Source organism: Podarcis liolepis, assembly GCF_965112155.1.
Source record: "Podarcis liolepis genome assembly, chromosome: 4".
In the NCBI taxonomy this organism is placed as follows: Eukaryota; Metazoa; Chordata; class Lepidosauria; order Squamata; family Lacertidae; genus Podarcis; species Podarcis liolepis.
Window position 1 is genome coordinate 37,590,551 of NC_139558.1, and position 288,358 is coordinate 37,878,908.

General features: G+C 40.9%; 1 protein-coding gene across 6 annotated transcripts; it reads right to left on the bottom strand.

The window, feature by feature from the left end:
• Window positions 1-12,739: 12,739 nt before the first annotated feature.
• NLGN4X (neuroligin 4 X-linked) lies at window positions 12,740-167,938 on the bottom strand. 6 transcript variants are annotated; one of them, XM_083501867.1, is made up of 8 exons: window positions 167,200-167,938; window positions 144,747-144,831; window positions 129,232-130,109; window positions 95,303-95,362; window positions 91,703-91,855; window positions 34,410-34,595; window positions 30,212-31,001; window positions 12,740-16,417 (listed from the first exon to the last, which is right to left on the bottom strand). In XM_083501867.1, exons 3-8 carry the CDS (start codon window positions 129,701-129,703, stop codon window positions 15,571-15,573), a joined length of 2,508 nt encoding a protein of 835 aa, XP_083357993.1. In that variant the 5' UTR covers window positions 129,704-130,109; window positions 144,747-144,831; window positions 167,200-167,938; the 3' UTR covers window positions 12,740-15,570. The 6 variants fall into 6 exon arrangements, with proteins under 6 accessions (XP_083357993.1, XP_083357994.1, XP_083357992.1 ...); XM_083501868.1 differs by lacking the exon at window positions 144,747-144,831 and having other exon boundaries at window positions 167,554-167,938; XM_083501866.1 differs by lacking the exon at window positions 144,747-144,831.
• Between the last annotated feature and the right edge of the window lie 120,420 nt (window positions 167,939-288,358).

Genomic DNA, 288,358 nt, shown 5'->3' on the forward strand with positions numbered 1-288,358 from the left:
CTCAGAGTAGGTCCACTGAAACTGAGTAAGCCATAGCTAAATACCACCCTGTGTTTTTATGTTGTAATGAATAATGGTTTGGTTTAAGAATATATGGCAATGCTCCCTTTCACCAAGGAAATTATGCAGACTTTACCACCAGAATTGTTTTCGCTTCCCTTCACCTGAATAATAATTTCAAAATCCATTTGGATTTTCACATTAAGTGAAATTAGCTTCGTTCTATGGATAAGAGGACCACCACTCTTGAGTAATTTTACTATCTTTTAAAGCTCCCACCACAATTCCTAATTTTGAGAGACCAGAAACCTACAAGCCTGCTTTGCATTTTGCTGTAGATGGAAACGGCAACTGTTCATCTTTTCAAAGTCTCAAAACAATTTTTCCCCTATTATGCAATTTGCTTGCATAAACTGGCCTAGATATTACTTTGAATCTGTGATAAACCAATGTTTCAAGGGTAAACAACAACAACAAGAAGAGTTTGGATTTGATATCCCGCCTTTCACTCCCTTTAAGGAGTCTCAAAGCGGCTAACATTCTCCTTTCCCTTCCTCCCCCACAACAAACACTCTGTGAGGTGAGTGGGGCTGAGAGACTTCAAAGAAGTGTGACTGGTCTAAGGTCACCCAGCAGCTGCATGTGGAGGAGCGGAGACGCGAACCCGGTTCCCCAGATTACGAGACTACCGCTCTTAACCACTACACCACACTGGCTCTCAATATTTCTCCTGGCAAATCCTAAACATTTGACAACAACAGAAACTTCCAAATGCAGCATGGTAGGATACAGCTTTCTACCTTCCAGATTTCTGTGTGTACAGATGCATTTTAGCAAACAGATGCATTTTAGCAATATTTTGTTGAGTATTTTTCTTCCTGCTCTCCTCCTCTATCATGGAGGGCTGAATCCAGAATCCAGAATAAAAGCATGAGCAGACTTCTGCTTGTGCCATCAGTTCCACCTTCCTGGGGCCCTGGGTGCCTGAGCACCCACAAAATTCTCCACAAATGGGCCGGGCACTCACAATTTTTGGTGCCAGGGCCATGCATGCTGCTTGGCACACAGGACCCTGGGCACCCACAGTCACAGAACCAAGTTGGCATTCCTGGCTTGAACAACAAGCATTCTTGCCTCCCATTGAAAAGCCAATCCTGAGACTTGGGGAGGTGGGGTCCTCCAGACTAGTATAGGGTGTTGCACAAGGGGAAGAGAATCTGGGAGGGAAAACTTCGTGCAAGTGGAAGCTCCTTCTCCTCATACAAGGGAACCTTCTGGATTCCAGCCACAATCCTAGGAGACTGACCTTCATTGGTTTGTTTTTGTTTTTTAAAAAAATCTGGGGATGACACAACCGTCATATAGCTAATGGAGGCTCTGTCCTCCTACTAAAGATTCACCCTTTATAGAATTTCAAAACAGTTCTGACTGGCTGCCCTTTAAATGAAAGTTCTCCTGATGCAGAGGCACTAAAGATTTCATGCTATACATTTCCTTAGAGAGGACATCATAATTTGAACTTTACAGCTCTTTCTATGGCTAGAGTTTAGAGGAGGTGAAACAAAAATGCCAGCTCCTTTGCCTAATTACTAACAAAAGATGGAGAGGAAGGGGGATGAAGAAGAAGCAGGGAATAGGTTTTCTAGGTCATTGAGGGGGGAATCAATCTGTGTTAGAACCTGAGTGCTATTTCTTGCCTTTGAACAACTCTATGGCACTGTGCTGGAGCTCTGACATTTAAGTCGGCACACTTTAATATGTCTGATCAAAGAGTGTAACTACTGGTATTTCCAAGGAAGAGCAAGATAGCACTACTTTATTATGCTCTCTTGATTTGTGGTACTTCTGGTTATACTATACAGTACTACAACTGTGTGACTGACGTCAACTATCCACTATGTACACACCTTACCTTTTCAAATTGAATACGAGTTTGGAAGCAACTCACCTGTTTTAGTGGGGGGAAAGAAGACAGCCAATGTGTCTTGTCAGGTTTTGTACCATGTCCTGGTAGTTCTCTTGGGGGAAAGTTTGTTCTGTCTATTTTTCTTCCTTGGCAAAGAGAAGAGAAGCTGCGTAGAAAGGGGCTTCCTTGGACTTGCTAAGGTTCTCCCTCCTCTCTCTGAAGAACATCAGTTCACCTAAACTCTTCCTTGTTATGAAAGACAGGAAGTGAACTCTCCTAATGGTTAGGGAAGGCTTTTTTCCTGTAGAGAAGGGAATGTAATAACTTCAAATAGCTGATAATATTGTTGCACATCACCTCAGTCTCCATGTGGTATGAGATTCCAGAAGTTCCAGATATTTACCCAGGGTTTGGTTTCCTTGGAATGAAGGACAGTGGAGACTATGGTGGCTTTCTAATATATGGTTTATCTATGCATATATACAACCTGAGCCTATGATGTAAGAGCTCTCAGCATTAACACCTTAGAAGGCCTTGCTTCTCCCATAGTCATAGCCTTGAATTCAAGCAGAAATCTATCCTGGCTATCACTCTCAGGCTTCTGCTTGCTCCCTTCTGGCACACAGCAGCTTCCTTTCTTATACTAACAACCCATACTTGGGCCATTATGGCCCTGGCCCAGCTACTTGAACAATAGGATCTTCCATTAGATTCCAACACACACACGCCCGTCCAATCCAACTAACAACAAAATAAGTTGTCCCCCTCCAGAAAGCAGAACATAATAAAATAGAGTCTGCTGGGTTAGGCCAATGGTCCAGAATCCTGTTCCCACAATAAACATATCTATGGCAAGCATGACCTGAGCACAAAGCCAGTATCACTTCACCTGTTGCTCCAGAGCAAAGAGCTGAAAGCACTCAAGTCTTCCTTTTGCCATCTTTCTTCTCACCTAAACACTGCCTTATAATGAGTCAGGTCTGGCCTAGTACTGCTGCCTATTTGAGTCAGCTGTAGCATTGCAAAGGGAGCTGCATCTTGGAGAGCCATTTTAATATACTAAGCATCAAACCAAGTGCTTTGGCATTTAACTATGTTCCCTCCCCATAGCAATAAATGCAGACTGAAGGCCAGGAAGGTAGTGATTCTACTCCATTGCTCTTGGAAGTCAAACCATCAACAGTGCAAGCAAAAACATCCATCTCAAATGCAACTGAGGTTCGAATGATGGATTTAAAAATCTAACAGTCAAAAACTCCATTGGCCACATTCTATAATTTCACATACACCAGATGTGCCTCTGCACAGTCCTTAAACTTCTGATTTAATTGGGGTGGAGGAAAATACAGGTGCATCTTCACGTTTGATTGAGTTACATTCCATTTTTTTCCTGTCCTTGCTGGATCACAGCTATGATACAGAAATGAATTTTCTCTCTCTATAGAAATCACTTTGATTTACTACAATATCCTTGTTGCCGCCCCCACCCCTCACCCCCACCCCGGTCAGGATTATCCAGCTTCAGGAGATACTTCAGCATCTATATTCTGTCTGGTTTATGTAACAATTAGCTGTTAAAACATTTAAAACATTTGCATCACTTGTTTCCAAAAGTAGCTCAAGGTGCTATGTATATGAAAGCAAAACCACCAAAACAACAGCAGAAAATATAAGAAAAGAACACAGCAGAGCAAATCAACAACAGCAGCACAATGTAGGTTCTTCCCTCCACCTATCAAAAAACCAGATGATGCCACATTTGACAGAACTGGTGCATGCATTTGGAATGTGTTCATAGCATTGGGGTTAAGGCTGAAAGAATAACACCCTTTAGACAAGTGTCATATGGAGGTGCATCATGTGTAGAAATAAGCTTACTCCTTAATTACATCCCTTTGCTCCTTGTAAATTCAGAACCACATTAATAAGTTCTAAGCAATTCAGATATAATGCTTCTCTGTACCCCTTGACAGGTTTTCATCATATTTTCAGTGTCTGTTTCATGCAGTGTCAAACAAAGTTCTCCGTGATGCATCACTTCCTATTTTAAGAGGAGGACCCTGAGGTTGCACAGGTCTTCAGCCCTGGCCCCAGTATTCATGGGCTTCCCACACCTTCTGGAACCCTAACACAAATGGATTCCAAGAACACAAAAGCCTATCCATATAGTTACCCTGTGAAGTGCTACAATGGGAAATTCTTTCCTAAGTTCCATTGCCACAATGTGTTTGTCAATTTTTGTGGTGTCAATTTTTGTCTGTTCTTGTTGTTGTTTTAATACTATTTTTTTACTTGCTAATTTACATGTGGTAGTCCAAATGGTGGCTTAACTTTTCTTGTCATAACCTGAATAGGTGTTTGTTTGTTTGTTTGTTTGTTTGTTTGTTTGTTTGTTAGGACTTGTTTACAGAAATTTCTTTCAGCTTCTGCAAAACGACTGCATAGGGCTATGCATTCTGCATATAAGATTGCTTCTCTCTCTCTTTCTTTCTTTTTCTTTCTTTCTTTCTTTTTCTCTCCTATTGTATAAGATAAGTAATTCCAAAGTAGGTTGAGATTATTATTTTCAGATTCAACATTTCACAACATTATATATAGCTAGATGTGATGGTACAGTGGGGTATGTGTGTGAACTAAACATTTGGTGTCATATATTTTGGGCTCGTAATCTAATCAGCAGCAGTGGTTCTTATTGTACCTGAAATCAATGCCCCTAATTATTGTGTTTCTTTGTATCTTCTATCAGCTGTCCCTTCCTTCTGTCTCTGAACATGGATCTATGGGACAGGTAGTTCTTACTACTACTACTACTAAAATGCCATGCATCTGACCAGCAAGCCATATCAAAAAGCACAAATATCTGCTTCTCAAACTTAAACTGAATGCATGAACATCCTCTTTCTGCTCTAGAGACAGGCCTGGGCCAGGAATTCAATGTTCATAATGCTTGTTTTGATCTAACACTGCTTCTGAATGGCCCCATTTGCAAGATCTGGACAATAGCTACATAAATACAAATATATTTATTTAAATTTCATCACACATGGTTTATAATTTAGATTCAACGCCTCACCCCCAAATGGGATTGTAACTTGGTCTCCCTGCCACCTCAGATATCCGGATATATGTCTTTTCTCCTATGCTTGGGCACTGCTTTTTGCTATTGATAAGATTATCTCCCTTTTTAAAGGTAAGAGGGATTTTGCTTTGAAAGTGGAGAAACTCATAAGTGGGGTGCCAACTTGAGTAAAATATGGGGGGGGTAAGTCCCACACTGCATAATCAATCACATGACACACAGACACCATTTGAATGGCAATGCCCATCAACTTTGGGGGGCCCAGCACTCTCAAATATTTTAGGCGGGGTGAAGGGACCTTGACCACCAGGAGTTGGCTCCTATGCTCACAAGTTGTGAGAAAGGGCCTGCAAAATATGCATATGGGTTTTTAGAAATCTTCTGTCAAACATTTATAATTCTCCTCTCTGAGGTTTTCCAAGTATTCGGCAGGAATGAAAAAGAATGTCAAGGACAATGAAGGGTTGATCACACAACAACACTCACTACTGCTTTTTAACTTAAGACACCCTGTGTTCCCAATGACAACAGAAGGTCACAGCTTGAGACACCAGACTGCCACAGAAGTTATTCTACAGGATCCTTAACTCTTAAGTGCTTATGCAGCAGCAGTTTGCACTAGTACACCACACACACTTTTCTTCCTTATGTAGATGTTTTTGATTTATTATTTCTTTGATCTAGGATTGCCATGGACATGAGTCTTAAAGCAAAATTTGTAGTGAATGTAGAGATTCCTCTTCAGGTGGAAAGATCAGAGAAATATCAAAGGAGCCTATTAAAATGTTGATAATGTGTGGACTTTATCAGAAGTCAGGGTGGGAAAGGCATTCTGTACATGCCTACATTTTCACTTCCATGGATGCAAAGGTGGTTGCATTTGCTCAGGCAAATCATGAAGAGAAGTTCCAGATAGGATGAATGAATTTTGATAAGACATGCAAAATTATCTCAGGCGTTCCTCATACCTACCTTTTTGAAACCTTCAACTTCTTATCCTTCCAAAATCATTCATATCAGAAGTCCCATGTAAATCTGTTGGGAGTGTCACTGGTTGCCCCCAAAGTAGGTGAGGCTCATTGATGTTGACACAAAACTGGGGCCAACCCATTTTGACACCTGAGATGAACCAAAAAATAATGGTCTTCCCATATTTTTCAAATGTACACAACATTTAGCAGGGATATTTGAATTTGACCACATGACTACTACATATCACCATAATGAGGATGGTGGCAATACCAACCAAAATCAGCCTACACATAGCCTACACCCTAAACACAGATATTTCTGATATTGAAACTTAAGGTTTAGAAGCTGAACAATATTACCTTCTCCAGGAGTTGCACTGGCACTATCATGACTACCAGTATGAAGCAATTGATTTCCACCAATACTGTCAAGGACAAATGTCCAGTTCACCTTGTGTTGATGAGCAGCGTCAGTAGCACCAGCTCTTGTTTTATCCAGGACTGAATCCACTAAATATTGCAGACATTCAGCAAGAAGTAACACAGATCAAATGGTCAAAAGCATAAGATAAGGAGCTAAGGTTGAGTAGGCTAGATACTAGGGAGTGTGTAGGGGCATCTGGGGGTTAAATACACCTGCACTCACCAAAGACAGCAAACACTGAATGGGGCAGAGATTATTGCTAATAAGTTTTGGTAGTTGGCAGGATAAAAGGAGAAAAGTCAGGTAGATCAATGCCTGTCACTGCTGCCCTTGGGGAGAAAAAGATAAAGGGCGAAAATGGAGGATCTAGACATGAAGGACATGAAACCTCCACAGATGAATATCCACTGTATGGCAGACCTCAGTCACTCAAAACCTGTCATGCTGAGAGACTAGACAGAGCCAAGAAATGCAGCAGAAGATGAAAAATGTACTCAGTGACTAGGGGTGATTACTTCGACTTTCCAGATTGCAGCTCTGGAGAAGAGGAATGCATTTCAGCATCTTCTGTGCCATTGGTCTGGGCCCTAATTTCTGCTAGTCTGGCTGTTGTAAGAACAGAGGAAGAGAGTAGCAGGAGAGAATAAAGACCAAATAATTCTTGGAACACTCATCTGTGGAAACAAAACCTTCTGAACATCTTCCTTAAAAGCACAGATCCCACCTCTAGGAGATGGTAGCATTACTATGACCACCCAGGCCTCTGCAGAGTTTGTCTGAGGCCTGGGTTGAGAGTCTTGTTAGGATAAAGTTCTTGTCATAACCACTTAAGTCCAACAGGCCACTGGAAGGGCACCCCAGCCAACCTAGCCCTCTGAAGCCTGGGGCAAGTGTGTCTGGCTGTCCTCCGCTCTGCATGGGGTTCCATGGAGCTATACCCTTTGCATTAAACCCTTCCATCTTGGTTCCTCCCCTCTCCCTCCCTAATTCAAATTTCTGAAACTCTCTGCTTGAGGTCAGTGTGACTGAATTAGGCCAAATTCTTCTACCACACACTATAAATGAGTGGAGTCTTGTGGATGTGCCATGATCATTATCAGTGGTAGGTGACAAGCAAATAATCGCAGAACAAGTGAGAAAAGCAAAATGTAGAACCATTGCAGGGGCAAACAGGATTACATTAGAGATACCAGAGAACTCCAGCTAATAAAAAAACGTGAGTCAACTAACTTAGTCACATCCCACACAGCAATCAGAATGTCTTTGCACATGGTCAGTGAACATCATTGAGTATGACATGCTCAAGAGAATTGGTGAAAAGTAGCGAGGTCTGATGCATTTCCTTTTCATATGAGAAACAACTTTGAAAGGTGTAATTTTAGTTCTTTCTAAAGAAATCTCTCTCCTTCTTCAAAGATGATTGATTAGATCCTGAGCATGAGAATTAATCCACAGAGGTATTACCAATAATATTTTACCTTCATGCTACCAATCATAATTTAGTTATAGCAGATCTTGAATAAGTCTCTCATATATATATATATATATATATATATATATATATATATATATGAATGATCTAAATGTACCCAAACTGAAACTTACGAAATTGTAAGATGTCCTCTATAATGTTATCCAGTTCCATAATGTTATCCATAATTTGCTATGTACAATACTCGATGGCATAAAACAAAAAAACCACAAGTGGCACTTAGCCTTTTAGGTACATTTTGTATGATTAGGGCTCTTGTTAGAACACTGTTAGCAGCAAAAGTTTGAACTCAGTCTGATAATTTCTGAAAATAACAGAATGCTTTAAAATGTTTGTAGCATGTGGTCCATGTGTGCTTTATTCTAACAGACCAAAAGAGCTATCTATTTAGAGCTATAATGGTCAGTTAAAAATATGAAAGAAAGGGGACACATATTTCTATTCTACAAAGCAGCATAATTCAGACCTTGAATTATTACCTGAAGCTTGCATAAGGAGTTAAATACATTTTGTTTATGGTTGGCTTTTTAGAAAGGATCCATGTCTGGCAGGTGGACTTCTGGGTGATATCAAAAAAACCGTTGCCGCTGTGTTCCCATGTACTTGACTCTACTGTCTTATTTAATCTGCTTGAACAGCGAGATATTCACTTTGTATACAGAAATATATATATGGATGACTACACATTAACTAGCTGACTACAAATATAATCAGCTGCAATTCCCTTGATGTTACAGGCTAAGCAAAATGCTGTCACACAATTAGACACACTGTGTCTGACTGTACCAGTTAACAGTAGTCTTTCACACATTAGTGCATAATTAGAGAAGTATAAGGTGACTGGGGAAATCTTGATATAGAACCAGGCCCCAGAACCTTAGCATCTCTACTCCCATTACTGATTTCTGCAAAAACTCTTGCAGATAGAGCTGTGTTCCCCAAAGGTACCACTTGGGCTACAATATGAACTGGGCCACCTGGCTGAACATTCAGGCAGCTGATTCCAAAGACTTAAGTTCCCATCACAGATCAGATACTTCAGTTTGGATGTGGACATTTTCTGAAGTCGTGTGAGAGACTTGACTAAAACTGAATCTGAGAACTATGTGCAAGATTTTAATTGGAGTAGAAGGGATAGACACATATTATTAGAGTGGAAGTAGAGATGTTTCTGTTTCATGACCAGTTTGCTGCACTTAATGATAGGTCATTTCTCTTCTATACCCTTCTGTAGATTTTTTTAAAAAGTGAAAAATTCACATTTCAACTTTTCCCTCTAATGCAGGGGGCAAGTCCACTGTCCCTCAGACCTTGTGGGGGGCCGGACTATATTTTGAAGGGGGAAAAATGAATTCCTATGCCCCACAAATAACCCAGAGATGCATTTTAAATAAAAGGGCACATTCTACTCATGTAAAAACACGCTGATTCCCAGACCATCCGCGGGCCAGATTTAGAAGGCGATTGGGCAGGATCTGGCCCCCGGGCCTTAGTTTGCCTACCCATGCTCTAATGCATACTTGATACACATTATTCCTTTAAAATGCACATTTTGTATACTTTTCAATGCATACCTCAAATGCATTTCCCTCATAAAATACACATCCTTGTGTGCATTCCCCCCCCCCTAATTGAAATGGTATCACAAAATTCAAAGAAGTACATTCCAACCTGCATGTACATCCAGGACTGGAAAATTAGGTCAGTTTGCATCAAAATGCAAACCAAATAATTTTCTCCCCATCCCTTAGTAGATTTTGTGAACAAAATTATGGCTATACAGTATAACCTCTTTTCACAGAAATGATCTGGGGAACATCCCAAATGTTCAGATATGCAAATGTGTGATTAATCATTCAGCACATACAGTTGTATCAATGGTTAAATGGCTAACATTTAAATAGCTGAAGTTTAGACAATCTGGACTCTTTTCTAATTCTAGGGATGAGTAGATTATAATTATAGGGGTGAGTACATTCCTTCAGTTCCACTCATAATTACTCCACAGTTCTCTTACGCCTTAGATTCTGCTCAAGTAGCCTGTTGGCAAGATACAAGAAATTTGGAATGTTAATAATGGATTGTGTACAAGAAAAAGTATTTATTTCTTTGAGATTTATTGTTTAAAAAAGGGGGATCTGTATCCCAAAAGAAAATGTACTAGTTACTGCTCAGGATGAAGCAAAGCCCCCAATAATTCAAACAGCAACCTCCAAAACAACTTCACAATATCTGCTTTTATGTATATATCTATTTTCTTCCCACAGGAGCGCATAAGTGTACCTGTTCTATATGCAAACACAGAAGCAAATCCTCCAAGAAAATCTACTTTTGTTCCAAAGAGCACTTATTTGGGGATGGAGCAAGGCTTCCCCTTTGGCAAATGGAAGTGCACCTTCTGATCACAGATATATCATGGAATGTGTGGCAGGGAGGAAGTTGGGAGAGCAAGGAATCAGCAAAAGCAATGGTGTCCTCATCTACCAAAGGAATCTTTCTGTTGAATCAAAAGCCTTCTGTGGATAGAAGTTGCCATCTGACCACAATGGCTGTGTTCTACCTTCATTCTCAGAGGGAGCATACCTTTGTATGTCAGTTGCTAGGAATCACAATTGGGGGGAACAGCATTGTTGTGTTAAGGTCCTATTGGTGAGTTTCATGTAAGCATCTGGTTGGCCACTGTGAGAGTAGGTGGACCATTGGCCTGATCCAGTTGGACTTTTCTTACATTCTTTTGTTTGCAAAAGTTGAAGTACGGACTGGAATCCGGCATGTAAATTGCACTGAAACCAAATTTGATGAAGGTATTTTAAGAAAACGCATAAATCTTTAAAATAATTTCAAATATTAAGTGCTTTAAATAAAAAGCCATACAGTGGTACCTTGGGTTACAGACACTTCAGGTTACAGACACTTCAGGTTACAGACTCCGCTAACCCAGAAATAGCACCTCGGGTTAAGAACTTTGCTTCAGGATGAGAACAGAAATCGTGCGGGGTGTGGGGGCAGTGGGAGGCCCCATTAGCTAATGTGGTACCTCAGGTTAAGAACAGTTTCAGGTTAAGAACGGACCTCCAGAACGAATTAAGTTCTTAACCCAAAGTACCACTGTATCTGTAAAATGAAAATCACACACAAACACACATTGTTTTTACCATCTTGAGCCTTGAGGGAGAAAGGGACAATACATTAAAATAAATCAACTGGAACTTACTTACCCAGAGAGACAAGCTTCTCCCATTTTATCTTTTCTCTCAACCTGAACCACTATCTTTTGAGTGTTTGTTGTAGTGAATAGATTCCCAGGTCTTGCATTTGGCTTGCATGAATGCTTCCCTGCACTTGAAATCTATGCTTGACGGTGCTAACTGTACGCTAAAAGAAGTGATCTAAGTATTTGTTCTCAGCATGTTTGTTGGGACTGGACACACTTCCTGGTCACACCAGGAAGGCTGGAATTCTTAGGGCTGCATTCAAGGTTTCCATATGCTGTAGTTATCAATAATAGCTGTTTCAATATTTTAGAGAAATAGTGAGCCTTAATTGAAAGTCTAGCCTTTTAGCCTAGTAGTACAGGCGACAGACAGCTAATTCCTGATCTGCAAGAAGACGTGGTCTAATATAACGTTTCCTCTCTATCTCTGTTTCTCATCTTTCCAGTATTAAATTCAGTTATCCATATTTTCATAACACTTTGTGATCCCCTTTGGTTTAGAGTCTTCATGAAAATGTCTCCTAATGCATACATTTTTGTATGCATTTTTGCCTAATATGCACATACCCCTAATATAATGCATTTTGTAAGCAATTTTCACTGATATATGTCATTAGATGCACTTTGTGCTAGAATATGACTTTAAAAACAAACACACAATGCTTGCTTAGAAAGCTGCATTGCAAAATTCAGAGAAATGTAGATTCTGAAGGAAGGCTGTGTTTCAGTTTCTGTATGGTTTTGAAAAGATCTAATCAGCTAAGATTGCCCTAACATCTGAACTGAATTGAATTTATCCCACATCCCTATCTGCAGGACACCCAGTTTGAGTCTCACCAAAGCCCATGCAGATGTTCCTAGGTTCCATTTGTGGCATTTCCAGATAGGGCCGGGACCGTGGCAGGCTGTGTGGTGGCGTAGGTGGGGCATCACTGCTCTCCTAGCTTCTGAACACAGCATTTCACTGGTGCTTACCAGCAGGAGATGGAGCAGGGCAAGGTGCAGGGAGCTTAGTGCTGTGTGGGACAGCACCCAACTCCCCACCTCTTGCCCCCCCCCTCAGGTAAGCACCAATGACATGGTCTGTTTGGAACGTCCCAAGGATACTGTCATATGGGCTGCTAATGGGCTAGGAAAGACCCCAGCCTGAAACGTTGGAGATGCTATTGAGATGTAGTTTAAATGATATTGAGTTAGATACCAACAGTCTAATACAATATAAGGCACCTTCATATGTTCTTAAATTTGAGTTGCAGACTTTACGGGTCAACTTCAGAAACAAAACTAGACAAGACATCACTCCAGCCTCATTGGACTGATTGCTAATTATGAAAATTTGGGCACATGTTGTTGTTCAAGCATTTCATTTTCATTTGGCCCCAACAACAGCTTCAGAAAAGTGATGGAATTCATATGCAATAACAAATAGTACTTGCTGTTTGGTAGTTCAGCATCAGGCATGGATTTCCCTTGGCAATAGGCTTACAGCAATGCTAATTATAATATGAACCCAAATCCAACCTACCAGTTGAACCTGCTGCCATACATGACAAGCCTCTATGGAGACCCGAGAGCTTAAGTAGAGCTGTCAGGTTTTTAAAATGATTGTTTTCTTTACAAAAAGGATAAACACATAATTCTTTGCACAAAGCATTAGAAAATACTGTGATATTTTATTATTAAAAATGCTGCTGAAAAGTTTATACATATGTGTCCAGCCATATATATCTTCTATCCTTACTTAAGGCAGAACCAAAAAAGAAAAGAAAAATGCAGAAACAATAATAAAAAGAAACCCTGCGTGCCTCTTAAGGTCAAGAAGAAAAGCCTGGGAAAGTTCTTTTTTCTTTCCTTTTATAGTTTTTTTTCAAAGTATACTTTGTTGTTATTATTATAGAATCCTATGAAGAGCCTAAAAATTTCCATTTATAAATCATACATCTGTCCAGACGTATTAGATTATTAAAGTGACGTCATTGTCATCGTTTTTAAAAGCTAAAATCATTCACTTACAGAAACGGTTTTACCCAAATGTCACAAGCCTGACACAGTACTGTACATGTTGCTAGCAGAAGACAACTGGAAATACTAAACAAATACCATAATTCACATAACAAACATACCCAACTAAGATGCCATCACATCCCTTTCTCTTTAATCCCACAAGTCGTGAAGAACTGTTGTGTCTTAGTGGAGGCAATGCGTCAATTGTGAGAATGGCGTAGAATAGGCCCAGCTTTAATTAAGATTACAGTAAAGATCATGGAAGGCAATTGTTTTTTTCCTTCATCCCCATTTAATATTGGGTGACAAACCGAGCTCTAAGCTCATGTAAACCCTCGCCAAGAAGCAGAAAGCATATACAAGTTTTCAATTTCCAACAAGACTTCAGTATGGGCCACATTAGTCAATTTGCTGGACTGCCAACCCACTTTTTGTGATTCTCAATGTCAGGACCTGCTTTCTTTGCCAGAAACAGTACGGAGCTGCGCCTATAACACAGCTAGATGAGAAGATGTCAAAGTAGCTGTAAGTTAGTATGTTGCAAGCTGTCTAGTCTAAAGGCAGAAGGCATCTTGTGTCAGATATGATTATCTGGGGATGATAATACAGCGTTGTGCCCTTTTTAAGACAGGGAAATAAAAAATACAATATACATCCTGGGAAAGATATGATCATGTGCAGAGCAACTCTGTTCAAATATCTTTGGTTACCAACTTTAACTTCAGTTTTCTAAAGACAAAATATAAACCATTCTTCACTTATTAATAACTCAATTCTACCTTTATAACAGTTGATATTTTTTAAAAACTTTATACAGAGGTGCCAAGTATCTTGTTGGAACAGCTGCCTTTCATACCAAACTCCCCTGTTAACGGGAATAGAGCGAGGAATTAAGAAAAAGGTTTGATGCTTTTGCACAGTAAAATGATCCAGCTTCTTCAAGGCAACTCACCTATTGTACATTTGATATGGTTTTCTTCTAGCTCTCCAGGCCACCCATCCTTTCTGTGGTGCAACAAAAGACTGTGGGCTTGGTTACAAATTACTACTGGGCCAAAAGCTCTTTATAGACTGTTCCGTCCAGATCTTCCCTCATACTTTATTAAACGAACAGTAAATAGAAACTATTTCTTCCCCATCTTCCACTTCATGTGTTTCCCTTGTTCAAAATAGCAGAGCAGTTGCTTCTCAGATCAACCTCTTCTGCAGACTGCTGGTGCAGGCAGAACTAATCTTCCTCAGAAAAAGACTGGCCAGAGAGGCAGGCCTTCTTAGTACGCATCAGGGCACTCACAATTTGGAAAGCAACGATTCATGGCATAGCGGATACCCAAAAGAAATAAAAAGAAAAACAAAAATATGGACTCATAGCTCAATTTTAACAAGCTTTTTGTAATTCTTCAAATCTGTTTCTCTGTGTTGCAGTATATGAAGGCTAACACAAAAATAGGAAAGGAAAGGAAAAAAAGGATTTATATATTTATATATTTATATATTTTAGGAAAACAAACCCAACTGTTTCCTATCTATGAACGCCTTAACATGCATGTGTGTAACCTGTAAAAGAAAATCTGGCAGGCCACACAGTCGTCTGTATCCTCAGCATGACATCATGTTCTCCTAGAAATGAAACATTAGGGAGAAAAAAAGAAACCCTCATGTGTTGGTTTACCACTAGTAATTAAGAAGAAAATCCTCCTTTTGGACTGGGAGGAAACAGAGGTGGTATGATTAATGTTTATACACATAGATCACAACTGAAAGCACAATCTTTCTAAAAGCTCTTTTCAAACTGAAAACACCAATAAAAGCTTCTTCTTTTTAAAACTCACAGCTATGTACATTTTTTTTTACAAAGTTTCTTAAATATAGTTCAGGCTGGCAAGTCATCTCTTTGCACAGAACTATACGTATTTACTGCATAGTCAGTCCTATTTTTTTTAATAATAAAATCTTATTTCCCCATTCTGGATTACAGCTTCTTATGATGGGTAAAAGCCCATGGTGATGTCTTTTGTATAACAAGGGCCATTCATGGTATGGCACATATAGAACATTTTTTTAAAATTTTATTTATTAAAAAACTGTACAGTCACTGGCTCTGTGTTTCCAGAAGTTTCTGCTTCTGTTTGTTACACTCAATACATATCCTTTCTAAGTGATTCTCTTCAGGCCTCAACTCTTAACTTTCAATCAGAGTGGTTGAGATATTAAAGCAGTATCCTAATAGCAATGTACACATTTCACATTTCACAGGGTTTGAGAAGGTGATCTTTTTTTTTTTAATAGAATATCAGAGTTCCTATGAAAAGGATCTGTAAGAAAATTGTGTCTGCCTTTCTCTCTTCCTCTATATCTTTTTGTTTTGTTTAGACAAGTTGCTTGATGGAGAGTATGATTTATTTATTTTCTTTGCTTTCCCCCCCTTTTTTCCTTATTTTTAATCTTCCGGGTGGCATGGGGTGGGGCGAATAACAGAGCTATACCCTAGTGGTGGAATGTCCATGGGGCAAATTAGTACTGTTTTGTCCTCCGCTGAAAGTGTTGAAAGTATGCAAAGGCTGCATTCCTGTTAATGTGTTTGGAATCATGGTTATGGTGTTGGGCGTCATGAGTGGAATGTCATCCGGAGATCTTCTAAGAGTGAGGGTATAATCAGGTGGACAGGTGAGTCTCAGGGTGTCGTGTGCCTGTAGTGACTCACACTCGTGGTCGTGCTCCAGCTGCTTCATCTGCAATGACATTATCTCTTCGTTCTGTATGTGGGCGATATCGTTGGTGGTGTTCCGCTGTGGACTGGGGCGTCTGTGCGTCTCATGACGTCGCTTGTCTTTTTTATAGTACAACGCGGCAAATGCTAATATGTTGAGGAATAACAGAGATGCGCCTACGGCAATGGTAACACTCAGCTCTGTGGAATAATCTCTCTTGTTTTCTATCAGGACACTTGCATCATCTGGAGACGTTTTCTGTGTGTCTTTCGAATGCTTCGGATTGTTGCTCGGTGTCATCAGTGGGCGCTTGGTGGTGAACTTCCCGCCAGGAGAACGCCTGGTGACGTAAGGGAATGATGTCATATCAGGAGGCGGCACCTTTGTGGTTGTGGAGACGTACTGGAATATTTCATTCAGGTTGTGTAAATGTGGAACAAGTTCTAGCCAGAAAGCAACTTTTGTTGCTCGGTAGTGATCCCGGACTCTGGGTTTCAAGCCAATGTGTAAATAAAGTTGGTCCTTTGGGTTATATTTAGACCAGGCTACTTCTTCAAAACGATTGGGTTTCGTATGGATAAACTTTGTATCCTGGGGAACGGGTTGGTTTGGATCCCTGTAAATATACAAACAAAACAATATTACAAAGCAGCCCCAAACCTGGAAAATAATTACATGCTCGGATATACTACTACAAGCTTTAACAATGTTTATTTCAGGATATTGATGCTAGGTTTTGGTTCTTCAAGTTCATATATATAATCAGAGCTAGTTTTCTGTATTATGTTTAGGCCAGGCTGTTTCTTCAAAAGGGGTGATTTGAACAAACACTATAAACTGGCAAATTGGCTTATATGGGTGATATTCTGATTTCACTTCTCACAAATGGGATAGCGAAATTGTGATCTATAATTTGTTTTACTCCTAAGCCTTTGTACTGAAATCCCTTCCCAATGCACTTCTAACTAGAACTATGCAGAAAGTACTGCCCCTGCCAGCCTGAACAGGTTCCTCCTTTTCAAATCAGATCCAACCCCATGCTTCTGTTTCTCCCTTATCCTCCAAAAACACAACCACCTCCCACAAGTAATAGGTGTTACCATTGGAAAATGTGGAGAGGGTAAAATGGCAGAGATCACTCCCTTCTAATGCATTATCAGCTGAAAATTACATGCAGAACATCATTCCTTGCTAGGAATTATGAAACTTGACTAAGAATTTCAGAAGGAAAACTACCTTCTGTGAGGCATGTGCAGCCAAGGGGAGACCCCATGAAGATTCCCCCCACACACACACACAATATAAGAAGCTGCCTTATTGTGAGCCAGACCACTGGTCCATGTGGCTCAAATTCCAAATACTGGCTACTGCTGGTTCTCCAGCAGGAGTCTTCCTCAACCCTACCTGGAGATACCAGGGATTAAACCTGGTACATCCTTTCCTCCAAAGGAGACCTCTGCCATTTTCCACTCCCCACATACCTACATAGTAAGAGGAGAAGGTGGCATGGAGGGCAAGTGAGTGGCAGGAAATTATGGTTTTTGAGTGTTCAAGTTATATGCTTAAAAAGTCCCTACAGCTTCCCCCCCCCCTTTTGTTAAATATTAAGTGTGGACACTAGAAAAGTCTGAATAATGTTCAGGATGTGTTGGAAGGGACTCATCCACAGCCATGAGCAAACAGCATTACAGAAATGTGGGTATTTGAAATAGTGAAGAAAATCTAAGGGAGCATTTATTTATTTATTTAGTGCATTTATATTGTACTTTTTTTCTCTAAGAAGCTCAAGGTGGTATACATTTAATTACCACAACATTTAATTACCTACCTGTGAGGTAGGTTAGGCTGAGACGCTGTGACCGGCCCAAGGTCACTCATTGAGCTTCGTGACAGAGTGGGGATTTGAACCCTAGTCTGCCAGGTCTTAGCCCAGCACATAGCTGTCAACTTTTTCCCTTTTCTTGTGAGGAATCCTATTCGGAATAAGGGAATTTCCTTTAAAAAGGGGGGAAAGTTGACAGCTATGGCCAGCACTCTAACCACTACACCACATGGGCTCTTGCAAGTTCTGCTAACAGCCTAATCAGTGGCAAAGACAGCTGGGAGAATGCAGCAGGTTCCCAGTGTTTTCCTGCACATGCCCAGTATATATCAAGGAACTGCAAACACAGGAAGGCATGCTGCAGTGAGCAATCTCTGTTTCACCCAAATAGCCATTGCTGTCAGCTTTGATCATCAGTAGCACCAGGGGGAAGGGAAAGCCCTGCCTGCTCACCCATGGGCAATCAATGCCCATTTCTTGCCAGTTGCCTTTTTATGCATACAAAAGCAAAGGTCCATGGGTGGAAATCTGTTTCCACACCGAGAGATCGTCTTGTTGCATCAGAGTGATTATCATTACTCTGATTATTAGGCGTCCTTATTAGACACTGCAACAAAGGACTCACATTGCTTTCAAAACAGAAATGGCGGGGGGATAATATTTATGAGATACGGAGCCTTGCTTCATGCTTCAACAGCAGTTATGTATTCTTTCCCTGAAATAAGACAAATATGTGAATATCTTTGTTGCACTGCAATGGCTGAGCTCAGCATTCTGTCTTTTGTTACAAGCTACGTTTTTTCCTCAGGTTCTGTTTGACGAATTAGTGCTTTTTCAATATTGCTCCAGAGTGCAGAATGCATTACACCAAGGTTTCTCATTTTTATTTCCAAACATGTTACATTCATTTATTTTAGAAACGAGCATTACAGTATTGCTTTTCGCAGAATGCTACAACTTTTCAAAATATATTCAAAATATCCATAAGCACAATTAAATGCTCCAAAGGTTCCTTCATTGTTCAAACAGAGCTGCTGGTTATTACAGCAGGCAAAAGTATTATTTAAGCTTAATAATATCCTTCTGTTCCTTTGACAGAATTAGCCTTTCATTATTACTATTTTTAACGAAAGGGAAATTCTCTTGCCATTCAATGCAGCATTAAAACTTCTGAATAGCCCAATGTGGGGAGAACACTAGCTTATATAATTTATGAATTTTGCATATTGTGTGCTTAGTTCTAAGGAAATAATTTGATACTGTATTATTATTTTTAATATTATTAGCAAACCTTATGTTGCAATATCCATGTTTAAAACACTATTGTTGCCATTCTGCAGGACTTCAACATCTTTGGCAAAAACCTATTAATTTTGTTTGTAAAGAATGCCACAGTATTAGTTGTTTTACAAATAGGGAAGGGAAGGGAAGGGAAGGGAAGGGAAGGGAAGGGAAGGGAAGGGAAGGGAAGGGAAGGGAAGGGAAGGGAAGGGAAGGGAAGATCTGGTAAATCCTGAAGAGTAAGCAGTGGGATAATATGATCCCAATTCAGCTAAGGTAGACTTCACTTCACTTCAAAGTAGACTTGCTAGATCAGGAGCTGCACAGAACCAGGTGTACACCTAAATAACTATGATTTTGACAATATGGTACTTGACCAGGAACTCATAATGTCAAAACATGAGATGCCAATATTCACTAGAGTCCAAAAATGATGCCGACAACGCATTTTGCATCGTGAAAGGTATGCTGGTTGTTTAAACCATTAATCTATGTACTACAATACCAATCCCACCTCTCAAATGATAATACTGTCAAAACCTGTTTTAATTCATTTTGATGCTCATATTTGAATTTCTGCAGAAGCTAAGACCTAAGAAGCTGGAGTTTGTTGAATCTTATTCAACCTGAAATTTGAAATGAAATGGAGAGATAAAATGTGCTCCTAAGGTACAGGATGGGGCGAAGTGCCATCCTCAAGTACCATCCTCAATTGTCATCCTCAATTTTTACTTTTTCTGAGAAGTATATCCCCACGTGAGGGATGCTGTCTTAAGAAATGCATCAAATTAAATACAAATAGGTGTATTTCTGGTGGTTATAGTTCAGTATTATCCATGTGGGAAAATATTCAAGCAATCTTGGGAGAGTAATAGGAAAATGTAGCCTTCTGGTAAGGAGGGGGGGCATGTTTCTATAATATAGAAACGTTACAAAAGTTTGATATAACTTAGCTCGGAATGTGAGCTTTTGCAGCTAGTACCGTATTTTTCGCTCTATAAGACGCACCAGACCACAAGACGCACCTAGTTTTTGGAGGAGGAAAACAAGAAAAAAATATATTCTGAATCTCAGAAGCCAGAACAGCAACAGCTGCTGCGCAGTGAAAGCAGCAATCCCTCTTGCTGTTCTGGCTTCTGGGATAGCTGCGCAGCCTGCATTCGCTCCATAAGACGCACACACATTTCCCCTTACTTTTTAGGAGGGAAAAAGTGAGTCTTATAGAGCAAAAAATACGGTAATCCTTGGCTGCATTAGAAGTCAAATGCTATTTCCCCCCAAAATTCTTCTCTGGTTCAAAATGTCAGCAAGATTCAGTACATGTACAGCATTTCTTTGAAATTAACTGCCTTGCTCTCACTACAGCTTTTGTTGATTGCCATGGAACTGTGCATTAGTATGCAAAGGCTTCCTTTAATGTTTAATCCATTTCTGCAGAATGCTGTGAAGTTTGTACTACATGACCTGCTGCATACTGGAAGCTGCCCTTTACTAAACCAGACTAAGTTTGTTAATCTAGCACAGTACTGTCCACACTAAACTTGAAGCAACTCTCCAGCACCATGGACAGGGGTCTTTTCCAACTCTAACTGGAGTGCTCAGGGACTGAACCTGGGGCCATCTCCGTACAAAGCAAGTACAGTCATACCTTGGGTTACGAACATTGCGAGTTGCGTGTTTTCAGGTTGCAGACCACGCTGAACTCAGAAGTACCGGAACAGGTTTACTTCCGGGTTTTGGCACTTGCACATGCGCAGAAGTGCAAAATGGTGTCATGCGCATGTGCAGAAGAACCGAATTGCATCACGTGCATGCGCAGATGTGGTGCTGTGGGTTGCGAATGTGCCTTCCGCATGAATCACGTTCGCAACCCAAGGTATAACTGTACTCTATCACTGGGCAACAGCCCCTCTCGGACCATCCAAACAAATAGGCTCGAGTGTGGGGCATATCTTCTGTCTTTGAGCTGATTCTTTTATCATTTCCTATGCTTGTTTCCTCCGCATCCAGATCTAAAGTGAATGCCTTTGTACTTTTGGCTGTGTATGTTGGTGGGAGATTTCTCAAGCAGTTCTCCACTACAGACACAGGGGAAGCTGTCAAGTTATACTGAGTCAAATGACTGGAGCATCTAGCTCAGTATTATATTCACTGACTGTTAATGGCTGCCCAGTTTCACACCTGGGATATTTTCCAGCTCTGAGACCTTTTGCATGCTATGCAGATGCTCTACCCATAAGGTATATGATGATAACGTGTGTGCATGCACTTGCCAATGGTACAAGTGGGAAGAAAACTCTTGGAAAGAAGAGTAGTAGTGCCCCCTCCTATGAGAAGCTTGCAATTACCAATTTGCTTCCAAATAGAGGCAAAAGGAGTTAACCCATCATGTACAAAGCCACTTGAGATTTAGTGATGAGGGTGGCACAGCAAAGTGTATGCCACAAACATTATACAGTGCCTTCTCTGCTCACTTAATGACATTTTAAACAGTACTGTTTAGAGGGGATTGCCAGTCTCATTTCTGTGAGCACACTGAAGAATAAAGCTGGCGGAACTAGAAATACTGCATCAGTAAATAGCTGCTTTTGATTCCTAATGTTCTCCCGCTTTCAACAGCCACTGCCCTTTGTCACATTTCATATGCTAGCTCCAGTTACAGGCCGGAACAAAAAATGATTTTTGCTCCTCATGTCTTTTGACACTTAGTGGTTTTGCAGCATTGCCCTCTCCTCAAAACCTAGATCTTGTAGTGGGCCCATCAAATAGTGTGCAGTTTGTAAGCATAGGAAGTCTGAGGTCTTTGCCAATTAGAGGAATAGTGCAGAACCTCTAAATGATGCACTAAGTATTAATTGTACAGTAAGATTCTGGATGTTGCTTCCTTATTTAGGAATTGAAAACATGTCAGATTGTGTGTGTGTGTGTGTGCAACATGAGGGGCTAGGTATTCCTGATCTTAGGTTTTACTGGGAGGCTAGTCAGCTACACCAGTTATTTCTTACAAACATAAACAGTACAAGAGTCCCAGTGGAATACTTGCTTAAACATTCCAGGTTGCAAGCTCATTAAGTTTTCAAGACTCTGCTTGAGAGAAAGTGGCCATATTTCAGTCTCATAGCAGACAATGTCCACTATGTTAGAGACAGCAAACCAGAGAAAGCTAATTATACTATGGGGGGGGGGCAACAGGGACTATGATGAGGAAGGGGTCCTTTCAATACCAGGAGCACAACTTCCAGGACAGCTGAAGAGACACATATACAGGAACAGACGTCTGCACACATATTCTGTATATGGAAATATGCACTCGATTCAACCGGTATGCTGTTCGTATCTGACACCCCTAAAAGGGCTGTACTAGCAGTAGTGATGGTCAAAAGTTGATTGGTGCTATCACTCATTATCTGACCCTGGGAATTGCAAATGCAGGGCCCTCCATTTGGTGTGCAGTCAGATCAATGCTTGCTATGAACTTCCTCCTTCAGGGAGAGTATGATCCCATCCCGGGCACACAACATACTGACTTCTGAAATCCAGGAAGCACTCACCCACTAGGATTCAGACAGTTGATTAGCCCTCATCTAGCCCATTACTGCATTCAGACCCATTGCCAATTCAGATGTTACAGAGAAATTGGGTTGGATATCATCAGCTGGCAGGACTTGCTGGGGTGTGTGGCTGAGGCCGTGGGGCTGGAGGCTGATCCAGGGGAAAGGGAGAGTGATATATGGAGTTTTGTGCCTACTGTGAAGCTGGAGCCAGGGCTGTAGGAAGAATAGTCTGTGCAGTTGGATATGACGGAGGAGGTGCAGGATGTGGGGCAGCAGCTGGGACCAGAGGAAGGACAGAATGAACTAAGAGCAGAGGAAGAGGCAGAGGAAGAGACAGTGTCTGAGAGTGGGGCAGTAGAATCTGCTCCATTACCTTCCTCGTTGTACTCCAGAACCAGGATGGGCTTGGAGAGACAGGCACAGTAACACAAGAAATTGCAGGTTGTTTGTGCGCCCACATCAAATGAGGGTGGAAGCGTGGCCATGCCATTGCTCCAGCAGTCCAGCCAAGAGCACAAGCCTGGGGAAGGGATGCCATCTACTTAGTCATGTTCATGTTCTGAGCTACCAGAAAGTGTGTGGTTTCTCAATAAAGAATCTAAACTATCAACCATTTGTCCTCCTTGGGCTGGGCATGCTCAGGACATCAGCATACTTATGACATCTGGCTCCAAAACTCCTAATAATGACTCCCAACAATGTAATCTAGATGTTAAAATAGGTCTGAAAACAATATAGTGCCCTGCAGCAACCAATAGCTGAAATGTTTCAGGGGGCCAAGAAGCACTTATCCAATGCTACCTTCTGGAACCATTCCTGGAGAGAAGACTGGAACCACTGCAGAACACTGCCCCAAATACTTATCTCCTGTAGAGGGGTCTAAGAGGATGGTATTAAAAGCTGTATAGTAAGACCAACTGGTTTGCATTCACACACCCCTCTCCTGACAAAGGTGACTATGGCAATTTCAGTCCCCAAACTTGTTATGAACCCAGACTAGAATGGGTCTAGATCAGTGTTTCCCAAACTTGGGTCTGCAGCTGTTTTTGGACTACAATTCCCATCATCCCTGACCCCTAGCTGGGGATGATGGGAGTTGTAGTCCAAAAACAGCTGCAGACCCAAGTTTGGGAAACACTGGTCTAGATATTCAGTCTCCTTTAGGAGTGACCTGCAGTGGTATTGCCACTTATATCTGCCTCTCATGTACCTTGCCCCCAAAGAGAGTATTTGTGACAAGGCAGTAGTTGTTAATTACCATGGGGTATAGGTTGGGCTTTTTCAGAAGTGGCACACTATCCTCTCCTTCAATTCTACATCGGTATTATCAGTGCAGGGTGCTGCATTACTCTTTATAAGACTCCAGCTTAACCTCTACTCAGAGTGTTATTGCTCTGCCAGAAATGTTGCCACATGGCAAGCATTCACCAAGACTCTTGTGTTCCTCACAGTCTGAAAAATCTGAAGGCCAAGAGGTTGGGAAAATCTCTTTTAAGGAACTGGACTGCAGTGTGTTCAGTGAGCACTTGCATATCTTCATCTTTGCGTGTGAATGGTGTAGAACTGTGACCATCATTTTTGTAAGAAAATGTATTTTTTTAAGTACAGATAGTTTGGTTTTTAGTAAAAAAAAAGAAAAGAACACAAAATATACCGTGCAATTGCAGAACACCATCTTTAGATTCTATTCATTCTCTCTTATTGATTCCATATTTTGTGATTTTCTCCAATGACTATGATATTATTATGAGTACTAAAAGGTTAGCAAAACTGAAAATACTTCACTTTTCAACAGAACAGGTGGGATTTCAAGGTCACACAGTTCCAAAAGCTTGTTGTCAATTTAGAGCAAATCCAAATAGGGAATATTTGTTATAGTCAGTCTCATTTCGACCTAGTAATCATATTAACAGTTGGGTGCATGGTAAAATGATTAATGGCCCTTCCTAAAGATTTTTGCTGTCTTTAGGAAGTATGGTATAAATCCAGACCCAGGAGAGTGTACAATTTTATGTACACCCTGCTGAAATTAGCTCTTGAGCAGGCAGCCTGTGCAAAACTGCTTGAAATTATGAGTAATACTGACAGATGGGATCATGAGGGAGCTTTTGTAATCCTTAGATAAATGCTGAAGCCTAACTTGTTAACACCCTGCAGGAATAATAATAACAGTAATATAAATAATAAGCAGATACAGAAGGTTGTGACATCCTGGGAATTGTTCTCCATATATTTCAAACACCTACATGTTTGATTCTACAAGCACTGTTTATTAACAATAATACATCATTATTGTTGGGAAGAGAGGAACCCAGTTTAAGCAATATCTGTTAAAAAACTAAATATGAGAGGTGATTGGGCAACCTATAAAGAGCTGCTAACAGAAGTGGAAGATCAATTAAAATTGAAATAGGTCGAAGACATCAGAGAGCTGTTAAAATACTAGTTACAGTATAATCAATTAAATGATGTCTTCAAATTGGATAAATAGAAGGGTTTTGGTAAAGAGATATCAAGGTTTGAAAAAGATCTGTTGTAAAATAATGTGAAATTACTTTTGAAAATGTATCAATTAGTTTTAGAATGGTTTACTAAAGATGGAGAAGTTAAATCTGTAATGATACACTGGGCAAGAGATTTTGGTTATAATACACAGTTTTCATCATGGGAAAAGCTATGGAAAGAGGATTTGAAATTTACAGCTTGCTGTTCACTGAAAGAAAATTATATGAAAATGATGTACCGTTGGTATTTGACACCTAGTAAAATAGCGAAAATGTGTGCTGGAAATGTAAAAGGAAAGAAGGTACCTTTTATCATATGTGGTGGCTATGTGGGGTTTTAACAACATTCTGGGAAATGATATATAATTAATTGGAAAAAAAATGTTTAAGATAACCTTTGTTAAGAAAACAGAGGCTTTTATGTTAGGAATTATAGGTGTGGAACTATAAAAGACTGTGTGGAAAATAAAAGACTGTTTATGTATGCAACGGCAGCAGCAAAGATGCTCTTAGCCCAGAGATGGAAAGAAGAAAAAGTACTGACCAGAGAAGAGTGGCAGACCAAACTGATGGAATATGCCAAAATGGCAACACTGATGGGAAAGATCAGAAAGCAGGAAGACCAAATATTTGCGAAAGACAGGAATATCTGAGAGACCACTGTCAACCGTTGAAATCATTGACAGGAATACAATGACACTTGTAAATAACATAAATGTTATTTTTATCCATAAATGGATACTGTGAATATATAATAGATAGATTACAGCAAAAGATGCACGAATAAAATTTAGAAACGGAACCCATGGAAGGAAGGAGGGAGGTCAGAAGGTTTGAGAGAACCTTTTTTTATATAAAAATAAATACCGGTAAATTGTTATGTTTGTTGTGTACAATCTCTATTTAAAATTAATTTAGTTTTTTTGAAAAAAAAAACAACAGCCCAGAACACTCAAGTCTCTTGTCTCTTGTCTCCTGACCTGTTTAGCCTTTCTGGCTCAGAGACATTTCCCACTTTCAAAGAAACCTTTAAGTTTAATTCCTCCATGCAATTCTGTGGGAATGGCCCCACTGGACTGAACAGATATGGGTAAAAATTGGGTGAGATCCAATTGTAGCATGAACAGGCATTGGCTCACATAACAAGGCTCCCCCCTCCCCTCTGAAGCAGGTGTGTGTGTGTGTGTGTGTGTGTGGCTGGAAGGAGAAGAAGTGAAACCGGAAGTCCAGATGCACAAATGTTCATCATTGGTTGAACAGTTCACTCATTCCCTACTTGATCTCACCGCCATAGTGTACACGGATGACATACAGCAATGCTTATCTGCAGTCAAAGTTATGAGTAGTGATTTAATTACGCTCTCGCACCAAGCATCGACCATGGCAAATATCAATTGGAAAGGAAATCTGAAAGAGCATTGTTTGCCCCATTCAGACTTTGACACCACACTCCCTTTATGCGGGGCTCTATCATGATGCAAATTCCATTCAAAAGCCTTGATTGAGAAGACCTCTTCTGGGTTGGACAGTTTTGGTCTCTCCCTGTGTGGCCTACAGAGGGGGTGTTCTTATCATGGCTTTAAAGAGGTGACAATTTAGTTTAGGATTTGGGGCTCCCCTGTGCAATTCCAGAAGGGACGCGGGTGGCGTTGTGGGTTAAGCCACAGAGCCTAGGGCTTGCCGATCAGAATGTTGGCGGTTCAAATCCCCGTGATGGGGTGAGCTCCCGTTGCTCATTCCCTGCTCCTGCCAACCTAGCAGTTCAAAAGCACGTCAAAGTGCAAGTAGATAAATAGGTACTGCTCCGGCGGGAAGGTAAACAGTGTTTCCATGCGCTGCTCTGGTTGGCCAGAAGCGGCTTAGTCATGCTGGCCACATGGGCGGTCCCTCGGCCTATAGAACGAGATGAGCGTGCAACTCCAGAGTCGGTCACGACTGGACCTAATGGTCAGGGGTCCCCTTTACCTTTTTATGCAATTCCAGAGAAAGCAGTGGCAGTCCACTCACAATTCAGAGCAGGATGTTTTTGCTCCCAGATTCTTTGATTTATACAATTAATTGCTTGGGTTGGGGGGGGAGTGACTGCGGAAAATACATCACACAATGCAATCCTGGCTTTCTTAAGTACTAAAAGATCTGCTTACTCCTGAAATGTGTCGGGAGGATGCTACACATTTCTTTGAATTCTCCGATATTGCTGCATACTGTTCTCTGCACTGCAGTCGAGCTGCAGTTCTAAAAGCCCAGTTCTGCCATTAAATGTTCATTGGAAAGATTTATGGGCCTTTAGTGTGCCACAAGGACATTTATTTTAATTCAATACTGAGGCAAGAAAAAAGAGGAGGGGAAAAAAAGCAAATTTCAAAAGCAAAAATCAGAACAACAAACTCTGCTTGCTTTTTGGAGGGGAAAACGTTGCAACATTCCTTAAGAAATGGTACTTCCTCAGCTTTATTAATGAGCATCTTACGTCCACCTTCACTGTTATGTTTCCTTATTTGCCTTTGCAAAACATATACAAGAAGTTTCTTCTTTGTCTTAAGGGGCTACACATTAATATAATTTATTGGATGAGGAAAGGAAACACTGTTCTTTCGAGATCTCTCTTTTCCCGTGTTCCCTTGATATCTTTTGAAAGTCAGCTAGGTAATTCTGTGGAGGAGGCACAATGGGCTTGTTTGATCTATACCATACTTTCCTTTTCCTTCAGTGTATTTTATAACCTTAACCTGAGGACTATGGCTTTCAAGAACATTCATGCCTTAATAACTGCATTGTTTTTATGTGAAACTGCAATGCATCATTTTTCACACCAGGCAGTGAGAGAACGCAATGGAGAGAAAGAACTGTTTCCAACAGACAAAAAAAAAGGTTGTTTTTTTAAAGGAAACTAAACAATCATTACTTATGAAGCAAAGGTGGATTATCTAGGAGGCTTTGCACAGTACAGAGTTTGTACTGGGGCACTAGTGCAGTGCCTGAGGGAAGCAATGTGTCCAGCATTCCTATGGTGCCTGTGAAATGTCTCAGCAAGTATCCTGCAAAAAGTCACAATGTATGAGAGCTTGTTTGCCCTTTCTGCTCTGTTCATGGCTTGGCCTCTCCTCTGTCACAAGAGACTAGGGCCCTGTGGGACTTGACATCTTTCCGCAGGGCCTGCAAGACAGAGCTGTTCCACCAGGGCTTTGGCAGAGGCACAGTCTGACCCCCTCCTATGGTAATCCTCATAGAACTCTAGCCCAATGCTTGCCATTAATTTGATTCTGAATTGGTTTTAGAATGAATTGATTTTAGAATGTATTTTTATTGATTGTGATTTTATGCAAATTGCATTACTTTTACTGTTGTTAGCCACTCTGAACCCGGCTTCGGCTGGGAAGGGAGGGATATAAATAAAATATTATTATTATTATTATTATTATTATTATTATTATTATTATTATTATTATTACACTGAACACACCCTCTTAAACATGCCCACATTTCATTGCATGCCAGGACTGGACACCTACCCTCCTTTCCGAATAGAGAAGAGGTGCAAAGAGGTTTTCTTCATGAGTGATGTGGTGTTGGCTAATGTGGGTGACTTTTCTCTCTTGGTTGAGGGGAGAGGCATTCCCACACCATTTTGGTTTTCTGTCTTTTTCTGTTCTTTTAGATGTAACAGCTACTTTGTGCTACTTTGTGCTATGACACACATCTCCACAAAAAGCTGTTTTGTGCTATGCCGTGCTCCACAGCAGATATTTTGTGTTATGCCACATCCCCACAACGCTTTCTGAAAATTCCAAATATGCCCATTGGCTCAAAAGAGAAGGGCATATCTACACTACACACACACACACACACACACACACACACACACACACACACTTATGCTTTGTTTACTCACAACAGAATTACTGAGAATCCACTTTAAAACTTTACCATTTCCCTGCCAAAGAGCTATGGTTTACCTACAGCTTCCTTAAAAGGAATGATGATTAAAGCTATTTTAGAGTCCTTTATATCAGCAAGTGCCTCTGTATGGTGAGTGACTCTGTCTTTCTAAATCTCATTTACAATTCTGCACAGTAAATAAAGAAGACTTTTTCCCCCTCACAAGACAGGGAGACAGTGGCAGGCCTGGAGTTGAAACATGTCATGGCTAGGAATTTGCCAGGGCACTGAAAGGCCAGCCATGGCATTCCTTTATTTTTTAAAAAACTAGAAGCTGACACTAAGAAGAAAAGTGCTGAGTCAAGTGACTAAAAACACTGCCATTCTCATTACCTAAGTGCCCTTGGGACTAGTTTACAGAGTGTACTACACTGGGTCACAGAGTCATTTGGGGGGGATTGATTGTGGTGGCTGCACTTGCCTGGTCTGGTCCTTCTCTCTCAGTACTTGACAGAAGGACTACCAGGCTACCAGAGGTGGGCTACTGATCCTTTCCACGCTGCAGCTGATCCCTGGTAAGGTGGCTTTGGGAGTGAACATGGAGTGCATAGCTTGCTCAGGGTCCCTTCAAACCTGGCACTGGGCATGTTCTCACTACTGGCAAAAACCATCTGCACAGCACAATAAAAATGTACAAGAATGCTATACCAGAGAGAGTTTTCAGGATCAGAGAAGGATGTCTGTATGGCTAGGGTGGCTGTGTGTCCTACTTCGCAGAGGGCTGTCCTCTATTTGCAGGTGTCCTCTATGTGAGGGGCTGTCCAAATCCAAATCCACTTTGATTATAATGTAGGGGTCTTGAAGTTGCATATCAACAGATAGCACCCGGACAGTACAGACTGAACAAACACACAGGGCAGCCACACTTTGGTGAGATGTACTATATTTCTATTTAAATTATAGGAATTAGTTATTATTATTTATTAAATTTATATAACACCATCATTTCAAGATCACAGGACATTTTACAGTATAATAGTTGTAAATTTGCGCTTTCCCATATAAAATCAGAATACCCTAATTAGTGTATACGCAAATGTTTGTTTTTTGGACTCTTCTTTTTTGCACTGCCTAAAAGACCATCCCACTGTCTCCCTGTGCTTTTGTGATTGTACAGGCAACACCTCCAAAGCCCTTTAATTTAGCCTTGCCTGCCAGCATTCTGAAAATATTGCTTTAATTCTCTTGCAAAGAAGCACTCTGTGAAACAGCGGCTGCCAAAAGCTGCAGCACTTAATTAGACCCAATACTCATGGCTAGAATTTGGAAAAGACAGCACAGGGGAAAAGCCAGGAAGTGTCAAAACCTACCCAGTTTTGGCGAAGTTTGTCCAGTACGTCATAACTACCGCACTGAGCATGACATCGTTCTTTGAAAAGTTGCAGTTGAACAGTTCCGTAGGGCCAATCATAGGAATGCCAAAGACATAAGGGACTTCATCGCCGTGTGCTGAGTCAGCCCAGCTGGGTTTCATTTCGCTCTGGCAGTGGTGATAAAATGCATAGAAGTACGTTGGGGAGCCATATTGGGCATGCAGGTCAGCTGTGGCGACAGCTGGAGCAACCCACTGGTGGTCAGTAAACAAAGCCACCAGGGTCTTTCTTCGCGTTTCGGGATTCTCCTTATCTGCCCAGTCTGTGTACATGAACTTAATGGTCTCTCGTAGCGTGTCTTTCCCTTCCGGATAGCCATACAGATTGTCCACAAAATTGGATACGGAGAAATCAAAATCGTTTGGAGAAACGCCCTCTTCATTATCTACAATTCCATCTACAAATTTCAAGCCTTCCCCTTGGTTTACGCCTAGCATTATGTCATAGTTGAGAAATTCTCCCTGCTCCATCAGGATCTGAGGATCATCTGGAATTACATCCCCATCAATCACAGGCCCAAAGGCAATGTGGTATGTAGCTGGTGTGATAGTTTGCTGAATGAGTTCTTTGTAGTTCTTATTCCGAAAGCATTCAACTAAGTCTGTAGTGTCCAGCGTGTTGCAGCCTACTTTTTCTGCCAAAATTGCAGTGTACTTGGCAGGCTGGTAGTTCACTGCCCAGCTGGACAGGGCTGTTCCACTTTGTATGATTGCCTTTTGGAAAAGACCTGCAGGTGCAGAAGTTAAAAATTAAAATACATGAACAAGCAGCATTGACCACCAAGCAAAAGAACCTTTTGTGCATCACTTACAGGAAGTACATTCTAGTGAAGAGCAAGTTTCATTCCATTTCCATTCCATGAAGAAGAAAAAACCACAAGAAATTATTGCTCTTAATTTAGCTCTTCCCCCTCTGTCACTAATCTATGGCTAGCTAAATTATTCCTAGTACTTAATATTCATACATATTCATACAATGAATCCAGTGCAAATGTCTAGGGATGAAATGCTTCACAAATATCCATAAATATTCAGTACATTGTAGTAAACATACACATATTTTCATATGGATGAGAGCCACAATCTGGAGAATAGCCTGCATCATATCTATGTAACCAAACATTGGTCCTTACAGTTTGCCCCTTTCACTGTACACGTCTCTCAATGCATACCGAAGCAAAAAGAACATACCAAAATGCAAATTAAAATTTAAGCTAGTTTGGTGGCTGTGTGTGATTTTTGTTTTGTTTTTTATTTTAAAAAACCGTCTCTCTTACAGGAAAGTCAAATTAGGAGGAGGAGGAGAACAGTATCAGCTGGGGGTATTTCTAATATAGTGACATGCTACTATAATATCAAATGTAGAAAGCCTAAATTAATAATTTAAAATAGTGGGGAATGAATACTAATTCTTCTGTGTATTGTCTAAAATTATATCAATAGATATAACATCAGAGTTGTCATTAAGATGATTCCTAGCCATTGACAATTTCAACTTGTTCCTAAGTGACTTGGTCATAGCCTCAATCTGTTGCATATTTTCCAGCAAAAGCCCAGGCCTTTGGCGGGAGGGGCAACAAATCCACTGGCCATGCTCAGCTCGGCTATCTTCAGTGATGCTGAATGAACTCCTTTTCCAATCCTACTTGAAGACCAGTTGTTCCGGCTTTGCCTTTTTCAGTCCTACTCTTGCATTTTAGATTCTCCCAACTCTGGCTGTCAAATGACTTATTTGGGGCTGCTAAGAAAATTTCTTCTGGCCCTGCAAAGCATCTGAGGTAAAACCTGCTAGAACTGCTAGGGTGTGGGTGTCTACCCTCTGCAGAGTGTCCTTAGGGCAAGGTGTCCTTCTGCAGGGGCAGAATTTCACCCCACCCCACCACCCCACCCCTAATTGCAGGTACAGTCTGTTTGCAGTCCTGATTCCAATTTAACAAGGACACATACATCCATTGGATGAAACAGAGGCATATGGAGCATAGCTGTCAATTTTTCCTTTTTCTTGCGAGGAATCCTATTCGGAATAAGGGAATTTCCCTTTTAAAAAGGGAAACGTTGACAGCTATGATAAGGAGCCGCATCCATGAAAACCTCTGTTGAAGTTGAATCCTCCCCACAGACAACTTTCTTCTCCCAATAATCTTCTGGCAAGAGGTGGACTTTCCCCATCTAATGGTTCTATGTGGGTTCAAGTCGCCCTGCTCCCTTGGTGTCATGACCCTGGATTCCAGCAATTTCAGAGAATGGGGGACTTCTGGTGTCAGCAAAGGAAGGACCCTCTCTGTGCATCACCCCTGAAGCTTGGGGGCACCCAAGGCTCAGATGTCAGAGACAGAGACAGAATGAAATGGCTGAAACCCCTGAGTCAGGTCTAGAGACTGCAGCCCATGAGCACAGTTCCAGTAAGGTGCCACCATACTTGCCTCCACAGAGGTGATGCACTGACACAGGCAGCATGCTTGCTACAAATTCCCAGAGAGATGATAGACTGCTGGGTTCCAGGCAAGAGGCCTGATCCTTTAAGGCATTCCACTTGTCAATGAGGAAGCAAGGTTGTGGATGTCAAGGCATGCAATATTTCAACCTGGTTCCAGCAGTCGTTAACTATGATCACTCATGCCTACTCTGTCCTGTTGGCTCCTTCTTGGGACTAGAACAGGTCATTTTGTTGGGTTTGTGTAGATTGGAGAGGGCACAGTGGCTATGTGAGGCTCTCATTCTGTATGTGGGACATGGTACCAATAGAAGGAAGCCAGGAGTCCTGCTGCTGCCTCTCTTTGAGAGGTCATATCTGTCTGGGCCTGAACCTTTGCCTATGTGAGCTTTGCTGGCATCTCTATGTATCAGTTACTTCCCTGAACTGAATGGCGCCCAAGGACTTTACGGGAATGACAGCCGCCAGCAATCATTTCCATTTTCTGTGAATGACTTGCACAAATAAGTGCTTCGCCAGCAGAAAGGTCAGAGGAAAATCATACGTTTTCTTCTGTCTCACAGAAGCTATACATCATGTAATTTGAAGAAGAAGAAATGTGAGGCTAAAATCAATGTAATAGGTATGAATTCCAAGAGTTTAATTCTGAAAATATAATCCTCATTTTTTTGAATGGACATCTCTTCATTTAAACACTGGCCAGATCAATAACTTAAAATGTATCTGCATTCCCCACCCCTAAAAGATTGGGAATTTGGGATCAGATTCAATGGCCCAGTGTGACCCTTTTTTTTTTTTTTTTTTTTTTTTTGCTATGCTCCAGTGATGTGAAGCAACTCGAAGCTGACCTAAAGCTGCTCTGCTTCGCTTGAGCATAGCCTAGCAGCTGGATAAAAAAATGTCTTTCCCAGGTGAATTTCAGGTGAGAAAACTATATGCTCTAAAAAAACCAAAAACAAAACCACAATACAGGCATGACGCCTTCTTTTGGGAATACTCCAGAAAAAAATATCAGAATGTGATCAATCTTTTTTAAAACAACAACAACTACCCATCAAATTGTAACATAATTAGCAATGAATTCTGTTTGACTGTGATCCGCAAAGTATGTATTGACTTCTCAAATAAGGGGGAAAGCTAGCTAGTTACATAGCAAGCTAGATCTTTATCAGCGAGGGGATGTGGATACATTTGGCATTAATAATAATAATAATAATAAACCTTTATTGTCACTACACCACCTGTGTGCAGTGAAATTAAATGAGCCCCCCCCCATACATTCAGTCTTGTTCGCACTCTGTGTGCTTGTTGGAAGTCAATTATACCACCATTTTTTTCCATTCAGCAGCCCACCCCCCATTTTATCCAAACATAACAAAAATAATACATGCTTTAACAGTGCCCCCCCTAAAAAAGCACCCCTATTATATTTTTACATAAAAACCGATCTAGCAGGGTAACTTTTTACATGACAAAATACTATTTATGCTTCTGGAAGTATGCTTGTATTTTCTGCAAAATGTTTGCTCTCCCTGATCGGCTGCTTGGGTTGCATGCCACATGAAAATAATCTAGTTCTCTCCCCCCCCCCCAAAAAAAGAATGGAATACTGGGATATTATCTGAGGCTCCAAATGACCTTTGCAACTCACATTAAATTATCCCTTTTAAAATTTCTGGTATTTAGCTAGGTGATTTGTTACCTTCTGAATAGTGAGACAATGTCAACAGACTGACACAGGAGGCTCCGGCCCCAGATCCAAAAATAGTAACTCTTTTTGGGTCTCCTCCAAACGATCCAATATTTTCTTCAATCCATCGTAAAGCTTGGATTTGGTCAAGCAATCCATAATTGCCTTTTGCAGCTTGGTCTCCAGTGCTTAGAAAACCTATAAGGCAAAAAAAGAAAAGAAAGGGGAGGGGGATAATTTTAGCTCACCAGTCACAGAATTTGCTATAGGCCATGCACACATTTCACAACACATATTTCCTTCTTTCTTCCAGTTTTTGAAAGGCCACAGATGTAGTTAAATATATTTAACACAAACTTTGAGAACACAGTGATCCCCTCCCAGTTGCAGAGGATTGCATAGATATGGGAATTATCATCTCTTATTTTTTCATAACCCCCAATAGTAATAATAAAAAGTAATACAGATTCCCCCTCCCCTTTTAGTCTTAGAAATCTGCTAAATCTGATTAAACGTCAGTAACATTTTAAAATGCCCCATAGAAGCCTGGAAGTCAAGATAGTAATGGGATTTCCTGCTGCCCCTGGATTGTCCAGGGTGGGGGATGAGGTAATCCAAATTCCTTTTCTCTCAATATAAAAAATGTCTTTCTGCTAGTTTGTGTGTCAGGTGTTGGTGTGGTTGCTCAAGAGCAAACAGGCAAGACTCCGACCTGTATTTTCCAGGCTTTATTATTGGTGCAAACTATTTACAGTGAAGAGCGTCACAAGTTCATGTCTGGCTCACTCGCTAGCAGAATCTGGGGGTGGGTGGTCCTTATACTTCCTCCAGCATAACAGTCGCGTGACCCCCAACCTTCTCCTCCCTTCTCTGCGCCTAAACCTACTGCACAGCATGGGTGCTGGCAAACGGGTATTTCTCTCCCCTCTGGTTTGCTCAGGCTCGGTGTTGAGGCTCTCCCTAGCATCCCCCGCTCCCACCACTTCCTCTCCACTGGAGGTGGGGCTTCCCTCCTCGCCACAGGAGGAACTCCTTCGCAATATTTTGGGAGGTTCCCTATAACACAACTGCCCTTCCACCTCTCGGCTGTGAGCTGATGGCAGTTCCCCTGACATTGTCCATTACATTTTCTTAGGTGTACTCATGGTTTTCAGTGCATACTTAACATGTAGTGTGTGAAGGAGGTGAGGCTAGCAAATGTTTGTGAATAGTGAGTGTATCATAAGGTAAAGGTAAAGGGACCCCTGACCATTAGGTCCAGTCGTGGCCAACTCTGGGGTTGTGGTGCTCATCTCGCTTTATTGGCCGAGGGAGCCAGCGTACAGTTTCGGGGTCATGTGGCCAGCATGACTAAGCTGCTTCTGGAGAACCAGAGCAGCACACGGAAACACCATTTACCTTCCCGCTGGAGTGGTACCTATTTATCTACTTGCACTTTGACGTGCTTTTGAACTGCTAGGTGGGCAGGAACAGGGACTGAGCAATGGGAGCTCACCCCGTCGGGGGGATTCGAACCGCTGACCTTCTGATTGGCAAGTCCTAGGCTCTGTGGTTTAATGCACAGCACCACCCGCGTCCCGAGTGTATCATACTTGTATGTTAATCCATATGCCAAGACTGGCTGCAGGTCACTGTAGAATATTAAGTAAATGTGGCTGCAAATCCAAGTTTGTTGCCACATAGGTGCAGAAAGACACTTATAATGAGAACAAATAAATTGTCAATTGACAAAGCAAGCATAATGGCAGTAATGCATGACAACAATAAGAATTCACGTACATAATTATGAAATAACGCACAAAATGCAATATAGTACAACAGATTTTATGAGAAAAGTGAATATTAGCTATTTTGCTGTTGGCATCAAGATAAGTACAAAATGTTATACTGCTTCCCCCCTCTCCTCCATGGCCTCTTTTATCTGGTTATCAGATTTTAGAAACGAAATGTGCCATGTTTGCAGGTGGTCTTGCAACTCAGAATGCCATCAATTACCTGAGTGTGTATGATTTGCTTTGTTCCGCTGAAATCAGCACACCTGAAACATTACATTAGTTCACATTGACTGGAGCAATTCTGCACAGCTCACAATGTCCAAATTTCCCATTTTGAGTCTCCCATCTTCAAGCTTGATTTTAACTGCACAGACCTTATCTCAGCAAATTATTTAAGAATGTTGCACTTGTACAAAGATCCATAGTATATCAAACTCCCACTTGAAGATTTATAAGCACAGAATAGTTCTACATTGAAAGCGGGTTTGCCATTAGCATCTGCAAATGATCAGCAAGGCAAGGGCAGAACACATTGTCTGCCAATAGCTACTTATAGGGTTTTGGGGGCTAGTGAGAAGGTATTCCTGTTTCTCAGATACTGGAGAGCAAAGCTGCTTGCATTTGGAATCATGATCAAGGACCCCAAAACCATGGGATTTAGTTAAAATCCTAATTTATTTATTTTATAAGAATCTATGTATGCCAATTATTTTGAAGATTATCTCTTAGTAATCTCATTCTAGTCGTTAACAGCAATATGAATAAAAGAGGCAGACCTCTGTAATGAGATTCAAAGCTTTATTTTATTTTATTTTATTTTATTTTATTTTATTTTATAAAATGTAGCAGAGAAATCCAATCTCCAGATTCCTACAAGCAGTGCCATTAATCTAATGTCATATGGTATTAACCTAGCAACACTTGTCATCCCTGCTAATCCTGCTGTCACTGTTGGTTGACATTTTGTTTGAGCTGGTCCATTGCAAAGATTTCCTCCTCTTTACATCAAGCCACCTGAAGCAGGATGCATCAGTCTGAGGAAAGGCTTGGACCAGCCATGTCTGCTGTCATTATTCTATAACGCACCATCTACATACTGCCTCCAATGTGTCCTTTGCCCATAGGGTGGCCAATTGCACAGTGCCCCCCAAAAAGAGAAACGCATCGCAAAACAAGAGGACAAAAGAGGATGCAGATTTGCAAGAAAAAATGCATATGCAAATGGTCATATATAGATGTAAATTAGGGGAGGGCTTCTCACTACAGTGGCAAAGAGTATGGTCAGGCGAGCTGTGTGCCTGCTTATTGTGCTGCCCGTGCGGTTTCTGTGGATGGGTAAATTGAAGGTCCCTGCTTTCCCTTCTTATGACACATTATCTTTAAACTGGATTTGGACCAGGCAGCCTTTCAAATAGAGGACAGCTTCAAACAGAAGATTGTCCTCTGTAAGACCACCCTACTTACCCAACATTCCCACTTCTCAAGCCCAACCAGAAAATAATAAAAGAAAAGAGCTCTCCCCATTTTTTCAGCATTAAATATATTAAAACTGAGGTATACTAGCTCTAAAACAACAACAACAATGTATCAAGACTTTATCAGTTGCTTTTCTTAAGTAAGTGTCTGTGTGTAACACATGCGATACTTTCACATACTGAAACACAAAGAAATAGGTGAATTATGGACATTGTCCTGGTAAATAATAATAATAATAATAATAATAATAATAATAATAATAATAATAATAATAATAATAATATCTTTACTGTCATTGCCCCCTTCGGGGACAACAAAATTACTTAATTAAAACAGACTTAATAAGATTTATCCAGAAGCACAATTTAAATGATAAAAGTGTAAAATATCTGCACATGTATAGTGGGGTTGTCAGGTAGCTTGCAACTTTTGTAGGTGAGTTATAAAGCAGGCAAGTGAGCACTATTTCCCCTCAAAAGCAGCCATTTCTCCTCCCCCCACATTAAATATGTCAAAAATGAGCTGTACCAACAAAAGCTGTTTTTCCAAACTTTCTTGGTAGTAAACTTAAGTGGCTGCACTCAGTACTCAAATGTTTTAATAAACAGAAACACAAAACCTCGATAAGTTGTAGATATTGTCTTGGGAATTAAAATATGGTAGTGAGAAGACTGGCACTGGCCACAAACTTAAATGCATTTAAGCCTTTTTTTTTATTTGCTGGACTTTGACCATGATATTTTCCTTAGGGGAATATATATATCTATCTCTAAACACATGCAAAGGTGTTGAGATTTCCAATACAGCGGTACCTCAGGTTAAGAACTTAATTTGTTCTGGAGGTCCGTACTAAACCTGAAACTGTTCTTAACCTGAAGCACCACTTTAGCTAATGGGGCCTCCTGCCGCTGCGCCGCTGGAGCACAATTTCTGTTCTCATCCTGAAGCAAAGTTCTTAACCCGAGGTACTATTTCTGGGTTAGCGGAATCTGTAACCTGAAGCATCTGTAACCTGAAGTGTTTGTAACCCAAGGTACCACTGTATGTGTGCTATGATGCACAGTCTTTTCTCATCAGAGAATGGATTCACTCTGTTCCATTTCATATGAGCACTTCTCCCTCCCATTGTTGCATACAGCCTTCACATGCTGCAGGTGTGTGCATGCAGAGAAAATGGACAGGAAACAACTGCAAGGATGATATTGAAACCAGGGTTTTGTGAATGCATAATGAGAGTCAACCTTCGTGTGATAAAGTTTTGCATTTTATTTTTAAATTTATTTTTACAACCCAAACCTATCATTAACAGATCAGATGAATCCAGCCTTTATTAATTCAAAAAATGAAAGGTTCTTTGTATAAAGGAGCTTCTCTTTGTTACATGAATCCATTTCAAGTAAGGGAGGAGTTGATACAATCTGGCTTCCAAATCTGTTACAACAATGTATTCTGAGAACCCAGAAACCATGTGAGAGATGGGAACAATGTCTGCACTGGGAGAGATTGACTCAAGAGAACTTTAGCATAGTGTTATAATTAGCACTGGGAGCAGGAACACGTTTTGATCCCTGAATTTTTAATCTTGTGATTTTCAGTTCCTATCAAATACACTGAAAGGTGACAGAGATCACCATCAATGACTATCTCATGTTTAAGAAATTAAGGTTTCTCTTTTTCGTCTTCCATAGTTCTCTGCTGATCCTCATTAACTGCAAGAGCAAGTTTTCTTAATTTAAAAACTAATCATCAAGGCAAAAGCAGTCAGTCTCACCTGACATCAAATGAATGAACAAATATTTCTCCTCTTGATGAGAATATGTATCCTTTCATGCTTTGAATACTAGATCATAATATTGGCCAAAAGCCATTTTAGAGTCACGACAAAGATTATCTTTTCAAACTTAAACATACAGAACTGGAAGGCTTCCTACTTGTATTAAGAAATGTGAAGATTTATAAATACTTAGAGACTGCAACGTACTATGGGTGATGTTCTTTTTTTAAAAGAAAGCCATTCTGTTAGACAATGTTTTATTTGCTATTTCATATCTTTTAAGCATTCATTAAGAAATAAGTGGGACCTACAACAAAATATTGCAGTGCATGCTCACTTCCTAACAGAAATGCTTTTGTTCAGGGTTCATGTCAAACCCTGAATACAGCCCCTTCTTTTCTAACACACTCAACTTTCTGTAGCCACAGAATGTGTTTAATCTTCATTGGTCTGATTTGAGTGTGCCTTTCCCCTTTATGTTTGTTTTAAAACATTTGTATTTAAATAATAATTTCTTCAACCTCAGGGTTTTCCCCAGCACTCACCATCTCAGTTTGCTTTTAGAGGGGCTTCTGGCTTTGATCAGCAAACTAAGCTATCAAGTTAATATTTACTGTGGTCTCGAAATAACACAGGGGTTCCATAACTGTACTGCAGGGCTCACCAACTTAGTGTGTGCAAGTCTGCATGCGCCTGCAGAAGCTTTCCCTGGCACTCACAGAGTTCCCTTTCCCCTACTGGAGGAGAAATTCAATTGCAGCTACAGTAGTATGATAGGTTGTGGTGTGCATTTCTCCGGGTCACAAATGACCCCATGGGCCCCAAGGCGTTAACTAATCCTGCCTACCGTACAGGGCCAGATTTAGGTTTGATGAGACCCTAAGCTACTGAGGGTAATGTGGCCCTTTATATGTCCAGCTGTCCTTTGTCAACAACAAATTGTTGCTGTTTTTTGTGTTGAATATATGTTATATGATAATTTATGGGCCTAAAACCATTTGCACATGCAGAATAAAGGCACCCTATATATAGAAATGAGCAAACCAGTGATGTTTTAGGGAGCAGGATAGCAGGCAAGGCCCATTACTTACATCATAGGAGCCTACACAACACAAAGCACTTGCTGTATGTAGGTTTTATTTTATTTGCTTTTTATCTTATATTTTGGAAATGTACATCCAGTTTTTCCCCTTTAAATTCTTTTGGGGAGCCCAAGAGTTTGGGGCCCTAAGCTATAGCTTGTTTAACTTATACATAAATCTAGCACTGCTACTGTACCCTGGAAGACCATATAACAGCTCCCTGCTGCAGTATGGCTTGATGAAAGTGACCTCAGGTTCAAAGGCATTACCATTTTCTGTTGGATGGTCAATACATTGCTTTTTTTCCTGCCTGTGGCAATAGTGGCAGCAGTCCTCTCAGGTGTGCCACTGTCAGTACGATAGGTGGCAGAGTTAAAGGATTTTTTTAAAAAAAGAGAGAGAGAGAGAGGAAGAAAAAGAATAACATGCTGCAAAAGTAAAGACTAGGCACCCTTGAACCTCTGGGATACCCCTCCCTCTTTGCTCAAAAATATATAAATGGCCCTCCCCAATTTTACTTTATGCTAACAGAATAGTGAATTTGAGGCTTGTACCATTTTTGTTCAGCCCTGTTTTCATCTATGTGTTCTGCACCAGGCAGGAAGATGAGCTATGGATGAGGGAATTTGATGTAATTCTCTTGCTATGGATAGTTCATTACCTGTTTAAAGTTTGAATCAGAATTCTGTAGGGACCTTTTAAATTGGTATATGCAATCTGATGGCTCCAGATAGCTTTCTAATGAGTTTTCTTTACTGTGACTAGTGGTTCTGATGATGTTTGCAGTCAGGTGATGAATCCAAACACAAGTTTGCAGCTGTTCTTTCTTTATTAGTGCAGCCCAGTTGGCACCGCAGTTTACTGCTGAACTATTTGTGATGAAATGGCTAGAGTGATTGTCGGTGCAGAAAATCTCATGGCACATCTAGTAAAACATGGGCTAGAGCCCATTTTAGAACATATTCTGAGACACTGTTAATGGCAAATAAGTCTTATGCTTTGCCACCATCAAATCTCTGCAATGTCATCCAGATAAGCTTTTCCAAAAGGTGAGGGGACTTCTATAGTTCAGCCCTTGAAGGGAGTTAGAAGAAGGCCAGTGTGATCAGTCTGCAAAGGTTTTTGTGGATAAAATCAATTATATTTATTCTGATTTGAACTACTTGTATACAGAGTCAGTGCTGGATGTATCTACAGCTCCCTCTTAGCAGGTTTCCATGGATACCTTTCAGTTTGTGAAGCCTGAGGATATGGAGAGAAATCTTGGAAATGTGAGACCTATCATTTGCATATTCAACCTTTGCTCCTTCTGGCTCATTTGAGCAGTCAGATGGCGGCTAGTCTGTTGGGCAGTCAAAGTAATTAATGCTTCACTGAGGGAGGATATTTTTATAACTGTGTATAACTGTGTTTAAGTAGGCTGGAGTATGTCTCTTAGTAAAGTAATTTTTTGTTTGAACCCTCAAATTTAAACAACTCTCAGCCCATTTTGAATATTCTAATCATGGGTAAGAAGTTTGAGCATGCAATAAAACCTCAAGCCCAGCATTTCCTGATTAAATTAGTTCAATTTCTGCCTGGTGTCCAACCTGGTTTTGAGACGGAAACCACTTTTGCTTGCTCAAGTCACTGGATGATGTGCTTCAAAAGATATATGGGTGTATACAACAATCTTGGTTCTCCTGGACTTCACATGGTGATATGACATCATTGACCATGGTATCCTACTATGTCACATTGGTAGTATCAGGCTGGGAGGTACCAAGCTCAACTGGTTTTGAAATTTCCTGACGTTTAGGTTTCAGAAGGTGGTTGGGGCTTAAAGAGTGTGTCAGGGTTCCATCTGCTTTCAATGCTTTTTAACATATACATGAAGCCACCAGATCAAGTCATTCAAATGTTTGGGCTGAGTTACCATTAGTATGCTGGTGGCACCCAGCTCTAGCTCTCTTGTTCTTCATATCCTATGAAGGCAGTGGAGATTCTAGAACAGTGTCTGGTGTCAGCAATGAATTGAATTGGATGGAAATACAACCTTCTGATCCATTCAGCCTGGGCTGGGGTTGAAGTACCCTTTAACAATCAGACAGAATATATATCCTAGGCCATTGTTACTCTCTAGCACCCATCTAAACAAACATGTGGCAACTGTGTCCAGAACAGCAGCAGCTCCTTCTCCTTCTCCTCCTCCTCCTCCTCCTCCTCCTCCTCCTCCTCCTCCTCCTTCTTCTTCCTGTGTCCACTTCCTGGATAGGGCAGATCTTACCACAGTGAGTTAGGTATTTGTAACAGCCAGATTAAACTACTGTTATGCACTTTACCAACTTGGGGCTCCCTTTGAAAAGTGTTGAGAAACTTCTGTTAGCCCCAAATATGGCTGCCAGAACTTTGACTCGAGTCAGATGGAGCAAACATATAGCTCTATTTTAGCACTGGCTGAGTGCTAAAATAGAGCCAGTGTGGTGTAGTGGTTAAGAGCGATAGACTCGTAATCTGGGGAACCGGGTTCGCGTCTCCGCTCCTCCACATGCAGCTGCTGGGTGACCTTGGGCTAGTCACACTTCTTTGAAGTCTCTCAGCCCCACTCACCTCACAGAGTGTTTGTTGTGAGGGAGGAAGAGAAAGGAGAATGTTAGCCGCTTTGAGACTCCTTTAAAAAGGGAGTGAAAGGCGGGATATCAAATCCAAACTCCTCTTCTTCTTCTTCTTCTTCTTCTTCTTCTTCTTCTTCTTCTTCTATTAATTGTAATGCTCATTCACGCATTGTATACAATCACAATATTGAATGCATAACTGGCTTGCGGTTATCTGCAGAGCAGCAGAGAGGGAGGCCAGCAGTGGTGTTGGTAGCTGTGAACCCTCAACAGCTGCCTGTGGGTGCCACCTGGTGTCAATAGGCCTGCTTCCTCACTGTGCAAGCAATAAATGATCAAATCTATAATTTCATTTTATCTTACTTAGTAATGCAAACTCCAGTTCATGGTATAATCTGTGAAAATTCCTGGAAAAAAGGTAACTAAAGGCTGTTGGCAGTGTAGCCTTTGTCTTAGAAGAAAATATTTTTTTTTTGAAAGTTGAAACCTATAATTCTGGAACATTTTTTGCATGTATTTTAATCCTCATTCTTTTAAAATGATTTATTTCAGGAACAAAGAACTGTAACAATCCCTACTATCCATTTCCAAAACAAAATTATCTAGAATTACATCACGGTGGAAGAACCTATTGTTTTTCTTCACACTATAGCTCAAGGGCTGACTCCATATCAAATCCATTTTCAGTCTGGCAGAAATTCAGTTGCAGATATCACTCTTATGCTTCTTCTTTTTGAGTATGAAAAACACACATTGTGTGTGTGTTTTCTCCTTCATTTCCGCCAAACAAATTATGTCCCCCAAACTACATAGTAGCTGAAGGCTACTTGGTGTTCCAGGTTCACTCTTTTTATTACTAATACCAAATAGTTCAAATTGGAACAGCAATAAATATATTAAATAGAAGTTTCTGAAAAATCTTAAACTAGCGTGGCTGTTTAGGTTTCAGAACCATTGCAAAGGAAACATACAGTGTACCATTACAACGGCCCTCTTAAGGCATCGCAGTCACTCCACATGCACACAAGCACATGGAGAGCATCATGTAGGGAACAGCTGGGATGAGTGAGTTAAGCTCTCCTCCATCATTTGGAGCTTCTGAAGGTGGGAACTTTGTGTACTAGAGTTCTATATTACACCGGAACTTTCCTAAGTACAGGTGATTCCCCATTTTGGATGGGATGGAGCTTAGCACATTCACCCTTGCAATTTCCCATGTTGTAAGGATTCCACAACTCCTTGCCCTCACCCACTTGAAAATTGATGAGGGTCTTGCAGAACACTTAATGGTGTCGCTCCCCCCCCCCCGTCTGCTGTAGCAATAGTAACATGCTATGCTAGGTGCTGTATGATATTTAATTATATTTTGATTGCTTCTTTTATTTCTCATATTGCATTTTATTGTACAGTATTTGCATTTGGAATTCCACAGAATTCTGTAAAATTCAAACTGCATGTGCCCTATTTGTGGAACAACCATACGATGCTCACCAACCATCGGAGGTCCATGGACCACAGTTTGGGAAGCCTTGATCTAGGGCTAAATGTGCTACAAGGATGAAAGGGCAGGCCAGCTCCCAGCAATCAGTACCCAACTGATGCTGGTGTGAATATCCCCTGGCAAAGGGTGCTTTGCCCCTGAAGAGGGATGGAATCATTGCTGAGACTGTGGATGCAGCTATTTACCTACACTTTCCTCTCTTTGCATCCAAGGGCAGGAATGTGTCCTCTATCAGTCATCCTCTCTGTGTGATAAATGGCTCAGTTCACTTTCTTGGGCTATCTGTCGCAATCTTCTCTATGACACAGAACACCTTGTTTGGTTTAGTTCTCTACATGTAATTACTACAATTTGTTTTGAATGGTGTGCATGAGAGTCAGGAAACTGATCCTTCTGTGTAGCACAGGCCTAAGCATGATGACTTCTGATTTCTCCCAGGCCTGTGAGATGGCTCCTGAAGAGATTCTATGCTCCAATTCAACTGAAAAAACACCTCTGATCCACCAACATGAACAGCAGGAAGTGAATAGAATGAAAGTGATAGGTTCTAATAAGATAGCCTCAGATAGCTCAAGGAAACAAGCTGAAATGCTGGGGGGGGGGGACTTCTTGGCCTCAATTTCTTTCTTTTTCTAATGTTAACTATATTAACTTTTATTAAACATGCATGTCAAGAATATGAGTAATGCAAGGGAAAACAAACAAACCAATTGACCGAAAGCAAACGACAGCTCAGTGAGATAACCCAGGTATAGGCATGCATCCACAAGAAAAATAATGGTGAACATTGCTAGAGAAATGTCTCCTCAATTCCTTCCTCATTCTGCTATTGCATTACTTACTTTTGAAGCCAAATGGCCATTGAAATTATGGAAGCATTGCAATAAATGATCAGTGTAGCTTCAAACATACTTTCTGGATAAGAAGTAGCTAAATATTTTGTTGGACTGCAATTCCCATCATCCCTGATTATTGGTCACGCCACCTGGGAGTGATGGGAGCCAAAGTCCAACAACGTATTAGGGATGGGCGGTACCTTTGGCTAGAACTTGGGGGAATGTTGTCCATTTTGTTCCCATGTTACAACCTATTGAGAAGCCTGTATTAAAATCCTATGTTCTCAGTGCAATATCTTTGCTCTCACAAGCAATAATGGCAAGATATATATTCTGATGCCTTCACTTCAGTTCCTGAGGTAGAATAAAATTTAAAACCGAAAAGTTAATATTGAAAAGTAGGGCATGGCAGGAAGTGGGGTAGAACAAGCATCTTTGTATGCAGCTGTGCCCAGCAATTTTCCATATTTACAATTCCCCCTGTATATAATGTATTTTTTATGTTATCTTCTCCAATGTATGTGTTTTTATGCACACTCTTTCCTAATATATCCATTTTGCACACATCATTTGTTTGGAGAACGGCATCTGCAAATTCAGAGAAGTATGAATTTAGAGGAAGAGATGTGTTTCAGTTTGGAAGGGCAAATCAGTTAGCTTCTAAAGTGTTAATCAAACCTAATATCTCTCCCTCTCTCCTCCATCCCTTCCTGGTTCAGTTGTGCTGGATTCACTTCAGCTCCCCTGACAACATGGCCAATGTTCCGGGATGATGGGAGTTTCACATCCACAAGACAACAGGTTGGGAAAGACTGCCCTAAAAATTATATCTTGCCAGAAAGAGGACTACAGTATTACTTTCCCCTCATTAAAATAGCCCTAAGGAAATAGACCTTGAAATAAATATAGCATAAAATAAGAACGATACTGACAAAAAATGGTGAGGTTACTGATCTAATCAAGAGTAAACAGATCAACCATACTTAAGGTATTTCTTTAATTACTGAAAACAAAACAAAAAGCCCTGCCTTATGGTTTTCTAATAATACAAGTATTTTATGAGGGTGAAGTCTGGGACATGCATCTTACAAAAGGATGATACACAACTTAATAGTGCACATCAAAGACCTAAGACATCCTGGTGTGAAAGCTATCAGCAGCAAACACCAGGAGGAAGGAAAGAGGTTAATGTTCTTTAGTCTATATCCGTCTTGCTTTTAAGTCACTGCTATATTTGTTTCAGTTTTGTATTAGTTCTATGTCTCTTCACACCTGCTGCCCAGACCTGCCTAAATCTGCTGCAATCTGTTAAACATTTTTTTCCTCCTCAACGAACAAAAGTCTCACAAATAATAACTTAGTATATTTAAGACCTGAGGAGAAAAATGACAGAGAAACATGAAGAAAGTGAGGATTCTAAATCACCAGAGGCTTGAATCAGCTCTTTTTATACCCTAAATTACAAGGCAAATAAGGGTCATTTGAGGAAGGTTCTCATGAGTTGGTTTGTGCTGCTAGGAAGGCATTCTGAGGTAGATAAGGGAGTCCCTAAGCTACTGAGATGCTCTGTAGTCTTAACTGTCCAAACAATGCACAACTGTGTTTCCCCCTCAATAAACAAAACCAAGCTGGCTGGGGAGCACCAAGTGCTCAAGAGAAGCAAAACATTTAGAGGAGAGCAGGGGGGAGTCAAAACTCAACCCACCAATGATCCTTTCCCTTATCAGTGTCCCACAAAGGGTCCTTGTTGGACAGGTGCCATTTTCCCAACTCTAGTCTTTCCTGGGGATCATGCTCTTTCCCCCCCCACTACTACCACTTGCCCTCTTACAAGTCCTATTGTGCGCACCCCAAAATGATAAATTCTGACCTTGTGGGAGCTACAAAATCAAAAATCACCGCATATCCTCACAGACATTTCCTTGTGAGTTGGAATGGGGAAACAATTCAATTTACACTTTCTGGAGCAATATACAAACCAAAACACAGCTATCATTTGAATTTTATACTTGTTCAAATTTAGAGATGTTGGTCTCCATTCAAAAAGTGCAAATAAAAAACACACGATACATTAGTAGAAAGTATGTACCAAAAAATCCTTATAGTGAAATTTATGTGCAAAATGTGGTATATTGGATAAAATTGAATACGAAATGTGCATATTAGGTGCATACAAATTTTCATGTTAACTATTTTGAAAATTGTGAAAACAGGGAGAACTGAACATAATAATGGCGGAGGGGTGGAAGGAACAAAAAAATGACTGTTTTGACTATCAATACATTGGGTTTTATTTATTTTTTGTACATAACTTTCACAGTCTCCTTTCAGAAGATACTTAGTTGATTCTACTATTTACTTAGCAAATATCATACCCTACAAAAAGGGATTGGGAGGGGTATGTGTTTGCAGGAGATCATAAAGAATGGGAATGGGTCTAAAAAAGTTCTACAAAAGGCCACGGTAGCTCAGAGTCCCCACCTCAAATTGTCTGACTGCATCTGGCTTGCAAGGAAAATGACATTCATTTTTCACAATTCCTTGCATTCACAGCTTGCAGTCAGATACCAGTTTTAGTTCTCAGTGGAGAAGTTAGCGAAAATTGTTGGTATTGAAAAGCAGGCAAATTAGACATAGCAGGTGTTGGTTTTTAGCTTTCCTACAGAGCCAGACCCACACTGTGACAAACTGACAAAATATTTCGCCTTCCAGTACTGAAAGACAACCAGAGTTGTCTTCTTACTTGCATTATGCTTATTAAAATAGTCATAGAAAAGGAAAAGTGTAGAAAAGGAAAATTGTATTGCTGTACTTTTTGAAACGTCTTATGTGAAGTGGACACAGTATGCCAAAACCCAGGCTTGGGTACCTCTTGATCTTTTATTTACATTATTTATGGGCTGTCCTCTTATAAAAAGAAGTTTGCAGGGTGGCTCAGTTATTGTACTGGTGTAATTGAAAAGGGTTTCAATAAAGCCTAATGGTGTTTTAACACTTTGGTTATGCTACAAATACCACTTATATAGTTTATGCCATCTTTCTACTTGGCATCACTCATTTAAAAAATCTTGTCCTGTATATCCATTTCCTGTCTTTGCTTCTCTGTCTTCAATTCTCATCTTCACCCCTTCTTTCCATTTTCTCCACCCGTCCCCTTGCCCTCTTCCATCGTATCTTTCTGACACAGAGATTGCATTTGTTTACTGCAGGAATGGGAACTGTTTTCAGTCAGAAGTCCATATTCCCTTCTGGGTATATTCATGCCAGTGGTGAGTGAAGTCGGAAGCAAGTCACCTTTAAACTTTCCCAGCGACAGGAGGGCAGAGTGGGGAGTTAATGCAGGAATGGGGAACCTGTGGCTCTCCTGAGCTTTCTGGACTTCAATTCCCATAAGCCCCAGTCAGCATGGCCAATAGATAGACTTTTCATGTCTGGAGAGCAGATCTGTTGTGAGTGAAGATTATTATCCTGGGGACTACTGGAGTTGCATTGGGACGCTTTTTACAAATACCATTCTGCACCATTTTGAATTTTCCCATTTTTGTTCTTTGGATAATGGCCACCCAGTTTCATTAGTTTCAGTCCCATTCAATCTAGCAGGAAGAAAAAGGAATTAAAAGGTGTCCCTGGAAGGAGCATCTTAGGTGATTAATTAGATTTCTCAAGTGTATTATAATGAACTGTTTGTAAATACTCAATTTACTTTTAAAAAAACCCAAAATGAATATTCAGGAAGATAGTGTATTAGCCACAAGGAACAAGTCCTGCAAATGCTAGGAGAGACCGGATAGTTTAACTTTTATTATGATAGTGTTGCCAAATTTCAAAAAGTAAAAACCAGGACACCCCGAAAGCCCTTTTTAAACAAACCCCAAAGCTGTTGAAAATATGGCATAGGGGTAACACTCTCTCTGTCTCTCTCTGTCTCTCTCTCTCTCATGAGTTAGCATGCCCAGGTAAGGAAAGGGATACTTATGTATTCTTTGCACAATCCCCAGAACCACCTTAAGCCATCCAAGCCTTGATCTGGGCCCCTTCTGTGCAAAAACCTTTGCCCGTGGACTATTAGCACCTTCCCTGCCACCTTCTCAAAGTCTGTCTGATTTTGAGAAGGTGCCGTAAGGGCTTTTGGATGTTCCCGCAGTCTTGACATGGCGTTCCCAAAGCGAGAGTTGCCTGACACCAGCAGGTTATTGGTTATTGGTACCAGATGGATGTATTTATTTGACAAAGCCTTTTAGATCTAGTTTCATGTGCAATTCAATTCATCCATATGTTTTTACTTCTGCATCTTGTTAAATGTTAGCTTTATTGGGGTTGTTCGGATTTAAATTTGTTTGTTTAGACTTTGCTAGCTGTTTTGGGAAGTAATCATCTAAAGAAGTAGCTTAAATCCTTTGAATAAAGAAAGGACTGCATCCACTCCTAACAAAACAACAACAAAACCAGCAAGATGGTGTTCTGCTCTGACTTCTTAATGCTGTAGTAAGGAATTTTCTGGGATATCCTCGGCACTGAATACTGAGATAGCATAGGAAAATAGGGGAAGCTGCCTGAAGGGCTCGGTTTGTGGGGAAAGTGAGGCAGGTCCCTTCGCTGTGCCTGGTGGGCTGAGGTGAGGCATGGCCCCTGCCCCTTGCCACCCTTCCCTCACTCACCTGCGCAGGCTGTGCAGGAAAGGTGCAAGCTGCCACCGAGGGGCTTTAGTCTGGTGGAGGAGGAATAGCAATTGTCCTCAGGTGAAATGATTGGGGGTCAGCCAGGCAACCGTGCATGAAGAAGAGTTTGGATTTGATATCCCACTTTATCACTACCCTAAGGAGTCTCAAAGCGGCTAACAACCTCCTTTCCCTTCCTCCCCCACAACCAACACTCTGTGAGGTGAGTGAGGCTGAGAGACTTCAGAGAAGTGTGACTAGCCCAAGGTCACCCAGCAGCTGCATGTGGAGGAGTGGAGACACAAACCCAGTTCACCAGATTATGAGTCTATTGCTCTTAACCACTACACCACACTGGTAGTGATGGAGCTTTGGGTCCTCCTCCTATGCCCCTCCTAACTACGCTACTGCAGGGAAGCCCCCCACCCCCTCTGCGGCAGCCCTCACCTCACTGGCAGCAGCAGAGATCCAGTCTGCACTTCCCTCGCCATGAAGCAGGCATCAGGGTTCAAGGAGCTTCCTAGCACAGGAGAGCTTGGCATTATGCACCTGGAGGGGCAAGTGTGGGGCAAGGAGACAGGGGCAGGTACACATCCTACCTCTCTCTAAGTGCTCCCCTGCACACACACACCACAACCCCACACCCTGCCACCCACCCCATCCTGCATGCGCTTGGCTAGCAATGGCCTTACTCTCCAGCAGGAAAGGAAGCGACACTTCCACTTCCAGAGCACAGTTTTTTGTGAACCCAGAATGGCAGTTCTCATGCACACATGCTCTCTTCACCCCAAACGAAAAGGCTTCTGGACATGTTGCAATTAAAAAAAAAAAAAAAATTCCCCAGGATGCTATTTTTGTCCTTTGAATCCCATACATGTCCAGGAAAATCCCTATTATGGCAACCCTACTTATGAGATGGGATCTTTTGAATTAAAGAATTATGTAAATTTAATCATATTGCCAAATCACAGGTTTCTTTTGAGAAAAGCACCTTAATTGGCCAAGCAAGGCAATGCTATCACTTTAATAACTGCCAACTGACAGCACTGATGCTTAAAATGAAAAATAAAGCGAGGGCTATCGGAACCTTCTATCAGCTATTTTTATTGCAGTGACGTTATCAGAAATCAACTACTATTATTCAGTTTCACTTTTGAAAACAACAACCAACCAACACTCTCTAAATAATTCTTTAACATCTAAAGGTAGCATCAATCTCTAGCTATTGAATAATAGTCCTGAATGGTTATCAATAACAAAATCTCTTTCTGCAAAGCTGCAAGAAGAGACTTCGTTCAGTGGCAGAAAACACATTCTTTTTAGTTTAAAGGCCCTGGGCTCAATCACTGGTATCCCTAACTTGAGGGATGTGGGTGGCACTGCGGTCTAAACCACTGAGCCTCTTGGGCTTGCCAATCAGAAGGTCAGTGGTTTGAATCCCCATGACGGGGTGAGCTCCCATTGCTATGTCCCAGCTGCTGCCAACCTAGCAGTTTGAAAGCCTGCCAGTGCAAGTAGATAAACAGGTACCACTGCGGCAGGAAGGTAAACGGTATTTCCATGCGCTCTAGTTTCTGTCACAGTGTCCCGTTGTGCCAGAAGTGGTTTAGTCCTGCTGGCCAACATGACCCAGAATGCTGTCTGTGGACAAACGCCGGCTCCCTCGGCTTGAAAGCAATAAGAGCGCTGCAACCCCATAGTCACCTTTGACTGGACTTAACCATCCAGGGGTCCTTTACCTTTTACCTTTACCTTTTATCCCCAACTTGGGAAAGACTCTGTCTGAAACTCTGGACAGCTACTATGGCAGAGCTAGACTGACTAATGATGTGACTAGGAATGAACCAGCTTTCTATTTTCCTAAGAATTATGGTTCTTGATCCTCTGAAATTCAAGACCTGCAGATCTTTGAGATTCTTCTCAAAGAGCCCAAGAATAAAACAGACATATCATTTTTTTTGAAATTCTGATTTTCCATACTTTGTTTCCATGAGTAAACACAGGCCTTCTTTTGCTGAAAGTTCAATGACAGAATTTGAAGTAACTCTGTTTGCGGCTACAAAGAAGAAATTCCAATGAAGTGAGGCTGAGTGCTCTTTTGCTATACTGCCATGTATTCTGCCCAGTAACCAACAGTTACAACAGTGTGAATATAACATCCTCTCTGTAGATGGTACATAACTTTCAGTTATTGTTTATTATTTATTTGATTTTTGTATACTGCTATCCATAAAATTTCATAGAGGTATACAAGATAAAACAATAAAAAACAACGCCCAATAAAACACAGAGATGAACTCAATAAACTGTCTCGACAAACAGCAGCAGAACTTGCACAATAAAAAGAACAAGGCAAGGCTATCTAAAAAAGAATAGTTTTCTGCTATCCCTGAAAAGATAACAGGGAGGAGGTTAAAGGAACATTAGGACAGAGTTCTGAGGCAATGAGGCTACCACAGAGAAGGCCCTCTTTTTTACTATAGTATAATCTAGAAAGATAAAGACTAGAGGATTTTCTCAGACGATCTTAATGTTGCTTCTAAATGGAAAGTAAAATGAAATATCTGATTTGAGGAGGGGCAGAATACAATTGCATGCATCAACTTGTTGTAGGTTTAAGACCAAGTTTATATTTGTACTTAGGCATATGAATGTAGCTCAAGGCTGTGCATAAAACATACACTTAAAACACGGACATCTTCAGAAGATTGCTGAAAACTGTTAAGGGTGCTGGAAACTGTAGGTTCTGTGAGGCGTAAGCTACAGTTCCCATAATTATTTGGGGGAGGTGTGCTTTGAATGTTTAGCGTGTATTCAGCAATATAATAGTGATATTCAGGTCTAAAGGGGCAGTGCATACTAATGCATTTGTATTTTTCATTGCATTGTACATTTGAAAGTTTTGTGTTCCACACTGGGTATAATCGATAAGTTCTCAATATTCTATTATGGCCTCCCAAGAGGGAAAGTATGATGTGAAGATTACTACCTCTAGTGCTCACACACTTATTATTTCACCTAAAGAAAAGGAGTCAAACTAATAGAGAACAATCTCGCAAGGAACATGACAAGAAAACAATCTCACAAGCTTATTTCCCCCTGTAAACTGCCTGTTTTGTTTATCCCTGTGGTTTATCTGCAAGGCTGCTATGGATGCTCTTCCAGTCGGCAAAAAGATAACAAAGCAGTATATGGAGGGATATGGCTGCTCACATCACTTCAGCAAGATGTTCCTTTGCAACTATGTCTGAAGCCCCACAGCCACAACCCTGACTTTGCTGCAGTAGCAGAACAGTGAACGACTGGACTGTAAACTTGTAACCACATAAAATTGAGCATCTAATTTGACACTACTGCTTTCAAAATCATATAGAACACGGGCTAACCAATGCCAGAGTTCCCTGAGACACACTATTTCTCTTGAAGTATTAACAGGACACAGATTTTAATTACAAAATATGTGAGAAAACAATATCCTACCTGGTTCTACATCTTGAACAAATCTCTCCTGTCTATTGCGCCTGTTCCCTCATTGCCACCACCATAACCACAGAATAAGATATACGGTGGATTATTAACTGTGTTCAGTCAAACACATCCTGAGATTTCTGCCTCTTGATTTTATGCATTAAACTAGCTGTCTTATTGTCTTCAGCTCCTCTGCATACCAAGGTGCTGGAGCGGCTTTGTGGTTAGTCCGAGGTTGTTTGGGAGAAATTATATCTATGACCTGAGTAATGCTCTCATTCCAAATGTACCAGGCCCTTGACAAGGCTGCTGGCCTGAACTGCAGGAAGTCACTCCAGATACTTCAAAAAATCCATCTGGATTCATCTGTTCCCCGCAGTATACAGACTACAACAATCAGTTCACCATCACTGCAGAGACTTTGAAACTCTACACAAATATCACAGCAGAGATAAAATAGGTAAACACATAATATAAATTAGTTAAATTTGTTGTTGTTTAGTCGTTTATTCATGTCTGACTCTTCATGACCCCATGGACCAGAGCACGCCAGGCACTCCTATCTTCCACTGCCTCCTGCAGTTTGGTCAAACTCATGTTAGTAGTTAAATATTAAAACTTTTTTTCTAAAAAGTGCAACTTTAAGAATATGAAACTCTTTTTATCAGAATTCCATATGTCATCTATGGAAATGTGTGTGACAGTGCATCAAAGTTCAGCCTTTTCTGTCTGTCTCTTGGCATTATGGTCATTTCCATGAGCTGTACATGAAGTTTATCAGGTCTATTGTGAGTACCTGACTGAATTGCTTAATTCAAAAGGTACCATCCTAAACATTTGCCTCCTTGACAAGGAGCTATCTGAGCCTAGTCATCGGCACCATCTCAGCCTGACGTTGACTGATCGCTAGCCTTAACAATGACTTTGATGAAAATCCCAGCAGCCAAAAATAAACCTTAAAAGAGACCCTGTTACTAGCTCTCTTTTTTCTCCCATTGCATACTCCGGGGACTTCTTGTGATGATGATTAATAGGAATTGCCTGCAAGCCCCTCTGAGAAGTTACTACATAAATGGCTTCCAATTAAAGTAAATGGTTCACAGACTTTCTCTTTAACACCTCCCCTTCTTTTCTAATTCTGGGTGCTCTGTTAAAAATATTTTTGACAGATGTAGCATATAAAATATATAACCATTTAAGATCCTTCCTCAGCTTTTATGAACATGGCACTTCATTAAAGAATACCTTAGAAGTATACCATTCTTTATGCGATCATGAAGACAAGGTAAATGATTCATAGCCCACAGGTTTATATGTTATATATTGAAATATTCCGTGTTTAACACTGCATATATTTAAAGCACCATTGTACCACGATCAGTCCTTACTTTTACACCCCATCCTTTGCTGTCAGAAACAGAAGATGGCCACCTTGTAGGAACATAGGAAATTCCTCTGTACCTAATAATAGCACTGGTTGATCCAGCGTTGGTCAATGAGAGCACTGGTCATTCTAGTTATTATCAACTTTATTACTCATAAATTTACTACCCACAAACTGCAGGGGAGGCCTGTACCTCAGTGATAGACCATCTGCTTTGCATGCAGAAGGTCTCAGGTTCAGCCTCTTCAGGTAGGGCTGGGAGAGAGTCCTGCCTGAAACCCTGGAGACCTGCTTCCAATAAGTGTAGAAAATACTGATCAACATAGGCCAATGGTCTCAATTGTTATAAGGCAGCTTCCTATCTTCCTACCCTTCACCAGCAGTTCCCATGGCATGTTACGACGATCTAATATTCAACATTTAGAATGGTTAAAACCGATTCAAGTCACAGGAATAGTTTCCCTATACCTAACAAGAGCATTGGTCACTAGTGACTGCTATCCAGGCTTTTAGACAGCAATTTCTTGCTACTCTACCTGCAGCTGACAGGTATCATATCAAAATCTATTTACAATGATGTACATTAGCCTGACTGAAAGAGGAATCATTTTGAGCTTAATGCTTTCTGTGGAAAAGTAAAATAATATCCTGCCTTTAAATCTCCACCCAATCTTATGTTGCTTTGTGTGAGCTGTTTTATACTTTTGAAACCTGTGTTACAAGCTACAGAAGGATTTGAATTATTCTAAATATCGCTCAATAGAGGAGGAACTGATTTGAAAACTGGTGAGTACTTCAAAATAGAATTAAAAATGCAGTTTTTCCAGGGTACTTAATCATGCAAGGAGCACCCAAATATACAAAAGAACATGCATTCATGCTTTATGCAGCCATGTTAAGACAGTTGTAAGAATCCAACCTCTGTTCAGAAACTTCTAACAAAGTTTTTCACCACAATCCAAGGCAGTCTGTTCCATCATCAAACAACTCTTACCATCAGAAAGTTCTTCCTAATGTTTAGTCAGAATCTCCTTTCTTGTCTGACCTCCTCAAGCAGCAGAAGACAAGCTTGCTCCATCATCCATCTGACTGCCCTTCAGACTTTTGAAGATAGCTATCACCCAGTATTTTCCAAGTGATCATAATAATGTGGAAGAAGTAAACAGGGCGATGCCTGCTGCCCCCACCCCTACACATGGAGAAGTCTGAAGAGAGACGGCTGCTCTACACACTTAGATTCCCCCTGGACTACAAGCTGCAGAAGCAGTGGGTGGGTTTTTAAAGGGAGTACTCAAGGTATGCAGTACTAGCACCTCTTTTTTGGTTATTGCTAAAAAGTGCGGCAGTTACTGTACTGTAACAACTTCATGGTGAGTACCGGCACCTATTTTTCTAGGGGGGAAAGAACTGTGCAGAGGTATTTAAATTATTCTGAATATTGCTCAACAGAAAAGTGAGGAGAATGGATGATGATCAGGGTTGCGTTGTAAATCATGGGGTAGAGTGAGGAGTAGGCTATCCTTGTCAGACCTTGCCTCCGAATGCAGGAATGCTGAAAGGAGGGAAACTGGGCATTGCCCCACTCTGTTCGTCTACCTGATTAGAACACCTGAAGGGGGCTTTTGTCTATGTGTATTCCATCTGATTTCTACACATATCAGAATTCGACTTAATCCAGGTTACAGATCATGAAAAGATCTATACAGTGGTACCTCAGGTTAAGTACTTAATTCGTTCCGAAGGTCTGTTCTTAACCTGAAACTGTTCTTAACCTGAAGCACCAGTTTAGCTATTGGGGCCTCCCGCTGCCGCCACGCCGCCGCCATGCAATTTCTGTTCTTAACCTGAAGCAAAGTTCTTAACCTGAAGCACTATTTCTGGGTTAGCGGAGTGTATAACCTGAAACATATGTAACCTGAAGCATATGTAACCCGAGGTACCACTGTACATGGATAACTGCGCATATAGCAGTAGTAACCGAGAAACCCATTGCAATTTTATGTAACCTCGCGGGGTGAATTCACCCAAAGAGATGCCTTAACATTCTGAGGAGGATGCTTGCTGTTGTTGTTGTGCGTGAGTGACATTCTGATAAAGAGCGGAAGATTTGAGGAAGGGAAAAGGCTGCAGAGACCACAGGGCAAGTGAATAAAAAGCACCATCCAGGGAAGACAGTGGAGTCTTTTGTCCTCACTCAGCATTCACCCAGAGGCAGCTCCACAAAGTCACAGAGCCTGCGATGCCTAAAGCTGCCTCACGGCCTAGGACCACAGTCAGCTCAGCAACAATTTAATTGCTCACTGTTGGAAAATTGGTTAATTGGATTCCATTCCCTCTTGTTTTTAGTTTTTATCTGATTAGAGATTTAATTACATTGTATACAGTGGTTATCTGAATTATTCCTATTGCTTCTTCCCTCTTTCTCCCTCCTTGTTTAATAAAACCTTGTCAACGATTCCCCCCCCCCAAACCCTAACATGGTTTAATCACATGGACAAGGGCTTAAGTGATTTGGGGAACACAAATATTCTAGAAGTCATTGATTTTTGTATATATTTATTACAAGAATTTATATCCCACCCTTCATTATCATCCCAGGTTGAGTTAAAAAGTTAAAACATCACATACATCCACAAAATAGTTTAAAATACAATTCAATAAAATTGAACTGTCAGCCCACATAAAACATCTATCAGTCTCAGAAAGCCTGCAGGAAGATGAATTTTATTTTATTTTATGAAGCTGATGATGAATGCTAGATAATGACTGTGCCAGTCAAGCCTCTGTCGAAAGAGTGTTCCACAAATGGGACTCCCACCAGTTGAAAAGGGTATGCTTGAAATTCAAGATTAGCTTGGGAAATGTAGGGCACTGGAATAAGTGAAACCTCTGAGTTCTGTTCCAGATTGCTGTAGTAGATTTTGAAAGCAATGTACTCTAACCTTCCAAATAACCTAGGATGCATGTCTGTCTCTGTGCATGTGAGAAAAAGCCTAGCATAGCCTATGGACTTTCGGGACTGTGCTGACTCTTGTCTTTCAAACTATTTCCATGCTGAATATTAAAATCCACAAAAAATCAGCCAATGTCTAGTCTAGAAGTTACCGGTAAGCTGCTCCAACGGCAACCTGGAAATTCAGCTCAAGTTCCATTTCGAGTAGAATTCAATATCATTCACAGCTGCAACAATTAGACTTGCAGATTTTTATATGCTTTTAAAAGTAGCTATTTTTCTCTCTTTTGCCTTTTAATAGGGAGAAACCTTTCCTTACACTAATTTTCTGGGGGTGGGGGGGACCACTATCATTTTGCATTCCTTGCTGCACATTGCCTGTAAAAGATATTAGGATGGGTTTCCTGACATCACAAATCCCCTATGAATTATAATAGGATATAAATATTGTGCTTTAGTTTTCATTTCTGCAAGACTCTCCACTTAATCAGTTTGTCTTCCTGGAATATTTTGAATGAGTATTTCTAATTATTTTTAAAGGGCTGTCGAATTACCTTTGCCCACCACTATCATTTATTCTAAAAGTATAATAAACTTCATACTAATAAGTATTGGGGATAAGTTCAGATCATAATTACACAAGGCAGTACTGTAGCATCAGGTTAGATTGGACACTATCTACTATTTGATTTGTCTCATCAATTGCTACAGAAGTGAGTGAGTTGTGCAGATAATTTTTGTGTTGAAGCCACTTGAGATCAGATGGACAGACAGATGTTTAGATTTGGATTCCAGATTTGAACTGGAATACTCAAGCAGCTTACAATAAAATGAAGAGTTCTATTGATAAGAACATGCATCTTAAAAAAAATAATTTTAAAAGCCTGCTCACGGGGAGAACATTTAGTTCTTCTGAACATGTAAAGGTAAAGGGACCCCTGACCATTAGTCCAGTCGCGACCAACTCTGGGGTTGCGGTGCTCATCTTGCTTTGTTGGGAAAAAGCACCAATGCAAAAGCCAGCTGCAAGTGGCTGGAATGCAAAACAGGATGTTGTGGTTTGCAACTGTACTGTTGGAGAAAAGGGGGAGTCTATTCTCTGTACTGAGCACCGGATGTTAGCTCAGAGTGTCATCTGACCTGTGCTGGAAGTACAGGGGTGGAGCTGTGACTCTTCTGATGGAGTCTTGAGGGTACAGTCACGTTTCTATGTACTGCTGAATGACAGGAATAAAAGACATGTAAATAGGACTCCTGTCTGTCTCATTTCCCCTCCCTGGGGGGGGAATGCAAGGAGAGAGAAGCAGAGGGTGTGTTCTCCTCACATCTGAGGAGATTCGCCGGTTTACGACCACGTCTGCCGGGAGACGCAGACGGAATGTAAACAAGTATCTCACTCAGTTTGCCGGGGAGAGGCCAGTTACCTCTGACTGTGAGCTGAGATACTGACAGGTTGCGGTGCTCATCTTGCTTTATTGGCCGAGGGAGCTGGTGTACGGCTTCTGGGTCATGTGGCCAGCATGACTAAGCCGTTTCTGGCGAAACCAGAGCAGCGCACAGAAATGCCGTTTACCTTTCCGCCGGAGTGGTACCTATTTATCTACTTGCACTTTGACGTGCTTTTGAACTGCTAGGTTGGCAGAAGCAGGAACTGAGCAACAGAGCTCACCCCGTCGTGGGGATTCGAACCTCCGACCTTCTGATCAGCAAGCCCTAGGCTCTGTGGTTTAACCCCCAGCGCCACCCGTGTCTCTTACATGAACATGTAGGAGGACAGAATTGGAAAGGGCCACTGTGATCATTCCCTGAACACAGAGGCGTAGTTTAGGATTGTGAGACATTTCCTGAGCAAGGGTGGCAAAAAAAGTCTAAAGGTATGGAGTGCTGTTTGGATTCATAATTCCTTGTGAAGCAGGATTATTTGAGCTATGTAGGTAATGGTACATTTTGTTTCTTTCCAATAAAAAGAGAGATTTCATGCGTTTATTGGAGAGCTTCCTGTACTTTTCCACAGAAAGCAGTTCTGATGCAGAACCTTTCTGTTGCAAGAGTATAATGTATTTATGTTAAGTACATCCAGATGGTGAAACTCTTTATCTGATTATTCCAGTACACAAAGTTTGTGAGTTAGAATGGGTACTAATCACTAGGTATTAATTGCCTTAATTATGGTTTTCCCTGAGAGTTTTAAGAATTCTCATCAAGTAATCACTGCACATTTTCCAACACTACTTTCAGCATAGTGTGTGATTAAGTGAATACAGTCCTCAGTATATTGTGATTAATAAACTTAATCAGTGGCAATCCAAGGTGCTTGTAAAGCCACTTCTCGACACTGGCTTACTGCAGCAGCTACAGTGTATCTGCTGGTAGCTGGCATGAAGAAACATTGGTATGCTAAACACCTGCAAGCTAGGTATCAAGTTTGAATAAATCAAAATGGGTTCAGATTCACACAAAACAAGGGGTTGAAATAACCGTCCTAGCATATTATGATAAAGTCGAATCAATTTCTTATGTCCTGTTGTTAACTATATCCCATGATTGTGATAGTACACTGCAGTTTTTACTTATGGAAAAACTAGGGACAGTGGTACCTCAGGTTAAGTATTTAATTCGTTCTGGAGGTCCGTTCTTAACCTGAAACTGTTCTTAACCTGAAGCACCACTTTAGCTAATGGGGCCTCCTGCTGCCGCTGCGCCGCCGCTGCACGATTTCTGTTCTCATCCTGAAGCAAAGTTCTTAACCCAAGGTACTATTTCTGGGTTAGCGGAGTCTGTAACCTGAAGCATCTGTAACCTGAAGTGTATGTAACCTGAGGTACCACTGTATTAAAGAAATATCCCTATTTGTTCCATTGTTCCAAACATGAGCAAAGTTGAGATTCCCTTCTTCAATCTTAAGAGTTCACTGGCAGGCTTTTGTTGTTAAACGTATGTGAGAACATACATCACTTTATTTGTAGGCCACCTTTCCACAGTTAAATCCATGCTCAAGGATTGGCTTACAATAGGAAACAAACAAACAAAATCAAAAATAGTCATAAAAAATAAATAAAATATCAAAAAGTACACACAAAAACTGAACAATTTCCACATAAATCACAAAATAATGATAAAAAATAATATCAATATAGTGCTATCTCTGGTTGTGAATGGGATCCGTTCTGGAGGCCCGTTCGCAGCCTGAAAAGAATGCAACCCGCGTGTCGCGATTCGCCACTTCTGCGCATGCGCGTGCCGTCATTTTGTGCATCTGCGCATGCGCGAGTGGCGAAACCTGGAAGAAACCCTTTCCGGTACTTCCGGGTCACCGTGGGACGCAACCTGAAAACGCGCAACTTGAAGCAAATGTAACATGAAGTATGGCTGTAACAGCAACAACAACCCCCACAACAACTGCCCCCTAAAGAACACCCCAGGCCAAGAGTCTGTTCAGCAGCCTCAGCTTTTATAGATGGGGTCAGTCAGTACCCCACCCTCCCAGGTCAGGTGGGAAAAGGCTAGCAGGAATAGGTCTTGCAGAAGCCACAACCAAGATGGTCTCTGGACTCTTCAGCAGCCTCAGCTTTTGTAGCTTGAGTCAGATTTCTATGCTCAATATACAAGCATGTGCGTGCAGTGAGGATTGTGACATCTGAAAGTAAAGCAGATGCTTTATCACTGAGCAAAGGCCCAATCTATTATATCTTAAAACCAAGTAGCTGGTTTCAGATGCCAGTAGCTGGCACCAAAAGCCAGCAAACAGCCATAAGGGTTTTGGGATAATTATTACTACATTTCCTGATTCAAACAATAAAAAAGTTTCAATTTGCTACTAGACTACCTCTCCTATAAAGGAGACTACATTTCTCTCCTTCCACCCGCAACTTGAGTTTAGTTACTCAAGCAAGACGTGTCTGTTTAAGCAATTCTTTATAGCTGAAAATGTCTTTGCAAAATTTGCTTCTTTCAGCAGAGATCAAACTGCATCACAATAACAAAGCAGGCATTTTTGAGATTTTTCCTGCCTCTGGGCTTCTCAAATCATTGAAAGATTTTATTTTTATTTTATTTTTAAAGATAACATTAGGAAAATGAGCCTGAGGATTTGGATTTGCAAAGCTAGCTATGCTAGTAAAATCATGCAGGTTCCCCTTTCTGCCATTTAGCAATTATGTAGTTTTTGCAAAAACAACATATATGAGCAAAACAAGGCAGTCTCCAACAGATGCTGGCGTGTTTCTTATCAGCTGTGTTTCAGGGTGAAATAGCATATTGTACTGAAACTGAAAAGAGCGGTGGCTCCAGCTGACAGTGTTGATTATGTTCTGAAGTCATTATGGGATCTCAGAGATCTATGATGTTTCAGAAAGGCCATTAGCAGGAAGTTCAGAACCCTTGACAAAGATAAAATTATTACTACTATAGAATTCACCAGCATATTCCATCACATCGGGAGATAAGGAATAGTCTGGACTCATTAAGGCCAGCATTTGTTGTAATGCCATTGTTACCGGAGGAAGCATTTCAGTAGAGTCATAGGTAGAATTAGAAAACAACACACATTCAGTCTCATGATATGTATTTAAAGGAACTAAAAATACGACGTGGCAACTGTCTAGACAGCTAAAAACCCATCTGCTATACATAATTTTAGATAATTTGTGAAGATAAAGTAGATTCAGCATATTCCTTCCATCTCCACCCTTGCATCCATTGAAATCTGCGAACTTTGATTCTTCACAATGGAGAGACTTTTAAATGGTGCTCAGGTGAAAGAGAGGAGACCACATCTGTTGCTGTGGATAGTGTGAGACATGTACTGGAGAGAGCCATGTTTCAGCTCCGCTCAGGGGTAAATCTCACTAGGTGACCTCTTGCCAGTTTAACCTACTTTCCAGAGTTGTCATGAACACATTACATGGTTCCACCAATCCCTGACAGGAGTATTACTGATTGAGGCACAATAGAACCTGGAAATGGATCAACCACATACTGTTGGGGACTCTCAGACTGGGAAAAGGTTTCAACAAACTGGAAGGAAGAAAGCCCCCTACCCCCCCCTTTTTTTTTACTTTCCCACCCCTTCTGGAAGCTTCCACTGCTGTTCTATACAGCTTTAAAGGCTAGCCCTGAACCTGAGTGTTTATTTTTAGAGAGCAAGAGAGGCTTCTAGAGAGTTGGCAAATGAAAAAATGTCCTTTTCATTTCATCCCCCATGAATTCCTTCCATATAGGATGAGGATGGGAGGCTGTTAACCTAATGATGCAACCTATCCAACCTTAATCCTCTCCTCCAAGGATACTCCTCAAGCAGCCTAATTCCTTTCCCCTTACCTTTATTTCCAACTGACACCCTCAACTTTCAATGTTTTAATGGCTGTCAGTTTCCAATAGCTCCTAGAAGCTCACAGACCACAAGTCCTGATCAGTCTATGTCATTTCAATCATAGAGTTGTAGAGTTGGAAAGTACCCTGAGAATCTTCTAGTCCAGGCATGGCCAAGCTTGGCCCGCCAGATGTTTTGGGACTACATCTCCCATCATCACTAGCTAACAGGACCAGTGGTCAGGGATGATGGGAATTGTAGTCCCAAAACATCTGGAGGGCCAAGTTTGGCCATGCCTGATCTAGTCCAACCTCCTGCAATGTAGGAATATGCAGTTGTCCCATACAGGGATTGAACCTGTAACCTTGACATTATCAGCACCGTGCTCTAACCATCTGAGCTATCCAGGATAACAGAACCCAGGATTTTTATTTATATATTTACGAAAGTCTTGCAAACCTATATATTTCTGTATGCAGAAACAACTACGGTACCTTTTTTGAGGAGGGGAAGCCTCAATTCATTGCCAAACTGATCTCCATTAGAACATCCCATTTTTGTATTAGAGGGAATTATGACAGCCCTGTGTATGATGTTCTTAGCTCATTGCGGAGAGAGCAGGATGGAAATGTAATAAATAATATGCTGCATTTTATCAAAATAAAGGCGTGTCCTGCACTAGCTTATGTTTCTGAGTGTTTAAGATTAACTCTAAATAAAAGATATTACAAAAAATGTAGCCCATCAGTTACACAATATGAATAACTACAATGAGAGCTGCTTCTGAAACGCAAGAATAATAAATCCATCTTCAGAAACTGCCTATTTTTTCTTTGAGATAAGCACGTTTCTTATTTTTATTTCATTTGTAAAACAGTAAAAAATGCAGAAGCAATATGAAACCAACATTAAGAGATAATGCACCTTACAATGTCAATAGTCTAGATAATTTCTGAAGATAATAATTTAGTTAATTAGTTTGCCTGAAAATATGTGCGTCACATACAGAGACATGTTCTCTGTACATACTACTATCACATCATAGATATGAATCACAGCAAGTTACTTTTTGTCCACGACAATAACTCTTTTTGTACCAATATGCATACTGAGAATTTCTGGGGTCTCAACGGATGCAGGATTTTATGGGATTTCCTTTACTCTCATGCCATTTCATGACAAGTCACCCAATAGTTTTGTAATTGGGTTATTGAGTCCATTCAATTATGATTTTTATTTTTATTTTTGCAAGGGGAGTTGAGTAAAGATGTTCTGTTGCCATTTTGATTAAATTTACCCAATTTGGTTTTGATCAAAATGTTGAAAGCTCCTTGAACCTAGGAGTTGGCTCCTATGTTCAAGGTGCCCAAAACATGTCTGGGGTGTCCTTTCTTTCATTCTTCAAATAATCCTTCTCATAATCTGCACTCTGTACCCTTCTTGAGTGTCAGTATTTCCTGAAAAACTCATGACATACTCATCTGGGCTTTTGGGTAATTGTAGTTGTCTTTTTTATTTTTAGCATACTAAAAACTCAGGTCTGACAGGGTTTTCACTAGATGATGGCATGCTGTGTCACTGGTCCCAAACTGTGGAACACTCTTTTAGAAGAGATTAGACAGGCATCCTCCCTTTTGACTACAGGCATCTCTTGAAGATCTTTTTATGTAGACAGGCCTTAGTTTACAGATGTTTAACTGATTAACCAGTCACTGTAATGGCTATCTGTATTGATACTAATGGTGTTTTGTGTTTTTACAGATGCACGCCATCCTGATATTTTATGATAGGGTGGTGCAGAAACACTTTTATAAAAGAAGACAGAAAGCAATTAGTGCATTAAAAAAAAGCTGGAAGTGGGGCTGGCTTTGAAAACAAAATAGTATATCATAATCTCAAGTATTTGGTTGGCTGCCCCTCCCCTGGTTTCCCATGCTTCAGTTAAAAGCTATCATGATGAGGTAACTTCCCACACGAGTCTTTTCCAGATCAGGAAGCACAGGCAGTTGGGAGGATTGCAGAACACTGGAAGATTTGACAAAGAAATGTTTTTTTTTAAAAAAAACCCAGTGATAAGGTAAGCTCAACCCCACTAAAATTCTAAAGTGCCCTGAGAAATAGTATATATTTTGGATGAGGAATCAAAGGACAGGTTTTGGCACAGCACTCATTTTTTGTTCTTCCTGGTGACAAACTTGAGCAGGCCAATCTACATTCCACTCTTCCCTGTAACCCCTTCCCCTTTCCTCAAAAAACTCTTCCTTATAGGGAGGAGGAGACAGTAGGCAGCAGAGAAGAGTTTGGATTTGAAATCCCGCTTTATCACTCCCCTTCAGGAGTCTCAAAGCGGCTAACATTCTCCTTTCCCTTCCTCCCCCATAACAAACACTATTTGAGGTGAGTGGGGCTGAGAGACTTCAGAGAAGTGTGACTAGCCCAAGGTCACCCAGCAGCTGCATGTAGAGGAGCGGAGACGCGAACCCGGTTCCCCAGATTACGTGACTACCGCTCTTAACCACTACACCACACTGGCTCATCATTTTCTGCTGAGGTTTCACTTGATGAAGTCCCACAAGTCCTGGCTGCAAATATTGCTTCATGGGAACTCCATGACTTCGTGCCGTGTCATTTCCATTTTAGCCCAGAAATCAAAACGCTTCTTTCCCTTGTGGCAGCAGTAAGCAAAAGTAAATACATGAAACACAAATAGCACAAATTTGGATATTTGGGATTGCACAGTGTCCATCTGGAGCAAAAGCTCCACAGTCCCTGGCTGCAAATCTTCCTGACAAGCCCCCATTCAACCGCATCCTTGCTCCAGCTGGGCACTTAGCACAATACAAACATCTGGATATGTCTACCCTCATGTCATTTGTGTCTCATGTATTTACTTTAGCATACCGAACTCATCACAAGGGAAAGGAGCATGTTTGAAATAATGAACCATTAGCCTTTGCAATATTACTGATAATTAGTGACCACCAGAATCGAATGCTCCAATTCTGTACAAACCTACTTCTGAGTTGAATTCAATAAAATTAATAGAATTCACACTTGTAAAGAACTGAAGGCAGCAATCTTGTTATGCTGCAAAAGCCCATGCCCGTTCAAATTATGAATGAAATCCTGAATAAGAACAAACATTCCAAACCTGAACCTCAATGAGAATTTGAAGCTAAGCCAACAATAGAAGAAGCAGTAAGAAGAAACATCATTTACAGAAGGAACCGCAACAAAAAAAGTGCAAGCTAGGACCAGACTACATGCAACATTAATGGTGCTTTAAAAAAGAAAGAAAGAAAATGAAAATGTGCTCAATGCAGCTACTTTCATTTTTAAGGAATACAGTGGTACCTCGGGTTAAGTACTTAATTCGTTCCGGAGGTCCATACTTAACCTGAAACTGTTCTTAACCTGAAGCACCACTGTAGCTAATGGGGCCTCCCGCTGCTGCCGTGCTGCCGGAGCACAATTTCTGTTCTCATCCTGAAGCAAAGTTCTTTACCTGAAGCAATATTTCTGGGTTAGCAGAGTCTGTAACCTGAAGCGTATGTAACCTGAAGCATATGTAACCCGAGGTACCACTGTAGATGCCAGGAGGCCTTGAGCTGATGTGGCTCTGCACTTCCAATATAGATCAGGGCCCAATGACTGTTTCCCACTGACCAAAATCACCCCTTCCCAGCTGCTATTTGCCTCAGAAGGTGCTTTTTACTACAACCTTGTGGGGAAAATACCAGCCGTATTTTCAGCACATGTCCCTAATATGGACCAGGATCAGAATGTTGGATCTTTCAAAATGAATGTGGCTGGTAGTTTTAGCCACACTTTAAGGGCAAAGGTCCTTTCAGAGCCTACCATAAATTATCTCAGTACTGTATTCTTCAGTCCCCTGCCCATCTCCACTGCAGACAGAGGTAATTGCGAAGCCAGCAAGTGATACTTCGTTCCTCTCCCTAGTACTTAAAGTTGTTTTGAATCTATACAACCTCTGTGTAAATGTAATATAATCTTCCTCTCTAAACTGCACAGAAGAACATAGATTTATATCTCTCCACAGTATACCTTGGGTTGCGAACACTGCAGGTTGCATGTTTTTGGGTTGCGGACAGCGCCAAACCTGGAAGAACCAGAATGCGCAGAAGTGCCGAATTGCGTCATGCGCATGCGCAGATGTGGCGTTGAGGGTTGCAAACGTGCCTCCCGCACAGATCACGTTCGCAACCCGAGGTATGACTGTATTGACATACCTGGCCAGATAGTAAGTTTTATAATAAACAGATATTTATTTGCTCGTATGTACTATGTGTAGAAAGTCTGCACACTTAATTGAGAGTCAGCCCTGCTAAATCTAATAGCGATTACTCTGAAATTAAGATTCATAAGATTACAGACTTAAATGGACAACAACAAAAAGAGAAAACACATTTCAATAAGTTCTATGTTCCATCCATCTCTGAACCTAAATCTGACCAGTATCCAATGAAAGACTGAGTGGGAATCCCACACTTTGCCCCCCCCCCTCAAAAAAACCCCCCACACCATTGCAATTTTGGCAAAACCCATGCAAATTCAACTAGCTACTTTTATGTGCTAATTTAGATTTCTGTGTTCTTACTTCTGTGAGGGGGGGAGCTATCCCTATGTTCAAGTTTCCAGCGTTTGCTGGCTAGAGGAACATGACAACATCTGTGACTACAGATACAGAACTTTTCTCAATTTGGGCACAACCTGAATTTTGTGGGGAAAGGAAAACCCTACACTCACTCTCTACATGTGACCAAACTTGCAGACAATGAGCTACAAGTTCATTCTTAAACTCACTGGCTAAAACATCAACTGTACCACTACAGATGTGTGGAAAGTGTTGGATTTAATATTTAGTTTCTATTTCAAAATAATTTAGCTTGGCCAAACATCACCGTTGGTTTTTTTTTTTTTTTTTTTTTTTGTATGTGTGAGGCATAGTTTTATGTAATGATATATTACGGACACAATTTGGTTCTATTGATAAAACTGGGGATGGGGGAGCAGCAAGAACGGTTGAGTCATAAGCAAAAGTAGGGGGCATAAAATCATTTATAGCAACATGGATTAACGGCAAGATCTTACTGCATGAAAATTAATGCCTTTGGGAGAAGATCTAATATTATGCAGTAACAATGCATTACAGAATGGATACTAGCATGCGGTCTCAAGATAAACTGACAGTGAGATCATTTTAATCGCTTCTCCTCTCTTAAAGCCACACATTGCCTTTGTTTCTCCTGTCTGGCTTTCTATATTACTTTATATATTTTTAACCAAATACAGCTGAAAAATGTCCTTTAATTTTTATCAGGGTAGATCCTCCCCACCCCGCATAGGCTCATTGGAGAAAATTGTAACTCAGTGTAATTGTATGAATTACCTCCTATGACAGTAAACTGAATTAAACTGAGACAAACCATTATTAAACTGTATAAAATGAAATTTAAGGTCTGGAATTAAATTTAGCCAATCCCCAGTGCAGCTTTTCTCCATTCTCACGGAATGTGCTGAAACTAGCTTTCAGCTACTTGCCCCATTGCCTGTCTTATTCAATCACATTGTGACTTAGAGTTAAGAATGTAGCAATGTTATTCCTAAATTCTCCTGTGAATGCCTCTTGTGAGTTCATGTTTGCAATTTGCTAACATAAATCAGTACATGGACTCACAGCTGTCCATGGAGGCGCAGGTCAATTCTGTGTCCAGGGCAGCTATCTAACAGCTCCATCTGGTACGCAGGCTGAGACCCCACCTGCCCACAGACAGTCTCGCCAGAGTGGTGCATGCTCTAGGTATCTCCTGCTTGTATTACTGCAATGCACTCTACGTGGGGCTACTTTTGAAGGTGACCCAGAAACTACAACTAATCCAGAATGCAGCAGCCAGACTGGTGACTGGGAGTGGCTGCCGAGACCATATAACACTGGTCCTGAAAGACCTACATTGGCTCCCAGTACATTTCCCAGCACAATTCAAAGTGTTGGTGCTGACCTTTAAAGCCCTAAACAGCCTCGGCCCAGTATACCTGAAGGAGCGTCTCCACTCCCATCATTCAGCCCAGAGACTGAGGTCCAGGGCCGAGGGCCTTCTGGCAGTTCCCTCCCTGTGGAGTTACAGAGAACCAGCCAGAGGGCCTTCTCAGTAGTGTCACCCACCCTGTGGAACGCCCTCCCATCAGATGTCAAGGAAATAAACAACTATCTGACTTTTAGAAGACATCTGAAGGCAGCCCTGTTTAGGGAAGTTTTTAATGTTTGAAGTTTTATTCTGATTTTAGTCTTAAGTGGCTGGGCAAACTCAGCCAGAGGGGCTGGGTATAAATAATAAATAAGAAGAACCCTGTTATGTCAGATGCTTGGCTACCTGGTTCAGAATTGGGCTTCTATCTAAAGGTAGGTGAAAATTTACTTCCCAGTTTCAGGGAAGTCCATTCATCTTCCCAAATTCATGGAAGGGCAGAAGGTACCCTCAGCAGTCCTGGAGGTGAAATTATATGATGGTAAAACAGTTCAATCTATATTGACTTGATTCACTTATATATTTTATTGCATTTATAGTCGACCTTTCTTCCAAGGAGCTCAGTACAGCATACATATTTCTACTCCTCTCCCTTTTATCCTCACAACAACTCTGGAAGTGAGAGTGAGTGACTAGCCCATTTTACAGTGTTATTTTTGCAGATGACTCATACTGAGACCTATTTAGACACTGGTAACTAGCTGTAGAGCTTTTAGAGGCCTACAACTGCAGCCAGGTCTATCCCCACATATTTTTGCAGCAATGTGCTATTATCTGCTGCCTATCCTGATAAAGTAGTAGTAAAACCACCCTAAGGCACTGAGAGCTACAATCAGACGGCAGTGGAAACAACAGTAGTGCTCCTAATACTTTGGACCTGATGTAGTTCATATATCAAAAAGGTTGCTCACCAGAACAATTGGTGGCAATTAATTTTGTGTTGGGCATGTGGGGGAAAACCAATCAAGATTAATCTCTCCCTTGCCGCCTTGCAGCGTACTTTTTGAGATAATGACTCTTTCTTCCCATCCTTGCATACAATGGCACTTGGAAACTGAGCAACAATACAGTGAGCTTCGTGCTCTAAGGCAAGAGATGCAACAATCTAACCCAAATCCTTCTGCGAAAGCCATGGGGGGGGGGAATCAGATAAGAAACTCAATTAAAGTATTTAGAGATATGTGTAGGTGCTATTACGTATTGTAGGGAGTAAAGTAGGTCAATTCAAATTAATTTGATGGTGTCGATAAAAGAAACTATTAACAAAAGCCTTTTTTAAAAAAAATAAAAAATAAAGAGATATATTGCAAGTTAAATGCAGGGGGCTGTTTAAAAGTATGTCAGGAGAGCCAGGCACATAGCAAGGTTTTTACTTATGACATTGCTGGCACCATTTGCTTCCTCTAACTTCAATAACCCATTAAACAAAAGCTGGGTGTGATGTTGCTGCCCTAGTCAACCATTTAAAACATTTTAAAGATGGAGTATAGGAGATAAGCAGACATAACTGGATTAGCCACACTACTTACAAAACAGATTGCAGGATGCACTCAGAGCTTCCAGGACAAATATATTCCTACACACTTTTAAATCTAGTAATTATTACTTGGGACTGTCTCCAACCCTGATTGTCCCCTGGGCAACTCAGAACAGATGTAAAGAGAAACATAGTAATCTACGTATTAGCAAAACTGGAGTTTAATTTTAGATAAAACAAATAAAATACGTTTCTTGCTTCAGAAATGTTATTTTTCCATATTCAAATTCAACCAGTAGATTAATAGACTAATTAGGCTGCAGCTCTAGTTCAGAATATGTTATTATGTTTAAAACTGTGAAATTTCATGTCTAGGCAAGAGGTTCTGCAAGATGATATTTGAGTATTTGCTAGAATATTAAATGATATCACCACCATTAATTTAAACACATCCATGTGGTTAATGTAATCCCACAAATATAAATTTATTGTAATCTGATCTTGCAGTCTGATGCACCATTAATTGGCATATAAGCATAATTGGATATAGAGAGAATAGCTTCAAAGAAAATATGTATAGGATCAAATTGTAAAATATATACAATAAAATAAAAAGTTCAGTTAAAGCACATCTCACAAAAGGTAGAGTTGGACTCATTGCACAACACTGTAGACTACAGACTGTCATCAAAAACTGCATTGGGCAGGCAATATTGTGTCAATCTAAATTTATAAATATATATTACAGTGCCTATTGTAATAAATGTAGGGGTTACTCGTGCGCAAGTTTGTGCCACTCCTGGCTAGTTTGCCTTGTTAAACCTTTTCTGTCTGGACAGCCCTACACTTCGTGGCTGCCTCAGTCGCTAGCAGAATCCGTCAGTGGGCGTTTCTTAAACCTTTTCCAGCATAAAAGTTGTTTGACTCCAAGTCTCCTCCTACTCTCCCTGCGCGGAAGTCTTCTGCGCAGGGAGGGCGTGGGTAGCGGAGGACCCGTGCTCTCCTCGCTGATCTCCGGGGAGGAGTCCTGGAGCCCCCTTGCCAATTCCCCCATCTGCCCCCCTTTATCCCTGGTGTTACGCTGATTTCCTTCCCCAGCTGGTGAGCTGACTCTCCCCCTGCTGGGCCCTTCTCCAGCATCGTTTGAGAGCCTTCCCTCCGCCTCTGGCTCCGATGTCAGTTCCCTGACACCTATGTACAAAACAGTTGGGATGAAGGAATACATACAGTATAGGAAAGCAAATTCAGAACCAGATCACAAGCTGAATAATTTCCACTTGAATTATTTTCCTATTTGAGGTATAATTTCTGAGTTAAAAACTGGAAAACGTTAAACCCCAATGCAACATTTTTGAAACCATATGCAAGAGCCTTAAAAAAACCAAAAACCTTTGATAGAATGTAGAGTGTGATCTGTCAGTGGGTGAGAAAAGCTGCAATTGACAGAATGAGGCCATTTCATTATGGAAAGAAGAGATGGGATACCAGTGATATGGGATAAATTCCATGCAACTTATTTGTCTCATTTACATTTCTTGTTACTACTATCTAACCCAACAAATCAGCATGCTACAGCATTATAAAGGATAAAGGGAAGGATAACAACTTGACTTCCTATGATGAGAGATTTTAGAAAATCCCCTCTTTTATAAAGTTCCATTATGCAAAACAAACCGAAACCGTTTTTGAAAAACAATTTCACTGTGCTGTTGTAAGCCACTATAAAAGCTCTTAAAATACATAAATTAAATGACAGGAAATTAACTGATAAATGTGGAATGTAAGGAAGTTTTTTTTTCTTAAAAACATTTAAAATTTGGATTTAATATTTTAAAAAGAAAACACCCTTAAGGCTTTCAAGTGAAATGGTGTACAAAAGTCACATGTTGCATTCCCCCCCCTACCAAGTTGTGGCATCTTACTTGTGTTATAGACGTCCACTTGTATGAATGGTATTTACCTTTGCTCCCCTCTCCCTGCACCCCCCCATCTGCTATGGAGGGTTCAATGGGATTCTGTGGAACAGACCGGGGGGGCTGTAGGAAGGAGGGGAGGGTATTCCCCACTAGTATGATGCTGGAGCTCATCCACTGATACCCATGTATTTATGTTAGTCATGACTAAGTCCACTGATTATAATGAATCTACTTCAAGTATAACTTACTCAGGTATAGCCTATTTAAATTTATTCATTTCCCTTTTCCTAATAACAACGAGGAGTTCCATCTATTTATTTTTCTTTAAAATTCTTTAAAATTACAGAAAATACCCTTTGGGAAGTGTGATCGAGCAAACACAGTGTCATATTGTGAAAGTCACCAGAGGAAGAAAGTGGACTAAATAAAGAGTTGTCCCCCAAACTTCCTACTGATTGGGGAATTTGGAGATGGAGGTTCATGAAATGATGTATATTTCAAAGGTCTGTGGCAGAATGTGTCTGATTGCTTGAAAGCCACAAATCCATCATGTTTCCTGTGCTGAAACAGCAGGCCTCATTCCAAATGTGCTTATCACTGATGGCTAGTTTCAAGATAGTTCGGCTATAGCCTCCATACATTTCTCACACTCCCTCTGCCCAGCCCCATGCTCTTGAGAATATGAACAATTAAATGGTAGAAATTCATTTAGCAATAATGATTTCCTGTGGAAGTGCAACTTATTCCCTTATCTCCAAACGTTTACAAGCAACATGATATTTCTTATTCGGCAGTTGAGAAATCTCTCATAGTATGGTTACCTTTCTCCATTAGTTTTGGAGACTCTCTTTTGAGAGAAGGGTACCACTTACTCTTTTAGCAAAGGCTACTCGTGCACTTGAGTTTGTTATAGTAGGTTTAGTGTCTTTCATAATCACAGAGATTGATTTTTGTTAAAGGTCAAAAGCCTGTCACTGAAGCAGTGTCTTCTGCTCTCAAGCCGATTACTGTTGTCAGGTCTCCTCCTTGTGCTTGAGTTTGAGGTACAGCTCCTGTAATAGGCTGTATAAATTGTTCCCTCTGGGTTCGATGTCAACTTTTCCCTTGTCTTGCAAAGCTTGCACTGTAACACATGCTCTCTGGTATGCATATAAAACAAGTCTAGTGTTGTGTTGGGGCATTTCACCTTTAATGCTATCGTGCATAAATTTGACCTATAGAACTATTGAGTAGCAAGTGAAATTATACTAGATTTTCACATTGATCATCAAAATACTTTTATGGCTTGGGGAAACTTTTCATATCATTTGTAACCAGGTCTGAAGGAGATTAGTCGATTCTACACTGATGGAGAAAAATAAGTTTCTAGCTCTCCTATTAAGAAAGTTATGAAGCAAAATGTGCAGGTAACCTTCTAAGCAATTAGCCAGCCTGGTTGCTCCCACCTGTAAGTGTCTTTTTAGGGAAGTGAGAGTTGTACTTGATAAATGAGTTGTTTAGACACCAAGCAATAGGAATCCTTTGGATACTAAAGGCCTGCTGTTTCCCCTCCACTTCAGTGCACTTTTTCTGATTCTGTGTCATTTTCTAATAGTCCTTGAAGTTTCCATTGCCCTTCCTCTCCCCCCCCCCCCAGTAACCAGGATGCATCTTTCCTGTGGTGGGTTTGTTTGAGATGATTTATTCCCAATAAGTTATTTTCTACAAATAGTACTATGCAGTAAGTGAAGATAGATTTTAAAGAATCCCCACACCAAAAGGCAAATGGAAAAGATATCTCTTAAACAGCTAAACAGTATTTTAATATGAAAATTTCCCATCATGGAAATTTTCTAATTTAATACAGATAAATCCTTGCTTGTAATAAGGAACTGTATGCGCCATAGAATAAGGGACTATAAATTATGCCCCATGTGCATAATTTTTATTTTACATTTTGACATATGGTATTTTACATTTGGTTTAATGAAAAACTCCTATGGAGATGGAAAATCCTGCATACTTATTCTGCAACTTATTCTGCACCAATTGTAATTAGAATTTCATTTGTTGGACTTTATTATCCAAAACTTAATTTACAAAATTATTTTGGTTTAACCACCCAGACTTTCCCAGAAGGTTTGAAATGCTTATTTGCTTCATTTTTTGCAACCATTCTGTTATTACTCTTGCCTCTGTCTTCAAGATAATAGTGATGTCTAATTATTTAAAAACTTCTTAAAGGGTTTAATTAAAAAAAAACCTTTATCATTAGCAATCAGGTAGAAATGGATTAATTTACTGGAAAACCCAGACTTAGGTTACTTGTGAGAAACTACAATGGCAAGTGTGTCTGTTTAGGGCAGATAGCAATGAGGGGCACCAAGTCCCTTCTATCCTCTCTTTTGCTCACTTGCTCCTACCAGTAGCTGGCTGAAAGTGAAAGCACATACCATACCAGTATACTGTTCTGGACATATTGCCATCAATCTTTCCTCCTTCTTGAAGCCAATTATGGAGATATTCCCCAGAGTTAAAGGGCTTCTTCATCTGCTCAAAGGTAACAGACAAATGATAGGTTAATTGGTAGCCCATGAGACTCCAGTTTCTGACCATAAATTTTACATGTAAGAACAACATGATATGCAGTCCTCTCCTGGTGTTTGTTTGGTTTTTGGTGCACACTGCCCCACTTGTAAATATTTGCAGAAGGCTACTGTGATAGGCAATAAGATTTGGTATTGAATTTTACAAAATTATTCCTACTGAGTGTGAGTGATTGTAAAATGCACATTATACAAAGATTTAATGAGACAATTCTCTGCATCAATTAACTGTTTATTGATTGAAAAGAGCACATTTTGGGTTCAGTACATTCAAATCCAATTTTTTTTCATTTGACCAAAACAAGATCACAAGCAAATGTTTTTAACTCTCAATGTCGGCTAAAGAACTGGAATGCCAACTTCAACCAAAGAGCAGACAGTGAAGATGCAGGAAGAAGAGCTAAAGATTCCAGCTGTTTTAGGATTTAGGCATGAAATTTACAGATATGCAATTTCTGCCCTCGATTATTTGGTGTGGCGATCCTTAACGTAGTGGATTGTTCTAAAACAGCAATACCAGGCTCTTTTGTTTGGTGGGCCACTTTGTCCATCACAACTCTAGTTTATTTTTAACTCCAGTTAAGAGGTCTTTTCTGTGCCACCTCAGTGTCAGGCCACATTTATTCACAAATGATCAACTCTTAAAATTGTAGTATTTAGCTACCCACAGGGCAGGTGAAATAAAAGGCAGACAGAAACAAAGCAGGCATGCTGTACTTAGCTACAGTGCTTACTCAAGCATTGCTAAATTGAAACAAGGTGCTGCTGCATGAAACATTGTGTTAACTTTAAATTAATCTGTCAGTAATTAAATAAGTAAATAGTTCTATAGTTTTTGTCAAATAAAGCACTGTGGGCAATAGTTAATGTTTTGTCATACTGAACAGTTGATCCATTGAAAGGAGTTTATTTAAGTTTCTTAAGTCTGTTGATTTCAGTGGGTCTACTCTGTATGACTTACTTGGATATCATCCTAAACAGAAATTCATACAAAATCAAGCCATTATTATCATCACCATCAGGAGAATACTACAACCCTTTGGGGTTGTTGTTGTTGTTTTTCCTGCCTGTCTTTCCTTTCACCTGTTCTTTGGATAATTTTTCCAGCAACAAAAGTCACATTTGCTTCCTTTTCTGTGCTCAATCCCCTGCTGTCATAAGCAATTACACTGATACAATTTCTTTGAGTATCATGCACATCCAGCCATGTCAGAGTGGTGCTCAAGGAATGGCTGGTGTCTGTGCATACAATGTTCATTACCAAATGCCCCAACATACAGTGATGCAAATGCAATAAAGTACAGTGGTACCTCGGGTTACAAACACCTCAGGTTACAAACACTTCGAGTTACAGACTCTGCTAACCCGGAAGTAGTACCTCGGGTTAAGAACTTTGCTCCAGGATGAGAACAGAAATCGTGCAGCAGCGGCATGGTGGCAGCGGGAGGCCCCGTCAGCTAAAGTGCTACCTCAGGTTAAGAATGGTTTCAGTTTAAGGACGGACCTCCAGAACAAATTAAGTTCATAACCAGAGTATTACGGCTGGGAGAAGAAGTTCAGGGGCTTGGAAAATTTCAGACACTCCTGAGAGAACCACAGTTGCCATATTGTGCCCTGCCCCTCTCCTCCCCTGGAGAAGCCAGAAAAATCTGAAACCGAGGAGAGACTATTCTAAAACGAAGCAAAACTGAAGCAGCTGTCCTGGACTGGTTGGACACAGAGGAAGAGGAATGGTAGGAGGAACCAGCTGGGGAACCTGCAAGGGAAGAAGGCTCAAAGCCAGGGGATTGGTGGTGGTGCGACATTGAGTGGTCAGAGGGAGAAGAATGGGAAAAGGTGCCAGAAGCTGAAGAGGTAAGAAGGCTTAGTGAGTGGGAGGAGCCTGTGGCAGATAGCGGTCCAGAACGAGAGCGAGAAGCTGCAGCAGGAGAGTAGGATGAAGGAGGCCAAGAAGCAGAGATGAAGCAAGATGATGAAGAGGCATCCTACTCCTGTGACAAGCTCCCTTCCCTCCTGGTCTCCCAGAACCAAGAGAAGCACAAAAAGGATGGAGCATTGACAGGCATGCAGGTACATTCTCAAATTGTTTGGGGGGAAACCCTGGAGAGGAGGGGGGCTTAGGTAGCTGTGAGAAGACAGGGACCTTCAATCTCCACAACTGCTTCATGGGGCCAAGACCTACTGAAGAAGAGTTGCTATGCTCATTAGGCCTTGGCACAACTGTGCAGATCCTGTCCCCCTCCCCTCTCTAATAAAAAGATAACTTCACGTACTTCATGTGATTTACTGCTGGCTTGTTCCTGACAGCAGCCAATTAAAGAAAACAAATACTTCATAAACTGATGTGTCTAAAAATTATTTGACAGTGCTTCTATGTACTGACAAACCCTACTGGGAGAAAATGCACATCAGATTGATGCTTTGCAAAGATTCAAATCAGGTTTGAATATGTTTTTCTTTGCGGGGGAGATCAGGTACAACAAATAAAAATGCTAATGTGAAAACTGTCAACATTACAATTTGTATTATGCATTTTTAGGGGTGGGAGGGACTGCCACTCTGCTAGTGTCCTAAAATTACCTTCATTGAAGTATTCTTATTTGCTTGATGCTGTCCAGTAATAGAATATTCAGTCGTACCTTGATTGGTGAAGAATATCAGATCATTAAATGTGTGCATTTCACTCTCATCTGGAGGCTCCTATTCACACACTGAAATCTAACACATACAAGGAGCTGTCCATGATGAGGGGATTCACTGCCTTCTTTAACACCAGGTTAGTGTTCCACATATGAAGCAAATAAAAGCATTCACACTGAAGAGATAGAAGGAATGGAAAGCTAAATGCATAGTTACACCCTGTAAATTTCTGTGGCTACACTTTTTCACTTGAAAGAGAATCACCTTATCTATCACATAAATTGCATTTGGATGATGCTCTCCACAAAAAAGCAATAATGGCCCAATGTAATTTAGCGCTAATGCAGTAACAAGGTTTTTCCAGAATGTATTTATTCCCTGATTTTAAACTTACATGCATCCAGAACTACACTTCTCATTCTGCAGTAAAAGCCCTCATGACCTTCTCCACCTATGTGGTTACAAAATTCACATACATGTTCCTATTCACAGTGTGGGAAAGCACTGTGCTGAAGTGGCTGTCATGATCTTGGGCATCCTCAGGAAGTAAGCTGCCTATCCGGTTTTCTCTTTTTTCACATGGATTATACAAGAAACATGAACTTGGATCCAGAGATTTCTTGCATGAACAGAAATATGCCATTCATTCAAGGCAGCCTCATAGTTTCCCTGTCCTGTATCACCTATCATCTCCCAGTGCCCTATCACATGCTGTTCTAGAGAATCCCCCATCCCTTAAGAGTAGTTTTGTGGAGGCACAGGTGATGTAGTGGGGTGGTATAGGAATACAGGAAGTTGCCTTATGCTGAGCCAGACTGTTTTCAGATTGCTGTTTTCACTGAGTGACAGCAGATCTCCTGCATACACAGCAGATGCAGCTACAACTGAAGAACCCATAACACAAGTGCTCATCTGCCTCTAGATCCAAATCAGGATTTATTTAACAAAATGGTAGGGGACAGTATCACAGCAAGAGAATCACAACAACCTTGAATAGGTCCACTCCACACTTTAAACCCATTTAAGGCACTATACATTTAAAGTGGTAGTGTACCACTTCAAACAGTCATAGCTTCCCCTCAAGAAACTTGGCAACCTTAGAATACCCCTTATTCCCCTTACAAGCTAAAACTCCCAGAGTTCTGTGGGAAAAGAAAATTATTGTTAAACCACTGACTTAACAACATACCACAGGTTCCTGCTACTCACATGGAGATATTAGGTATGGGGTTCCAGCCTGTGCAACCATATTTGAAACACTTATGGCATTACACGTTTTAAAAATAAAAACTAAAACCTGGAAATATCAACACGTGCTAGCTAAGCTAATTTCCTTTTACCAGCAACATTTGCAAATGTGAGAAGATGAGAAGTGCTTTCACACGGTCTCACCTTTCATTTGTTTTGAACAGTTGTGGTAAATTGTCCTGATCTAATGTCGTCTAAGATCTAATGTTTCAATTGTCTCATTTGGCTTGTTTGGAAATATTGATTCCATTAATCCTGTTTGTTACATCTTTACTTTCAGGGGAACAAAGAAGCTATATAATTGTCTCTTGGGAGAATATACTGAGGGGACATCATAGGTGGTAAGGATCAATAGCAGTTGGTTTTGAGAATCAGCAAGAGATAGTTAATCAGGTGTTTGGCTTGGACATAAAAGAAACAAGATGCCCATTTTTACATTCTGCTATGTTTTAAATAACTATGGATTATCAATAACAATGATTACAATATCTTGCCTTTTCTGTTGTGGTCTTCTAAACAGCCAGCTTAAACTTGAAAGAAAGTGTAACAAGCAAGAATCCCTGTATGAGGTATAGATGCAGACTCAGTCTAAGGCGAATTGGAATGTTTAGTCAATGTAAGATAGAGCAGACCCATTGAAACTAAAGGATAAAACTAATTTAGGCATATTAATTTCAATGAGTCTACAGTGAGTAGAATTTACTTGATTGTGTTTTGTTGTTGTTGTTTAGTCGTTTAGTCGTGTCCGACTATTCGTGACCCCATGGACCAGAGCACGCCAGGCACTCCTGTCTTCCACTGCCTCCCACAGTTTAGTCAGACTCATGTTTGTAGCTTCAAGAACACTGTCCAACCATCTTGTCCTCTGCCGTCCCCTTCTCCTTGTGCCCTCAATCTTTCCCAACATCAGGGTCTTTTCCAGGGAGTCTTTTCTTCTCATGAGGTGGCCAAAGTATTGGAGCCTCAGCTTCAGGATCTGTCCTTCCAGTGAGCACTCAGGGCTGATTTCCTTAAGAATGGATGTATTTGATCTTCTTGCAGTCCATGGGACTCTCAAAAGTCTCCTCCAGCACCATAATTCAAAAGCATCAATTCTTCGGCGATCAGCCTTCTTTATGGTCCAGCTCTCACTTCCATACATCACTCCTGGGAAAACCATGGCTTTAACTATACAAACCTTTGTTGGCAAGGTGATGTCTCTGCTTTTTAAGATACTGTCTAGGTTTGCCATCGCCTTTCTCCCAAGGAGCAGGTGTCTTTTAATTTCGTGACTGCTGTCACCATCTGCAGTGATCATGGAGCCCAAGAAAGTAAAATCTCTCACTGCCTCCATTTCTTCCCCTTCTATTTGCCAGGAGGTGATGGGCCCAGATGGGCTTGATTGTAGATAAGTGTAACAATTCTGAAAAATTTGGAACTCCATATAACATTCGCTGATCTCATACGAAAGCTTTTGGGAGAATGCTTTTACAAAATAGGGAGTAGAAAAACCAAGACCGCCATGTATTTTTCTCCATGTGTTTCAAAATATACTCAGGAGAAACAATTTATTGACTTGTACCAGGACATATACAAAGTCTTTACTGAAGATATGTTGAAATAAGTTTGGATTATTTACTCCAGGTCCTATGGGTGATATCCAACTAAATCATACTCAAAGAAGGCCCATTGAAGAAACTAGACTTATATAAATGGATTTCACTGGATTCATTCTAAATATTCAATATACGATAATTTGACTAAATTTATATTTTGTAAAATTATGAAGAGCTATTTTGGTACAAAATAGCTTTCTGTATGATACAAATCATTTTTTAAGTAATTTTACGGAGCAGAAGGAAAAGGCAGAAGAATAGAACATCCTGTAGTAGTAGATTAAATAACGCAAAAGGGTGTAAATGACTCATGATGGCCAGTTGTGCCAGAATGTGAATCAGAATGCATAGTATATTGAAAGCAATGCAATGAAGATAGACAGCAGTCATATGCAGATGTGAATTCAAATGCATTTTTAAACATATATTCAATTTGCAGCTGTGGTTGCTGACCCAGCAAGTGATAAACACAACAGAAAAAAGCTTCTGATTGTGAATTTTCTTAGCTTTAGCAGATCTGGAAAAAATATAATTTACAAGGATTCCCCCCTCCCCCCATTTTAATAGCAGAAAGGTCATCACTATATGTTCACTGAATCAAGGGGAAATTGCTTAATATACAGAATATCATACATTCGTCAGTGCATCATTGCTTGAATATCTCTGTAGCAGAAGCTGACCTTGCAATTTCGTCTGGAGAGACAACTCACTTGAGAAAACTACAACTTGCCAGCCAGAAGGCTGATTAGATCTTAAATTTGGCGATTATACCCAGGAGCATAGTAACTTCCTGCTGAGCCTGCCTGTTTAAATTACACTGTTTTATCAATGGCACATGCCACTAATAAATAGAATTAATCAAGGCTTCTCTCAGTAGAGTCGTTCTCCTTATGCCTTAATGTCTGTTGATGTTAGAACCACAGAACAGCTTTCACTTTACCCACTACAAGAGCATGATCAAGGGCAGAGGGGGGAACAAAACAAGTAGGGCTAAAGTGTTTTAACTTTATCAGGTAAGATTCTAGAGGTGATTGCTTTGATTAAGCATGCCGCATACAACTTCCGTAAACTATGCTAGCTCTTTAGCCCTCTGGTGACACATTCGACTCACATACCAACACCATTTAACATTGAGTTTCATTTAGATGTTGCATGCACACTGATTGATTCCCGATTATATGATCAACCCACCGGACCTTAATGGCCAAACTACACACTTCATTAATCACATTTTCTAAAAGTGTGCTTAATGCTGCCACGTTTATTTTGAAAGGAAAGCAGCCAGAAGGGCTCCAATCCAGCCTTGTATTATTGCAAGTATCAGGTTCAGGGGACTGGAAACACCTGGAGGGAGGGACGGATGATCTTCAGTAAGAAACTGGAGCAAGTCAGGATTGGATCATGGCACTGGAACGGGATCCATTCCGCTGCTTTTCCCTCAAAAGGAAAATGGTAGCATTAAGCACAGCTTTTGGAAGCATGAAATATGGAGTTTGTGTTGTTGTTGTTGTCATAATTAAAACTTGTATTCTGCCCTCCATCCATAGATCTCTGGGCAGTTCATAGCATAAAAATACTAGATTAAAAAACACAAAATACAAGCTTAGCTCCAGAACAGAACAATCTGATCCATGTTTTGGGTTCCATTCTTTGACCTTGTCACTGATAAGAGCATTTGCAGAAAAGATATTCAAAAGCTGAATTCTGGCACAAACATACTGTTATACAAACTAGTAGCTTTCAAGGAGGATTGATTGATTGATTGATTGATTGATTGATTATGGCATTTATACCCTGTTTTCCTTATAATTAATCCCCCCTTCTGTTTTTAACCCTATCACACCCCTAGACTGACAGATAATTGGTCCAGAGTCACTCAGCGAGCTTCATGGCTGATGGCAGATGTGAAGCTTGGTTTCTTCAGTATTAGCCCAGCACTCTAACCATTACACTGGCTCTGACTGTCAGAACATGTCAGGCAAATTCACTATATATAACTGGCCAACAGATCAGTAGAGAGTGTGCCATGCCATGCACACAGTGGGATGCAGGAATCACCCCTGAACTAGTCTCATACTAGAAAGATGCAGGCAAAAGTTTATGTGTGAAAATGGAGCAGGCACACAAGTGATACTGGGAAAATGAAAGGGTTTCACTTTCAAATGCTTTAAGAATTGAGGCAGAGCTTATGACCAGAAACATATACATTTTCGCATGGTGCAACCTGCATTTACTACCAATTTTACGTATTTTTTAGTATAACTTCATTTTTATCATTTTTGTGTGTGTTCACTTGCTGAAAAATCAGCTTTCTACAAATATTCAGTGTGGCTGACGACATCAACTTCATTGATTTAAAATATTTTGTAGTGTACAAAAGTGTTTTACATGAGTTTTTACAACACTGCCTTGATAACAACAACAACAAAGATTTAACTATAACTGCTATATACTAAAATGGCAGCATCCTGAAACCATATGAAAATCTTATGGAGGCAGTCATAATATGAAGCCAGGGAAATCACTGAGGAAGCTTTGCTCCAGACTTTTGACCATTTAGGCTTTTCTTCAAATAGGTAAAGGTAAAGGGACCCCTGACCATTAAGGTCCAGTCATGACCGACTCTGGGGTTGCAGTGCTCATCTCGCTTTATTGGCCAAGGGAGCCAGCGTACAGCTTCTGGGTCATGTGGCCAGCATGACTAAGCCACTTCTGGCGAACCAGAGCAGCACACGGAAACACTCATACACAAAAATGATTTTAGAATCATCCAACGAAACAGTGACAATGTCTAAAAGCAGCACATGGAAACTCATAAGTATTGGGAGAAATGGTATGGAGGAAGATCTTTTGCTCAGTACCAATGTAACATCAGATTAGGTAACAGGGGAGTCTCCCTGGAGAAAGCCGGACACCACTACGAAGATGGATCTTCCCTGGTTACAGCGATGTCAATAAAAAGTGCACAGAAAATCTTGCTGGTTTGCATATTTCTCTGCCAGGCTTTTGTCATGGAAATGATTTTTTTCTTTAAACCTTTCCACTTCCTTTGACAGTTGAATGAAATCAAGTGTGAATCCAACAGTTTCAATCAAATCTTATTATGCAAGCATTCAGGCTCTATTATGCTTTTGATGGTGTCACTGGGAGCATGATAGGGCTCAAACTTCATAATCGGCACAGAAATAATACCATTTATTTTCTGAGTATTACCTTTTTGGGGGAGGAGGGGGTAGTTTCCAGGAGTGATGAATAAATCATTTTAGTTGATCCTATTCCAAACTGAGAATTGGGGAGGCTTTGCCCATTGACAGCTATAAGCCCCAGTTTATGAGCAGAATATGCGTAATACATTGTGGTGAATTGGGCTTTTATGCCACAATGCAACTAAGTGAAAATTCCCAGCACCGCCTCCCCCAGCAACATCTGATTAAAATAAAAACTTTAATAAGAAACTGACAGCTGCCACATAGGCTTTAAAAACTGTAGCTGGAAATATGCTTACATGAAATTTGCTATGAGCTACTTGTCACTTCCAACAAGCAATCTACTTTATATGCCTCATGGCATGCACAGTATTTTTGTTCTCTGCCTTGCCTTTCAAAATCCTGCTGGAACAATTCCTCCCCCTCCCCCTCGAATTATAAATGTATATTTTTATCAGGTATTACATCTTCTACCGAAAAGAAAAGGACAATAACATAAAGCAAGAAGGAAAGACATACAGAGAGCAATATGGTCAATATGTTCTAAGTGCCTGCCACACAGCTGCCTTCTGGTCATCTCAAGCTTAGATAACTGTGAAAGGAAAATTGACAACTGGATAATTTATAAAGTTGTTCTTTTCTGCAAGATTACATTTTTGAAAGATACTGAAAAGCAGACCAGAATATTCTCGGAAGCAGGAGCATGTCCACTTTCACTTCCAACCCAGAAATGTCCTCCTGTGCTTTTAAAAACTGCATGCATTGCTCCAATTTTAAATCCATCTCCCAGAAAGAGATAGGAAATGTGAGAGCCAGTGTGGTGTAGTAGTTCAGAGCAGTGGACTCGTAATCTGGTGAACTGGGTTTGATTCCCCGCTCCTCCACATGCAGCTGCTGGGTGACCTTGGGCTAGTCACACTTCTCTGAAGCCTCTCAGCCTCACTCACCTCACAGAGTGTTTGTTGTGGGGGAGGAAGGGAAAGGAGAATGTTAGCCGCTTTGAGACTCCTTAGGGTGGTGATAAAGCAGGATATCAAATCCAAACTCTTCTCTTCTCTTCATATGAAATGCACATTTCCCCTGTTTTTTAAGGTTAGATACCCTACAGTTGAATATTGTATACTCTTGTTTGCTTTGTTGTTACTGTTTTATTATCATCAACTTGGAGGAGAGTGTGTAGCAGCCAGCGAAGAGACTCCAACAAAGAGTTCTTGATGTTGCAGCATAATTGCTGACAGTGGTGAGGCCTTGTCAACACATAACGCCTCTGCACCAGTCGTCAATCTGTTTCCACACCAAGTTCAAGGTGTTACTCTTGTAGTGGAATTACGAAATAAGATCCTGGCGTACTGAGCATGCCCAAAGTATTTGGTAAAGGTGACCAATCTCACGATGCTCCCTTTGTGTGGTATTGGCCAATCACACGGTGCTCTCTGTTAAAGAGGATAGTATGCATGCTCACACTGTTTGTAATTTGGACCAATCATGGAAATGGGGTGAGGGAAACTCAGTATTTGGATTGGATAGGAATTGGATAGGAAATTGTAACTTCATGGAATGTGTGGAATTTGTGCCAAATGTATAAAACTGTTTGGAATGCTTTGTCCAGTGCCCAGTTGATTTGGGACAAAGAAAGCCCTGCTGGTCCTTTCTGCACATAAAAGAAATAAATACTCTGGCCTGCTTTTTCACTTGCTGTCTTGTGGTTTTTGGCTGTGCGTGAGACAGAGCAAGTAATTGCTTACAACACTATTAGTATATAAAACCCTAACAACTTGAGACCAGTTTACAGTGGTACCTCGGGTTAAGTACTTAATTCGTTCTTGACGTCTGTTCTTAACCTGAATTGTTCTTAACCTGAAGCACCACTTTAGCTAATGGGGCCTCCTGCTGCTGCTGTGCCACCGGAGCACGATTTCTGTTCTCATCCTGAAGCAAAGTTCTTAACCTGAGGTACTATTTCTGGGTTAGCAGAGTCTGTAACCTGAAGCGTATGTAACCTGGAGCGTATGTAACCTGAGGTACCACTGTACTTACAAGAGCATCTTACTCCACATGTGCCCAACCAGCCAAGATGATCAGTGGATTTGGCACTACTACAGGTGCTACATAATACATGTTCTGCATTTGTAATAACTCAGTTGTTTAATGTGGCAGCGCCTTCACTTTGGAACAACCTGCCCATTGACATCAAGCAGGTGTATTCCCTGTACTCTTTTCAGCACCTGCTAAAAACATTTCTGTTTAGACAAGCCTATCCAGATGCATAGAATGTTGAGGCGACACTATTAACACTTATAATCAGATAAAAATATATGTCAGCTGTATATGTCTGGTTAAGTTTACCAAAGTAGAGACATTTTCATCAGATGCTGAAAAGAATACAGTACATTGAAGACACCTGCCTAATGTCAATGGGTCGGGCATTTCAGGCACTGCCAAACTAAAAGAGCAATGCCTCAGAGGTGCAGAATGAACATTTGAATGAGCAAGTGCCTATTCCACAGATTGATGTGGTACAAATGAGCACCCGGCTTGAGGTAGCCAGATTGCAACCAGTTGGACCAGCCTGACTTATGTGCATTTCAGCCTTGTCTGCATTGAGCCCATATCCAACAGACTGATCTGTACCCTCCCAAGAAAGAGATACAATTTGTGCCTAGAAAGTCTATGCCAGGCTTCCTCAACCTCAGCCCTCCAGATGTTTTGAGACTACAGTTCCCAGCATCCCTAACCACTGGTCCTGCTAGCTAGGGATCATGGGAGTTGTAGGCCAAAAACATCTGGAGGTCCGAGGTTGAGGAAGCCTGGTCTATGCACATAGCACTCAGAAAACATGGATGCATGAAGCTCAGAAGGTGTGAGACAAATTTCTTCTCCAAGTGCCCACCTTTGGAGACTTTGATTATCTGAACATATCTACGCATGGCTATGGTTCCCACTCCAGTTCCCACTTGAGCTGCCCATAATTAGCTGCTGGAATATAATCCAAGCTGTTTGGGTATACGTCTGGTTGGTTTTCAGGTCTAAATATATATAAGTTTTTCAACATTTAATCCATTGCCTTTTGGGAGGTGATAAGTACAGCTGCTTTGAGCAGCATTTCATACTAAATTGCTGATATTCTTTATCAGGCTTATTGGCACTTTAAAGAAGGTTTATCTGAGAAGACTTTAATAATCAGTTGTATATATAATCCTTTCTCTTGCAGCTGCAATTTGGGGGCGGGGGAGGAGGAGGAAGAACCAATCTCTCCCAACCTTTCAAAGAAACCATTTGTATCAAAATACCTTTTTATCTGAGCTTTCTCTGCTAGTCTCTAGTTAATCCATTCCTCTGCCCATGAAAGCGCTGCATTTTTTCCTAAGGAGCAAATTTAACTAGAAAATTTTATTATCAAAATCCAAGAGAGTAATAAATTAAATGGGACTGTGTAGTACATGCCACAACAGGTAGTATAACTTGAATTGGGTATTAACAGCTCGTGCCTAAGGTACATCCTGAAAATATGCTTATATTTCTCTTAAGTTTCGTATGCAATTCTGGCTAATATACATGTTTTTTGCAAGCAATTCCCTCTAATATAATGATTCTTTGTATGTTGCATGCATATGCACCTTTTATCCCCAATACATGCATATTTAGTTGGAGATACACCACAAAAGTGTGCATTTGTCAAGATAGCTGTGTTTCAGTTTAAGTGTTGTTTCAGGAAGTGCAAATAAAGCAGGTTTGCATTAAAATATGAACCAAACCTCATTTCTCTTCCATCCCTCATTTCAAGTCCACCTCTATAACTACCCACAGTCTTATTCTGGTGCATGCTTTGCTATTTGTGAAAGTACGGAACCGGGCTAGTGGTGATGGTTTTATTCGTAGTATAGAAGGAAAGAAAGGCCCTCAATTCAGTCTTTGCCTTCTTCAGTACTTCCCCTATAACTGATACCCTAGCCTGGGTATCAGTTATATATGCATGTTACTCTAGTGTAGTTCAGTGCATGACTCAACCGATATACTCAACAGATCCTTATACATAGTTATATCAGAATTTCAGATCTACACAAAGGCTCAGTGTGCAAGTGAAATGTTGCAAAATCTTGAGACTGGCTTAGTTAGCTTTCTCTGAGAACAAAGGCATATATGAGGCATCTTTTCTTGCTGAGTTTTATTAACCGCTTGAACATGGATCAGGTGAATAGATATAATTAAATAATCTCTAGACTAAGAGGAGGGTGGAGTCTTGCTGAGCAGAGATGGGTATGACATTTTAAACGTCACAAATGGGTGGGGATAGGAAAAATCATTCCTGAACACAAAAAACCGCAAACAGCCTAATGTGTTGCTTTTAACAACAATTTTGTTTTCAGTTAGCAGGTTGCTTATAACAGAAGTTCAACATGTTTTCAGACTTTTAACTTAAATGAATCATAATTGCTGCATTTTAGTGACGTGTTTGCGTGTGACCCATCCCCCGTCTTTGCCTGATGGCTTTAGAGCAAAACTTAAATTGTTGTAGTTCACATGCTTCATCATTGATATTAAATGGTCTAAGTGACCATTGTTAAATTTGTAAATATTTGTGTATTGTACAATTGGATACTGAAATGTATTATTGGGACTAGTAATATACTATTAGATTGCATAATTACATTTTGTCTGTAAACCCTATTGAATATGTGCATTTAGGACTGCAGTCATAGAGTGGGGTTGCCATATGTACCGGGAAATTTTGGGAAATCGGCAAAAAGCTCAACAACTTTGAGTTTCCGCCCCATGCTTTAGAAGAACTACAGAAATCTAGGAACAGCAGGTATAAACTGGAAGACCATATGAAGGAATATCCAAATATGGATGCTAGGCATTGCTTTTAACAGAATGCACATTTGGAAACAGGTGGTCTCCTATGAGTTCAATAAAAAATTATATATGCATTCTCCACTATTCAACCCCTGGCTAGCTTGCACAGATGTCTGCACATCTATCTCCCCAACAATTCATCCTGCAAAGAAAATTATAAAATTGGACTGAAGGCAGAGTCTAGGATAATTGTTTGCACTACAATTGTGGAATGACTACCCACGCTAGAAACTGAACCTACAAGTTACTCTGACATCCGTGATTGATAGTATTAAAGGAAACACATTTTTTATTATTTGTTAAGAAATTAGCATATTGCTTCCGACATCCGAAGAAGTGCTCAAGGCAGCTAGCATTAACAGAGACATTGTCAAACAAGAATAATCCAACCATAAGGTATTTTTAATGTCCAACATGCACAGGAGATGCCAGTTTATTAATCAGGAACATGAAGAGGAAACGGGCAAGGAGCCAATGTTTTCTCATGCCTCTGAGTGGGAGAAGGGACAGGGACAGAGGACAGACTTGGTAGCAGAAGGATATTTTGCATGGAGGTGGGTCGTGGCATTTAAAATTGCTGTTATGTGTCACCCATCACTTCCAAGAAGTGGAGGCAGGTTAAAGCAAGGGTGAGCTGCCTCCCTCCCTCAATGATGCGCTTAACTGACTCATATGCTTGGATATGTCAGCAGTGCAGAGGAGGGGAATGGAGGAGGCACATCCAGGTGCCGGGCAGCCAGAGAGCCAAACGGTGGAGATTGACCAAGATGCATAATTGTGGTACAGCCAGGTTGCAGACAAGTGCTAATAACCCTGAACTGCCCAGGTGTTCTCATCTGGTCAGGCTAAGCTGCAAGTGTGAAGAGAGATCATCACCACTGCCAGCTTAGCCCAGCAGACACTGCTTAAGAACTAACCCCATGCTACCAAACAAAGTACAGAAGTGGGAACTATGAACATGGCTCACAAGTGCCAGTTTGTTTTTGCTCCTTACAGCCTTCAACATCAATGCATCAGCTGAACCATTTTTTCTTATTCTTTTTTATGTTAATCGCAATATCATATGAGAGAACCAGCACATCAAGACCATGATCCTAACCCCCTTACCTGGGAATAAACCCATTGGATTCAATACTTACTTCTCAGTGGCTATAGTTAAAATTTCACTGTTATAATTCTGAGAGGTCGGTATTGGATAGGGGATGAAATATATTTAATGTATTTAATTTTATTTTTGAAAAAACTTGTATCCCACTCAAAGCTGCTTAAAAAAATACACAATATTTTATAACATATGCAACAGTCCTAAAACCACAACTGCAATCACAGTGAACCAACATTAATGTAACAGACTAGAGAAACGATAAAATCATTTGTAAAAAGTAAGGATCAAAGTGGGAACAGAATTCAATGAAGTAAACAAAAAGGGCACTTAGCCAAACACTTTAATAAATAGCCATGTTTCAACTAACTATGTAAAACATTAAAGTGTTGGAGTATAATGAATCTCAGGTGGATATTCTGCAAGGTGGGTGCCACAACAGAAAAGGCTCTAATCCTAGTATCTACCCACCATCCTTCATAGGATCAAGGGTTCTGGAGCAATGGCTCAGATGTGAGGAAAATACAGTGGTCCTTAAAATAACCAGCTCCCAAGCCATGTAGAGCTTAAAGGTTAAAACCAGCACCTTGAACTGAGCATGAAAACAAATTCTCAACTAGTGCATGCCAAACAAAAGAGGCCTAATGCTTTTGAATGCTTAGCTCTTGTCAGCAATTTGGCCACAGCCCCTTCCGCCAGTTGCATTCCTGACTGCTTTCATGGCCAGCTCCATGTTGAGTGCCTTATTTATTGATAGACAAAATCACAGTGCTTTAGTAATGGTTCATTTAAGGAAATGAAGATGCACTACAGAAAGCTAAAAAAAAGCACTCCTGCTTGATAGTTTTGTTGTTGTTGTTTTTGCAAAAGCAGGGGAATAAAAATATATTATTGAGACAGCAATTAGTTTTTTTAAATAAAAAACATAGCTATTTTATTAGCTAAGTAATATAAGGCAAACTAATTTTCTGGTCTATGTTTCACCACATTTTAACAACCAGAAGCCTTTAACTTTCATGAGGAAGCTTAAAAGCAGACATAATTCAGTCAAGTGCCAGTGAGAAAATAATGGCGACCTTCAGGTGACTCATTCTTTATATAGCATAAGATTTTGAAACGAATAGTAGCCACAGTTTGCATTCCTCACTACCCAGCAAATCATTACAAAACAAAATCCACATGTATCTGCTAATATGTTGGCAAATTTAATATTTATATTCAAATGTAGTTTCATTGTTTGTTGTTACCAGCTCATTATTGGCAAGGAAGGTTGTTATAAGAGTGTGTTTGTAAGACATTTCAGCCCAAGGCAAGGAAGTCACTGAGTCACAAAGAAAACTTATCTTGGCTGCCTTGAATTCATACTATCATGACCCAGCCAGTGATTTAGGCAACAGCAGAAGTGGTTACATTCAAGAAAAAAACATTGCCTACTAATATAATTCAGTTTCTCCAATCTAATATATGTTATCTGAAAAACCTCACGCAGCAACACAAGCAATAACCAATGTGGCAAGAGTTGACTAAAAGGAAATTGAATTGATTATACAAAGCCTTGCCTCAGTGCTCTTTCCCAGAAGATGGAAGAGACTAATAGGCATAGTTCATTATAAAATGCATCCATCAAATTAGAACCAGAGATTCTGAAAGCACTGCATGGAGGAGGGTATTTTTCCATTACACCCACTGGGATTTTCCAGCATGAACCAACATACAGAATGTGCCAACCATTAAATGGATTAAGAGAAATAAATCAGAAGTGGCTCTGAATTACTGTTATTAGCTCATTGATTTAAGAAAGAAAAAAGGGGGGAACTTACCTAGAACCCCTAGCCTGTAGTTGATGGTTACAACAATGACATTTCCGTAGCTGGCCAGTATGCTGCCGTCAACAATATTCCCTGTACCTTCCATATATGATCCACCATGGATGTAGACCATCACTGGCTTCTTGCTGTTCTGATCATGTATGTCTGAAAAGAACACAAGTAAGGAAAACACAAGAAAGTAATACAAGTATTAAAGGAAAACTGTTGCCTATCCCCGCCCCCACAAAGTGTTAATAATTTTTGCATATTTTCTCACTTCATCTATTTTTCTTATCTACTAGTCTGCTTATCTTCAGTTAGGACCAGAATAAAAAAGGAGATAGGGCTTGTAGATAAGCTCGGAAAGGGCCAAAAGTACCACAGGTGACAGCATCTCTCATTGCACAACTGGAATGGTGGTGGAGGCAGGGAAGTATATCGGCTGATTCTTACCAGGATCACAACTTGAAACAGAGCTGTGTTGCTTTTGGAATATGTATCACACAATACTAGGCCTCAAGTTAATGTAGGAATCTCACATGTAAAATACATAAGTTGAAGTAAGTAATGCACAGAAAGTGTCATTATGAGGTGGTTTATAACATAAACATTATTTTAAAATAGCAAACTTTTAATAGGTTTATTAACATAAATAGCATCACCGTCCCATGTCTTTCTGTCTTCCTCAATTTCTGAAACTGATAATGTCGCAGTTCTTGAAGCATATTCAACAAACTATCACCACCAAAAATTATCATTCACAGTAAGATGTGAAGTGGGTGGGGAAAATCTTCGGGCAAAATATCTTGACAGATATTAGGGAGACAAAAAGAGTTTCATATCTGCATTCTGCTTTGTCTAAACTAATTAAATTGAATCAACGGAGGACCGCTAGGAATGACATTCGCAATTTGCCATCCCATTGCTTGCTTCAAAAATACTTAAAAAGACCAAAATGTTTCACAGAAAAAGGAGGAGGAGAAAGATGCAAAAATAAGTAACCTTTCCCTCCCATTATTGTAAGAAGCCTCCCTGCCATTGAAACCACTTTTAGAGGCATCTGTGGGGCTGAACTGTGATTTCCAAAACAGAAGCAAAATGGCTTTCCCCCAATTTGTCAGCTGAAAAAAGGGTAGTATCTTGGGAGCAGCCAATTTTGCTCACCCATTAGAAGAGTCTCCCATTTAGCCAACTAAAGGTACCATATGTATAAAAGTGGTGGATATAGCTATAAGTGACTTTATTTGGAGGTAGGGCGTAGGGCCACAGTACCTTTCAACCACCCTTCAGAAAAGCTCTCCTAAACTAGTTGGTGCTGATAGTTGCATATTCTATTTAATAAATTGCCGGGCAATTAATAGTTCTATGTTAATGGGAAATAGTATTTCCCTTTAGTCCACAATCTACCTCTCGTTATGAAACCAATATGTGGTGTTTTATACTCCCACATTTTCTTGATTTGAATCCAGAGGTTGATGGAGAAAAATATTGACTCACCAATGAATCTGTATTGGTTCTACAACACATGGTAGGCAGAGGAGAATTTAGGGCAGTGTTTGTGGTGTGGTTGCACCAAGCATGCAGCCGAGGAGAGCACTAGGAACCTGTCAGAGCCTCACATCTCCTTCTCAATGCCCAGCTTAAGCCAGCACTGTAACGGCTGTGGGGATGGCATCAAATGGCCTTGCACAGGGCAGCATATTACGAAGGTCTGCCCCTATGGTAGGTATGCTTTAGCTAACAACCAACAGACTTGCAACTAAGAAAGAAGTATATTCTCACGTATCCTTGGCAAGATAAATAAAATATATTTTCTGCTAAGAATCACATTTGTAATGCTGTTCAAGATACCAATATGGAATATAATACCTTCCTTTACCTAGCATAAATGGAAGATATAGACTCTAGCATGGGGGGCAGCAACGGGCAGCCCTCCTTCAGATCTGCCCCCATAAGAGGAACAGAAAATGTTATTTAATATATTAAGTGGTATAGAAATCAAATAATCAAACTTGGGGAGGGAGGAAGGGTAGACGTACTTTACAGAAAAACTAATTTCTGAGCTCAGCCCTTGCATGACAGAATCTATTTGCTGTGTATGAACTAAATGTCTAATTACTTTATTTGGAAAGGCATTATTACAGCAGCAGAGCAATGGGAAAAAAGGTGAACAGTCGCAATAACAAGGAAGCAGAGATCTCAGCAGCTGTACTTGAAAAGGTCAGAAAAGCCACCATAATTCTAAACTCTCGAGAAAGAAGGAGATTAAGAGGTGACCGCAACATAAATATAAAGATTTCTGAGGGGAACAGAAAGGGCAAATGTTACCATGCTAGTTGAAATAGTGTCAAATTTCAAAACACAGAAAAGAAGTGAAATAAGGCTAAGAAAAGACTAGACACCAAGGATGTGAGGTTCAAATCCAGAATGCATGAAAGTGGCAGACTCAGATAATTCATCTGTTTATGCAAACCTTTGTCAGGATGTGTAACATTAAGAAACAAGCTAGGTGTAATTTTTGTCTGAAAAGGGTTCAAAGCATAGTGGTCTGTTATTACAGCTGTTATCAAATGTGGAGCAATAAAGAGGTTTAGAAGTGAATTAAGATGTTCTCTGAAATTTGTAAGAGTTTGTGATTAATCTGAATCTAACCAAACGCTGATAGTGTATTCTTATAGTATATGTGCTTATTATTAAACAGAGAAAGAGAAACATCGTCATGTCATATTATCAAGGAACTTGCCTCCATCCTTATGGGGAAAGTTTTAAAAATCTTGAATCCTGCAAACCCCCCCCCCAAAAAAAAAAGTCCCCACCACAGTTAGGCTTCCTTTACACCTACCAGAATAATGCAGTTGCTACAACCTAAGTAGTTGTATCCATGACACTTCACAGACTTTATATATATAAATATATAAAACATATACCCACATGATTATGCTTCCGTGCATGTTTACAATAACATGGAAGTGATGGACATCCCAAAAGGATGGGTATCACTAGTGTGCTATATATAATATATAAACACACAAACCATATTCCTGGGAGCAATATGGGAGTAAATGGTAGTGTTAACGTCCCGGATACATGCAAAGGAAGAAAGCTTTAAAGAATAAAATAAATTAAACAGTTTCCTTTGAAATATCAGGGGAGCGGGGACTGAAACTGGAGACAAAGTAATTGCATCCACTATATGGGGAAGAGAAAGAGGGAGATAAGGTGAAGGTGAATTTACAAAATGTACTAAAAAGGATAAAGGAAAAGATACACATGCAAGGTTTCAATTCCATATTTTTTTCCCTTTTCCTAGGCAAAAATTCGGACTGGGAATAAGGAAGCATTTTTGATTGTAAATAATATTTATGTTACTCACTTCACACATATTTACAGATAACCTGTACACTTATCTCAAAGGGGAATTGCAGTCATCTAAATGCTAATTTGTGTCTTATTTTTGGAAGAAGAAAAAAACAGGTGGAAAGGAAAGTTGATTCCAGATAAGAAGAAAATAAAGCAGCACACTGAAATGTGTGTGATTAAATAAAGGAGGGGGAAAGTTAATGTTCATGCATATCACGTTTCAGTTTTTGGGAAAACAAAAACAAAAAATACCTTCGTCTTCCCCACGATCATTACTGGTTATATCATCTGCGCTTTTCTTTGTGTTGGCTCCTGGGATCAGAGTGAGCAGGAGAATAAAGGGAAAAAAGAGAATTCAAAAACAGCAGGTTCCCAAAAATTTAAAGGAAAAAAAAACTATCCAAAAAGTGGAAAAAAGGAAAAAAAAGGAACACAAAAAGTCAAAATTTGAATCTGAAAAAAAGGATGCAAATTGCACACTAACATAAATGCTAAAGACAACAAATCAGAAAAAACTGGTAGGAAAAAATCAAATGTTGTGACAATGCAATTAATTTTATTTAAAATGATTGCTTATTTTGCATTCAAAATTGATAAGAAAAAAATACATTCTGTATACATGAATTCTTTGTAATTCAGTTGACAGTCCAATTTTCAGTGCACTATCATAGTACAATATTCATCAAACAAGACTTTTTAATTAGCAAAGATTTTAAAAGATTGGGGATTAGTGGTGGGAAATGAATATGAAATTCTGTTTCAGATGCCTGCCTAAGTTGTGCCATTGTCTCTGTTCCCAAGTCATTATGGTTTGGATCCAAAGAACTACACAACTATTCTGTACACCAAGGAGAGGTATACACTTTTGTGACATGGCAAATAGAAATTTGGGTCTGTTGCTGTTCAGAGTGGAAAAGTCAAAAATCCTACAGGGCACACCCAACATCTTGGACATGCCAAACGTAGCTCGTCTTCTGACAAAAATCACTGTAGTATTTGAAATGAATTTAATGTAATTATTATTAATACAAACAAAATAATTAACACAGATAACACACATGGAAAATATTACGCAACACAGAGAAGTCAGGATATTTGTTTCACTGAACACACATTTCCACCATCAGCAACAATGAACTTAAAACATCTAATTTTTAACTGAGAATCATCTGAGTGTGAAAGATTCAGGCCTATGTGTGGATTACACATTCAGTTCCAGGCACATTATACCTGCCATAGTTATACACAACATTTTACTTACCATGAGAGCAAAAACAGAAGTAAGAAACAGTATTACAGCTCTTATTTAGAATCAAGAATTCCCCATAGATCTGTATATATTGAGACATAACATGCAGGAACTCTCGTAGGGCTAAGATCTTTGGGGAAAATCCATTTCCAGTCTTGAGTGACTATGAGGGGAGCCACAGGGGAAAAGAGTAGTACAGTATGTACAATCCCTCACACAGATGGTGTTGTGTGCATGTGGGAAAAACTGATTCATATAAGCTTGGTGTGACATTTCTCTAAACTATGAGTGACATTATTCATTCTTTATAAGGCTCCCCCTTCTGTTGCGTATAATTTTGCCATGTTGAGTTTTCTCATTTAGTGGGATATGCAGAGAGAGAGAGAGAGAGAGAGAGAGAGAGAGAGCAGCCAAAAAAGTTGTGTTGACATGGGTTGAACCAGATGGTACCGTGAAAGCTAATGAGGTAAAACATCAGGGCCACAAATCCAAAGGATGTTTAGTTTACCGTACATTAGGAGCAGACAATATATTCCAACTGGACAATTTTCCAGGATCCATAAGCCAATGGCATATGGAGACCAGAGACAAAAAATGGGCAATAAATGCAATTTTTATCTTTATACACTAGGATAGTTTCTATACATGCTCTCATTTACCTCTCTACATCCAAACAACAAAGAGACATTATCTAAGCTCAAGGAAACTTTTCAGCCAGGCATAAACACTTGAGGCACAAAGCAGAGCTGAGAAAGCGTGTCACCTGGGGAAAGTCCCAAGGGCCACATAGAGAGTCCTGGAAGGTTGCATTTGACCCCGGGACCTGTCTGCTTTTCTGACTGTGGAAGGATGTTCCCTAGTAAATCACACCAACAAAGGCAATAAATACGGTAAATGTAGATGAAGAGAGTAGATGCCACTTCATCTGACTTTTAACACAATATGGTTCTCCCTGTGCAGCTTATATACACACCACAAGAAACATTTCCAGTCTCTCTGTTGCATTTCTTTTACAGTATGATGACCTGTATACATATGAAGACTTTTAGCCATATCCAGGGATACTGCTCATGGTTAACACCAACTTGCAAGTAGGCAGCAAGGCCGTAACCAGCCCCTGGTGTCCATTCATATGTTCAGCCTTGTATGTCGATCTGGACACCTGAGTAATTGGGATTCCTGGTTGCATGGAAGGCTGCACATGCCCAAGCTGCTCCCTGCTTTTCAGATGTTTCCATTCTATGCACAGATACCACAGGCAAGAGCTACTTTGTGCAGTTCTACTTCCCATTTGTTTTTTGGTGTTAACTCAGATTACTGAAGTAACCATTTCACCCCCTGTATCCCTGTCTGGCAACTGTGTTGCTCAGATGGGGCTGTTGAGAATACCACATGCCCTAGAGGTAGGCTCAGTTTGTATCAGAAACCAGACTTTTACTGCTGCAGCTCCAGCCCTTTGGGCTCCATTACCAGCTGACATTATACAGGTGGCTAACATCATTATGGTTTGGAACCTACTGAATATATATTTTGTTTTGTTTTTGTTTGTTTAAAAATGCATTCCTGGCTGGTACATAGTAGTGTGGATTGGGACCTACTGAAATGGCAAAATGTGGGCAAAGTACTGGCCAGCCCTTGAAGCCCATCACAACTGAGCTTTTGTCATTTTTGTTTCTGGATTCCGTGCAGTATTGGTGGACAAAGGTTCTGTCTTTGTTTTCCCACTTACTTAAGTGTACTTTGATACCTCACCCCAAGCTACATACATTGACTTTTCTGTATGTAAAAATCTGTAATATGATCAAAATATAATTTGGCTTTCTTCTTCATAAACCTCATCCCATTTTTAGTCCCTCAGAATTTGATGTGGCCTCTAATATGAACTGATCCGATGCATACCTTCTGGACAAATATGCTGAGCAAAATTCTAGCTATAATCCTAACCTTACTCCCATTGATTTCAGCAGGACTTACGTCTAAGTAGACATGGTTCAGATAGCACTGTTGGCTTCCATGAATCCTGAACCTTGATGCAAGTCTCCTCCAGAAAGCTATCAAAATACATTTCAAAATGCACGTTTTGAGCGAAATATATGTTAGAAAATATTATTTGAATGTGAATTTTCATGTGGCTTTATTAAAACTACAGTTTAATAGAGAAAGAAGACAGAACAGACTTATGAGTGCACACATCCAAAAGAGTTCCATTGGCCTGGAATAGGCAGACTTGTCTATCCCTAACTAACTGCTAGTTGTCAGCCACTATTCATTTCCCTATTCTCCAATAATTTAATACATATCTCACTCCTTTGGTTTTTATCTCCTTTTTCTCACTACACTTCAGCAAAGTTCAGAATGGTTCTTTGTTCTTATGTGTTCGCTTAACTTTCTTCCTGCCTTTGTTTCCAGGTTCTTTTGAGTGTCTTATTTTCATTACCTCAACCTCCTTCTCTTTAATATTTTCACTTACATCGCCCCAGGGTTTTCCACCTTGTGTCAGGATCCCCTGTGGTCCACAGTAATCTGCTATTGATGAGTCTAGCAGTAACTACTTCAGCACTTTTTTCCAGTGGCTTTGCTCATGAAAATGACGGATGGATTTGGCAGGATACATTGTATAAAACTGGGGCTGTGCTGGCTGGGACTAGTGAGGAGTTGTAGTTCAAAACATTTGGAGGGCACCAAACTAACAAAGGCTGCTGTAAAGACTAGTTCATAGTAATATTAATCTGTGCAATCCTTTGCAAAGCAAGGTCCAGAAATGGGAAGTATTAAATAATTGTACCACAAAATTTCACAGTAATGTGTCTTTTTAGACCGCAAAGAAAGAAAATCTTCCATTTACTTATACCCGAGGGTAATTAATTTTCATCAGTTTGAAAATCTTAGGTATTCCCTCTTTGCTCAGGCTCCTAGGTTTACAATTTCACTGTTGTGCTCAGTTCATTATGCTCAACATCCAGTCTACAAGCCAATATTGCAGGTTTCTCCTTTACTATTTAAAACATACTCTTCTGTCCATAATCCTCTTGTCATGATCTGATTAGTTTTTATGTTAACTGCTGCAATTTCTCCCTGTGGATTCCACTTATCTTATTTTGAGTCTCTCTTCCATAAACACAATCTGCAGTGAAAAATCATTCTAGACACAGCATGGAGAATATTTAAATGGGCCATAGCAGGAAGACAGAAAAACTGTATAACCCAGAATAAACAAGAAGGGCAAAAGTAGTGCAGCTAAAAGTCTAGACTCAAGAAGCTACTCCAAAGTTAATTAAGAAGTGAAATACTTTATCTAAGTGAGTTCAGGCCACTTTTAATACATCAGAATAGACATACCAAGGATCAAAAGGATGAGATGTGTCACTTCCTGTCTGATTTCATACACAGCAGTCCTATTAGGTTCAATGCACGAAGGGAGCATAGAATAACATGCTTAGGGTACTTTTTCACCACCAAGTTGCAATCACTTATATTTAACTGCATGGTGACTAATTTAAACCACATTAAGATAAAAACCTGCCACAACCCAACACCCTACTGCAAGCCTGGGCCATTCCTAAAGAATAATTGCCACTATCCAGACCAGAGTATGCTACAAGCAGTTATCAGTTTAATGCAGGATACCCCAATAGTCAACTAACCATTAGGAAACACGTAGAAGTCAGGAACATTCAAACTTGTCACCATTTTGTACCATATTTTTCCTACACTTCACTGTTTATTATTCCTTTAATAACACAATCAAATAATGCATATATTTTAAAAGATCATCATTAAGGTCAAAAAGACAGGACAGAAGGAAATTCCCCAAGCTAAATTTTAAATATGAAACATTGCTGTTTCTTTAAATCTCCAATGTATCACGACGCTTACATCATGCTGCGTTGGGTTACATCATGTCATGACCAGTGATGTAACCCGTCGCAATGCAATGCACACATCGCAGTTTGTCAGTGAGTTAAAGGAATAGCATACTTAGGTTGTTGTCAACATGTCCAGTTGGTCACTCTGAGAACATAGTTTAATTACATTCTTAGTGTATCTCAAATTGCAAATTGTTGTGTTACTGAGAAGAATAGATGTACAAAAACACTCTTTTACCAAAATTTATGTTGTTAGTTGTAGAGTTCTAACAAGACTACAGCTGTGGTTCACTGGAAGATCATCTGATTTACATGCAGAAGGGACTTGAAATCTCCAAGTTGGGTTTGGAGAGACTACCAACTGAAACCCTTAAGAGCCACTGTCAGTCAGTGTAAGCAATAGTGAGATGAATGGGTCAATGTTCTGAATATTTGTTTGTATGTTTGTTTAACTTGCACCCTGTTCTTCCTCCCAAAGGAGCTCATGGTGGCAAGCAACAGGTGATAATACAAAAATGACATATTGAAAACCTATCAAAAATCACTCCACTACAGATACAGACTGGGAAAGATCTCAACTTAAAAGGCTTATTGGATAACAAATCTTCAGTAGGCACAAAAAAAGACCACAGAGACAACTCCTGTCTAATGTTCAAGAGGGGGGAACGCCAAATGTAGGTGCCACACTAAATGCCCAATTCCTACTTTGTGTGGAACAGACCTCCTGATAAGCTGGTATCCACAGAAGGCCCTCGTCTACAGTGATCGGTTGGGTCCCCAAACCAGCACCTTAAACTTAGCAGTGGTGTAACATTTTTGCAATATTCCACTCCAATGGGTAGTTGAGTTGTTACATTTTATACCAGCTACAGCTTCTAGACCAATCTCAAGGGCAGCCCTATAGAACACATAGAGCCTGAAGGTTACCAAACACATGGGCAACAGTGGTCCTGCTATTCTGGTCCAGAGATGACTGTAGCTGTCTTAGCAGCCCAAGCTGGTAGAAGGAACTCCCAGCCATTGAGGTCACCTGGGCTTCTAATGATAACGATGGACCCAGGAGCCCCCAGACTACAAACATCTTCTTTTGCCCCATCCAAATTAGGCAATTCACCAATTATCTGGATCTGGGAAATGTTCACCCACAGTGCTTTCATGTTGCCAGGATTCAGAGTTGGTTTATTGGCTCTCATCTAGCCCACCACAGAGTTCAACCACCGGGCAAGGGTTTGCATTGCCTCTCCTGATTCAGAGGTTACAGAAATAGAACTGGATATCATCATTGCACAGATGACACCATGCCACAGATATGATAATGAATGCTCCCATTACTTCCTATAGATGTTGAACAGCACTGGGGTTAAGATAGTACACTGTGGCAGTTCACAGCCCAGCTTTTAGCCAGGTGACTAAAAAGCAATCACCCAGTGCTATTATGTGAAAATGACCCTGGAGATAGGATCAGAGCCATTGTGATTCAGTGCCTCCAATCTTGATCCCACTGTCAGCTCAGAAGGATCTCACCACTTTCTCAGCAACACTGGGGTTACTCTCAGCCTAACCTACATCACAAGATTGCTATGAGAATTCTTTAAAAAAATGGAATCATACACACCAATTTCCTTGGAAGAAAGATGGAGGGAAATGAAATTAAATCAAGGAATAAAAATGTTTTGGAACCACCACTTTAAGGGTATTTTAAGGGTATTTTTCTCAATTTGAATTGATTTTATCATTGAGCTGAACATTATATATGATTCCAGTGATGTAACTTGTTCAAGTATGAACAATAGCTTTCCCAGACCCACTTGAAAATGTCCGGTAGGCCTTTCCCACTGTGTAGGGCATACTTTTAATAAGATGAAAAGGTGTGTAGATGTGCCTTCTAAAAATATGGATATGTACACAGTCTAGGCCAATATAACAATTAGGAATATAATAATTAGGAATAAACTAAAAGGGGGGGATTCTATATTATAAAGGTCTAAATTGGAAAGAAGAATCAAATACACTGGTAGGATCAAATAATGGCCAGTCAGGCAGTAAGAGTGTGTTGTCCATATCAAAGAAGGAATCCCACAAATCCTATAGAAATTCACTTCCACAAGGCCCGTGTGTCCTGTAATCAGTTCGACACAACCCTTGCAAGTAAGGTGTTACATTAGGCAAGGTTTCCATATGTAGTCTTTTAGCATATGCATCAGCTGATTATTACTACTGCCAAGAATGCACTCTGAGACACATTTTTTTCCAAAGTACCCCAATGGATTAAAAAACAGACACAACTACCCAAGAATGAAAAAAAGCAAATTCAGCAAGGTCACAATAGCTGACAGTTTCCTACTAAAGATTATCAGAAGTATATGGAGCTACCAGGGGGATTGCAGGTTTGTGTGAACTGCCGCCATGCTGTGGAGACTCTCTGTAGAGACCATTGCTAATTGCTTGGGCATGGCACCTTGGAAAAGTTCTGCTACAATCTGTCGTGATGTTTTGAAAATTAAAATGAAGGAATTTATTCAGAAGTGTTAAAATGTACCTTAAAAATAGCAAGAGCACCAGAGGGATTCATTATTGCAAATGGCTACTTGTGTATTCATATACACCAGCACTCCAATATTGCATATTCATTTGTTATCGTCACAGAATGGCATAAAGCAATTTCACTGGAAAGATGGAATAATGAACGTTCCCTAGGGAATTCATTCTTGAATCAAGTCCCCCCCCCCCTTTTCACAGTTCTATTTATCTCAGTAGAACTACTAGTGGAAAAGAAGCAGAAAATGGCAGATTTTAAAGTTTTTTGGGTTTTTTAATGTCATTAGAATGAATTAAATAATCAATGCATAAGTCATCAGTCAAAATAAATACACACTCATTAAGTACCAAAAGGATGTTGTGTCTTAATCAAACGTCTAGAAGTTCTGTAAGAACCCAATGCAGTTGCATTGAATCATATTGAAAATATGGGAAGCAGGTCCTCCATTACTTTCCTTCATCTGTCTAACATGAATATCCATTCTCTTCCCTTCTCATTTTTAACTATGGTCAGCGTGCCCACTAATATTCTATTCATGATTCGCTTTAAATCATAAGATGGGACAAGCATTAGAAGATGGTTCACAAAATTTTGCTGCAGAAGGAAATGCATGAGGGAAGGGAATGCAAGCCTTTAGAGCAATTGCAGGGTCCTGACATTAAAATTACTTGCAAATTACTTTACCCCTCAAAATGTGCCCTGATGAATCTAGAAAAGCAGGAGCCTATTGTCTATGGCTGGCCTGTGCCAAATGTTAGGAAACCAGCTATGCAAAATGCATGGCGCACCCTGACTTCATAATCATCTCCATCAGCCACATAGATGGCTTAGAACCTTGTTGAGCTTGGAATTCCAGGACGCTTGGACTGTATACATCAGACATGCTGCCTGAACCCTGATATAAGCACTGCTGAGATGGGCATAGTATTTTATTCTAGCCACACCTCTCTTCAGCTGAACAGATATATAACTAAATGCTACTTCATAAGTGCCTCAGAATGAAGAACAATGTTTCTGTCTCCTTGACATCGCCTTCAACTTAAGCAGACTCTCAAAGGGGGCCATCATTGCTCAAGCAATTGAGAGTACCGTATTTTTCGCTCTATAAGACGCACCAGACCACAAGACACACTTAGTTTTTGGAGGAGGAAAACAAGAAAAAAATATTCTGAATCTCAGAAGCCAGAACAGCAAGAGGGATTGCTGCGCAGTGAAAGCAGCAATCCCTCATGCTGTTCTGGCTTCTGGGATAGCTGCGCAGCCTGCATTCGCTCCATAAGACGCAGACACATTTCCCCTTACTTTTTAGGAGGGAAAAAGTGAGTCTTATAGAGCAAAAAATACGGTAATTCAACTGTATGTGACATAATAAGATGCTATCAATAATATTTTTAACAGAGAACATAGCCACTCTAGATGACCATGAAATGTTCTATGCACTGAGCTAGGTAACTTAAAGGACAGGTGAAATCAGGAATTCATGCTAGCGGCACAGTAGAGATGGGGTTTTGCAAGAAGGAATAATAGAGAGGGGAGTTATGAAGTTAAGCAGAAATGTGTGATCAAAAGAAAATGGGAAGCGCTGCAAACTGTTTGGAGGAAAATGGATATCTTTTTAAAGCCAATTCATTGATTTACTGCATTTATCCCACCTTTCCTTCACCATGCAAATTAATACTATCAGCCTGCAATAAAAAATATTTGTACCACCATGGCTGTAAAACTAAACACATTCTTTTGGTTTTATGTTCCATCAATATTTGTATGATCAGTCTAAGTTGCAAGTGCTCTCCATTCCAATTTTTTTCTTCCACTGGTGTGACAATATTAATTTATATCCACTTGTTAAAATTCTGGAAGTGCTTGCCTGCTTGCTTGCACTGCATGTGGTATAAATGGGGCTTGCATTTAAAGGAAAGGCACAGCTAGGATCAGAAGAAAAGAAATATACCTAAGCTATCAATAATTCCTTGCTCTGTGCAAATGCCTTACATCAAAGTGCATTTTTCTTCTTCTTCTTCTTTCTTTCTCAGCTGTCATTTCTCCATCTCCTTATAGCAGTCTCACAGGGCTCAGTCTTTGGTCTTCTACTCTGTGGTCTCTACGCACTCCTTCCTATGTGATCACATTTGTTCTCACAGCTCCACTGCCATTTTTGTGCCGAGGCCTCTCCCAATATACATTTTCTAACCCTAATCTGAGATCCGCTGCCTTTCTGATACCTTCTCCTGGTTATCTCATCAACATCTCAAGTTGAGCATAGCAAAACTTATTTACAGTGGTGCCTTGCAAGACGAAAAGAATCCGTTCCGCGAGTCTCTTCGTCTTGCGGTTTTTTTGTCTTGCGAAGCAAGCCCATTAGCGGCTTAGCGGATTAGCGCTATTAGTGGCTTAGCGGGCTTAGCGGATCAGCTGATAAGCGGTTTAGCGGCTTAGCGGATCAGCTGATAAGCGGTTTAGCGGCTTAGCGGATCAGCTGTTAAGTGGCTTAGCGGATCAGCTGATAAGCGGCTTAGCGGATCAGCTGTTAAGCGGTTTAGCGGCTTAGGATCAGCTGATAAGCAGCTTAGCGGCTTGGGAAAAAGGGGGGGGAGGAAAAAACCCCGCAGGAACTCGCAAGACATTTTCGTCTTGCGAAGCAAGCCCATAGGAAATTCGTTTTGCGAAGCACCTCCAAAACGGAAAACCCTTTCGTCTAGCAGGTTTTCCGTCTTGCGAGGCATTCGTCTTGCGGGGCACCACTGTATAGCATTTATGCTGTGCCTTTGGGCTCCATTAGGGGACCCCCAAGAAAGCTTATAACATCAGCAAAGAATAGTATACAATCAAAACAAATCCAATAAAATATTTTATGTTATTTTAATCCAAATACTCTCCACATTTCTCATTTGGTGCCCAGCATACTCCAGCTTTGGCTTACCCTGTGCCAGAAAAACTATTTATACATTTTGTTACATTTATTACCCTGCGTTTCTTCCACCATAGAATATAGATGATATAGATGTAGTTCCCAGGTGGTCTCTCAACCAGGCACTGACCAGACCCTCATCTGCTTAGCTTCAGCAAGGTGGTGGCCTCCTGTGCCTTCGGACTATACATTGGGGCAACTATGGGACTCATTTTACTTGGTAGCCACAGCTGGGATAAAGGGATGACTAAATCATGGTTGTGTTTTTGTATGGTTAGTATGACACTGAAAAAAAGAAATTGCATGGGATGGGTATGCAAAACCCAGCTTGCCTATCTTTCCCACACAAGCTGCTTTGTGGAAATTAAATACGAAACATGATCCGCTCATGTTTCTCCATCTGCACCCGAGTATCATCCATTGCTACTTCTTGATTTCTCCATATCTGCCCCCCCCCCCATGACTATTGCTTCTTCCATTTACATTTCCAAGACCTTCCTTTTCTTATCTGTACTATCTGCCAAAACCATTGCCAATGTGGTGGCCTCATATCAGATAACCTCTCCATTTGAAAATATATTCAAGTGTACTTTCAATGGAAAGGCAGTGCATCTTGGATATATGGGGGAGAGGGAGAGGGAGACAGAGCTATTTTTCTAGAAAAAGATGAGCTGGAGCTCACCATGAACTTCTCCCTTGTTTTCTTAGAATGTCAACCTGAGCTCCAGTGAGCTCCTGCTGAAAATCTCTCTCTCTCTCTCTCTCTCTCTCTCTCTCTCTCTCTCTCTCTGTATGTGTGTGTGTCTCATTGTGAGAGTAGAACTCTGTTCAAGCAGCCTTGAAGGCAACTCACAGCATCCATACTTCAATGTCTATTTAGAGGCCATGATTCTTAATCAAGGAAGCAATATGAAAGTAGTAGACTATCTGTGCATGGATGGTTTCTTCCTTTTCCTTTTCTTTCTTTCTTATTTCATGTAAAAATAAAAACATACAGAAGGAAGCCATCTGTGTAGTAGCTGCACGAGGGAATGGAAGTCAAGAGATGCAGGATGTGTAGCTAACCCTGCTGTCCATTCAGCATGAGACTGTAAAATGTTTAGACTCACTTAACCTCCCTTTCTTGATTTATTTTCCCATGGGCAAAATAGGCACAGAGCTGATAACGCTTCCCATATAATGCTTTATATGGAATTCTGTGACTCCTAAATACAAGCTAACTTCTAGCGTGCAGTAAATTAAGAGCCAACAGGTTTTTCAGTGAAAATGCACTGCAAACTATTGGTTAAAAAAGGTGAATATGTGTGCATATCTATCACTAAAACCTCAGTTGCGTATCACCTGCCAATGTTCCTTTCCAGTCACTAGCAGAATTGCATTGCTGTGAAATGGAAATCAAGGCTCCAGCTATTGAGCAGAAAGTATTAATCCATACAGTGTTGACAAACAGTTTGTTATCTGTCAGGTAGATAAGAGATGAGTACTGTGCCAAATATTCACCAGTGAATGTTTTCTGCATTAAATTAGTACTGGGGACGGGATGGGGGAAGATGAAAGGTCCATAATATCTCTCTCTCTCTCTCTCTCTCTCTCTCTCTCTCTCTCTCTCACACACACACACACACACACATTTTGCTGAAATTCACAGCTTATTCAACTGCTTCAGTATCATTTAAACAACAGCACCCAGGCTTCTCCTACCTCTCCTTCCTAACTATAGTCATTCAGTGGCATTACAAAGCCAATCATATGTCACAAAGCCAATTCAGTGTGCTGTAAGAGCAGTGGAGTTGTAATCTGGTGAACTGGGTTCGATTCCCTGCTCCTCCACATCCAGCTGCTGGGTGACCTTGGGCTAGTCACACTTCTATGAAGTCTCTCAGCTTCACTCACCTCACAGAATGTTTGTTGTGGGGGAGGAAGGGAAAGGAGATTATTAGCCGCTTTGAGACTCCTTAAAGGTAAAGGGACCCCTGACCATTAGGTCCAGTCATGGCCGACTCTGAGGTTGTGGTGCTCATCTCGTTTTATTGGCTGAGGGAGCAGCCATACAGCTTCCAGGTCATGTGGCCAGCATGACTAAGCCGCTTCTGGCGAACCATAGCAGCGCACGGAAACACCGTTTACCTTCCCGCTGGAGTGGTACCTATTTATCTACTTGCACTTTGACGTGCTTTCGAACTCCTAGGTTGGCAGAAGCAGGGACTGAGCAACGGGAGCTCACCCCATCGCGGGGATTCGAACCACCAACCTTCTGATCGGCAAGTCCTAGACTCTGTGGTTTAACCCACAGCGCCACCCACGTCCCTTGAGACTCCTTAGGGAAGTGATAAAGTGGGATATCAAATCCAACTCTTCTTCTTCAGAGAAAGGGGAGCATTGCCCTCACTCTTGATGGGACAGCAATGATTTCAAAGCTTGAGTTCCCACTCCAACTTGCAATCAGATCAGGCACTTTTTCAAGCTGCTGAAACTATTTGAGCTAAGACTTACTAGAGAAAAGGACTGTTTTGATGAAGATGAGGCAGTGACAAGGTGAATGAGAACTGGGAAGAGGAGTGGGAAGAACAGATATTGGAAGAAGATTAAGAGAGAGGGCAGCTTCAGGTTTAAAACTCGAAGCCCCTGTAGCAAAGATACACAGAAAGGGCAGACATATGAATGAAAGTGAGAGTGAGGAGTGAGTTTCAGAAATGAGTCAAAGAAAAACAGGAACCACAGAATAAAAAGCACTCACAAGGTCAAGAGAAACAGAAATGTATGTGATCTATTAAGGGAGTGGAGTGGAAGGAAAACGTTAAAAAATAAATCTAATGAGCAAAGGGAAAGTATAAATATATTTTATATCTTTTGGGCACGCTTTATAATTTTTTTATGCTAATTCCCCTGAGCCAGCTACAGAGGGAGGTTAAGAAATCCAAATAACTAATGGATTCATCATTTGTGGTTATATGTGAAGAATGCTAGGGAAGCTTTCCTCCCAGGCTACTCTTTTTTGTTTTGTCTTTTTGTTCTTCTGGTGAAGCTAAATTTAGACAATCAATTTACATTGCTATATTTTTAAAAGCATTACACATAAATTGTTAATCAAACAGAACATAGTGGTGAAATAATGAAGCAAATATCCATACCCCAATATCTTACAAAGTGAAGAGACTGTGGAAATGACAAGCCAAGAATATTGCCTTTTGCGTGTGTTAATGTTCCCCATCTCAAATTAGCAAAAGAAAGTCTTAACAGGTTTCTTAATTCTCATATGACACAGTGGCTGCTATGGTAACTGCTCCTCTGATTTAAAATGCTTTAAGTGCATTTAGAACTCATTAAAACATGTCACATTGACAGCTCTTTTGACGGAAGTATTTAGTTTAATCTACCATACAAGCTAAGGCAATGCAAGAAGTTCTCATTTATAGCTACACATTTCTGCCCAAACCTAGAGGCAAAGTCCTTGCTTTTTACTACCATGAACTCTGATATTAATGTAGGCCATGGATGGAACTCTTCTTGGAACCATCAAAACTATTAGTGTTCTTTTTAATTCCCTTATTTAAGTGTAAAAGTACAAGTGTTAACCAGTATTAAAAGCTTTTAAAAAGGGTTTAGTTCCAATAAACAATTGACTATTTTGTGACTGAAAAAATACAGCTGGAACTGATTACATGTCCAATTACAAATATATTCCTGCTGTAGGAGACTGGGAGAGATGTTGGCCAGTCTTTTTAAAGGGAGATCCTCCCCCACCCTGAGATCAAGCTAGATCACATGAAAGGGAGGGGCCCCTGAGATTTCATGGGAAGGTTGTCCGTCCTTCTTGACCAAGGTAGCTGCCACACCACACCACAAATCAGCCAAGAGCTTTGATGGGCTCACCAGGCTGTGAGTAAATGAAAGGCACTTCTCAGAACTGTTGACACTTAGCTACTTGGGATATAAAACATTTATAACAGGCAAAGTAAAAGGTAAAGGACCCCTGGATGGTTAAGTCCAGTCAATTTAACTATGAGGTGCAGCGCTCATCTCTACTTTCAAGCCGCGGGAGCTGATGTTTGTTCACAGACAGCATGTGGCCAGCATGACTAAACCACTTCTGGTGCAACAGGACACTGTGATGGAAGCCAGGGCACACGGAAACGCCATTTACCTTCCTGCCACAGCAGTACCTGTTTATCTACTCGCATTCATATGCTTTGGAACTGCTAGGTTGGCAGGAGCTGGGACAGGGCAACGGGAGCTCACCCTGTCACGTGGATTTAAAATGCTGACATTGCAGTTGGTAAGCCCAGGAGGCTTAGTGGTTTAGACCAAGGTGATAAGTTATCAGATGAAGAGGAAACAAATAACAATGGTGCCAAAGTGAAAGAGGCAATATAGTTGCAGCAAAGATGTCTCAGTGGCTATTAAAGAATTGAAACAAAAGCAAGCAATCAGGCTCAGGCAGGATAAGAGGCGAACAGTAGGGAGAAATTACAGGAGTGGAGATCAAGAGTCACTGACCCAGAGTTTGCCTTTTGTTTGAGCAAGAGCTAGAATGTGATCTGGAAGAATTTATAGGTAGCCAGGATCAGCAGAAGCCAGCATGTGGAGATAGTGAAGCTTAACAGCAAGTAGATAGGAAATGAACAAAAGGTTCAAGGGCATAACATGATGCAGAATTCCCAGAACAGCACCACTGCAGAATGCAAGTCAGAAATGACATGGTTGAATGTTAAGTATAGCCTCTCCTGTCCCAGCATTATTGGCCTATGTGCTTTTAGACTATTTCTTGGTATTTGCAGAAAGACAATCAGACTACAATCCTAAACACAGTTACCTGGGAGTAAGTTCCACTGAACTCAATGGGGCTAATTTCTGAATAGGTCTATGTATAGGGTTGCACTGTCAGTAAATTAAAGATATACAAAAAGGATGTATGTCCTGAAAAGTACTAAGAAGATGAAGAATAAGTTATTTCATTTATTGATCTATTAGATTTATAAAGGAATAGTAAGAGTAATAAAAAATAGTAAGAGAGATTTAGCAAGAAGAACAGACACAAGTTGATCTGGAAATTGATGTTTTACAAAATTATATTCACAGTCTATCAGGCAGTTTTTACACTTCTGGAGTAGGCAAAAAAACAAATAAATATATAATCATATAATAGACTGTTTTAACCAAGACAATACAGTTGCTTTCGCCTTTTAAATATGGAAGAAAAACAACAAAATTTTATGAATGTGCAATAAAGCTTAAGTGTTCATGCAATAAAGATGTCAGGGCTGAAGTTTAATCTGCAATGTTGTCAAAAGTATTTGATTTGAGTAATTTCCCAGATGGTGATAATCAAGTAATATGAAAACATATCTGAGTTGACTGCTCCTTTTTTTTCCTGAGGCCTATAAACTAGTAATATGCATGCAAATTTAAACCTTGCTATCTTAAAGGATAGTTAGTAAATCCAAATATAGAAATTCAGTCAACAGAAGCAGAAGCATATTCATCCAAAGGATTTGCTACATGGTAAAGATTAAATTGGGATATGATAATTTAAATGGGTGCACACATTTTGTTTATCATACAAACAAGCAGGATCAGGATCATAATACCTCCTGGCTTCAAATGCTATATCCTTATTTATAGAATAGGATCTGTGGCAATAGATAGAAAAACAGGAATCCAATGTTTCTAGCAACCAGGTGATGATTCCTAATGGGAGTTGTCATCCCCCAAAAAATTCTGGAGGTCATGAGTTTGGAAAAGGCTGCTGAATCCTCAGAAAATAGCTACCACCTACCATGGAGATAGGGATGCGGGTGGCGCTGTGGGTTAAACCACAGAGCCTAGGGCTTGCCGATCAGAAGGTCAGCGGTTCGAATCCCCGCGATGGGGTGAGCTCCCGTTGCTCGGTCCCTGCTCCTGCCAACCTAGCAGTTTGAAAGCACATCAAAGTGCAAGTAGATAAATAGGTACCGCTCCTGCGGGGAAGGTAAACGGTGCTTCCGTGCGCTGCTCTGTCTCGCCAGAAGCAGCTTAGTCATGCTGGCCACATGACCCGGAAGCTGTACGCCGGCTCCCTCGGCCAATAAAGCGAGATCGCCGCAACCCCAGAGTTGGCCACGACTGGACCTAATGTTCAGGGGTCCCTTTACCTTTACCATGGAGATGCATCCTGTTTCTGACAGGAGTGGAGAACCTAGCTCTGCTATGAACAAATGAGAAGCCCAGTAGCCACTTTCCTGGTCTTCTGCCATCTCCCGACATCAGAATAATTCATGAATTTTCTAATATTTCCCTGACAAACTTATTATGTATGTATTACTTGTGCTTACAAGTCCACTGGGGTATATGGAGTATTAGGGGAGGGGATACATCATGCTCCTTCCGGGGTGCTTTGTCCACCTTTGGTCCATGCCCTGCAGTCAGCTCTTACCTGCGACTCCAAGAAGCTGTCAGCATATGACAGTGGCCACACCCCAAGAAACAGCTTCAACTGGCCAGCTAAACCAGGTGAGGGTATCTGATAGGTCTCAAACCCTCTGTGAGTTAAAGAGTTCCCCTACAAGTGAAGACACACTCCAGCAAATTGAGTGGATGACACCAATAGTGGGTCCAACAATCAGGCTCGTCAACCTGGGAAGGTAGCCCTTCTAGGAAAATTCTGATGGCTTGCGGGACAGTTCTGGGAGAAGAAACGGCTAAGGAATAAACCCTACGCAAATCCGGAGTGGAGTTCCTATGATGGTTGCATGGTGCACTGTATGCCTCCTTCCAACAATTTCTGCAGCCAAGCTGGTGTCAAATGTATTGCTCTGCTTTCCTTTGGAACACATCAGTGTGGCCGAGAAGGAGGTCTTGTCGTGTGGACCACCCAGAACCTCCATACACACTGTCAAGGCTTGCACCCCACTAATGCAGAGGTTTGGCTTCACCCCCAGAGGTGCACACCATTGTCTCTTGAGACATACGGATGCCAACAACCACAAAATAAAAATAAAATCACAAAACAGCAGCACAGAACAGCAGTGCACAACAATGCAGGCTTGGGGTGGTCCGGAAATGTTATGAATAACTGGAGATTTCATTTATGCCTCTGTGTTTTCTCTTTAGAGAAAAATATGCCTGTCATCTGTGTATATGGGGGGGGGGATCCAGAGGGGTGTGTGTGTGTGTTTAGCAAGATGTGGCCTGCCAGTCAGATCACCCTCAGCATTATTGTTGAACGCTTTCATTTCTTCTGTGTGGAACTTTGACTTCTAAATCTTTTGACACAAAGGACCAAGGAATATTCACATAAAGGTCAAACTCACTGGTAGTTAGAAAGAAAAAGGCCAGAGTTGAAAGAGAAGATAGTTGGGTTGAGTGCTGGGAGCTCGAAGCTAGAAAGAGGAGGAAAAACTGGAGACTGGGAAACAACAGGCTGGGAAGTGAGAGGATCAGATTGATGCCTGATCTCTTTTTTGAATTCAAGGCTGCAGCTATGGAGAAAGCAAGGGCCTCTTGGGGTGGTAGTGCTGTGAACCTATCCATCATAGGCTCAGGTTGTATATGTGTGTAAATAAACCATATACCATAAAGACACCACATTCTCCGCTGTATGTCACTCCAAAGGAAACACAAATCTGGGTAAGCATCTGGAACATCTGGAATCATGCACCACTCAGATATTGGGGTGGCATGCAATAATATCAAAGAAGCCGAGCACGTTTGACCAAAGGAAATATCAAGAGTTATTAGAGGAGCTGGAAAAACACTGAAATGCAGTGGCTTAGTTTGACAGCTACACTTGTAATCTCCTTGGCACTGATGGCATAAAGATCAAATGTACCAACATTATATGTCCCCAAAGAGCATTTCCTGCTCTAACAGTTGTGCAAATTATGCAAATTGAGATTATAAATGCAATTAATTAACAAATTAAAATTGTCAGACTTCACACTTAAGCCAACACCCTTGTACGTCAAAAGTGGGATTCACTAAACTGACACAGAAACGGTGGCCTTAACACATGTGTGCCAGATTTTAAAATATGACCTGTTCCTTTGCTGCAGGAATGGGGACTTGTGTTCCTCTAGATGCTGTTGGATTATAACTCTCATCATCCATAACAATGGACCATGCTGTTGTGTCCGATGGGTGTTGGAGCCCAACAATGTTGGCAGGCCCAATCCCTGCCTTTCTATAAAATGATTTCAACAATTCCACACTTTTGGACCGGAGGCTTTGAGAAGTGCTGCTGTTATGTTAGAGGTGGAAAATGAAGCTGAGAAAGATTAAGAAAGAGTGTAGTTATGAGATGTCACTTTTTTTACATCAGCCTGCATGAAGGGAGAACAGAGAGGCGGTGATGCGCCCCCCCCCCAGTGGTGGTAGTGCTGCACTCAGCAGGGTGGGGCAGTGGCAAGGTCGGGAAAGGGTTGCCATATTTCAAAAAGTAGAAACCAGGACACCCCAAAATGGTTGAGCTTTTTTTAAGGCAATCCAGACATACGGCAGCCCTGGGAAAGCTCCAGGTTGCTGGTGGTCTAATTGAGCTAATGTGAATTTGCTCGATGTGAAGATGATGGTATCATTAAAAGTATGTGAGACAAAAGCAAATAATGTATGCATAGAAATGGGCAAGGAAGAAAAAGTATTTAAATCCAAATGTGAAAGGCAGCTAAGAGGTTCTTAAAATATATCATTATAAAGACATCTCAGGAAGAGTAAAGGAAATGTCAAGAACATGAATGCATCAGTGCTGCTTTCTACTCAGGGGTAAAGCAGAAGAAGGGAAACAAACCTTGCTGAAAATCGGAAAAAGCTGACAGGGAAAAATATGTCAGCAAGAAACCCAGAAAGAAGAAAAACCAAACTGCTGGTAGCTCGCCAAATTAAGGAGAATAAGATATGCTTAAATCAAGCATCATCTGTATAAAATGAGCACATGGCACATTTTAAATTGACTTCCTAATAAATGAGAGTTGATTTGCAATGCTTTTTGGGATACAGTATTAAATTAAAGTTTCTGGTGCAGGAGGGAAAGAAAAATACAGAATGGAAAATAAAACACTAGTCAATCCATTCTCCGAAGCCAAGGTCATGCTGCAGATGAGCAAGACAATGGCATTTTCAGAATCCTGTTCACTTTTAAAATATTGAAATCATTTTGCAGCTAGGTACCTCATCAAAATTTTATGTCAAGTTGAATTGGAATTGGCTACTCACTCTGAAATCCCAAAGAGAGGTTTCAAGAGTCCTTTTCAGTCCAGTAACCACATAGTTCCCAAAGTACTGCTCTCGCTGTACTGTCTGACAAAAGGTCCAGAAGTACAACTTTATGCATGTTGGGCTCTTTTTTTTTGCACACAGAAAGAATACTGGAAATGCACAGTTCCCAAACTTACAGAGAAGAGTTGTGCATATACATGCAGGGGTCTTTTTGATACTGTATAAAGTACATATTATATCAGTGAGAGCAGGGTGCTACTTCAATGTCACTGCCACTAGTCAATACAGGTTCATTGCATTCACATTAAATTTCTGAAACAGGTTAATGCATACCTACATTTTTTTCCACAATCAAGCTTATTGATCAATACATGGCACAATTGTGCATGGTTAGCATTTTTAGCAAATAAGCCTCAAACACAAGAAAGGAACTATCTGAAGATGAGCATGGGGACAAGGGAAATACTGAGAGATATCAAATTAGTCATACTAACTAAAATACATGTCTCTACTCTCTTTGCATAACCCTAAAACCAGGGGTGGACTTTGGTCTTTTAAATTTCAGCAGCGCCCTGTGCGGGACCAAAGTTTGGAACCCCCTGCCACCTCCCATTCTGCTCAGTTAACTACGTCATAATTGTGATGCGTTGCAGCACTCCCTAGGCTTGGCAGTGTGGTGGAACCTATATCTGCCTCTGCGAGACCTCTTGGCTATCTAGAAAAGTTGAACACTAGAAGATTCAGGACAAACAAAAGTACTTCTTCAAACAGGGCATATTCAAACTATGGTTGTTTTTAACCAACCTGGTGCCCTCAAGATTAGGGGTAGCCAATGTGGTGCCCTACAGATGTTGTTGGACTACAACTCCCATCATCCTTGGCCACTGTCTCTGATGTCTGGAGCTGATGGAAGTTGGAGTCCAACAACATCTCGAGGACACCACATTGGCTACTTGAGCACTAGGTGTTTGAGACTACACCTCATATCAGTCCCCAAGGCTGGCAGGGGCTGATGGGCATTGTAGTTCAAAAAATATGGAAGACACCAGGTTGGTAAAGGCAACGTTAACTAAAGTTATTGTATTATTTAACAGGAATCAGAAACTCAGTCTTTTCTTTTGTGTTGTACACACTATCTGCTATTTATATCCTTGGAATGTATGAGAAATTTATAGTCACTGCATAAGACTGGGAGCCAAACTGCAAGTTATGTCAATTGTGTATTTACACATTTGTTTGTACAGTGGTGCCTTGCAAGATGAAATTAATCCGTTCCGCGAGTCTCTTCGTCTTGCGGTTTTTTCGTCTTGTGAAGCACGGCTATTAGCGGCTTAGCGGCTATTAGCGGCTTAGCGGCTATTAACGGCTTAGCGGCTTAGTGGCTTAGCAGCTATTAATGGCTTAGCGGCTTTAAGAAAAAGGAAACAAACTCACAAGAACTCGCAAGACATTTCGCCTTGCGAAACAAGCCCATAGGGAAATTCGTTTTGAGGAACGACTCAAAAAACGGAAAACTCTTTCGTCTTGCGCGTTTTTCGTCTTGCGAGGCATTCATCTTGTGAGGTACCACTGTATACTATTTAGTATACTATTCTATACTAAATAGAAGCTGTATGTGTGAAGAGTGTCCCAACCCACAATGAAACTACAGAATGAGCACAGTTCTACTCTTTCCCACCATGCTATAGTACAAATAGCTTCAGGGAAAGTGCTTTTTCTCTCCAGAATAACAAGCAGGGGGGAGGATTAAAAAATAACCATCAGCTCTATCAATATCACAGTCCCCATCTGGATCACAGCCCTATGGCTACCATTTTAACAACACATAAATACATGTGCAAAAAGCAAATACACAATCTAGCTTCACTCTTGACTAACAGGTTCTATTGATTTAAATAGGACTTGAGTCACAAATAACTTTTGCCGGATGGCTCCCTATGTGTTTTATTGATGCGTAATCTAAGTCAAGAAGATACTGGGACCATCAGACTAGTCTTTTCTTCCCCTCTGAAGCAAATGAAGAATTGATTGGAAGCAGTTAAAAATAGACAGGTGCTAATGGAAGCTGTGACCTAGACTTAATCGTTTGGTTTCTTTTTGGTGGTACATTTCTGTGATACCTTTATTGACAAGAGGATGTAAGAATGTGATTGTTCTTAAAATGGAATCAGGATAATAAGGCAAGACTGGATAATACAGTATTCGGTTCACAGAATTTGGTTGGAACAATCAGACTCTTACATCCTCATTAAGCCCTGCTGGATAAGACTAATTGCTCATCTAGTCAAGCATCCTGCTTTCACAGTAGCCAACCAGATGCCTATGGGACGCCTCAAAGCAGGACCTGAGCACAATGGCACACTCCTCACCTGTGGTACCCAACACCTAGCATTCAGAGATACCCTTCCTCCAACAGTGGAGGTGAAAACTAGTCATAATGGCTAGCGATCATTGACAGTCTTCTCCCCCAAATCTACAATTCCACAGTGTAGCATTTTCGATTTTAGGTGCAAATAAGGCACACAAATAATCGGTTATTCCAACATGAAATGTAACATGCACAACTGAATATCTGATGGAGAAATGGGCAAAATTATGCAATTCTGGGTGAACTGGCAGAAAGGTAGCAAGCTGTACAGCCTCATATTCTCATTACGTTTTAGGCACTGTTATTAACGGGGGCTGATGGTTAGAATAATTTCACATGCACTGTGTTCCTTCACAGATTCTCTCCCATTTGCTTCCTACCTTCTTTGCTGAAGCTGGAATTGAGAGAGCTACTTAGGCATATTGAACGGTTTGGGTGCGCCTCATGGGATTTGATGCTTATTAAAAAAGAAGGAAAAACCACCAAGAACCCACATCATATTACAAACTTCTGATAAAAGCTTTCAGAATTTGAGAACTGCCTAATAGTAGCTAGTGGCCATTGGAACACGTAAGGTGGAAGGCAAGGAGACCAACAGTAGGTGAACCAGCAACTAACAGGTAAACGTAAAGGGACCCCTGACCATTAGGTCCAGTCGTGACCGACTCTGGGGTTGCAGCGCTCATCTCGCTTTATTGGCCGAGGGAGCCGGCGAACAGCTTCCAGGTCATGTGACCAGCATGACAAAGCTGTTTCTGGCGAACCAGAGCAGCACACGGAAACGCCGTTTACCTTCCCGCCAGAGTGGTACCTATTTATCTACTTGCACTTTGATGTGCTTTCGAACTGCTAGGTTGACAGGAGCTGGGACCGAGCAACGGGAGCTCACCCCATCGTGGGGATTCGAACCGCCGACCCTCTGATTGGCAAGACCTAGGCTCTGTGTTTAACCCACAGTGCCACCCGTGTCCTTAACAGGTAGAGCTAACTAATTCAACTTTTGTCTCCATTCTTTTATCTTCTGAATTTTAGAAGGGCAACTTCTAAAGAGGATAGACAGTGCCACCTCTGGGCAGTTTGTAAGAAAGAAGGCAGGCAGGTGGGCTGGCTGAGGGCAGACTGAGGTTTATGGGGCAGGTGGAACAGCCTCCACTGGAGAGAAACAGAGGCAGGTAGCAGGTGATCCCTGCAATCCATAGAGGAATTGACAGGACGGGTCAGGGCAACTCCCCAGAAGCCATCCTGATCTACAGCTCCCGGAGCAGCTCACCTCACACCTATCATGCCATCTTAGCCTCAGCTTTTCTCAGCTGTGGTGGTTCCAGAACTGGCTAGGAAAGAAAGAGTATTGGTAGCACTGCATGACCAATATAGCTAGTCGGGAAATGCTCAACAACAATCAATTAGCTGTTCCACAGTTTGTTTTTAAGGCAAAGCAAACAGCTGAAAGCTGATGCAGTATTCAAAAACAAAGAAGGGCTATATGAGTTTGAAAAAGGAAACTATAATAACATTATTTGTATAGGTCTCCGAGCTCAATATTCATTTTATTGAGTGATGTTGTTCATTTCTTCACTCAGGGAGCTCACAAAAGACCTGCATTTGAATAGGAATGGCCAATATTAATTTTTAGCTCACAGAGTCCCTCACTTTTAGACTTCTCCTTCAAACCTAATTTCATGGTCTGTCTCCATAACAACATTGCTTATTTCTGCCAGCCTGGAGTCATATGATATAGTGTAATGTATTTAATCTGATTCCACAGACTCAAATGCAAAGCAATTTACCTTTGGCATGATTTGGGCGCCACACTAGTTTAAAGATTTCAAAGTACTGGCCTTTCCATGTTAATCATATTTTTTAGCAGCCCATCCAGGATTTACTGACAAAAGAGAGAGGGTTAGAGTTATGAGTATTAGGATAGCTATGATAAGAGACCTTAATTCACTTTGGAAGTAACTGCCAGTTCTGTAGCTCCATATGAAAGGGGTGGGGCTATTATTTTAATGTCTGTGCAATTGGTTTTTATAATTTCTAAATGGCGTAAACCTATTTTGGCATTAGGTAGTACTTAAGAAATTTATTATTATTATTGTTATTTTTCAGGAACGAACAAAAAAGCAAGAACTGTCTCTTCCATAGTAGTCCCTGTATAAATACCAATATTTAAAAGAATATTAATGTCAAAGTGGAAAATCCTTTGATGTTATATAAACTAGAAGAATGGAATGGATGCTATCCAGATTGGTTTGCCATACCATCCAGACAAAAGAAGTAAACAGAGCTGCTTTGCATATGAGATTTATAGGGGCATTAGAAAAAACCTGATAGAGAGGAGAAGCTATGTTGCTAGGTAGGACATTGAATCTCTCTCATTTGAAAATCACCAACGTAGGATTAAATTGGCTAACTCTCATCCAATCAACATATACCTTGTTCCAGTGTCTTATATGCTCATATTATGAAGTCTCAAGCTTATGCTTGAAACGCACAGCTGGCACATGCCATTTAGTTTATAGTTCTATCTATATAAAATGGATTCTAAGAATAAGTTCATACAATCAATATGGGTTATATAATCTGGTTGGTTACTTGAATAGACACCACAAGTTCTATTTATCAGTGTACTTTCTTTTCAGATGGGAACATATGGGGTGTCCCCATTTTGGGCTGCCATTCTTACATTAATAAATGCCTGCATGGTGACACTAGATCCCACTACAGTGCAGCACCTAGTGGAATAATACAGAATAAAACGGTAATAATTAGGCATCCAGACCAAAACAGCTTCTCCTTCCATCGTTCTCTATGGTAGTGCGCAGCAAACAATTCCATTGTTTGGATGCGGGAAAACAGACACAAACAACCATGGGAAAAACAGCTAAACAGCAATCATGTGAGTGGATCTTCACAGAAAGAGAACTTCTCCAAATTGTTGGGGGGGGGGGAGAGATCCTCATCTAGATTTCTTCTAGACAATCAAAGCATACAGTTAGATGCTCCAGAAAACTCACTGACTTCCTGGCTCATCAAGAGATTTCTACAGTGGTGCCCCGCAAGACGAATGCCTCGCAAGACGGAAAACCCGTTAGACGAAAGGGTTTTCCGTTTTTGAGCTGCTTCGTAAGACGATTTTCCCTATGGGCTTGCTTCGCAAGACGAAAACGTCTTGCGAGTGTTCCGATTTTTTTTCGCTCCCCCCCTTTTTCTAAGCCGCTAAGCCGCTAATAGCCTTTTAGCCGCTAAGATGCTAAGCCTTTAATAGCCGCTAATCCGCTAAACCGCTAATAGCGCTAATCCGTTAAGCCGCTAATAGGGTTGCTTCGCAAGATGAAAAAACCGCTAGATGAAGAGACTCGCGGAACGTATTATTTTCGTCTTGCGAGGCACCACTGTACTATGTCAGAGAACAGTACCTGGCCAAAAGTTTTAGCATAAAATAATAATACTGAAAAACAAATAAATTTGGTGCAACAGACATGCCACCATATGGAAACTGGGTCACCTGTAAACATGCAGTGTATGTCAATTTGTTTCTAATGTTGTAAGTTGCCCGTTCGCAAAACTTATCTGCATCCAACTAGAGTCACTTGAGGAAGAAATCTATCAAGGAATAGAACATTCAGTCATTCCTAAACTCTTCACATAATTATCACAGGTTGTGACAAAATGGAACATTGGTTGGTTTCAGTTGTGCTATGGTTCCTTAACCTGTTGAATATTTTTAATATGGTTACAGAAGTTGGGTGCCACCCCCCACTCTCTGCTGAGTGGTAGCAAGTTTACAGGCATCTTTCCCAGCCAGTCTTCTTTCAGCCTCCTCAACGTGAATCCCAGTCTTTTTTCTCCCAATCCTTTTTCCCAGTACACCTTCCTAAAAGACCCTCTTTTTCTGCCACTACAAACCCACACCCCATCACCTCTGGCAACCTCTGTCTGCCCAGGCTCCTAGATGGGCCATCAACAGCTTCTTCATATTGATGCCTCTATCCCAGGTGAGGCCCTGGCTTGGAATGAAAGCTTTGCCTGTATTTCCCCACTGGCCTGCAATCTTCCCTTCAATACTCCAAATAACCAAAATTCTACCATTTATTAATTTTTAGCATTTAGGGGGGAATCCCCCTCCCCAATCTAAATCAACATTATGTTTAGGAGTGGGAGTGGGGAAATCAGAATTCTGTATGTTATTATTGAGTAGATATTTTGTTGTCTGGGAAGCAATTTTGAAATTTGTACCTGATGGGCAGAAGTAATTGAGAAATGTAATTATGCTGTGCTCTATCTACTCCTGATAGCACAAATCCTACCTGATGAGAACAGTACGGAGGTTTTCATGGAGTTACATGCACCTTCCTTTAGCCAAAAAAATAATTTTTTTAAAAAATACCCAGTAGTTTGTATTATCTGAGCTGTTTTTTTAAAAAATAATAATTGTATTATTATGGCGATTTCTTTTTCATTATTCAGATACAAGCAAGTGGGAAAATGCAGTACCAAGTCTCACTCCGTCCTTTTCACTCTTTCCCTTACATGTTTCAATGAAACACTAGCCCTAGGTTTAATAACACTGCTTTTTGGATTTTGCTGAGTCCCTCAAAATTAGATGTTGCTGCAAAACTAGCCTTTGTTGTCATATCCAGAGTGATTTGTTTCTTACTGAGAGCCCTTTTAAAAAGAAGAAGCAAAACTGAGCGTAGTTATAAACGAATCTCTTCAATTGCATTGAAAGCATTAATCCTAGAGAGTCTAGGAGCTAAAAAAGAATAAATGGCAAAAGCTCACCTAAGGCAGACTTATAACTCACATCTCTAAATTCCCTATACAGTGTTTTAACTCCTAAAACCTTGTAGTAAAGTAACTGAAGTGAAGCTCATTTTCATTAATCTTACAGATAAGTTTTGCAATGACCAGGAGGGATAGAGCAGCAATACTCTTAAGATTCTAGAGGGCTATTGGGTAGAGCATCCAGCTGATAGCTGTGGTATCCCACAATTGACTTAGAATTCTCATCTGTGTTGTCTGGAAGGGTAGAACAGTCTTCTACAAGTGTCAGATCATGGAGAATCAAGGCTATAGCCCTCCCCGCCATCAGTGTCTCATCAGTCACTGAGAAGATTGGAGACATGGAAAGAAGGAAGACATTCCATATTTTAAAATGCACTGTGCTGTGTTGTTCAGGGTTTCTGATAGTGCCAAAGTAAGGTAAAAGTCCACTGCTGCTAGCAACCAAATTACATGTTATGTGTGGTTCCATGGAACTGTGGTCAGCTTTCAATGTTGAGCGGGTCAGTAGCTGCTTAACGCCTTTCTCCTGAACTGTTTCTCACTCCAAATCAATTCTTACATGAAGGAAAAGTCAGTAGAACCTGCAGCTTTGCTCCCAAAGAAGAGGTTAAAAATGGCAAGGAGGAGAAAGAGGGGGAAAATGTGCAGCCCCTTCCCCAGCGAGCGCTGCACTCAAGTTTGCATCCTTGTGCAGCTTTTAGTTTTTTAAAAAATGTTGCACAAACTATATGTATGTATCATTGATCCCTAAGAGAAAGGGATGCATCATAAAATATCCATGTGGTAAGAAGAAGTAAAACATTTCCTCTTTTTATTACAAATTCAGCAAGATAGCTGAATTCTACTCCATCCCTGAGAGAACCTTCTCACATGCCTCATCTCTGTAATGGCAGGTGCAGAGTTTCTATGCTAGTATGGAGCACTATTACCGGAAATTAAATTATATTTTATTTTAGTGGAGCCCAATTTGGGACAGGTTTAGAGACTGAGGGAAGAAGCTGTATATAGCAGAGGCATTCCCATAAGACTGAAATGAAATGGATGATACAAGACAAGACTAAGATGAGAAATATTATGTATGATTTGCTCAACTAATCTTCTTGCCTAGATCTTCTTTTTCTTGGCATCTTTGGAAGATTCACTTTGGGTTCTTCCTCTGATTTGGAACTCCCTTCTTTGAATAGCCAACATTCCTCTTACCTTTCTTCCTCTTCTTCTTTTTTCAATACTCTGTTTAAAACACTGCATTTTCTTTTATATGCACTTTAAAGATCTTCTAGATTTTGGGACATTGTTGTTGTTCCTGTTTCCTCTGGGGCTTTTTCACCTACTGCCTTAAACTTCCAGTTAAGAATATAGGAAGCTGCCTTATACTGAGTCAGAGCATTAGTCCTTCTGGCTCAAGTAATGCCTATTCAGACTTGCAGCAGCTCTGCAGGGTTTCAGACCTGAGACCGAACCTGGGACCATCTGCATACAAGGCATACAGTGCTCTACCACTGAGCTATGGCTTTTCCCAAATTGTAATGACTGGGGTAAGATTATGAACCTGTGGCCAGGGAATTAGCTTCTAAAATACTATTGCAGAGCACCTAGTAATATAGGAGACTTCCAAGTAAAATGAAGATGATTCTGCTGACAATGAAGCAACCATCCACGGTGGGTTGAACTTGTGGCATTTGGGTATTGGGAGACCTACCAAGTTAAAACTATGGAAAAATTCATTGACTAAACTAACAAAAATGTAAATAAATAAAAATAGCCATCCCTCAGATGTAACTTTGGTTTGTTTAAAAGCAGAATAAAAAGCATCTTATATTTTTAAAAGAATGAAAGCCAGAGCAATGCACATGGTTTCCAATCTGGCTCAAACTAGGTCACTATTTCTTTGCTAACCTTACCTTACATGAGGGTTAAATGGGCAGAGGAGCACAACCATCTCCTGCTTAAACTCCTTAGGGAAAGAGCAGGATGACAATAAAATAACAGCTACTGTTCTCCAGGCCCATGCCTCAAGCAGCTGTTTTCACTCATCTGAACACACTGTCGGGCGATCTGGATGAGTTAATAATTCCTATTATTATTGACCCACTTCATTCTATGCTTTGCAATTTAGTTTATAGAAATTTCACACTACAGATTGTTAAGTAAGGTTGAGGCCATTGTTAAATAATTCATCTGAAGGCCTGGGCCAGGGCTCAAATGACTAAGCGTTTTGTTGCCAGAGTGCAGTGTACAGAAACACTAAATCCAGAGTCAGCTGAGGTGAAAATGATAAAGCAGATTACATCTGGGAGGGTGAATCTACTCTGCTGTGACATATAGAGGACACCACACTATAAACAGAAGCTCAGGCAACTCTCCAAAGCAAGAAGGCTATTATGGGAAAGAGAGAACTGTCCACCCTAAGGAAAAAAAGGAGTCTCATAGGGTCAAAAATTCTGGCAGCCAAATCCAAAGTGCAGATGAAAAGGTGACAGCATCCTTCCATGTAAAATAACTGGACAGAAAAGACAATAACTATCAATGTGTAGTTGTATTTTCTCAGTTGAAAGAAGCAGATTTCTCATTGGGTCAATATGCCAAACATCCAAACATGTGGTCTATAGACAGATGTATATTGTGGAGGTAAAAGGAGGTCATTGTCTTATTCAATAGCGTCAATTTGTCCTTAGCTTCCAGAGTCACAAAAGTAGGATTGCAGGGTCTTTTTCTATTTTCAATTAACCGTAAAATGCAACAAAGTATTTTGCATAACAACAAGGAAAGAAATGAGGAAGAGAATAGAGTGGCATCAGATAAAGGAGAGGTGATCACACCAGTGCTTCTATATTCACTTAATAATAATAATAATAAATTTTTATTTATATCCCGCCCTCCCCAGCTGAAGCCAGGCTTAGAGCGGCTAACAACAGTAAATTAATACAGCATTCTAAAATCAATTCATTATAAAATCAGTTCAGATCAAATTAATGGCAACCATTGGGCTAGAGATCTGTGAGGAATTACTTACAATCTGTCCCAAAGCAGCAGTATTGCCTGATATCACCAGTAATCTACGAGAATGGTATATTGAGCTGCTGTTGGGGGTGGAAAAGTTGCACTTGTCCTTTTGCTTCCTCCCCCAGCAGTTCTCTCTCTTCTTCATTTTGTATAACAGCAGGTCAAAGTCCTGACCATAGTGTCATGGAATCTGACCAGAAAGTAAATGAGACATCTTGGATCCTTCAACTTATTTTAGGTATCTCTCCCGCTATACATAGTGTTCTCCTGACTCCGAATAATCCCTCTCAAGCCACTCCAGCTGAATGTTACAGTCATAGCTTTTTCAATGCACAATACCAATTTTGTCCAATATATTTTAAAAGATCAGATGGAGAGAGAAAGACCAAGAAGGATGTCATGTCACACAGAACGCTATTGCCCATAAATTAAGCACAGTTTACCGTCTCAGTATTTTATAAATATAAAAAAGGAAAACAAACAAACAACACAAAGATACACAGCTCCAGACCGAGTATGGTGTAAAACATCAAACTAGGAAATAGAGAAACCTGCAGAGCAGAAAAACTGTTTCATGTCATATCCCCCTCCTCTCCCACACCTTCAAGGATGATCGGGCACATTACCCATTTGTAAAAGGTAAAGGCAAAGGACCCCTGACCCCAGTCGTGAACGACTCTGGGGTTGCGGTGCTTATCTCGCTTTATTGGCCGAGGGAGCCAACGTTTGTCCGCAGACAGTGTTTCCAGGTCATGTGGCCAGCATGACTAAGCCACTTCTGGCGAACCAGAGCAGAGCACGGAAACACTGTTTACCTTCCCACTGGAGTGGTACCTATTTATCTACTTGCACTTTGACGTGCTTTCAAACTGCTAGGTTGGCAGGGGCTGGGACTGAACAATGGGAGCTCACTCCATCGTGGGGATTCAAACTGCCGACCTTCCGATTGGCAAGCCCATGGGTAGGCAAACTAAGGCCCGGCGGACAGATGCGGCCCAATCACCTTCTCAATCTGGCCCGCAGACAGTCCAGCAATGAGCATGTTTTTAAATGAATAGAATGTGTCCTTTTATTTAAAATGCATCTCTGGGTTATTTGTGGGGCACAGCAATCTGTTCATTATTTTTTTTCAAAATATAGTCCAGCCCGCCACAAGGTCTGAGGGACAGTGGACCGGCCCCCTGCTGAAAAAGTTTGCTAATCCCTGGAAACCCAAGGCTCAGTGGTTTATACCACAGCGCCACCTGCGTCCCTTTTACCCATTTGTAGTAGTTACAATTACTTTTGTCATTGTACAATGAGTTCTGCCATTTCCCCACAATTTCTGTCCTTAAAGCTGCTCCCCCAAATTGTGCCCTTACTGCATGGTCCCTTCTGCATGCCAAAAAGAGAGAGAATGGGTGCTATCCAACTCGGAGTCAACCCATTAAAAGCTATGAACTTGGTTTCAACAAGTCTACTCTGAGTATGATTAATGCTGGATATCACCTGATAAAATTAAAGACGAGTCATTAGTTTAAAATATGCCTGAATCAAACATCCAGCTGCCCTACTCTTAATACCTCTGCACACCTCCAATTGCCCCCCCCATACTTAACAAAACAAAAAGTTGTTGCCTGCTACAAAGAAGGAATTCCCAGAACTAGGAAACCAATGATTTGGAAAGCTCTCAAGCTTCCATCACAGATCACCTGCATCTCAAAGTCTTGAAGAGCCCTCTGTTGGTTTCTTGAGTAAGTACAACCTTTCAAAAAATTCAGTGATTGTTCATGATAAGAGGAAGAAGAAGGTGGGAGAGACAATAATTTCTGTGGGGTCACCTCTTAATTAAAAGTGCATGAAGCAAGCTTTGGAAGGAATATTTTTCCCCCAGGCATACATGTTCAGGAAAAACAACAACAGCTGGTGTTAAAACACTTTTGTTACATGCCCAAGCTGTTGTTACTTGAATTAGTTTGCTGCTCTTTAGAACAAAACTGTCATGCTAATTACTTTACAAAGGGCTTAGCTCAGAGATTTCAAGTTACCAAGAAGGAACTGAATCAATCTGCCATCAGTTTCCTGCAAGGACAACATAGGAAAAATATATGTATCCATTTTAAAATTTGCATTGAATCCCCTCCCCCACCCGCACACAATACTCACACTTTAAAATATTTCCTTCTAGTTACCTACAAAGAGGAGCTTTTCAGATTAGTTGTGATTAAGGCATTGTCCTAGATCATATTTTCCAAAATCATATGCCACTAATGATATGAAAGTCTCCCATTCCAAATAATAATAATAAGTTTGGTCTGAAGCTGTGCACAGAGTTCATAAGGGGAAAGCTTCAGGATGAAGTATCAACCAGGAGTTGCTCTACAAAGAGTGCTTCTGATGAGCATTCAAATGCACACAGGGAGCTCCACAGGTCACCAGCAGAGAACCTTTGGCGCTCCAGATATTATTGGGCTACAATTTCCATCTTCTTTGAACATTGGCTGTGATGGCTGTGGTTGATGGGAGTAAGAGTCCAATGTCATCAGTAGAGGACCACAGTTTTCCCATCTCTGCTCCCTACAGTGTAGCACCCTGCATTGTGTACACCATGTCATGGAGCTTTTTTGAATATTAAAGTAAAAGGAGAACCCCTGACACTTATTTGAATTCCTATGTGTCCAAGAACAGCTAGGTGAGATCTCCTTTGTTTTAACATGCGAAAGAAAAGAAAGGAGACAGAAAGTCTATGCTGCAGCCTTCTCTCTGAACCAGAAGAACAGAGAAACTGCACTGAACTCTTCCCTGCTGTTCTCCCACCAAGCTAGCTGCAATTTGGCTAGGTCATTTAAACTAAGGCTGTCTCATACCTTACCTCGGAGCTCCCCGTAACTCATGAAAACCCCAGGATCCTAGATTACTGCCAGCACAGGGGAAACATTGCCGAGCAAGATGACCTGTGGGAGATCAATGCACTGACTTTTTCTGGGGTAAAGTGAGAGGAGGATCTCAGTTTGATACAAATGTTTTTGCTGTGCTGCAGTGTGACAGAAGAAGCAGGTGGCAGCCTGAAGGATATTATGCTGAAGTCCATTAGAGCTGTAGAATCTCCACCCTTGATGTGGGGGAGAATGATTTGTGGTGGCTTAAGTGTCCTATATTATATTTCATCTACTACACTTTCTACATTCCCACATCTGAAGTGAAAAATTATTAAGCCAGCAACAATACGTACTCAGATCCAAGCAGCAGTCAAAGCAAGGGAATTACAACAGTTTGGATACTCAAATACATAAGTGTTTAGCTATTGAAAATGAAGCACTTAGGGCATTCAGTCTTCCATACCTACATTGGCACAGGTTACAAGACTGGGGACAAATCATACAGTTATTAAAATTAGACATTAACAGAAATGGTCTGCTTTGGAGTGTTTACCAACATCGTTACGTAGTACAATTCTCCATTATTCTGTGAAGTAGAACCAGCAAGTTATTTTCCGAATAAGGCATGGCCTGCAAGCCAGAAATCAATACCTCCGATGGTGTCTTTTTCAAAGTACATTGTTAGTATGTTACAGAAAAATGTTGTTTAAAAGATTGTTCCTGTTACAGGAAAAGTATGTCATTAAGATTTGCAATAAAAGGTATCAACAGAGAAATTATTAAAGATGTTCCAGAAGGTGGGAGGTGGGGCAGAAATGATGGTGACTCCTCATTGCTGTGCAATAGCTGTTGACTAACCCATTTTTAATTGCCAGCATGAATGATATATGTACAGCATTATTAAAATTGTGAATCTTCTAAAAACGATGAGGTCTTTATACTGCAAACACCTTCATCAAACAAGTTCTAAGAAATGTGAAGTATAACGAGTTCCTACATAAACAATGACATTTCAGAAGTCTTCTACAAAATAAAATACACTATACCTATTTTCTGTTCAGAGGGCTTATATAGTACACTAATAACCAAAGCAACTTATTTCCTATTTGAATGGGTTTAAGGTTCTTCTTCTTATTATTATTATTTATTGACTTTTCCTCCATGAACAACCATTGTGGTGGGGATTGATATACATCTGAAAATAGAATTGCATTCTGATAGCAAAATATGCACAGCGGACACACACGACAGCATTAATATAAACAAGCTACTGTGTTTTATAACATTTTTGTCTAACAAGAGTCAAGGAGAAAGCTGAAAGGTGACTATAGCATGTTCTACAGTTGGATACCCTAGTCTCACTTATTTGTAGTAGGCAGGCTAGATGGCCAGCTTATGGCTGAATAATGTACTTACCATCCTCAGTGGGCACATAAATATTCAGATACAGGCAGTCTTCATTTTGATCTTGAACATACGTCATCACAGTATCCAAGTTGGCAGTAAACCAAACAGGCAGCATGTCGTTGAGCAGTGATCTCTCATCCAGATACTGTGGGCAGACAGCAGCAAATTGTGTGGCATTCCGTGTGCCGGTCCAGGAGGAAGGAGGCTCCGGGGGCTGGAATCGTCTTTCCCCAGTTGGAGGAGAAGCATAAGGAACTCCCAGGTATTGCTCCACAGGACCAAGTATTTCATTGGGCAAAGGTGTTCTTACACCACGTATTTTGCCATAATTCGTGGTTACGACTGGGTATTGTGCTTGTCCATCGATAAGCGTAAACCGTATCGCTAGAGCAGTTATCCAGAAGAGGAAATTAGAATTCAACATGACACAAACAGGAGTAAAGATCAAAGGCAGCCATAAGAGTCCCATTGGCCTTGACATGATTTACATCAACATTCGCAGGCCTCTGTCTTCCACACCCAGATGGAGAATCAAATTAGTCAGGAAAGGGCAAAAAAGTGAGGGGGGGAGGGGAGTGTGCAAGTGGGGGGGAGGGGAGGGAGGAGTTGACCAAGGAAAATAAAATAAGGGGCAAAAACAATCTTGCCAAGGCAGAAAGAAGCCCCCAAAATGAGTGTCGTATGTGTCTCAGCAGAATGACCATAGACAGATCCCCGTGACACAAAAAGCAAGGGAGTTCTTTTGCTTAAAGCCCATCCCTTGGGTCTGCTTCTCTTTCAGTGCTGATATCACAATCCAAGAATCAGAAGTGGCAAGATGTTCAACATTTACTCTGCTACGTTGGCAAGGTGGCTCCTTCCAGTTAACTCCAGCATGATGAATCAACCTGTGCGATAAACAAAGAAGGGAGAATTAACATACACTCTGCTGCTGACAATATTTTAAAATAAATCTTCAATTTGTTTCCCTGCCATTTCATCACCTCCATCCATTTCTGCTAGATTAACATCATGCTGCCATTTAAGGATATAGGAATTCTCCAATGCCTATCAGTCCAGTGGGACATACAGCTAATGAGAAATGCTTGAGTAGCACACCATTAAACGGTAGCTGCTATCTCCACTGGGCAGTGACGCTGCACATTTCATTTCTCAGCAGCTATATAACTAGCTGCAGAACCATCTGCTGTCTGTGTATGTGAAAAAACAAATTTTAACTTAGAGAAAATTTCAGTGGCATTGAACAGAGGGGACTAGCTTTGATTACTATTTTGTGCACTGACTATTTATTTACATCACTGCTTCTAAGGGGCTCAGAGCAGCATATATTGTGTCTCCTCCCCATTTTAAGCCAGAAGCATTATGCTGAGTGTGACTAGAACAGATTTGACTCCAGGATGCTGTAGTCCAACATTTGAAGTCCAATGAGTATCTACTTCAGCACAGTGGGTTGTAATTTAGGGTGTTTTTGTGCATTTCTCCCCCTTTCCTTGGCTTGTTTCAAGCAAATGCAGAACTGTTGCTGACTAAAATGTAGATGTGGTGTTGAAAAAAAGTTCTCTTACTTCTCATTAACATCATTCACATGCATACAATACTAGTGAAAGAGGTCAAAGGTGGTTTTAGTCTCATGTGTGAAAATGCATTTCACCTCTTGTCCCATGCAGAGTCAACCTCAAATCTGAGTATCTTTCAGAACAGTTTGAGATGACTTGTTTATACTTGTTAGGCTTAGCTATTTGCCTAACATTTTAATTGGGACTCTCAGTGGCTATGGTGGTTGCTCGAGAGTAACCAGGCAGGACTCTGACCTGTCTTTTACAGGCTTTATTCTTGGTGCAAACTATTTACAGTGAAGAGTGTCGTAAATTCATGTCTGTCTCAATCGCTAGCAGAATCTGGGAGTGGTTGGTTTTTGTACCTCCCCCAGCACAAAAGTCCTGTCACCCCCAGCCTTTTCCAACCCTCCCTGTGCCGAAAACTACTGCGCAGAATGGGCGCTGGAAAGGGCGTGCTTCCCGCCTCTCTGGCTTGCTCAGGCTCAGTGTTAAGGCTCTCCCTAGCATCCCCTTGCCCCTGCACTTCCTTCTCCACTGGAGGTAGGGCTTTCCTCCTCACCAGAAGAGGAACTGCTTCACAAGATTTTCGGAGGCTCTCTATAACACAACTGCCCCTCCATCTGTCGTCTCTGAGCTGATGGCAGTTCCCTGACAGGGACATAGGCAGAAGAAGCCTTATTCTGGTACATCTTGCTCTGTATAGTCTCCATTGATCGGAATCAGCTCCCCAGGATTCCAAACAGGGGTCTTTCCCAAAGCTAAGCATGTGTTCTATCACTGAGCCACAGACCTTCCCAGATTATTTCTATCCCTGCCTGCTTCTCTGCACATTTTTATGTATAACCCTACCATGAGACTTTGGAATGAGAAAGCTGAAAGAAAATCTACTAAAAAATAAATAACCAAAGCAAACGTGAAATGTGTTAATTTTTCCATTGTCAAGGAACATGTTGTCATAGCTACTTTATTTTAGCTATAAAATGTACTCAACACAGAAGTGTCCTTTCAAGTTCCTCATTAAGATGCAATTTTCCACATAAGGTCCAAAATATTCAACAAATCCATGCCAGGGTTCTTTAAAGAAGCGAGCACTCAGCACTCTCTATCTAGATAACTCCCTCCCCCACATTTGCCCTGAGGAAGTGGCCTAATTTTAATGTAGGACTTTGCTTACACTGTTAAATGTCAGGACAGTGACAAGAAGTTTCCGTAGCATATAGACTCATATCAAGCTAACCTAAAGGAAAATGTCGGCTGAATTGTATGAATGTTGCATCATGGAATACACAAAAATGTAATATGAGAAACATTTTCAGTCAAAGGAAAAGAAAACACGAGTGATTCCACTCCACTAGGGACAGCACCCCGACTCCAGCTAAAACTAAACTGTATTAACCACATTCTCATACAGAAATTCATTGAGACTAAACTCTAAGAGTTAGATCACTGAGCACATTGGAGCAAATTTTCCCATCTGCTGGGAGGTACTTGACTTCCTCTAACAGTAAACACGTATGCACACAAGCACACACACACACACAAGATTATTGGCCTTATTTGTTTATATATCTTATGGCTTGCTTTTGTGTGGAAGATTGTGGAGTAGGGTTCTTAGGATTCACGGATACGGAATTATGTCACTGGTCTCTCTAGCTCAGTAGAGAATAGAATTTTATTATTACGGTCACAGACCAGTTCCGGGTCACTCACAATATCAGGAAAATCATAAAACACAACAGGAATACATTGAATTGCAATTGGTTATAACAGAGACAATTCAGATATAGCGACAGTTAAAAAAATATATTAAATCTTGATCACTAAAATATAACCTAAAGTTATCATTTAAAACCTTAATCATTTTGGTAGCACAGCTTGTTCCCTAAGTTTTATGGCAGTCGCACAGAATTTGGCCAGAGTATCTCTAGCTCAGTATTGTCTAAACCAGCAGACAATGGCTCTGTCAGTATGTTCTCTTTAGAACCATAACCTTTAATGGGGACATCTTGCCTCTCTTGGTGCTCTGCTTTCTAGAGTCAGCCAATAGGGGAGTTGCCACAAGGATGAGTATGCACCTTTAGGACCAAAATTTGAAGTCCAGGTGAGAGAATGGTATTTACTGTAATGGTGGGCTACCTGAAGCACCTGGTGGTTATTTTGCTTTATGTTTTCATCTTTTCCCTCGAGTTTCATATGAGTGAGATCTCTTAGGTCTCATAATGAACCACTGGAATGCATTGGATACTGTGGGTATTATAATACAGTGGTACCTCGGGTTACAGACACTTCAGGTTACAGACTCTGCTAACCCAGAAATAGTACCTCGGGTTAAGAACTTTGCTTCAGGATGAGAACAGAAATAGTGTGCCGGTGGTGTGGCAGCAGCAGGAGGCCCCATTAACTAAAGTGGTGCTTCAGGTTAAGAACAGTTTCAGGTTAAGAACAGACCTCCAGAACGAATTAATTTCTTAACCTGAGGTACCACTGTAATATTACTGGCATTGGATGTTGCTAACTGACCAACTGGTATGTTTTATGTTCATTTAAACATTTGCCACTGTTTTGAATTAAATGATGTATTTATCATGTTGCATTGCAATGCATTCAAATCACAGTTATGGCATTTCAGTTGCCTATCCTGTGAAATGCTTTGGGCACAGACGTATTTGCGGAAAATGTGGTACGCAAATACACTGACCCTGAATACAGGGATTCAGACTGAAGTCTTTGACAGTCCTACCTGGAGATACCAGTGGTTGAACCTGACATCTTTTGAATGCTAAGCAAGAGCTCTACCGCTCCAAATCTTTCCTACTTAAGGATGTGAGCTATTTCTGCAGCCTGAAGTGCATCCCAGGCAGAGTTTCATTACCATCTGTTGTTTTTTAGAACAGGGCCTTAGAGTCACCTGTGACAGGTCATGAAAATGTTGACCTTTTGCAATTCTGCTAGCAGCTCTGTTGCTTGTATTTACTTAACAGTGAGGGGAAAACATTTCTAAGCTACTCCAGAGCTTTTCACAGCCTTGTTTTAAATGATTGTTATGCCTTCTGAGTTTGTTCAGGAGAACATCCTTTCCTAGATTACCATGCATAAATGGCAGAATGACAGCAACAACAATCTTCCTTCCTCAACCTCACCAAAGACTTTGCATGACACACAGATTAGCTTTGCTTTGTTTGCATCCTCTAAGGCTATGTTTGCCAATGGGTGGTCTTACAGAGAGCCTGTGGCTTCCTGTGTCTGCCTCTCCCTTTTCACAGGGCAAGAGCTGTGGACAAGGAAAGGAATAGATGGCTGGGAGAAGGCAGGACATACAACATGTGGAATTTGTCCCAGTGTTACTTGTCCTGATTATTGGGGGGATACAGTGCACAACTATAAGAATTGGAGCAGGGATGCTCAATGATGTGAACAGTTGTACTTTAACTGCTATGGGCAGAATCAAGGTAGTAACATCTCCCATACAAGAAGGCTCCTGTCTGAATTCTGTCCATGCATACAGTCCTTTACACAGCTGTAACCTCTCAACTTTCAAAGTAGAAAACAACATCCCCTTTGGAAATAAGGGTAGGGGACTTCCACTAAATGCTATAGGCAGACCCAGTACTCATGGGTCCTGAGTACTGATCAGACAAGGCATAGTCCTCTTCTTATTTAACACTTCTGCTATAATTTTTCATTTAAGAATGCCTTGTTGGTTGGCTTGTCTTTGCTATTTACTTTTATTTGCACACACACACACACACCTCAATTTCCATTTGATCCATGAACTAAGCTGTGTGTGTGTGTGTGTGTGTGTGTGTGTGTGTGTGTGTGTTGCATTCCAGTGTCAAGCCAAGTTAATACCACCCTTATCATTCATTTGGATACTAGACAAAACAGTTTGCCTCCATCCAAAACCCTGTGGGATAATGACGCTGACACTGGATTTTGTGTGAGCAAAACAGGCTGACTTATTCACTTTACCCTTCTCTCAGACTTTTCTGAGACTGAATTCAAGAGCTGTAGATTCCAAGCACACATAATGATTACTTAGGAAAGTCTGAAGCTCACACAAGTGTGGGGTCATTTGTGAATTAGGTGTAGATATCCTTGATAGCAATGTACTTAAAGCTTAGACTACAGGAACTGACTGGTAGGAATGAGTTATTATTACTCTTCTGTATACCCATATACTTTTCTACAATCAGTCTGAGTAAGAATAGGAAGTTAAATGGACTCATAGTTTTCCCAGTAAGGCTGCTCCCAGGTTACTATTCAAATAGCAAGCAGAGAAAGGAGATTAAGGCATTGTCATTTCACTGACAGAAGATCCGGTTCTTTATCCTTTTCAATCTAGAATGGATGAAAGACTAAAAATGATCAATTACAGAATGAAATCCAGTATTTCAGAAGTGGTGCCAAAATGAGAATGGGTCTTTTCTGTATGATATATTTCACTACAAAATGTAAAATACAGTAGAAATGCAATTTAATTAGATGAGCAGAGGCTTAGAATACTGTCTTATTCCCCCTACAGGAAAGGAAAACAGATAATAAGGGAAGTAAGACAGAATTTTATTATTCATGGCAAGTCCCTACTAAGAAAACATGCTGTCTCAGTGCTTTTCTGCAATAACAGAGCTAAACCTGTTAAAATGATTTGCTTGACAGCCCCTATCATCCAGCCAAACACATAAAATTTAAAAATGTCTTCCAGTGCTTAATTACATTTTTGCACATCAATGAGCTTTCAGAATTTTAACTCAATTCAGCATCTTTGTTCCAGAAGAAGAAGGAGTCAGAAAACAAAAATAATATTCAGAAGGAAAATATTCTCTTTCCCCACAAAAAAACACAAGCACATGTGCCCATGCACATGTACACACACACATGCTCCCATTTGTTGAAACTTTCAGCAAGTGCTATCCAGAAGAAACATTCCTACAATAAGGATCATACAGACAGCTTTTGGTAGCATTCCAGTTAACAGAACTTCTGTAGCCAACCACCCTCCTTAGTAACAAAAAGCTGAAGGTACCAGGTTCAGTCCCAAGTGATTTGGTAAAAGACTTGATTTTGCTAACTGATAATAGATTTTGTGATTGTAAAGAGTTTTAAATGTTCATAAGTACTAATAAAAATATATTTGTTGTGATAGCACAAGGTTAGACCTGGATGAATATTTCCTCAGAGATCAACTGATTATATAAACAAAACACTGAGCATGTTTAGGCATCTTATTTTGTTTTCATGTGTCATCTTTTTTAAGTTTTATTATGCTCTAGGGCCTAATTCAGAAGGAGTCAGTTGGACCAGATGCAGTAGACTGTGGCATTTTCTTTGCTAGACCAATCTACTGAATTATCACTTTCTGAAACCGTTTTGAAATTCACACCTATCTGAATTTTGCAGTGCAGTTCTCCAACAAAGCAATGTTTCCAAAAATGCATATATTATGGGGAAGTGTGCACAAAAAGAAATATATTAGCGAAATATAACATACCGATAATGCATTATACCAGGGGAAATTACTTGCAAAAATTATATACTTTAGTCAAAACTGCATACAAATCTGTGTTTATTAGAAGAAATCTGCACTAAAATGCTGATGAATTTTCATTAGATTAATCATAATCGTAGTCCCAAATTGCTGTGGAAATTTGGAGAACTGAATTCATAATTGGGGGGAAAACGATAAACAGAGAACTGAAAGTGACAGGTCCATCCATCCCTAGCCACAATAGACGCCTGGCAGAATGCATTCACTAGGAAAATCAGAAGCTCTGTAGTCCTGAACTAGGACATTTTAAGTGGTGGATTAAAAAAAAGAAAAAATGAAATGATCTGGCATCGTTTTTCTATACTATTTAGTGCTTTAGGTTTCTGGCCCCTTCCCAGCATCCTTTAGGATTCTTTATAATCTAACAAAGCCTTATAACTTTTTTTTTTCTTGGCATGCCCTGTAACACAGTGCTCTAGGCAATAATATTTATTTTCTTCATTGCTCAGTGTCACTAAATCCAATAGCCCGTAGCAGTTGGCTGAAACTAGGCAGTGGACAAAAATAACACTTACATTAATCTCCAAAGCTGGTATGAACAAAGTACATGACTCATAGGCGCATGAGTGGCACAATATGGCTCCGATACAAAGAGGTCAAGCGTACACACAGAATTCTAATGGGTGCATATTTTCCTATTCTCTTTGCTGTTTAGGGTAGCTATGCTTATGCAATGGAATCTTTGCACATAGGTGCCTATGTAAATGGGTAGTTTGGCACAGGAGCTCTGTGTGCACATTTCTGAATTTCATTCACTTAGGGTGCCTCCAGACCATTCCTATTTTTCAGGAAGGATTCAATGGCATACTGCAGCTTTAGATTTTTTCAATTGAAGTGGATTAAGTGGTTGTTACCCAGTGCAACTTTTTGAGGTTTGGAAAGTGATGGGGAAATGAATTTAAAAGTGTGGGATGAAGAAATAATTAATAGGATCCCAACCGGGATGGGTGCAGAATCAATATTCATTGTCATATAACTACCCTGTAAACAAATCAGAATGAATGTTTAATAAAGACCAAATTTATTGTGCTAGCAAGTCAGGATGAGTGCTGAACAAACAGTTTGTCTGGAGGAGCTCTTACTCTTTTTAATTCATCATATTTGCATATCATGTTTCCCCTAAGGGCAAATGATTTGTGTTTGTCCCATTTTAAACATACAACATTCTTATGAAATAGCTTCAACTGAGAGATAATAACTAGCTCAAAATAATTCAATATGCATCATGGCTGAGCAGGAACTTGAACCCAGGTTACCATAGTCCCAAGTATTTCTAGCATCTTTAAAGGCATTTATAAATTGCTTAATATTTCAAAAATCTAAGTGGAGTACATTTATGTTAAGAAATGCATAAGAAATGCAGTCCAAAACCAATAAAGCAGCAACATAAAACCATGTAAAATAACAAAACAGGTCTGATAATACGGGTCAAGGAAAGCTTGGGCAGAGATAAGTCTTCACAACACATCTGCAGCAACTGATGATTTGTTATGGTTGGGTCTTTCCCACAGAAGCAAGACAATTAACTCAGGTTTTATTGCTCAAAACACACAAATCACTCTGGAGCTCAGTCACTCAGTGTCGGCTTCCAAGTTTGCTGTTGCTGAGTCTGAGGTAAGCCCCTTCCTCCTCCCACTTTTAAAGCCCCACTTACGCTTCCTTCCCTGTTCACACCTTTTATTAATCTTTGCAAGCCTACACACCTGGGGATGGGCAATTCCCTGTAGCGCTCCCTCTGAGTCTGAGCTACAGCTGTCAGTCTGCATCTTCTCCTTTGAACTCCCCCTTCCCTTCTCCCTGTTCTCAGCACTCTCCTTGTTCTCAGGCTTCTACTGCAAATTGGCTCCTCCTCCCCCTTCCACATTCCTGCCTAATTACCTCCACCTGTCTCTCCACACTCTCCCCCTCTGTCAACAATGGAACACATCTGACGTGGTTGTTACTTTGTGTATGGAGGAGGGATGGGTATTCCACAGAAGAGGGGCAACAGCAGAAAATGCCTGTTTTCAGATCAATGCTCTGTGATATTATGAAGGGCCCAGTGCCCTGAGTAGAATTTTCCACAGATGATCTAAGTGATATTAAAGGTCTATGCATGAATTATTTTAGGTAACCTGGTCCCAAGTTGTTCAGGGTTTTTATGTTAACAAGAGTACTGTAAACCTGACTAGGTAGCTGGTTGGCAACCAATTCAGTTACCTCAGCACAGGTAAAATATGTGGACATCTCAGCAACCTGGCTGAAGCATTCTGCATCAGTTGCAGCTTCCAGATCAATTTCAAGGGAAGTCCCATAGAGCACATTGCAATTGAAAGGTTACCAGTATAAGGATCACAGTGAGCAAGTTATCTCTGTCCAGCAATGGCTGCAAAAGTCACATAGGGTGCTGTGTGGACATAAGGGTTAACCACGTTCCAAGGGAAGGTGTTGTGCTAGGTACCTCTAGCTAAGTACAATTTGTCTGATTCAGGACAGAAAACACGGTTGTCATGCATTACTCAGCTAGAATGCGGATAAGTTATGCAAAGGCAATATAGTCACATAGATAAGTGCTGGTTGTTCTGATTGGTTTTCCCTGAATTATCATACTCTAAATGCCAAGAGAATGCTCTTTTATGGCACAATCAAAACAAATTGGTGGCAGAGAAAGTAATTATACTTGGCAATCATAAACTGACATCCCCAGTATATTAATCAGTTAGCAAAGGTACATTTGGAAAATAGTATGGTAGAAGACCCTGCAATATTTTGAAGACTATTTTGGGCAGAGAACTTGGGGCACCATTTCAGCCAATTTGTCCTGAGGTGTGTGGATAAATTCTTCAACAGTTTCTCACAGTAAATAAGGTCAAAATTTACACTGACAGTGGAACGGCTTAGTTGTCCCCCACCCTCCATTGTTGTTGTTTTTTGTTTGGTTGGCTGCTGCAAATGTTTTGACATGCTGGCAATCATTTTCCATAAGCCACAAAGCCTGGTGTTCTTCTGGGGTATTGGGGGTGGGGGTGAAATTGTGGTCACCACAAAAAATGTTGCTGTATATTCAGCAAAGTGGCCTTTCGGGGATAGTGAGAAAAAGGAAGATATCAGAAACATTCTCAGGAAAAATAACCTCAGAGAAATTTGGGCTTAGCTCCAGGTTGGTTGGTAGGTTTCTGGGCCTGCTCATCGTGTGTTCTTACTCTTTGAGTTTCATTTGGCCTCATCATCATACAGATCGTGCTTCATAACTAACAGACCAGCCAGGATGTGGCATTTGTACAGAATTGCCTGCGATGGGGAGGTGGTGCCCAGTTGGCTCCTGCCTCCCTGCTTCTCAGTTGCTATGCTGTCATGTGCTTTGCAGCATGGGGGTGGGGGTGAGAATCGGTTGCGCAATTGTTAATCAGGTTCCTCAAAGCTTGGAAAGTCTTCTTATTGTTAGCTGTTATTGCTCCAATAATTTCTGGAATCCCAGCATGTTACTGGTCACAAAATGGCTGAAACACCATTTGTTAGGGTCATTTCCCTCTATGCTTTCCCACAGTCAAGCTGGAGGACAATTATTTCTGCCATCAACACAGAATTCAGGAGAACTGACAAGTTTGCTACTGGGGCCCCTAGGAGTGCAACTAATTCCTACAGACATTTGGATCATGAAAGTGACCACATGTGTTTATAGGTTGCCAACAGCAGGGTATCCAACTAACGGCGGTGTTCTTTGGACAACATGAACTCAAGCCAGGCTCAGATATGCCTAAAGAGTTAGCCACAATGTGTTTCCAGTGTTAATTAATTCCCAAATGAAATGTTTTGATATCCAGTAAAATAGGCCAGTAAAATAGGTTTTGATATCCAGTAAAATAGGCTTTCCAGACTCTGCACTGCACTTGATGGCATGTGGAGTGGCTTTCCCTTGCTATCTTCAATTATACATCTCATTGCTAGCACTGTATTTCATGGCAGAAACAACCTATATGTGGTATTTGATTTGACTTAAATGCATTAAATGAAAATTCAGTAATGTCTGTTAGCTGTAAGGAATTGTATTGCAACATTTGATAATAAAACCTACACATTCCCATTCCTGATGCTTCTTAGACAAGAGGGAGGGGAATGAAACCATCTAATCTCAGGGATAGTACTGTTCTAGGATCCATCTAGAATTTAGCATTTCCCAGAGGAGCTATGGCATACTTCTGGCAATTCCTTCACTGATAGAAAGGCAGGCTGGGGACCAAAGGTTTTTAATCAATATTGCAAAGCTGAATAGAGCTGAATAGAGAGTGTGCTTTTCATAAAAATAAATATTTTATTGGTGTGTTGCATTTACTTATTTAAAATTATTAAGAGGGTAGAGATATGTCTGAGCAGTCTGAAAAGGATATACCAAGAACTCTGGCCACAAGTTTCAATATAAGGAATAATTCCTACTCAAGAGTTGAAATGAAAAACGTGTATATTCTGCTAAGAATAACAGTTTGAAGCTAGTAGTAAATTTAAATACAACGTGTAAGTATGATAGTTTTAAGGTAATAGTAAATTTGGACACAACGTTTAAGTACAGAAATAATGTAGTTTCAAATATGCAGTGATATAGTACAAAGGTACATGAAATACCAGTGCACAATAATTGTTTTATACAAGTCTCAATGACAGTCAAAAAGAGTCCATATTATATAAAATCAGGATAAAGAATAAAGAATAAAGGATCAAATAGGGCCAAAACGGAGTATCTGGAGTGTGAATCAGATGTACGACTCAGTAGTGGTGACCAGGACAGGGCCCTGTTTCGGAGTAAACGCCTTCTTCAGCTTGGTTTTTTGAAGACTATAAATCTGTTGGAAATCTATATCTTTTAATTCTTTTATGTTTCTTTTTCGACATGCGTCTTAGATAATTGAATCCAAGTTTTCTTGCGTTTCTCTGTGCGTTTTCAGATTCACCAGGATCTGAAAATATGCACAACCTATGCAAACATAGGCAACTTTGATGATGAGAATGAGATGCCAATTATATGATTTATTTTTTAAAAAATGTAAATACAAACAGTTTGACTGTTATATTGCAAGAACACTGTGGAATGTTTTCTGCTGAAAAAGAAACTCTCTACCTTCCTGATTTACCAAACAGCTGTAACATTTTCTTTTAGGGCACCAATTAACATAATTGAGGTGGATTGCTTACATTTGGCATGGAAATAGACTGATGCAGTTATGTCTCATCAGTTAAAATCATTTTATTGCACTGCTTTGTTCCAGAAGCACTCAAAGTTTGGAGATCAAAAAACATTTTGTCATACATGATGTGACAAATCAATGTTTATGAACTTCTCTAAGTAAACTGAACAATTTTTAAATTACTCACATTATCCCCCCATCAAACATCATCGCCCTCAGTGAAGATAAACGTTATGAACATTTAACAATGTTGCGGGTGGGGAAGCCACAGCCTGCAAAGTTTTAATTCTTAAGTATTTGTCACAGTTTTATCAGTACCATTAAAACATGACTATATTCCACATTTCCCTTCCATCCCTAACATAAGTGATTTCCAACAACATTAAGGTCAACTTAGATAACCTGTTTGAGGATATACCTTAATTTAAGCCACCTTCACACCAAAAGAACAGTGATCAGTACTTCCAAAGTTATATAAACCATTTCTGCAGGACCCATCTGCTATGAATTATTGTGAACACTGGATGGTAGATTTTCCTTTCAATGCATAGAACCAAGTCTAGAAAGCCAATCCAGAGTAGAAAAGATATCCACATATGAAAGGCTGCTTCCACGCATCAAGGCATTTGCCTTCATGTATTTGCCTTAAAATTTCTTTGGACACTGAAAGAGGCAGCCACATTTATCTAGCAAATGCAGGACTCTATATACAGAAACTTAGTAAAGGTAAAGGGACCCCTGATCATTAGGTCCAGTCGTGGCTGACTCTAGGGTTGCGGCGCTCATCTCGCTTTATTGGCCAAGGGAGCTGGCATACAGCTTCCGGGTCATGTGGCCAGCATGACTAAGCCGCTTCTGGTGAACCAGAGCAGCGCACGGAAACACCGTTTACCTTTCCGCCGGAGCAGTACCTATTTATCTACTTGCACTTTGATGTGCTTTCAAACTGCTAGGTTGGCAGAAGCAGGGACCGAGCAATGGAAGCTCACCCCATCGCAGGGATTCAAACCGCTGACCTTCTGATTGGTAAGTTCTTTGCCTATAATGGATTCATTGTGACAGTCACCATCACCAACCAGTTTCATAACACTGTCTTTAGTGATTAGAATTTTCTGTCACTATTACTATGTGCTCCACGTGCCCACAAATGAAATGGGCTACTGTAAAGTCTCTGAGTAACAGAGATACACTAAACTATAGAGATATTAGAAATCTGGGTGCATAGACCATCAGAGAAATTTGAATTAAATTTCTAGAGTTTTGAGAGGATACTTGGATAGATCCTAAAACCAGTCTTTGCTCATGGAAAGATAACCCTCCACTCACAAAAGGGATTTGCTGTTTATGGGAGTGTACTGTTGCTGATGGAAATAGCTGTTCCATGAGTGGAAGAGCATGTTTGGATCCAACCTTCCCCAATCCATCATCTCCTTAAAAAACAAGCAAACAAAATATTATTATGTGTAATGTGGCTTTACCTTAGCAGAAAATTCTTTCATTCATTCATTCAAATCACACCACCATTTTTGCCAATTACCATATTGACTTAAGCCTTTCACCACCTCATGGAAAGCTTTTTCTGAGAGTGGGGAGCAGGGTTCTTCTGGAAGTGATATCTGGCAGTGGGAGCCACTGTAGATAGGAGGGGTTGTCCACCCAAAAGCAGCTTGTGGAAGTGATTTTCACCAAGGCAATGTCACCATAAAGGACAACCCAATAGTGTTAAAAGCACCGGTAAATATTTCAAACTGCTTCATATACCAACTGGGGGAAACTCCAGATGTTGCCAAACTACAGCTTTCATCACCCAGGTATCAGAGCCAATAGTCAAGCATGGTGAGAGCCATGAGAGTAATACTTATAATCACACCCTAAGATAGACCAATCTTATGATCACCATAGGGGGCAAATGAAAAAAAAAGTATAATAATGCCTTGTCTGAAGACCACCTAGTGAGCTTGTGGGTAAGATGAGATTTGACTCACAGATTTCACCATTCATACATTATACCAGCACTCCATAATTCTAGTTTTTATAAGCCCACCCAGCCTCATCTTTGCCTTGAAAAAGATTATTATCTTACATAGCTTACAAGTAATTCATGAGCCTACACACTCTTGATAGGGCAGGTTCTCTTTGGCAGCCGTTAATTTATAATTTAAGGAACCACAACCAAGTATATTCTATGTCTAAGCAACAGCATTCAATTAATAGTTGTAATTTGCCCTGATGCCCTCATTTATTATTGCTGCTGCTTCTTTTTTTGAAAAAAGAAGTTCAGAGTTGTATCCTGGTCTCACTGACCCACCGTAAATTTTTAAATGCACAATTCAGCTTGTTTTGCTCTCTTTTCTGCTTAGATCAGTTCATTTCACGCTCACAGCCTCTGAGCCACTGCATCTATTAATGGAAGCCCTGTCACTAGCAATAATAGCAGCTATGTCTCAGAACATATCACCCCCATCTGTGTCACCAATATATAGACCTATCAAAATCAAAAGCTTTACTCACAGCCACCATAATAATACACTAATACCAAATGTTCTCATGGGCATTATTTTTTGTTTGTTTGAGCTTAGCTAAACAAGGAATAGGACTACCTCAATTTTCTTTTATTGCACAGTATCATAAAAACAATAAAATGATAACAACAACAAAACCATTGGAAAAGAGGAGGAGAAAATAAGGGGGGGACACACACAATATCTTGACCTTTTTCATCCTTTAGATAAAACAACCTAAAAACTTCAGAGAAGGAACTAGTCCACAATGAGATCAAGGGCCTGAATTATATAGTGGTTTAATCTACAATCCTACACTACTTCCATGGAATGTCCAGTTCAACGGTGTTGCACTGCAGCATCTATGACCAGATACTATAGTCATTGAAATAGTGCCTTACAAAAACCATATGAGAAAGAATCAAAGACATAATCTCTGATATAAAAAGTTCAGAGCCAAGTAGAGGATTTTGAGTAAAGTTTCTTTTATTATATTACAGAGTAAGTGTAAATAACCAAAGGGAAATGTTGCCAGACATATAGTATGCATGATTATTTACACACACACCCCCAAAAATCAGAAATCCCCTAACATCTCTATACCATGATCCTGCCACTCTCAGCACCATCCAGAGGCGCTTTTTACCAAATCAAAGAGGTAGAATATTCAGTTATGTCTCATGTGCTTTGACTCCTGAATAAGTGAAAATGATTAAAATGTTAACTGGGTTTTAGGGAGGACTACTATAAAAATGCTTACCAACAGCGTTGCAGCTTTAGAAGCCTTCAAATTCTATCTGTGTGAGGTAGCATGATGCCATTTTAGATGTTAACACATTTTTCCCCTGTCGGAAACAGAAAGAGGTAGAGACTGCCCTTCAGTAAAAGAAATGACAACACGCCATCTTAAATTAATATACCCACACTACTTTTTCTCCATTTTAAAAAACTTTCTATGAAGGTCAAGGTGTCTCCAAATGTTATTTATCAAGGACTCAATCATGATCATGCTTTTTAATTTCATTTCACTCTTCCTTTCTCTCAGAATACCTGGACCTTAAGAGAACCTGTAGTCCTCCCACCATTCCTGCCATTGCCCATGCTAGTTGATGCTGATGGAAGTTGAGTTTAACAGGTTCCTTGCTCTACAGCATTTTGTGTAAGGCATGCATGCTATAAGCATGCAGGCATATGGTTTCTAAGCCAAAGTGATTTCCTTGTAATCATACATAATATTCTGTTCCTAACTTCCAGGTTGTTTTTTAATCCTCGGAAGACAGTATGCCTGAAGCTCTTGGTTCTTATATCCTATGTGCTTTAAGGTTCCCAGTGTAGATTATTCAAGCCGCATAGCCCAAAGCAGATCTATAGACAGTAACAAATTAAACTGTTATATGTAGTTTAAACTTATGTTTATTCAAGCAATGTTTGTCTGAAGAGACGCATTAGACATACATAACTTGAGACAGTGTGACAACTTACTTTGTCATTGTTTTATATTATTTCTGCTTTTTCTGAACTCTTCTTGATCATCAGCTTGTAATTTTTAAGCTTTCTGACTTTTATTTAATCTGCACATCCCTACTTAACCAAATTGACCTTTGCTGACCATTTGCAGTACTTATTTAGACTTAATCTGCGTGAGTTTCAATTGCTCTCTTCTTAACAATCTCAACATGATAAGCATACATAAGAAGGATACATATGCACAAAGAAAATTTCTATGTCAAGTGACAAAGTGGGGTTGAATTCTCATATTCTAAAAATTGTACAAAATACTAAAAAGTAGAAGAGATTTATTGTCCATTTTACATTTTTGAAGGAAACCAATGAAATTGATTAGCACACTATGCTTAACCAAACCAATGGGCCAGTTCATACATCAATCATAGTTTAATCAATCAGGGCTTATTAAATGAGAATCAGGCAAACATACTCTCTCTCACTTGTTCCCCCTTTCTTTTATGTGCCAGCTTCAACTCTGCTGCCTTGCTTTCTTGAAATTACAGTTATATTCAAACCAGGAAACTGTGCTCTAATCTTGGGTTGCCAACTAACAAAGGAAACTAGGATCTGAATTACTGAGGCTATAAATATGAAACATTTAGTAGCTCACTTATATGTTGAAGGCAACAGGCCCCAATCCAAAGCACACAGAGCTGTGTCCACAAGTGGAAACAGACTAGATTTTCTCCTCAGTTATTAAATTGGGATAAGATTTAAGTAATCTAAGTCAACGACAAGGTCAGTGAAATTTATTTTATGTATTTAGCTGTTAAATAAATAAAATAAATTGCAGGAGCATTTGACTTAAGCTATCCAAACCTCCACTATGGAAAGCTAGTTTGCCACAATGTTATCTTCTTTTTTGTACATAGTTATCCCAGTTATCTCTGAGGAATAAAAATCCTATATGATCCAAGTTAAAAAATTTCTAACCAGCTTCCCACGTCTAAAGATGTTGAGCTAGTTTCTGCAAGTGCCCTTGAGATCCACATAAACAGCCAAACACAACCCAAATACACTAATATGGGGTTGTGGTTTTTTGTTTTGTTTTGTTTTCACTAAATATTAGCCTGTTCTTTCAGAGGCCTATTTGAGAAGTCACATCAATGACAATAAAACAACCAGAAAAATCCTTTCCATGTAGCTAGACTTCACTACTTTGGACAGCTCCCTACCCCACACGATTGATTATATTGTTTTAGCCAGCAATATAAAAATGTAACTAAAAAACACAGCAGATCAATAGTAAAGACAAAATAAAAGGTTACTAAAAACAACAATAATTTAGCAAGAATAAATTAACAACCAATACCCTATTACCTTGCAGATTAATCCAATAACAAGCCATTATCTTCAGTTTTTATAGTTGATGAATATTGAAATAGATGCAATTAGCCTAATCACAGCAAATGCTAAAATATTACAACTAACTAACACACAAACACACAGCAGTATTTGTTGGCTTACAAATGTTCAGGCGATCTACATGAGTTACAAGTCAGAACCAAACAGTTTTAAGTCCTCCTGCCTTAACTCCTTAACTAGAGCAACTAATCATTAGTGGGTCAATTTTGTCATAAAATAAGCATATCCCAAACTTTAACTAAATACCACATGTAGTTAGTATGTTACTATACTTTCCTACAGTTAGCAAAACAAAAAAGAGGAAAATTTGTACATCTACAAGCAAGTATTGTAAGATTATTTAATAAAAGATCCTCTGGGTTTCTCCTATTCTGGGACAGATAATATAAAATTATTAAAGTAGCTTTCAAAACTGTTATGGATACCCTTCATTCTTTTAGAAGTTTCTTAGTGAAATTTCCAGCACTGTAGGACAGATTTGTGGTGTTGATTGCTCAGTGCTTAACCTGAACCTGGTTTCTGCCACAGTTTCTTCCTTTTTTGATTAATTTGGGAAGATAGGCACTTAAGTGGCAGAGCCCAAAACTGCAGATGAATTAAGGAGTATCACCTGTAATAGCTAAACAAGTATCAGAAGCAAGTTGACAGGATTAGCTCGTGACTCCTCTGAGCACACACAATTGTTGTTTCAACAACCTGAAGATCAATTGATACCATAACAATTCAAAGCAACGGTATCCACAACAAAACTAATTTAAGGGAAAGCACCTTAGATTTTTCACATATTTTTCCTTCGGATCAATATAGCTTGACTGGCAGATCAAGGACCTTATAAGCCGGAAGTGTAATGTTGGTTCAGCACGGAGAAACGCACTGCAGATGAATCGTGACTTTGAGATTTAAGATTTGGTGCTAAGCTAATGTTTAAGATAAAAGCATAGCTCTGAGTTGTTCCCCTGTTCAGGGGTGGGTTGGGGGACAATTTCTGCTAACTCCCCCTTCCACATGCAATCTTTTGGCAGTGTTTTATTTAATATAATTTGAATTCTATGGAATACAAATTGTAATACAGTAAAATGCAATATAAGAAATATACGAAACATTAAACATACAATTAAAAACCATGGTATCTAGCACACTGTATTACAATTGCTACCACAGGGAGAAAAAAAATACATGACCCATCAAGACTATTGGCAATTTTCAAGTGGTTTGAGAACCAGTGATTACACAATGGGAAATGGGAAATCCACCTTAGCCGGATTAAGAGGTTTGGATAAAAAAAAAAAGGACAGGGCTATAGGGAATGGGAAAGCAGTTCAAAGAGCATAAACCTTTTGCATATATGTAGTTCCTTAATAAATCATTTTATATCTACAGTGACCAGCTCCTCATTACAGAGAAAATGAAAAAGAAATATAAGGGATGGGAAACTGTGGCAAAAAGATGGAATGTCTCAAGGCCCCAGGAAAGCTGAAACTCATTGGCAATGCAGCAGAATACTGGGGGGGGGGGGGCAGAAATTCATTATCTATATAAAAGCCAGAGAAAGCAAGTTTCTCATAGGCATCTGGTTGGCCACTGTGAGAGCAGGATCTTGGGCTAGATTGGCTACTGGCCTAATCCAGCAGGGCTCTTCTTATGTTCTCAATGGGTGGAAAAGATGTTCCTGGAGAGAGAGAGAGAGAGAGAGAGAGAGAGAGAGAGAGAGAGAGACATATACCATAGCACCATAGGATGCCATTAAGCTGGTAGGAACAGGCTAATTTTCAGTAGTTCTAAACAAATTTAAGTGGCACCTCAGGGCCCAACAAGAAGAGAAACAAATAGAATTCCTTACGAACCTTAAACTGGTGGGCCAGCCATGAAACTTTGAGGCCCTAGGTCACTAATTAAGTATTTGATAGTGTTGGGACTTTCAGACTGTAAACTTTAAAAATATATAACTCCTGGGAGACCATGATCTGATTTCAGAAACGATAATCAACTTGAATGATTTACTTTTATAGTAGAGAGCAGAATGCAAGATTTAAGAGGGAATGAATTCCAAATGTTTCAATTGAAGCAGTAAGTGCAGGTGGAGGCCCAAAGTCACCCAAGCATGGCAGGGTCAGGCTTTTGCAGAAGGAGCATTCCCAGAGGAAAGGAATTTAGAAGAATGTGACCACCACACATCTCTGGATACAGAGTCCATAAAGATAAGTGAACACAGTGTGGAGGCAGTCACAGATCTAGAAAGTGTCCAGCCATAGGTAAGTGTTGCAATGTATACAGAAAATGAAACTGTAGCAAAAGCAGGCTACCAACAGGAAGAATTCTACATCTGTACCTTGGTATCAACAGACCAGAGAAATAGACAATTCCCTTAGAAACAATGGGACTGGAGTGCAATACAAGTTGGATATTAGAGCCAAGGCAAATGTGATCTCGGATGTAGTTTCTCAAAATGTCCTTCAAGAGAGAGAGAGAAAAAATGTGAGGAAAAACCTGTGAGGGTTATAACCAAAAATGTAAGACTGAGAACTTACAATGAGACAGTAATTCCACACAGAGCTATCTGTGAGTTGGAGATGATATGCCAAGATCAGGGGTCATTTTATTTGTGGCAGTATATGGAAACATAGAACCAGTGCTGGGGCTATAAACATGCCTTGCTCTGGGACTAATTAGAAGACTGCCATGGTAAGCCAAGTGAACACAAAACTGATTTTTTTAAAAAAGATTTTGAGGGTATATGTAAGATAGACAGTGTATAAAATCCAAATAATAGAGCCAAATAACCCCTTGCAAAGTTCTTTGGCTTTTTAATATGTTACCTCAAAGAAACATTACCAGACCAAGGGCTACAGAGAGCTCCATAGAGGGCATCAACCATCAAAAGCATGCCTCCTCTCCAAGACAGAATATTAACATTATGGTTTCTAGGCATAGTTAACTTTGTAGGTAGATCAAAATCCAAACTGAAAACACTTTAGTGAGAAACTCTTTAACAGAAGACTTACAACCACTATGGACTCCTGTGTTACCATCAAGATAACTCAGAGTTCTTGTTCATTACTTATTGCTGTTCTGAAAGAATAGGGAAGAGGCAATAGAAGTATTAAGCAGAATAGAAAGGCTACTGTTCATGGACCTCTGCTTTACAATGGTGACTTGGACAACCTAAAGGAGGGAGTGTTCATGTCAAGGGCATCCTACAAGGTGAGTTTTGGAAACCTGACCCCAACACTATATATCACTAATTTTTACTTGACACCTAAAAGCAAGCAAGAATGTAGCCAAACTTCCTTCCATCAGAATGCACTTCTATACATAGCTGTCAACTTTTCCCTTTTTAAAAGGGAAATTCCTTTATTCCGAATAGGATTCCTCGCAAGAAAAGGGGACAGTTGACAGCTATGCTTCTATAACTGTGGTGATACCGTTGAGAAAGCTGTTGTATAGCCTGCAGAATGGGATAGAGATTGCTACTGAGCCCATGGCAAGCTAGCTATAAACAGGGAACCAGAAAATCTACATCATCCAAGCCCTTTTCCTGTGGCTAACATGCAGTATGTGTCTATGTATGTGAGTGAGTGAACACGTCCTTAAAATGACATAGATAGGGAAACAAATCAAACCATCTTTGGTGAAGAAGTGTAGATTTGTATCTTTGACTTCAAAAGGGTACAGGAATCCCCAAAGGGACTTCAGTTTGATCCTAAGAATGGCTGCAGAAGCAGATAAATGTCTAAGAAAGGATGTTCCAACAGATGCACCGGAACTACCACTGCAAAGCATAACACTGTACCAGTGCTGCAAGGTTATCATGTCAGTACTACAGAAAGATGTGCCAGCACAATAATTTTGAATCAGAATGCTACCAAAGTTATTTAAACAAATGACATTCCAGTAATAAGGCCCTCCCATGCATGCCCATGTTCCTTTAACTGAAATTCTTAAGGACATCCAGGGACTTGAACACAGCCAAGTTGGGTTTGAAAAGCTTTTCCCTGCTTTTAACAGCATCCCATCTCAGAAACTTCAGTGGTGCCTCGCAAGACGAAAATAATCCGTTCCGCGAGTCTCTTCGTCTAGCGGTTTTTTCGTCTTGCGAAGCAACCCTATTAGCGGCTTAGCGCTATTAGCGGTTCAGTGGTTTAGCGGCTATTAAAGGCTTAGTGGTTTAGCGGCTTAGTGGCTAAAAGGCTATTAGCGGCTTAGAAAAAGGGGGGGAGCGGAAATAATCACAAAAATTGCAAGACTCGCAAGACGTTTTCGTCTTGCGAAACAAGCCCATAGGGAAATTCGTCTTGCGAAGTGCATCGAAAAACGGAAAACCCTTTCGTCTAGTGGGTTTTTCGTCTTGCGAGGCATTCGTCTTGCGGGGCACCACTGTATATTTTTTCAAACTTCCTTTAGTTTCACCAGTGGCTCTGCTGGAAGGTGAAGTTCCAAAGCAGGTTCGTGTTGAAATCGGATCAAATCATTATTGTTACAGTCAATGTGCAGCATGCGGTCTTTTGTTAGGTGGATTAATGCTGTGTGGAAATGGCATTGGGCAGCAGCTGTTTAGTGAAGAGGGGATGTTGTGAGGAGTCTGTGGGAAGGATTGGTCCAAGCATGGCTGGAACCCTCACCCTGGTTGCCCAGTGAGACCTTGCCAGATTGGCTTGCACCACAACAGGGTGCAACACTAGGCTACTCCCATGGAATGGGTTTGGCACAATCCAACCCCAGGGGATCCCATTCCACCAGAAAGGAGTGAGTAGAATGATGAACTGCTCCTGGCCCTACTGCCATGACAACACTTAACCTGCCTGCTGCAGTCAATAAAGATTTGTCCTGATTTCTTCCCTACACCTGGGTTAAAAATGCACCTCCCAGGTCAAACACAAATATGGACCCACACTTGCAGAATGAAAGGTTGTGATCAGCACAGCACAAGGGCTTATTGGTGAATGACCACATTCCACTGGTAAGTATCTTTTTAGCTGATTCAGAAGATCTCACAAAACAAGAACTGTTAAGTGCTTCTCACTCTTGTTTTAATGTTTTGAGGGAAAATGGTGGTGTCCAAAGCAAAACTAGCCAGTATCTACTCCAGGAAATGTTTTGATGCTCTTGTGTTTAGATCCCCTCCCCTCCTACCACCAGAAGAATATTTCCTGCAAATAAATCTCACCTGAATAATCTTGAGACCAATAGTGGGTCCAACAGTCAAGAGGTTGGTTTCTGTATGTGGGAGAGACGAAAGTGAGGGGCAGATGGGGCTCATCAAACTGGGAAGGTAGTCTATATAGGAGAAGGAAAACGCTGATCCAAAATGTCCACTGCCTTGCAGGATATCTTTGGAAGAAGCCTACACAAATCTGGAGTGGAGTCCCTAAGACAGTTGGATGGTGCCAAGCTGGTGCCAGATGTATTGTAATGTTTTTCTTTGGACCATATCAGTGAAGCTAAGAGGGGGGCCTGGTCGTCTGGGTAACCCAGGACCTCCACACACAGTGCGTAGGCTTGTGCTGCAAGGAGGTCACTTGGGTGCTGCTAACAGTGGTTTGACTTAACTACCGGAAGTGCACTCCATTGTCTCTTGAGACAGACAAATGTCAGCAACAACAAAATAAAAATTATAGTGGCTATTTAACACCAACTTTGAACTGAGAATACCACTGCTTGTCAATTCAATATGAGAAATTATAATTGATATTTAGTAGGTTTTTTGCAGAATATGTGTGACTAACTTTGTCCATTTCTATTTTAAAAACTCCACTAGAATATTAGAAAAGTGGTGTCTAAAGGCTAGATGAATTGCAGAATATCTGCACATACTAATATAGTTTAGATAAAACTAAAAAAGTTATGAATCTTCATTACATAGATCCTTTAATCACTATAAAATGAATACAGCACTTGAGATTTTATAAATATGCATTCCATGATTAGAAAAATCCTACTCCCATCTCATCAGTCCATTGTTCAGTTTTGCAACCCATTATTAAAAATGTAGCATTGACACACTTTTAATTAAAATGAAAAATGGAAGCAGCACAGAATTCCTATGATTCATATAAAAAATAAAAACAGGTGCTTGAGCCTTAAAGATGTAATTCATTCTGTTCTCATAAAATATGTAAGTGAATATTTGTCTCAGGTAAGTGCATACCACCACCCTCATCTGTTCAGCGTGGAAAGGGCAGTTCTGAGCTGTACTCTATGTATTTGGGCCTTGTATCTCCCTGGCCACCCCTGAATAGCCCAGTTCACTGGTTACTTTCTCATACCATCATGGTGCCAGGTGTATATGAGGCCAAGATGGCTATGAGCATCTGAAACAAAACCTGGCACCAGGAAAATGTTCCTGAAAAGCTGAGAACACCCAGGCACCTAACATTTGTTTACTGCTGTGACAAATGGTTCATCATACATTTAAATCATTGTCACGGTGGCAATGACAATAAAGAGTATGATAAATTGTCACAAAAGTCAAACCTTCAGAAGATGGAGGCATTGTGGGATGGTGGTTCCTGTGTCAGGAAAACTGGCCAACTGCTTGTTCTGAATGGTGTTGCACTCCATTCATGCAGGAGAGGACTACTGATGGCTATTAGCCATGATGGCTATGCTCTCCTTCCAGAACTAGAGGCAATAATGCCTCTGAATCCCAGTTGGTATAAACCACAGAAGGGGATGCTGCTCTTGTGCTGGAAACCTGTTTCTGGGTTTCCCATGGGAATCTGGTTGGCCAATGTGAGAACAGGATGCTGGACTAGCCTGACCAGAGCCTCTTCTTATATTTCCAGCACTTACTGAATACTTTTTCCCAGTAGAATTTTTAAATGAATTCTGATTGTAACTTAGTCATATTGTATTGGGTCTCCTGTACAATATTTGGAGATGACTGGGATTAAGTGATATGCAGATTGTTGAAATAAATAAAAATAGTGTTTCAATGCTGAAAGAAGATGCATTAAAAAGGATATATGAATACATTCAATGAGACACTTTGTTTGAATGGGAATGTTTTCATAATATCATCAGGGAGGTGTCTATATTTGAAAATAAAGGTTTGACAGACTTGCTCAGACAAAATTGAGATATCTCAGGACACATATCAGGTATTGAATCATAAGTCCCGAAATGATTGCATCAGTCTGTTTGCTTCTGGACGTCATGCAGCTCCAGCCCAGACAGCAGAATCCATTAGACATTTAAATCTAATCAAGTGTTTGCCTACTATTTGGCATACAAAATATCTTGTTAACAGATGGAGAAATTTGATCTCTCAACCCTCAGGCACTCCTGTCAACGTCGTAGCAGAACATATACATTATGGCAATTTCTAATAGACCCCATCCTGACTTTACCAAAGCATTTCCCAACCATTTCACATTAGGCATAACATTTAAACACAGCAAGCTCAGAATAACTGTTTGCAACACACTGCTGTGGCTCAGCCACTTCTGGGTAATCATGAATGTTTACACTTGTCCACATATAGCTGTTTCTTAGAAGAAGCACACATGCAGAACTTTGAACTGAACTGAGTAACCATTTAGCATGACTGCGGCTGTGAAATTATTTATTTATTAAGACGCCTCCATAACGCCTTTAAACAAAAATGCTCACAGCGAGGTTTATATCAGAATAAGGCAATACAAAACATAATAAGCGTTGAATAATTCTAACAGAGAGTATAAATACAGCAGGATCAAATGCAAAGTTGCCTTTCTGAAAGCCTGACAAAAATGAGGTTTTTAACCTAGTGTGTAAATGAAGATGAAGTGGGTGAAAGAATCATCTCAGTGATGTGATGGAGCCACTACTGTAAAAGCTACAGTACACACCTCATTTAATGTAGGGACCAACATGAGAGGCTCATCTGTTGACCTTAATGAGAACCAAATTGATATGAAAGAAAGCATTCCCTCATATATGTGGACCCCAGGTCTTTTAGGATTTTGAATGTCAACATTAGCACCTTGAATTGAACCTGGAAGATAAGTGGCAACCAACGTAACAGAGAACAGGAATTATATGCAACAAGCTCATTGCTCCATCAACACCCTGGTCACTGCATTTTGCACCTTTGGATCATCTTCAAGAGCATAAAGGCTATTAAATTAGTCCATCCAGGAAGTTACTAGAACATAGATAACTGTAGACAGACTATTCCTGTTCAGAAAAGGCCATAGATGATGAACCAGCCTGAAGCTCAGTGTAGGCACTTCTAGTGAGGTGAAGGCACCAGTTATAAGAGGTTGTTTAAGCATCAAGGCCTCACCAAACCAACCACTACTGCTCCAAAGTCAGACTAAAATAAACCATGTGCATGCATATTTGGATCTCAGTAGAGCTTATTTCTCAGGAAACACACTTTGGGTTGCACTAGAAGTGTGCTTTCAAATGCAATCTCAGTCATTCTGTGTGTCCGTATTACATTGCAGCGGTAGAGAAATTCCAATTGCAGTCTGTTTCATGGCTATCTCCTTTCTAAACAAGCAGCAGAGTTCAGTGCAAAATGCTACGCTGCATCAGGAGGAAAGGATATTAAAATAATGACAGCCAGTAATAGCTGACTGATACTTTTATGACAGGGGAGATGAGATCTGTATCATCCCCAGAAATGGAATATTAAAAATTCCTAAGCATCTCCCCCCCCCCCCCCCATTGCACTGCTGAGAACAAGAATGCAGTAGTCCTGGCAGAAACTAACAATACGCTAGACATATTTTCAAAAATCTATCACATGAAACCCTACCAGTTCTGGTGAATATTACATACTCAGCAATCATTCTATATGAAACTTTCTAGAGTGCACAATACATTGTATATGATCATTTGTTTCCCTTGAGTATGCAATAAGATTACATGGAACACTGGTTAGGAAAACCACAATGAATCATCAACTTTTAAATTTATCTCTTTCAGGAATGGGTCTGATTACAGATAAAAATATTTACACAGTAGGTGTTAATTTTATCCCCTGATTCTTTGGCCCAAGAGCAAGAAAATGATAACTGATACATTTCTGTAGCAAGCAGAAATAGGAATCTGGAGCAAGAGATAATAGCTTGGACTCCTAGTTTTTGGGAGCCTCTTTTCATGAAAGCAGCGTTTTCCATATAGAAGGGGAACCCTAATCCAACCCTCAGAGGCTCCACTCTGATCATCATGGATTCAGTAGGAAGCGCTGAAGTATGAATTTTCAGAATAAGAAGTGTCGAACCCTTCCAAAAGACTGGGATTCTAAGTGTGTTCAGCTCATGGCCAGTATTTTTCTTTTGCAGGAAGCCATTTTGTCAAATAAGATTTCCTTCCTATGCCTGCTTTAAAACCTTCCAAAAAGAGAAGGCTCAAAATTGGCCAACAAAAAGTAATACAGATGAGGAGGTTCCATGCTCAAAACTCAACATTCTGTCTATTGTATAATATTTACTTATGGTACCAGTGGGGTAGGAGAACGAAAGAGATCAAGGCTGATATACATTCTAAAAGGAATAAAGAGCCCACTGTCTGGTCACCAAATGGCTTTATGTGTAACATCTTAAAAAACACTTCATGGGAGGTGAGCAAGATGCCACCAGAAAACCAGGGCTGCTTACCAACCACCATTTACTATTGGGTTCCAATGACTGCTGATATTGCTAATAAGAAACCCAATGGTGAAGGAATTGGTTTAGTATCATCAGCATACAGTTTTCCACATAAGGAAGGAAGGTGGACCGATTCCAAAACTGGTATGATACAGACTGGTTAATACCATACAAGCAACAATGCAAGGATAGAATAAGTGCCAGTTTATTCAGAGATTACTGAACTTCAGAGCTGCATAATACCTTCCAATTTCATGCATGGCCTATGAATGTCTACAAACACAAGACACACAAATTTGGGCTACATACCTTCTGCAGAGAGGTTGCATTATCTAATTTACAGCCTCCAGTGCGGCAGCTTGTCTCTCCAGCTGTGCATAGTTTAAACCATGTTCTACTGATTCAGCACTCCAAGGGATAGTACAAGCTGCTTATTTTCCTTTCATCTAAAGGAGACCAGCAGCAAATATTATACCCAAAACCTCATTAGCTATACAATGTCTACTGAATTGTCCCATCTATACACAGGTGCACTCCTCGTTCAAAAGCAGTCCGTCACCAAGCAAGCATCAAAACAAAAAAATTCCTTCCAGTAGCACCTTAAAGACCAACTAAGTTAGTTCTTGGTATGAGCTTTCGTGTGCAAGCACACTTCTTCAGATACCAAGCAAGCATGTGAGGCCCTGCAGATACAAGGTCAGACAAGCATTGGGGGGCTTCATTTGTGAAATCCCCACTCAGGCCTTGAAGCTCACTGGTTTGCCTTGGGCCAGTCACTGTCTCTCAATCTAACCTACATCACAAGGTTATTTTGGGTAGTAAACGAGGAAGGGGAGAACCATGTACACCATCCTGAGGTCCCTGGAGAAAAATGTGAGATATAAATACAATAAATTAATAATAATAAATAAATAAAGTGGTACCTTGGCTATCAAACGGCTTAGTTGATGAACAAATTGGCTCCCGAATGCCGCAAACCTGGAAGTAAGTGTTCTGGTTTGCGAACGTTTTTTGGAAGCTAGATGTCCGACATGGCTTCCACTTGAATGCAGGAAGCTTCTGCAGCCAATCGGAAGCTGTGCCTTGGTTTTCGAAGGGTTTCGGGAGTCAAATGGACTCCCGGAATGGATTAAGTTTGAGAACCAAGGTACCACTGTATTGTCTTGAAGATACCATCAAAACATGGGACAATAGACAGAGGGTAGAACTCAACTGGTTCTTTGCACTCACAGCAGGGTTTTGATCCAAAGGAGACAAATGATCACAGAAGAGATGGGGAGGGTGATTTGGGCAGGTGCCGCCTGTATCCCCTTAACACCACCTCCCAGGGGGCTGTGGGAATCCATGAGCACAAGGGCACCAATGGGAATCCAATAAGGCTACTTCTGGAATGGATTTATTCACCTAAATAAACCAAACCAAAACTATCGCATCACCATGGGTTTCACTTTAATCTTCATTACCTTAAGGAGTGCATAGCACACTGAAAAGTTAACAACAGCAAAATAATTTCTGAATGGTGGAACAAATAAAAGTGAAAAATCTTTGGTAAAGCAGATATTAGGTCTAATTGTTACATGTAATCCAACACTAATGCAGTACAAGAAAACTTAACAAGGGTTACAACTAGTTAGCTCCATAGCCTGTTATCAAAATCTGACAAAATGTGACATATGAATCTACCTTGATTCAAGCATTTGGGCCACCCATGTCCAGCTCAGTGCTGTTTTGGGGAGAGAGACCAGCAGTCTGGGGTCTCAAAATGGGGATATTTTCTAGCCCTGTTATACTTAATCCTGTTAACCAGAGATAGCAGGGATGGAACCTTCTGAATGCAATGATCTATGGCTCCTGCCTGAGAAGATGTGGAAACTTTATCCAGGGGCAAACACATTGCTGTAAGTGTGTAGTCCACATTGGATAAGATATAACAGAATCTGTAATGAACAATTATAAATTTATACTTCACTCAGGCTTTTAATTTAAATAATATATAGATTTATACTTTTCAGGACTTCAATAGTGTCATTACAAATTTCCATTTTTTCCATTTACTCTGTCAGTCACTCTCAAATATGGTCTTCTTACATGAATCCAACAAAATAGTCCCATTCTGCCCATGAATAAATTGGTGCCTTAAAAAAACACCTTATTTTAATAATGAGTGATAGTGCATTTTTCTCTTCCCTGGGCCAAGTCTTTTTATCAGCTCATTGTGATATTTTCTATCATGTGCTTCTAATAAGAGTTACAGTAATTTTCAAAGCCTGACTCTCTTAAAAGTTTTAACATCTCCATCAAGAAGAAGAGCATTCACAAAATACTGTGGGAGAGAGGAACCTTGGAAATCTCACCACATTACTCAAATGAATCACACTCCAAGTACATTAAAGACAGGGTTGGAATGTGAGCACATTACAGTTAAAGTGCACAGATGTGTTCAGTGTGATGAAGCCATCCTTTACAGAGAGTGCAAATATCTGATTCTGTCAGCGCTGTCATGGCCTACAATTATAGGAATAAATGAAAAGAATTTGGAGGTGTCTTTCAGCTCAGATTAGTCTTTGATACACATCCTGAATCTGTAAACAAATCAAGAGGTTGAAATGACTTCAGAGGTTGTTATCTCAACAATGAACAGTTAAGGGGAGAACAAAGCATTTAAAAATGAGTTCAATATTATTCAAAAATGTAGCAGGAAGGAAAATTATATTGTTCTGTATTTAGACCCCTTTCAAGGCTAACACTTTCAAGGCCAGCTACCCTTTGGTAGGTTGTTATGGATTCTACCACAACTCTCCAGCCAGAGACTTCATCCGTGAAAAAGGTCTGATGCATTGGCATTATCTCTTGGCATAATTCCACCAAGAGCCTTCAAGACATTTTTTTTTCTTTTTTGCCTGAGGTAAAGGACAAGATGGCACCCCCATTTCACATACAGGTGCCAATGGACTGAAAATGTAATCTTGTTTTGAGATTGGTGATGAGACACATTCCAGGGAGCAGCCACCTAGCTTAGAGGGCACAGGGCAGGCTGTCTCCCAACACCTCATGGTCACTCAATGTCCCCAGCATCTGATGTCTGAGATGGTTGCTTCACTCAGACAGCAAGGTCTAACCTGATTCCACTTTTGAGGATGCAATTTGCCAGGATATAAATATTTCTAGGGCAGCATACAGTCATTTGGCTGGCCAAAAAACAATTAGAACTTCTTGTGCTCTGCTGACTCCTTGCCTGACTTCATGCCAGTGGGATGTAGTGGTTAAGAGCGGTAGATTCATAATCTGGGGAACCGGGTTCGCGCCTCCACTCCTCCACATGCAGCTGCTGGTGACCTTGGGCTAGTCACACTTCTCTGAAGTCTCTCAGCCCCACTCACCTCACAGAGTGTTTGTTGTGGGGGAAGAAGGGAAAGGAGAATGTTAGCTGCTTTGAGACTCCTTTGGGTAGTGATAAAGCGGGATATCAAATCCAAACTCTTCTTCATGTTTGCTGCCCATCCCTTCCACTCCTTCACACCTGCCTACAGCACCCTTGGTCCATCTACTGCTGATGCTGGCATTCTGCTCCTTCTTCCTACCCACCTCTTTTCAGTAGATCCTTTGGTTACAAATCTTGGCCTGTCCTACCTATACTTTTCTTCCATTATCAGTGATACAAACCAGCATTCCAAATAAGGCTCAACCATCAATTTATATAAAGGCATTATACCAACTGTTTTATTTTCAGGCCATTTCCTAATAATTTGAAACACTTGAGGCATACCAAGCTGACATTTGCAGTGAACAGTCCACCACATCCCATGATCTTTTTAGTCCTGGGTAATCACAGCCAATTCAAATTTCATCAGCAAATGCATTAACTTAGAATACTTTGCTGCAAGAGCAATGATATCACCTGCTCTTATTTGCAATGAATATCATTTGCCATTTTGTTGCCCTTTCAGCATTTTGGAGAAATGCTTCTGAAATTCTTCTGCCTGCTTTGAGTTTCACCCTCCTGAATAATTGGGTGGCATCCATAAACTTAATAACCTTATCACTCAGTCCTGACTCCAGATCATTTATTAGTAAGTTAAGCAGCATCAGTTCCTCCCAACAAAAATACTTGGGGAAGTCCACCGCTTATTCTGGCCATCTCCTTCCTGTTCTTTAATCATTTTCTGATCCATACAAAGACAAAGCCACATATCATGTGTATCCAAAGTTTGGTGAGGACTCATGGCTTTATCAGAAGCTTTCTGGAGCTTCAAGTATTTACTAAATAGCCCCTATCTCCATTTTCATTGACAATTTTGAATCGTTCTTAAACACTGATTACCATGCAGATGTTTCTAAGTGCGTGTAACCAAAACATAAGGTCCAAAAAGGACATTGGATGCCAGTCTTACATGTGCAGTCCTTCCATGTCTTCACTTTGAGCCCACATGGGTTCAGGGCAATGTTTCAATGGGCTATGGTCTCTGGTCTCAATAAGTATATATAGTAAAATGTTTCACAGGTTCTGTTTGTGCCAAGGATGAACAACCTGCGCACCTCCACCACCACTATGCCACTGCCAATATTATTAGACTCCAGTTCCTATTAGCCACAGTGAGCAAGGCCAATGGGCAAGGATGATGGTAGTGGTAGGTGTAGAGCTGGGGTGATGGAGGAGGTGACTGAAGGCACAGGAGCTGAATGCAATGCTTCAGGCTTCTCTACCCCACCCCCCTCTCTCAAGGTAACACCTCTCCCCATACAACACACCTCAATGACCCTGCTCCATGACCTCAAGTGCTTTTGCTTGGCTGGAACGTGTACATGAACAATGATAATGCCTCTTATTTTCCTGGATAGAGTAATGTGTTTGTAGAAACCTCTGGCTTTTGCATGGCTGGAATGTGGTCTTCTCCACAAAGGTAAACATCACACCTGTTAATCCATTCACTTCAGTGCTGGCCCCACCCACCACCAGCAGGTCATCCCCAAGGTTACTCATGTAGCAGTGCAGCCCTCAAGCTAAAAAGTTTCTTACCACTATTGTAGTGCAACATTAACCGAGGGCCACGGGTTTGCCACCCCCAATATATGCATTTCGTTATGGAACAGGCAGATCAGATAAGGTGAAATAAAGCTGATTATCAAGGGTCATAACCCACAACTCCAAACTTTTTGTTTTCCAAATTGGGCCTTTTGGCAAACCCTTCGTTCTGAAGAAAGCTCTTTTCTTTATGCTGCCCTGCTGTTTTTCCACTCCAGAGTCTTGGAATCACAAATTAAATTACTTTTTAATTTATGTAAATGTGAATTAGGAACAAGAAACTGTCAAAGCTGGTTGCAGAGGGGGGAATTTGCATCCCATTCTTACTTTTGAATATTTCTTTTTTTTTAAAAAAAGTACCAATTTTCTGTTAGAAAAAATCTCAACCATTTCCCTCACAAATTCACATGGTCCCCTGAACAAAATTTTGAGGTTGAAGGAGAGAAGTGTAAGTCATGAAACTCACCATATGGCTTTGGGCAAGTCATATATTTTAGCCTAAGTTGATGAGTTGTGAAGATAGCATGGAATAAGAAGAACTGCCAAAAAACAAAACAAAAAAAACCCACCACTTAAAAACTGTGAACACCAAAGATTGTTGTTCCTAATATTCCTAAAGATAAATGGCAACTTGTTATATTTAGGAATTTTCCATTGTGCGCACACAGTTTTCATTTCCCACCCCCACCTCCTGCTTTTCTTCCTCACCTTCAGATCAACTGAGTGGGTTTTCACTACCCATTATTTCCAGGAATAGTGCCAATGAAATCTCATTTCTATCAGACAACAAGCATTTCCCCCTCCCTTGGAATTCATATCAGGAGACTACTAAAGCAAACAGAACGAGGCCCATTAAAAGGTGAGAGAGCTGAATACATAACCCTGTCAGATGTGGGGATCAAAATGGCTCATAACATAAATGCTTTACAAACATCGCTTCAGTACACCTGAGCTGCATGGTGACAAAGAACAGATGCAGGTTGGACGGAGAGCCCCACTGTGGCTCTGAATGGCTTAGTGATAGTTTTGTGCATTTGGCCTGGTTTTATAACATCACTTTTTTCTTTCTTCCTAGGTTTCCAGGTACTTAGGCATATGCATTGCTAATGAACCTTGGGCACACAAAAGCCTCCTGTCACTCTGTTGTTGTTGTTGTTTTTCCCCCTACACAGAAGGTCATAAAATGGCAGAATGACAGCACCTTCTACGAGGTTTAAACACAGCTGCTGTTCCACACAAGTGGATCTGTGCCACACAGTGGGTGATTTGAACTCCTCAGAGAACAGGCCCTCACCTTTAAAAGACAAGTAGCAGCTGTACTGAGGGCCCATCAAAAACAGCAGTGCACGCTTTCCTGCCCCCATGCAAGAAACGGTCATTTTAAAGCCGTTTCCATTTGGAGACTGCAAGCAAGTGCCTCTTCCTTGTGATTCACAGCTTCGTCTCGCTGACTACTGATGAACTTCAGCTTGGCATCCTCGTATTAAGACAGCCATTTTTGACAAACCTTTTATCATTGTTCTTTTGGAGACAAACTGGCTGTTAAAGAACATGAAGTTCAGTGAACAGATTCAAGAGAGAATTTGTGCAGTGAAGTGGGACACATGGAGTTGGTTTGGTTTTTTTACTTCATAATACAGTCAAAATTCAATAATAATAGTTAATTCTGCTGAGATGACAATAGATACAGTGTACAAAAGAAATTACTTTCTTTTTACCTATCATATATGACAGTCAGTTTTTATTTGCACTAGTTTAATTGAATTATTATTCTTATTTGCCAACACATTTCCTATTCACTCTGGAAATGAAATATTCTGACACATGCAACACATAGATTTAAAGGTAACTGTATTTGTAGGGTAATAAACCAGCCATTTCCCTCATATGTCTAGACTATATTAGGGCCTGGAAGTATTATAGAATTAATGAGAAACTACTAGAAAGAAACAGCATGAGAGACCCAATGCAATTATGATCCAAGGAACAAATGAAATTACATTTGCATTTATTCCCCATAGTTATGAAGAAAGGAAAGGCAATTTTTTACTGAATCATTTCAGAATAAATTTTAACATTAAATAACTTCTTTGGTTATTAATTTCATTGGTATACCACCAAAATGCTTATGCTTGTGTAAATTATTGATAGGTAATTATAGACAGCACTTTTATATATGACGAGTTTTACATGATTAAAACCAGTAACATACACTCCTATACCAGATCAAAGGCCACTCTGTCACTGGAAACAATCATCTATAAACCAATAAATTCAAATAGGAAGGAAAGGTTTCCATCCAGTGAATAAAACAGAATGATACCATCAACCATATCCTGTTCCCAAAATAGCAAGAAAACCATTTATGTCTCAATATCTCTCTGTATTACGTAAGAAAAATACTTCTGGCCTTCCATAAATCTGAGTTTCAAATTTGCACTAAGCTCCATATTGCAGAGATTCCTAAAAATGTTAAGAAAGTAGCAATCCAAGTTACGTCCACATGAAAATGCTGCCAAATTGCTACGCCCTTTTGCCCTTTCCTTTCAAGCCACACTATCTCTATATTGTCCTATATGCCCCACCTTAAACATACAGATTCAAAACATTTTTTCAGCTTAGAGGAAGACCTTTCCCCTCTTCCCTCAGTGAAAGTTACAGCAAGGGTATATCTTCTCTTCTTACTTCTTTTACTCCATTAACAATAAACTAAAATAAAATAAAATAATGTATCTCAAGAAGAGAAATTGTTTACATCTCAGGGACTGCAATGCTCTCCACAACACACACACACACACACACACACACACACCCCAAAGCAAGAACTTGGCAGCAAAATCAAAGACAGCTAGTGTAATGGATTCAATAGCCACATCAAGTCTTTGCCTCTGGTTACTGAATCGCCAGACCTGTTACAGTTTAATCCAGAACACTTGATTTATTGAACACAACCAAGAATTGAAGAGAGTTTCTTCTACTGCATATCATTTAACACCATTGCTACATCTCATCGTAAACACAACCAGTTCCTGCCCTTATTGAAATTTTCATATATATAAAAATAGATATAACTTCGAGATCCCATTAAGCCCTTCTCTTTCCCAAGAAGACACTATCAACGGAAAGGAGAGTAGGCCCGGCTGAATATATCCCATGATTTGTACAACAATCCTGCTTTTGTCATTTGCAAAACAGACACACAATGAGTCTTTTTAAGATACAGAGAGAAGTGCATGGAAGCAAAGCCATTCAAGCAATTGACCAAACCTCCTTCAAAAAATAAATAAAATACACATCATTAAGAAGTGTCCACACCACCACCTTGTGGAATCTTCTCGCAAGAGCAACACCTGCTTCTTTCTACCCAAAAAAGAAAAAAGGCGCAAGAAGAAAAGAAATAAAGTTATATTCCTCTTCTTCTCTTTATCCAGTATGGATAGCAAAAGGACTGATAGAGATGGTTGTCTTGCTGGTTTTCAGAACGGAAATGTTTTACTGAGACAATTAGCTTTGCTTTATTTCTACCACCACCATCTCCTTCCCTTGAAATAACTCACTGTCATAGCTTTGAACTGTAAGGATCATAATTAACCAGTCGCTGAATGCAGCCACTTTCCAATGCATCCCTCTCTGCACTCAAAATGGAAACCAGGGAACCACAACCTGTAAATCTCCACTAACCGGAAAGCCAGCTAGGGAGCATGATGGCCAGACTAGGAAATCCCCTTTCCTTCTTCCATCTCTTACCGTAGCTACTTACAGGATACTCAAAGCAGAGAATATACCCCCTAGGTGGGTATTCTTGACCTCTAGGATTTCCTTTCTTGTGCCTGGTTCTTGTCAACCCTGAGGCACAGATCCTATCAAGCAGGATCACTAACTGTTGCTGCAAGATGGTGGGGGGTTGCCTGCGTGGTTGGTGACTTCACTTCACTTTACCCTTGGGGGCTGGCTGCAGCAGTGGCAGCCGTGATCACCTGGCAAATGGCTGGGAAACTTGCGGAAGCAATGGGATAGGCAAGTTAACCTGAAAAAACAAACCCCACAGAAATGGGTCTGGCAAACCAAGAGGCGGCAAAGTTGGTCACTGAGAGGAAAGCAAGAGGATGTCCAAAACTGTCTGGCATCTCTCATGGTTAGAGAAACTCGATGGGTTAGCCTAACAGGCTGAAAGTGGATGTGTGTGTGTGTAGCTGAACCCTTTTGGTGCCAAAGAGGGACAGCAGATGGAGGAGACCTGTCTGCATCAGGGACTTGGACGTGTCTGCAGTGGTTTGACAGGGGGTGGGTGCGGGAAAAGCTCTGCTTCTTTCCCCCTCCCGCCCCCACAACTAGGGTCTTCCTTTCTTGCAATCTTAAACACGTCACAGAGGTCCCACCACGCAGGCTGGGAAAGGGGGGGGGTTGTGTGGGGGTGAGGATAAGGAAACCGCTTAAGCAAAAGGTGTGGGGGAGAGGAGAGGGTAACAAGTTAGGCGGCCGCTCTTCTGACTCTTCATGGGTGGCTGCAGAAGGGACAGAGCATCATTCACAGCGCCCTGCAGAGTGAAAAGCACGCGCGGGGAGGGGGGGTCGGAAAATGAAAGCAGCTGCAGTGCAGAGAAGGAGGGGAGGCAGCAATGAGCAGAGGCAGCCCCTGGATTCTGGGCATTTAGGCAGAAGTGGGTGTGGGGGGAGAGGATCAGTCCTAGGCTTCTTAACTTTCCACTAGAAAGTCAAGAGTTGGCAGCTTTGATAAACCATTCAAGGCAAGAGATGAGGCAGCGTCCGCGTCTCTCTCTCTCCCCCCCCCCCCAAGCCAGTTTCCAGGAAGGTGCAGAAATCTCTGGACAGACAAATCCCCTCCCGTCCCTGCAATCCTGCTCTCTTCATTCCCACCCCCCACCCCTCCCCGGGAGTCCTGCTCCGCTTCTTTGTAGAATAAGCGATTTATTTTACCACCACCCCTCCACCATACAAATAATAAAGAGGGCCGATAGAGGCGGGGGGGGGGGAGAGAGAAGAACCCACCCAAATGCCACCCTGGAAATCAATCACGTGGGTTTAAAAAACAACAGGCAGCCTCCGGCAGATGAAGAGAAAGAAAAGGACTTGCTTAATGCCTCCAGAGAGCCTCCAAAATCGTTCCTTCTTAGGAAAAGAGATGGGGGGGGGAGGTTAAATCAAAGCTTAGCGTGCCTCTTTTGCAATTCTCTCAACACCCACCCCCGTGGCAAAGAACAGGGCACCGGGGTGCTGTTTCCTTTCCCAAGCTATACCTCCCCCCGTTTGCTGAAACTGTAGCAATGCTCTCTCTATCTCTCTCTGTGTACTGCAGATATGAGCCCCCCCCCCCCCGTTCCCTCTCCTCCACACTCTTCTGTTTATTTGCCTGTAAAGGCAGAGCTACTTTGTAAACATCTCACACAGAGCCCCGGAGCCTTCCTAAAGAGCTGACTGCAGCAAAGTGCCCCCATCACTTAAGAGCGGTGGTCCAGGGACATAGGAGGGTGCCTGGGCAAAGAGATACAGAGATGCATTACATACATGAGACGTGGAAAATCATCTCCAGTGCTGAGAAACGGGAAGTATTCTCTTTTTCCCAATAAGAGGGTGGCAATGCTCCCCCCCCCCCCGAAAACAGTGCAGAGACGACTGCAGCAAACCAGTCCCCCCTCTGGAGTACCAGCTGCAAACGAAGAGGTGGGGGGGGGGGAGTTTGGGAAGGAAAAGACAAAAAGGACAGAGCTCTGGTTTGTACCTACCTCGGCGGAGGAAGCTGCTTCTGTGTTTTAGGGGTCCTTGGCAGCCTATGTCTTCCCAGGCGACTTCCAGCAGAATCGCAGCACACAGCAGGCTTCGCCGGGGTCCAGCTTCTTTTCCTCCCCCCACCCCCTAGCTCGCGTGGTGTGCGTGTGAAATCCAACACGGTTTTGTTTTGGGTTGTTTCCCCCCCCCCTTTAGTCCAGAGGAATGCAACAGCCCCTCGCAAAAAAAGCAGAAAATCTTGGTGGTGGAGAGCGACCAAACAAACCAACCAACCAACAACCCCAAACCGGCAGCAACACAACAGCACTAGGTTTGAAAGAACCCGGCGCTTTCTGTTGTAAATGACCTACATTCAAGCGGCAAATGCGTTGCAATCGGCGGCGGCAGCAGCGGCGGAAGAAGAAGAAGGCGCGTTGGGTCTGGGAGTGGGAGCTCCGCTTGCCTATTGCAGGGAGACAAGCGACAGCGAGAGGGAGAGCGAGACTGATCGGCGAGGCAGAGCGAGATTGAAGAGCGAGCGAGCGGTCCAGGCTGTGCCAGGCTGTCTCCTCCCGCGATTGGACCAAACTGAATGGAATTTACAAAGCCGGCAGCCAATAGATCTCCGCAGCCGGCCCCATCGCTACAGGAAGCATACCTACATCTACAACCGCATGCAAAGAGCATCGAAGCCTAGTGCAAACCAGCTGGAACAGAAGGATCAAGGGTGGCTGTAGTGGTTGAACAGGTGGGCATTTTACACATGTAGGAATAAAAAAGAAAAGAAAAAAGCGGAGGTATCTAGAAGGAAAGACTCCTCCTTCTCCTCTCTTGAGTCCCTGCCTTCTTTTTGGTCTAGCTTCTCTTTTACTCAGTTCACGCTCTTAACCCTTTCGTGCCACCATGCCTGCTGAAATGGTGTTTCCACTACCAGCAGTGAACGCCTGCAAACTTGTTCCAATAGTAACAAATCATAGGAAATTGCTGCACCTGATAGGATGCCTGAGAAATGCTGTGATGGACACATGAGTATCTCTCTCACACACACTTCTCATAAAAGTTGAAGGTGCTTTTTCTAATACAATATAATGGCTCCACGTTTGGTTTGAATTTGAATATCAAACCAAGCTATCTCACAGGGTTGTTGTGGAGATTAAATGGGGGGAGAACCATGTGTGCCACCTTGAATTCTTCAGGTAAAAGGTGGGATATAAATGCTAGTGAAAATAATAATGTATCAAAACTAAGACTCGGGTTATGATAGGTCGCAATAAGGACTGGGATCAGGGTTATTTGAACCCATTTGACTTCAATAAACCATCAAACCACAGATGGGAGGGTTATTCTGAGTAGATGGATTTAAGACCACTCATTTGTGCCAAATCCTGATATGTCTACTCATCATGACAGCCATCTAGCTCCATCCCCAAGGAGAATTCAAAGGTTCATGATGCTGTATGTACATACGCATACTAAGGGAGCTCTGCAACCTTCTTGCTACACATAGCAATCCCTTCTCCCCCACTGACCTTCTCAAATTTACCCTTTCCCACACCATGCAACTTCAAAACCCCCTTTCCATCTTCCCAGCCCTATTTTTGAAGCCACTTTTCTCTTCTGTTTTGCAACCCCAAGTTTCACCTTCACCCTATATCTCCCCTTACTTCTCTGAAACCCTCTCATGCTCATACATCACCCCCACGATAACATCCTCTTTGTCCTCCCACATATTGCAACTTCTAAACCACACTTTCACCTTCTGCCCGATTCTGAAGCCACCATCCCCTCATGTTTTGCAACCCCTTTTGTACCCCCACTTCTATCTTCACCCCATTTCCATGCCTCCCTCTTTTGCAGCCCCCTTTGCATGTACGCACCATGATGACATATGGTGCTATGTGTTCAAGAGCAAGTTCAGTTAATGGATGTTGCTCATCAATGAGATAGCTGCTCTAAATAACTACAGCGGTACCTCAGGTTAAGTACATAATTCGTTCTGGAGGTCCGTTTTTAACCTGAAACTGTTCTTAACCTGAAGCACCACTTTAGCTAATAGGGCCTCCTGCTGCTGCTGCGCCGTCGGAGCATGATTTCTGTTCTCATCCTGAAGGAAAGTTCTTCACCCGAAGTACTATTTCTGGGTTAGCGGAGTCTGTAACCTGAAGCGTATGTAACCTGAAGCATACAGGTACCACTGTAAACTGAATCTGGAACTTCATGTTGAAGACCACATATGGTTACCAGGAATGAAAGACATTGTGTGAAACTATTATGGAATATTTGATGGTTCCACGTTCTTTATGTCTCTCATCTGAGGCAGCAGAAGAATGAAATATCAAGAAGTTTGAGTACATTGAGAAGGGAAGGACCCTGACATAACCCCTTTATTTTTAACAATGCCCCCTATTGCTCCTCCACAGCACTGCAAATGTCTCCTTTAAACCCATCCACTTCCATCTGTCCCTTCCATAATTTCTTCTTTCTGTTCCACTTGTTATCAGAGGATGAAAACTCCCACACAGAGAAGGACCCTTCTTCCCTCCACCAAGGCCTTCTCTTAAGAGTCCTTTCCTTTTTCTTCCTGCACCATCCTTCTTCATTGCCACCTTTACCTTTAAAAGCCAATGAAAATAGTGCGAATATAGTATAGAGAGATACTCCCAAAGAACAGCTGCAATAGATGGTGTCAGCTGACAGGCATAGAATAGGGATCTGGCGAAGGAGGGTGCAGTGGTAAGATGTTAGAACTTGGCTGAGGAGACCTGGGTTCACATCGCTGATCAGCCATGTTGCATAACTGCAATCCTATGCCAAATCCATGGAATTAAACAAATAAACTCTGTTGAACTTGGGGTGCTTACTTTTGATTGCATAGGTTCAACACATAGATGTTTAACACAAAATCATTAGCCAGCTGAGGTGCCCTTAATTAGAAATGCAAACAATCCAGGAAAGAGTGTTAACATTTAGACTGCTAATGACTCCATCCAAGGAAAGAATCTTCAGCCTCACTCCTCTGCTTATATTCCTCATTCTTTGACTTCCTCTATGCTAATCTGTCACAAACAATAAATCTTGAAAGCCTCATTATCACCTCATTCACAGGAAGGTCTGTGAACTACTCTGGACATCCTCACTCCTCTCCCCAGCTCTTGCACCACATCACCATTGCTTAGGTCTGTTCTTTGGCACTGGAAGCCCTGAAGCCTTTTCGCTTCCTCCTCCAACCAAAGCTCCTCCTACATACTTATCGCAGCATCGTAGCTCCCACAGAGAGAAGAAAATCACTAAAATCTTCCACATTTGTTGTTTGCTGTGACATCATGGTTAGCAACCAGGTTGCTTGAGAGGTTGCAGCCAGAACCTCAGAGCAAGCCACATGGGTGCAAGACTTCAGGCGTTCTTTTACCAGTGTTGCACCAATGGCAGCATCAGCAGTCACATTCCACACTGTAACCCAGTCACTTATGGAATATCTGTTTCATATATGATGACATTGTTTTGTGGTTTGGGGAGTCTGTAGGGATGGTTTTGTTATTTTTTAGACTTTGTGTTTCATTCTCTTTTTATCTTGTACATCACTTCAAAGGCCTTATGCTGTGAAACAGCCTATAAAAGCGTTTGACAACAGCAACAACCCAATATGGCAAGTCAGTATTATTAAAGTGGAACCTCGGGTGAGGATGTAATCCTGTGATGGAGGCACGTCCGCAACCTGCAGCATTCACATCCTGAAGTGCCGCATCTGCGCAGGCACCGGCGCAATTTGGCGTTTCTGCGCAGGCGCAAGGCGCAATTTAGTGCTTCTGCACAGGAGTGAGTGGCGAAACCCGAAAATAACCCATTCCAGGACTTCTGGGTTCTCTGCGGTCCACAACCCAAAAACACATAACCTGAAGCATCCGTAACATGAGGTATGACTGTATCTCTGTAGTGCAGACTGGGGAACTGAGAATGGGGAAGGGTACCTTGCCTAAGGCCACATAATGAGGTCATGGCAGAGACAATGTTTGAACCTATGACTTTCTGATCCAGTCTTGTAGACACTGGTTTCTCTCTGATATGTGGCATCTACAACCTCCCAGAGTTAAATGTACAAATGACATTGTGAAGAAAACCTGTTTATTTGAATTAAGGTTTAATGGGTATCGTGTAATGCATTCTGACATTTGTATTGCAACGTACATAGTAATGTGTTTGATGTGGGAAGTTTTCTGTCTGGTCTGGTGAAAGTTAGTTTGACTGTCACTTGGGGCCTTAACTGACAGGGTTGGTGTTAGAATTCTCAACATGCAAAAGAAAGGTAAAAAGATATGCATATTTCTACTGGTGGGTGCAGGTTTGGAATTTTCAGTTAGACAGTGTGATTGGCTGCAGCTGGACTACAGGGGCCAATAAAAGTGTAGGCATGATAGGTCCAGGCATCAGAGAGGGGTGCTGGAGTTAGAGTTCAGGTTGTTGGTGCTTGGTGCTTGCTGAGTTGGGAAGGAGAAAGACAGCCAATGGCACAGGAATACAGGGAGCTGTCTTACACAGAGCCTGAACCATCAGTTCACCTAGCTCAGCACTGTCTACACTCATTGGGAGTGGCTCACTAACATTTACAGGGAACCAGACAGAGGGCCTTCTCAGTAGTGGCACCCATCCTGTGGAACTCCCTCCCATCAGATGTCAAGGACATAGATAACTATGCAACTTTTAGAAGACATCTGAAGGCAGCCTTCTAAAGGGAATTTTTCAGTGTTTCAGTGATGTTTTGTTATGTTTCTGTATATGCTGGAAACGACCCAGAGCGGCTGGGGCAACCCAGTCAGATGGGTGGGATATAATGATGATGATGTCAGGTTTCAGGGAATCGGCTTCCTCCCCCATGGTAGTAAATAAACAGATCAAACGAAAGGAAAGTCTTACCAGTTACCAGTGGTCTTACCAGTGGTAGCTCTGGTTACGAACTTAATTTGTTCTGGAGGTCCGTTCTTAACCTGAAACCATTCTTAACCTGAGGTACCACTTTAGCTAATGGGGCCTCCCGCTGCCACCGCTGCACGATTTCTGTTCTCATCCTGAGGTAAAGTTCTTAACCCGAGGTACTACTTCCAGGTTAGCAGAGTCTGTAACCCGAGGTGTTTGTAACCTGAGGTGTTTGTAACCCTAGGTACCACTGTAGTTTCTTTAATAAACACAGTGAGAGACAAAAGAGTCTCACTACAATGGTGGTGCTCCCAATTAAGGCTCACCCCCCTCCATCCCTGTTAATCTACGTCACTCTTATGTCTTGTAAACTGATCTTGTACCCTCTGCGCTTTCTGTTCTAACACTCTCTGAGCTCTCTGTGTACTTGGGGATGGGGGGGGGATGCTGTCCAGAGACTGTGAATCTGTTAACCCTCTCTCTTCCAGTGTTTCTTCTGCTTGCTGTTCCCCATCCAGTATTTCCCAGCTTTTGCCTTTTGAACTATGCCTCTCTGCAAACCACTGTTCTAAATCTATACTGTCCGCCTGCTTCTGGGAAGATTCAGGGGAGGGGGCGGTCCCAACATTCCTCCTCAGTGCAGTCTTCCTCAGCAGGTCCCTGACATATAACAACCCTACCTGGAAATGCAAGGGATTGAAGCTGGGACCTTCTGTATGCAAGACAGATGCTCTACCACGGAAGGAAGACCTGAGAGGCAGGCAGGTGGAGTGCCTTGGTGCCCAAAGGCTTGCTGGGGATAGCTGAATCATTTGGCTTAGGCTGAAAAGACAAAGGGAGAACCTGTCTGCAGTGCTGAGGCAAGAAGTGAGAAGCAGTTTGGAAGGTTGGTCTCTGGTGACTTGTAGGAGTACCAGAGGGAAGCTTTCCATGACAGTACAGCAAGACTTCATTATGTCAACCTAATTCCATATTGGTGTTAAGAGACCCCCCCTTTTTTTTTTTACTGCAGCCTTCAGTTACTTATGGTACTCTTAGATATAGAAATGGTGCTATGGTCTAGTTTTCTACATTTAGGATATTGCTAGGTGGATATTTTAATTATTTTTATTTATATTTTATTCATTAAGCTTTGATTTGTATTTTTCTTACGTGCTGATAGAAGTTTTTTAAAAAATAAATCTGTTAAAAAACAACCCCCAAAATGTTTCAGAAATAGCATCTCATTAGCCTTTATCTCATGCTGGTCTTGGCAACATATGAAATTAGGAACTTATAGAAGCAGGAAGTCATGTGACATAACTTCATGGAGAAGTGGGGGGATACTGTTATGGACACTTTGGACTTCTTCCATTTGATTTCCCTCACGAGACTGTTCCTGCATCAGGCTTCCTGGCATTAGGAAGGACCACAAGAAGCAAGTCTATATCTTAACTACTCCACTTCCATTTAGCCTTGGTTGAAGTCACTCATTTTGTTTGCCCTTTGACATCAGCACTGCTGTTTATTAATCCAACACCTGACCTGAAACACAGTGGAAGCCATATTCTGTAAGAAAGGAAAAGCAAACCTTGAAGAAGCTGGTTTCTTTGGGAAGAAGGAAGACCTTTTCAAAAAAACCTTCATGCTTTTTAGTTTGGGAGGAAACAATATCAGGCAGGCCTGCAAAAGCAAATCAAAGCATATGAAATAGCAAAGCAAAGGTGGAGTATGGATACATTTCACATCAAAATACTGAAATGTCAATACCCACTTCACTAACGATTCTTGAAATCAGAAGTCTTTGTTCCTCTTGCTAGCGTTGATTAAAGGAGTCTTTCAGAAATCTGGGCTTTAAGAACCGAATGAGAAGGAGAATGTCATATGCTGAAGCTTTTCCCAATAATTTTATTGATAGAAAAAGCTTCACTCCTTTCTACTTTTAAGGCAGAGAAGGCTAGCCAGAAGTAGTTGTCAGCTTAGGCAGAGATAGTTTCTGAATTTCTGGTTAAATAAAGTAGATAATGACATTTCAATATCTGATGCCAAATGGATCTGGAAATTCACATGGGTCATATGATTTCCCACCACATTGCTGCAAGTCACTCACATGGTCAAAAATTTAGCCACATTATCTCTTGAGTAATAGCATACAATATGGAGGATATGTATGACTTGGCACATCCCTAGATACAGTGCAAGAGACCTAGATACAATTCTTCTGAACATGCCACCTTCAAAAGGTGCTATCATGGTTGCAGAAATCCTTGCCAGATAACTACAGCTGTATCCACGGATGAGCCAGATCTCACCCTCCCTTCCATCCAAGTAATTGCAATTAGAGACAAAACAGCTTACAATGTGGAGGCGATCTTGGCAATGGCAAATAGGCTTCAAAATGATGTTCTGTCATCCTTTTAAAACATATATTTATTGCATTTATATACCACCTTTCTCCCAAGGCAGAATAGAATATTAAAATATGAAAACAAATACATCATGTAAAATGTAAAGTTCTTTACCATTGGACCAGTTCTTGTAGGTCAAATTCCATCAATTCCGGTAGCCAAACTGGTACAAAATGTATTGCTCTGCTTCCCTTTGGACCACATCAGTGTGGTCGAGAGGGAGGTCTTGTTATCTGGGCAGCCCAGGACCTCCATCCACACTGTGCAGGCTTCATTGCTGATAATGCAGCAAAAATGTGGGAGGCTGTAGTTACGAGTTACCGGTCCCTACAGCCACAGCAGGCACTGTGATTCTCCAGCAGCTTAATTTCACCCCCAAAGGCACACTCCATTGTCTTTTGAGACAGATGGATGCCAACAGCACACACTGCTGCTAAAGACTGAAATAATCAGAGGCTAATTACACATTCCTACATCGTTTCTCTCTTATATTGGAGATAGATTATTTCCAAGGCAGACAGTACTGACTGTGCATAATGCCTTTATCATTAAACAGGCACAAATGCTCAATATTTGCAAACATTTTAAATATATACATATATCCCCTGATGTGAATGCTAAGGACAGCAGACACAAGGTGTGGAGGTGTTAAAAAGATATTGATATAGAAAAATCCTCAAATATCACTTGGTTTGGGGCAAAGAAGAGTGACAGCAATGGAGAGCACTGGAAATCTTCTACTATCTCTTCCCTAACAGCCAATACCCAATTGAGAAGGGAAATATTAACATCAGCTTGAGAATAACCCACTACCACTTTTATCGAAACCTTCAGTCTGAGAGGGGATGTTTATTGGCAATTTTATAGAGAGTACGGAATCCAGCGATAAAATGTGTTCCATTTATCTCCTCAGCTATTAAAGAGGATCTCACTTCGAATATGTTACAAGGCTGAGTGTAGCTTTTGCACCTTTTCCTACCAGGACAGATACCAATGAACTGTTTTGTCAACCCAGTTAGGTGGGCAGGGTACAAATATTAAATAATAATAATAATAATAATAATAATAATAATAATAATCCATGTAGGCTCAGGTGGACTTACATTATGACTTGACTGTTAAAATGTGGTCACTTTGGAAGACATTTCACTAATTGTAAATTTCTTACAGAGTTTTAACCTTCATATAGGCTGAGGATATGTTTGTTTAAGTTGTTTAGTTTTTATTGAAAGCCTTTCAACATGAACTCTGGGAGAGCTGTGGCAATAAGAACAAATTAAAAGCCAAAATCATTTGCAGTTATTAGGATTATGGTGCCTTAAAAAACTCTTATACTTGATAAATCCCCTCTCCAAATCAGTGGCATTGTTTCCTCTTTGCATTGATACCATTGCATTGAACCATTGTAGAACCATTGCTTCATTCTTCTCTGTTTTCAGATGATATGCAGTTGGCTCTCCCACACTGGTTTTGCAACTTGCGGCTTGTGGGTGCCAGTGGTGGAGCTTCACCGGGGGGTGGAGAGCAGGCGGGGGCGGGGCTGGTGTGTGTCCTGGGGGTGGGGCAGCCGCGATAGCACCCTGCCAGTATCGCGCTGCCGGGGGCGGTACACTCCCCCCGCACTCCTCTTCCTCCGCCAGTGGTGGGTGCTTATACAGGAGGGACTCAGGAATGCATACCTAAGCTACCTCAGGACACACTGAACAGTTGCTCATTCCAACTTTGCCCTGTCCCTCGGCTAAGCAAAAATCAACATGACTGAGAGGCAATATCCTATCCTCCGAAACAGTTAACTTTTCTTCTGTGCAACCATTGTCTTTTCCACCTCATTCCCTCTCATTCTCCCAGCGACTGTCATTCTCAACATTCTCCACCTGCCACTCACTCTAACTCTGTCCTACATTCCACCACATTTAATCTCCTTTCACTCTTTTGTTACTGTCGAACTGCAAGAAGTGGGGAACCATGAGTAAAGTGGAACAGTTAGATGGAGGAGAATTGTGGGTAGACATGGTTACTTGAGGGAATCTCTCTGTGGAGCCCTCCAGCTCTGCCCTATAGCCATTCAATCTGTAAAGGTAAAGGGACCCCTGACCATTAGGTCCAGTTAGGGATGACTCTGGGGTTGCAGCACTCATCTCGTTTTATTGGCCAAGGGAGCCGGCGTACAGCTTCTGGGTCATGTGCCAGCATGACTAAGGCGCTTCTGGCGAACGAGAGCAGCACACAGAAACGCCGTTTAGCTTCCTGCCAGAGTGGTACCTATTTATCTACTTGCACTTTGATGTGCTTTCGAACTGCTAGGTTGGCAGGAGCAGGGACTGAGCAACGGGAGCTCACCCCATCACGGGGATTCGAACCGCCAAGCTTCTGATTGGCAAGCCTGGGCTCTGCGGTTGAACCCACAGCACCACCCGCGTCCCAATCTGTACTATGCAGCAATATTCACTATGCCCATGTGGGAAAACAATACATACATTTAAAAATAAATTTTAAAACTACAACATCTCTCTCTCTGTGTTACAATGTCCTAAATAAGCTCAGGCCTTGAGCTGGGCTCTCTGTGCACTAGTCAACAAGGCAGGCCCACTAAATTAAATTCTTATTTAGTGTCAATCCCATAAAAAAACATCATTTGTCAATCGTCAAAAACCATAAAATTTGCTGCTTGTGATGACAGCGCTAGAAATGAGAAAGTCTCTCTGCACCTGCTGCGTTTCTGAGATAACTTACCCAAATACAGTTGAAAAGCAGGAGGCACAATGTTTCAGGCAGGATTATTTATTGATACATTCCCATTTATAATCAACAAACTCATTCAATCCTAGGTGAAGCAGACTTTCCTCGGGGTTGCTAGCTGTTTTGATTTTTAGGACATTAAAAAAAGAAAAAGAGGGTGATTATGCTTTGTATCCAAAGCAACACATTTAAGAACAAGTAAAGAGGCAGGTTTTAAAAGAAGTTTAATAATAATAATAATAATAGTAGTAGTAGTAGTAGTAGTAGTAGTATGTAGTGAACCAGCAGCCAAGCCATTTAGATTTTCTAGAATCCTTGTTGCCCAAATTTAGGAGACAACAGAATGAATCCCTCTATTCTTTTCCTCTTTTTTGCAATATTTATTTATTAATGAACTTATATGCTGCTTTATATTTCAAGAATCTCGTAAGAGGTTTACATCTCAACAAAACTCAATACAAATTACATAAAGATGCAATAGCTGTGCCCAGTGCTCTAAGGATGCTTTTGATTAAAAAAAAATATTCTGATGCCATCCTGGGCAAAGGGAGATGCAATTAGATGACCTGCTGGTGGCTTGCCATGCTTTTTGCCACCTTAGCCTGCCAAGTGCATCTCTCTCTCTGGAGAAGACTAACACAACCAAAGGAATTCATGCTTTTGAATTCCAGACAGAATTAGTGCATTGCTGTCAATATTGGACTGGTTTTGGAAACAGCTTTGGAACTTCATCTGGTTCAGACTGCTGATGAGGGGTAAAGATATTGGCCCAACCCTATACCATCTATACTGGTCATGAAATTGCGTCTGGGGCCTTTACAAGCAACTGAACCTGACTTTTAAAGCATGAAATGGTGTGGGATTGGAACATATGTGACTATCAGAGCACTTAAATCAACATCAAAGGTCATAGTGTATCCATCTTGATATCAAAAGTGCAGTGTGGGCAGAGGGCAGAGATTGACCCAGAAGTAATGCAGTGATCACTACTGCCTCTGCAGCTCCAAAGCTGGGGAGAAGGTGCTTGTGTTATCTCAAAATTAGCACTCTCACTAAGGCTTTTCTGTTCTGGAGAAGGAAATGTGGAAGGGGAAGTGCTGGACACTGCAATTATTATTATTAAATTTGTATACACCCCTAAATCTTAGGGCTGTGCATGGAATAAAAATACAAGATAAAAACACAAAATATATAATAAAAACCAGAACAACAAAAACAATATAAACCCCCCACCTCTGCTACAAACACATATGGACACATTGTTAAAACCATGTTTATGGAAGACAATCTTACTTGAAGAAAGAAGACAAAGACTACTTGAAGATGCTTTGAGCATCATCATCATCATCATCAATCAATGGTGCAACTCTCTTCACTGGTCCTTCCTTTGAGAAAGGCCACTGTGTATCTGTGGGCTGGAGACATTGACACTGCTGCTTGAAGATGCTTAGCTGCCTCCACTCAAAAGTACCAAACCCACCACATTGCCCGTCGGACATTGACTCCAGAAAACGATAGTGATTGGTTGTGCAGTGCATTGTTCCAATGCTGAGTGTTGCTTCCAGTTTCCAAGAGTGGGAGGGGTGAGGCCCAGGGAGATCAGCATGACATGGGTGCAGTGGCGGAGCCAATCAAATGCTTCTGCCATTGAATCCATTCTGCATGGAGCTCTCCGCACTGCACCCTCCTCCTCTCGGGACCCGGAAGTGATGTTCCTCATTGAGAAGGCAGGTAAGGAACACCACCCTGCTTGAGACACCTAGCTTACCACTACCATAGGAGAGCAAGGGGAACAGGGCATCCATGGCATGGTTCTGAGTTTCTCCTGCTTAATTTGGCTTTGTGGTACTCTTGCTGTTTTATCATCTGTGATATGTTTCTTCTTTGCATATATATATATATATATATATGGTACTCAGGTTAGCATGAGCATGATTCCCGGAGTGACTTTCTAGTACCTTCCTTCCAGGGATGGACTAATATGATGCATCCTTCATTTCAGGAAGGTTACCTCAGCAGGTGTCTTCAAGCCATGCCTTGGGTGTTCAGGGGTTTGTTTCCAATGTTATGTGATTAAGATGTTTTAGACAGACAAGCGGAGTAAATGCTTCAAACAACGCAAAGTGTGCTTGCTCACTCTGGGTTTGTTGCTCCCATTGGTGACACGATTCATTTTATTTATTTTATAAAAGTACTAGCAGCCTTGTACCCAGCGTTGTTCATGAATTTTTAGGGGGAAAGTCCATGTCGTTTTGAAATCAGTGGATAAAACAAGTGCAGTTTTGAAAGAGGGCTTCTTGAGTCAAAATGGCATCCAATTGTATCCAAACATAAGACAAAAATCTGCTCAGGAACCATCATGCAAAATTTGGTTATAATATCTTAAGAGCTATCCAAATGCAAGGAAAACAGGCAGGCAAACCACTTTCCAAAATATATAGCAGATTTATTTACTTTCTATGAGTTGGCTTTTTATAAATCATAAATATCACAATAGTGTACAATAAAATAATTAAGGCATCACAAAATTATAAATTTGTAAAATACAGAACAAATGATCCGCACTGAAACAAATTAATTATCTGAAAACACTTGGTATAACAGGAATGTTTTCAAGTGGTAGCAAAATATCAAAATTGTAAGTGCCTGTCTGGTTTCAATAGGAACCACATTGAAAGGATTCAAATCTATTATTTCCCATTTTATCTGAAGTTAAAGGCATTTCAATGGCTACAGACACAGAGAAACGTTTTATTATGCTCTGATTTACAAACAATCCTTCGGCCTGTATTCAGGAAACTTCTCTTTTATCACATCCATCAAAGTGTCTGCATAATGGGATTTCTGTCATAAATACGGCAAATAAACGGGTGTCATTCATAATCATGTTTATCTGTGCTTTTACTTTCATTCCTTCATAAGGACAATTTAAACTGGAAGGAGTTTTTGTTTATAAGCTTTGTAGCATCTACATTAAAAAGGACGTATTGTGTGAGCAGCTGAAAAGACCACAAATACCAATCTGATTTCAAACAGGCTATTTGGGGCTTTAGTCACTTGGGGAGGTGCAATAATGACAACTTCTACAACGTATGTTGGAATGTGTTTTGTCTTCTTGTCTGTTCTCTTTACATTTGGACGCTTCTGGAGATACCACCACCCAATTTGGTATGATGATTCCTGAGGTATAGGAACCATTTTTTGTTTATGTTTGGACATGGTCGGACACCAATTTGAATCAAGATGGCAGACCTAAACATTCCAAACTGCACTAATTTGGATGCCTTTGGATATATAGTTTTCCATGTAACAAGGAGTGGAGGCAATGAGGACAGGGAAGATCGCTCTGTCTTACAAGCAAGAGTGTTTGTGCTGATGCAATAACCGTATTCACATAAGAATACTCTGCTAGATCAGGCCATGGCCCATCTCTTCCCGTACCCTGTTCTCACAGTGGCCACTTAGATGCCTATGGGAAGACAGCAATCGAGCCATCAGCTCAAAAGAACTATCCCTTCTAGTTAGTTTCTAGCAACTGCAGTTCAGAAGCATTTACTGTCTCTGACCACCAAGGCAGAGCAAAACCATCATGGCTTATACCATACTATGGCTAGCATCCATATCAGTGCAATTTTGAATTCCACCCTGTGTCTTACACTGCTAGCCCTTGTCTTCTATCCTATAAGAGAAAAAGGAAATTATGGAAGGGTGGTTGGTTCCAGCAGTAGCTGTGATATTAAGTGCTGTCTAAATTACAAAATAAACATAGGAATCCAATATAAAAGGATGGGTATAATTTAGCTTTTTGATTTCAATGGAAGAGCTTTATTGCCCAATTTTATGAATATTTACTCTCTTTTACTTCAATGGGGCTTCCTCCCATACCATATAAGCGGTGAGGATTGCAACATTCCTTACTCAGTGAAAATTAGTCGGACTAAATAACTCTTAACTTTGTCTTGATCGTTTCTGGGCTTCATAGTTCTTATGAGATAAACCAGGCTTGGTGGAAAGAAATATAGCTACCCTTATGGTTAGGATTTTGAAATGCATTATGTACTTTTAGGTTGAGCCTGATCCTGCTAAACTGATACACTGAAGTCTCCAACTGAAATTAGCGGGACTTCTAAGTGTGCACCTAATTCACTCCCATTAAAATAAATAGGACTCAAAAGTGCTTGCTTCACCCATGCAGGCTCATGCCCTTGATTAACATTTGGTATTAGTTGACGGAAGTGTTTTTATTTGTGTTATTTCACTCTGCTTCACTTAAAACCCTTCCATTAACATGTTATGCATTTTCTCTAAACTAAGCATGAGAATCTGCAGTAGTGTAATTATGTTCCCCTTCTCTACCCCAGAGATAGTTACTGTAAATATTTTCTATCAAGCAAACTGCAGGTGCTGCACTTTTCATGTGATTTGAAAAGTGCTGTACATCAGTACGTCCAAAGATACACAAATTGCAATTTGCACTCCCCCCCCCCAATTAAACCGGGCTTAATCTAGCATATGAAAAAGAGAGGGAGAGGAGAGAAAGAATTATATGGCATTCTGATTAAAGACTAAAAGAGCACCTGACTTTTCTTATGTATTTTAAGTAATTCAGCAGCACAGGATTCACATATAAAGAAAATATCCATTTTACTGTGTGGCCATGTTCTTTTTCAGGATGATAAACTATGAAAGTAATTGAATCTCCATTATCTTCCTCCAAGTAATGTCACATCTTTTGATACATAGGGAGGCTCAGAAATAACCATAATGCCAAAGATTTAGAAGTATATAATCATTTCATGAAAGTAAGGAATTATATTTTATGATAGGGAAGTGCTTAGCTCCTAGTAGAGTCACCTATTACTTCAGTTTATGCTCCTTGGCAATCTCAGTGCAGTGATCTTTAAGGTGTCTATGGGCCCAGATAGAAGAAAAGCACAAGGAAGCTTAGGCACAGTGGTAACCTGAAGATATTTGGGAGTATGAAGTGAGGTGTGATTTGATAAGGTCACAGAAGAAAGAACCACCATTTCTAATCCAATGTTTAGATCACTTTGAATAAGGTGGCATATAAGAAGAAAAAGAGTTTGGATTTGATATCCCGCTTTATCACTACCCGAAGGAGTCTCAAAGCGGCCAGCAATCTCCTTTGCCTTCCTCCCCCACAACAAAAACTCTGAGGTGTGTGAGGCTGAGAGACTTCAGAGAAGTGTGACTAGCCCAAGGTCACCCAGCAGCTGCATGTGGAGGAGCGGAGATGCAAACCCGGTTCACCAGATTACGAGTCCACCGCTCTTAACCACTACACCACACTGGCTCTTGTATATAAGGTGGATCACTTTGAATAAGGTGGCATATGCTTCAAGTGTTAAAGCACTTCTGAAGCACGTGGTCCCCTGCAGCAAATTTTGGGCATTTAGTGTTTGTTAGGGGTTGCTGCTAATTGTAACTCTGTGATAGATAAACTACAGTACCATACCTCCAACATTTTTTCAATGAAAATAGGGATGTCCCGTTCCATAATGATAGTTTTACTATTTATACCTCCACACATCTTACTCGGTTGCCCCAGCCACTGTAGGCAGCTTCCAACATATATAAAAAGATAATAAAACAGTAAACATTTTTTAAAAAAACAACAGCAAAAATCCTTCCCTATACAGCATTGCCTTCAGATGTCTTGGGGGTCAGATACAGTGGTGCCTCGCAAGACGAAAAGAATCCGTTCTGTGATTCTCTTCGTCTAGCGGTTTTTTCGTCTTGCGAAGCAAGCCCATTGACGGATTAGAGGATTAGCGCTATTAGCGCTATTAGCGCTATTAGCGGCTTTTAGCGGCTTTTAGCGGCTTTTAGAGGCTTATCTGCTGATCGGATCAGCTGATAAGCGGCTTAGCGGCTTAGAAAAAGGGGGGAGGGGAAAAAACCAGCAGGAACTCGCAAGACATTGTCGTCTTGCAAAGCAAGCCCATAGGAAATTCATTTTGCGAAGCACCTCCAAAACGGAAAACTCTTTCATCTAGCAAGTTTTCCGTCTTGCGAGGCATTCGTCTTGTGGGGCACCACTGTAACTCCATACCCTCCAACATATTTCCAGTGAAAATAGGGACATCCTACCATACCTTCCAACATTTCTCCAATGAACATAGGGACATCCTAAGGAAAAGTGGGATATTCCGGGATCAAATCAGAAACCGGGATGGCTTCTCTAAATGAGGGACGTCCTTGGAAAACAGGGACACTTGGAGGGTCTGTAGTGCCCATTATCATTTGAGGGAAATAATGTGATTCAAATGTGTTTTACAGGTATATGGTGTACATAGCCTCAGTCTATTTTCCTTGAGGCAAAAAATAAAAGATTATGAAGCAAATGTTGGTGTTACTAGCGCCAAGTGAGAATGGAAACCTTACTACATTTTTGACACTATAGAAACATAATATATACATAATATAGAATAAAACATGAAATCTTTGTATTTCTTCATAAATACAAAGCTCCTCTACAGGCATAACCCACTAACAAAATACCACAAAGGTGTATCTTTCTTAAAAGTAAGAGAATCAACATTTTTGTGTATATTATCAACTTCTTATTCCCGAAGGAGAGGGCAGTGTACTGCTAGGAGATGGTGAACTAAAGGTTTTCCCCATTGCTTGGAATAGGAGAGTTAAAATATTCCATTCAGATGTGACTAGGTTGTCTCAAAGTACGCATGGATGGGAGCTACTCCCCCCCCCCACTTGGTCAAGCAACTCTCAACAGAGCAGCCTGGCAGTGGCTGGGTCTGGTGGGTCAAAATGTGGTACCCAGGGACAGTGTTAGCTGGTGCCCATTGGCACCGAGAGGGCAGAAGGCAGTGTTAACAACAGTCAATGGAGGCAGAAGCCATCAAAGGCAGAGTCAACTATTTCTATTTTTATCCCTGTACTCTTCCTTCCTGAGTTCTACAGGGATGACTCTGACACTAAAGAAGCAGAAGCTGACTTGCAGTGATATCCCCTGGATTGCCTGCAAGTTAGAATACAAGCAGGTGGAGCTGTGAAGTTGGTGAGGCAATGCCTGAAAAGACCCAGTGGTCTAGCTTTCACTGTCCAGGGATATGCTCTCATCTAGAAATGGGCAACTGTTTCTTATCAATATGACCTCACCTTCTGCAGGTGAAATGAGGTGACAAGACAAGATACCAGAAGTGGGGATACATTGGCAATGTATACTGAAAAGAAGGCAGCTGTCTAGTCATCTGCTAGCTACCTAACAAGACCACTGATGGCACATGAGGTTCCTTCATTTGTTCTTCTGCCACAGTCTGGTGGGCCCAAAGCACCAGTGTTCTTGAAACTCTCCAGCACAATTTACAGAGACAGGCAGTGTGTGGATGCTGCAAATCATATTTGTGCTCCTACACTAACACCAGCATTGGCAGACTTTGGGATCTCAAATGTCAGTGGCACCAGGTACAACACTAAAATTCAGCACCCCCTGCCTCTTGTGCCTCTTGCACTATAGCACTGTTGTGGTTCCCCCTGTAGCCGAACTGGTTGCACTTCCTTAAAACTGCCTCTGACACCAGATTCTCATAACCCTTATTTACAGCCACCCTTGAGGGCAGAAATATATTTAAAAAACAATCCATGCTGATAATTGTGGGTGGAGGTTGCCCTCAGGATGGCAGGGCAGTGTACTGTTGAAATAAATGAAGGGAATTCATTGCCTTCTATACCACTGACAACTGAAGACAATCTTTGGAAGCCAATTCAGAGGCCGCTCCTCCTGGCTTTCTAGTCAAATTTTATTCGGGCAATTTAGATCTCACAGCTGAAGCAGTCTCAGAACTCGGTGTTTCTTTTTGTAGAAGCCCACTTAGGGTTGCATCCAGATTTAGTCATGCTTAGAGTAAACCTACTGAAATCAATGGGACTGCAATCCTAACTTCGCATCTCCAAGAGTAAGTCCCATTCAGTGGCGTAGCATGGGTTGTCAGCACCCGGGGCAAGGCAAGTAATTTGCGCCCCCTAACCCGTGGATTTGCGCCCCCTAACCCATGGATTTGCGCACCCTAACCCTAACCCCCAGATGTTGCGCCCGGTGCGGCCGGCCCCCCTTGCACCCCCCACGCTACGCCACTGGTCCCATTGAATTCAGTAGGACTTCTAAGTAGACATGGTTATGATTGCTCTGTAAGTCCTGACTGACTTAAATCCCATTGATTTCAAATGTTCAGCTCTGAGCATGACTAAGTCTGGATCCAACAGATGTAAACTGTTGCTTCTGCCATTAGCTCCATGGGTCCAAAATGTTGCTTTCAGGTCACAGCCCTATGATTAGATAGAGGTGATGCAATAAGGCTACACCTGTTTGTGGGATCATATGTCAACAAGGATTATATCTAGGGAGGACGTGTTCTGCTAATCTAGCGTTTTACCATTTTGGGGTAGTATGTGATCAGGTATGCTAGTTTTCTGATTTCTTGAAATACTGGCGCTATGGTCCATAGACACATAGCTTTAAGAGGTACTGGGAGTGATAAATACTATGTGGAAATCTGCAATGTTTCCCTTGTTAATGTATAGTAACAGGCAGCGATGCAGCAATGGGCAGTCAGCTAGAAAATGTTAGATTTCCAGGCAATAAGGACACTGCTGTTCATAGGTCATGCCTCAGAAAACCCATAGAGCCTGTACAGTTTTTTCAAAACTAATACAACAAATTCCTAAACATATAGCCTTATTAGTTAAAAGGTACAGAGATCCAAGGAGAGGAAAGCAAGATCATCCCTTTGGAGATCTGTTGCTCATTGACTGGATGTGAATCCTATGTACTTATTGTAATTCAATTTTAATGTGTTCACCTCATTTTAAGGTTTTATTATTAAAGTAGCTCATTATGTTTCCCTTTCAGTAAGGTAAGAATGTTGGGAGGGAAACCAGGGGACTTCTGAAACCCTGCTATTAACATTGGTTCAATCAGTAAAGTTATATTATGCATAAACACCTGTGAAATTGCTTTTGATATAACAATGCCAAACAGAACTCGTTTAATAAGAAATGGCCCTGTTAAAATTAAAATTAGAATGTATCTGAAAAAACATGTCGATAACACAGAATGAATGCATATCTTATGATTAATTTTGGAAGGCCCTTCTCTTTTAAGAATGACTGCTTTCAATAACCTCATTCAAATCCCACTGAAACTGAAATCTGAGAGACGACCTCAGGTTAACAAGATACTATGTCCAGCATTTGGTATGTTAGAAGGAGTAATGAAATGGTACCTCCATGTCTTACAAACACACCACTCACACCACCACTGCCATCATTTCTTTTTTGCCATAGGACTCAGTTTATGGGAATCCATGCATCAACAAGTTTGAAGGATGATGTTGAAGCACTGGGATCTCTATTTTACATGTTTCTGGGAGCCAACTTCTGCTGGAATTCTGTTTAGATGGTTGTTTGGTTGTTGTTTTTAATTTAAGATGTTTTATATTAATATAATGTGATTCAAATTTTCAGTGTCACAGTGTATATTCCAAAACAGAATAAATAATAGCCTTCACTGGAAAAGGAATAGCCATCTTGTTTGTCCATTTCCTGGACGACTTAGCTCCTGTTCCATCTCTGAAAGGATTCTACTCAAGAGCACCTTTGTGGAGGAACCAGAAGACTGGCAATAAGCCACTTCCAGTTTGAAAAGGATGCTAGGATCAAGACACAGGAGAAGCAGGCAGAGAATACAGAAGGACTTCCTGCTGGCTTCCTCCTCCTTCACAAGATATGGCACACAGCCTTCCCTCCCAGCATGCAGTGTAAATAGAACAGGTCACCATAGTTGGGGCTGAGAATAATTATTTTCTTCTCTTGCTTTGTTTGGCTGGCAGGAGAAATTTTTGTTCACCTGCTCCATACTGTACTGCTGGAAAGGAGCAGTTAGTAGTGGGTGTTGGATGATGAGACCGATTTGATTGACTTGATTGGTCTTGATCACTTGGCAGGTGTGTGCAGGCAAGGGAAGATGCTAACAGAAATTCTAATTACCCAGAGGCACTTTTCAGCTGAATTGAGATTCCAGAAATTTGCTTTGAGGGCGTATGGATCACAATTGAGGTTAACCTCTGTCAGTCACCTAAGAGTTGTGGGGCTTTGAGTGGGTAAAACCACCTTTCTCCTCTTAATGAATATCGGGGGAGTGAGCTGGAATTAGAACCAGCTAACTTCCCTTACCCAGGCTTAGGAGCCTGATGAAGGATTTGCATATTTCCCACAGTTGGTCTCATTTCTCAGTATAAGTTTATAAGTTGGTAAGTTCTTGAGTTTTGAGGTTCTTAAGTAGTATCTGGGACACAGCTGGGACACTATGGTCTAAACCACTGAGCCTCTTGGGCTTGTCAGTCAGAAGGTCGGCGGTTCAAATCCCCATGATGGAGTGAGCTCCTGTTGCTCTGTCCCAGCTTCTGCCAACCTAGCAGTTCAAAAGCATGCCAGTGGAAGTAGATAAATATGTACCGCTGTAGTGGGAAGGTAAATAGCATTCCTGTGCGCTCTGGCTTCTGTTACGGTGTTCTGTTGCATCAGAAGCGGTTTAGTCATGCTGGCCTCATGACCTGGAAAGCTGTCTGTGGACAAACACTGGCTCCCTCAGCCTGAAAGCGAGATGAGTGCCACAACCCCATAGTCACCTTTGACTGGATGTAACTGTCCAGGGGTCCTTTAGCTTTTTTTTACTTAAGTAGTAGCTAGTGGCCTTGTTTAATTCCATACTTTTTGTCCTGCCTTTTTTATTTCCAGTCTGACAATTACAAATGGTACCTCCTTCCTTTTTGTCCAGTATTGAAAGTCTAATGTTTTCAACTATAGGTGGAGATGACAATTTCAGTCATTGAACTAAGACAATTTTAGTTGTGTCTTGGGCATTCATAAGACATACCTTATGCAACCTGGTCAGAATTAGCGCAGTGCTAATATTTTTGCCTGTTTCTCCACCCTCAACCATTCATGTGGGGAAATGTCGGGGGGGGGGAATAATCCCTGTGTAAAGGTCATCAGGAGACTATCGAAGAAACATTTGTGTGTGGGGATGGCCTTGCTCTTGTTCCTACAAAAAAAAAAAAAAAAAAAACCACATTATGGAGTTTCTGAGTTGTGTCTCTTTCTGCTTTTAGCCATTATTTACAGTCACTTTCAGCTAGTTTCTCTGTCTCCTTCTTTCAAAGAATGCCTGCTTAGAGAAGGCTACTCCAAAATTACCTTCATACAGAAACCTGAATGGCTGACCGGAAACCTGAATAGTTCTGAGAAATCTCTCCACCCACTCAGATTAAATGACAGCAGCAGAGGATTTCCCTCCCCAGTGTTTTAAATAAGTTAAATGAAACTTTTCATTTTAAAAAACATTCTCCAATACTCTCTTTCAGTGCTCAGCAGGCAGCTTTCTGGTCAGTCATATGATGGTATCTGTGTGGGAGTATGAAAAGTCCTTGTCCAGTGTTTTTTCCCCCCTGGATATTTGGAGAAATTAACAGCAGAGCAAGAAAGTTATTGCCATTCCTTGGGATTTGTCCACCATCTAGTAGTCAGAATTATTCTGCCTCTGAATCTGGATAAAAAGTCCCTTTCACCATCGTTCCCCCATTTCTCTGGTTGTCTTAATGTCCTGAAGAAGAAAGAATTCATAAACTACATTTATCATCTGTTTGCATAGTATTATCATTGTGGTTGTTTATTCTCCTACATCTGCTTTGGCTCTTAGAATCCTAATCTTAAGCATAAAATAGGACACATTTATAGAGATAAATCAGTCATTACTGCTACTGGAATTCTACTAACAGTTTCCATGTTTTCAAATGTCACTGCCAAAATATCCTCCATCGAGAAATTAGGAAATGCTGAATGGCTCTTTATGACGTCCTCTGCTAAATGTTTCTGGAACTCAGGGTAGACATATAAACATCTTCCATTGGCTATTCTTAGTCCTGAAGCAAATACAACTGACCTTTTTTTTCATTGAGGATTTGTTATATTTTGCAATCTGTGTAATAGCTTTGGCATTCCTAACAAAAGCACCGTGCATTTTTCTAAAACTCAGAAAAGAAGACAAATAAAAGTCAGCTCATTCTGTGATAAAGTTCATGTAATAATGTCATTCTCTGGTTTTTTGCACACATAATACAGAATTCTGCAGCCTGACACTTTTTACCAAAACACATTCAACTGAAAACTTCCACTCCTTACATTTGATACAACATTCTATTGACGGCATTGTACCTTAGTGCCTTTTTATAATATATAATATACGAGGTTGTTGTTAATGCTTTAAATGTGCAGAAATCACAAGGAAATAGAAGATACAGTTGGCCTGCCTCTTCGTCAGAAATAAGAGGTTGACTTTCCAATTTGCAAAGTGGATTAGTACATCCGTAAATGGTTTCTAATGCCTAATCCTGAGTTCTTATCCCAGAGTCACCAGCAACAACAATCTTGACAGTATAGCGTCTTCACAGGTACATTAACATAAGCTCAGTAATACCTGCTCATGAAGTGAAGTAACTTCTGCAAAAGGTCATGCATCTCAAACAAATACTGTCATGGCATCCAAATAATTAGACTTTTGCACTTAGTAATTCAAGGTAACAACTTCTGTATTGGGAGGAAATGTTTACATTGCATGATGTCTGTTTAATAAGGAGTTACCAAATACCTAAAGACCAGTGGTTAATATACTGATATAGCAAAAGGGATAAGACACATTCATAACACATTCATGGCTACCAACCCTGATCTCTTAAGTTCTACCTCCACTGTTGGAAGCATAGAGAGGAGGATTTTTAAGTTAAGTCTCCAGATCCTATAGTGTTCTTGTTTTTATAAGGTATGAAGACAAGGATGTTCTTGCCAATTGGTTTCGGGGGAAGGAAAATGTACAGGCAATATTCTAGCAATCAAAGTGTGATGCAGCCTAAGGAGTTTAACTATTGGGACCACCAACTTCTCCTCACATACTATAGCCTCCTCTCACAGAGGAGACATAACTAGAAACTACAAGCATCAGGAGTAAACTGCTTGGGAGTGCACTGAGTGCATCTGCCTTAACAACGAAAACCCTCTGCTTGTATTTAATAAGATGATTCCACAACAGGTATCCTTGTATAGAAAGCCCATGCTATAATCACCAAGGTAGAATATCCTGCTGGATCAGAACAAAGACTCATTTAGTCTAACATCCTGTTCTCACAGCAGTCAAAAACACACAAACTCACACACAGCATTGTTGAAACGTAAAGGAAAACAGGAATGCAAAACCTCAATACTTCTCTCAAAATCTAGGCACACACTCACAAACTCTACAGTTCCAATAACACACAAATATAGAAAGTCGTAACACAGAGAAGCCACCCCTCATTTCTTCTTCCAAGCCTCCTTCTTGATTCACAAAAATAACTGCAAACTGCTATGATCTTTAGGAAAATTTCTAAAAGTGTTTTTTTTTTTTTTTTTTTTTTTTGCATTCGGGAGAGATTTGCAATGGGATATTTACCCCCCAAAGATAGTACTAGCTTCAGAAGACAGATTCACCTAAGGATCATAGCAGAAGATTAAAGGGTTAAGTTACTCCCTCCACATCTTACATGACCCCCCATGATTATCTTGTCTGTTGGTCAATGATCTTTGAAACCTGTGGTTTTCAAAAATTAAATGCAAATATGCATTTAATGTCAGGTATAATTTGGCGTAGATATATCTGCAGGCAAAAACTTCAGTTGTCAAGCTGAAGCTTGATTGGTTTTGAACAAAAAGGCAGATGACTCTCTTAATACTTCTTAAGTTATGATCTGAAGTTTATAAGCATGTTCCCCAAATAATAATTTGTGATGACAATAGCAAATGTCTGAGTTTAGGGTGTTTAATGTGAAAAAGCTGAGTAAAATTGTTTTTTGACAAGAACTCACTTTTTGAGAACTGTATTTTAAAAATTGCTTGAAGTCAATCTAAAGTCACATTTTGGTCCACCATCTGGATTCAGAATGGTGTCTGGCAATGAAACATTGAAGTAGACTCTCATCACATCTCAGGAATCCTTGTCCCAAGTTTGGTAGCAATATCTTAAGAGCTGTCCAAAACTATGCCAAAAACCATACATAGCAAAGTCACATGAAAGCCATGTTTCAGTCTGCCACCTTTGTTAAAAATGGCATCCATTGTCCAAACACTCCCACCTCAAGAACTCTCATGCCATATTTAGGAACATTATCTCAAGAGGCAGCCAAACCTATGCCAAAAAAATGAGCAAAGTCTCATTTTGGTCCACCATTTTTATTCAAAATGGTGTCTGAATGTTAATGAAACTTTCACACCATGTTTGTCAATGATCTCTTGAGAGGTGTCCGAATGTATAGAGAACAAAGAAAGAAATGGACAGACTAATCACTTTTCAAAATATTTAGCAGATTAGTAGTTTTCCTCCAATCTCATTATCAGGAAACCTTAAAAAAAATCACATATCACAGTTATTCTTGCAACCAATATATAATTCACAAAGTTTTTACAAAGGTAGGATGACATAGCTGGTCCACAAAGCTATAAATTATGGAAAGCTTAGATAAAGATTGCCCAAACTCTGAACTAAGTTATTCTTAGGAAGCAATGCCAACAGAAAGCAGCGGATAATTCATAGCATTGTAAACCTTTGTTGCAATGACTGCTGCAATGTTATTGAATTATACAATGACTATGAGTAGAATTCTGCAATTTGATTTCCTCAGTTTTCTCTGTAGTATAACTGGAAGTCACCCAATACCTCCTAGTGGCTCCCTCACTTCATTACCTTCAAGTTACTTAAAAGGATCAGGAAGATGCAATTACCAGAGAGACACATTAAATCAAATCATATACAAATGAAAGTAGATTTGTGCATATGATAGGTGATAAACACCTACTCAAAACACCAGAATTAGCTTTTGTCATTCTAAGTAAAAAGATAACACCACTTGAATATGACAAAACAGATTTACCTTAGAAACGTATCAACAGACGTCAATTGTCCCGGCCAAGGGAAGAAACAGTTTCATTGTATTCTGCCTTGGTCAAACCACACTTGGAGTACTGTGTCCAGTTCTGGGTACCACAGTTTAAGAAGGATATTGACAAGCTGGAACATGTGCAGAAGAGGCAGCCATGTATTGGGAAGTGTTTTATGTTTGATGGTTTGCTTTGTTTTTATATGGTTGGAAGCTACCCAAAGTGACTGGGGAAACCCAGCCAGATGGGCGAGGTATAAATAATAAAATAATAAAATTATAGTGAGTCAGATCATTGGTTTATCTCTAGTCTGCAATGACTGGCAGCAGCTGTCCAGGAGATACTGGGGATTGAATTGAGACTGTCTAGATCCACAACTATGACTTTTCTCCATCAGCTATGACCCTTCCCCAGAAGCATGATATGCTGAACTCACTATAATTATGTTAGGTCACTTTCCATGCAACTACGGAATATTTTAAACTTCCTGAAATCTAATCTGCCACCTCCACTCTGCCTCAAATGCACAGGTGTGGCGTTTGAAGGCCAGCTCAGATACAAGCTCTTTATACAATCTGGAAATAGTTGAAAAGAGAATGAGATGACAGAAAAATGTCTAACCACATAATGCACCTGAAAGTCTTTTACCTCGGCAGACACTTCTCTCTCCCCCTCCCCCGCCTCCTTTTGGTATTAACTCTTTTCTTTTCCCAAGGTATCATTATTGTCATGGTCCGAGTGTTTTCCCCACCCCCACCCCCCAAAAATGTAAGTAGGCTATTGATTTTTGAAGTGAAAAGATTGATTTTTCCACTCCTTTATTACAAAGCCCAAGGCTTTTAATAAATGAATTGTGGCCTTTATGTGAACTAATGGAGGTTCCTCTGATGGAGCTGCTATTAAGATATCATCTAGATATATTAGCAGTCTTATTCCTAAGGCCCTTTGAATTGACCCTACAGGTCTTAATAACATTGTAAATGATCCTGGGGCCAGATAGAGCCTCAACCATCACTCTCTGAGGATGCAAGATTGTGCCCTGGTGCATTTTATGCATCTCCCATGTTACTGACATTTTGGGGCTCCTTCAAAGCCTTTTTATTATTAGAGGGTACTGGAAGAGCAGATTGGCATATTGATTTAACATTTTTTTATTCATGTATAATTGAAAACAGCACAGAGCAAGGGCACCTTGGCCATTATCTTAATTGGGCTATCCTCTCAGTAGGGCAAATGGTTTCAGGCCACTTGTTCTCCAGGCTCTTATCTGGAGAAATACAAGTACTATCGTTTAGTGTGCGCACGATGTAAGTGGCTGCTGTTCAGTTTTTCTTATGAGTGCACGAGGCCAGCAGACTATCAGTGTCTGAAGTAATTTCTTCCACCCAAACCAGATAACAGGAGATCCATTTGTGTGTGTGTGTGTGTGTGTGTGTGTTTGTATGCACACTACGCATTCAAATAGATGCCAGAATATATACCATTATTGTCCCCCCCCACCCCACCACCACTTCAACTACAAGTTTCACACTGGCTATTTGTGAATAGGACCTCCTAGCTCACAGTTCACACCTTACCTCCTACACACAATATTCATGACCCCAGCTTAAAAGTGACACACCGAGGGTTTCCATTAAAATATTTAGCAGGCATGAAAGTGGGAATTTGCTCTGGGAATCTTGAACAACACATGAATCCAATGTAGAATGCAATCCAAGAATAATTCTCCAGGGATTTGTGGCCCCTGTAGAGTGCTATTTTATTGCAGGTGTATTCTGCAACATGTTCTTGAAACAATAATAGTGCGTAAGTGGTGGATTTACCTGCTTTTGTTTGTTCTGCAATGCTTCCCCAATGCTACCACACCATCGATGTCTGGAGGAGCTAAAGTGCAACAAAAATAACCCAGAACATTTGTGGTATAAAAAGTTACAGGGTTTTAGCAAGAAATCATGGGACTACTGTGCCTTCAGCAGTTGAAATACATGCAGAAATTCAACTGTGATATGCAAAAGGGAAGACTTATGTGCTCTGCTGATGTAAGTGCTGAAGGCACAGGAGATGACTGGAGGAAGAAAACCTAGCAGCTGCTTTAGAGATTTAGGGGAAGGCAAGTGGTGGTGGAAATAATTATGAGGAAGTGCTAGGGATGAAATATTGTTCTGAGATCAATAACATGGAGCAGGAATGGAGAGTTTCAGGCTCGGGAGCTGGATGCAGCCCTTCAGGACTTTCTGTCGCGCCCCTGGGACTCTCCCCAGACCACACAACTTTGCAGCCTTTCCTGCACACTCTCCTCCATTGCTTTTCTTGGGCTTCAATTGTCCTTAAACAGTTATAATGCCAGGGAGGTGGGATTGATTCTTAAACCACTCTGGGAATGGTAGCTCTGGGAGGGAAATGGGAGTCTCCTAACAACTCTCAGTACCCTAACCCAAACTGCAGCTTCCAGTATTATTTGGGGGAAGTCATGACAGTTTAAATTGGGATCATAGTGCTTTGTGGACAAATGTAGTCTCAGTTTGCATCAGAGGCACCATTGGAGGGGGGCTGAGGGCTCCCAAAAATTTCCAAGGAGAAGGCCCCCCTCAGTATTCTGTGGCCTGCGTTGGGCCCCATCGGGCCTGCCCGCATCTAGCAGAAAGCTGCACCGCCCTGTGCAGGATTGGGAGATGTGTGTGATGTCACATGCCACACATATGACATCACATGCATGAGCTGGGCCCCTTCAACCTTAGGTCAACCCGGCACCTGTGGTTTGCATTTAAAGGTGAACCTACCAAATTTGCATTTTCTGAAATACTATGCAATCCAAAGCAATAGTCAGCCTTCGAAATTCACACTTTTTGAATTTTTAATGCATGTTGGGAACTCCAGTCAAGCAACATGTACAAAAAATCATCTGCTAGCTAGATAAAGTGTGCATTAGAATATTATATATATAATATTCTGCATGCAAAATATAATTGCATGCAAAAATATGCGTATCAGGAGAAGTTCACAATAGACCCCCCCCCCCCAAGACTGGTTTTTCTAATGTAAAATGACCAGGAAATGTGGAAGATTGACATTTGGAAAAATATGAAATGGAGATAAGCTCATCCATACCCACCACAGGAATGCACCCCCATCCCCAACTCTGGAAGGTTGGCCTCAAAAGAATTAGGCTCTTTGGTTCTTCTCCCGTAATATGGAGTGATGAGAGAGTGTGCTGCTCCCAAATTGATTGATTCAACCACAGCAAACCAACTGAATTGCTGCCTTTGTCAAAACTCCTGCTGTCTTTGCCCACATCCCCATAGCTTTAATGCAGTTCTAGACGTTCTTTGCTGCCAGCATTTGTGGACATAAAAGAGGCTCCCCCTGATGAAGAATGGATAGCTTTGATAGAATAAATCCATCTAAGTCAGAAAGTGGCTTATTTGAAACCACTGCTTAAGTATAATTCTTCCAGGAGAACAGCAAGCAATGACTATGATCCGTGGCAGTAATATCCCTGCTGTAAAGGGAGTCCAGGATTTAAAATAAGGCAAAACACATAGGCTGCCAATAGCAAACCAGGGAAGCTAATTGAATGCTGTTTGTTACACTAGCAAGGGCAGGACCTTGGGTGTCTTAGCTCTTGATTTGCATCCCCCGACTTCGCCAATGAAGAGTTTATGGGCCATTGATATAGAGACCCTTTATCACAGCCATAGCGTTCTGCTACAAAAGGGGGAGTCGGTTGATTTCTGCACTGTGTTTTCTTGTACCCAGTAAATATAAAGGGGAAAGGCTGGAGAACTCAGACTAACAGAAAACTGAAATAAAAATGAATCATCTCCATGTAGGACAACAGGAGGCCTGAGCCACAAGAGCCAAAAGAGACAAAACCCCTTAAGCCCAGATGGCCCACTAGGACCAGACTGCAGGTTTGAATGTTGGGAGTCCAGACCCCAGGGGGCCAAATGGGACCCTCCAAGCCTCTGCCCAGGCCATGTCTCCTTCCCAGACTGAAGTCCTCACTGGACATTTTCTTCACTGTCTTCTAGTGATTTTACCTGGCTGGAATATGTCCTTGATGCTATCTCTTGTTTGCTTGGATGGAGGGTGGAGATTTCTGTAGCCACATCTACTTCTGCTACATCCACCAGTGGAAAGCACCCCCCAAGAAAGTTGCCCACAAGGCGACTTGTCCATCCCTCTGCCTGCTTCCCACTGCCACCTGATATGGTAAGTGCAGAGAAGGAGTAGACTGCCCAGGGTGATGACCAAATGGGAATGGCCTGTCAAGGAGGGGGTCACTTTCTGAGTCCTCCCTCCAAGCTACTAATCACTCACACACAGGCACCAAACAGGTTATCAGGATTTATTTGTGTCTTCTCTGGCACCAGCTACAGAACATCAAACATCTGTCTCATACACAGCGTGTTCTCTTCTCCCTCAGCAGGTTAACTCGAAGATTTATAGGGGCTGGGGAATGCTGGCAGCCAGCCATTCCCATCGCCTGCTCCCACTTTGGGGACTAATTGTTAGCACCTGCCTGAAGGGCCCCACCCAACGATACTTGCTTACAGAATCACTATTTCATGACAGGGCTCCCCTTCTTAGTGTAATGGCCACACTGTGCAGCAAAGTGCTTCCTGCTGAGCCGACTTCCTGGTAAGTTGGTGGGGAGAGAGCAGAGAAACTGGGCTAATAGCAAGGCATCCAGGGGAAAGAAAGCAAGGCAGCAGTGGTGGAACAGTCAGGGTGGTGCAGCGACCCAGGTTGAGGCCTCTGACAGAACATCTTGCCCAGGGCCGACTTCAAGCCTGGCATTACCATGGCTGAAGCCTTGCCTAAACATGTCCTCCTTCCCCACCTCTATTAGGCCCTCTGCAGATCCACGCAGTCTGGCAGAGAGCAGCTGGACTGCAGGGATTTGTTGGCCAAGCAAATGGCTGCAATGGGCAAGCCACACAGCTGAGGGAATGGCAGGTGAACCCCCCCCCAAGATGGTGAGCAGTTAAGACTATTTCATACATTGCACAGCGAGTGTTCTTCTATTACAGGCATGTTTGTAAATATCTGTTTATCCCATCCATGCTTTGCATTTTTTGTTGTACACTTAAAATATGGTTAGGTTTATACCTAAAAGCACAGTGCAAAGAAGAGGTATTTAGTCCTCCTGCAAAACTCAACAAGTTCTTGAGTGTCACCCCTTCCAAAAGATCCTTAGTCCTTGAGAAGAGGCAATTCAAGTCCTTGAGCAACCCCTCTTCTACCTCCAAAATCACACATCTTACCTGCAGAATGCCTCTGTAGCTTTTCTTCTAAGCACTGGCATCCAATGCCTTTTGTTTCCCCTCTGTCACCAGAGTAGAAGGATATGCTGTTCCTTGCAGCAAGATTAGATTTCTATGTACATTTGTTTTTAAAAGAATTAAATGAAAACAATTTCTAATAAATGGATGAAAAAGTGCATAATTCCTGACATGTAGCACATCTGATTCATTGTTTACAAGTGCAGATCAAATGAATTGTGTAATGTATTTAGCTTGTGGATATCTTCCTTGGGTAAACGTGAATTACACACACTTTTATGCACATCTCTCTTTCATTTGTTCATTTTTGACAATAAAAATCCTTTCTCTCTCGATGATCTCCTGTGCCACCCAGAGCATTTGTTTGCACAGTTTCCATTTTCCTGCCAAACAACCAAGGAACAGAAGATAATTGTCAAGGTGTTGTTCAGAATCCCTTCTCTCCTGACCTTTAGGTAACTGTGAAATCTGGTTGGCGGCAGGGCAGGAGAAGGAAATTCTGACTTGGGTTGCTTGTTTTTCATCCCAAAGCACATTTTGTGGAACAACTGAATCAGAACCCCACAGTGGCTGGCAAGGCAGCATGTGAGGAGATAGGGGGTGGTGCTGTCATGCTATGCATTGTTATGTGTTACATGCTAGGTAAAGGTAAAGGGACCCCAGACCATTAGGTCCAGTCATGACCGACTCTGGGGTTGCAGCGCTCATCTTGCTTTATTGGCCAAGGGAGCCGGCGTACAGCTTCCGGGTCATGTGGCCAGCATGACTAAGCTGCTGCTGGCAAACCAGAGCAACGCACGGAAATGCCATTTACCTTTCCGCCAGAGCAGTACCTATTTATCTACTTGCACTGGCATGCTTTCGAACTGTTAGGTTGGCAGGAGCTGGGACTGAGCAATGGGAGCTCACCCCGTCGCGGGGATTCAAACAGCCGACCTTCTGATCGGCAAGTCCTAGGCTCTGTGATTTAACCCACAGCGCCACCCGCGTCCCTTGTGTTACATGCTACAAGGAGGTAAAAGGAAACAAACTTAAAGCAACAGCCTCTCCCTGCCTCTTAAAGTATCCAGCTTGTCCCCAAGCCACAAGATATGAAACTGGAGGAAATCTGAGTCATCCCATCCCTAGACTAGCAATCCTTAATGGCAGCCACAAGGTTTGTTTTGATAATATTTTTTTCTAGCCATATATGCTCCTTTCCCCTCTAGCCATGGAGAAGTTCCATTACGAATGCATTTCAAGAAATTAGGATTGTTGCAGATGTGATGGCAGTTCAGTGAAAATAACTTATAAAAATGAGAAGAGAGAAATAGATGGGGCCCAGGTGGCAGAAGAGTTGCTACATTTATCTAGTAAGTCGCATGCCAATTTTCTCATAACCAGCACTTCCCATATTGTGTGTCATTGATGGAGTTTCTGTGCTTTTCCAATTTCTCATAATGACACATCTGAGAAGAGAGGGTCATGGTGCTGGGTCATGATCAATAGTTTAAGAAGTATCAAAATAAGAGATAATAGCCTCAAATTATTCTACAGAACAAAGCTCATGGTTAGAATACAAACATATCAAACATTGGGATTGGGACTGTGAAAGAGAAATAGAATGAAAAGAGAAAGGGGAAGGAAACAAAGGAGAAAGTGAAACCATTCATTGCTACAACTCCTCTGAAGGTGATTGATTTCACCCTGGAGGCTTCAGGCCAGGAACTGAACCTCTCAATCTGTGCACATATCCTGTGTCCATTTCGAACAAGCACCTGCTGCTTAATGTATTATGGAGGGAACAATTCCAGTGCCACCCAAAATCCAGCTAAAGGGTCACTGGAAGTGGTGCAAGGCTCACTCTGTCATTGGAGTAGGAGGTCCACCAGCAGGACAACACTCGTGTCATCCTTCCCAGTGTGCCCATAGAAGGTCCTGTGGGTGTAGATGTCCCAGAGGTAATAGGCATGCTGGGGGCAGCTGAAATGGCACATCCTCTAATGGGTCCCAAACTACTCCATTCCTGGCACAAGTAATTCCCATTGGCTGCAATGGGAGGGAGGAAATAAAATAACTTCCAGAGGAGGGAAAGAGGCAGAGGCCTCTTGCAATTGCTACAGCAATACTATGGCTGTTGTGGTTGCTTCCCACCACCATAGGATGGTACTATCTGTGGTTTCCAGACAGCTTTTTAGGAATGTTCCATACCTATCCTCAAAAAGATAAAATTCACTCATCTGTATGAGGTTTTTAGCTTACCAACAAATAAGTTAGAAGTATTCCAAGCATTTGAGGTCACCAGGAGCGCTGCAGTGGACTGTAAACAAATAATCATTGTTGGTGGCACTGATGGTCCATGGAAGAACAGCATCACAGCAGCTTATGGAGGCAACATGAAAAGGGGACAGGACCTTGGAGAAGGCCTCCTCAAGCCATCCAAATGAATAGAAACTTTCCCCAAATCCAACGTGGTGGTTCTGAACTGGATGGCTCTGTGCCACTGGCCAAGAAGTGTGGCAATGGCTATAATGGGTATTATGCCAGGTTTTGCAGTAGTAGAACTATTGCAAGTTAAGGAAAATAGCACAGAAGTGTGCAGCCAATGCAGCAATTATTCGCAACATGATTGTTACCATTTGGTCTATGACAGGGGTCAGCAAACTTTTTCAGCAGGGGGCTGGTCCACTGTCCCTCAGACCTTGTGGGGGGGGGTCAGACTATATATATATATATATATATATATATATATATATATATATATATATTGGGGGGATGAATGAATTCCCATGCCCCACAAATAACCCAGAGATGCATTTTAAATAAAAGGACACATTCTACTCATGTAAAAACACGCTGATTCCCCGACCGTACATGGGCTGGATTTAGAAGGCGATTGAGCCGGATCCGGCCCCAGGCCTTAGTTTGCCTACCCATGGCCTATGAGATATTTTTTTCTTATACATATTCACAACACATAAAATGCTTCCTACCAAGTGATTCCTTAAGGATCAGCTGTTCTATCCACTTGGATGAAGGGTAAAGTTCTGTGCATGTGAAAGGATAGGAAGTCAATGAGAATGTTCCTCTTGGCAGGAGAGCTCTCTGTGTGCATCAGAGCACATTTGGAGCTTTGATTCAACAACTGTATATTTACTTCAGAACCTCTGAGTACAACATATCAGGTGCCATATTAGCATTTCCAAGCCAACACTTTTGTCAATGTTCAGGACTGCAGGCTGCAATGTATTTCTTTGAATTTCTTTTTTATTAGCATTCCTGCCCTTTGGTGAGTGGAATAGAGGGAGGTAGCATTTACCAGTGATCCTCAGAAAGGCTGAGTCTCTAAGGTTGACTTAAGCAAAACATTACCTTTTCTACCAAAAAACCACTGATTTCTTCAATACAAACATACTATAGCACTGTTCAGAGCTTTTTCTAAATTTGTTACACCACACTGAACAACATTGCAATGGGAGATTATATTCCCTGCTGCTGAAAGAAGCAACAAATGTGAAATACACAGGAATACTGGCTACATCAGAGATAGCTGACATAGTCTTATTGGATTACAACTTCCATCAATCCCAGCTTGTATGGCCAATGGTAAGAGATTCCAGCAACTTCTAGTGGGTACCATGTTCATCACCCTTGAACTTCCCCAAAGTGCTCTTGAAAATACTTTTTTAAACAATGATCAATCTGATATATTTTAAACCCTAGGGATTTTCATTAGGGGACTGTGAAACAACAAACATTTGTTTCAAAATATAAAATATTACACTACAATTCAGCCAAAGTTAAACTTTCATAAAACGTATCGGTTTCAGTGACAAACTGGACCCTTGAAATCATCATTACAATCAATGGCCTATTAAACTTTGGTGAAAACATTTCCAAACTATGAGAGATACTCTTGTTTTTGTGGCCATTGTGTTTCTCCTGTGTCACTGAAATAGGTTATTGAATTGGAAATACATGACCTATTAATGGATAGCCATTAATAAAAGGATGCAAATGGTATGTGATGCATGCAATTGTAGACTTCTTCCCTGTTAACCTCCTTGGAACTGGGAGGAGATAATCAGAAGTCAGAAATGGTCATGGATGTGGTTCAGCCATTCTCCATTCAGAGAATCTCATTGAAGTAAGTCTTCCCTTCCCTAAAGGGTTTTAGAGCAACATTTTATGAGGGACTTGTGGGCAAAGTGACCATGATAGACCAACAACAACAACACAGTTTTGTCCTTTGGTAAAGTCAGAATGGACTGCATCTCAGCCTAAGTAAAATTAATAATTGAATTAACGCACTTTGCCCATAACACCAGCTACTATTCACCTTTTTGAGGCCTAAAAACAAACACCAACCAAAGACTTCTTTATGGATTGATGTTCCTGAGTTTAAAACTCTTGGCATCATTGGCTTGAGCTGAATTACAAGTATACAGTTTACAAACAGCATGGAAGCTGGTCTCTGTAAAGTGGTTTCTACCATACTTTTGCCATAGTATTCATACAGGCTTGTGCTCAATGCTAGTTTGGTTTAAGCGATACCAGAATCCCACTTGAGCACTTTGCTAGCTAATAGCAGGTGCATTTTCAAAGCACTCCGAAGGGCTTTGGCAGTTACACAGTGAAAAGTTACCTCCAGATGTTCACTGTTATGATTTCCACACTGCATCCATAGATAGATTCTGATGTAATCTCATCCCACCGGCCTTTGTATCCTGATGGCACAACAGGGAGCGTAAAAGGCCTTGGAAAACATGCATTTTCCTTGTTGTTTATTAATGACAGTGTTGTTCTTCTTAATATTCTGTCCATGTTCCAGTTCACAGGAAGGATGAATGATGTAGACTGTTCTGGGAGGCTTTGCCTTGATGATTTTTTTGCTTCCTCTATTCACATCAAGAGGAGATACAATAAATGCTTATTTGAGTTTTGATAGTAATGTTGCATGGTATTGACTCCTGTTTCTATTTTTCAACCAATATTTTTTCCTTACTTTTTGAATAAAGATCTTGCGATTAAAATTAGCTTTTCATTCAATATGAGATACCTGCACAAGTCACATTTGTGCATGTAAGCTAACAGTCACACTCAGCTTTTCACTTTGTATTTTGACATTGGGCACTTGAGTTTTATGTTTCTCCTCTATCTGGTCCCTAATTATGCTCACATTTTTACTTCCATTTCTTATTTTTTTATATGCAGATTTTGGCAACTTTTAATACATTTAGGCTTGGATCTAGACTTGCTTTCTCTTAACAGAAGGGCTCTTTCCATTTGTACAAAGTTCATTGAGCTAGCGGAGCATCCTAAAGGCAAGAAGGGGAGTAGTATTTTTGCCAGGTCCACCTTCCCTCTGATGCCCCCCATGCCACCTTTCATGGTGGTCCAGAAGAAGTAGATTCAGAGTGCAGGAACCTGCAGGGGGAAACGAGAAGCAGAAATAATAGTCTTACCCCTTCTGCAGCATGATATGAACAGTGTTCTGCCACAGATTCGTTGAATCCAGGCCCCATGTTCTGTTTCTCATGAATCAAATATTTGAAGCAAGCACATGGCTTTCTCTAATGGGTACACAATATAGCTCTACTTTGCGTGCCAGTCAAAAACATTGCACATGAAACTCCTACAAATCTGGGAACCAAGGCTGAGGGAGGTGGAACTACTCCATTTGCACATCTGGGGAAATAAAGCTGACACACCCTATCAAATAAATGATTTCTCCTTTTATTTTATTAAGAGAAAGAAGTGAAAGCAGGTATAACACTGCATGGCAATCTCTAGACTGTTTCTCAGACATTCTGCTCAGTATCAGGCATTGTTTACCATCCTCGGCTCTACAGTGCCATTGATGCTGTATATATGCCACCATTGCTTATTGTTTGTATGGGTTTACATCAGATAACAGGCTGTCAGATAAATCCTGCTGACGAAGAATTCTGGGAAAAGAATGAGAACACAAGGGCCTTCACAGTAACTGTATTTGAAGGTGTTTTGCAACCTATGCAGTGGGTTAAAGCTTATATTCCGGTTTACTGTTTTGGTTTCATATGATGAACCAAGAGCACTTTAGCTATTTGAAGATGGTTATCTCCTCTCAGTCTCATCTTGTCCAGGGCAAACATACTCAGCTCCCTCAACTATTCCTTATAAGGCTTGGTTTCCAGTCCCTTGTTCATCTTGGTTGCCCTCCTCTGCACATGATCTAGTTTGTCAAAATCCTTCTTAAATTGTGTTGTGCAGAACTGGGCACAATACTTTAGGTGTGGTCTGACCAAGGCAGAACAGAGCGGTACTATGACTTCCCTTGAGCAGGACAATATATCTGCAAATTGTTAACAAAAGGGAAATGTTATTTTAATATTCTTTTGGAAGCCGCCCAGAGTGGCTGGGGAAACCCAGCCAGATGGGCGGGGTATAAATAATAAATTATTATTATTATTATTATTATTATTATTATTATTATTATTATTATTATTATTATTATGTTAGCAATTACAGCATTAATAATAAAAGTAATTTCTCACCCCCATAAGTCAATAGCCTTTTTTTACCAAAATGGGCTTGCTGCTCCTGACTGTATTTTGAGGTTATTATCAAAACACACAGTTTTTTGTTTTTTCATTTTTGGCAATGTGTTCAAAATGGGCATATATTTACGCACTGGCGAGTTTTATCTTGCAACATGCAGAGCTCTTCATAGGCATAACAATTAACATGAGTTTAAATTAAATCTCTCTATGCAAACACAAATTTGGGATTGAACAACTGGGAATTGTCTCCTTTGGGACTGTAAACCAATAAAGCAATTAAGCTATGGCAGGGACCCCCAGATAAGCAATGGAGTACACCAATGATTTCAAGACATTACAAAATGAATGCAAGTCTTCTGGCTTCAAATAGAATTACAAAAAGAAAGGAAGTACAGATGAAGCTTTTCTAATATCCTGGAGAAAAAGTCATTAGAATTATTATTTTTTCTAAAAGCGAGGACATGGGGAGCATGGAGTGGAGAGAGATATGAAACCATAATGTGCTGCCATTTCCTGAGGTCCTTTTAAAAATAAAATTCCCTCAGGGACAAGCTTACTAAACTTGGAATATGTGGAAGCACTGGAAACATGGAGAATGAGAAGAAGAAATGTCCACAAATGCTCCCATGAATGCTTTTGTGAAGATTTCAGATTGGAAAACCCACTTGTAGAATATTTCTGAATTAAAGCAAATTGAACTACAGGTTGTGACCAAGGAAAATGCTAAATCAATCATAACATATTGTTCCCCCATTTTCCTTTCCTGTGTATTTTTATCTGTATAAGGCAAGTCGCTTCCGCCTCACAGCGGGGGCATGTTGTACTCTGGCTTCCCTGGCACACCTCCTCCCACCTCAGCATGGGTGGGACAACGTCCCACGCCATGGCGCGGTGTCCCAGCCATGTCACAGCACTGAGCGCCCAATCAGGAGGCTTGAGGGAGTGGCTGGGACAATTTAAACCCCGGCATGATGTCATTTCATTCCCTTTTGCCAGAATAGCGAAGTGTGGGAGAGGGGAGGTGCGGCCATCAACTGCCTCTCCATGTTCTAGGGTATTCCATTAAAGGAATCTGGGGGTCTGGATCTCGTCCAAAGCCTGTGGAGGGGCTATGGCTATTCCACATCCCCAGGGAACCCAGGGGATGCTCAAGTCAGTTCACATTGGCAGGACTCCCCCTTTGGGGTTTACCCTTAGTGGACTTCCAGCAAAGCAGGCTGGAAGTCAGATATAGTCTTGTTTGCCAATACTGCTCACATTCTGTAATCAATAAAGTTGTGGCCTAAATTATGCCCGTTAACATTAACCTTAATTATTGTGTTGTCTTTATTCTGGGGAGTGGGTTTGGGGGGCCTTGAGGTACAACTATTTGAAATCACTGGCCAAAGCTATACGCCTTGGGGGACAGCAGCTGAGGGAAAGGGATGGAGAGACCCTCACACCAATTCCACACTTCCCAGAATGCCTTGAAAGTGAGGCATTTCAATGAAATGTGGCCTTGTTCCCAAGAAATTATGGAACCTACATCTGACAGGAAGCTGCAGAGAAAGCCACATAGTGCTTTTCAAAACGTGTTTCCACTCTTGCTGCAAATTTCCCTCTACCCTTTCCCATTCTACAAATATGACTCAGGGCTCCTGGAGGGAAGGTGAGGGATGGCCTTGTGCACATCACTTTGTTGCACCCTTCCTCTCTCCTGATATGTGGTGTGGGTTCTTGCTAGTCCCCTATCCCAATGGGCTGAGTTGGACTTTTTTCAAATGAGTTCTTGATTGGTCCTAAGATCCCTCCCTTTTCACCTATTTAACAGCGCTGCAAAGTATACAGTAAATTCCAGCATGCAGGCAATATATGAAGAGAAAAAAACTTGGGGAATTTTAAAGGATTAAAATACAGGGACAATGGCAGTAGACTGAAGCAACATTGGCAACTGAATAGATATGAGCCGTTTATTTCTTTTCTTGCTATCTAAAATATTAGTGCACAAGAGGCTTCAGAAAATCAGAGGTGTTACTGAGCTAAACATCTATTCCTGGAAGTCATATACTTAAGTCTAGTAAAAGAAGAATTGATTAAAGATATATCTATAAATGGAACTTTACAACTAACACAATGTATAACTTGTGCGATAAAGACATTTGCACTGTTTATGAACTACTGGAGCTAGTATTTTGCATTTGTCAAAGCTTTCCTAAGAAAATTACCTTCCTCCTAGTAAAAAATTATTTTGTGACATTTCATTTCTATTCATTCCCATTTCTGTACATAGCATTTAATCTTGACAAAGTTGTTTTATTGTGTGCACCCAAGGAGGTGGGAGAAGAAATGTTACTCTTTCCCTCCAGCCGTGGCTTACTGCAGGCTGCCTCAAGCCGTAATCATTTTGCTGAAGCTACTGTGGTAACACATAGGTGCTTTCTCCAGGAAATGTATAAAGCATGAATGAGAAACATACTTTTTCAAGCATGCAGTTAGCGTCCCAAGTATATGAAGGAATGCATCTCCGTCTGACACTTTCCTAATGCCCCCTTTGAGCTATACAATTTAAGAAGTATCATATGACTTTAAGCAGTCATGGCTTCCTGGGAAGTATGGTCTTTTAAGGGTCCAGAGACATGTTAAGTGGCCCCTCTGTCCCTCACAGAGTTACATTCCCTGAGCTCCCTAGGAAGAGAGAATGATTGTTAAACCACTTTGAGCACTGTAGCTTGGTTAGGTGAATAGGGATCACCAAACAACCCTTTGGTAACAGAAAAGAAGAAGTACCATGAAACATCATGTTTATATAGATCAGGGACATCCAACTCCCAAGTGTCTGTGATTAACTCTCAGGGGAAAAAGCTTGCAGTGATCTACCCATTTCTTTGTGGGGACGACCCAAAGTTATTGAGCTTTTTTGCTTTTTTTAGGGGGGGCAGCAAAAAGTCGCTCACCAACAATAAACCGCACAGTGTTAACTCCGACAGAGCAAGGGAGCGGGGGCGGATGTTCTCTCCCCCGGAGGAAAATGAACCCGCAATCAACAGTGATTGACCACTAGCACTCAGGGATCAACCTGTTGATCGTGGTTGACCAGTTGGACATCCCTGATATAGATGATGGGAAATGAATCTGCCAGTTTTGGTTTCTCTCAGTTTCCAGTTTGAAGTTTCTGCATCAATTATTCATTTATTTAAGAGTGATAATAATATATATATATATATTTAAGAATTTGAGCACACATTTCATATAATCATAGAATTGTAATAATAATAATAATAATAATAATAATAATAATAATAATAATAATAATAAATTTTATTTATATCCCGCCCTCCCCAGCCAAAGACGGGCTCAGGGCGGCTAACAACAATAAAAATAATAGAGTTGGAAGGTACCTTGAGGGTCATATAATCCAACCCTCTGTAATGCAGGAATCTTAGCTAAAGCATCCATGAAAGGGGGCCATCCAACCTCTTCTTAAAAACCTCCAAGGAAGGAGAGTCCACCACCTTTCCAGGGGAGTCTGTTCCACTGTCAAACAGCTCTTCAGAAAGTTCTTCCAGCTCTTAGTCAAAATCTCCTTTCTTGTAACTTTGGTTTAGATCCTAGCCTCTGGAGTAGGAGAAAATGAGCTTGCTCCATCCTCTTCAGGGACTTCACCCATTCACCAAAAATTCACAAAAATTATAGAGAGATTTTTGTATGCCCATACTGCCCAATATTGGGCATTCCCCCCCCCCATTTCCCATTAGTTTTAATGCACATCTTCCCATATTATATGCTCTTTTGCATGCGTGTTTCAGTTTGAGAACAGCAAAGCAAAATTCAGAATAATGTACATTGTAAATGACAGCTATATTTCAGTTCACATGTTTGTTTGTTTTTAGGAATGAGCGATGTTCATATGAAAATACAAAACACACCAATTTAGCCCATTCCTAATATAGGTGACAATATTATGAGCCACAATTCAGTTTCCAGCATTGTGAGTCCTGTGGAGGCGGGAGAAAGCACAGAATCTTTTCCCCTGCCGCTGGTACTTAGACAGTTCTGTATATGTTAACAGGTTGTTGTACATTCTCCAGGGATTGTGCATTATTTCCAGCAAACCTTGGGAAATGTTGTTATCTCAGCAGAGGTTTGCATGTTCTCCGGGGGTTATGCATAATATGCTCTTACCATACTGTCTGTTTTTATTTAAGTGGAATTTCAATGAAACACAGCCTTATTTTCTGTTACTGTTGTCCCTCACTTAATGATTGTGAACCATGAAGAGTAGGTTGTTAAATAATTTTAAACAAAAGATTCCCAAGACACTTGGGGAAATATGCATACAATGGCATAATTGTGCACATTACCTGGCCAATATGCACATTACCTGATGAAAATGCAAAACTTCCAAGAAACAAGCTCTTGTTTTGTGACTCTGCTTCTTGCACTCTTCTTCTTCTTCTTCTTCTTCTTCTTTTTTTTTTTTTTGGAAGGCTCTGGGACTGAGTGCAGACGACCCAGAAATCTTTTCAGCTACAAATACAGGTGAGATGAATAGTCTCTTCCATGATTTTTTTGGTCTTTTCTATGTGTAGTATCTTTTAAACCAGACAGTAAGCCCCTCTCACCAGCAATCTTGAGTGACACAGTTCAGGTAAGTATGATGAGTTGCTTGTGTAGAAGCCACCAAGTTCTCCATTACAGAAGTAATCTACCAAGGGGCTGCTTGTCAGCTATGGAGTTACTAAACATATGAGCAGCTCACATCTTGTGAACTGCCGTGTTATCTTCAGATGAAGGACTGTATAGAAACAACAACAACAACAGGCAAGGAAGCAATTGTGTAAGCACCAGTGAGCAGGTAGACATTTTGGTTTGGACTTGATTTTACTGGCTAGCTAAAGGGGGATGTTTCTATTGTTAATTCTGTTTTAATTAGTTTTAGCCTGCTTTTATTACACACATTTATGATTCCATTTTATAACACTAATGAAGTAGATTGATTTTTGTGTACTCCCTCGAGCTACTGGGCTGGGGTTATAAAAATACAAAAAAGAGAAAAGAATGGATGCATGGATGGATGAATACAAGCAATATCCAATGAGAACAATCTATCCAGACCTCACAATCACAATTAAGCAGTGTGTTTTTTTCTAACACAAATGTTTAGGGGTACTCGCATTTTCCTATTCATATTGAAATACTGCCCCTCAATGAGGGCAAACTTAGATTCAAAAAATGTTTAGGGGTATGCGTTCCCTCAGAAAAAAAGCACTGCTAAGTGATCGTTTTTGGGGGTGGTCCCTCCTCACAATGTAGCAGTGTATGGGGACCTGTGGTCCTCCAGATGTTGCTGGACTACAGATCTCATCTTTCCTGACCTTTGGCCACGCTGGCCAAGGACCAGCATCTAGAGTACCACATCTTCTGCATTCCAGCAGTACTGCATGGTACCTCTGAAGAAAGAAAAGCTGCCTGTGAGCTTGATCAAGCCAAAAGCAAGCACTTTGGACAGGCCCCTCAATGCCTGGGCCCACCTTTCACACATTAGTGGGTCTTGGTTTGGCTATTGTTTCAAAAAGTGTGGATTTACAATATTCAGCTTGAAACGCACATGGTATTAAATCTCTCCTCCATGCCTATGAGTACCTGACTGTGGTGTGGGAACAGACTTGGGTTGACCAAAGCATGCTAGGCCTTTTCAGGCACCTTTTCAGGGTGACTGGAATGGTGACAGGGGCAGAGCCAGCATACTCAACCCCACTGCCCTCCACCACCTGTTTACGTTATTTTGATGCATAAGACCTGAAGAGCACTACCAGTCACTCATTCTTTGAGGAAAATGTGAAATAAAATTCATTGCTCCTTAAAAAAAGAGAAAACAATACACAATCATAAGTTTGTTTCTCCCTCTCAAATCTCCCATTAGTTTATTTATAGCTCCATAGAAATTGGCATCCAATTTGAGGCAAACCTTTTTTTAAAAAAAAAGGAAGGACATGTTCCAGTCAGCTCTATTATCATTTAGATGAGCACACTTAATGGTGCTTTGTTTTCTAAATCTTTGCTTGATGATTTTTTGCCCTTAGAAGCGGAAAAACTAAATCATGTTCATTTGCTTACACAAAGACTGTGCATCACTGTGTTTATGGCAAAAATGATGGAAGAACGCTATCAAATTTCTAATTCGTAGTATATTCTTTGTGCGGCAAATGGCCAGCAATCTTCAAATGAAGATTTGCAACAGAAAATGTAGTTTCATAACTGAAAAACAAAAGCTCCAGACATGGCATTTTATAGAGAAGGTTCTGAGAGTCCAATATAATCCAGTAGACATAAAGAGTATGCCTTGGCCCTGACCAACCTAGGTTCAGAGACAATCTCTGTCATAAATTAGTTCTGAGGACTTTGTCAAGTCGCTAGGGGTGAGTAGACAAATTGCAGCCTCCTTTGCTGCTGCTGAAATAACACCCTCTCTGAATGAGGCATCGACGACCTTTTAACAGCCAATGGACAAGTCCCACTTTAGGTATTCCAATCAGCTAGAAAAGGCAGCCATATGGTGTGCCCAAGCAAGTACATGAATTGGAGGAAAAAGCAAAGTTTAATGGCAGCCAGGCTTTGCTAGTAAATAACAACTCTGCTGCTAATGAATTTGCAAATTAAAGATATAACATAAATAGGAATAGTGTAGCTATAGGTCATTTAAACATCAAAAAGCTCTATATACAATTCCCCCCCTATTATGCTTACAGGATTGGATCTGTAATTATAAAGATTATTGAATTAACATAAAATTGATATTTATGCAGCATATAAGTTGACATTTATTTTATTTTCCCATGGATGGCTCACTAAGCAGCTCTCACCAGTCAATGACCACTACAAACTCATTTGATATTTTAAAGGTTGTTTATTGCCTTATAAATGATTTATTGACCCTTCTGAAAGTAATTTATTGTAAAAGCTCCTAACTCTTGAAGCAAAGTAAATGTTTCACAGCAGTTAGTTAAACATGTTTTGGTGACCCGTGTATGTTTTACTAGTAACCATAAACAGAAGAAATCATTAAAAACTAATAATAAAAAATATTGAATTTTGTTACTAGGTGATTGTGTCAAGTGAAACTAGCCTTCATTGACTTGAAGGATGAGTAGCACAAATGCTATTACAAAAAATCTATGCAAAGGAAGAAAAGAAAACAGACAGGAAGCTAAGGATATAAGTTTTTGTTTTGTCTGAATGATCAACAGCCTCCAACTGAAAAGGTGTGGTGAGGCATTGGAAGGACAGAGATAAATAGCATATATCTAACAAAAAGCCCCACCAACAGACATGACCAACAACTCTTACATTATCTTTGTAGATTTTACCTTGGTCCTCAAGAGATGGTGGTATGAAAGAAAGAAAGAAAGAAAGAAAGAAAGAAAGAAAGAAAGAATACCACAGTTTTTAATCTGTGATATTTTAGTGTATTTTTGGTTTCTATGGAAGCTGCTCAGAGTGGCTGGGAAAACCCAGCCAGATGGGCGGGGTACAAATAATAAATTATTATTATTATTATTATTATTATTATTATTATTATTATTATTATTAAAAATAGCAAAGCGGTTTACAATTATAATGCAATGAAAACCACACAACATGATCAATCTGGCTTTTAAAAGTCTCCACTGGTGTCATCTCAAGGTTTTCAATGTCTAAGTGCTGCATGACAAACCTTGCTTTTGACTCTGAGAGCTATACTTTCTCATGGGAAACTTTCTGCCTGGAAAGTCAATTGTCAGGGATACTGCAGTTGTGTATAGTGTGCATTTCAGACACTGGATTGAGCAATAAGTTGGACAATATGAGCTCCTAAGTATCTTCACACTCTATGGTTTTGTAGCTGGTTAACTAATTCAATTTAAATTCCTGCTATAGCTGCCCATTTTAGAATTCACAAATATTTCTGCAGATAACCAAGTTCTGGTCTTATTGGTCTTGATTACTGGAACTAAAAGCCACTGTAGGTTTATTTGTTTTCTGTATTAATCCTATATGACCCAAATCTGTAGAAGCCACAGGAAGCACCCTGCCTAATAATATAAGAATTGTGCCTTGGAGATTCCTGTTTTCCAGTGTTAAAACTCCTCTCCTCTCTTCACAGCTTCCAAAGGAATGATGAATTCACGTCAAATTTTACTTTCTGACTGCCAACATGATGAATGCAACTTAAGGCTGGGGAAAATGGGTTGTGTTTTCCCCTACTTTTTGCTTTCTTTCATATAATCTGGAACAGCTGAAGAACAATAAAAAGATTTTACAGTCACAATGGTCATCAACAATTTCACCAGCTAGAAAAGAGACAGTAAAGTACAGTTCAGTCTTGAAGGATCTGTGTTGCTACTTCGTATATCCAAAGTTATATGGTTGGAAGTTTCTTAAAATCTTGATGTCAAGCTTATCCACAGATATTTTTTTCTAATTCCCATTTTCCTTATTTTCAAAAAGAAGCAAGTTTTTTTCCTGAATTTCTGTAAAAAATGCAAACAATTCTTGGATAATATATGCATTCATATATGCATTCATATATATCTTCTTTTTGCACCAGTTGTAGGCTGTATTAACAGAAGTATTAAGGGAAGTAATAGTACTACTTTGTTTTGCTTTCTCAGACCCTACCTAGAGCACTGTGTCCAGTTCTAGACACCATAGTTTAATAAGTTTAATAAGGATATTGACAAGCTGGAACATTGGGTATATTTAACCTAGAAAAGACTGAGAAAGGATAGGATAGCTATATTCAAATATCTGAAAGGTTGTCACAAGGAAGATGAACAAACTTGTTTTCTGCTACTCCAGAGGGTAGCACCAATGGATTCAAATCACTGTAATACCTCAGCAAACGTCCGCCTCGTCTAGCGTCCGCTTCGGCAAACCCAGAAGTACCAGAACGGGTTACTTCCAGTTTTGCCGCTCGCACATGCGCAGAAGCACTAAATCACATTTCGCACATGCGCAAAAGTGCAAACCGCTCCGTGCACATGCGCAGATGCAACGCTTTGCCCTGTGTCCTTTTCGGCTAACAGCCAGGGCTCCAGCATGGATCCTGGTTGAAAAACAAGGTATGACTGTACATGAAAGGAGATTCCAACCAAACATTAGGAAGAACTTTCTGATGGTAAGAGCTGTTTGATAGTAGAATGGACTCCTTCGGAAAGTGGTGGACTCTCCTTCACTGGAGGTTTTTAGCCAGAGATCGAGTGGTCATCTGTCAGGGATTCTTTGGCTCTGATTCCTGAATTTCAGGGGGTTGGACTATATGACCCTTGGGATCCCTCCCAACTCTACAATTACATGATTTTATGAATATAAGCTATTAGGGTAAACAACAAGGATCTGTACCTCATCCCAAAAATCATTTCTGGCCTCCAGTAGAATGAAAGAGATCACCCTGGAAGAGCTGGATCATCTGTATGCATTCATGCACTTGCCTCATCATTGAAGGCTATGCTCAGGAAGCCATAAAGAGCATTTAATCTACCCAACCATAGGAATCACTTGCCACAATATGACCTGCCTAATAGTGATGCAGCACCTCTCCGTAGCATCTGATAAACTGGCTTAAGAGAAATATTGCCGAAAAATTACTCCAACCTAGCATGATTAAAAACCGTCCCCGAGAGAGCTGTAAATGAATCTAAAGTTGCCGTCTTCACTGAAGCCAACTGCTGAGAGTTGGGAAGTAGTAATGTACAATACACTGCATACTAAAGAGTTCTTAGGTCTGTTTGTGTACAGTTAAAGACAGCAAGTTGGAACGGAAACAATTCACTCCCAGAAGAGGTTTTTAATGCTTGGATTTATGGATACAGAGTAGTCATAGAGTGCTCACCTAAACACAGGTGTTTAAGTGTTTTTAAAAATAGCTTCCTCCTTACTTTGCTGCACTAGAGAGAGTTCTTGTGGGTTTTCTGGAGTCCTGCTTAAATTAAGGTAAGTGTTTATAACATGGAGTGCAACGGTTCCTGACTGATAAAGCTGCCATGTTCATCTTGAGTGTCAAGTAAGAACTTATAAATCAAAGCTTTGTATTAAACAGTAGAATTAACTAAACAGTTGTACAAATAGCTTTCTGAAATCCTGGTGGCCCAGTATTAGTAAGGCTCTACAAGCTTGTCCTGTGATGAACTGGCATTATGTACCTATCATTTCTGCTCCAAGAGAAATCATGTTTCCTTCTGAGTCAAGGATACGGCTCTCCGAACTACCTGCTCATCCTTCATGATAGAGAAACTTCTATAAATCATTCTTGGATCTGCTGTAGTTTTCTTTAGGTTTTTCTCAGAAACTCTTTACTGGAAAACTGTTGTGCATGCACTGCAGGGGGGGGGGGATTCCCTCTGGACCACCCTCGGCATTCTGTGTTGTGATAAAACAGATGTAGCAGACTTCATTAAAAAGGTAAGAATAACCAACACTTCAGGCACTGATACTTAGCTATCCTATCTATAAGGCTTCCATATGAAATACCTGCATATTAGTCGTCTTCAGACATCACAAATACTGCAAAATAAACAGATGATGGCGATAGTGGGAAAAGGCATGATAGCTTCTCCTCCCCACCCTCTGGACTAGTCTTATTTACTGGTGCCTTCCAGCTCATAGAAGACAGCTATCCGAAGCAGAAAGCTTTCTGTACTTGTTTTGGAACCCTGAGAAATCAGGGTTCTAAAATGTATGGAGAAGTTCCATGAGTACAGGAGGCTCCCAAGTTCAGACAGCCACCTTCTGTGAGTAAGAAGAGGGCTACTGTGTTGTGTAGATGCTTTATGCATGACAGTTGAAACGCTAGATCAAATAAGTGTCTGAACCAGGCCCACAAAAAGCAAGCAAGCACTTATTGCTTTTCACAGGACAGTCCCTAAGCTCAGAAACCTGGAAGGAAATCCCACTGTGCTCAATGGGGTTTAGTCCTTATCAAATCTATTTAGGCCTGGATTCAACTAACTTGGCATGACAGTGAAAAGTAGCAGAAGGGCTTCCGTTAGTGCAAGGTGGTGCCCCTGTCTCTTCCCCTCTCTCCTCCCCATGCCTCTCCAAATCCACTGGGGAAGGGTGCTTTAGGAGAAGCCTCAGAATAATGAGACAGGAAAGGGAAAATCATTTCATCTGGCAAGCAGAAATGCTTGTGCTGGTGGAATGATCAGAAGCATGTGTCACTGGATTCCTCCCTTGGCTGTTAGTCCTGAAAGACCTGCTTTCTTCCTTGTAGGACTTTTTCAACCTGGCTAGGAGGAAGGGGCCTTGACTGACTCCAGCTACAAAGGCTGAGGCTGATGAACAGACTCTTGGGCTGGGATATTGTTTTTTGAGGGTCGGCTTGTTGGAGAGGTTGCTGCTGCTCTTGATATTATTACTATTACTATTACTATTACTATTACTATTACTATTTTAGATTTTATGATTTATGTGGAAATTGTTTCAATCTGGTTGCATACTTTTTGATGTTTTATTTATCTACCTTTGTTTTGTTTGTAATTATGTATTTTTTTCATGTTGTAAGCCACCTAAGGGAAGGTGGAATACAAATAAAATGATATATATGTGTATGAATAAGTAGGAGTCAGTGGTATTTTTTTATTAAAAAAAAAGGAAAGTGGTCTCGTTGACTTGAACCAGAAGATAAACACTTGCATAGTCAGTATTTAAAGAATGTAGAAGAATTATTTTTCCAGTTCCACCATTGTTGCCCTCCTGAAAGATGGAATTTCTGCCTTTGAAGAATTTCTAACATAACATGTTATCTTCAAAATATGCAGTCCTTCCCACAGAACCACTTTTGGCTATTTCAGAAATATTATTTATGCAGCTTCTATTAAGGAGCCAGGCTGATAACTCTGTAAAAAGCAGAATAGGCAATTACAGTGTACTTCTAATTACTCAGGAGAGCAGTGATGCCATGCATATTTCAATCCAAACTGATGCATTGCTCTGGTGATAGTGGGAGGATCTGTACTTTGCTACTGGCTGAGCTGACCCCATTTCCATCAAAACTATTTTATTACATGCCATCTTGCACAAGCACCAAATAAGAATGTCCTGATGTTTTCACAACAGCTTGGGGACAAGGAAATCTATTTTCACCAAGGAATAAGGTTCATGCTTTGCATTCATAGATAATTTGAATACCCTGAAGCAACGTGATAATATCAAAGGCATGGGCTTAATTATTTTCATCAGCACTCTCTCTTCAGCTAGGCTCATGGTAATTTTTGTATACAGAAAAACATGGCAGCCTATGTACTTAACAACATTATGTGAAGAGGACTGTGGTGAGGGTTCCCAGATCTTTTATTAACAGGTTTTTAATGACCACACAGGTTGCGCTGATTTAGCCCAATCACCCTTTTCAAGCCACAGGGAAGTCATGCTGACTTCACAGTGATTACCTAGTACTTTGTTTTGTTGATCAGGTTTATAACAGGGGGAGTGCAGAATCAGTGCAAAAGGAAGATGTGCAAAACATGGGGAAGTTGGGACTCCCCACTCCAGTAACGCTCCCTACGCTTGCCAGGGAATATTGGAAGTCGCATGATTAATTCTGCATCTTGTGTTCCTTAGGGATGGTAAGGAACTGAAATATGTGTTAAATTGTCCTAGTAATTCAAATCAGCACATTTACTTGGGAGAAAGTCCCGATGATGTTTACTTCTGATTAGACATGCGTAGGATTGCACTGTTAATCTCTGATAGGCCAACAAACAACAACAGCACAGCATGAGATAACTTATAAACTCTATAAATCTTGGGGACTGATTTCATATAAGGCATCTTTGGTGTTTGTTTTTCAAAATAATAATAATCTGATTTTATAGGAAGGGGAGAGAGAAATCTCAGTGTAAAGATGGTTTAAAAGGCAGGGTGTATGGGATGACACACTGTGGCTTTGTGTTTTTTACAAGACGATTTCAATCCCTGCCATTTCTTTTTCGAGAAACTGAGATTTTTTTGGTGAAAGAATAACAAAATAGCAATTAAATGATTAAGCACTGGCTTCCCACAAGTGGAGGGAGAAGAAGTTGAAGGGGTTGAGGCACAGTTGCACAATACAATACAACTTCTGAGGAAGGCGAGGAGGTTGTGGGGCATTTTTACAGTAAAGCTGAGAATGGAAGCGAAGGGTTTGACTAGAGGATCCTCAGGAACCTTTCCAGATACAAGTCTATGATTCTATAAATTATTTCAAGAGTCCTTGATTCTGTTCTTTCTGAGTCCTGGGATGCTAGTCCAGGGAGGCAAGGGTGAACATTCAGCTGGGAGCATGGGGCCATTCTGCCAGTTTATTGGAACAACCCAATTTGTAGCATGTGAACCAGAATCAAAATGGTTGTTCTCATTTTGAGTCAGCTAAGAAAAGGGAAGTCTGGTAGTGATAGACCAGGGACATTGGGAACATGTAAGTGGAAGCAGGTGAGGATTCTACGAGATGGTGACCTGTGCTCTCTTTCTATTCTCGATCCAGACAAGCAAGAGGCATCCATCAGAATTCAATGGCACATTCCAGCCAGGCAAAGGCACTTGAGAGAAAGGTGAAACAGGGCTAGTGAGAGGTGTGGTCAAGAGAGACTTCTAAGGGGCCTCATTTGGATCCTGGTCCTGAGGTCTCCCACTCTTGACTTAGACATTCTAGCTGACAAGGGTTGTGAAATATACTCGGAGTCCTGCAATGATTTCATGCTCTTTATTGCAGCTTGTAAAACAGTGATTGGTTTCCCCCCAAACCTCAGGCTTTTATATAAATTCTTTACACAATGAGTCCCATCTGATTGGCTGATTCTGCTTCCTTCCTGGAGCCTGATTGGGCTGCTACAGCAGGCCAATCAGTTGTTGCATTCTATGATCCTACCAGCCTAATAGGCTGATTAGCTTCCTCCTGGGGTCTGATTGGGCTGCTGCTGCAAGCCAATCAGTTGTTGCATTCTAGGATCCTACTTGCCAATTGTTCTAGGATCCAAGCTTAGTACATAACAGTTTGATATGTTTATCTAATGACAACACTCTTTTTCTTCTTCTGAGTAAAAAGTATAACATTGGGACGAACACTGGGTAGAGATCTGAGGAGAGGCTGTTGCTCAGCGACAGAAGCACTGGCTTTGCCTCCAGGTGGTCCCAGATATGGCATCTTCAGTTAAAAGCATCAAATGATATTATTATTATTATTATTATTATTATTATTATTATTTACTTATACCCTGCCCATCTGCCTGGGCCTCCCCAGCCACTCTGGGCAGCTTCCAACAGGATATTAAAAACACAATAAAACATCAAACATTAAAAACTTCCCTAAACAGGGCTGCCTTCAGATGTCTTCTAAAAGTCAGATAGTTGTTTATTTCCTTGACATCTGGTGGGAGGGCATTCCACAGGGTGAGCACCACTACCGAGAAGGCCCTCTGCTTGGTTCCCTGTAACCTCACTTCTCACAGTGAGGGAACCACCAGAAGGCCTCAGTGTCCAGGTTGAATGATGGGAGTAGAGACACTCCTTCAGGTATACTGGCTTTAAAGGTCAGCACCAACACTTTGAATTGTGCTCGGAAACGTACTGGGAGCTAATTTAGGTCTTTCAGGACTGGTGTTATATGGTCTCGGCAGCCACTCCCAGTCAGCAGTCTAGCTGCCACATTCTGGATTAGTTGTAGTTTCTGAGTCACCTTTAAAGGTAGCCCCATGTAGAGTGCATTGCAGTAGGCAAAGTGGGAGATAACCAGAGCATGCACCACTCTGGCAAAACAGTCCACGGGCAGGTAGGGTCTCAGCTTGCGTACCAGATGCAACTGGTAGACAGCTGCCCTAGACACAGAATTGGTCCGCACCTCTATGGACAGTTGAGATTGGAAAGTAGCAGCTGATTGGAAAGACCTCACCTAGAGACCATGAAATTCTGCTGTCAGTCAGAGCAAACAATCAACCCAGTATGAGACGGTTTCCTTTATTCTTATTTCACATGCAGCCATAACCAACTCTAGCTTGAGGCACCTGAGCTTAAGTTGGAGCCTGAAGTGCATTTGAGCAGGTGGCCGGGCAAAGGCTTCATAGTCCCTTCTAGTCATGTGGAAGGTAATGCTGTATATCCCTTGTCCCTTCTTGCCTGGAGAGGGTTGTCCAGAAAGTTCACAGTAGTTCATCAGGCTAGTCCCAGACCCTGAGGCACCCAATTCAGGCTTTGGAGACACACACAAAAACAGAGAAAGATATGCAACACTGAGCAATTCCTTCTTTCGACAGTCAGCACATTTTTGTGCCATGAGAGCAGTTCAGAGCATCCGTGCCTTCGATTTCCTCCCACTGTGCTTTCAGCATCTTCAGTCAACTGTGATTTCACTCCTGTTGATCAGAGGACCAGTCCCACAACAGTAGCATTTCCCTCAGAAGTAGGCATGTATTGAATCTGGGGTGTGAAGTGGGTAAGTTAGAAGTATCTAGTTACAAGTATTTCTGCAAAAGAAAAAAACCCTGTTCCTTATTAATCAACATTTCTATGAGGAATGGGTACCATCTGCTCCAGAAAATTTACTCGTCTCCCTTGGGCATGGCAAGGATTAGTTACGGTTTACGCAGCGCTTTGTAAATTTAAAGCCCTTCTGAATGTGCACCGTTAGTCTTCAAGATTCAACAGAAATTTGACCTTGAGAGGGGAAAAGATTAGTCCATTCCCTGCAGGGAAGATGTGCAATCCAGAGAAGTCCATAGTAATGTTAAGGCAGTAAAGAGCCTAAGAAATAAAACAAAACAAATGCTGCCTGAAAAGAAAAAATACAACCGAGACTTCCACTATAAGCGGTTCTAAAGCTCTACCAGTGTGGGAATAGCATCACCAACAAGGAAGATGCTCCGGCACACAGGAATAGAGATGGACAGTTTCTATTAGTGTTCTAGTGAAGTCTCATTAGGTTCTAAATTCAATAAGAAAGTAGGGTTCTAACAAAGCAAAATGTACACCCAATTTTTCCCCCCTCCTCTGAAACACAAACATAGTGTACGTATTTGTAGTCTGATAGAGACTTTTAATTGCATGTTCAACAACAAAACCACATCAGTTGTGGTAAAGGTATCTGCTCTATTTGAAAATTGCATGCATGTAAAAGCTTTTGAATAGCTAGAGCAATGCGAAAGCAAGTCCATGTAAGTTGATTGTTTAAACTGACATAAATTTTAAAGGTCAACTGGGGAAAGTCAGACACTACTATTAAAAAATGGAAAAAAGCCACACAACAACAACTGAAAAACTACAGCCTTTCTACTCTAGGGAAGGCATGAAACCCTATAGATGCTTTACAAAATTCACTGCAAGCTTATTCTAGATATTTTTTTTAAAAAAAAGCCTGCAAACCATTGTACACTGTAGTTATTTACAGAGGAGCGGCTGCAAGGTTCTCTGGAGAATTCAACACTTTGGTAGAGAGCCATCAGTTCCCAGATGAACAAAAGGAGAAGGATAGATGGCTTATATGCCAGATGACTTAAAGAGCTGGAGAAAATCAAAGCACGACTACAGAAAAGCCTCTTGGGAGAAAGCAGCAGAGGAGCCAAAGTTGAAGGACATCCAATCCTAAAAGCTAGGACAGCTAAAGGCAAAGATGGGAAGAAAGGAATAATGAATGCATTCAAAGGTTAGCCCTCCAGAGAGTAATCATTAATTACTGGACATGTTTAATGAATCAAAATATCCGCTGGCAAATACAATTTCCTCTGACTTCCATAATTGCAAGGCCATACATTTTAGTTTTCTGAATGAATAAAGGAAAAGATTTATCAGAATAAATAAAATGTAGCCCTCTCCCCATCTTCCACAAAATTAACCAAATGAAAGATGCAGTTCAGTTGGTAGAGCACGAGACTCTTAATCTCAGGGTCACAGGTTGGACCCAGCATCGGGCAAAGGATTCCTGCAGTGCAGGGAGTTGGACTAGATGACCCACTGAGTCCCTTCCAACTACATAATTCTGAGATTCTATGATTCATTGTCAGTATTATTTCCCCCCAGACATCTCATTACCCTCAACCATTATATAAAAGCCAAATGGTTTGTTTATTGTAGTAGAATTGCTTTAATGGTACAAACCAGCATCTTTTCTTGCTTGCACTAGCAATGATGATAATAGAGACAGGATGAGTTCTAAAAGTATAATTCTCTAGGGGACTAATGACACCTAACATTTGGAGAAAAATAAGAATATTTGTATATAAACTCCTTAATATTAATCATGTGCTTATGTAATGTCTTTCCTCCAGCACTAGAGACTCAACATCAATGACAAGAGCCCACATTGTTTGATGCCGGGACTATGTGTGCATAGCAGAAAAGGCCAAAATGCAACTTTTGAAGGTGGGCAGACATTCTAGAAAAATTAGAGAGAAGATGATATTTAGTCCTTAGTGAGAATATTAGCAATGCTGCTGTTCATAAATTCCTGGGTTGAACAAATTGATGACCATAAGTCAATATGGTGTCCTCCTTATTTTACTGACCATGTAGGCTGATGGATTATATGATGGGGGTCCAACATCTTTGGAGCAACACATTAGATGTCCCTTTCAAAAGCAAAAAAGAAAGAAAGAAGAAGAAGCACTTATAAGGCCCCGCTTAACCCAATGAAATGAGCAATGTAATACAGGGTGAGTCTTTTAAAAGAGGCCCTGTGGATACAGAGTACACATGTTCCATGGGGCCTCTTTTAAAAGACTCACCGTGTAGCAGGAATGTTTACTTACAATACAATGCAAATACCTTTATTAGCATTACAAGTTAAGACATTTCAAATCTGCGGGGAAAATTTAAAAGGGACAGGAGTGAGGCTGTCAAGGGTCACAAGACACTCAATTGTTCTGCTTCATCCTGTCTATTCCAGGGATGATTCATTAAGAACCCTTTCGAGTGAGATGGAGATTAAAAAGGAAGCCACTGAGGCAGTAACGTCCTTGTCCCTGTCCGCTAGGAGGAACCTCATTTGGCTTTCTCTCAGAGCCGTGGGTCGCAGGTCCAGCATCTTGCTTAACATCTGTTTGCAGAGTCTGCTGTGCAAAGGGCAGTCCAAAAGAATATGGTCCAGTGAATCTGGCACTCCCTGTTTCCAGGCACACAGGTGGGCTTGATAAAGAATTTGCAAGTATCTACCTGTAATCACTGCGGAGGGGAAAGCATTTAGTCTTGCGAGCATAAAAGCTCTTCATTGGGAAGGAAGTAGTAGGTCCCTTAGGTAACTGGTACAAAATCCTTAAGTAGTAGTTATGCTTAGGGCCTCTGGAGAACAGAGTCTCAGAACGTGAGGAGACAAACACTGTTTTTCATGGTCATAAAGCCACTGCTTGATTGTTTGGAGTATGTAGCCCTCATCACATACTTCAAGGTTCTCCAGAGCAATACCCAAACTGTGTATTTTGTGCTGAATTGCTCTACTGTATAATACCATCCAGCTGATGTACGGTCTTCAAGCATAGAAGTTGAAAGGGAATTTGATGTTGTTCTGTAATGTATTTTCAGCCAGGCCTTGATTATAATGAGCCACGCGTTGGTTTCCACCAGGCGCTGGCCGGTTTCGACGCATAAGGTTAGATAGCTTATGCATTTAGGGGCACCAAGGATCTTGCAAAGGAAAGTAGCTTGAATTTGTTCAACTTCTCTATTAAATGCCTGTATCCAAATTGGAATGCCATACAATAACTGAGAGAGAACCTTGGCATTAAAGATTTTTATTGCAGCAGAGACCAGCTGGTTGCCTCTACCGAAGAAAAAATGAAGAATAGCAGAAGATGTACATTTTGCTTGAATGATCATTTGGCATCTGTATGTTGTCCAATTTAAATTTGGCTGGTAGAATATTCCTAAGTATTTGAAGTATTTGACCTGATCAATGGGGTAATTGTCTAGCCTCCATTTGGCAATTTGACGGCTTTGAGGGAAAAATCATGATTTTGTTTTTTCCATAGTTAATTCCCAGGGAGTTGATCTGCCAAAAGAAGAGAACGATTTCAAAAGACTTCTGAGACTGACCTGTGTCTGAGAGAGGATTGTAGTATCATCCGTGTACCGAAGCAGTTTTATTTTATGGTCTCCTAATGATGAAGGAGGCCCATTTACGTCCTCGAGATAGTGAGCCAGGTCATTTAAGAATAGATTGAATAGGTGAGGTGCCAGGACGCATCCTTGTTTTATTCTTTTGGTTATATTTATACTTTTTGTCAGCTTACCTTTGGAATTACATTTAATTTGACAGGATGTGTCAGTGTGATGTTTACTTAGAAGTAAGTTATAATGTGCTCACTGGGGATTACTTCCCCATAGGTAAGTGTGCATCTGATTGCATTCATAAGTGATGGCGACTCGCGCCTTAATTCTCTGAGTAAAACTCAGAGGGGAAATTTGGCAATTTATTTCTCATTTCCAGTTTCATGTCACAAATATCTGTGGGGAAACTTGTATGTTATCAGAGTGCTGGTGCCTGGGAAAGAAGTGAATCAAAGTAACTGTCCTTTTTTCAAATGCCTAATGTACACAGTGCTTAACCCAGGGTAAAGTTGTGCATTAAAATGTATATTTTAGTGCAGTGCTATTTTTCTAGAAAAAGAGGTGCCAGAACTCACCATGAACACCTTCCCCATTCTCTTATAATAGCAGTGGAGCCCACCTGAGAGGTGCCAGAACTTAATCCCCCGTGAGTTACAGCTGAAAAAAGCCCTGTTTTAGTTAAAACAGCATATAGAAATGCATTATATCAGGGGGGGGGGATTGTGCTAGAAATCTGCACATTAGGAGAAATTCCTACTAAAATATTGACTATTTTCATTGTGACCTTGTGAAAATGTGGAGAGCTGAATTTCAGACTGGAAAAATGAGAAACTGATAGAAACCAAAATTGACATATATGCCCATCTCTACATCCCAGAGAAGGTCCTTTCACACATCACCACACTAGGCACTTCACCTGGTGAGAAGACAACAAGGAAAGCTTCCTCCATGGCCAGGCTGGTATTGGGAGAGACATTTCTTTAGGTATCAGATAATGATTGTATCTGCCACTTCATAAAGGTCACCCCCCCACAGCACGCTGAGGAAGCCATAGGGTTGAAGCTATGAGTTCTGCCATAATGATTCATGCACCATCCACTTAGGTCCAGGACCTAAGCCATATTTTTTGTGTGGCAAAAAGCCCTATTGATTTCAAGAAGACTTGCCTTCCTATGCATTTTTACTCAGAAGCAAGCTCCACTGAGGTCAATGGGTCTTACATCCACACAAAGGTGCTGAGGATCGGGGTGTGTGGGGGTGTGTGGGTGTGTGGGTGTGTGGGTGTGTGGGTGTGTGCGCGTGTACCCACATACCACCCCCACCACCCCCAGTATTAGGCTTTCAGAATTACACTTAAGTTGAAGGATGCAGTCATTTCTGCCGCAGCACAGTCATAACACAATCCTGTAATCTACTACAGAGTTTTACTGCTGGTATGACACATTAGCAAGCCTAAGAGAAATTCAGCAGAAATTAAATCAGCGTGTGTTTCGCTGACAGATTGTTCTGATTGAAATGTTATTAAAATGTTAATTATGTCAACACAATGAAATAGAAATATAATGCAATGTTGTAAGCCATATGTGCCATTGGGTATTAGAAAATAAATAGCCTTAAGTATATTATTATTTAAACTCAGAACTCACAAATCACTTACGAGGAGGGATACACACTAGAGAAAGATGGTGACCGAAATGTAGAAAACAAAGATGCTGCTGATACCTCAGTAAACAAAGCAACTGAAAATTATCAAGGGGACACCTGGAATGGTCACACAAATTGCTGCTGCCCAGTAAGAAACTCAGGAGAAATTTTAGTATGGAGCTTCTTTTTCCTCCCTGCACACAAATGGTCCAAGACAGAGGGAGGTGAGACAATTAAATGATTTAATGTGGAGCTAATGCGGATATCTAGGTACAGAGTTACAGGTATTGTCATCCAACCACCATGCAAGCATAAAAAGAATGGTGGATGATTCCAAGTAAATATTTGTCCAAGTGGGATACCTGAATGTGACTGGCTTCATTAACTTTACAGGAGTCAGCTGTTCTCTCCATGTGTTATGATGCTTTATCATTGACGCTGTGAACCGAATGCTATTTTCTTGCTATGTTGTGTATTGTATATAAAAAACTTAATGTGAGGGCAGTACATCCATACTGCTAAGGAGCTCCAGGAATCAAGAGCCAGCAGCAAAGCATGAAAGGCACTTCTGCCTGCAAGGGGGAGTGGGAGGAAAGAAGAAGAGTGTGGCTGCCTTTACTGCCATTGATGACATCAACAAAAATAAATAAATTAAATGCAGGGCAATAAGAGGAAGCACAACATCAGCTGTAGTGTCCCTTGTAGTCCTGTAAGGTTGGCTGCTACTGAGCAACTGATATTACACAGTCAAAATCCAGATATGCAGTCCATTATTCTACTACACAATTGCAATCAGATTATGAGTGGTCTGTTATGCAGTGCTCAATAGTCACCTTTCCCTATCTTTTCAGCATACATGTGTCAATAGTTCCTCCTAGGGCTGATCTTGGCCAGGTGGAAATACTTTTCAGATTGCTACTCGCCTACTAGAATGTAAGTGACAAAAGCGAGCAGGCAGTAGATCACACCATTCAAGTTGGAGGTAACACCACACAGACTTGGCGGAGTGTCAGGTATAATGAGCCCAGCAGCTCATTCTCGGTAGGTCTTGACCTGTGGATGCTTTGCCAAGACTGAAAGTCCCCACCTATCCAGGGTTTTCCCCCAAGCAAATGAAGACTGCACCTGTGTGGTGCCAACCTCTCTTCCACCCTCTTTATGCCTCCTCTGGTTCTGGGAGACAGGGAAAGGGGAGATTGTCACAGCAGGACTCTTCACCAGCCTGACTCATCTCTGCCTCCTGGTCTCCTTTACCCCACTCGCTTGCTTCAGTTTCTGCCACTGATTCTGGACTGATCTCTGCCACAGACTTTCTCAGCTCATGAAGCCCAGTGACCTCTCCAGCTTCTGACACCTCCTGCTCCTCCTCTTCTCCCTCATCGTCATCTCACCATTCTCTAACTCTTTGCTTGGTGGTTCCTCAGCTGGTTCCTCCCACCATTTTTCTACATCCCACCAGTTCATGGCAGAAAGTCCCATTAAATGACATGGTAAACAGGATTTTGAGTAAACAGGCATCAAAAGTGTCTTTCCAATGGAGCTCTACAGCTTACTGAGAAATCCCACTGCACTAAATGGGGCTTACTCTTGGGTAAGAAGATACAGCACTTTGGGTTCTCTTATTGATTCTGGCTATTCAAAAGGAGGATATTTGGAATGCAACACTGGTATTTCCCTTCTGAATGCCCCCCTATTTGCATAACAGCCTGTTTTCCAGGTTAAATTTCTGTTTGTTACCTTCTAGGTCTTCTTATATTAATAGCATTATTTGTCTTTAGTGGTGTTTTGCGGTAAACTAATTTATTATGGTCTCCAACTGCTGTTGATGTGCTGCTTACACTTTCTTCCAGTTCATTAATAAAGATGTTAAATGCAACTGAGCCTGACACTGATCTCTGCAGTACAATAGTGTGTTTCTTTTAGCTGTGAAAGGATTAATGCAGGATTACAGAAGCAGAAAAGGAGATCCTTAGATTAAGGGAATATAAAATTCTGGACTACTGCATTAAGTCGCAATATTTGTCATAAAGGTTTTAACACATTGTTGGCCACGTTGTATCAGCTCATGTAAAAGTAGCAGCCAGGCATCTCATCTGCAGAAACATTTAAAGACAAAGAACAGATTTAAGTTGGAACCACTCCCCTAATTGGGTTTTGACAACATTTTTTAGTTTAGGAGGGAAAGCGAGAAAGAAGGGTGGAGGTGGGTGCAGGATGTGCAGAAAATCTCTCATGATACTAGAACACAGGGCCATCTACTGAAGCTGAAAGTAAGGAGATTTGGGAATGACAAAATGAAGTATTTTGTAACAAGGTGTATTTGTTGCCAGAGAATTTGGTGATTACATTACAGTGGTACCTTGGGTTAAGTACTTAATTTGTTCCGGAGGTCCGTTCTTAACCTGAAACTGTTTTTAACATGAAGCACCACTTTAGCTAATCGGGCCTCCTGCTGCCGCTGCGCCACCAGAGCACAATTTCTGTTCTCATCCTGAAGCAAAGTTCTTAATCCGAGGTACTATTTCTGGGTTAGCGGAGTCTATAACCTGAAGCATATGTAACCTGAAGCGTATGTAACCTGAGGTACCACTGTACTTACATGAATAGGATGGGTCCACTGGTGAGGGCTGCAGGACCATGCACTTAACACTGCCGCCACATTCAGGCACCGCAGTTTGCTTGTCACTGTGCATGGCAATAAAACCCTAATCACTTTTAGGGTTCTGCATGGTGTGGGGAGCTGCAGAAGTTATGGGGATCACAGTGTAGGGGTGTCCAAATCTGTCACTTTCGGATTCTCTCAGTTTCTTATTTTCCCATTGCTAGGTTCAGTGTAGTTCTCCACGTTTCCACATCAGTTTGTGCATTTAAAGAACATGAAACAAACAATAAACTTGTGAGAATTCAGCAGCATTTTATTTTGAGTTTCTCCTTTATACACATTTTTGCAAAGCTCATTGCCCCCATCAAATGCATTTTGCATGACATTTTCAACAATATGTGCATTTCTATGCATGGCAATGGGATGCGGGTGGTGCTGTGGGTTAAACCACAGATCCTAGGGCTTGCTGATCAGAAGGTCGGCGGTTCAAATCCCTGCAACGGGGTGAGCTCCCATTGCTCGGTCCCTGCTCCTGCCAACCTAGCAGTTCAAAAGCACAAAGTGCAAGTAGATAAATAGGTACCACTCCAGCAGGAAGGTAAACGGCATTTCCGTGTGCTGCTCTTGTTTGCCAGAAGCGGCTTAGTCATGCTGGCCACATGACTCGGAAGCTGTATGCCGGCTCCCTCGGCCAGTAAAGAGAAATGAGTGCCGCAACCCCAGAGTTATCTGCAACTGGACACAACGGTCAGGGGTCCCTTTACCTTTATGCACAGTTACCACAGAAAACAACAGCAGGAAAGCCCTGTTGCTTTTATAACGTTTATACCCTGTATATGGACTTCTGAGAGGTATCCAGGAAGCAAAATAGGGTGCTGCATTACATACATATACCATGGTTTATAATAATGTTTGAACTGGCTGGTTATGTTTTATTCTCCTGGGTTGCTGTTTAACAAAAAGGGCTGCAGCTGTCTTTGGCTTAACAAGGGGACTCGCCTTTGGGGATTTAATTTTATTCAGGGAAAATACCTTTAAAAAAACCAGCACCAGAATAGCAGACATACAAGTATGTACAGTAATTGTCCCTTTACCAGTGCAAAAAAATTGTCCAAGTTAGATTAAAATCCTGTGGCTTTTGCAGAGGTCTTGAGGTTTTCCAGGTACGATCACATGATTATTTGCCTTTATCTAGACCTGTATTTTTAGGACATTTCACTTTTGTCTCTTTTTTAAAAAGAGAATTTCTATGTAATCACTGAGGACAGGAAACCTAGAAAAAGGTGGGTAACTTTTGTACACGAAAACATGTAGGGTTATTGAACAAAACCTCACAGAACATTATACCTTGCCTCACAAGCTTTATATAATCCATGCATTCTACAGGGTTGCATTGGTAACTGCTCAGTGCTTGGTGCTCCTTTCCCCAATGTGTCATTAGTAATACATTAATGCAAGGCGTACAACAGTTTCTCCACTTCTCCCTCATGAATAAGGAATGCAATATGCTCAGAAGCCGATCTCACTGCCAGAATGCTTCAAATATGGAGGACTGAACTGTCAAGTGCCTCCAGCCTAGAAGCAGTTATACATTTGGCAGCCACATAAGTCTCAGAAGCCTTTCTGGTGGGTGAATTTGTACTCTGTGCTGTTAAGAGCCCATCCGTCTCCCTGCATAGTCAGATCTTTAGTTTAAGGACTGCCCCTCCTGTTCCAGGAAATGGATAACTTCTTCCAAATTGGTTGCACCCATCACAGATTGCTGACCTCATGTTACAGGATATACTCCCCCAAGTAAGCCACATTCACTTTAATGGGTCCACCTGTTCAAAATTAGAAACCGCTGGACCCAAGGGAAGGCTTCTTCACTGTAGCAAGTTAAATAGATATCTATGCCCCAAAAGTACAGCCAAAAATATCCTAAGGGACAAAGGTAATGTGACCGCAACTGCTTTTGGAAACCCTTTCTAGCCACAACTGTGCCCTTCATAAAGATGTAACCACAGGGCAAAACCTCTTGAGTGCTCCTGCCTGGGAAAATTACTGTGCTTACTGTTCTTTCCATACTGTTAAAATGCCTACTGCAAAGCTTCTGACTTGAACATACATGGGTTCTCAAGCGTATATCACCTCTTCTGCAAACCTAGCACCCTTAAGTTTATTCAGCTGCAATGACTTCCAGAAATGCCATCAAATTCTAAATTATTTGAAGTTTCCCACAATAACTTCAGTATTATCTGCAGAATTGCTCTAGCTTTGGAAATGAATGAATGGTTTTGCACTAGATTCGCATCTAGGCGTCAGTGGTTCATGGAAGAAATGGATTATCTTTACCCCTTTGGGTTTAGATGTTGTTTTGGGACTGAGATAGCATTAGTCCTCTTGGTAGGCGATCTAAAGTGGGAAATAAATTCCACCCCTAAATTTCATTTACAGCCAGCTTGAATTGCATTTACAATAATGTACATGATCATTTCTCGCACGATAGCGATCAGGAAACAACTTGAATATCTGGGCCAATGGCTAGTTGTGCATCATCTGCTGCAATGTACAGAAGAGGTGGAGAAACTCTGCCCCAGATGTTGCAGGACTACAGCTACCATAACTACAACTACTGTCCATGATGCCTGGGGTTGATGGGAGAGGGAGTCTAACAATATACAGTAGTACCTAAGGTTACGGATGCTTCAGGTTACAGACTGTGCTAACCCAGAAATAGTACCTCAGATTAAGAACTTTGCTTCAGGATGAGAACAGAAATCGTGCTCCGGCGGCGCGACAGCAGTGGGAGGCCCCATTAGCTAAAGTGGTGCTTCAGGTTAAGAACAGTTTCAGGTTAAGAACGGACCTCCAGAACGAATTAAGTTCTTAACCCAAGGTACCACTGTATAGACAACCAAAGGTGCCAGCCTTTGGAGTCCAGGATTAATCCTTTAGCATGTGTTTTTAAGTGATCAAAAACTGCATAGTTTGGCTCAATAAGCTGTTGGTTTGGTGTACCTTTTACACAGCAAAGCACCAGATCAAACTCTTAGATTTGAGAGATAGTGGCAAAACGAAAACATTAAATACATAATTGGTGTATGCTCACTGCGTGCAGTTTGAAACCCATTAAATAGGCTGGCAACACTAAGGCACTTGCTGTGCTCATCATGGTTCAAAGATTGAGGTCCTTGTTGTTGTCGTTGTTTAAAAAAGGAAGGTTCAAAATGCAGTCAAATGTGTGATTAGGTTGTCAGTTTCCCATCTAGACGCATGGATGGCATCAGCCACATAGTTAGCTAAAATATTGCTCCTGGCACCTAAGAGATGTGGATTTAAAAAAGAAGAAGAAGCTATGACTTAAAAAGAAAAGAAAAACACCAATGACATTTTTAGTCTTACCTGATTGGCCATGGCTTCAAGCAATAAACAGCGTTTCCTCTTGAGAACCTCAAATGCCAGACATGACATGCAAAGGTAATGTTCTTTCTGACTCATTAGCTATGTCATGCAAAGTCTTAAATGGCTGGTAAATAAAGCTGAGAAAAACATCTCTCCCTCAAACATCCCTCAATCTTACTAATCAACCCAGCTCTTTCATGAATAGAATATGTGGGAATTAACATAGACATTATAAGTAAGAAGTACAGGCATTCACAATTCGAATAGATAAAGGAATCTTGTTAATTTCTTCTTCTGACACCCCTTCTAGCTCATAACATATTAAGGCAGTGGTTTTCAACCAGCATGCCATGGCAGCCTGAGGTGCCTTGAATAATGCTCAGGGGTGCTGCAGGCAACACTGGCCTGTGTTCCTCTTTCTTTCCTTCCCTCACTCCTCTGATGACTTCTCAGGTCTCTGCCTCCCAAAGGCTTGTGCAGCAGTTTGTTCTAGCAGCCCTGGCTACAAGATCCCCAGACAAATGGTGCCTCTGGGGCTGGCTGGGGGAACTGAGGTGACCTCGGAGTACACAAGCAAGTGGGTGAGGGACCCCAGCCAGCTGGTCTGTCAGCCCTTGCTCTTGGGAATGGATGGACAAGTGGGAAGCAGGGCAGGCAGGCTGGTGCTGCACTGGTCTTTATTGTGATTGCTGTGTGCAATATGAAAAAAACACTGGAAATTCTGTTTGTTCATTGTGCAATACACCAACACAACTAAAACAAAGAAAACTGTTTAAATTGGTTGAACTGGACCTTTGCCTTAGGAGTAAATGTACAACAGGTCTCTGGGTTTGATGTTGTGCGACTGGGAACCAAAGGAATGAATCTTGTTCCCAGCTAAAGATACTTGATCAATATCAATAAATCTGATAGGATTATGAGGATGAGAAGTGAAAGAATGCCAAGTCTGTATACGTTCAAGTGAACCTTCTGTGATGAGAGATTAGTTTTGTTATATCTTTGTAGGACCTTTATTCAACATGAAAGAGACACTCCTCTCTTTAATAAATGAGCCAGGAATCAATTAAGGATCTAAAAGACTCACAAACAATTTAACAAAGTTTCAGATCGTTTAATTGCTTGTGCTGCTTCTTTGTAATCACTTTGTAGCATAGTTTCTCTTCTTTCAAGTGTCTGAGCCTTCTATAAACTCTCCTGGGAAATCTAAAGCCAAATTAATGTTTCAATTATATATACAAACATCTGTGTCAGTAATATTTAAATGACGTGGCAATGAAAAGACTGAGGATTTTTTTTGTTAAAGGCTGGTTTCTTTGGAAAAGCCAACTCTAATTTTTTTACTCCCAATTCAGGTATCTTTGCAATGATATGACCCGTAATCAACATACTTTGCATAATAAAATCACATTCTGAGATATTCTAACTGTGCCATATACTGAAAATGGCATCGCTATTAATCCAGAACCTTTGTTAAATCCACTATTTTGACCTCCTTTGAGGAGATGTAGAATTTGGCTTCCCCCCCAAATCCCATAGCTCAGTCTGCTACTAGGGATAACATCTCAACCACAAAACGTATTTTGTGTTTGAAAGCCATTAAAACTAGAACAGGAAGGCACCCACAGAATGATTTTGGGCTAAGGCAGGTGTAGGTAACCTCTGACCCTCTGGGTGTTGCTGAACAATAACTCCCATCAGCCCCAACAATCATGGTCAATAGCCAGGGATGATGGGAATTTTAGTTCAACAACATCTCAAGGGCCAAAGGTTCCTCACACCATGTAGTGATTAAAATATTACCAACACTTCCTTTCAGGATTTGAAGTAATGGCATCACTTCAAATTAGTAACTGTGGCATATAAACATAGAGTCTTCTCTGCTTAGTTATTAACCACAAGCTACCCTAGTCTCCTTATTATCTAATCTAATATTATCCTATTTTTGATAAGCAGTTCAAAGAAAGACTTTCCAAGGGAGAAGCAGTTTCCAAAGCTTCCTTCCCATCTGTCAACAAAGCTGGATGGTAGAATCGTTCCCTTCTCTCTGACTTGGGGAGATGGGAGAGGTGCCCCAGAACTTTGCCACTGCCTACTGCCCTCTGCCCCTTGGGGCAGGGAAGACTGGTGGGAAACCTGGGTAGTGGAGCTCTGTGCTGTTTTGTCCCTGCCAGAGCCTCCCTTACCTATGTTGTTTCTGTGGTGGTGGTGGGGCGGGCAGGGCGCTCACGGGAGTGCTGCCTGTTCCGTTCCCACCACCTGAGGCAGCTGCTTCAACCTGTGTCATGGGTGGGCTGGCTCTGGTAGAGACAATACTGAGTTAGATGGAACAATAACAATATCTAACAGGCATCTTCCTGTCTTCCTATATAAGGCATCTTTTAAAAGTCAGAAACAAAGGCACTTCGGATATAGACACTTTTGGTGAGACTTGGCTTCCATTATTTTCCTTTATAAACAAGACAGAAAATACTTTTATTCCACCCACAACACAATAATCTCTGTGGAGAGGATACTTGAATTGACAATGCATAAATAAACATATTGCTTGTGTATTGTGTACTGCATATGAAACTCAATAAGAATGTACCACTGAACAAGTCACTGTAGTTATATGTTGTACTATTTATATAAAAACCAATAAAATAAAATAACAACAACAACAACAACAATAATTTTATTTATACCCTGCCCATCTGGCTGTAAAAGTCATTACATATATAAGATATCAAAGCTGGCCATCTTACAGTCGGAAAGGCACACTGGAGGAAATAATGTTACTTGTAGCTGATAATACCACTTCAGATATCTAAACTGTATTGAACAGATTACCACAGCGTGAAGACTTGCAATTTATTACACAGTCTATAAATACAGAATCTTCACTCAGCCTAGATAGGGGACGTATGTTACCTTTTTGTTCTTATTATGAGTTTGAACTGTTATAACCTCGCCTAGAGCTATGCTTAGTCAATGGACTATGATGCTCTCTGAGTCATATCACCCTTTCTTCAGCTTAATTTATTTGGATGGTGCAAAATGTTTCAAAATGCAAAATACCCAAACATATTGCAGCACCACTCAAAACACAACACTCATAAATAGAAGCTGCTAATGGACTATAACTGGGACAGGGAGACTTCCAGTGTCCACGTGCCATTGGTGGGTGGAACAACATATGAAATGGTTACCTTTACACAATAGGCTATTTTGTTACATGTAATCATGTGCTCCGTTCTATTCCCTATAAAGGCAAGCAAGATGCATTATCAGAATTCAAGGACACATTATTTCCAGGCAAAAGCATTCCAGGTGTGAGGGTGGGCCACCGAGGGGTGGAACCTAAAAAGAGGATGTGGTGTAAAAAAGATTTAGAGGGCTGCATTTGGTCCCCAGGCTGGAAGTCCCTCAGCCTTGCACTAGATCATAGGGTCCATTAGAAGTGGCATGCATTTTAGTCAACAAAAATTCTATATATTATTAAAGTGATATCATCTCTGTTGTCTGTAATTAAAATATCACTTGGCAACTAAAATACTACAGTTTTGTATAATATACAACAGCAAGAAGGAATAAGAAAATAATTCATGACATACTTCTGTTCTGGCGGCAGTGGCAGCAACAACCACCTCTTGATGGATTTCAATATATGCCAAGTGTTAAAGCTTAGATTTATGTGCCAGACAGCTGCTAGCATGCACTGACTGAAGTATTGCTACACCTCGACAGCAGAAGAGTCCAATATTTAGTAGGATTTGGCTTGAGTGAGGTTTATGTCTGGTCTATACTTTCAAGAATGTCTAAACATAAAGCGAATGGTGATTGTGTTTATCTGAATGCATGAAACGCTTTGTTATGGTGCCTTGCTACACCTGTCCAACCTGTGCTGATCAGATGAGAAAACTGTCAAGAAGTTGCCACAAGCAACAGATTCAAGTGGAGAACACCATTTTTCTGGTTCCAGTCTCCATCTCTGTTTGTCATTTTAAAAAAAAACAAACAACAAGCTCCAGTCCGTCCAAATATTTTAATTGCTAACTTTTGATGTGAAGATTTGTACAGCTGGCATTGTGCACAGTTGGGAAACCACTGATGATGGTGGACAACAAAATGAGGCAGAATTTTTCGCTATTTCCAGTACTTGTACAATAAGAAAAGGGCAAAGAAAAGTTGCCAGATTATCTGCAGCAAAGTGTGAAAAGAGGCAGGTGTGGATGAGGTGGCAAGTTTCTGTTTGGAACAATAAGATTTCTTGGTTAAATTGCTAGAAATCTCATGAGAACTGTTATTAGGACCAGGGTCTCACATGATTTGGGGAGAGAGGCACCCCCCAAGCAGTGGTGGAATATGCCTTTTGTATGGTAAGAAAGTGAAGGTACCCAGGCTGCAGAGTACTTAAAATGTCTGAACTGCATATCAGAAATTTCATGCAATTAATCCAGTGAAGCTTGGAATTATCCCAACTGGAATCCTTTTGACCATATCTGTAGAATCCTCATAAAAACACAGCAACTAAATCCCACCCATGTCTACAAAATCAAATCTTTTATTCCTCAAATACAACTGCATATCAATACCCATCAGTTCTATTCTGGGGTGGGTAAATGATTCAATTGGAGGATATAAGAGAAGGGGGGGAAATGTCAATCATACCGTGCTGGTTGAAACTTCCTACATACAAAGGGACGCAGGTAGTGCTGTGGTCTAAACCACTGAGCCACTTGGGCTTGCCAATCAGAAGGTCAGCAGTTCGAATGTTCGTGACAGGGTAAACTCCCATTGCTTTGTCCCAGCTCCTGCCAACCTAGCAGTTCAAAAGCATGCCTGTGCCAGTAGATATATAGGTATATGACCCAGAAAGCTATGTGTGGACAAATGCTGGCTTCCTCGGCCTGAAACAAGATGAGCACCACACCCCATAGTCACCTTTGACAAGACTTAACCATCCAGGGGTCCTTTGCCTTTACCTTTTTTACGTACAATATACCTTACATCGTGCACTGTTACAAAGCACATTTCAAAACAAAGTTAGGGTTGGGTGTTAATCAATCAATTCAAGCTATTCAAATATAGCACAAAACAGTACAGAATAATCATCTACTGTCTCGGAAAGATTAGCATCTTGAATTAATGAGTCAGAGACTTCAGCATGTCAGAAGTAAAAAGACTGAATTTTTCAATGCATCTCTGTTTGGAGGTGGGGGAACATTTTGACTCTTGGTGTGGGAGACAAGGTGATGAAATTACTTGCATCTTTATTATTGATATTTATTTATTGTCTTTTACATGTACGTGATTTGAAGCAGCTTCCTGACCAACCTTAAGGGTAGCCCTAGAATGATAAAGCACCTTGCAAATCCAACCCTGGGGTTACAGATGCATGGACAATGGTGGCCATGCATTTAACACTGATTCAGATCAGAGGATACCATAAACCGTCAGAGGAGAAGAAGAAAAATGTTGGGACGTATGTGAATGCAGGCACCAAACACAGGCTAGTTTTACAAATTGGTCTTTTCAGGGGTTTCTATCCTTGGTAGCAATAACACATTGACTATTCAGGACATTGCTATCTCTTTACTCTCACAGCGAGGAAATTAAGGGAAAAATGGATTAAGTGTCTTTTAGGTTGATTGCTCCTTGTGGATTGTTGCTCTTAAATAACGCCATTCAATATTATACCGGTGAAAGAAATAAAATTGCAATTAAGGATGCCAGAAAGCCTCTGTGCGCATTCCCAGAGAAGCTGCCCACTCACTAAATGCCAGGAAGCGCCAAAAAGAGCTCATCCATAGCTATCTAGGAATAGCAAAGAAAAGTATGCTGGCAGCTGTTCTGCGGGATTTGGATAGCGCACTTATTCAATAAAATATACTCATATATCCACAGCATCTTGACATGACAAGTTTCTACAGTCTCCCATCAAACTAAACTATACAAAAGAGCACCCATTATTCAAGTCTCAGTTATCCAGAGTCACTGTATGTTTTCCACACAGCTGCAGGTCAGGCTAATCTCATGTGTGCTGCTTTAATCTATTATTTGAACTTCTGATTATCCAAATGATGTTGGCTGCGTCCCTTCAGCCATTGGGATAAATTAGATTTTATTTCATTGACTGCTTCCCTAAAGCGTAGCCTTTAATGTCAATGTGCCTAGGAATAGCTACATGGAAGATAAAATTAACAGCAATAAGTGAGTATAATGCTTATAGGTCCCTAGCTATTTTTAATTTCATATTCATTAACAGTTAATTCCCAGGTCCTCATAAAACAAAGCATCACTCACCACCTGTATGGTAGGCTTAGATCCCATCCTTCCCACATATATTTGGCTTCAATTACAGAAATCAGACCTAGCCCTAGATCGGTGTTCCTCCCCAGTTGTTGTGAAAAAATTATTGTGTGAAGCATCCTTACCTCTTCCCACATTGCTTTATTTAATAGTATTTGAAATAATAATGGTTGAGTTTAAAATCACCTCTATCCGCCCACCTAGAACTATTTCTGAAATGTAATTCTGAAGTAGTGTGGTTCTGGCAAAAGCTTGGCAAAAACACACAAATATAGTAACTGGAACATACCAGTTGGGTGGTATTTATCATCACCATGGCCAGCCTGCAACTAGCTTATTTGAAAGAAAATCATAGTGGGGGGAAATTGGCGATCAACCAGCTGTTGCATGGTTTTATTTAATTTAGGCCAGCCTCATACATCAAGAGGTTATCAGGCATCTTCCCATCATTGAGTTGACTGTAAATATGCCCTTCTCTTTTGCCACATGCCTCATTGTTCAGAATAGTAATTAAACAATCAATTTTTCATTATTATTTAAGAGATTTCTGAATTGCCTTTCAGCATATGAAAGCCTTCGCAAGGTGGCATATGATTTTCAGGTTGTAAGCCAAACCTCATTTTCCTGGGAATAAGCCCTACTGAATCCAATAAAATCCAGCAAAATTTTAAATCTACTCTTTTGTAAGAATGTTAAGATTTAAGATTTGATTATTAGGAAGTCTAATCTTCTCCTTCTATATATTTATCAACTTGATATAATTTTTAAATCACAGAAGGTGAAGCTATGTTTAATCCAAAGCTTGATCACATTCCTTTAGGATGATAAATTAAAAGGTCCTTTAACTTTTCCATGGTATCATTCACTTTTGCTCCACAATAAGTAGAAACAGTTTGTAATAAGAACCATACTGGAGACTCTTAATCATGACTTGTAATTACCTTAGGTATTCTTCCATAATACATTCCAAAATTAAATAGGAATAGAAACACTGTATGCAACATTGTTCACCTGGGAGAAGAATGTGAATTAAAATATGCTGATATAACCCAGTTGTTTACAACACAATTTGCTGCAGGAGATGCAAATGTTGTGAAATATCGCTACACCAAAATAATTGGAATAGAAGGAAACTGTAAAATAATAGACTTGTGTTGCCTAACCTAATAATTCCTTTGAGCTGTGGGAGCATGTGGAGTTGAGTATGTACTAGGCCTACCCTGTTGCTCCAGTAGGAGGGCTACTCTATGCACCGATAGGGAATTCTTGGCATCTGCAGGTAAGTTGAGATGAACTCCTGTCTGAAACCCCGGTGAGCTGCTGCTGATGTGTGGTGCAAGCAGGCCTTGCTCCAGCAAAGGAACAATTAGGAACTCAAAGCTCCTCACCTTCTTAAACTCTCATAGACTCATAGAATTGTAGAGTTGGAAGAGTCACCTAGTCCACCTAGTCACCTATGAGAGTCACCTAGTCCAACCCCCTGCAATCCTTTGCCCAATGTGGGGCTCAAAGTCTGATCTCTCTTTATCTCCTTATCTTTTCCAGCCCCCAAAGGACCTTAGTGATGCATGGCCACAGTCTATTCTGTTGTTCACTTTTATTATGGACTGTGGAACACCATCCCATCAGATGCCAAGGAAATAAACAACTATCTGACCTTTAGAAGACAGCCTGAAGGCAGCCCTGTTTAGGGAAGGTTTTAACAACTGATGTTTAAATGTATTTTTAATATTTTGTTGGAAGCTGCCCAGAGTGGCTGGGGAAACCGTATCAGATGCTCAGGGTGTAAATAAATAAATAAATAAATAAATAAATAAATAAATATAAAAATTATTATTATTATTATTATTATTATTATTATTATTATTATTATATCTGGAGGTAATCATAACATAGAAAGCTATCAGCTATAATATCCATAAAACAGAGGTTGAGTACCATAAACACATTTATCTTAGCAGATAAGCTTCAATGATAATATACCACAAAGAATTTGTACATTGGTGACATTTAAAATCAAAGGGTAGTAAAAACGTTGTATGGAATACATCTTTAAAAAGGTCAAGGACCCCTGACAGTTAAGTCCAGTCGTGAACGACTCTGGGGTTGCGGCACTCATCTCGCTTTATTGGCCGAGGGAGCGGACATTTGTCCACAGACAGTTTTTCTGGGTCATGTGGCCAGCATGACTAAGCTGCTTCTGGCGAAACCAGAGCAGTGCACAGAAACGTTGTTTACAACTTGGCAGGATATACTGTAAAAGCAACTTCAAAATGAGCTTTATGGCTAAGTGGATTTGAACCCTGGTCTCCCAGGTCTTAGTCCAGATATATCAACATAGCTGCCCAATGTGCATTACCTGAAAGCTTCCCAGAGAAATCTGAATAGTTTCTGATGGAAGCTCAACTGGATGAACCCTTTATTTCATCTGTTGTGGATCTTTTGTGTGTGTGTGTGTGTGTGTGTGTGCTTTTGAGAGCTCTAATTTAGTTTACCATCTATGAATTAGATAGGTATATACATATTTTTATTTAAGACTGGGGCCTGAAAAGGTGGCCTGAATCTATAATGTTGATGTAAGCACACTGCTAAGATTACTGACAATGCAATTATATTAATGCTGTACTCAAAAGTAAGACCCATTTAGTTCTCAGTGAGATTTACTCCAGGGAAGTGTGTATAGGACTGTAGCCTTTGCTTTCTACATGCTGGGAGCATTAAGTATTCAATCTTCCTTTCCTTTCTAATGTTATAAACATTGCTTACTGCCTGAGCACTCCACAGTCCTTTGATATCAGATGTTTCACCATAGGCTAAATGTATTAATTTGCATCCTATTTTCAAACACAATAAATATGTTTCTATTTGAATTTAACAAGAAATCTCCCTTTTATATTTCAGGCAAGTAATATATAGGGCATTTTATTCTCTGAACATTTAGTGAGATGGTTAGAAGGAGAAGTGACAAAGATTCAAATTTACATAGTGTTATCTTCATCAGGTTTTGGAAATGTCATTTAACTTCAGAGATTTCAGCACTGAGAAAACCAAGCATCTTACTTACATGGTGTAGGGCACAAATCACTTCTCAGATTCTTGTACCGAGGAGTGAAAATTGCACACTTGCAGCTGTAGATAAGAGTTACAAATAAAGTATGGCAAGTTTCTGGACAGTTATCACAGATCTGGGGGAAGGGGAATAAAGTTGTGATTTGTTTCACTATTAAGCCATTGTCACGTAAGGGAGATGAATGTGCAATTATCCTGCCTTTTGAAAAACAGCCTTGCACGATTCGCAATAAGGCGTTCCAAAGACCCTACCATGTGTGTTCAATAAATGCATAAGGGACTCTGGCCTCCACTGTTGGTATGCCCAGAATGCCCCCATCTCCTGTCCATGCATTCAGCATGCATGAGAAGGGTCTGTACAGGAGAACAAATTCTCCTTATGAGAGAGTGTCCTGCTCCAATCAAGTTCTCCCTTGTATGAAGGCTCTCTGTGTAGGTAGCCCCATAATGATCATTGAATGAATGTGTGATCTAACAAGCCAAGACTCTGATTGGGGAAGGATAGGTTTTGGGTTTGATTTTATTTAGATTTCAACTTTGGTTTGGACCCTTATGTTTCCCTCCCCTTATGGTTTTGAACTATGGGCTACTATTAAAAAGAGGCTGCATTTTCAATTGTATTTTAACCCGTATTTTAAATTGTGTTTTTTCCCCTCCCCTATTATGTTTTTATTGTGATTTTACTGGTGTTAGCTGCCATGAGCCTGGCTCTGGCCAGGGAGGGTGGGGTATAAATTTATTCTTATTTTATTTTATTTTATTTTCAGTACCGTGTCTCTGTAAACCACCTAGAAGCTATTGTAGATAAGTGGTATATAAGCAGCTTAAATACATAAATAAAATTACTAAATATACATCTCTTCTAAAACACATAAGTCAGGTTCTAGGGTCAAACATACAAGCTTTCTTTTTGCAGCAACAAATATATGAGGCTGCAAAGAGAAGTGTGCAGGTGCTAACCTTGGGCCTTCAGGGGACCAGCTTTGGGCAAATATGGTGAGGATGTCCCCAAAGTTCTGAAAGGCCTTCAAGGTTACTCTGTCAACCAAACCTATCTCACAGTCTTCCTGCAAATAATGGGAGAAGAAGAATTAAAAAACCATTTGCAGACTGAAACATGCTGCAGACATTCTTAATGAAAATGCTTCAGAATGGGCCTGAGCGTTACAATGCCACTCTCAGGAAAGATTATAAAATGGTGAACACTGTTTCAAGCACTATAGCATTATATGTCATCAGGTGCATATCAGCAGGGATATTACTGTAATAAGCCCTTAATTTCCGTAAGTCCTTGGAGTGAATTGCCTTTCAGGAAAGGATCAAGTGAAGCCTATGATACTAGTAAGAATTGTGCATTAAAAAAAATGGAAAAAGGACATTGAAAATAATAATATACTTTACAGAGTTGAAGACCAAACCACCAAGGTAGCAAATCTATTTGCTTACAGAACGGTGTTTCGGTAGGCTTCTGCAATAGGGTATCACTTTTCTTAGCAAAAGCATCTGGTGGGAATGAAGCAATACCCAGATCACATAAAAACAGATTAGTTACCCAGCAGCGAAGCAAACTTTCCTGATGCCTGGGGTGCACCCGGGGCTCGGGGAGGGTGGTGTGAGAAGGATGCCATGTGCCCTTCAATCCCAGCCTTGGCCATGAGGGGTTGGGATTGTAGGGTGCATGGCTGCTGTGTTCTTTTCACACCACCCTTCCCAAGCCACTAGAGATTTGCGAGTGGTTTGCCCATTTTATGTGGAAGGTTGCAACCAGGAAGGGGACTTTTGGAGATCCATTGCAGATTTGAAATTTCCTTCTGAGCCCTTTGGATCCATGTCACTATATACATGGTTTCCTGTAAAAGGTCACATTATAACCAGAAACAAAAATTAATGGAAATATGAGTTGGGCTTTCGTTCACTACCCATTATGAGAAGGACTGTTGTCCATACAATCAGTATGGAACGGATGAATCTCTGCTCATTTCACATTTGCCTCTATTTGTGGAGTCTTGCATTTGGGATTTTCACTGTGGAGGCCATCTTTGCTGGTTTCATAACTTCTGCATTAGGAATAAGAGCAGAAAGGAGCAAAGAGTGTTCATGATCATGTAGAAATGTAGCATCATAATCAGGTTTGAACTTTTGTCGCTGAAACCCATAGTACACTTCTGGAGGAACACAGACATAACTGGACATAACAGCAGCATTGAAACTCTTAAAACCAGAAAGTTACATGTGTTTAGGCCACAATCTCCCACCAATTTCTGCCTGTGTTGAGTATGCTGTAAATATATCAACCTGAATCTTACACAACTGAAGTGCTGGGTTGTGGTCATAATTATCAACAGAATAACAGGGCATGAAACTTGAATAAAGATAGCACTGCTTCTAATTATATATTGCTGTTTATCTATTTCAAGTATCCCTTGTGAAGTCTTGCTCTGCTAAGTAAATGACAAATGTTGCAGAAGCCATTTCTATTTGGTAAAAAAGGGTGGAAAGGCAAGTCTTACGTTGGTTAGGAATGAAGCATGGCAGCTGTCCAGGATAGGGCAGATATGAAGTGCCCCAAACAGAAAATGGGTAAGTAAGGGGAAGGACAAGAAGAAGATGAGGTTTAAACAAGATTAGAAGCAGGAGAACAAGGGAAGGGCTCTGTTTTGATTCATAAGAAAAATTCCATATTAAGACAATGTTTGTTTGTTTGTTTGTTTGTTTGTTTGTTTGATTGATTGATTGATTTGTATACTGCCAGTCACCCATAGATTCCAGGTCATTTTACAACATAAAAATACAAGATAAAAACTGGGCTTGCACCCCAGAGAAGTCACTTTGCTGCTGTTAACACAGCAAAATCAACACAAGAGGCATCAGCTACTTGTCTCTGCAGCCACAGCGAGTTCTGTGATTCTCCAGCAATTTGACTTTCTGCGAGGTGCACTCCATTGTCTTTTGAGACAGACAGATGTCAACAACAACAATGACCGCTCCCCGCTTAAAATAGGGGGCGCCCTTTGCGTGGACGCGTGCAGCCCCTAGATCTGGAGCGGCTCCAACAGCATAGGCTTGGCTTTGCCTTCCCTCAGGTGGGATACCTGGAGTTCTCCGCCTACCTCAGTCAGTTGTCCAATCCCACCTGGGGGAAGCGTTGCCAAGGAGACCAGGCCAGGTAGGGGAGGGATTACCTGCCCACACAATAGAGGGAGGATCTTACCTAGGAATCCTCACTTGGCTCAAGAGCTTCTCCCACCCTACCCACCCTCAGTTAATGTCTTATTTTGCAGGTTAACTTTTCTTCACAGGTATGCGGGCGCTGCTACGTTAAGGTCGCTGTTAAAGGGCCGGAAAGGAATTTCCCTGCATTGGCAGGTTTCACCTTTCCCGTAGCAAAACGTCACAACTTTGGCGGTATCAGGCCTTGGGCGGAATCCTTTTGTCCATCTTCCTCTTGCGGCGGCGATACCAGGGTTCCCTGTTAAAGGGGTTTTCTGAAGGGAGGCTTTGGCCGTACACCGAAAGATCGTCATTGCTCTCTCCTGCGGCGGCGGCGTTACGGGGGCGGCCATCTCTGCTTGAACATATGTTCTCCAGAGCCGGCCCATCCCCCCACACACACACTGGATAACCCTGATGCTCCCTAGGTCCCCGGCTGGGGATCTGGGAGGGAGAACGCCCAATGCCTGAGCCAAGCTCTACCCACATTTGAAATTTAATAAAGTCGTGGCCAATTTAATCCCATAGCACGTTGTCTTGAGTCGTTATTCCACATGACGGGGAGACCGTGCAGGATCTGGGGACTCCGCCTGTCCACGCAACTGCCTCTGACCATGGAAGCAGAGCATAGCCATCATGGATATCAGCCATCAATAGCCCTCTCCTCCATGAATTTTTGTAATCCTCATTTAAAGCCATCCAAGTTGGTGGTCATTGCTGGCTCCTGGGGGAGGAGTTTCATAGTTTGACTATGTGCTGCATGAAGTACTTTCTTTTCTTCTTTTGAAGTCCGCCGGGACCACATAACACCAGTTCTGAGAGATCTGCATTGGCTCCCAGTACGTTCTGAGCATAATTCAAAGTGTTGGTGCTGACCTTTAAAGCCCTAAATGGCCTCGGTCCAGTATACCTGAAGGAACATCTCCACCCCCATCGTCAGCCCGGACACTGAGATCCAGCGCTGAGGGCCTTCTGGCGGTTCCCTCATTGCGAGAAGTGAGGCTACAGGGAACCAGACAGAGGGCCTTCTCGGTAGTGGCGCCCACCCTGTGGAACACCCTTCCTCCAGATGTGAAGGAAATAAGTATCTATCCTATTTTTAAAAGACATCTGAAGGCAGCCCTGTTCAGGGAAGTTTTAATATTTAATGCTGTATTGTTTTTAATACTTGATTGGGAGCCTTCCAGAGTGGCTGGGGAAACTCAGCCAGATGGGCGGGGTATAAATAAATAAATTATTATATTATTATTATTATTATTATTGACAAAAGGTAAGAGGAACTCTGTGTCATCATGGTACTCTTGATCAGAGAACGTATGAGTTTACATTGGAGGGCTTCTGAATATTTGCACTGGTGTCCCTGTCATTTTAACATTCTCACACCAAGAACACAAATCACTACATTGTATGAAGTGTTTGTACAATGTAGAGACTTGTGCCTTCCAGCCAAAAGCAAATAGAACTCAGAGAGGAAACGTTAAATAATCAGGATCCCATGTTTCCTAGATCTTCATCTATTTATAACTGATGCAGCTCAACTGAAGTTAAAAAAATTCTCCACCCATGCTAGGTTTCAGCTATGTATTGATCAGATGCTTGAGAAGGTTTAACCAGTTCTGCAAAATGACCTTGATGCAGGGTACAAGAAAGCTTTTCTTTTCTTTTACTTTTTCTCCAATCTATTTCCAAAACTAGGTCTTTAATACAAAATCGTCGTCTTCAAACAGCATTAGCTTCTTTAACTGTTCATGGCAGCAGATGGGTAGTGCTAGATCAATATATATATTGCTAGCAATGAGTTTAGAGAAGGTGAAACAGAAGAGCAGATGGTTATTTAAGGCCACAAACTAACTTTTAATAGAGAAAGTATTAAGTTCTTTACATGCACACCTTTTCTAAGGACAGCCAGGGATCCCCACAGCCCATCAAAATTCCTCACAATGGAAAAGCTGAGCTTGATCAAAGTCAAAAATCTGCAATGTGAATGCAAGGTATTGGTGTATTTTTGTATGACTTGGGGATACTTGTTATGGCATTGAAGACAGCTGATCATAGAAAGCAGTGTGAGCCAGTGGTGTAGGTGGGGGGGGGCACAGAGACAGTTGCCCTGGGCGCAAAATTGTTAGGAGTGCAAAATTTCAACACCTGGTGCTACCTCAATACAGCTGCATTTCTGGGCTCTGTTGTAAACAGCGTCTCCATGCAAAACAGGAAGTGACCTCTCCAAACAATGGGACTACTCTTCTTTTAGGCTGTTGAATACACATGCATACTCTGTCTGTTTCCCCCTCTCCCCACCTTCCCCTTCATGCAGCCCCGGGCACTGGCAACCCACACCATGCATTCTTCTGAACCAGAGGTGGGGAACCTCAGACCTAAGGGCCAAATGCAGCTTTCCACCCCTCTCTCTGGAGCCAGTGTGGTGTAGTGGTTAAGAGCAGTGGACTCGTAATCTGGTGAACCGGGTTCACTTCTCAGCTCCTCCACATGCAGCTGCTGGGTGACCTTGGACTAGTCACACTTCTCTGAAGTCTATCATCCTCAGCCACCCCACAGAGTGCTTGTTGTGGGGGACAAAGGGGAAGGAAATTGTTAGCCGCTTTGAGACTCCTTAAAAAGGTAAAGGGACCCCTGATCATTAGGTCCAGTCGTGACCGACTCTGGGGTTGCGGCGCACATCTCGCTTTACTGGCTGAGGGAGCCAGCATGTACAGCTGAGGGAGCCGGTGTACAGCTTCCAGGTCATGTGGCCAGCATGACTAAGCCGCTTCTGGCGAACCAGAGCAGCACACGGAAACACCGTTTACCTTCCCGCTGGAGCGATACCTATTTATCTACTTGCACTTTGAGGTGCTTTTGAACTGCTAGGTTGGCAGGAGCAGGGACCGAGCAACCGGAGCTCACCCCGTCGCGGGAATTCAAACCTCCGACCTTCTGATCGGCAAGTCCTAGGCTCTGTGGTTTAATCCAGAGCGCCACCCGCATCCTCCTTAGGGTAGTGATAAAGCAGGATATCAGATCCAAACTCCTCCTCCTCCTCTTCTTCTTCTGGCCCTCAACTCTATCCTCAGACCACACCCATTCCTCAGTCCACACCCCTCAACAACCCTGCCCTGTGCTCTCCTCAACTGCTTGTTTTATTTCCTATCTAGAATTGTTCTTGAACAGTAATGGTGCTTCTTGCTTCCCTAAATGGAGAGAAAGGTGTGTATGTCTTTGCTTTGCAGAGGTTTGCCTACTGTGCCAAAGGAAGAGTCTGATCCATTTTTGCCTTTGGCTCTGACCACCACTGGCATGTGCCCTCCAGAAGATTTCCTATTGGGGAAGGTGGCCTTCATGCTGAAAAAGGCTCCCAATTCCTGTTCTAAACCATCAAAGTCAATGATGGATCTACCACCAAAGAGACTGCCTCTTGCTAGGGCAGTTCTCACAATCTCTGCGGAGGAATCCAGCAATGCCAATGTCATCAAGAAATATGAAGTGGGGCCTGTGAGTATTAGAGTAATTAGAAAGGACACTAGTCCAGAAGGATCAGAGGCCACATCTGTGGAGGGTTTGGTCATTTGACCCCTAAGCATCTGAGGGAGGGAGAAGTTATCAGCAGACGGCCCTTGAGGTTTTCCCTGTGCTCTCAAGAAAAGGATACAGTGAGCCTTTTTAAACAAATATTAATATTCCTTCCATTAATAGTACATTTTTTAGCAAATGGAACACTGCATGTGTTTTAAATTATGCAAACCAATTATACTAATGGGATCAAAGGAGGAGATTTTAAAAATAAAGTAAGACATATGCCAACAATTTCAGCTTCATTGCAACATAATTATTTTATCTGTTGCGGAAGATTTTCTCCAGACGAGCCTGGAGTCTGCATTTAGGTTATGCAAAAAGCACTGCTGGCCATCTGCCTAGGGACCCAGAGCTGATGCAGGGGCCCATCATGAGGGTCCATGGAGAAGAATTTCCAAAGAATTTATCCCTTGGTGCACCAAATATTCCATGATATGCTATGTTGCTTATTTTTTTTTTAGTTCTATTTTGAATGTGTTTATAAGCTAATGTGTATTTTATAACTAGTATTAGCCATACTAGTTCAAGCTGAGGTTGGCAGGGTGTTGAACAGCAATGGTGGTTCTTTCAATTCCTTGAGGACTGATCTCAAGGCCTAATAATAATAATAATAATAACAACAACAATAATTATTAATTATTAATTATTAATTATTAATTATTAATTATTAATTATTAATTATTAATTATTAATTATTAATTATTAATTATTAATTATTAATTATTAATTATTAATTATTATCCCACCCTCCCCAGCCGAAGCCGGGCTCAGGGCAGCTAACAACAATAAAATAAGACAACATTTTAAAATCATTTCATTAAAAAATTACGTCAAATCAAATTGATGGCAACCATTGGGTAGAGTTCTGTGTAGATTGCCAAAGGAGGGAGTCAGGCTGTGCCCTGGCCAAAGGCTTGGCGGAACAGCTCTGTCTTGCAGGCCCTGTGGAAAGATGTCAGGTCTTGCAGGGCCCTAATCTCTTGTGGCAGAGCGTTCCACCAGATCAGAGCCACAGCCGAAAAAGCCCTGGCTCTGGTTGAGGCCAGCCTAACCTCTCTGAGGCCTGGGACCTCCAAGATGTTTTTGTTTGAGGATCATAAGTTCCTCTGTGGGACATACCAGGAGAGGTGGTCCCATAGGTACGAGGGTCCTAGCTGATTTATCTCCTTGCTATTTATCTCCTTGCCTTTTACCCTTCCAGTTCCGATGGGTGGGCAATGGCCCCCAAAGGTTAAAAAAGGTAAAGGACCCCTGACAGTTAAGTCCAGTCATGGACAACTCTGGAGTTGTGGCGCTCATCTCGCTTTACAGACCGAAGGAGCCGGTGTTTGTCTGCAGACAGTTTTTCCGGGTCATGTGGCCAGCATGACTAAGCCATTTCTGGCGAAACCAGAGCAGCGCACGGAAATGCTGTTCACCTTCTTTCCGGAGCGGTACCTATTTATCTACTTGCACTTTGATGTGTTTTTGAATTGCTGGGTGGGCAGGAGCCGGGACCGAGCAATGGGAGCTCACCCCGTCGCGGGGATTCGAACCGCCAACCTTCCGATCGGCAAGCCCTAGGCTCAGTGGTTTAGACCACAGCGCCACCTGCATCCCCCAAAGGTTACTAGCCCTCAGATACATTTGCTAACCTGCTCCATACGTATATTAGCTATTTTAGGCTGAAAGGGGAGGGAATCCTCCCTCCCTTTTCTTTTTTCTTTTTTAAAAAGGGTATTTTAAAAAACCTGATTGTTCAGAGGAAGTGTTTCTTTCCTTTCCTTTTTGCTAGGCAAATGACTGCATACAAACCTGGCATCACATCTCCGCTCTAAATACAGAAAAAGATTCCTTTGACACCTTAATGACGTCAAGATTTATTGAGGCTCAAGCTTTTGTTGAGCAGAGCCCATTTCAGCAGATGCAAGACTAACTTGGGCCAGCTGTAGGAACACTTCTTTCCCATACTTAAGCAAATGCACTGGCTGCTTGTCCATTTCTGGGTGAAACACAAAGTTTTTGTGTTAAAACGTTTGCAGCTCAGATGATCTCAGCGTACCTTTTCCCAAGTGAGTAAGCCTACTTCGTTACCAAGGCCATTATCAGAAGCCCTTCTCAGAGCAAAGTGGGTGGTGATTGGCCTTTTCAGTTCTGGTGTTCTCTATATGGATTTCCTTGCCTGCCACTTATTTTGATGTGTTTCCAAAACCAACTAAGACCTTTACTCAAGTCCCCTGTTTAGAACTTCTACTGAATTATAGGCAGAATAGAAACCATGTGCTGATTAAGAAAGGTCTGGTCATTTCTTCCTCTCCATTGGCACCAAACATCTGGTGCAGGGTTGTTGCAAATGTTAATATACCAGGTTTGTACCTTCTGTTTGATGTCCTTTCCTGTGGCTACTTTTGTAAGACTATTGCCTGTCACTATCTGTTATATTTTGACTGTCTAGTGCCAATGTTCACCTTCACACCCTTGCAGGAGTGGTTTAGCAGAACAATACAAAGCTCATTTGCACAGGGTTGGGGAAGCAGGGGGATTGGATAGCTCAGCGATGTTTCTCCACCAACCCTGCCGCCCTCCCACTGGCTGCCACCTGCAGAGAGACAATAGCATCACCGGCATGCAATTCCTCCTTCCTCCTGCTAAAGAGGTCACAAATTGCAGCTGGTGGAAAGCTTTAAAATGGGGCTTTCTGGGGGTGTGCAGAGGACAGGGCTGACCCACCCCAGAATCTATTAGATCCTGCCCATCCATGTCATCATATGATTGCATTGGGCCAATACAATCCCAGCTGCTATACTACAAACCACAGGACTGCTGCTGGCCCAGCTGCCCTTCATTGCCCCACCATGCTGAGGGAGTTGGAGTTGGATTGCTACCTATGCTCCTTAAGACAACCCACCATTCTGCATTAGAATAACCTCTCTTCAGTGTGGTATAGTGGTTAAGAGCAGTAGACTCGTAATCTGGGGAACCGGGTTCGCTTCCCCGCTCCTCCACATGCAGCTGCTGGGTGACCTTGGGCTAGTCACACTTCTCTGAAGTCTCTCAGCCCCACTCACCTCACAGAGTGTTTGTTGTGGGGGAGGAAGAGAAAGGAGAATGTTAGCCGCTTTGAGACTCCTTCGGGTAGTGATAAAGCGGGATATCAAATCCAAACTCTTCTTCTTCAACTCCCTATACAAAACCTTTATGGTAACTATTGTCGCTATTTGGATGTGTTCATATGAAAAGTCAAGCTTTTTGCCATTTCTGCAACAGCCACACAGCATTGCATAATGGTAAAACATGGTACTTGTATACAAATTTATGTAACCACAACAAGGCTAATTGGCCAAACCGAAATAGGAAGGTTGAGAAGGGAAGGGGGGAACCCAGAGAGAAACATTCTAGCCCTCCAAAAGCTGTCTGTTGAATTTTGGGTCTGTGCAAACTATCCTCAGATGCTTGACATGCTGGGAAGGAATGCCTTTCCTTGCTGCTAACGTCCAACTTCATTTTGTTCTGTCTGTAGCCAGTGAGCTGGTCAAAATCCTATGACTGAGTCTTTGTTCCACTTCCATCAAGAGGCTATGAAAATGCTTCTGTGATACAGCCCTTAGAATGGTCATTGTGCTGCTGTTTGCTACTCTGCATGGGACATTAAACCAATCATCTGTCCCATTTAAGATAATTCAGGAGACCACATCATTCTGAGAACAGTGGTGCTATTAACAGTCCGATGACATAATTGGGTCTTGGTTCAATATCTCCCCAAGAATAGGGAAATTGTTGCCCATTCAAGCATATTGCTGTTGCATTTAAAAATCTGCCTAATATACTGTCATCCATTTAAGAACTATTCTTGACAGGAGAAAATGTAAAGTTGTCTCTCCTCTCCTGTATTTATAGAACTGGCATTCTGCAAAAGATCACTATTTATATCTTTAACCTTGCTTCCAGTAGCATAAGTATGCAAAAGTTGGCAGCTAGGAGCATTATTATTTTTTCTTGTGTTCTGTCATTATTTTCAAAAGGCAGCTTCTGAAGTAAATCAGAGGAATTATAAATTGAGCCTATGTTTTCACCTTAAATTCTAACTAGGGTGGGGGCTGGAGACTTCAACATCACTGTCACTTGTTATTTCCTGTAGGTGAATTTCTTTACACTTTCTCTCTCTCTCTCTCTCTCTCTCTCTATTTCACAAAGCAAAAAAGTCACTATATCCTGGAAATCATTGTTTCAGAAATTTCTTGTATTTATTGCAACTAATAAGCTTTAATATATAAATGAATGAATATATAAAGAAAACCAACCACATTTTCTATGCACGTTTTGAAAGGAGGAAGCCGATTTGAAAGTCTGGGCTCCTGAGTAACTATGCATAGGATTATACCTCACACCGCACAAATCAATCGTTTGGGGTCATTTTTGGTTTGACATGAAGATATGGGAATGTGACCTTCTTTGTTCTTAGGATATGGGGAAATGCTAATTGCTCAGGGAAAAAGTCTTTCCAAAAAAACTTTGTTAAAACTAAAACTAAGTCAATGCAAATGTGAAACAACACATTTCCTTTTTAAATTATTCTGTCTTCTATACCGAACTGCTTTACAAAATATCACATTTCAGTTGCCTGCAAGCCTATCTAGACACATGATTTAGTTAAATTTGTTCATGGATTTTATATGTACTTTTAATGATGGCTTTATGCATATGACGACATTTTATGTATGTATATAATGACATTTTATGTAATGTTATGGCTGGCCTCATACCCAAGATTGGCAACAAAGGACAACATGAGGCTAATTTTGTGCTAGCTTGCTAGCTTTTGTGCTTCTGTAATTAATAGACAGGCACTCTTGTGTATCTACTTTCCTGTATGCTGATAAAGTATCATCTCCCACCTTTAAATGTCCACAAAATTATATTAGACATCTAGGGGAAGAGACACCCCTTAACTTCCTTCTGGTACTTGAGCAGACTTTGGCAGGGAAGTCTGAGGAAAAAAGCTCTGGAAGCGAATTCAGGTTTCTAATTTAAGATAATTATTAAATGGGTCAAGGTAAAGTAGTGAGAAATATCAGGTTGCATAAAAAGAACATTGACAGTAATTTTATAACTAACCACACATACGGTAGTTACTAGTTTTAAGCAAGTTCAGCACTTAAAATAAGAAAGGAAAGAGCATCTTTAATGTGCATTGTTACCTGGGACTTCTCTCGAGGGTGAAGACAGCCTGCAGCAATCTTCAGGGTAAGTGGAGACAAAGGCATACTCAACTTCCCCCTCCCTGTTTTATGGTATTCCAGAAGGGCTATGTCTGTGAGAAAGGAAGTGGGTGAAGTTCAGGGCCATGTCCTGAATACAGGGCAACAATCTTAACACCTTGTTTCACTCATGAAAATGAAGCAGCTTAAGAGGTATAAACTTAAGAAAATGTCTCCCTTTGCTCTTTTTTTTAATCCATTATCTTCCTATTGTTACGCTCATGTCTATATGGTTCATCTGCCTTGTTGTTATGGAAGGAAAGTGTCTTTGGCAGATATAATCATTTGAAGCAGGGGAGAGATTTGGAGCTTTTTCTCCTGTAACAGCTTTACCAGCTCAGCTTAAAGGGATGGACTTGATCTTTTAAAGCTCTAAATGGCCTAGGACCAGCATATTGTAGAAATAGCTTCCCTGCGGGTCCAGGTGCAGCGAAGCTGTGGGTGGTGGGATCAATGCTTGGTGAAGTTGCAGTAAACACGGTGCAAACATTTGGGGATTAAGCAGGCCAAAACTTTATTGATTACAGATGTCAGTAGGTTTTGGTGCAGTCATAGGGTGTGCATCCTCTATCAATCAACCCACTGAACAAAAGGTTTCTCTTATGTTCTTAATAGACTGAGGGTCAGCAGGTGAATCTTTCCTCCATAATTGTATGCCCATACATTTAAAGGGTTGATGGAACCCTTAAGCCAACAATGTTTGGAAGGCCATATGTTCCCCACCTCTGACATATAGCAACTATCTTTTAATAACTGATAGCATAAAAAATGATAGGAAAATATGCTATCTTGACAAATACCTTTAAACCTAATAGTGATTTAATGGAGAAAAATCAATCCTATAAATTCTTTATTGCAGGGTAAAATCTATATCCTATTTTTGTGTTTGTCGTAAAAGTTGTCTGGAAACCTATACTGAAAGGTTTGCTATAGGTGTTGTTGTGTTGACACACTATCACGATTTTCTTGTTAGCTGTTTTGGAATATCTTATCACAACTGTTAGCAGCAGAGACGTAACATCAGTTGCAACCTTACATCAGCACTTTGGGGGGAATAGGGTATGCAAAATACTTAATTAACAAAGATATGCATGTTTAAAGTGCAATCTGTTAGTTGAACTGTCAGTTCTAGGTATATGAAGTAGACAGCTGTATAACACATTTAAATCAACCTTCTGTCCATGTAGCTGAAAACATCAGAAATAAATCACACTTCTTATGTTACCCAAACATGTGGTTATTTAGACTGTCTCCTCAGCATAGCTCCTGCAACAATTTCCCTGAAAGTAAGATTAACATGATTATTTGTCATAAAACTATAACCATTTTCACCTTCAGTACATTCTAATTATTCTTCACATATAATAGAGTCTATATCCTTGAGCTATTGACCCAGCTCTGGTGTGATATATGAATGTATACAATTGTCAGTCTGTGTCCATTTACCTTTAAAATAGATAGCAGTAGCCTGCAGGTGGCTCAATAACTAATTTTAACACCCAGCACAATATCTTTAATGATGCATCAGTGACCTCATATTCAACTTCTACACAGCAGAATAAGCAGCCCTTACTTAACGTAAGGAGTGCTATTACAACTATTTGCTCCTCAACCCACAGTACCAATAGCAATAATAAAAGCAGAAATTAGCTGTAATATATTCTGAAAATGGGGACGCGGGTGGGGCTGTGAGTTAAACCACAGAGCCTAGGCCTTGCCAGTCAGAAGGTCGGTGGTTCAAATCCCCATGACGGGGTGAACTCCCATTGCTTGGTCCCTGCTCCTGCCCACCTAGCAGTTCAAAAGCACATCAAAGTGCAAGTAGATAAATAGGTACCACACCAGTGGGAAGGTAAATGGTGTTTCCGTGCGCTGCTCTGGTTCGCCAGAAGCGGCTTAGTCAAGCTGTACACCGGCTCCCTCGGCCAATTAAGGGAGATGAGCACTGCAACCCCAGAGTCGGCCACGACTGGACCTAATGGTCAGGGGTCCCTTTACCTTTATTCTGAAAATGCAACAAGTTAGATGCTGTTCTGAGCAAAGGAGCTAAAATAAATTTAACATGAAAAGCAATAGGAACTTCAGGGATCAGATTGGAACTGAGCAAGTATTTGAGAAAAATTCTAGAAAGAATGCAACTAGGAGAATTTCTTTCCTGGACTCGAAGGTAGCAAAAGTCTATCATCTTACTATGATTAGAAGTATTGTGAGTGATATAAATCTGATTATTCATGGTAACACAATGGTAACACAACAGTTTATTCAACTTTCTAGATTTCAAATTTCAAAGTTTGGATCTGAAACCCATTAAGTTACGCTTTGTCAAAGGAACCAATCAATTTCAAAGTTTGGATCTGAAACCATACATCAACCAATCACACTGATGACACTTGGGGTTTATAAAATATTGTCATGTTTCACATAACGTATTTCTACAATTTACATGAATGAAATGCATATGAAAAGAAAATGCTTTGCAAGATTGAAATATAGAACTTTCACCAGTGGTTTATAACTTTCATCCATGTTTTATAACACTGGATTCGTAATTTGGCTACCCAGTTTCAAATTATAACACAATCAGTTCAGCCATCACTAATTCTGCTTTCAATCTTGCTTGTGGGCTGTTGTCTACAGACCACAGTTTAAAAGTCACTGCTTTACACTTAATAATTCCATTCTGCTTTCAATCTTGCTTGCTCAGTTTGGTTTTTTAAAAAAAAACAAAATTGGCTAATTTTCCACTTGAAAAATCCTTCTATTACTGATCCCAATATGCAATCATTTCAAATTGGAGAAAGCTTAAAAACCAGTCACGAGTAATAGAAATCTGATTATTCATGGTAACATTTACAGCAGTTTATTAAACTTTCTTGATATGTTGGTATTACCCTCCTGCAGTTTTTGTTTAGTGAGTTTTCAATTTTATTTGCATGGTGAAAGCAGCCTAGGGATAACAGTAGCTGGTAGTTTCGCAATAGTTAGTTCTTCTGGTTATATTCTGCTCTCTGTGAGCCCCACAAACTTAAACTATACAAAATAATTTGAAGCATTTCAGGACCATGAACAGATGCCAGCAGGAATATTGTAATGTGTGTGGTGCCATGTGAACTTTTCATATTTGGGGGGCTAACTAGTCCTCTCAGGCTCTCCACCTTTCCAGCAGAATAGAACACCTTAATGGAGCAGTCATGTGGGCTAGAGCCTTTGCACACTTATTTCTGTTATTTCTCACTGGGTCTATTGTCTGTGTTGGCTAGGCGGCTCCGTAGAGTGTGGAATGCTGAGAGTCATAAAGCCAGAGCCTCAGGTGAATACAGGCTTGAGTTTGGTGTGTTCTTAGCCAACGTGCTCAGTTTCTGTTGGGGCCCTCTGTAGCTTGTGCTACTGGCCCTTCTGATCTAGCTAGCTCCTAAGAGGTTGTGTCAGTCCTAGATGATGTTTGCAGTAGGGGTCGTGGTACCAACTACTGCAGGGATGAGGAACTTCTGATCTTCCAGATTTGCGAGACTACATCTCCCATCATTCCAGAAGATTGATCATTTCAGCTGGGGCCGATGCAGTTGAACAAAATCTAGAGGCCCAGCATGAACCATAAAATACGAATTCTAATATGCTTTTTTTTCCCAAGCACAACTACTTCGCAAAATTCAGGAAAGTGCATAATCGGATTGTCCAAGAACTGCCAATTATTTTTTTTGCTTTAAAATACAGAGTGAATTAAATTCTCCTTCTTCCCTAGCAGTGTATTTAAAATTTCTAACAACTGACTGTCATTATTTTGGATCCTTGAGTTCCGGACACATTCTAAAACCAGTAGAAAGAAATCACAAATGGAGATGATGACTTCATTTGCTTCTTATGTGGCATTCTGAGCCTGAGCACTAATTACCAATGGCCTTACAAAACCACAAGTGCCCCCTGGACTGCTGATGTGGCTATAGAATAATAAAGTAATGCAATTAAATAAATTTTTGCAAAGCATTACATTAGCATTAAGGGACACGGGTGGCACTGTGGGTTAAACCACAGAGCCTAGGACTTGCCGATCAGAAGGTCGGCGGTTCGAATCCCCGCGACGGGGTGAGCTCCCGTTGCTTGGTCCCTGCTCCTGCCAACCTAGCAGTTCGAAAGCACGTTGAAGGGCAAGTAGATAAATAGGTACCGCTCCGGCAGGAAGGTAAACGGCATTTCCGTGCGCTGCTCTGGTTCACCAGAAGCGGCTTAGTCATGCTGGCCACATGACCCGGAAGCTGTATGCCGGCTCCCTTGGCCAATAAAGCGAGATGAGCGCCGCAACCCCAGAGTCGGTCACGACTGGACCTAATGGTCAGGGGTCCCTTTACCTTTACCTAACATTAGCATTATATGGCTTAAAGAAGCATATTAAACACCACATTTTGAAGTAAGTGAAGTTAAAGCACATTACCATCTGTAGAGTGAGCCTCCATAAGACTATACCTATCTAGAATTACCTAATTGTACCACTGAAATTGGAAAAAAAACATAAACATTATATTAGTAGGTTCAAAACAGAAAATAGCATTTTCTTATAAATCTGCTACTATACTCCTTAGAAGTAAATGGCACAAAAATACTTTCCAAATTACAAATTATAGATGGATTTTAATTAGGGCAGCTTTAGTTGAATAGTATGCAGACAGTTTATGCCTTACTTGATTAAATTTAAATAAATTTACATGCTTCAAAAACAGTTGAGGTGCTTACGTGAAGATCTTTGAAGACAATTTCTCTTGTGTATAATTTAAGTAAGTAATTTAAAGCTACCACTTATTGGTAAAAGAGAATCCATTTTAAACATGTTTAAATATATAATTTGAGAATGTGGGGTATTGCCATTATAGCAACACATTATCATTGCTTCAATAATGAATGCACTGAACATCTGATGGTACTGTGAAATATTCATATTTGAAAGAAGGCACAGGCCCTGAGCACTGTCTGTTTCAAATGTCTGTTGTTTAAAAGAAAGGGGCATGATTTTACCATGACAGAATGTCTGTGTGCTAGCTTTGCATAGTCTGGAAGGAAATGTTATCTTGATGTTTCATTACTCTGGTGCATGAAGGTGGGAGCTAACACATAAGTCCTTGTCCTGCGTTATAGTAGTCTTTGTTCAAAAGATCCAAGTGGCAATGATTTTTTTTATTGTTGTCTCTTCTGCCATTAAGCAGGGAGCAAATTTGAATATATGTTTTAAATGAAGGTGCCTTGGAGCTATTTTCAGCTCGTCAGAGGTGAAGAAGGATCTATTTGAGGTGGCATGAGTCAAATCAAGGTTTCCTGAAACACTTTGTGGAGACGATGATCCAAACATTTTAAAAAAATGCTGCAGAAAAAGGTCTGCTGTAAACAGAAAGTATGTCTCTAAGCAGTGTTTTTTCCAGAAAAAGAAGTGCAGGAACTCCCACCTGTTTTGGATGGACAACTCTTTTTTTAGGGGGGAGAAGAAGAAGAAGAAGAAGAAGAAGAAGAAGAAGAAGAAGAAGAAGAAGGAAGAAGAAGAAGGAAGAAGAAGAAGAAGAAGAAGGAAGAAGAAGAAGGAAGAAGAAGAAGAAGAAGAAGAAGAAGAAGAAGAAGAAGAAGAAGAAGAAGAAGGAAGAAGAAGAAGAAGAAGAAGAAGAAGAGGAGGAGGAGGAGTAGTTTGGATTTGATATCCCACTTTATCACTACCCGAAGGAGTCTCAAAGCGGCTAACATTCTCCTTTCCCTTCCTCCCCCACAACAAACACTCTGTGGGATGAGTGGGGCTGAGAGACTTCAGAGAAGTGTGACTAGCCCAAGGTCACCCAGCAGCTGCATGTGGAGGAGCGGAGACGCAAACCCAGTTCCCCAGATTACGAGTCTATCGCTCTTAACCACTACACCACACTGGCTCTCAGTGGGAGCACCAAAGGGGGCAACAGCAGTTGCTTTTGGCACCGTCATTGTCACCTCCATTGCGCATCTACAAGCACCATGCCACCAGCCTTGCAGCCCCAAGAAAGGGATGAAATGCTAAAGAGGAACTCACCACAGAGGTGCCGGAACTCAGTTCCAGTGAGTTCCAGCTGAAAAAGCCCAATGTACATCAACATGTACTTTTGTGGATGAACACGTAAACAAGTGATCTCCTGAAATTACACTATCAACAAAATAGGGGGTGGAGATCCTATTCCTGAGTACATCATCCTATTCTTGAACTCGTGATTTAAAAATGGAGCTGCAGTTTCCTTGAATGAGCAAAACTAATTTAGATTGATTTGCATTACTTAACATTCATTTAAAATCTCCTAATGTTTTCTGTTAATAAATTTAGCAATTAAGTCCACTATTGATTTTTAACGATGACAACACAAATGCAGTTTAATTACCATAATCTGGGTGCTTGAGATGAAATTAGATCATTTTAGCAATGTGCCAACTTATTAAAATATAAAATTATTATTCTAATAGCAAACAAAATAATGTGGAAGAATGCCAAAAGAGCCGGGTTAGGAAAGCTAACCCTCCTGGCAATGCAACTCTGATCAACATTGAAGACCACACATAGAACTGGACAAAAAAAGTAAGAGAAAGTGGTGAAAGGCTGAGAGGACAGAAAAAAATGTACCTTGAATGAATTCCTAGAGCATTTGCTGCACCTTTCTATGGCCGCAACTTCGAAGAAATGCTTGAATATAGCAGTTATATGGCTTCATTTTTACATAGATACATACATATCTAATGCATACATACATACAGAATTTTATTTGTATGCTGACTTTTAATCGTTAAAACCTTGCTTAAGGTGCCTTTTACAACATGTAAAAATACATAATTACAAACATAACAAAAGTAGCCATAAACAATAATTAAAAAGCACACAACCAAGTTGAAACAATTTCCATATAAATCTTAATAACATCTAAAATAAAGATACGTGTGTGTGTGTCAAAAACAGCAACAACAGTCCAGTGTGGTGTAGTGGTTAAGAGTGGTGGACTTTTAATCTGGTGAACTGGGTTCGCTTCCCCGCTCCTCCATATGCAGCTGCTGGGTGACCTTAGGCCAGTCACACTTCTTTGAAGTCTCTCAGCCACACTCACCTCACAGAGTGTTTGTTGTGGGGGAGGAAGGGAAAGGAGATTGTTTGCCACTTTGAGACTCCTCAAGGTAGTGATAAAGCGGGATATCAAATCCAAACTACTACTACTACTACTACTACTCTTCTTCTTCTTCTTCTTCTTCTTCTTCTTCTTCTTCTTCTTCTTCTTCTTCTTCTTCTAAATGATACCCCATCCAAAGAGACTGTTCAGCAGTCTCAGCTTTTGTAACTGGAGTCAGTCAGGGCCCCTTCTTCCCAGGCCAAGTGGGAAAAGGCCAGGGAGACAGGAAGCAGGTCTTCCAGGACTCACAGATGAGATGATTTTAAATGCCAAGTTTTAGCTATAATGTGAAAATGGCTGTATTGTTAGCATGCTGAGTACTGCCCTGGGTTCTTTCCAGAGGAAAGAGAATATATAAACACAATAAATAAATAAAAATAATGCTAGCTAAAACCAGCAGTCATAAATAATATGCTACAGTTAAATGTAAAGTTGACATGTTCATGCAAGGCCTTAACAAATGAATCAACAGTTTCTCAAGGCTTCTTAGCTCTTTGATAGAAGCAAGTCCTCTCATTACTGACATTCCTCTCGGGGACGAAACAGGAATCTAGCATACATAGCATGAAGGAGTGAGCTTACTTGCACTGTTCTTTCCTCCTGGTGGAGCTTGGTAGCCAGCCAAAATGAAGCAAACTTTCCCTTCAATTCAGGTCATGCTGCTGGATTATTAAAACTAAAGGATCCTAGTGCAAAGAGCTGTGCCATTTTCTTTGTTTTTCAAAAAAAGGATTTGTGAGTTTAAAACTTGACTTTGGGTACCATGTCATGAGAGCTATACAGCAGGCATGGGAAATCTGTGACTCTCCTGATATTTGTTGGAATACAGAAACCGTAATTCTGACCATTGGTAATGCTGTCTGGGGATGATGGGAGTCCAGTAATACCTGTCCAGAGGTTCCCCAACCCTGCAGGTAACTTTTATGGGATATTTCATACATGATGAGAACAGACACCAGAAACTCATGACTCCACACAAGTACAAGTATGGCCAGTGCCATCTAGTGACTTAACCATATCCACACTATCCACACAAAAACATTCACTTTTGTTCTAAAGTCCTTATGGACAGCGAGTCCTTAATTCCCTTTACTCTTATGGGGTGTACTCTGAGGATATTTTCAGACAACCAGAAAACCCAAGAGGCATGTATATTGTTAAGTCACATCTAATGGCATAAGGAAACAGATATTTACAGACCCAATGACGCAATTAATTTTAGCATTACCACTGCCCCTCTCCTCCCATCTCAAATAGTTGCTCAGAAATCTAGCAAATGGAGGCATCGTAGTACTGTATTTAACCACCTAGAGGCTACAACTAATTACCTCTCCAATGAATTACAACACAATGTGCTAAGCTTTTAAGCAGCTATGTTGGGAACTTCAGTTGAATTCATGCTGAGAGCAGAGCATACAGCAGAATTAATATCAATATGGTTTATTAACTGCCAAAAATAGCACCCTGGTTATAGAATTCACTCCCCCTGTTGATCTTTATTTTTTGACACCACCAGGTCTTCAAGAGTTAAGGTTTGGCTTCCATCATAATATATGGACAGATTTGTGCTGTTGCAAGTGGACTGTGCTGTGTTGCTTGCATCATTTTATGGCTGAGTTAGACAAACAAGTAGTGTGACCAGGTATAAACTCATGTTCTTAAGCTGCATGTCTTAATTGGCTCTTGAATGCATTCTCTCACAGCAGTTTGTCCATCCTTACAAGGTCTTTATTGCACATACTTGGATAAGCCAAGGGAGCAGGTATTAGATCCTCTCATCCCTGATAATCCAATTAGTTTGTTAGATCACTGTGCAACACATACATTTTCTCTCCTTTGGCTATGCCTTACTCATGATGGGAGGGAGTATAGAATAGTATTACTGGATTAATGTATCACTTTGGAAAGAATTTAGGTCATTACTGTGTAAGTCACAGCAGCCGGTGCGAAGTCTCACCTGTTGTTTTATTAGCAGTGACAACCATAGCTATGGTTTGAAAAAATAAAAATGAGAGAGAGAGAGGAAAAAAAATGGAAACCAAATTCACTACTCAGCATTTCCAAAGGAAAGGACTGCAATTAGAGAAGAGCAATGTGTTCCTTAATTGGGTTATCACTAAAAAATACAAGCTGGCAGGTACATATTGCAAATAATTGCCAGGAGCTGAAGAGGATGTGTGCATAAGTGCTAGCAGCGATATTTTTTTAATGCTAAAATGCTAGCCACCAACTTTATTTTGGAAAATTCAAACGTTAATGAAGAATGTTCCTAAAAATCCCATCCTGGGGATTTTCTAGGGCTGCCCTATGTCTGCATTTTCCCAGACATTACCAGGATTTAAAGATGGAATTTATGTCCGGGGGGGGGGGTTACAAAAGGTGGTCCTTTGTCCTGGATCTTAGGCAAATCAATTGAAAAGGGGAGGGGCTTTCTTGTGTGTTTTTGTAAAATCTCAACAACATTGGGGTTTTCCTCTAAAAAACCCTCAACCATTTTGGTGGTTTCCTTAAATAAGGCTCAACAGCTTTCAGAGTGTCCTGCCCTAGATTTTCAGTAGTTAATTATTTTACAGGGTCTGTCTCTCTCTGTGTGTATGTGTGTACAGGGGTACCTTGGATTACAAACACCGCAGGTTACAGACTCCGCTAACCTGGAAGTAGTACCTCAGGTTAAGAACTTTACCTCAGGATGAGAACAGAAATCACACGCCGGCGGTGCGGCGACAGTGGGAGGCCCCATTAGCTAAAGTGGTGCCTCAGGTTAAGAACGGTTTCAGGTTAAGAACGGACCTCCGGAACAAATTAAGTACATAACCAGAGGTACCACTGTATTGGACAGAGGTGCCAGTCCACTCAGCTCTCTTGGACCTTGCACTAGCTGACCCTGGAGTGATGGAAATGGTTACTGAAATGTTTCAGTGTGGCACACCTCTTTCTGCCTGCTAATCATACCAACAAGAGTGGTGCTGGCTCTATGCTGGCTCTATGCTCTATGGCTCTATGCTTGCTAGCGTAAGCTCCCAAAATGTGGTGCTCCAAAGGTGGGGAGGAGTGGAGCTGGCTTGGGTAGAAGTGGGTGTGCTGCATCAATGGAGTGAATGCGGGGGGGAAATGAAAGTCTCTTTTGCAGGAGAAGAAAACTAGAGAAATCTGAGGACAGAGACAGATGACAGTAAAATATGGACCATGCCATTCCCTTGCTCTTAGTATTAAATGAAATGCTTAGACACCTTGATAGAAATCTTTGTTAAATCAGTTTTCCTTTAGTCAATGGACTTTTTGTTCTCTATTACATCTTATAACACAGTTATATACAGTTGCAATTGATGATTGATAGCTTCTATAGATAATTCAATAATGAAGTTTCCCCGGAATGTGCATGGAGGGAAGGGGAAAAATGGAATTTACTTGTGCATTCCCATCCATGATATTGCTTCCCTCCTGGTCTATATTCAATTCTGACTACTTAAAAACAAATAATAAATCCATTTCCAAACCCTTTTCCTGCCTTAAAATTGTGCAAAGAAAAGATGACTAGAGATGCAATGAACATGCAACAGTTTTGATTTCAGACTTTTAAAAATGAACTGTTTAGTTATATTTTACAGGTTGTAAAGCAAAGAACAAGATGGGAAAGAACCATATTTCAATTTACCCATCCTTTCATGCTTATATATACACACTGAGTAAGAGAAAACAGAGTGGACACAGGAACAATTGTTGCAAGCATCTGTGTCCTTCAGTCTGTTCTAAATACCTCCTCTTCATCTTTATTTATTTTATTTTATTCATTCATTCATTCAAGTATTTATATCTCTGCTTTCAAGCGAAAAGCCTTCACAAACCACTTTGCAATATAGCTATAGTAGTAGAAAGCTCAAATAAGCCTCAAACTTACTTAAATGTTCTCACGCTGTTGAAATTATTTTTGGCATATAAATGGATAGACCTCTCAGATACTTTTGCTTCATAGCCATAAAAAAAGGGGTTCCGTCTCACCATGGTTATGTGAGTGGAGCTGATTTTCAAGCATGAGCTTCTGACTTTCAGGAGTGAGACTGGAGGTTACAGGGTTTGGATTATCCAACTGGTGTAATCTTGCCTAGGGAGAAAGGCTTCATATATGTGAAGAAATAAAATGGTTAATTTTCCCTCTTACATTTTCACCTGCATACAGATATAGCTTTGTGCAGCTATATGTTAACCAACTGACACCATTTTCATCTATATTTTAGACTTCCGAATAAGGAGTGGAGCAGTTTGGGAGAGACTGAACAGCTCTTAGGAAGAATTAAGAATAAGCCAATTAAAAATATCTCCTTCTTTGACAATGTTCTTGAGTGGGTGGTCACTGGACAACTGCAGACATTCTTGGTTGAGAAGGGGATTCTAGATCCATTTCAATCTGGGTTTCAGCCTGGTTTCAGCACTGAGACTGCCTTGATTGCCTAGTATGTGCTGGGGAAAAGGTGAAGGGGGTGTGCCCCCTTTTGATACTTCTCAACAATTTGAAGGCTGCCAGTGCCATCAACCATGACGTCCTTCTGGAGTGACCAGTCAGGCTGGGAGTTGGAGGCCCTGCTTTGCAAACTCCAGAAGGTGGTGCTTGGGGGGGGGTGTTGTAGCCATGAGATTGATTCAAAAGCAAACAGCTAAATGGAAGTAGTTCTAGAATTTAACTTTCAGTGAAGATCTCGTTTTTGAATTATGGTGCTGGAGGAGACTCTTGAGAGTCCCATGGACTGCAAGAGGATCAAACCTATCCATTCTTAAGGAAATCAGCCCTGAGTGCTCACTGGAAGGACAGATCCTGAAGCTGAGGCTCCAATACTTTGGCCACCTCATGAGAAGAGAAGACTCCCTGGAAAAGATCCTGATGTTGGGAAAGATTGCAAGCAGAAGGAGAAGGGGATGACAGAGGACGAGTTGGTTGGACAGTGTTCTCGAAGCTACTAACATGAGTTTGAGCAAACTGTGGGAGGCAGTGGAAGACAAGAGTGCCTAGCGTGCTCTGGTCCATGAGGTCACGAAGAGTCAGACATGACTAAACAACTAAACAACAACAAAGATCTCATAGGATCAAAATTGCACCTAGATGGTTTTCTGGATCATTTGGTGGAGGGGTGGGGGATAAGCATTGAAAAATATATTCCTCATAATTCCCCCTCTTTTTCTTTTATAGCTCACTCAAAATGTACTAGACATGGTGTTTGTAAAGGATCCATTCCATAACCCCAGCTGGTAAGAAGTGTCTGAAGCAGTAACATATGCAGACCTAGCCACCCCATGTTTTTATTGAGCCTAGCAATAAGGGTCACTAGTTTAATTCAGGTGGATAAAGATACCATTAGGCAAAGAAAAGCACATTTTTAGGTCCACTGTACTTTGGCTCTATTCTTTCCTATTTCACCTGAATCATGCCTCTGTGCAAATTGTGTTCAGCATTTTTCAGATCACATATTCCTGTTAGAGTGTTCCTCACAGTGGGTATTCAAAGGCGGAGCAGGTCAGCCTGTAGCATTTACAAGTGCCTCATCTAGTTAGTATACAATGTCAGGAACTGACTGTTCATTATGCTAATGAACCTGCATAAAATAATGCGGAGGGCTGACCATTTTAATTGCAAAGAAACAGTTCGGTTTCCTATAACAAACACTGAGAACATTACTCTGTTGTTGTTTTTCACAGTGAGGTGAACATCAGAACACATTATGACTGATTTGGTAAATAATCTGAATATTACAACCACACAGTCATTAGGCATATTCTGTTTAAAGGTTTTGTTAACATAGTACAACATAACACAACAAAGTTTCTGTGATATGTGTCTAGATTATTCTACTAATGTCTTAAAGGATGTTACAATCCATATGCAGACCAAGGGTTGCTCAAAGATTAATCCAGCCTCCATTTTTAAGTGAGCCTACACAACTCACAGCTCCTGCACTAATGCACAGACTGGAACACCATTATCCCTGTTTTAACATTTCTTGGAATTTTGTGATGCATATTAAAATGCATATGAACTGTGTGTATTGAGTTAAATGCATAGAAAAATGTGTATTTTAGGAGAATATGTGGAGAAGGTGTATTTTGTGAAGAAATGTTAAAGAATGCAAATTGCCATGGTTTATTTGAAAAGAAATTGCAGAATGATTTGGAGATGGGATAGGATGGAGTTATGAACGAACACATGTGAAGCTGACACAAACTGTAAATAGTCTGATTCATCACCCTTACTAGGTCCCACATCAGTCTCTCACATACTGCACTTTTCTTCCCTGCCTTGTCAAGCTTAAACATCCATGTTCTCCTGCATTCTTTGTTTCATTTGCCTCTTGACAGATCACAGCATAGATCACAGTAGCTAGAGTGAGGACCCACTACGGGGTCCAGAAATAACTGCCTCAACCTCTGGGAAGGGTCATAGATCAGTGGGAGAACATTGGCCTCACATACACAAGGTTATCCCAAGTTCAACCCCAAGCTTCTCCAGGTTGGGCTGGGAGTATGCCCTAGCTGAAACCCTGGTGGCCAGTGAGCTAGATGGGACAATTGTCTGGCTCAGTATAAGGTAGCTTCCTATGTTCCCCTCCCCAAAACAAGGTCAGTAACTGCTGTTGGGCTTGGGCTGGCTCAAGCACTTCCTCCTTAAACCCTCTCTGACCTCGCTCCATCATGGAGAAACTGAAAGCTTAATGGTTAGATGAGCAAATCCAATGAGAGATTTGAACCCTGTTTAAAGAAGACTGAGCTCTTCCCAAGTGAAGCCGTATAAGGCAGAATATCACCCAATCAAGTTCAAAGTCATGACATTTTCAGTGCTATTATGCGGCAGTGTTTTATAGTTAGGCACTGGCAGCAATTGGTTCTTGTGGCCAACACTGGGTGGAAGCCGTCCTCCAGATTTTGCAGCCCCTCAACAAAATAACAGAGCTCCTATCCTAGAGAACACAGAGAAAAAGAAGGATATAGGTGCAGAGGCATGGTATTGGCCAGATGTGCAATTTTTATTAGCACATACTTCTTTAGAGACTTGTGTGTGTGTCCCAGGATATAAGTCCCATAGTTCACTTAAGTTAAGCACTGGGGTGAAAAGGGGGGAGGCAACGCCCATCTGAGCACATCCATTTATTTATACTTTGAATCAAAAGCAAACAGCTAAACTGAGGTAGTTCTCAAATTTACCTTTCAACAGGTAACCATTCTTTCAGTGATGTTTTGATCCTGTGAGATCTGTCTGTCTGGAATGTTTAAAAGGGTGATGAGGGAGCACAATTAGCATTAAAAGGAAATGGTTAATTATTCTTCTCTGTAATTCGCCAACCTTTTCTTTTAATAAACATATTAAAAATTGAGAATCCTAAGTTCAAGATTTAATTACCAAACCCTGCTCAACAATTATAAAAGAAATTTGCAGAGGAGACATTGTGGCATCTGTCCCCATCAAACATTATCTTTAATAGAAGGTTTTGCTCAGTAGCTCATATTATAATGATGCTGTACAAAGTAAAATTAGGAAGTGAAAATTATCTTCAAATACAAGTGGATAACCTTTATCACAGATAGGCTTCTGCTCCTTAACTCAGTTTTCAGACTTTATGAAACTAACCAATTAATTATAGCCTATACTTTCAAGGATATGTCTCAGTGCTATGGTATGCAATATAACTTTAAGACTAGTTGAAGCTTTCTACCTTTTGGAGAAAATTAAAAGAGTTTCAGTATCATCTCATAGCAATTATGTATAGATATATATTGTCTCAATTACTTCAAAGGGCATGTCAAAAGCTCTGCTATTATTCCATGTTCCTATTTCCAGGATCAGAGGTGGCAATTTCTGGCTTGCTATCCTGAACCAAGTATAAATTAGTTCTTGTTCATATGCAGTTCATTGAATCTTGCATTGTTAATAGACACTACTGGTGGATCATCGAATTCACTCCCCAATTATTCATTAGTTCTTCAGGTTCTTTGGTGAATTATAACTTCCATGTTAAAAGTAATATATCCTCCAATCTGGAAGCATTTTCCCTAGACCACTTTTTCTTTGAAGCCAATAGCCTAATCAGTGGTTAAAAAATAAAACATCCATGATGGTCCCTGGGACAAACACAAAACTGCAGATTCTAGAGGTCACTGAGTAGGCTAGAGTAGCTTCATGTCAAATGGTTCAGCCTATCCACTGGACCCAGACTCACCATCAACCTACTAAAAGTAAACTGTTGCCATCCCTAACCGGACTAAAGAGTGGTAGTACCCACTGCAAAAATGCAAGATTTTGCAAATAAATCAAAAGTCAGTAAGGGGTGAGCATCAACACATAAACCAACTATTGGTTGTATTCAAACAAGCTATTGTATTTACAAAAGAAAAATAACAACCATGAACATGAAGTCATTTAATAAAGACTAGAAAAACAATTTATATATCTAAGTAAATTGTTCCAATAATTCTTACCTTGTTCACCAGCCTTATTGTCTGTTCCTCTTCTGCAGAGCACAAGGCATTTCTTCAGTACCCTAGAAAGCTCACAGTGGATAGTGCTAGCTAGGACACACAGAAAGAGATCTGGTGCCTCAGCAACATGCCATTGCCCTGTTCTATGACTAGCTCCTACTGCATCCTACAGTTTAGATGGAGCAATTGATGAACTGGATGCATATCACTTGATCTGGGGGAGTACAGAAAGGCCACATCCTCTGGTCTAGATGCTTTGGAGTGGAAGCAATGGCTTCTTCTTTCTCTTCTGAGCCGGTCTGAGGATTGTGGCAAGAGAACACAATAGCAGCAAGCATCCTTGAAGATGGTGGTGAAATGTTGTTGTTAATATTTACAGCCCACCTTTCTGCTTAAATCCAAAATACCTAAAGTAGTCAAAATCATCACCATCACTTCAGAAACATGAAAGCAGGCAAAATGAAACAGGCAATGACTAATAAACATTATGGAGCAGGCTGGCACAAACCTGCTGATGAGTGATGTATTTTGTTCTTACTTTTGAAAGTCATCTTATGGTTGTTTTTATGCTGTCCACTGCCAAGATATTCCTTCTTAATGTTGGTAGGATTAAAATGTTTGCAAATAAATATATAGATAAATTCAGAGGCACCTCAGCTCTGAATACCACTTGCTGGGAATCCTAGCTGGGGAGAACATTGTTGCACTCAGGGCTTGGTTGTAGGCTTTTCATAGGCCTCTGCTTAGCTGACGAACAAATCGGTTCCCAAACGCCAGAAACCCAGAAATAATTATTCCATTTTTTGAATGTTTTTTGGAAGCTGAACGTCCGATGCAGTTGTCGGCTATTGTTTTTGGGGCGTCTGAGCCAATCGGAAGCCACGCCTTGGTTTTCAAATGTTTCGGAACTCAAATAGACTTCTGGAATGGATTACGTTCAAGGACCAAGGTACCACTGTGCTGGACAGGGTTCCCTTTTGCTTCTAAATAAACATGAAAGTAAATCAAACGAAATGCAGCCCCCTATGCACATATAGTGCCTGCCAGTGCTTGGCAATACCCCTTTCTTGATTGTTCACTGCAAAGCATGAAGCAAATTTAGAAATTTTATTGAATTACTGCTGGGCTGCTTTACACTCCTTGTAGGTTCTGTTTGGCTTGATCCATCCTCAAGACTACTATAGAGGTAGGTGTTAGCTATAACACAGAGGGTGGCTCTTGATCTAAAGTTCAAAGTGGCAATTTAGCTGCCCACATTCATATTTCATTCATTGCATTTTCATAATTAGTTTCACTTCCCTCCCACCTTCTTTCCTGGGGAATCCTCAGTACCTTGCTTCTCAGCAAGCCACACATATTGATCAAATGACAAAGCAGCATGTTAACATGTTTCATAAGGGCATGAATTATCTTTTGCTTTCAGGTCCCTTTAATAAGAAGAAGCATTTAGAGTGCTTATGGGAATAATCAGCTTAAAGCTTTTGCAATTGACCTCAGCCACCTTCTGAAAGATGGCACCTTTTACAGGAAAATTGTGCATGGGATCTTCCTTTCATTGCACAACTGTAGAGGGGCAGAAGAAGACACATACGCCCTGCATGACAGCTGAGATCTGAAGCATACACTTTCTTCCTATACTACCAGAGGGAGGGGGGGTTGTATTAATCCCAACACATTAACTTGTCTCCTAAAATGTTTCACAGTTTTCCTCTAGAGGACTGACAATATTAATAAAGAAGCAGAAGTACCCTGCAGTAATCCTAACATGTCAGACCTTTCTGCAACACCTTCCAATTACTGAACAATCCTTCCCCAGATCCCTTGAACAAATCACACCAACACCCTGGTTTCCTATATACAGTGGTGATGGATTGTTGTCCCTACTGGATCTACTGTAGAAACTGCCCAGCCCAATGGAAGCTCCAACAGAGTGTTTTTGCTGCTGTTGCTGCTGTTGCTGCTGCTGAAAGCTTGTATAATAGGAAAATGTGTTGCCCACATTAATGTTGGCTGATGGGTTTGGCACTCTGCTCAGCAGCACATCACCCGCTCCCAAAAGCCACATTTCAATGGAGAAGTGGCCATTGGACAACTTAGTCTAACATTCAATGTGGTTGCTGTGTTTTGCCCTTGGTTGTTGCTCAGCAGGACCAAGAAGTATAGTTAGCCCAGTAGCATCTACTACACTATTAATCTGAACACTTAAGCCATGCAAAGATGCCTTCTCATGACGATCAGGGATTAAGTGTGTGTGTCTGTTTGCACATTCCATGTCTGTCATTTGTCTGCAATAGTACACTGGCAAAAGCATGTATTCAAATTTGAAAATTGCTCATTCCTACTTTCAGCACCACAATAATAACAACCACAAGCACACACAAATAGCATGAAAGAGGCTCAAAGGTGCTTTTAAAGTCTTTCAGGAAAACTATGTGTATTATTAGTAGCAATTGTAACAATAGATCTTATGCCCTATTCCTTAAAAAAAAGAATATATTGTAAAAACAGAACTATTTGACTCCCAAGGCATTGTTAATGTATATGATTGAACTGAAATTATACTGGATGGAGGGAGCAGCACCCTACTGCTAATATTGACTTTCTGTTTAACCAGAGCCAGGCTATTTTATTCCCTGCCCAGATTTCCCTACTTACAAGATGAGGAAACTGATAACCTTCCTTTGTAAAAAGCTGGCAGGGGGAGAAGCAACATACACTAATATTATGTAAATACAAGTGGGGAACCATGGACGATATTTTCATAAAAGAAAGCACAGAGGGACATTAAATGGAAGGAAAATATCTGAGGCCAGTCACTACCCATCTGGGTACTTTGCAAGCCAAGCAGATGGGCAGCAGTGATAGTCTTTAGAGCAGTTTAGAAAGATCCCAGGCAGCCAATTGACCCAAGGGCTTTGGGGCAGAAGGGTTTGTGGGGGGAGAGTTACTCCTTCTCTTTCTGAACTCCTTCTGCGTACAGAGAAAGAATGAAGCTCTAATCCAGGCTCAGGGAAGAGCTCTCTTTGGAGTGTTTTATACTGAGTCAGAACATTGGTTCAGAATTGTCCACACTGACCACTAGCAGCTCTCTAGGGTCTGAGACGGAAGTCTTTCTCAGCCCTACCTGGATATGGGAGGGATTGAACCCAGGATCTCCTGCAAAGTGTGTTCCACTACTGAGCGGCAGCCCTTGCATGAGCTCAAGAAAGTGGAGATATCATTATGGCTTTAAGAGCTACATGTGAACATTGTCTGCCTAGTCCAGCATCTTGTTCTCACATTGGCCAACCAGATGCCTGCAGAACCCAAGCACAAAAGTGTTCTTCTCTCCTGTGGCTTCCATCAATTAGTGCAAAGTGGTAAGCTTCTCCTTTTTCTCCCCAGACCCCAAAATGATCACAGAGGCATGGGATTGGCTGTAAGGAAAAGCAAGCTGGATCTCGTCTGTACGCTGTTCTCTGCTTTCAAGTTTCCTTGGTAGCACAAGGAAAGCATTTATATGCAACTCCCACCAGTTTGGGGGCAGCAGGTGGGTCAAAAGGCAGGTGCATTTTGACTTCCCGTATTTTTCAGCATATATATCTGGGGTTCTTGTTGGTGGCATTTTAGCCTGCATTTTACTACAGCTGTAAGCCATCTACACATCCTTACTGGCATCTTTTGGTCCAAAAAGGAAAGTGTGCAAGTTTATTTTAGTACAAAGGACATCACTGATGTAAGAAATGCAAATATCCCTTGCAGTGTAAGATAATATGGGGTAACAGTCAAATTCTACACAGCACCATCCTTGGAGTGATTTGTTTTTCAAAGAAATGCGTGAAGCTAAATTTTAATCAACATCACACACCTCTTTGGCTGTAAATGATGCTGTATGGAAAAAGTAAACCATCCTTGGAATTGAACATTAAACTTCTTTTTATCTTGTTCATTTTCAAGCCCACTAATGATCACTAAATCCTAGGCAACTAATGGTGTGAAACACGTTAAGTGGTAATCAGACATCAGTAAGAGGTCAAGCTCACTATGGACTTGCTCCGGTAATGTCTAATCTTTGTTCACTTTAGAGAAGAGCCTTTTGAGACTTTCCAGACTTGTCACTGAAAGAATGGGGACATCTAAGCACTAAACATTAAATTGACTTTGTTCTGATGGACTAATGGTAGCTCATGAACCAGGGAAAAGGGTAAGTCCAAGGAAAACAACACCTAGCTTACTCTTGTCAGTGATTCTGCAATAAAGCTACCAAAGCTAGAATGTTAAGGAAAAAAGTACTGAGGCTGCTTGAAGGCATGTTTGCAGCAAAGATTACCTTCTTCATGCAGATCAATTGTTCTGCCACTAAATTATGGCCATTTCCCCTTTCCTCAGATTTTTTTTTTAAATGTGGGTTGTTGTTTGTTTGTTTGTTTGTTTGTTTTTATGTTGTAAAGCACCTTGTGATTTTTGGATGAAGGGCAGTATAGAAATTTAATAAATTAGTGAACAACAACAATAAGTAGGAGCAGGGAAATGCAAAACATGATGACATTACACTTCAGGGGAAATAATGTGAGGTGTGGTTGCCATTTTATGGCCTCTAAGCTAAACCACTCTCCAAAGTTTGGTAGAGTTATGTAGCATAGTCTTTGAGACAATTATATATAATGAAAAATAATCTGATACCAGTAATTATTATTATTATTATTTATACCCCACCCATCTGGCTGGGTTTCCCCAGCCACTCTGGGCAGCTTGCAGCATACATAAAAACATAATAAAAACACCAATCCTTAAAAACTTCCCTAAGCAGTAGTAAGGAAGTTCAGATCAAAATTTTAAGGCCTGTCTTTAGGCAGATGTATTTACTTCAAATGTTTAATATCCCATCCTTCAACCAAAATACCCAAGGTAGCTGGCAGCTAAAGCTGTTAAAACAACAACACGGAAGCACACAGCAATTAAAAATGGACTACAGTCAAATCGAGATAAAAACAACAGCCAAAATCCATATATTGAACACTGTCCAGTCAGTTCTGCTAATCAGAGCCCCCCAAATACCTGGAAGAATCAATAAGTCTTCACTATCTTATTAAAAGTCATAGAGGGGTATGGCATCTGAAGCCTTCCTTTCAGTAACACATTCCGTAATTTTGTTGTAGCCTCAGTGAACATTGTCCTTTGCAGACCTGCCCAATGCAAAGCATGGACCTCATTGCTGTTGAGGCTCATCTAGAAGGAGACATTCTTTTGAGTACGTTGGACACAGTCTCTTTTAAGCTTTATAAATTACAGCCATCTCCTTGAGTCATGCCTATAAGCAAACTTAATAGTCTATAAAAGCCATTGATGTTTGCATGGAAACTGCACAGTGTCATCTCAATGGCATTGGTGTGTGGGTGGGTGGGTGGGTGGGTGGGTGTGGGTGTACTGAGAAGGCGAATGCATTTTTTGCATAAATTTGCCTCACCCCTCATTTGGGCTTCAGTAAATTTCACAGTCCACCCATGCAACGCAGTGGATGCTACCCAGCTTTCTGACAATTACTGGAAGAGCTCTGGCATTTTACCAAAGGGTTTCTGGTGAAATGCAAAACTTATGCTTAGCTAGTATACAACCACCTTTTAGGTGAGGGAGCATTTATTAGGGGAGAAGGGAGAAAGCAGCATTCAGCCTGCCACTTTATTAGTCAATTGCTTTGGTAATTTAAAGTAGATTGGGCATGAAGCTGAGGTCAATTGCCTGAGTTGAGGCATGCAATCTCATTTTGAGTTTGGAATTTGAACTTCAGTGTGAACCTCGAGGCAGCTACTTCTGTTGCTCCAATAACTCTGGCTGTCACCAGATTCAAAAACAGAAGCCTAAAATTTCTAATCTGCATATTCTAATTATACAATTCTGCTCCTTGCAATACTATTTTACTTTTAAAAGACAACTGAAGGCGGCCCTGTTTAGGGAAGTTTTTAATATCTGATGCTGTACTGTTTTGAATATTTGGTTGGAAGCCGCCCAGAGTGGTGGGGGAAATCCAGTGAGATGAGTGGGGTATAAATAAATAAATTATTATTATTATTATTATTATTATTATTATTATTATTATTATTATTATTATTATTATTTAAAAGAGGCACCAGAACTCACCATGAACACCTCCCTCATTCTCTTAGAATGGCAATGGCACCCACCAGAGAGGTACCAGAACAGAGTTCTAGTGAGTTCCAGCTAAAAAAAAAAAGCCCTGTACATATGCATATTTCTCATCTGTACATATGTTTGCTTTCCATATTGTGCATGAAGGATTGCTTCATATGTTTGATGGGCCACAAGTTGTGTGGTGTGTGCAGGACTGGTATTCATTTAAATTGGCCAAAGGGTTTTAAATTGCATTTCTACATGAAAACTCTAACCCTTTTCTATATTTATATAGCTCACACTCTGTGTTGGGAAAAATAATGATACACTGAATTCATCCAAGACTCGTTACAAATACAAAAGCTGTTCTGTGGTGAAAGTGACAGGAGTACTGATCTACCTACCATTGAAAATACAGGTGTCCCATCAAAATCTTTTCTCACTCCTAATTTTCTCTTCCATCATTTTCTCTGTAATTTCATCACACTCTGAAGATAATGTGTTTACTCACTCATTTTTTCCCCCAGTGAGAAAGATAGCATTGAAATTATCAATACAGTGGTACCTCGAGTTACAGATGCTTCAGGTTACATACGCTTCAGGTTACAGACTCCACTAACCCAGAAATATTGCTTTGGGTTAAGAACTTTGCTTCAGGATGAGAACAGAAATCATGCTTTGGCATCGCGGCGGCAGCAGGAGGCCCCATTAGCTAAAGTGGTTAAGAACAGTTTCAGGTTAAGAACGGACCTCCGGAACGAATTAAGTACTTAACCCGAGGTACCACTGTAAATAGTTCTTAGAGTTGACAATACTTAATGACACATGGGAAGCCCAGAAGGATCAGATCAAATATGGAGCTGGCCAACCAGATGCCTATGGGAAACCTGCAATCAGAACACAAAGGCATTTTTTTTAGAGTGGTGACCAGAACTGGATGGCCATGCCATTTTCCCAACTATGGAATTTGCTGTTTTCACAAATGGCATACCCTGGGTTGACATCATCATAGAGCTACCCACCATAACTTGAAAATGTATTTCCTAGCTGCAAGTTTAGACCTTGGAATCATACTTTTTTGATCCAGCATACATCACTTTGCATTTGATTCCCTTTGCCGTTTTAATGCCCATTCACCCAGTTTGGAGAGATCTTTATGCAGTTGCTCACAATCTCTCTCTCTCTCTCTCTCTCTCTCTCTCTCTCTCTCTCTCTCTCTCTCTCCTTTTTGTTTCTGAACAAACCTGCCACCTCACTGCTCACCCCTTACTCTGGATAATTTATGAACAAGTTGAAAAGTGCAGTTCCTTGGGAACTCCACTTGTTACATTTCTCTGTAGTGAGTTCTTTGACACTCTCAAAGAACTTTAAAAGGTTAGTTAGACAGGACTTACCTTTTCAGAAGCGATGCTAGTTCTTCTACAGCAACACTTGTCCTTTCTATACTTTTGGTAATTTAATTTTCAATAATGTTTTTCACCAGTTTCCTGGAATAGACATTACGCTATACAGCCTGTAACCCACCCCTCCCATATTTAAAATAGTGTTTCCTCAAGTAGAGAAACTAAAGGGGGAAGTTACATATTTAATTGCTGCTAGAAGAGCAGCAATTTCACATTTGAGTTCTTTATAAGAACTCCCGGGTGCATGTCATCTGGACCTGGTGATTTGTATCTTTTTAATTTGCCAATAGCTCAGAGAGCTTCATCTCTCATCACCACTATTTGTCTCAGTTCTTCAAATTCTCTTTCTGAGAAAGTTAATACAGATGTAGGAATCTGCCATGTACTTTCCACACAAAAGGCAGACACAAAGAATTCATTCAGGTTTTCTGCAACCTTCTTTCTCTCTTTTGTAAGGAATTTGTGATGGGGCCCAAGCTGAATTCAAAAATTCAGGTTTTGGAGATTTCATAATGCTCTATGTCATGTGCAGTGTGATATAATACGATTCACTGAGCTGCGTGGTAACCTGAAAATATGGTGAAACAATCATATTACTGCTTCACTGTGTGCCAAACTTTTCATAGGCCCCCATCAATCCACAGCATCAGCGTGCCAATTTAGTTCTGTTAATTGACTTCTACACATCATCTGATCTGAAACTTAACAGTAGTGGTAAAATAAAAGTTTCCAATAAGTGGCATCTGAAAACCAGCTCTTTATGTGGCTTAACATTTTACTCTGTTATTAAAGCAATGTTGTCCTTTTCTTTTGTAGGGAATGCAAGAAAATGAAGGGGCTTACTAATGAGGTGCGCAGACAGAACAAAGAGCTGAAAATACTAGCTAATGCCAAACCATCTTGAAAAATATAGATCTGTTTTTCTTCTCTGCTTTGTTGACTGTGATTTGTAATGACAGTAGACAAAGCTATTTCAAAACGAAGAGAGCGAGAGCAGGGAGGGGGGGTCACCATATCCCTTAGAAGTATAAAACAGCCTCATTAATTCTTATGCCTGAGGCTATCTAAGACATTTGGGTAAGCAGACAATAGTGGCATGTCTACACTACCAATTTCCCATGAGACATTGTGGCACTGAGGGTGATTTAATCAGCAGCTGGTTTACAGCATATATATTGAAAAAGCTTGGTCTTGGAGCCAGAATCATCAGAAGCTATGTTCCCACAATACATCAGCACATCACTTTGAAGAGGGGAAACTCTTTCTGCTTGTGTACAACATGATATTCAACTATCATAGCTGCCATGTGCTATTGGCCCTCTCTCGCCTTTGCTTATCTTGGGCTTTATCCATGCTTCAGATCAATGTTTTTTGGGTGAACAGGAAATTATAGAAGGTGGGGAGAGTGAATGTCTGCTGAATGCATCCTTCAGCTTGGACTACAACTCCCTTCAGCCTCAGACAGCATGGCCAATGGTCAGGAATGATGGGAGTTGCATTTCAAAATGTCTTGAAGGAACCAAGGTGAAAAAGGCTGTGTGAGGTATACATGTATTATAGCTGTCAACCTTCCCTTATTTGGTGGGAAACTCCCTTATTCCAGTGCCATTTCCTGCTGCTATCCCGAATTGTTGATATCCCGTAAATTTCCCAGATTTCAAAGGAAGCAGCTCCTCTCCCTCCCTGCCCACCAGGGAGGCTCCTCAACTGCGTTGCTCGGCTGCCCAATAAGGAGTCTGAGAACGACTGGGGGGGGGGGGAGCTTGCATGCCTTGTGCCGATCAAATCGGCCGCATTGCCTGGGGACTCGCCTTTGCTTCAGCGCTTCCCAGTGGTGTGGTGGTTTCCTTGCTGCTGATTCCCTTTGCCGGGTCGCTGTGCTGTGGGAACCACCGCTTGAGGCTTCATTTGGCTGCTGGCTGGGCTTTCTGCCTTTGGGCCTTTGGCTCAGAGGGGCTGTACTGTTTGTGTGTGTGTGTGTGTGTGTGTGAGAGAGAGAGAGAGAGAGAGAGAGAGAGAGAGAGAGAGAGAATGTGTCACTTAAGCTGATAGTAGGAATGCTGTAGCTTCATACACTTACCTTCACACAATGTGTAATTAACTTGGGGAATTTTTTTTACCGCAGGATGTGGTGAGGTCAGTACTTTAGATTTACAAGGGGATCTGAGAGATGAATGGGAGATACGGTTTGTCAGTATTAATGGACAGCTAAACAGAAACTTAACCCCAAAAGTTAGGACCAAGATTCAAATCCTGACTGGGTAACTTTGCTCACTAGTAACATTGAACTATGAGGACGAATGTTCTCGAAGCTACCAGCATGAGTTTGACCAAACTGTGGAAGGCAGTGGAAGACAGGAGTGCCTGGGACAGGTGAGGCTGCTGATCCCTTATTTTCAAATCTGAAAGTTGACAGCTATGACAGGTGTGTGTATGGAATGTCATTTAGTTTTAAAAGAAACTTGATCTGTTTCCCTTTGAACAGGCCTTTCTTATAGCAGCCTAAATATTAGACCATGAGCAATCTTAAATTTGCCTCCACCTCTCTCCCCCTGCCTCCATTTAAGAACAATGAACATATGCAAATCTAATATTACCCCTCTTCTTTTTGGGTATCAACCCAAATCTCTATGGGCTTCCCTTTTTGTCTTTTTTGCCTGCCTTAAGTTGTTCTTTGACAGGTATTATATACTTACAACTCTGTCAGTGCTATAGAAATTACATTACAAAAGATGGCAACAGCAGCAGTATACCTCACTCGGCATGCCCACAGCCATCTGCCAGAGCTGATGGTATAATAGATTTTTAGTGCTGTCGCATTTTGCAGAAAGATGCCCTGCAAGTAGACTGTGGTGATCTGCAATATGGTCTTGAACTTAGAATTCAGTTAAAGGGAGATATATATGGTATGAACATTGGAAATGCAATAAAGGGTAGCTGCATCATGTACTACCCTTTGCACCTGTTAAGACCCCCTGGCAGCACCTCATCAGTCAGCAAGTTACAAAAAGAGAGAGGGGAAAAACATCCAGAGAAAGAAAATCCACTTTTTTGGCATAACTTGCAAAAAAAAACCACAAAAAACCCCACCCTTGAAATTCACTTGGCATGTCTCAAAATACTTTCTTTTATTAGGAAACCATTACAAGAATGACTGGTGACATGGGCACCCCATGAAGTGTCACTCATCCTTAGAAATCTTCCCCTTCTGTGCATATTCCTTCTCTCAGCTACTTGATAAATATAGAATGCCTTTCATTGCAAAAAAAATAAACCCTCCACAAAAACAGTGTCACACAAGGAGTTGAGATATTTTGGTCAAAACACTATGAACATGTCGGTTTCCGTAACCTGAGTTGGTTCAGGCTAAGTTAACATTTACGCCAGAAAGCTAATTTTAAACCAATAACTTCACATGAAATTTAGATTTATAATGCTGCTAGAGATGGCCTTTTCGCATTGAAATGTAAAAATCAATTATAACACTGGGTTGTGTAGCGAGAATAGCTAACATTAAACTGAAGGTCCCATAAAAGGGCACTTGAATGTATTAGAAAGTATTACGTATAAAGGCACATATACTCTTAAGTAGTTACTGACACCCCAAATTCTGAAATACTTCAACCCATTGCCTCCTCTGGTCCTGTGTTTATTTTATAAGGGCAGGATGAGAGAGAGAGAGAGAGAGAGAGAGAGAGAGAGAGAGAGAGAGAGAGAGATCACTGGATGGGCCCCTCAAGACCCCTCCACACATTGCATGTATATGTGGAAGGGCCAGTAGGATTGCACCTCTTAACCCTGCCCCAGTATTGCATATCTCAACCCTTGACACCAATATGAACACCAGTCGTGCCCAGAAAGGCCATAGTGGCTCAAGCTGTAGAGCATCAGAAGGCTTAAAGTTGATACTTGGCATCTTCAGGTAGGGCTGGGAGAGAATCATTTCTGAAATCCTGGAGAGGTGCTTCCAGTCAATGTAGAAAATAGTCAGTTGGATGGACCAATGTCAGTAGGAGGAACCTTCCTATGTTCCTCTGCCAATTGTGTGTCAGGCATCAGTGTGAAAGAACCATATGTGCATGGGCATGGAGGATTCCATACACCTGTCCATCAATACATATGGAGGGACCTTTCACACTGATGTGAAGACATCTTTGTGGGGTGTGTGGCTAGCATGCAGATGGAGTGTTGGGGGACATAGCTAGCGGGAGTGAACCTGATCGCCTATTCACCCATTCAGGAACATGGAATGCTCTTGACCTGAATACCCTCTATAACTGAAAACGGAAGTGTTGTTTGGGGGGGGGGAGGCTCAGAGGGACTTTATATTAGATGAAAAATATATAAACACTTAGGTTGTTGTGGACATCCTATTCCAGGAATATAGGCTTACAAACTTACATGTTTCAGCAGAGAACCACCCACAGCAGGTCCACAGAAGTAGGTTATTGGTCTTGGAAGTGGCCAATACAGAATTAGCTATAAGCAAGAGGACCCAAGGAATCCCCTATGGTTGAGGGGGAGGAAATAGATTTTTGGCCTGGTGAGGAACAGGATATAATTACAGTGGTACCTCGGGTTACATACACTTCGGGTTACATATGCTTCAGGTTACAGACTTCACTAACCCAGAAATAGTACCTCGGGTTCAGAACTTTGCTTCAGGATGAGAACAGAAATCGTGCGGTGGTGGCACGGCAGCAGCGGGAGGCCCCATTAGCTAAAGTGGTGCTTCAGGTTAAGAACAGTTTCAGGCTAAGAACAGACCTCCGGAACAAATTAAGTACGTAACCAGAGGTACCACTGTATACCTCTTCCCCTAACTTCCCCAAGAAGTATACACAGAGAAAAATTGTGTCTTTTTTTGTTCATGGATTTTTTTACTCTGCCCTCCAACAGCTTCCTGGAGCAGCTGTGTGTTGCAGTTCTAACACCAATACATAAGGGGTCTATAGAAAGGAATAATTATTGCCTTATACAGTAATTGTCCTTGTATGGGGGAGGGGAGAGACCGGAGCCCCTGTTTGCCAAAACCACCTGACAATAGGGTGATAGAGTATTTACTGATCTGTCATCTTCTGTCACACAAGCAATTTATCTCAGCCTGATTTTTTTGGGGGGGGGTGTACAGGAATCTATGCATTCAGGATGTTTCCCCCAATTGGCTTATGCAACATTTTGCTGCAGGTGTGTAGAACTGGGCTCCCTCCAGATTTAGTTGGACTTGAATTCCTATCCGTTTTGGCCAGCATGGTCAATGGTCAGGGACTGTGTTTTACAATCTTTTCTCCACAAATGTTACTGACAATTCTTAATGAAGTTACATAAACCCAAGTTCCCTCTCTCATCTTCCCATGCTGTCTTCCCCACCATTTTCTCTACAATGTTTCAGTCCAACAATCTTGCTTGTCATTAGTTCCCGGGAATGAGTGTTTCATCCTGAATTTGTATCAGGTAAATGCTTAAATGTTCTCTTTAAAACAAGCATCCAATAGAGGTCTCTAGTTAAATCACACCAAATCCTAAATTAGTCTTTGATTTTTGCTAATTTGGGGGAGATTAAACTACCACCAGCAGACTTTCAAGGTGAGAGAATTATAAAGTCCTTTCATGTGTATCTAGTTAGAGGAAAGGGGAAATGGAAGGATTATTAATTTCCCGCAGCCAACTAATTAGTACTCATTTGATAGAAAGGAAATGATGGTTAAGAATTTACCTGTTCTTACTTTAGTGGCTAATAGCTTGCCATCAGCAGCATTCTGGTACAATAGATTTAATTTATGGGCTGGAATTGCACAACAAATAAAAGGTCTCTTGGGCCCTGTAAATAAAGGCCTGAATAGATGAAATAGGTGCAATAAACACTATTCCCCTGGCTAAGAGAGCCTGCTACAATTACTTAATTTTAACCAGGATGAGAGCCGATAGACACAACAATGAACTGCAACAGAATTTGAAAGCTTTATGGAATGTGCTGCAGCGGTAAATGAAATACTGCAATAGCAAGATAGAGATGGCGTAAGATGAAACTGCAGTAAAATGCAGTGCATTCTGAAGCCTATGGGAAGAACAAAGGAAAAGTAAATATGCAAAACTGTTCTGATTAAGAATGTTAATGTTCACAGTGTGTGTGGTGGGGCAGAGCAGCAGAATCACCCACCTGACATCAGATTGGTGCCACATGGCACTGACCTTGCCACCACCTTGTCCCAAGCAGGTAAGCAGCCACTACCTAGGACTGCCCTACTGCTACTAGCATTGGTACGTGTATGAATATGGTCACAAGCCAATAGATAAAATAATTTTAACATAGTTAATATTGACAAACTAATGTAAGAGCATGGAAGAAAAGGGCCTAACTGTAAGTGGGCATTGATTTCCACCAGTCAGAAGGATGCTAATCGGAAGGGAAATGGCTAGAGTTCAGTTGCATGCAGAAGGTACCTGATTCAGTGTGCTCTCTAGGGAGGACTAGAGATGTCCTCTGCCTGAAACCCTGGAGAGCCAAGGCCAGTCAGTGTGGATAACCCTGAGCTAGGTGAACAAATGGTCTAAGTATAAGGCAGCTTCCTGTTCTTCCTGTCTCCTTCCTAAACGAAAAGGAGGACAAAGTTCCTGTGCCTGTTTTATATGTTTTATAGTTTGATTTATAGACTAGGATTCCCCACCACCAGTTTTCATATTAGTTTTCCACATTTCCACATCAGTTTGGGAATTGTTCCAAAAGTCCTCATGAAAATTCACCAGTATTTTAGTCTGAATTTCTCTTAATATACACATTTGCATAAGCACTGTTGCCTAATGCACACATGTTGTTGTTTTTACAAAGTATTTGCCCCCTAATAGGGTGCATTTTATTATGCTATTTTCCCCAATAATGCATTTTTATGCACACTTTTCCCTAGAATATGCATGTTTGTGCCCTTTACCTGTCTGGAGAACTACATTACAAAATTCAAGAAAGTGTGAATTTTGAAGGGTGGCTGTGTTTCAGTATGTGCCTTGTTTCAAAAATTGTGAATTGGGTGGGTTTGCCTTTAAACTGAACTAAATCTCTCCCTTGCCCTCCCTAGTTTTAATCTTAACTTCTGGAGCTCAACAAGTTGAACCAAGACTGGCCTAAACTGTTGTAGAACCATACAAATCTATTTGCATTTTGCTGTCCTAAATCTGGCATGTACTTTCCACGGGCAAATGCCTAAATCTACTGTGCATTCTCTCTTAAAACTATTCACTGTGTCTCTCGTATTTAAAGAGTGCTTGCAACTCTTCCAACACTGTAAGAGTATTTAACCACTCAAAAGTCAACACCTCCAATCAGTTTTCTGGCTTTTATCCTTGATCAGTAATGTTAATATGAAGACTCAGTCTCTTTTCATGGCCAGATATCATATGTTTGGAATTTGGCTCAAATTTAAATATGAATTTTCAGCTGTCTCCATCCCCCCCTTTGGTTCTTTGCTGTTTTGTCTCTGCTGTCACCAATAAGATTTATGTTGTATCACCTTCATTCCCTGGAATGCAGAATGTCCTGCATACCCATTTCTCTCACACAGGGAGTGAAACGCCCTCATCCAGCACAAATCCACCTTTCCACTTAACTCATGTATTGGATCTAAATGCACCACGCATAAAAATAAGCCACTCCTCAGAGCTGCAAGAAGAATGATAGCTCTGAACAATCAATCATAGATTTTTAAAAAATCTTTCATTTTGCAATGGTTCTTCTTAACACAGGTTTTATATTTCTTCCTGCTAAGATATTCAAGCACTTTTCTCCCTGCAATAATGGTTCATTAACTTCATTTACATCCCATGATAAATTTTATCAGTGCCTTAAAGTTTTACATCATAACTATTCAGCACGGCTAATGCTATACATTTTCTAACAGGCACAAAGTTCTTTACTTGGGGATTTATTTGTGTATAGAATGTGGATTTCTACAGTTAACTCTTTCATGTGTCTTCATGTTCGAAAAAGAGAGGGGCATTGATTTTTAGCTGCATGTTTTAACTGAGACTTCCTTTGGAGCAGCGTCAAATATTTATCAAGAGTGCATCTAGTGACAATAAAGCAAACTGACTAATATATCATCATATTGATCATATCATTTATGTAGCTTATATGTGGTTGTGGTGTTAGGATGCTCAACACTGTTGTCCACCTGCACAAAGTATGAGTAGCATGGTGTTTCCTATGGAAGCACCTGTGCTATAGAACTGTTGAGAACTGGCTAGCTCTTTTGACATATAAGGTTAGAGATGTTAAGGACGTGGACATGGCCTCTAAATAAATTTCTAATTGGCTACCTAGAGCACTGACATTAGAAATGGAACTGTCCTCACTTTTGGTCCATACAACAATTTATCACCATGAAGGGACTTTTAAAAAAAATCTCAGATTCGCATAAAAATATGAGGCTTCACACTATCTTTTTAGAACCTTGCAGAACTCTGTATAGGCTCTGAAACCCAGAATTCAGCTCAGATGGGCAACATGTAACTAGCTAAGTTTGACTGGGGTTTTTTTATTTCATAATCTCTGGTGCAATTAGTGTGTTCCATTTCCTCACTAAATTCCTCACTAAAAACTTCCCCGTGTATGAAGACTGCATGATTCTTAAGCTCCCTTCCCATATACATGCATCTGACACTTATTATATAGCTTTCAGCAAATGATGAAGACACGTCTTTTTCAGACACTTGAGATGTGTTTTCAGAACCCACAGATTCCTGCTTTTGTAATTTAACTGTTTTTAATTCCAATTTTTAAACTGTTGTAACCCACCCTGGGACCTGCTGATGAAGGACATGTAAATAATAATAATGATACCATCTGTTCTGAGGATATTTCATAAAGTTTTGTTAATATTTGTGTACACAAGGCATTGGGAAAGTAAATTCAATGATTCCCTCTATCCATTTATTTTTCCTAGAGCTGGGCTGAAGGGATGGGTCTTTGCTAGTCAGGTTCAGAAAACACCACAAAATTCAGGACAGCTTATGGTGCGTCAGGAGCTTCTGCCTCCCTGGTAGCAGTCTAGCCTAATTATTTTTGGGGAGAACCCTTACGCAAAAAGGAAAAAGCCAGGGGGGAAATCCCTGACCCCAAATCCATCACAGATTGCAGCATTATTTCTGGAAGTAGAGGAACATCAGCTGAATCTCTGGTAAGAATCTGCCCTATGGAACAAAGCTATGAAATGTTGATTGTTGAAAGCATTGCATGGCTCAGTCAAGATGCTAATTCAACAGGAAATGAAAGCAAGTCAAACAAAACAAATTGAATTGTGGACATCACCCATCTGATTGGATTTGAAGCTGATGGGTCATCAGAATATTACACTTTTGAGAACTATGACATAATAGAGCACCAATATTCTGTAATCTGAAGTGGCTTTCCATGAATCAGTGCTTCCTTTAAATCTAGCTATTGCTTTGTGACACCAGGATGGAAACTTTCCAAACAATTAAGAGGATGCACATACCTGTCACCACATGTTAGTATGTTTTGGAAGTCACCACATGGAAGCCATAATGCCCAGTGCCCAGCGATGGTGGGGTGAGAATGGGTACATTTTTCCATGGACCCAGAGCAACCGGTCTTTGGCTGCAAGCACATTACTATGAGGGGCAAAAGAGGCCAAAATGTAGAACATCCTTGAACATTTTTGCAATATTGTATCTATAAGGTGTTGTTTTATTTAGTATTTTCATGTTCACTGGGCCACCAAGTTGAAGATAGGAGAGCAGAAATCCTGAACATTTTGGGAAATGGGGCAAGAAAGATGGGAAGGGATGATCAATTTGAGGGAGGGGTGTTAATGGCAGTTTTAATATAGTAATGATATTTATTTCAATTGAGGTGTTTAGAAGAAAATGTCGCTTTTACCCTTTGAGAGAAGTGTGCTAACTGTATTTCATGACACCTCCACAAAATGAGACAGCTGCTCTGATCAGCATGATGCTACCATATTGTAAAAATGATGATTCAGATGCAGGTCTTGATATATTGCTCCTAAATGCTGCAGTCCCACAGCTACCATCGCTTTTGCTACTTATGGGCAAACACAAGAATAAATTACTGATGCTGCTTTGGGGAAACCATTGTAACTTGAGTGTTGACATCCTATTTATCCCCTGTTGAGAAAAGAGGTATTTCCTAGTATTTTGTGTATTGAAATGATGAATTATAACTGTTAAGCAAAAATGTAATGCATATGTTCCAGCTACCTAGCAGACAAATTACCATTATGCTATGTGAGTAATACTTTATAAACCCATTTGTCACGCAGGATAGGTGTCATATACAATCTGATTCACTGTGTTTAATATATTAAGTAAAACTTACTCTGGTGGTTTTTTTCACCTTCCCCCAGTGGCTAGGGGCTCACTGAAAAGTATTTTCTCTTTCCCTAAAAGTAGTTGATGTCTCTGGATGTTTGCAAGCGGAAATACGAGGCTATCCTTCATTTTTAATTGGCACTGGGAACCTGGCTTCTAGCTTTTCAAACAATTCGCAGTAAATGCAATATTACCTTTGCAAATGCAATGTGGCTTTATATGCCTTAAATAAATGCAACATGCCAATTTCTTGGCAGGTGTGTGTGTCACGTACCAAGTAGCACAGGGACCTACAGACAGAAAGGGGGAAATCAACTGATGCAAGCTGGGGGGAGGATCACACTAAAGCCTATGCAATGACTAACCACTTTCCCCTCATATTGCCATTCTTCCTGGCTATGAGACAATAATGATTCTATTCATTCTGAACATTTGAGATGGAGTGGTTAAATACTCAAGCACACCTGCTTGATTTCGAATAGCCCCAATTCCAGATGGACACAAACTCTTCATGAGCAAACCTTTTCCCCAAATTGGCAATGGTTCTCCATCACATGCTGGCTGCTATCACTGCTACTTATCACCCATCTCCTCCATCCATATGCTAGGGGAACCTAACCCTGAAGAAGGTTAAGGTAATAGCAGGTGGCAAAAATCTCCATCAGCACAAGAGAGATACCCCAATGGTAGCTGATATACATGAGTGTATTTTCCTACATCCTCTTCTCACAGTAGCCACCCAGGTGCTTGTGGAAAGTCTGCAAGCAGCACCTGGGTGAAATAGGTTTCCCACAACTAGTATTAAGAAGCCTGCTGTCCAGTCGTAGAAAGCTTTCCATGTAGAAAATGGGTGGTGAGTTAAAGAAGCCCTTCAGATGAGCACACACCACAGTTCTCCATGCAACCTCAGAATGCTAGTGTAAAATATATATTTTTCCCTTCCCCTGCCTCCGAAAAGCTATCACAACAGGAAGGGAACTGGGTTTATATTAATTGTGCAGCGTCACTTTGAAACAAATGTGATCCCCTGCACGGATTATGAAGTGGAATAATTGCATTGAGTCTTCAAATATGTTCTGAACAGCCATCCAAGAAGTCAGAGTGCCTTATTACAAAGCAGGTTGTTCTGTTGGATCTTCCTCTCCATTTTAGCATCGCCATTGAGGTCCAAATTGAAAATCACAGCACTAATGAGACGGAGCATCTGTTCTGAACTCTCAACTCTTTGTTCTCAGCAGAATGCCTTCCCATCACAATCTTTCTCTGTGGTCCTGACTGCAACAGAGAAGCTTCTCATTTGTATCAGTGTTTCTAAATACGATTCAACAGAACTTCCATGGAGCTGACTATCAACCTGCTATGCAGACGGCTGCAACCCTGGTATTTATATAATATATATACTATTTTATTGCTGCACTCGATAGCTGAGCAGTGAGAGATTCTTGCAGTTCTAGCCCTTACCCGTGGTTTGGATTCCTTGGAACGAAGGACAATGGAAACTGTGGTGACTTTTGGATATATGAATTTATTTACCCTATATACAATGTGAGCATAGGATGGAGGGGCTCAGAGCATTAACATACCAATGGTTCTTGTCTCCCCATCAGATTTCCAGGGAAGCCCCAAGCCACAACTCTGGGACAAGCACAGACAATACAAGTCTCTATGTTTCCAGGTTCCACCATTAGTGAAAACATATGTACACAAGTTTAGCTAGTTTTATTCTACCATACAAGGTAATGTCACTCCAACTAGGTGAGGTGGGGGAAGACGGCTACCCCAATTTGTCTGTATGAGGGCAATCTCTTTAGACATGTAAATAGCCAGCTAAGGTCATTATCTTACAAAAAACCCTGGTCTGATCGGTTCAACAATTTTTTCTACTAGATTCTAAGTCTCACTGGATACAGAATCACAGACCTGGAAGGGACTTATATCACAGCTGAGGAAGCTGAGAGTATACTGGTTTGCCAAAAGCTACCCAATGAAAGCTAAACTGATATTTGAAATGGAGATTCCAGAGTCCATTAACTCCAGTACTCCAGTCCTGTTCTGGCTAGACTCTGAGCTCCCATGATGAATTACAGTTGTGATGCCTATTCACTGGGTGGTGTAGTGGCAGTGTCATCAAGTTCAGGCTTTGGATGGTAAACTGAAAGAAAACTTGGACAGAGTCTTGGTGAGCAAGGACTAACACATAATGAAGAATTGGGTTAATGATAGGTAGAGTTGTTCAGGACCATGGATAGAGCATTGGATGGAAATTTCTCACTTCTGCTGACCCTCTTCCTAGTCAGTAATAACCATCAATTGTGGTGATAGGTGTAGATTTAGGCCCATCACCAGGAACTGTCTTTGGAGCTGCTTCTGAAGAGAGCCCAGGTACCTATGTAGCTGATGAAAAACCCCACCCCAAAGTACGACATATATCTCCAGATAGAGCAATAGCAAATGAATCAAAAGTATGGTATCCATTGTGCAAAGAAATAAAAAGGCAACAGGGTCATTTCACACTTGAAAAACCTTTCTGCATATTGCCTTGACTTTGAAATTTTTCAAAGAGTTCATGCTCGGAATAACACTGTCTTCCAATGGCTCAAAGCCAGCATGCATATTAGCAACAGTGAAGGTGGTGGGAAGATTGCAGAGAACATGGATGGGAGGAGAAAGGAGAGCTAAGTTCCACCATGGGGGGTGCATGCCTGCTGCTGTGAATGAAAATAACCACAAATCTCATGGAAAAGAAGTGGAATAAAAACAAGTAGTGGGAACAGGTCACAATTGCTCAGTCAGTAGACTTGATCCCAGGGTTGTGGGTTTGGGGCTCGCAT

Coding starts and splice junctions, on each gene's coding strand:
- NLGN4X (XM_083501868.1), bottom strand. CDS start 129,703: ATGTCAAGGCCAATGGGACTCTTATGGCTGCCTTTGATCTTTACTCCT. Junction 95,363..129,231: donor TTATGTGCCCACTGAGGATG/GTAAGTACATTA, acceptor CTCTGATCCCAG/GAGCCAACACAAAGAAAAGC. Junction 16,418..30,211: donor ACAAACTTCGCCAAAACTGG/GTAGGTTTTGAC, acceptor GTATATTTACAG/GGATCCAAACCAACCCGTTC.